General features: G+C 36.2%; 8 protein-coding genes and 1 long non-coding RNA gene across 12 annotated transcripts in view; all 9 read left to right on the top strand.

Moving 5' to 3' along the window:
* The window catches only part of LOC129254524 (protein arginine N-methyltransferase 7-like), a 23,065-nt gene extending 4,745 nt beyond the window's left edge, over positions 1–18,320 (top strand). For all 4 annotated transcript variants that reach the window (XM_064113956.1, XM_064113964.1, XM_064113948.1 and 1 more), the window contains exons 2-13: positions 5,429–5,689; positions 6,034–6,183; positions 8,196–8,304; positions 9,477–9,589; positions 10,241–10,556; positions 11,082–11,240; positions 12,570–12,766; positions 13,375–13,458; positions 14,079–14,216; positions 15,073–15,309; positions 15,665–15,822; positions 16,214–18,320. In XM_064113956.1, the coding sequence (XP_063970026.1) occupies positions 5,435–5,689; positions 6,034–6,183; positions 8,196–8,304; positions 9,477–9,589; positions 10,241–10,556; positions 11,082–11,240; positions 12,570–12,766; positions 13,375–13,458; positions 14,079–14,216; positions 15,073–15,309; positions 15,665–15,822; positions 16,214–16,481 (2,184 nt within the window). In that variant the 5' untranslated portion in view covers positions 5,429–5,434 and the 3' untranslated portion in view covers positions 16,482–18,320. The remainder of the gene's footprint in view (positions 1–5,428; positions 5,690–6,033; positions 6,184–8,195; positions 8,305–9,476; positions 9,590–10,240; positions 10,557–11,081; positions 11,241–12,569; positions 12,767–13,374; positions 13,459–14,078; positions 14,217–15,072; positions 15,310–15,664; positions 15,823–16,213) is intronic.
* Positions 18,321–35,256: 16,936 nt separating this feature from the next.
* On the top strand, positions 35,257–59,667 carry LOC129254525 (calcium-binding protein LPS1-beta). The gene is made up of 11 exons (XM_064113926.1): positions 35,257–35,476; positions 43,350–43,380; positions 45,012–45,143; positions 46,412–46,541; positions 46,829–46,944; positions 48,251–48,291; positions 50,155–50,185; positions 50,620–50,769; positions 53,331–53,442; positions 57,061–57,176; positions 58,705–59,667. Exons 1-11 carry the CDS (start codon positions 35,453–35,455, stop codon positions 58,746–58,748), a joined length of 927 nt encoding a protein of 308 aa, XP_063969996.1. The 5' UTR covers positions 35,257–35,452; the 3' UTR covers positions 58,749–59,667.
* Positions 59,668–62,772: 3,105 nt separating this feature from the next.
* Positions 62,773–89,047, top strand: LOC129282486 (fibrillin-1-like). The gene is made up of 22 exons (XM_064113918.1): positions 62,773–63,618; positions 66,326–66,605; positions 69,346–69,468; positions 70,813–70,938; positions 72,178–72,306; positions 72,789–72,923; positions 73,298–73,417; positions 73,989–74,108; positions 74,688–74,810; positions 75,635–75,760; positions 76,468–76,590; positions 77,284–77,409; positions 77,955–78,077; positions 80,425–80,550; positions 80,927–81,019; positions 81,609–81,704; positions 82,431–82,526; positions 83,542–83,637; positions 84,163–84,264; positions 85,372–85,477; positions 85,833–85,949; positions 86,838–89,047. Exons 1-22 carry the CDS (start codon positions 63,454–63,456, stop codon positions 86,896–86,898), a joined length of 2,712 nt encoding a protein of 903 aa, XP_063969988.1. The 5' UTR covers positions 62,773–63,453; the 3' UTR covers positions 86,899–89,047.
* A 3,017-nt stretch (positions 89,048–92,064) lies between these two features.
* Positions 92,065–95,394, top strand: LOC135157611 (protein arginine N-methyltransferase 7-like). Its single transcript, XM_064113923.1, has 4 exons — positions 92,065–92,138; positions 92,266–92,502; positions 93,181–93,338; positions 93,727–95,394. Exons 2-4 carry the CDS (start codon positions 92,278–92,280, stop codon positions 93,992–93,994), a joined length of 651 nt encoding a protein of 216 aa, XP_063969993.1. The 5' UTR covers positions 92,065–92,138; positions 92,266–92,277; the 3' UTR covers positions 93,995–95,394.
* Positions 95,395–97,387: 1,993 nt separating this feature from the next.
* LOC135153208 (uncharacterized) lies at positions 97,388–100,093 on the top strand. The gene is made up of 2 exons (XM_064095576.1): positions 97,388–97,944; positions 99,951–100,093. Exons 1-2 carry the CDS (start codon positions 97,695–97,697, stop codon positions 100,091–100,093), a joined length of 393 nt encoding a protein of 130 aa, XP_063951646.1. The 5' UTR covers positions 97,388–97,694.
* Positions 100,094–119,545: 19,452 nt separating this feature from the next.
* LOC135157606 (calcium-binding protein LPS1-alpha) lies at positions 119,546–139,907 on the top strand. Its single transcript, XM_064113905.1, has 9 exons — positions 119,546–119,791; positions 122,213–122,243; positions 124,884–125,015; positions 125,847–125,976; positions 126,262–126,377; positions 129,084–129,124; positions 135,821–135,851; positions 136,294–136,434; positions 136,861–139,907. Exons 1-9 carry the CDS (start codon positions 119,768–119,770, stop codon positions 136,989–136,991), a joined length of 777 nt encoding a protein of 258 aa, XP_063969975.1. The 5' UTR covers positions 119,546–119,767; the 3' UTR covers positions 136,992–139,907.
* Positions 139,908–147,802: 7,895 nt separating this feature from the next.
* LOC135157609 (uncharacterized) lies at positions 147,803–150,680 on the top strand. Its single transcript, XR_010296605.1, has 2 exons — positions 147,803–147,922; positions 149,647–150,680. It is a non-coding gene; the product is annotated as an uncharacterized LOC135157609 (long non-coding RNA).
* Positions 150,681–154,135: 3,455 nt separating this feature from the next.
* On the top strand, positions 154,136–192,662 carry LOC135157604 (fibrillin-1-like). The gene is made up of 22 exons (XM_064113894.1): positions 154,136–154,675; positions 157,263–157,542; positions 160,977–161,099; positions 162,166–162,291; positions 165,743–165,871; positions 166,359–166,493; positions 167,126–167,245; positions 174,771–174,890; positions 175,409–175,531; positions 178,814–178,939; positions 179,645–179,767; positions 181,422–181,547; positions 182,274–182,396; positions 183,180–183,305; positions 183,702–183,794; positions 184,384–184,479; positions 185,199–185,294; positions 186,310–186,405; positions 186,928–187,029; positions 188,314–188,419; positions 188,775–188,891; positions 189,777–192,662. Exons 1-22 carry the CDS (start codon positions 154,511–154,513, stop codon positions 189,835–189,837), a joined length of 2,712 nt encoding a protein of 903 aa, XP_063969964.1. The 5' UTR covers positions 154,136–154,510; the 3' UTR covers positions 189,838–192,662.
* An 11,169-nt stretch (positions 192,663–203,831) lies between these two features.
* Positions 203,832–207,972, top strand: LOC129273429 (forkhead box protein Q1-like). Its single transcript, XM_054910460.2, has one exon. The coding sequence runs from the start codon at positions 204,394–204,396 to the stop codon at positions 205,834–205,836; it is 1,443 nt and encodes a 480-aa protein (XP_054766435.1). The 5' UTR covers positions 203,832–204,393; the 3' UTR covers positions 205,837–207,972.
* The last annotated feature ends 2,028 nt before the right edge of the window (positions 207,973–210,000 follow it).

Below are 210,000 nucleotides of genomic sequence, written 5' to 3'. Positions count from 1 at the left end.
CGTCAGAATATTGGTATATCCAAAAATATATCGAGGTCTGACGTCACGCAACATCATAGTTGAAATATATTCGGTCACATGATGCTACTTGAACCAATCACTATACAGGATTTACTCTATGTAGGATATAACATAATATAATATAACATTATAATGAATAATAATTTCTTCTTTCCCACTACGTTTCTTTTCCTTTCTCCCTCTTTTTCTCCCTTTTCCTGTTTTTTTTTTTTTTTTTTGCCAGACGATTGGGGGGCATGTGCCCCCCCATGCCCCCCCCCCCGTAGTTACGCCACTGACTACTACCACTACTACCACTTCCACTACTACTACTACTACTATAACTTTACCTGAGGTTCTGGAAGAGTGCTGTGGATCCCAGCAGTCAGGCTTCCAGTTCTGTGCCATTTTCATCCATATCAATTGCTCAGTGTCTTTTTGGCTCAGATCTCTATCTTCTACAAGGGGTTAGTCATATGGTGAGCAGAACCGCTGGTCTACTACTACTACTACTACTACTACTACTACTACTACTACTACTACTACTACTACTACTACTACTACTACTACTACTACTACTATACTACTACTACTACTACTACTACTACTACTACTACTACTACTACTACTACTACTAATAATAATAATAATGATAATGATAATACTACAACTACTACTACTAATAATAATGTAATAATAATAATGACAATAATAAAATAATGAAGAATATAATAAGAAACGATAATAATGATTATAGTATTAATATTGATGATGATAATAAGAACACACATTTTTGAATGAGTTTCCTGTGAACCCCCACCCCTGTAATCTCCCACTTATGACCAGTAACTATAACAACTAAAGGTAATATAATAATGATAAAGATAATGATAGTGATAATAATAATGATTATAATAAAGAATAGCAATAGTAATAGTGACAATAATAATAGTAATAATAATGATAGAGAATAATAATATTGATGATGATAATGATAGTAAAAATAATAGTGATAATATTAACAATAATAATTATAATGATAATGATGCTAATAATAAAGAATAATAACAATATAAATGATAATGATCATGATGATAATATCTATAATTAATACCCAAACATTTTAAATGAGTCTACAGTGGTTTAATTTGAAGGGGCATACTTTTCCTGTAACCCCCCCATCTCGAAGTTTGTGGAAGACCTCTTCTTCCTCGATCATTCCTTGTCACTTGCCGAACGAGCATGATTTCATGCTGTGAAAGGGCAGTATCACGAATATAATATACTGTTGCAACTATCCCCACTGCAGGCAAAACGAACTGTTTATCCCATAGCGTGGGGCCTGTATCACAAGTATAGCTATATACTTTTTTTTGGAACAGTCCCCACTGCGGGCAAACCGTAATGTTTATCCTATAGCGTAGGCCCTGTATCACAAGTAAAGCTTTATACTTTTGGAACTGTCCCCACTGCAGGCAAAACGAACTGTTTATCCTATAGCGTGGGGGGCTGTATCACAAGTATAGCGATATACTGTTGGAACTGTCCCCAATGCGGGCAAAACGAACTGTTTATCCTATAGCGTGGGGCTTGTATCACAAGTATAGCTATATAGGCCTACTGTTGGAACAGTCTCCACTGCGGGCAAAACGTAATGTTTATCCTATAGCGTGGGGATTGTATCACGATTATAGCTATACTGTTAAAAGTGTCCCCTCTGCCATGAAAATCGAACTTGATTTCCTGTAGAGTGGGGACTATATCAGGACCGTATCTCTGGAGAGATCCCATGTGTATACAGTATGTGTTGCATTTATGTGTGTTATCAGTTCGCAAGCTAGGGTTGCGAGATAGTTGGGGACTGTGTTCTTGGGAAAGGTAGTGTTTTTCACAATTTCATGTGTTCTGGTTGGTATGATTCTAATATTGATAATCCCCATTCTTGGATTTGGGGACTATAGTATATCATGATTTTAAAAAATCAAAAAATAAAATGTAATTTTCTCAGAAAATTAGAGTCTAGAATTAGGTTTTTATTGTACCTGGCTTCAGTATATCATATATATCCATTGACAAATCTTTTCACACCCAGAAATAAAAAATGAGTCATCACAAACCATAAAACTTGAAATTCATGAATTCTATCATGTTCATGGTGTTTGATATGGGGTTCGTACATGACAATTGACGTCACAAATCAAAAGAATTAAATTCTAATAACTTTGTAACTTTTTGGTAGATTTTTCTTACACCTTCACCAATATTTGTTATTAATTTTTTCCTGTTTTTTTACAACATTTTTGTCAGGGTGAATTTCCTTAAAGCATATTTTCATACCTACCTATGGATACCTATGGATGCTTCTGAAGGCAGGTTTACGCCTCTGTATTCTGCTTCAAATTCTTTCTCCTCTTTAGGTTGGCCTGATCATGTCCTGGTGGGTCAGCATCAAACTTGAATTTCACTGCACATCTCCAATACTTATCCAGTCCATTCTCGAAGCTGTGGACACTGGGTGGATTAACTAATTAATTACTTAGACTATTCCAAGGTATCCTCATTCTTTAAAAAAAAAAAAATTACGCTTCTCAGTGACTGACATCGAGATGTACAATTTGTTTTATGACTTCTGGTAGGCCCATGCACCTGACCCAAATCTGGCACTACCCCCTGGTCGTACCTGTGAAATAACTGACGCACAGCGATATGCTAATGTAGGAATTTTTAGTGGAATCAATCTTTGTTCATATGGACGTATCTTTACCTCAGGTACCAATTTAGCGGCCCTTTGTTGTATATTTTCTAGCCTTGAATTTGTTTAAAGAAAGAAAATGGACTCCATATGGCATGCATGAGCATACTCCAAGTGAGGTCTAATCACTGCTTTTTATAGGAGTAAAAAGTTCTCCTTGTGAAGATAAATGTTCTTATTAGATTCATTAGCCTATTGGCCTTACTTAATTATCTTTGACTGAAAATGCTGGTCAAAACTAAGCTTTGTGTCAACTATCACTCCTAAATCTTGACTTGTATTGACTTGTGATAGATAATGTGTGGCATTATCATGTGTCATTAGGTATTGTCATTTGAGATTCATCATTCATTTTTTTTCAACATTTTTTTCCCCCAACATTTATCCGGGTGGAACTTTGATAGCCACTTGTCAGACCATGAAACAAGACAATCTAAGTCGGCTTGTAGTAAATTGTCATTTTTTACTTACTTGTCAGGGTTCCCACGGTCATGGAAAATCCTGGAAAAATTTGTGGTCCTGGAAAGTCAGGGAAGAGTCAGGGAATTTGGAAAATTTGTGAAAAGTCATGGAAAAGTCATGGAATTGCATTTATCTCATGGCTATGGCAGCTTTCCGTTTTGTCGTGTCTCGCAAATTTCTCTCATACTTAATTATCATACTCTGCTATTATAATTGGTGTTCATAATTTCCATTTTTCCCAGTTTTGTGACATCCCAAATTCTACAAAACTCCTGGGACATTTTGTAACCAGTTTTGCATTCTTAGTTGTTTTTAGAGAATTTAAATTTCAATTTTTGTACAATTTTACTCAACATTCATGGCAATTAGTTGACATATCAAGTCACAACTGATCAAGCACTACCAGCATGGCTATCAGAACACAATAAATTCAAAAGGTTCTGAATCTCTTTATTTACACAAGATGTTTCAATTGCTATTTTAGCATCAAATAATGTGTCCTCTCTGGAAAAGTTACTTGAAAATGAAGTTTAATGAAATACCAAAATAGGCATCAAGTGTCCAATTTTCAAGATATCCTCATTATTTTTGGAGCATATAGAGAAATACACTTGTTAATTTAGCTGGTGTCCTCGAGTTGTATCACAAATGGCCTCATTTGTTGTAATGTAGAGTGAAATGCAGCACTATGTTGAGAATTTTAGGATGAGGATGTCTTTGTTAGCCTTTTTTTCATGTCACCTTATTGTAAAACTTAAATGTCACTCTTTTGTAATAATTGGGTCATGTGAGACATATGTGAAGTGTTTCATCTTCATATAATTCAGGGTTCCCCCAGAAATTTGAAAACATAATTCCATGACTTTTATGTGGAAGTTTTGTAGTAAAGGTGAATTCAGGATCCTAATTTCAATATGCCTGGAAAATTTGACATTTACATCTATTGTATAGTTCACTTTTGTGACAAGATTTGCATGCTATGCTCTGAAAATTTGGAAATAGTTAATGGAAATCTGTCAGTTCAAGAAATTACATGAGTTTGTGTTCAAGACAATTTTGAATCTTGATGTTGGTGAAACGAAAATGGTACTGTACCCTGGTCAGAAACAGACCATATACCAATGATGATACATGTAGATGTACATGTCATGAGTAAGCTAGTAAGTGGGTGGAATGGAGGGCTGTGAGGGGAGGTTATGGAGGCCATCATAATGTGTCTGATTTTGGAACCGTGCCAGAAAGCAAATCATGGAAAGCAGCAATTTAGTCATGGAAAAGTCATGGAATTCTGTTTTCAAATTTCTGTGGGAACCCTGCTTGTATAATTATCTTGGTGTTTTCCACAAATAAATGAATATTACTTGACGAAATCTGGTCTGGTAGATCATTGATGTACATTACAAAAAGCGGGGGTCCGAGGACACTCCGTCGCGGTATTCCACATGGTTACATCTGCCCAGTCAGATAACACCATTTACATAAACATGCTGCAGTATATTTTGTTGATTGTGCATTTTTGTGAACATTCATGTATTAAAATCTAAATCTAAGAAAATTGTCATTTGCACCCCCTCTTTTTAAAAATACTGGATCCCCACAGTGCCAAATTACAAAAATTTGAGAAATTTGGACTCTTAAGATGAGACCTACCATTAGAATTTCTTGCAAAAACCCTGCCCTCCAGACTTGTCTGAGAATTGAATTGATATTTCAGACTGTTATTAGATTTGTGTGACTTAAAGTGACCTTTCATTGACAAATCATGGGGAAATCAAGGCTAATCTCAAAACAGAGAAGGGATTCAAGTCTTTCACTCGGCTGCATGCCTGGGGGTGTTATGTAATAGACGCCGGCATGTCTTGGAGGTCTATAGGAGAGCAATAGTTAGTAGACTAACCAACCAGCAGTAAACTGTACTTTTTCACTTAGAAACATGTAACTTAACAGCTCTAGGTTATTTATTTTGGTTTAGCAATCAAGAAACCCGCTATAAGTCTAGGAATTGGGATTGTTGGAAACTGGAACTGCGATGATCCGAAGTAAAAAACCATCATGAGTTCGGTCAAATTCGTGCTGTTCAAACTTTTATTGCATTAGTCCAACAGGTGCTCATGACGGATGGATTATGTTATGCAAGTCAATTGGCCCTTTGCAAATTTCGATTTGATTCAATTTTCCCATGATTTGTCAATGGCTGTTTCTTTTCTCTTGCAGGCACTGATGTGGATGGTTATAAGAAGATTCAGCATCCTGATACAGACCGGTCTATATGGTACCCGTCATACCCTGTTCACATTCCAAAGGCCACAGCTGAGTAGGAATTACACAACGTGTAGAATGTCTCAAGCCCCGTTATCATCACAGGTCAATCCCACAACTGGAGCACTGGAGTGGGTGGTGGAGGATGAGAGCTACGATTATCATCAAGAGATTGCTCGCTCAGCTTACACTGATATGCTCCATGATGATGAGAGGGTAAAACCCCCATTTTGACACTGTGAAGATCTTGAATTTGTTGTGATTCATTCATTTGCAATATTGCACTTTTGGAAAAAGCTGTCAATGTTTTGTCTTCAAATGATGTGTTTGATATTATATTCATGTTTGATATTGAGACATGGTCTTAAGTCTTCTCCATCAGGTGACACCAAAAAAGACAATACTTTGTTCATTCTTGAGTGATCAATAACCTTTTCTCCATGATGTCCAAAATGGCCTGAGCGTAATGTATAGAACTTCCAAACTTTTCTTTGGGAACCATTCTTGAAACATTTGGAATATTTGAGTTTCACTTATTTTTTTTCTTCTCTTTTATATAGAATAAAAAATACTATGAGGGTATCCGCCGTGCTATATCCATCATACGAGGGCGGGGCCAAAAGGTGAGGGTTCTGGATATTGGCACAGGGACAGGGCTTCTGGCAATGATGGCAGCAAATTGTGGTGCAGATTCGGTTTATGCATGTGAAGTAAGTATGAGGCAGCTCAAAGGATTCTTAGTTATTTCAGTACCGGTATGCAATGTGAAAGTAGTAATATAGTAGTAGTATTAGTAGTAGTAGTAGTAGTAATATAGTAGTTGTAGCGGTAGTAGTGTTTGGTAGTAGTAGTAGTAGTAGTAGTAGTAGTAGTAGTAGTAGTAGTAATATAGTAGTAGTACTAGTAGTAATATAGTAGTTGTAGTGGTAGTAGTGGTAGTAGTAGTAGTAGTAGTAGTAGTAGTAGTAGTAGTAGTAGTAGTAATATAGTAGTTGTAGCGGTAGTAGTGGTAGTAGTAGTAGTAGTAGTAGTAATATAGTAGTTGTAGCGGTAGTAGTGGTAGTAGTAGTAGAAGTAGTAGTAATATAGTAGTTGTAGCGGTAGTAGTGGTAGTAGTAGTAGTAGTAGTAGTAGTAGTAGTAGTATAGTAGTTGTAGTGGTAGTAGTGGTAGTAGTAGTAGTAGCAGTCGTAGTAGTAGTAGTATAAAAAAGTAGTTGTAGTGGTAGTGGTAGTAGTAGTAGTAGTAGTAGTAGTAATATCGTGGAGTAGTAATCGTGGAGCGTTGTGGCCCAGTGGATTAGTCTCCGGACTTTGAAACAGAGGGTCGTGGGTTCGAATCCCAGCCATGGCGTAATTTCCTCAGCAAGAAATTTATCCACATTGTGCTGCACTCAACCCAGGTGAGGTGAATGGGTACCTGGCAGGAATTTATTCCTTGAAATGCGTGTGCGCTGTGATCTTAGTAATTACGGCAGCCAAGCTACAGCTGGGGTAATAATATCCAAGTCCTTTGGAAGCGCATAGAGACATTATTCATAATTGTGATATGCGCTATACAAGAACTGTTTATTATTATTATTATTAATGTAGTAGTTGTAGCGGTAGTAGTGGTTGTAGTAGTAGTAGTAGTGGTGGAGGTGATGGAGGTGGTGGAGGTGGTAGTGTTGGTAGTAGTAGTAGTAATAGTAGTAGAAAGTAGGAGTAGCAGTAGTAGCTAGTGGTTATGGTGGTGGTGATGTTGGTAGTAGTAGTAGCAGTAGTTAAAAAAGTGGGGAGATTAAGAGGATGGTATTTGAGGAGCATTGTGCATTATATCCACTCCTATACCATAATTGCCCCCAAAATGTTCAAAAGATCCTCTGAAAATCCTCATTTACTGCAACATTAATGCTTATGTTGCAGATTTAAGCAGTAGGTTGGAAAAAGTATGCCCCAAAAATATTTTAAAAAACATCTTCAGGCTATTATGGTAGATCATATGGCCAGGTGGCTGGTACATCCCCCTCATAACCCTAGGATTGTCCCAAAGATCAGAACTCGCGTTGCCCATGTTATAATCTATGAAAATTGGAAAGTTGATTTTTTTTTAGCTCAAAAGAGAAAGAGTGATTTTATTGATTTTTTTTTAATTTATTCACAGTTTATGAATGAAATCAAAATCCATCCTAAATCTAGAAACACAGGTCTAAAGTTTGGTCTATAATGTACTTTGCCGTTCTAAGTAAATGTAAAACCACTTTATCAAAATTAATTTCCTTTGTATTCTATTGTTTTACGAATTGATTCTGTATTTCTTTGTTTTATTATTTTTTTTCTTCATGAACTTTTACAATTAACAATTGATGTTGATTAATAATAACAAAATAACCATGCATTCATGAATTTATCCTTTGTATTGAAATTTGACATGAAATCACAATTTTTAAACATCTAGCGTGCAGGTGTAGACTTTCACAAATGGGCGTAGCAAATTTTGTCTTGAAAGTTGTGCAATATACTCCAAAGAAAATCAGGAATCATCACAGTAAAATCCTTTTGAAATGTGGACTTATCCTGCCTAGTTGGTCTACTGTAAGATCACTAAGATCTTTATAACTTTAAAACCATTTTTTTCATCGCTATGAGCTGTACATTATCATTGGTCCTGTTGAGCAAGAAGATAATTCAAAACAATTTAATTTTCATTTTCCAATCTTCATGTGTTTCCCAATCTCATTACAGGCATTCCCACCCATTGCAGAGGCAGCCAAGAAAATCATTGATGTGAATGGGTTTGCAGATAAAATCACTGTCATCTCAAAACGTTCAACTGAAGTCACCGTCGGGCCAGGTATATTTGTATTTTTCACCTGATGTTAAAGGTCAAGTCGACTCAAATGAAAATTCTATTTGAATAGAGAAAATCATGAGCACAACTGTTAAAATTTCATAAAAATTGGATGTAAAATGATGTAGTAAATAAAAGGCAAGCATTTCACAAACTCTTTCTTTTATAATTTATTATATGAAATTATAGAATATTTCAATTTAATTTCCGGTATGATTTACAATAATATTCAATAAGAAGTAAAACCATGTATAGATTACATTATATTTTGGAAAAAATTAAAATATTAAATATTTTATAAAATGAAATACAAAAGAACTTATTAAAGAGGGATGTCAATAATTCCCTCATTTTCATACTGCCTCAATTATGTACATAACTTTTTATTTTACATCCAATCTTGAGAAGACATCAGTGCAATGCTTCTATGATTTTTTAATGTTTATTATCTGTCGTGGCTCAGTGGAAAAGTCTCCGGACTTTGAACCACAAGGTATCGGGTTTGAATCCCACTGCAGCACTTGTGTCCTCTAGCAAGGCATTTATCTGCATTTGCCACTTTCTACCCAGGTGTAGTAAATGGATACCCGGTAGGGGAAAATTCCTTGAATGCTCGAGCGCTCAATAAGAGTAGCCATGCTAAATCCGGCGTAATAGTTTGCAGCACTTAGAAACTTTGTATTAAGTGCTATATAAATATTTCATATCATTATCATTATTGTTTTTTTTTCCAATCAACTTGTTTTTGCTGTGGACTTCGCGTAATAAAATCAAGTAGATTTACAGTGATTTAATTTGCTTTGTAGTAGAGCTCTACATGTATTATTACTTGATTAATCATAAACTGGTAGACATTTGATTCAAGTTGCTAGATAAGTGAAATACATTTTTTGTGTTAAATTGAATATTCCTATTTAGGGGAAATTATCTTTTTAGTTACTCATATATGTCCTGCATTTTCTACTCTTGTCTTCTGTTTCAAAGGCAGTTTTATAACTGAGATTGATAATTCAGGTCACAAAGAATCACTCAGAAAGCTTTTTATTTAAAGTACTAAGCTGGCATAATAAAATTAACTTCATGGATTGATGTTTTGAACTAGATTGGAGCTCGTGACAAATTTTTACTGAGCATCATATAATTTTGTTGTTGATATTTTGGTGTTTTTTTTTCAGATGGTGACATGCCAGTGAGAGCCAATATCCTTGCTACAGAAGTATTTGATACAGAGCTGATTGGGGAAGGGGCTGTTCCGACATATCTACATGCTCACAAATGTCTCTTGACTGTAAGTATGAACTGAGCTATGAGTCGCATATCTACATGATCAAAAAATATCTCTTGACTGTATTTACTGAGCTGTGAATCAAATGTCTACCATACATGCTTACAAATATTTCTTACCTGTAAGTATTCACTGAGCTAATACTCAATCCATGATTACTCCTGCGGATGAAGCGACATGTAAAAATATTTTAACCATTGAAAGTTTACCATTCCTCTGGAAAATGGTTTTAAATGTTTGGACTTCTGTTCTGGTTGGAATAGATGAAGATTATGCCTTTTAAGTCCTATTTTTTAATTGCATCATCAAATGAATAGTATTTCTGAAAACCAGATAATTTCATTTCTAAATGTACAGCTATTTAAGCAAATAACTATTTGAGCTCCATGAAGAGATTAATCAGATTGGTGGTGTCCTAACAAACAGATTTTCCATCTTTTTACAATCAACTTGTATGCTTTGCTAACTTTTATCTAATGGTTTGTGCCGGCTTCTTCAGACTAGCTAGTGCCGACTTATAAATGGGGGTATCATCAGCTGTTTTAAATGTCCATCTTGATAATGTGTATTCTATTGCAAAGAACTTTGCAGGCACTTGAATAGCTTTGATGAAAGTAAAATTTAACCTTCTTCCTGGTTCTTTATGCACTCCAGGATGACTGCATATGCGTTCCTCACAAAGCAGTAGTCAAAGCTCTTCTTGTCCAGTCTGATTTCATCTGGAGATGGCACAAGCTCCAACCGATTCAAATCTCTGGCTGTGAAGGCATTGTACCTCATCCTGACATGACATCATGCTCTGGGGCAGCATCTGTCCATGATATTCAGCTCAGTCAGGTGTCACCTGACCAGTTCCAGCCAATCACAGAGCCTCTAAGTGTGATCGATTTCAATTTCACCCAGGGGGATTTTACTGGGAGTCGAACGAGGACTGTCAGCTGTGAAAGCTTGATATCGGGCAAGTGCCAAGGTGTGAGATTGATTTTTTCTGGGGGGGGGGGGGATGGGGCAGGTTGGGCTGTGTTTCATGAGTTTTGGAATGTTAGTTTGTTTTGTATTTTATTTATTTGTTTAGTTTCAATTTGGGGAGAGATAAGCGACAGATCCTTAAAAATGAGCATTAAGCTGAATAGATATTGGCAGTTTTTCACAGCAGTGGGAAGGATACAGGGACTAAATATTTTTTTTTTTCAAGATCACAAATCAATTCAACCACTGTCATGAGCTAATGTACATTGAAGTGGAAAAAAAAATAGTACACACAATGTCAAATGAATCATATATTGAATGTGCAATTAAGTTTAACTTTAACCTTTACACTCTGCAGACAATAATACATCTACCTCCCTCAGAATTGCACCCTGAGTGTAAAATCAGACTTATCATATGGGATTTCATAAAAATTGTGCCATTATTTGTGATTGTCATTACTCTTATTGTAAGTTTTTATCACACTAATGAAGACATGGCCATTGATGTATTCTTGTTTTATTAGGTGTATTTATGTGGTGGGATCTTACTATGGACACCGAAGGCGAGGTGTTACTAAGCACTGCTCCTACATGGTGCCATCAAGATGGATCTGAAGCACAATGGAGGGATCACTGGATGCAAGCTGTTTACTTCTTAGATCAACCTGTTCACGTCAACAAAGGTCAGTATGATGATGATGGTGGTGATGATGATGATGATAATGATGGTGATGATGATGATGATGGTGATGATGGTGATGGTGATGATGATGTTGATGATGATGATGATGATAATTGTGATGATGATGTTGATGATGATGATGATAATGGTGATGATGATGATGATGAAGATGGTGATGATGATGATGATGGTGATGGTGAAGATAATGATGATGATGGTGAAGATGATGATAATAATGATAATGATGGTGATGATAATGATAATGATGATGATAATGATGATGATGATCATCATGATATGATAATGTTTTGAAATTGTGAAGTGCAGTAACTATAGGTACAGTATGTACTTTCCTGAGCAGTAAAAGTTACGCTATAAATACCACCTTAATAAAAGAGGTAGTAAGTCTATCTAAAATCTTCTAATGCTGTGGATACTCTTATGTTTAGGGGAAGGCTACTCCATAGTCTTGGGGCTGCAGGAAGTAATGATCTATCTCCAAGGGTTTGTTTCATTTTATCTGGGGGGTTTTTAGTGTAAGTGGGTCTTGTGTGCTATGGAGGTGATGGCCGCGAGATTGGGATTTTAAATTCAGTAGTTCCAAAATAATAACTTAGAGCATGAGAGCTTTATTTACAGACATCGATATCTTAACTTTTGATTGTCTGGAAGAATGTTCATCATTGTACCTCCCTTTAATAATAATGGGTTGATTGGAAAAAATAGGACAAAGCTGCAGATCATTGTCCACCTGGTTTAATTGTATTAGGACTTTGGGGTTTGCACTTACATGTATCTTTTCATTACCGGTACAGTAGCTTTTCACAACCTGGCATTGATCACTGTGAGTGTTCTCCACTTTGTTGGCAATTGTACAATACTTCGGTAGATGTTGTGCTATTTTTGAGCCAAGAGAGGTAAAGCAATAGTTAGCAGCAACATGCCCTTCATGGCTCTTTGCTGGGAGAGGGCAGAGGGGGTAGCTGCCCAGTCACAAATTTGCTTTAACCTACATTTTTATTTAAGTTTCACAAACCTCCAAACAAAGTTTAAGTGTGTGCCTCATTATTCAATTTATTGTATTTTTTAAAAATCCCCAGGGAATCTACTGGCTTGCTTTACTCCCCTCATATCTTCTTGAACATTCACTTATTCTCGTCCCCCATGAAGAAATTCCATTGTATGTCCATGCCTTTCTTCATTTAACCGCACATCTAATTCTAGTGCATCCAGTATGTGAGGTCAAAGAATAAAATTCAAAGCACATGATATTTTAATGTAAAAGCCGTTTGATTCTTATCAATGACAGTGATGTATTCCTTCATTCTAGGTGATACTGTTTCCTTGACAATAACCCATGATGATTACAGTCAATGGTTTGATGTACGCAGCGGAGAGGAGAAACCCTCATCTCATCAGACTAGACCAATCTGTCGTTGTGGAGCTCATGTCGTCTGGAGTCGACCAAGATTCGGTATGCTCAACGATCAACACAGAACCAACAAGTTTGTCACAGCTATGAGAAAGGTTAGCCATTTTGATGTTTCAAAATCAAAAGATCAGCACTTCTGATTTTTACCAGGAACTACCAGATGTCATTCAATTAAAGATAAATGCCAGTCGTGGTAATGATTTGAAGTTGAGTAATTGCTGAGAAACTAGCAAAATGTGCATGGGTTTCGATCCAAATGTCTGGTATTTTTTCCAAGCAATAATAATACACTGTCCCACATATGCTTATCTGTGTCGGCAATTTTCAGCATGATTTTTTTTCAGTTTGGATGTCATGATTTCACAAAGTTCAGTAGGCCTATATGTAGCTGTACCAGATGTAGATTCAGGATGATAAAGTGGCATTCATCATTATCGTTATTATCTATTCATTGTGTACATGGAATATTGACCAGCAGCACAGGCTGAAAGGGGTCAATTAATGCATTTGTATTTTTTGAAGTTTTCCATATTTGCACAAAGTTTGTATATTGCGAAACAGTTAATCAAAATACAAGTTAAATAAGTAGATTATACTACTCTCTTGATTGAGAGGAAGGAGAACATGGATGTAAATTTGAGATAATTGGAGAGAGTTTGAAAAGGATTCAATACATCTGTCTTTTCCTCCCGTTAATTTTCAGATTATCACCAATGATAGTGTGTGCCTTAGCATTAGCGATGGTTCCATGTTGCCTCTGTTAGCTGCAAGATTAGGAGCAAAGCAAGTGAGTGAAGGTTGTATTTCATTTAAACGCCATGTTAGAAGAATAGAATTACTTAAGGTAGGAATTGTAGAGAGGAATAACGTGACCTGCAGGAAACCATCAGAATTCTTCAGACAATTCAGGCACAGCTTTTTGAAAGGTTATTTGCACAAACAGCCTTTTGTAATGCCTGTTCATTACACTAAAGTGTGTCATTATTGAACAACTTTTAAAATTCTTAACTTCAATTTTATTCGGGAATAGATTTTAAAGCAACTGCCATGAAACTGCAGCTGGCATAATATTTCTTTTTAGGGGACACAATTGGTGATTTAAGTTCGGTGTTGGCACCGGTGGGGTGTTGAAAGGAAGCATAGCTTGGGTTGCCTTCTCTGGCTCCAACATCTAATTTGGGTTTGCAAAAACTGGCCCCATCACATAATCGATAGCAAAACACCTTGTGAAATAAGTTCTAGGACCATCTTCTTTAAGAAAGAGAGAGAAGTATAAAGAAAAAAAGATGGATGTGTATTATGTTCTAATTCATATAACTAAAAGTAATATTTCTTGATTTTGAGTGGTGAGATATTTTCCCGTTGTCTTTTGAATAATCTGAATAATTGATATTGTTTTGTCTTGAGGTTTACAGTATTGAATCTTCATCGCTGTGTAGACGTGTCATGGACAAGGTCATTGAGGTCAACAGCCTGATGTCAAAGGTCAAACTATTAGACCAAAGAGCACAAGATCTTTCAACATCTGATCTTGATTGCAATAAGGTATGGCTTGGTGGTTATTCTCCTTCTTATGATCGCATACATATGCATCAAATTTGTATGACCGTTGGTAAAAAATGTGTATATGAAATAATTATGTCCTGTCAAATATAAAGTGTTACTTCAGGGTTTTAATTTGTCCTGGGGGCTGTTTCACAAAGATTTAAGTATGACTTATAGTCGCACTTAAATGCCAATGTGTACATGATATGCAACACGCAATTTTATGGATCAATATGCAGAGTGCGTGTCCTCCTCGCATGATCTGGGACCCCTTGCATAAAAATTTTGCCATGAAAAATATCTGGCAAAATAAAACTCTGGCAAAAAAATTGCCTGAGAGTTTTATGGCAAAAATTTTATGCAACGGGCCCCTGACCAGTGCAATCATGCCTTTCATGACGCACGCAACTAGACATTTAAGTGCGACTCTATGTCATACTTACATAAATCTTTGTGAAACAGTGGCATAACTTTCATTTGCCAGAAATCTTGTTTACCTGCCAGAGTTTATTTTCATGGCAAAAGTTTCATGCAACAGGCCCCATGACATCGGGAGTCATGCTGGCTTCAATTGCTCCTCTCTTTGTCCTTGGATATCCTTATGCCCTTTTTAATATATCCAATTTGTGGTGTAATATAGAAATGAAAGTATCATAATTATATTTACTTTTTTTAATATATGTATGTCTCAACTTGTAGGCCTAATGGACTGAGTAATAACACTTAGTAAGTAGGTGCCTTTCCGACTCATAAATGGAATAAGATGTGATACTCTTCGGGATACTGTAACCCTAACCACTATCGTCTGGAAATGTATGCTTCATTAATTTTACTGTTACTTCTCCTCATATTCTAGGTCAGTGTACTCTTGGCTGAGCCTTTCTTCCTTACAAGTCTTTTGCCCTGGCACAATCTCTACCTATGGTATGCTTGGTCTGCTCTGCGTCCTCTCCTCGCACCCGATGTCAAACTACTGCCCTCTAGAGGTAAACTCATGGGCATTGCCATTCAGTTTGATGACCTTTGGAAGTTTCATGCCCCTGTGAGGACTCTAGAAGGCTTTGATGTCAGAATTTTTGATAATATAGTACAGGTAAGTTATTGAGTTATATAGGCAGATTCGAGGGCGGAGGTCAACACTCAATTATTATATCATAGGTTCATATCTATATAGGCCTTACATTTTAGGTATATTATTTTTTAGATTGTTGGCACAAGCATGGGTGTAATGAATTTAAATCTTTTGGGTCCATTTTTCTATTATGTAACAAGCACAGTTGTTCAGGATATTATGGATATGTCATGATCTTGAAAATTCGAATTTTTGAGGGGCTGCAATAGTAACGTTCTGACTTATGACAGGTATTGAGAACTGATTTTCCAGTGTAGCACAAAGGAAAAGCTCACTGGATTAAGTAAACTTGCCATCTATATTTCTGTATCTTTAGAAGTCATCTGAGTGCACTGATGCGCCTACGGAACCTCATCATCTCTGGGAGTATCCTGGTCGATCTTTGACCCAACAGTTTGAACTCATGACCTTTGACTTCTCAAAACCAATTCCTGAAGGGAAGTCGGTAAGGAATGGAGTCGTTGATTTCTGCAGGTAAGTGAAATCGGTGGAAAAAAGTTTTGACATGGGCAAGAAGTGAGAAATATGCCAAAGTTGGTGATCGGATGTCATAATGCTTTTGCTATGTCCAACGACAAATACACATAATACAGTCCAAATAGGAAATAATTAGAAAACCAAACTATTTACCTACTTTGTTATAATATATTTGGATCACGAACTAAACATCAGACATCTGCATTTTGAAAGGATTTCCATTGTATGGAATATGCCTTTTCGTTGCCCCGAAAGATACGTCTTATTTGAAGATATAAAGGAAATTGGTGAGATAGATATCTGAGAACGATTGATTCTCTCTTGCTGTATTTAGATCATTTTGTAGCTTGAAATTATAACTTGTATTTTTTCTGATTTTCCTTCATAGGGACGGTACCTGTCATGGTATTGCATTGTGGATGGAGTACGGCTTGGATGACACAACAACCATCTCGACTGGACTACAAGAGACGGTCGAAGGGTCTGGTGAGACTAGTAGTAGACTAGTCTGGGACATGCACAGCAAGCAAGGTGTCCATTTCCTCAAGGCTAACCCGGAAGTGAAAGAAGACGAGAGTTTGAACTTTGAGGTCACATTCAATACTTTGAGTGGAAATCTTCATTTTAACTTTGAAGTGAATCAAAGAGAGAGATGATGGTCGAGTTTTTTCCCTGCCGTTGATTTGATATTCAAAGGAAGGATATGATTCCCACATGCTTGCCTGTCAAAGACACATACTAACGTGATCTTCATCGAAGGAGTCCCGTAAAAATGACATTTTTGAAGCCAAGAAAATACAAGAAAAGCCAAGAAAATTCTAAGGTAACCTTCGCAGATCTGGGGCCGTAACACAAAGCTTTAAAAACAGTCATCAGAGAAATTGTTTCCCAATTGATTGCATTGACTACAAAGTACAATTAATCCTGAAATTCAAGAATACTATTAATTGCTAACCTTTACTGTGCACTGACGATATCAAATTTTTAAATCTATGAAACCTTGGCCTTTTTTTTTTTCAGTTTAGTAGTTTAGTGGCTCAACATTATTTATACTCTACTGAGTGAGTCAGAAAATTATATTTCATAGTTATAGAAAAAAATGTGTCATTAACACATAATTATCACATGTGTCCTGAGTATCTTCCACTTAACAATTTGATACCATGTTTATGTGGTATATGTTTATGCCTAGATAATCAAGAGGTTTTACTTTGCTCTGATGCACAATTTCATTTGTGTCAAAGTATGGCATGACTGAAATGAATGAATGGCCAAGGTTCCAGAGTCTCTTTAAATTATAATGGTTGGAAAAACTTGAATTGGCAAATAGTTAAATCAAGCAAATGATTGCACGTACAAGCATATGTAATTACAACTCGCCTGATACAGCATGACATCATAGAATTCAGGCCAGTGAGAAGCACTCTTAAGCCCATTTCTAAACCTGCTTATAAGATTGGAGTTTTTCTCAAGCAAAATACTTGGCTGGCAAGCAGTGGAAATGCACAAGTTGCATGTTGTGCTTAGAAGCTTAGATTGGTCTACGATTTGCCCATCTTACTTTTTGCTTCGTATGGGGTCTTTAAAAGAAATATCGAGTTCATTAGGACCTATTGTATTGAAATTACGCATTTACATGTTCATATTATGATGAATAGATGCTTGAGGTGAGGCTATGTTAAAAATATTGCAAAAAGCAATACAATTGGAGAAATGGCCTAAAGAAGACCAAATAGATCATACTAGACTAATTAAATACATTCCTACTTTATTATATTTGATTCGTCCAGATCATGATAGTTTATAAACAGCTTGGGTATTTTGTGCATACGGCACCTTGATGTAGCTTGATTTTCACAACTTTTGCTCAATCTCCCGAAGACGAGAAGAACACACTTATCAAAACGTCGAGTTTGGGTGGTCCTATTCAGGTCCAACACATGCCCATGGAAGAATACATGGTGTACCGTGAAACCACTACACTGTTTTCTGTACATTTCGAATAAACCTGCAAGATAAGTTTTATATTACATAGCAAATTATTCATTCATTGTGTGTTTTCAGACAATAGCACATCTATCAACTCTTCATACAACCTATTTGTGTTGGCTTAGGGTGGCTTTGAAAAAGTGATTCTAAAAAGAGTCATATGTACTGACATTTGAGCATTACAGGTGCTGAAGATTTTGTATGTTTAGTAGATTGTTATTTTAGTCAGTCTTGCCCACATGCAATCTATGCACATTCTCCTCTCCCTGGGGAGTATTCCAGCCATGCATGGGTGTGAGGTGCTCTTATTGCAGGCCAAATCCAATATATTCACATTCTACTCAGTTGTACAACATTGACTGAATTTGTTGGAATGCAGAGACTCCCAACATGTATAGGACTGGAAGACTTGTGTTTTTCTGGAATGGGAGAGATGTTGGCGTAAAATTCCAAGCCGTCGTGGACTGTATTAAAAACCTTCTGCTTGTAGCATTTTTCTAAAGAAAGTCTTTGTGCAGCATTTTTCCTCCTGACGAGTGTATTGTTTGGGGATGTGGCTCCTACACCTGCTGATAATGACAGTATTAGAGATGATGTCGGTAATGAACAGGATATTGATGACTGATGGTGATAATGGTGATGATGATAATGATTATGATAAATGATGCAGATGATGTTTAAGATAATTATAATGATGGCAATGATGATAATTATCTTCATCATGGTCTTGATTATGGTAGTGATAATGATAGTGTTGATTAAGACTATGTTTCTGCCTGGGCAGAAATCCCAGGGGGGGGGGGCAGGGGAATGCATCTCCCTTACCATTCGGAAAGGGGGAGGACACAATATTAAATGTCCCCCCTACTATTTGTGGTCTTTTATGATGGAAACAATTTGCAATTGAAAAAACCTGTCTTTTCCCAAGTGTGCCCCCCCTTTTGAAAGTGATAACTTTTTTGTCAAATTTTCCGGGGGAAAATGTACCCCCCCCCCTTGAAAGTCCTGGATCCGCCCCTGTGTCCCCCTACCTTTGGGGAGAGATTTTCGCCCATTTGTTTCTGATGGTATAGAATTTGATGATGACGATTCTGATGATTATTACATAGATGATGGTGGTGTTGATGACCGATGGTAATAATTCTCATCACTTATACTGATCTTGACTTTTCATGAGAGATCAAAACCAGATTTATAAATTGAAGTGCATAAAGAAGATCTTTGTAATGTCTGCATAGCAGCAAATAAACATATGTGCCATCTTTTTTTTATATTTGAAAGTGTTTAATAAAATAATTTTGAAAGAACAAGATATAATTATGAGACATACAAATCTATAATTAAAGTCTAAACGCCCTTTCAATATTCATCAATGTACACCATCATTTGTAAAGGATGATAAACGATACAATCTTAACAAAAGTTTCCTCATATCATTTCCATTGTTTTCTCTAAATATGGTTTCATTTACTTGAGCTTCTTCCGCGGCGCTATGCGTGAGAAGAGATCTAAACATGAATCCGGTATCGGCTCAAAGTCAATAACGATCAAAGATAGCTTCCACGCAAGAGAAGGGAGATCTCTCCTTTATGGTAATACAAAAGTTGACCAACATGATTCTCTCATATCATATCGTGTATCATCTTAACGATGTATTTATAGTTTAAAGTCCATGCAGATCACGTGATCTTTCTCAATGTTGGGCATTCATATCAGGTCCAGTCAATTGAGATATAGCATGCACATAATGGTTTCCAGATTGAACTTAGAACACTGAACTGTATGACCTTAAATTGTGATACTAGAGTATATACCTCCTTTTTTCAAGCTCCATAGAAGACTACTATCAACATTTAAAGCTTTGATTATAATGTGAACATACTGAAACAGATGGTACACCACGAAAAGTAGGCCTACGTTTCTAATTAATCATCAAAAGTGCGTTGGCTGTTTGACTTATACATTTGTGAAACTGGAATCGGAATCTTCCACGATGTTTCATGGTCAACAATGGACAGTGGTGAGGTTTGCCTCCACTGGTATTGCCTTCATGGCTGCCGTCTTACCTTTTCCTGAGAGATTCTCTTCCGATCTCGGATGGCGAACGTCTGACCTATGCTTTCCGTTGCCTGGCATTTTCTATCCTGCCCCTCTTCAAGGGCATCAGGGCCGTGGCAAATAAACGATTCGAAAACATGGACACCCTTGGAGCGGATCCCACTGCACCAGTCGACCCCATCAAACATCGAGACTTCTTGACCCGCCAAAGGAATCTCCAGAATACCTTGGAGCAGACAGTCTTACACATTGGAACAGTCCTAGCCCTGGCATCAAGTCTCCCACTTGATCAGCTCTCCGTGATACCCGTCTTGGTCTTCTTCTTCGTCATCGGTCGGATCACCTACTACATTGGATATCTCTACTTTGATAACCAACTTTACAGAGCATTTGGTTTTGCTGTTACGGATCTGCCATCTGTTCTTGGCCTCGGTTATGCCCTTTTGACCATAATTGTTCAAAATATATTTTAGTTTTATACAATCAGATGATCAAAGTGTAATCGTTAGTAGCTGTTGGGTTGATTGCACTTTTATTTTCAACCTATGTAAATGAAGACGAACAAAGGAAAGGCGTGCAGTTCATATTACATGCATTTATTGAAGATGATAATAATTTGATGCAGAATAATAAATAACACAGGATAAAGTCTAATGGGGACTATACTCTGAAGGTGAAGATAAAATATAACTGCAAACATGTGTACAAAATAAAAAATCTTAAGAGCCAATCTTCAAACTAAAAAAATAAATTTGACTGGAGTTAAGAAGTGAACCCTTATTCAGTCCAGTCAACACTCTACAGCTGTTGGTGAACCTTGACCAAAACAATCTGTAGTCATAACTTGACATTTTATTTACTAGCAGTAGGAAGAATGTAGTGAATGAACCCATAAAATGAGAGAGTGTCGGAGGTTTAGTTGGAGGAAGAAGAATGAGTAGAACTTTCTGTTAAAGAAGTCTGATGCTTTTAAAACATAAAGTTACCACTTCTTAATCCTGTAGAAGTATAGATTAATCATTGAGTACATATTGATATATAATTAAAATATATAGGTCTTATCGCATACAAGAAATTGTAGCCCGAACCCCGATATGCAATTTCATATACATTTTACATACCTTTTTGTTCAATTACACTTCGATCCAAACATCATTTTTTTTTATAGTACCTATATCTTTGTAGTAATTCGTTACAATTTATTATGTATCATTTTGTTATATTTATTATTCAGTTTGCTTCCTAAATACATGAAACACATTTTTTTTTGTATTCTCATACTTTTATGTAAATTATACCACTTTAAAAAAAAAAAAAAATCTCATATCAGTGTTCAACTTATGAATATGTTTTATTATCCTGATTTTTAACGATTTTTAAATACATGTAGTTCTGTAACTATTAATTCATACACTCCGTCTCTGAATTGTGCACTTTAATTCGTTGTTAAATACTTGAATTTAATTACGTTTACTTTATTTCTTTGTATAGTAGAGCGGATAAGCTCCAAAAATCACAACAATTTTTGACTAAAGCATGAAACTTTCACAAGTATTAGTATATGCCGTAAGATTTATTTTAAAGATGGGAGGTAAATTTCAAAATGCCATTTTCGGCCGTTGCCATGGCAACGGATGAATTTCTAAAAAATGACATACATTCCCATGTAAATGCTAAATAAACATGATATAGATGACCAAAATGATACTTTTTAGGCTCCCAATTGAATACATATGAAATTTAGAAATATTCAAAATCACCAAGATAGTTCCAATTGGTCGTTGCCATGGCAACGGCTTGTTTTTCCCCAGAAAAATAAAAAGGTTTAGTTGGAGGAAGAAGAATGAGTAGAACTTTCTGTTAAAGAAGTCTGATGCTTTTAAAACATAAAGTTACCACTTCTTAATCCTGTAGAAGTATAGATTAATCATTGAGTACATATTGATATATAATTAAAATATATAGGTCTTATCGCATAAAAGAAATTGTAGCCCAAACCCCGATATGCAATTTCATATACATTTTACATACCTTTTTGTTCAATTACACTTCGATCCAAACATCATTTTTTTTATAGTACCTATATCTTTGTAGTAATTCGTTACAATTTATTATGTATCATTTTGTTATATTTATTATTCAGTTTGCTTCCTAAATACATGAAACACATTTTTTTTGTATTCTCATACTTTTATGTAAATTATACCACTTTAAAAAAAAATTTTAATCTCATATCAGTGTTCAACTTATGAATATGTTTTATTATCCTGATTTTTAACGATTTTTAAATACATGTAGTTCTTCAACTATTAATTCATACACTTCGTCTCTGAATTGTGCACTTTAATTCGTTGTTAAAAACATGTTGTAAATTTTCTTGTCTTGAATTGTATCACTTTAAGCACAATTTTTTAGATATTACTTTGATTTTATTTCATCTTGAATATATCATTGATTTACATGCATTTATGTTTTTAATGTCAGGACCATGATGTTAAACAGTTTTTTAACTGATCTTGTCATCCTGAATAAATATATTTGAATAAAAAAAAAAAAAAAATACTATGATATCAGAAAGGACTTCAACTTCAGAAAAGGATTTGTGTCAGAACAAGATTTTCAAGTCAACCAAAGTGGTATACCATTACTTTCATTTTGCTTTTCTGGATTCTTTATTCTTCAAAGATAAATGGCCACCAGCATGACATTAATATCTAAAGATTATTTTTGCTTGAAATGCGTCCTTCGCATTAATCTGGAGACAGACATTATAAATACTGAAGTGTTTATGACCAACTCATTATTCAGTGGCAGTGAACTAGAGGAACCACACCCTCTCCCACAGTAGAAATTCATCACGCTGTTATTTCTGTGGTGATTTTGTTAATCTTTAATCTCTTCTCAAATAGAGAGTAGCAATACTTATCAATGCGTGTTTGTATCATGTTGTATTCAGCATTCGAATCCCTTAACATGGCCCTCGGAAGTGGGGTGCTGACCTTTCTTTTCTTCTTAAAAAAAATCGTTCACAGGTCCCTGCCCCTTAATGCATGATTGAATCACGGCTCTTAGGCTATGCTCATCGAAGTGCATCCTAGCTCGGTTCTTGAGCGAATAATTAAGAGGGCTTAAGGGAGACCAGAGGACGTATTACACGGGGGATACATGGACCACTATGATGCGAATATGAGAAGAGACCGATTATAGTATCTGGGGGGGGGGGGGGGTTGGCAATTAAAGGGCCGGTTCAGACTGGAAATATTTATATCTCAATTAATAGAGTAAAATTCACAGAGCAAAATGCTGAAAATTAGACCAAAATCGGATAACAAAGTAGTATTGAATATTAAAGATTTGCATTATTCCGGTGCGGAAACAGTTCTAGGCATGTCTTTATGAATATTCATTAGGTGGGCTGATGATGTCATATCCCAACTTGTTCTTCTGTATTTTATTATATGAAATTAGGTTTATTCTAAATTTTCTGCCAAGTTCTCAAACAATTGAATTGAAAACTGATTAAATGCATTATTTATTGCCGCAACTTATTTCATCATAATGGAGGCACATCATTTACACATGTATGAAAAAATGAAACATTTATGATTTCATGTACTAGTAATAACATAAGAAAAAGGAAAGTGGGGGATGTGACATCATCAGCCCACCTAATGAATATTCATGACGATTTGCATATATTACTATTTTTCACAAAATATTGATAAATTTTGAAAATCAATAACTTCGTTGCTTGTTATCCGATCTTGATAAAATTTTCAGCATTTTGCTCTGGGAATTCTACTCTTTTTATTTAGATATAAATATTTTCAGCCCGGACCATCTCTTTAATGCCAATTGAGAATTTATTACATGTAGCACATGAAGCGTGTTCCCCAAAATGTCCATCTGACATAAGGCCGAATAGATGTACAGGAATAGAAAGCCCATTTCATGTTCTTACTTCTAAGAAAATTTCGTTGGTCTCGCTTCAGCGGTTTTGAATGCACATTATGTTTTGTTTTGTTTGTTTGTTTGACTATATTTATTCACCGTAAAAAACGAAATATATTACTTGCTCGCCATCCGCATAAAAGTTCCTTTTTTTTCAGCGAGGCTCTGATTAAAAGAAAATACAAGAATTCAAAAGTTATGAAAAGCAAATCATTCAAATAAAACCAAACAGAATATAATATATGACAAAGACATAATCAAAATGATTTAAAATCATTAACATATGAAAGAAAAGAAAGAACATTGGCAAGCAAAAGTAACATTTGAGGAAATATATCGTTTCAACATAGAAGAAAAAAATAAAACATAGTGATCGATAATAAGAGAAAGAAAGAAGTGAAGTAATGTTACCGATTTTTTGCAGGAGTTTCTGCATTTTGATTCATAAATCAATAACAAATTAATAAATCTATACAATAACAGTAACACAAATGAATACATTTTTGTGTGACAATCAAAAAGATAAATGATCTGTAAGACTGAAAACTTTATTATAAATAGAGCATGTGAAAAATTAAGTTGGGTAAAAATGCGGGAAAAACTCGCTATAATAAGCAGGAAAATGCATGCTTGAAACAATAGCTGTCAGGAGGGATGGCAACGTGAGAACCGTTATGGAATGTATATATATATATATACATATATATATATAACAAAATAATGCTGAAGATAATGCTTTCATTGCCAATAAAGTTTTTTATTGTTTCCTCGAATTTTCGACGGTCCTCCGTCTTCTTCAGGAGTTTAACAATCATATATATATGATTATATATATATACATACATATATATATATATATATATATATATATATATATAACAAAATATGCTGAAGATAATGCTTTCATTGCCAATAAAGTTTTTTATTGTTTCCTCGAATTTTCGACAGTCCTCCGTCTTCTTCAGGAGTTTAACAATCATATATATATGATTATATATATATGATTATATATATATATATATATATATACATATATATATATATATATATATATATATATATATATATATATATATATATATATATATATATATATATATATGTATATATATATATATATATATATATATAGTTGCCTGAAGATCGCACCTCACGTAGGTTGCGTGAAACTCAGAGTCGCAATTAAATTTGATGAACCTCCAGTCAACCTTGTGAACTTGTGTTTACATATATATATATATATATATATATATATAAAGTCTTTGAAAATATTGATATAGATTTAATTGCCCAATTTTAGTGTAAATTAAGGTTTAAAGATAATTGCAAATTGAAATGAATTGGAATTCATATCAAACCAGCAATTGGGTAAGAAATACTTTCCCCCATTTCATGACATCATTTGAACCTTAAATGACATAACATGGGGGAAAAGGCAGAGTTATATCTCGAAAGGGGGATGGAGGCTCAGGAGAATAACTTGAGAAGCAGAGTAGGTGTATAAGCATAGATGTGCAATAAATGAATAAATACTGATGGAACTGATACCTGTACACAAAACCATAATATACATACACGTGATTTAATCTATTCATGTAAAACGAATACGGGGGAAGAAAATTATTCAGAGTCCGATCCTGGTCATTCGTAAACTGGCGTCAAAAACATTTTAGAATGAGATTTCTTCTTGCCTCTCAGTTAGAGAGAAAATAGAAAGATGTCATAGACAAAGAATGAGATTGAACTGAAGGCTTTGGGTGATAAATAATGTAAAAGAACAATATACAACAGCATTTGCATTGTACAAAATGGAAGTAGGTGACTGATATACATAACAAAGTCTCTATTATTAAACAAAGTACTGTTGATAGTCGTAAACATGTAAAATGGGCAACGATTGAAGATCCTCATTTGCATGGGAGTCCGATACATGGATCCACGTGATGTAATTGTAACCTATTCATCCAAAGACGGAATTAATGATAATGTATTGTAATTATGCAATAAAATACCGATAAGACATTTGCAATATACCTGAACGATCATCGGAGAATGGTTTGGTTTGGAATGGGAAGAGATAAAAAGAATAATACATGGTAAGCAAAGTAGATAACGCGTGTTACAGTGGCGTAATTACGGGGGGGGGGGGCACAGGGGGCACGTGCCCCCATCGGCTGGCAAAAAAAAGAAAGAGGGAAAAGAAGAAAAAGAGGGAGAAAGGAAGAGAAACGTAATGGGAAAATTATTAGTACATTATGATATGTTGTATTATGTATATTATTTCATATGACATAAGAAAATTTTTCATAACTTTATGAAACATAATTTGCTAAGGGCCTATGTGTTCATCGTTCCTGGTGCTCGCATTGTCTGTGTAACGAGATATATAATCCTGTTGTACTAAAACGTCCCTTTTTCTAGTCATTATATACCAAATATATTTCCTCGCACTTAGAGTTGATATTGTTTTATGTAGTGACATATGCTTTTTTTTCATGACTACTTAAAGTGATTGCCCCATTTTAAGGTCTAAATATAAAACATTTCCAGTCCGTGCTTTCACATTAGTGGATTGGTGAGATATGTCTGCTCTTCATGAATTCCATATACATCAGTCCTTAAAATCTCACTCTTTTATCTAAATATCAAGAATTTTCAGCTCGCGCTTCGCGCTCGCATAATAGGTATGGCCTTGGTGAGTTTCGTCAAACAAGCTTTTGAATACCTCTCTTCAGGCCTGAGTTCCCTAAATTTTCAGCTCGCGCTTCGCGCTCGCAATATTTGATAAGTGAGATGCGTATGATAATCATGATTGCAATGACTTCTAAAAATGCTTCATGTGTTTAGATGTAAATCTAACAAAATCAGCAAGCGCTTTGCACTCGCATTAGATGACTATGGTGAGATATATGTATATTCTTAATAGATTCCTAAAACAGTCCTTAAAATATCCCTGTTTGGGGGTCAATATATATATATATACAAAAATTTCAGCTCGCGCTTTGCGCTTGCATCATTTGGTTAATGAAATATGCATGGTCTTCATGAATGCCTACAAACCAGCTTTAAAATGCCCCTTTTCAGGTCTGAATTTCCGAAATTTTCACCTCTCGCTTCGCGCTCACAATATTTGATTAGTGAGATGCGTATGTTAATTATGATTACAATGACTACAAAAAGTGCTTCATGTGTTTAGATGTAATTCTGTGCTAGCATTGTTTTCTTTGTGGGACGATGTGTTCTTTTCATTAGTCAATCAAAAACAGTTTCCTTTTCTTCCTTTCAGGTCAGTATTATTACGAATTGTAGCTCGCGCTTCTCGCTCGCATCAAACATATTCATTGGCCCAAGAAAGTGCTCAGAATGCCAAGTTTTTAGGTCTTTCTTATTTAAGCAGCCGATCGGGTAAAATCAGGGGGGGGCAGTCAAATATAATTGCTGTACACCTGCATGACCAGATAAAAAGCGTTTTAAGGTATGTTTTTCAGTTTTGGACGCGATCCGTGCGTACACCGATTTTGTTTTTTAAACAAGGTGGTTTGGAAAACTGTTCAATGGTCAGTCGCGGGGTCAAACGTATTTAAGGTATTTGTTTTCCAAATCTTTTTTTAGACTAGCCAAACGTGTTTAGGGTATATTTTTTTCTCTAAGCTTTTTCCTCGGGGCTTTTTAAATTATTACCTGATGAATTTATTTTAACCCTAACTGCACGGGGAGGGGGGGGGGGGGCATGCAATACCCATGAATATTGTTTTTGTTTTAAACTTATTGTTAGCAAGTAGAAAAAAATTGTTTAGGGGTCATATTTTAGCGACAACTTGTTTAGGGGCCAAAACGTGTAAATGAAGCCCGCGAAAATTGGGTTTAGGGGATTATTTTGCACACAGAGAAAAACTCGTTTAGGGGTTGTTAGGAAATAATTTGGTCACGCATGTGTACAGCAATACATTTGACTGCCCCCAACCCACAGTACCATGGGTGTCGATCGGTATTCTTGGTTGGGGGGGATGATTGACACAAATGTTCTTGTGGATGGGAATCTTTCAACATTACCCCCACTAAAATCACAAGTTAGGACATTTGGTAGTGGTTGATATGCATGATGTTCTTGGAAATTCCTTCATTGTTGCAGTGTATTTTTAAAAAATTCAATTTGTGTTACAAGTAAGCCTATTCTAAACTCATACGAAAGAAAAAATGACAAAAATTGTCTGGACCATGTACAAAGTGACCTGATTATTGAGCATGATGTGTACAACTGCTCTCTTAAATCGGCAGTTTATAATCACTCGCGTCGCGTTCTGGTTAAGGTTCGTAATCACTCGCGTTTTGAATTTTTGGCGATTTTTTTTATTTCGGTGCGATTTTTTTTAAACGGTGTCTTCAATGGGACAGACATGCAGGGAAATTTGAGTTTCGTTTTAAGCCGGCAATTAAGTGCCTTAAAATAAAATGTACTCGACTACTGTTCTAAGTACCAAGAATAGATAACAAGCTTGATCCGCCCCAGACAGCTGGCAGCAGTCTGTTTCGAGGAGTTTTTTTCAAACATTTTTATTTTTTTTTTTATTTCTCTGTATTTGGTGAGTGGAGCCAACGGAGTTCAGCGGAACAACCAACATAATAATTAATAGACACAAAGACCGAAGCTTTTGGTCAATATCAACGAACGTAGAGGGCAGCAACACACAAGCGTGTTGCTCTAAGGAAGGTCAACTCAGATCCGCTCGAATTTTGTGACCACTCTAAAAAATAAAAAAAAACTTATATCACACACACACACAATTATTTGTATAAAGGAACAATTTTGTTGGTCCCTCGGACTTCTTTGTAACCAGAGTGCACTTTACTCCCCCTCCTACTTCTCTTTCTTCTCAGTCTTCTTTTTATTCCCATTATTATGTCATCTTATTCTTCTCCCTGTTCTTCTACTTCTCAATTTCTTCCCTTTCTCCTTTTTGTTCATCTCCCTTCTCACTTCTTCCTTTTCTCTTCTCAGTCTTCCCCTTATTTTATTTTCTCTTTCTCTTCTTCTACATCCTCCCCTCAATTTTCTCTTTTTAGTTTCATTTTTACCCCCTTATGTCCTCCATCTTCGTTTTTCTTCTTCTACTTCTCCTCCTCCTTCCTTCTTGCTTTTCTTCTTCAGCACTTTTTTTCTCCCTGATTTTTACGTTAGTGTAGAATAATTCACAAAGAAAGGGAGAAGCAAATAAATAGTGATATTATGAAATTGTAGCACCTCACTATGCTTTATAAAGAATACCACAGACTTCAGGAAAATCCTCCAAAGGCAAAGCTAAATCGAGAGTAGCCTTTCCTCCTTTTTCTTCTTTATTCCTTTTCTCCTTTCTTTCTCCTTTTTTCCTTGCTTCTTTCTTTCTGTCTGTCTTTTTTTTTCTTTCTCTTTTCTCCCTCTTTCCCTTCCTTTCTCCCCCCCCCCTCTCTCTTTTTTTAGGGGGAGCCCCCCCCCGCTTCCGCCGCCTATGGCTCTAAGATTTAAGATGTGGAATGTGATTATGTTAAAACAGTAGTCAAAATTTGCTTGTTATCTTAAAACAGTGGTCGAGAACGTTTTATTTAAGGCACTTACCAGCTTAAAATAAAACGAAACTCGAATTTCAATATTATTTTATTTTTCCAGTACGTTTGTCCCATTGAAGACACCGTTAGAAAAAAAATCGCACCGAAAAAAAAAAAATCGCCAAAAATAAAAAACGCGTGTGATTACCAACCCGACGCGAGTGATTACGAACGCGAGTGAATATAATAAGCCCTTAAATCTAACCCGACTGGCGATATCTTTTTTCATGATAAAAAGCAGATTCGGACAAATTAAGACGACCACAAATTACAAAGTGTGTGGCTTCTCGTGCGCCATCGGGCTTACCGTCATTCCTTAGACGATTTTAACCCTGGATTTTAACATGTTTTAAATGCTTTATAAGTGCATGAAACAAATAAAAAAAACAATCAAAACTCAACTTTCATGTTATGATATTTCTCCAACATTTTCTTGAACCATCAGTGTGTAATATCAGCTAAAGTATGTGTTAAACTAAAATTTACGTACCGCATCAGTGTGCTCATGTAGAATGCAAAACTGTCATTCCTTTCCAAACTCAAAACAGATTTCTTTTTGCCAAAATAAGAAAAAATCAATTAAGTTTAGTTATTCAAGTCCATAACAATAACAAGAATAGCATGGAAAAAACATCCGATGTTCATATCCGAAGATACACTTTAGAGAGAAATGAATGATTATTCTTTCTGAAACCATTAATTGATTTCACTTATCAAAAAATTGTAAAAATGTGATCATATCATATTGAGCTTACTGAACCTCAATATTTTCATGAGAGGTATCTGATGGGGTCGCATGATAAAATGTTTAATATCAATTACATCCAACCGCATGCAAGAAAAGCACCATACATATATGAGCTTAAGATCACCAAACGACCATTATGACTTTTTAAAAGTGAAATTTTTGCATTTGATATGGGCTGACTCTTTCAAAATATAATTGACCGAAACCTATCGTTCAAGTCAAGGTATTTGGATATACATGTACAAGTAGGGGTGACTTTCGTTTTGTGCACATCTTCCTTTTGGTATATTTTCTTGTTCAAAGGTTTACTGAATGCCAAACTTAATATATAACAAAACTACCATGACATACGTCGGTAAAGTGTGTATAACCAGTCAAATAAATGAAGTGATTAGCCTATACTCTATAGAAACGCAAAGGTATTTTTCGTTTTCTTTGAATTATCTGGGGAATGAATAAGGAAAAGGGTGAAAAAGAACAACATCTATTTCAGGTAGTCTCAATAATGTCCGAAAATCTTTTGACTCATGTCAGACCTCATTGCAAATTCCTCGCAGAGTTATTCACCACTGGTTGAATGGAACACCCTATCAACAAAAGTTGTTTTTCGTCGGAGTCCTTTTATGTCAAGTGTTAAAAAATGTCATATACATAAACATTTCATTCTTTTTCATCTTGAACCTCCACCCATCTGTTTAAAAGTCCTGGAAAAGAATGTTTTTATTTAATAATAATATACACAAATTGCGAGGTAATCAAACTGATTCATGGCATACTATAATCATCATGATCAAACTTTTCATTTTTTCATCACCATTATTATAATTTTTCTTCCCTAAATTATTGGGGGGATGATAATACAGGCCACCCCCCCACTTGAAATATTGGGGGGGATATATATCCCCCCCATCCCCCCGTGATCGACACCCATGCGCAGTACAATAAGGATGATTTTTTTCCTGGCCCATCTATTGGTGAAAGCTGGATCCGCCCGTCGAGTAACGAAACTGATAATAAATCAGAAAGATTCACTCTTCATAATTCGAAACCCCCTCATATAAAATCCCGGTTGAATTATATAAGCATTGCTACTCTTTATTTGAGAAGAGATTAAAGAAAATACATTGTCATAAAATCACCGTAGAAAAACATTCTTAAAAGACTTTAAATTCTATATATGAATAGGGCATGGAACTATTAAATAGCTCCATGAATAGGGTGTGGTCCCTTCGAGTTCACTGCCACTGAATAGTAGGATGATCGTTAAACCCTCCAGAATTCATAATCCCTGTCTCCTGATCAGGATCAATAGATCCTAACAGACAGACGGTTGAGTATAATGAAAAAGGAAAATAAGAGAATATGTGAGAAAGTTATATATAGGTGAAAAATATTTCAGAAGAATTAGTTTTTAAGGCAAGGTACTTATTTCTTTAAGATCATTAATCATATCAGTTCTAACATGCAGAAAGCAGAAAGTGTCACAACTTACCCCGCCTTCCCCGACTACCCCTATTTCGTTCTCTTTTCTCTCCCGCATTTTTTCCTTCGCTTACTCTTTCTGTGTGTCTCCACCTCTCCATTGTGCTTCCTCTTACCAGTCTCCTCTATACTATCACTCAAGATTTCATCGAAGTTTGATGAGCCTGGACTGAATAGATCAGAGAAGTGTCCCAGCTCAGATCCTGGATGTTAAAATGGGTGTTAACAAGTTGCATGTATTAATCAGATAGGATTGTTTACGTTTGGGACTGACGTTTAACGTCACCACGATAAAACAAAATATAAAATCCGCGTAGATTCTTACCGCCCTTTCACACGGTTAAAAAAAAATCGTAATTTTAATGATGATTCCTGTGAAAAGTAAGGTAAGTAAGGATAATGACGAATTTTTCGCACGTGTGAAACCAAACTAGAATCACGAACGCTAATTTTGGCGCCCCTGTGAACTTTTCGGAAAATGGCGTCCCCGCCCCGCCAGGCAAACTTAGCTGCCTTAAATTAATGTTGAATTATCTTATTTCGTAATCACGTGAAAAAAGGCGATCGAAGATCACTTTCTTTTTAATGTGTTCATGAAAAAACATCCATTTATATGTTGCAATCCCTCTTGTTGAAAAGAATAATACGTTTTAAGCCGTTTTAACATGTTTGTACAAGCTACGTTTAGGTGGTTTTAGTAAAACTGAATAAAACGGCTGTTTTCGACACGCCGTATGGCCGCCGTAGAACAAATGTGACCAAGGTATAAAAATGCGACCAGAAAGCAAAGAGTTTTAAGCACTTTAGGTGTCAGGGGTATTTAACTGCGAGCACCACCTTTCACTTGAAGTACTATCACAATGATGGTTATATTGTAATGGATTTGTTGTGACGTAAACTACTGGATTACAGTTAGTATCAAATGCGAGCGAGCGAAGAGGGCGAGCTAATTTTCGATAGTTGGAAGAAACAGAAACAGAGTGATTATCAAATCGTCTTTCAAGGGGGTGTAATTATGGGAGAAATTGCAGCGGTGAGTGTAGTTAGCGAGCCTTAAAAAGGTTGCTTCAGTCGTTCAAAATAATATATATTAAATACAGAGGATGATAAGGGTATATTATCAATAACGTAAACTTTAGAAGGATATGAACAAGAAATATATAAAAAGAACAAAAAGGGATTTGAATAGTCGAGTTTGTTCAATGAAAACTCATTTGCTCACTGGTCAAAATTGAGATGAGAATGAAAACAAAAATAGGATCATGATTATCAGGAATACGGATGCCATATGAAACGATCATAGGCCATCACAGGCCACAATATAAACTTTAAAAAAAACGTGGAAATATCACAATGATGATTACGAAAATTAAAGATTTCGAATAATCTATAAGATTATATTGGGATATGATGCAACATTTCAAATTTTGAGCAAAATTAATTTATTGAAATATGACATTGCTGTATTAATTACTGTAATTTAGAGTCCCTTATAAATGGATAAGGGAAAAGATAAATGGTAAAGATGAATGTTTCATTAACAGCATTGATTTGATCAATGTCTTCAGTAACTCATCGTGTACTTTTAAAGAATACGGTAGGCCAAATATTTTTCGTACAAAATCCCCGTTTCCACAAAGATACCAGATGAACCCCTCCTATATATGATAAAAGTTATAATCATATTTGAATGTTATTGGAATCTTCATAAATGGACTTATTATAACTAAACTCCCATGATGCAGTGGATAAAACATTTTCAATAATCTAAACGTAGGGACTTGTCACCGCCACATTCTTGTAAGAATATGTTGAGCGCGGGAGCGGAGCGTCCGCGCGAGAAATTTTGCATTTTTAGATTGTATAATTATGCCAATTTAAGCAACTTGATTGAATTTGAAGATAAATCCATTAATTCACATATTCACAGTAGTTTTAAACGTTAATATTGATTTGACGAATATATATTTTTTTCTATAACCACATTGTTTGCTGTTATCTGTACATACATTTCACATTGTAGGACACAAAACGACATCCTTTTGGAAAGGATGAACGGATGAAAAGAAAACAAAAATAAACCCTTCATTTTGGAAGATTTGAATGCTATTCATTTCACGTGATTGAGCATTGATAAAGGCTTCGAACAGACTTTAACGCTTGATAAATCATCTTAAAAGTTTTCATGGAATGTGTTTTTCCCTAGCTAGATGCATGATCAGACAGACGCTTTACTGTTACTATTGATTACCTTGGGCCTCTATCAATCTTCTATGCTTCACCAAACTTTCTTAAGGCTACTTACAGTCGGCGGCGTAATATCTAACAGTGATAGGCCTCGAATTTGCATGTAGGTTCGAGGGAATAATAATAATAATAAAAATCATTATTTAACAAGTTTTTTTTTAACAAGACAACAAAGTTCCTTTTGAAGATAAATCCATTTGAAGATAAATCCATTAATTCACATATTCATAGTAGTAATAAACATTAATATTAATTTGACGATTATATATTTTTTTCTGTCTTGAAAAGTGTGTGGGGGATGATTGTACATGTCACCACCCTCTCCGAAAAGTGTGTGTGTGTGTGTTTGTGTGTGGGGTGTATCCCCCCATCCCCAACGGATTTACGCCCGTGATCTAGACAATTGATGCGAGCGCGGAGCGCGAGCTGAAAATGTTTGATATTCTGACCGAAAACTTTGGAAAGTCTATAAGCAGATAAACACTTTTGGTAACCATGAACATGATTGGTATCTACCAAAATAACTCATGTGAACATGGGTTTGGCGCCCCCCCCCAATGTGAAGCATGAATTTGGCGCCCGCCAGGTCAAACATGAAAATTGCGCCCGTATGGTCGAATATGAATTTGGCGCACCACTCCCGAGTTTGAACATGAATTTGGCACCGCAAAGGTCTCATATATTATAACGTCTTTGAGTTGAACATCAATTCGGCGCCCCTATGTCAAACATCATTTCGGAGCCCCATGATTTGATAGTGTACCTTAAACATGTTAAAAGCGCGTCTTCTCAGCAATTTTGTCTATGCTGTTTAATATAACCACGTTGTTTGCTGTTATCTGTACATACATTTTACATCGTAGGACACAAAACGACATCTTGGAAAGGATGAACGGATGAAAAGAAAACAAAAATAAACCCTTCATTTCTTGAAGATTTGAATGCTATTCATTTCACGTGATTGAGCATTGATAAAGGCTACGAACAGACATTTAACGCTTGATAAATCATCTTAAACGTTTTCATGGAATGTGTTTTTCCCTAGCTAGATGCATGATCAGACAGACGCTTTACCTGTTACTATTGATTACCTTGGGCCTCTATCAATCTTCTATGCTTCACCAAACTTTCTTAAGGCTACTTACAGTCGGCGGCGTAATATCTAACAGTGATGCGCCTCGAATTTGCATGTAAGTTCGAGGGAATAATAATAATAATAATAAAAAAAAATCATTATTTAACAAGTCTTTTGTTTTTTTGTTTCAATCAACTATAAAAAATGCTTGCAGCAGTAGCGTGATGATGATGATAACTATAAAGGCCTATTTTATGTACGACCTCACTGAATTGAACGCGTCGTTACTAAGATGATTATCTTCGCAGGGGGTGTGGGCGTAGTCTGAGTTGGGGGACTAACCATTTAACACTCATTTAAAACCCTTGTGAGCACCACACCCTTCTCACTTGTCTTCGAAAGTCAACTAGGAAAGGGAGCATCCTAAGTCCTAACCAATCCAGACCTACAAACATCTTTTCTTTTTGTAAAAAAAGTTTACAAAGTCGATCACAATGTCTGATGCGCTGGCCAAATTTGTAAGTTGAAATCATTTCAAACTGCTTTCTGTCTATCTAATATTGTCAGCTGGGAATGAATTGCGAGCCTATACGATTTTCATAATTTTTTTAATATCGTGTTGTTTTGTTAGGTACTAATCTGTCTTTTTTAATTATATATTGTTCATTAAGATTATCCTAATCATTTATGATGTTTACAATTATGGATCACCATGAAAACATTTATTATATCGGATTTATTTATTTATTATTATTATTATTATTATTTTATTTTTTATTTATTTATTTATTTATTTTTTTTTTTTGGGGGGGGGGGGGGGGGTTAAATGGCACTGTGTGAGGAAGCAAATCGATGAACCAAGGGAGTGTGTGCAAGGGGGGGGGGGAGATACCACTCCGTATAGGGAGTACAAAAGTCGCGTTTACAAATGAATTTATAAAATCATTCTTGGGAATAAAAAATTGAAATCACCACAAAGGACAACAATCTTTATTTTTAAAAACTATTCATTTTACAAGTGGCCTACATGCTGAGTGTTTTTGTTTCGTATTAGTTTGTCTACATCATCATTCTTCTAACTTATTCTTTTACATTTTTAGACCAACCCCTGCCCCCCCCCTTCTCTCCCTCTCTCTCGTTCTCTCTCTCTTGGCTGTGATTTGTTAAGTGTTGCGATCATCATCTTGTCTGTGAATCTCTTGTGTGCCCGTCATTCACCACCGTTGTTTCTGTTTTCGCTGCATATTTCTTTCCTCTTTCGTCTTTACCTTGCACTAAACTCCTCTATCAACGAGAGTACGAACAATGTCTCATTTGATTTCAATACTGGCAATTATTCTTTTCTACAGGTTTTAATTCATAGCATTCAATGGCCAATATGGATAACAATTTCGCTTTTAACACTCTTACAGATGACGAACTATTTGAATTGTTTAGATCTCCTCCCACTAATGTAACCCCCACATATTCTTCAGGTACATATGATAATTTCATTGCTGATGCCATCAGTTCATCGGCTGAAGAGCTGCAATTTGACTTTGATAACAATGACCCGGCACATACTTCCCTTTGTAAATACGTAACTGTTTCCCAATTTAAAGATATTGTTAAGAATTTTTATCCCAATACATTATCCCTACTTCATTTGAATATAAGGAGCTTGAGCAAGCACTTCGATGACTTATAATTGATAATAAGGAGCTTTCTATTTGCACGTCGACTAGTGGACTGCGACGAAAGTACGTCATAATAGTCTGCTTTGTGTTGATGGTATACAAAGTCAGTCGAGCACATGATTGGAAGACACTGAGCATGTGCAAGCCATTCCTGACACGTCAACTTCATGATGACGAACGTGGATTTCGCTCAGATCACGCTCGTTCGAAACGTAGTAAACGAGCAATCAAATCCTGCCCATTGATTGAAGCCACATGGTGATTTACTCCAGTGGTTCTGTATACCATCAACACAAAGCAGACTATTATGACGTACTTTCGTCGCAGTCCACTAGTCGACGTGCAAATAGAAAGCTCCTTATTGAATAACCCATCACCACAACCTATGTCTATTATAGGTCTTACAGAGACGTGGCTATATCCCAGGACACTAACCTTCCATTTTCTTTAAACAAATATAACTTCATTAACAAAAACAGACATGGTAGGACAGGTGGAGGCGTTGCTCTGTACATTCATCATAGTTTTCGCTACTCTGTCCACGAAAATATTTCAATTGTCAATGACATTATTGAATCTCTTTTTATAGAAATTGAAATCGCCGGCGCCAGGAATGTAATTGCAGGTGTCGTTTATCGACCTCCAAATTCCAATGCAAATGACTTTACCTCGTACTTATCTGACCTGTTAAATTGTTCCACTTTTACCAACAAGGATTGTTTTATTATGGGGGACTTCAATATAAATATACTGAAATAAACAAACAATAACATTGCACACGAGCTTGTTGAAACTTTTTTAGCGGCCTCTTTCCTACCACTTGTCTCCAAACCAACTCGTGTTGCAAACTTATCTGCTACGCTAATTGACAACATTTTCTCTAATGTTATACCTCATCCTGATTCATGCATAATTTTGTCCGATATCACCGATCATTATCCTATTATGACTTCTTACAAATTAGCACAACCGTCTTTTCGACAAGGTGCTTGTTCCTCAAGACGTAGCGTCAATTCAAGTAATTTAAACAGATTAAGTGCTAGTCTTGAAAATATGGATTGGTCTTGTATTTATTACATAGAAGAGTCTTGTTACGATAAATTTTGCGATTTGCTTTTAGGCCAATTTGACATTCACCTTCCTAAACGGAGAAATGACAAGATGAATTATAAAAAGTCCCCGAGACTACCTTGGATTTCCAAATCCATACTTCGTTCAATTAATCGGAAAAATAATCTTTATTATAAATATAAAGCAAAAGGAACGGAAAATACCAAATTGAAATACACATCTTATAAAAACACTTTGACTAAAATCATTCGTATCGAAAAGAAAAGATACTTCGAAAATAAATTACAACTACATAAACATGATATGCGAAACACTTGGAAAATTCTCAAGCAAGCTATGAATGTCTCAGAAAATAAAGATGTTATTTCAGAAGTTAAATCAAACAACGAGATTATTCAACAGCCACTCAACATCGCTAACATATTTAATGACCATTTTTCATCGATCGGAAATAACCTTGCTATGGATATAGCGCCCTCATATAAACAATTTACCGAATTTCTTGGCACACCCAATCCAAATTCAATATTTTTGACCCCGACATCCCCTTATGAAATTATGGATATTGTCTCTAATCTTGGTAATAAAAGAAGCTCTGGTTATGATGATATCAATAACGTTATACTTAAAACTATAATTCCATATATTGTTGATCCTCTTGCCTACATTTTCAATTTGTCTTTACTTCATGGACAAATTCCTGACTCCATGAAAATTGCAAAAGTCATTCCTATTTACAAGAAAGGAGATAGACTGAATATTAAAGGGGAAGTTCACCCTGACAAAAAGTTTGTTGTGGAGCGTTGTGGCCCAGTGGATTAGTCTTCGGACTTTGAAACAGAGGGTCGTGGGTTCGAATCCCAGCTATGGCGTAATTTCCTTCAGCAAGAAACTGATCCACAGTGTGCTGCACTCAACCCAGGTGAGGTAAATGGGTACCGGTAGGAAGTAATTCCTTAAAAAGCTGTGTGCGCTATGAACGCCTAGCTTAGCCGGGTAATATAGGAGCGCCTTGAGCACCTAACAAGGTGGATATGTGCGCAATATAAATACCCTATATTATTATTATTAAAATAGCAGAAAAAATAATAAAAAATATTGCCGAAGGTTTGAGAAAAATTCATCAAAGAATTAAAAAGTTATTAGAATTTTAATTATTTGATTTGTGACGTCATATGCGAGCAGCATCCCTACATAGCGAATGGTAAAAAAATTAATGAAATCTCATTTTCTCAGAAAATTGAAAATGGTTTTTACTGTAGTTTTCGTATATTAATATACAATTCATTTCACACTCGTTCATGAATAGAAACAAAATTAAGTCATCAGGAACCATACAAAATTTGAAATTCATGCATTTTATATTACATAACATATGGGCAGCTGCTCGTTTATGACGTCACAAATCCAAAACTTTGAATTCTAATAACTTTCTTAATCTTTAACGGATTTTCCTCAAAACCTTCGGCAATATATTTTATTATTTTTTCTGCTATTTTTACAAAAAAATTTTCTTCAGGGTGAACTTCCCCTTTAACAATTATCGACCTATCTCTCTACTACCATGTCTTTCTAAAACTCTAGAGAAACTCATATACACCCGAACGATTAAATTTTTGAATGATAATAACATTTTTTCAAATTTCCAGTTTGGTTTTAGAGAAAAGCACAGTACAATTCACGCCTTATTATCCTTTGTTGAAAAAGTTGCTCATGCTGTCGATAAATCTTCACACACGGTCGGTATTTTCCTGGACTTCTCCAAGGCCTTTGACACTATTAATCATGACATCCTACTTCATAAATTATTGCATTATGGCATACGTGGGAAGGCCTTGGAGTGGTTCAGGAATTACCTCTCTAACAGAAAACAATTTGTTTTTCTTAATGACAATTCCTCCAATTTGTGTAATATTAGTTGTGGTGTGCCACAAGGAAGTATTCTGGGACCCCTCTTGTTTATTTTATATATAAATGATTTTTGCAGAGCATCTGACATTTTATCTTTCATTATTTTTGCTGATGACACGAATCTATTCTTCTCTCACAATGATCCGCTTACACTTGTTAACATAATAAACTCTGAATTAACTAATATTTTGAATTGGATCAGAGCTAACAAATTATCAATTAACCTTCAAAAAACTAAATACATTTTATTCAGTAATACCATCGATTCCTTACCTTTTGACATTTTTATTGAAGATTTTCATCTGGAAAGTGTCTCCTCAATTAAATTTTTGGGAGTTCATGTAGATACCAAACTCTCCTGGAAATGCCATATTGATAATATTTGTAAAACAATATCCCGAAATATAGGCATCATAAATAGGTTGAAAACGTTTATTCCTGTAACTTCTCTACTTACATTATATTCTTCTCTTATATTACCATATATCAACTATGGGATCCTTGTTTGGGGCAATACCCACCAAAACCTACTTAACAAAATATTATTATTACAAAAAAGCCCTTCGTATTATTTCATTCTCACACCCCCGTTCTCACACTGATCCGCTTTTCCCTGATTACAAAATTTTAAAGGTCCAAGACTTATACAAATTTCAGCTTGGGCAGTTTATGTTCATGTATAAAAACAGTATGGTTCCTTTGGCATTTAATCATTTTTTTTCTCAAAATAACAATTTTCATAGGTATCCTACCAGACAAGCCGATAACTTTCATCTGCCTATCTTAAGAACTCGTTTTGCGCAAAATACGTTTATTTTCACCGCCCCCAAATTTTGGAATTCACTCCATACAGATGTTCAACAGGCCCCCTCTATCCACTCCTTTAAGAGAAAACTAAAAAAAATTATGTTACTGTCTTACCAAAGTAATTAATTAGTTCGTATATTTTTTTAGTATTGTCTAAGCACGCTATTAAGTCACACTCTCTTTGATCCACGTTTGCACTCTCGTTCTTGCCCCCCCTTATCTCTCTCTTTTCGACCCTTTCTCTCCACATAATCTGTGTCTGTGTGTGTTTGTATGCCTCCCTCTCCCCCCTCCCTCTCTCTCCCCACTTATATTTGCCCTCTCTCTCTCTCGCTCCCCTTTCAGTACTTTATTCCTTCTCCCTGCCCTCTATTCTTCATCATGTTTTTTTTTTCTTTTTAGTTTTTAGTATCGTCCTATATCTCTGTCATCTTTTTATCATTTCTCGCTATTACTCACCATCTTTTTATTATTTCCAATATTCTATTTCAACCTATTGTATTTACACCTGCAAATGAGTCCGATTTCTCAAATGTTTAATATACTTACTTAGGGGATCCACGCTCTACAAGCAATGCTTTTTAGTGGATCCCCTCATTTCCATATCAGATTGTTTTGATTGATTGATTGATTTGTAATCATTGTTATCATATTTATTTTGTATTTGCTTATATTTATAATGTATGCTTGATTTGTATTTGCTTATGTTGATAATGGAAATGGAAAATAAACTTGAACTTGAACATGAATTGAACGATTGAGCGCTTCAAAATGTGTACAGGTTTTCGATCAATTGATGTTTACATTTTCCTTTATTGACTTACTTTATCAGAAGTCACATTTTGTCGTGCAATATTTTTTCAGAAACATTTATACGCGTGAACGACGAGAGCGAGAGCTCAATCATCGTAAATTTTCAATTCTCATGACCCTTTAGGGTCAATAATCATCATGTCATCTCAAATTAAGGGAAATCTGTCCAGGAGGAGTTGGTAAGATAATTGGTTACACTTCGTAATTCCGAAGGTTCTTTATTCCGAAGGTTCGTAATTCCGAAACACGTAAATTGCCTATACCTCGATGTTCGTTAATCCGAAAACGTAAAAGGGTTCGTTAATCCGAACATTTGTGGCGTTATTCCGAAGGTTCGATAATCTGAAAACGAAATAAGGTTCGTTGTTCCGAAGGTTCGTTAATCCGAAAACGAAATAAGGTAAATCATTTAGTTTTCGGACTAACGAACCTTCGGAATTACGAACCTCATTTCGTTTTCGGACTAACGAACCTTCGGAATTACGAACCTCATTTCGTTTTCGGACTAACGAATCCTCGGAATTACGAACCTTCGGAAATACGAACCTTCGGAATAACGAAGCTTCGGAATTACGAATGTATGCGAGATAATTATATTACCCAAAATGATTAATAGCAAAGTCGTAATCCTAAACTGGGTCCTAAAGGGCCAGCCGAACCCGTGCCGAAACAAAACGCTTCTGCTCCTCCCCTCACTCGTGTGCATCATTTTATCTTTTTCAGTGATGTCTGTTTCGACAACTTCTGGAATTATTGCATTATGATTGACCCAGAGGTAGTTTTTATGGTGATTCTCAAGAACGGTCGATCACACACATGACACACGACTTCATTTGTGATATTCGCGATTTTCGTTGCAAAGGCTCGCAATTTTAGTCGCGAACTTCACGACTGAATCTGCGAAGTTTGCAACAAAAATCGCGAACTTCACGACTGAAGTCGTGTGTAATCGACGTCGTACTTCGGAGCCACAAAACCGCCTGGTGATGATCGACACACCCTCGTGATTTCATACATGAAATCAGCTCACGATTTCTGCGCAGTAATTCCCTCGTAAGCAGCTGAATGGGCATGCTATCTTTTGTACTTCTGCTTCAAAAGAAATTTCAAATCAAACTAACTTTATAATGAGTTTAGGCCTATATCCTCTATCCAACGAATTGATCTTGAACATGAATCGAGTTTGGCGTGTTATGACAATGGTGTAGAGCTCTCTAATTATGATATGGGTAATGACCGGTGAGTAACAAAAATACCTCACAACAGTAGCGGACCGTAACCCGGAGGAGACAAAGCATTGGGGGGGGGGGGGGGGGGCACTGCATTGTCTGTGAACAATGCTGTGCCCCCCAATGCTTTGTCTCCTCCGAGTCACGGTCCGCCACTGCCTCACAAGATGTCATTTTAATGTACATCATAACCATGATGAACACAGCAAAGAGTGTTTGATATCCAATCTATTGATCTATAGACCAATTCAGTTTAGGTACTGGTTTTATGGGAATTGCGGAGGGGGGGGGGGGGGGGGCTTCAAATATGCCTAACAAAAGATAATTTATTCAATGACATAGCAACGCATTTGGCTCATTGCATAATATTCATTGAAGGTGTTTTCTTTGGAAGCCTTCCAGTTATGGCGGTCAGAAGCTACAGAGCACCGAAGTCGAATTTATCTATATCTCATGGAAGGATATGATTTCAAATGATTTGGAAGAGGATACTCGTTCTGGACATATAATACTTTTCGTGTTCATGATGAGTTTTTTTCCATTAAATTCGAATTATGGTTACGAATTAATCTGAAAGCATTTTAAAGCAAGAGAGGGAGATAGAGAAAGAAAGAGAGAGAGGGAGGGGGAGAGAGCAAAAGAGAGAGAGGTCAGAGGGAGAGAAGGGGGGGGGGGGGGGGAAGGGGGAAGAACGGGAAATGTTGTGTTAATATAGATTAAGAGGAGGTAGGCGAGTATTAACAGGGGATGGATTGAAATTTTCTATTAAAATTTATTAATATATTATTGGTTCAGTGTCTTGTTTGAAAATGTAGCTACATTATATAGGCATTTTTTTTTAAATTTACATTATTTTGTTTTCATTATTTTTGTTCTCTTTATAGAAAGCTGGAATGCCCAAGGAAGTTATTGACGGTAAGATAGTCCCCTAAAACCACGGTGTAATTCTTTAAGTTGTGAAATACTTTTCCGTCTTAATATTTGCTGCCTTTTGTGGCTGACTGCATAACACTAAATATTCCGAATGAAATATTTTATAAAATGTTTGCTTGTGTGATTAAAATATCAGATTGTATGAAAAACATTGAGAAATAAAGAAATTTTCTCATTATTTAAATGAGTCAAGAGAATATTTCAATCAACAGCAAATGTAGAGACTCCAAAAAGATATTGAAAGAAAAAAAATTGATTATTTGAATTAAAAAAAAAAATCGAGATTTTTGTATCAGAAATACTATTAATGCACTCTGAGGTAATCAATATATGAATTATGTCTACGATCTACTGTCATTGTGTAAATTTCACATTTGTAATTTGATCCAATTATTTTGTATGTTGTATTATATATGTTTATATGAATAAAGTATTGTTACTTTGTATTTTGATTTATCCAAAATAATATTGCAGAAACACCAGCTAAAAGCGTATGGTGTTAACAATTCTCTACAGTGGCGTAATGAGCCAAAAATTTCGGAGGGGCCAGATATCAGTGGCGTATCAGGCAAAATCTATAAAAAAAAGTTACGAGCAAGCAAAAATTTCGACAATTTTAATACAAAACTATAATCATGGAGGGTAAGGACGTCGAACTAGGGTCCATGATCAAACTTTCTAAATAAAAAAGGGAACCTTTTTCACGTTTTAGTTGGATCCGACTTATTGTGGAACGGGGGGGGGGGGGGGGTGTTCGAGGGAGGGGTTGGGAGTCATTGGAAACGCTGGAACTTTCCATCCACCAAGCTAAAATGAACGACTTTCCTACTTTTTTTCTTTTCTAGGCCATATATCTTTTTTTTTTGCTGTTGGCGAGCAGTGGGTTCCATGGATCGCAGGGAACCCCCTGTCTACGGCCCTGGATTTTGACATAATTTTCAGAAAATGATATATTTTACCCGTCCTCTCTTTCCTCTTCTCTCCATTTCTCGGTCGTGAAAAATCTGCTCGCCACTGCTTCTCTCTAAAACGTCCTCCATTCTCCCCTCTCTTAAAGGGCAAGTTCACCCTGACAAAAAGTTTGTTGCAAAAATAGCAAAAAAAATAAAAATAAAAATAAATAATAATGAAAAATATTGCCGAAGGTTTGAGTAAAATCCATCAAAGAATTAACTTAGAATTTTAATTATTTGATTTGTGCGGTCATATCATATAAAAAAATCAATGAAAAATAATTTTATCACAAAATTGAAAATGGTTTTTTTTAAATGTATTTTTTGCATATTAATAGACAAATCATTTCACACCCGATCATGAATAAAAAGCAAAAAAAAAAAGTCATCAGGAACCATTGAACAAATGAAATTCATGCATTTTATATTACACAACATCTGAGGCAGCTGCTCGTTTATATGACGTCACAAATCCCAAACTTAAAATTCCAATAGCTTTCTTAATCTTAAACGGATTTTCCTCCAACCTTCACCAATATTTTTATTCTTCTTTCTATTTTGACAACAAACTTTTCTTCTGGGCAAACTCCCCCTTTATAAGGGTTTGTCACACATTTTATGTATCAACCTAATAACATTGATTCACTTGTATTTTTGTAGCGATGAAACAAGAGTTCAAAGACAACTATGACACAAACAAAGACGGCACCGTTTCTTGTGCAGAGTTGGCTAAATTAATGGACTGTCCTGAAGAAGAGGCTCAGAGAATAATCACGGGAGTCGATGTAAACTGTAAGTTCAAAACAAAGACTTGTATCGACTTATATAACATTGATTATAATTATGAAAATGGTTGATGTATACATTATAAAGAGAAAGTGGGTATGTACGTAGACACCCACGTTTTGGAGCACGCCAAAACGCTCTCACTGTGCGAACAGACCCACTTTTCTTATAGAAAAGTGGGTCTGTTCGCAAAGATACACTGTAAAAACTGTGGTGTTAAAACTGACACCAATTGGTGTTAATAGAGGACCACACCCTGAGGTGTTAAAATTACACCCTAGAGATTGAACATAACACCAAAGAGTGTAAATGTAACAACCAAAGGTGTTGTAATAACACCTATAGGTGTAAAACTAACACCACCAATTTAACACCGGTGTAAAATAACTGGTGTGGTCCTCTATGTACACCGGTTAACACTACAGTTTTTGCTGTGTAATTGTGTCCCCGTTGGTAAGTTATAAAACGCCTTCAGTTTGTCTTAGTTCAGTTTCAATTTCTATCAGAATACTTAACATTTTTACATTCTGATGCGTGACACTTTTTTTTATTTGAAAAGTGTCTCAGAATACTCAGCAATTAAATGGGATTCAACCCCTCGACCTCCTCCATTATTGGTGTTTGAGAGAGGAGATTAACACAAAGTTGAAAATTTGAGAAAAGAAAACGGGACGAAGAATATTCAAGTAAAATCGGCTCTAACATAAAACTTTGCAGGAGGTTGCAGCTAAATCTCGTGTCAACTTAAAGCTTAAACATCAGATAAAATGGTAGTGATAGAATTTAGACGGAAATCAAAACGTTTCTTACATAAATGTGAAAAATATGAATAATCACCTTATTTCGTGGAATAATCATCCTATAAACCACATGAAGGGTATATTTTATCCACCCTAACCCATTAAAACGAATATATCAGGATTGTGTGGTAGCCATTTTAGGTTCATACATGAAAAACCTTCATTGAAACGTCTTGTTTTTTTTTAACTTGGCAATCATATCCGCGAAAAATCGCGAAATGCCACATTTTTGCTATTTGAAGTAGGAAATTAACAACCTTAATGCACATTCCGGAATAGATTTTTTTTACAGAAGTATTCTTCAAAGTGTTGTCTTTCAACTGGGCATGACAAAAATTAAAATTCTCTAATTGCCCAAAATGAATTTTGGCGCACTTGGCTTTGTTTTCGCCACGGCCCACTGTGCGGCCGCCGTAGGAGAGATGTGACTGCTGCATTAGAAACTCGATTCTTCTTTTTCTCAACTTTAACCAGGTGACGGGCGCATGCAGTTTGACGAGTTTTTATTGTACATGGAAGGTTCAACCAAAGTGGATTTGTACAGTTCAGATGAGATTAAAAAAATGTTCGATGACCTCGACAAAGATGGCAATGGGAGGATTAGGTAAACATATATATTTGGACCTATTTTTGTTTTCATACACTCTTCCACCAATAGTGTTTTCCCAGAATAATAATAATAAGATGGTAATTTCATGATCTATGACGTTTATCTTCGAACATCGTAAATACATTTTTAGACATCTTCCGTCGTGCATATTATTTGCAACTTAACATTTTCGAAACGCGCTTTGGGGTTCATTTTCCCTTATATGATTATATTGTAAAGTTAAGTATAGTTCTAGCAAAGTTGAAAGACTTATATTTTATCTAATTATGAATTAACTACAGCCCTGATGAGTTATCCAAAGGAGTCGGAGAGATTTCTACTAAGCTGGTCGAATGTATGGCCAATAAATTAATTCAAGAAGCAGACAAGGATGGCGATGGTCACGTCAATATGGAAGGTGAGTTCATTGGAGTAAATGACATTACGCGAATACGAACAGTATCCAACATAGTTTTAAATTGGTCCGAATGCATAAAGAAGGGAGTTAAGTGTATTTTTTTCACCAACATCAAATTGAAAGGAATTAGGGCATCTCGAAGTTTTGCATACTTCCACTTTTCAAAGTGTCCTCTGGGTTTAATTACATTTGTTCCGGCGAAATTTGCTTCACTATATAAACTCCACACACTAATCGAAAGACTAACCCCAACACTTGGTATAAAACTATATACCCTAACTTAAGGGTCAAGTCTACCCCATAAAAATGTTGATTTGAATAAATAGAGAAATATCAAATTAGCATAATGCCGAAAATTTCATCAAAATCGGATGTAAAATAAGAAAGTTGGTTTTCGTTTTGGTAAATCTTTTGTGTTGGTAAATCTTTTGTGTTATAGGGATTGACCTTTGAAAGGTCTTGAGGCCTATTGTTAATCCCACCACTTTCTGTTAATATTTATTATATTTATAATGTACCTTTTGTATTCACGTTTGAATGTATTTTTTTAATGTGTTTTTTATGCTATTGTACCTGTATTTTTACCAGATTGTGGAAATAAATAAATCTAAATCTAAATCTAAAGTTATGACATTTTAAAGTTTTTCTATTTTTCACAAAATAGTGATATGCACAACTCGTTGATAAATTATGCAAATGAGACAGTCGAAGATGTCCCTCACTCATTTTTTTATTGGTTGAATTGTATAATATCTTATTTCTTTGCAGATTTGACATTAAGGACCAACTTAACTGAACCATATGATATTTAACAATGCTAAAAAAAAATCCCCATGTTAAAGGAGCAATTAATCGTTGCTTCACTTGACAATGAGGAGAAAATTTAGAATATTTAATATTTCATGTAATTAAATACAAAAATAGTGAGTGGATGACGTCATCAGTCTCCTCATTTGCATACCGACCAAGATGTGCATATACAGTAGCTGTTTTGTGAAATTAAGCGAACTTTATATTCAATGATTTTCACGGGCATGATTGGCTCTTTCATTGGAAAAACTTTTTGAACCATAGTTATGTTAAATTTTAATAATATTATGAAATATCAACCTATGCAGAGTTTTTAGTGTGCACGACAATACATTAATTTATATCATTATTCTGTTTAAATGAACTGTACAGTATACATGGTATAGTTATGGTAAGAATCGACTCAAACTTTATTCTATTTTATCTTAAGTGTCATATTGACATTTGTTGTAATAGTCACGAATATCGTCCACATTTTTTCTATTTTACACTGTAGAATTCTTCGACACACTTGTGGCGAAATTACCCTTGCGTAAGGTAAGTGGAGCCCATTTCCCTCCTAATTATTTTAATACAAAATATCATCCTGGTGTCCATATTTTGTTGTTCGAAATAGACATGGTCGCGCATGGTATCCACTCGTGAATGGAAGTGACCCCCCCGGGATTCACGATATAGAGAAGGTGATTTTTCATTTCGATCTTAATTTTTTAATGAAAGTGATATAGGGTGAATTTTCTTTCAGCTCGCTGTAAAGCTTCACGGGAAAAGGGGTTGCCAGAAATTTGCAATGAATGTTCGGTAATTCAGCCTGATTGATCTAAAAGCGTGGTGAGCGGATTGCCTAACATCCAAAACTGCATCTATTATAAAATCGTTTAAAGAAAAATGCAAAGAAGGAGAAGGAAGAGGAAGAAGGAAGAAGGGAGAAGAAGGAAGAAAAAGAAAGAAAAAGAAAGAAAAAGAAAGAAGGAAGAAGAAGGGATGTGGAATGAGGGGGAGAATTGCGGCGAGAGCCTTGAATAATTTTGCTTCAGTCGTTTAAAATAATGTGCGTAATAGAGGATAGTAAGGTGATTATCAATAACTTTTGAAGAAAAGTAAAAAAAAAGACGAAATATAAAGTTGTTATACAAAATAAGAATTAAATAGTTGAAATTTGGTCAATTGAAATCTCATTTATTCATTACTTAGAGTTGAGAATGATAATAAAAAAGGATCATGATTATCGGGAATATCGGTGCCTTGTGAAATGATATTAAGGACATCACATCCCATAAACTTTATGATGATGATGATTGTGAAGGAGTGAAGGGGTTTTTGCTCCTCGAAGGACGACGGATTAAAAAATGCAAAACATGCGGAAATGGCACAATGATGCAAATGAAAAGGAAAAGATTGCAGAAAGGAAAAAAATAGAATAATATTTAAGATTATAATGGGAGATGAGGCAACATTCAAAATTTCGATCAAAATTCAGATATGGCATTATTACATTGTTGCCTATATTCTATCGAAAATATCCTTTAAAATAATATGAATATGTGGTAAATATTGCTGTCGTAAGAAGTTCAAGTGTTTCATCAACGACAATGATTTAATCAATGCCATCAGTAACTCATCGTACAATATACTTGAAGTATAGGTTATAGGCCTATATTAAAGTCATTTGAATTATTCAGTTCATAAATGGATATATGATAGCAATATTCTCATGGTAGCGGACAAAACCTTTGCAATAAGCTAATGATTTGTCTTAACCAAATACGAAATTCTTGTAAAATAGATACTTTGGGTTTTAGAATGCCAAATTAGGCCAATTTAAGAATGCACTTTGTCTGCATTCAAAGATGAACCCACGCATTCACAGTAGTATTAATCATTTGATGATAAAAGAAAACATTGTTTCTGTTTTGAAAAGTGGGGAGGGGGGGGGGGGGGTGATTGTACATGCCATCCACCGTCTCCGAAAAGTGGGGGATATCCCCCATCCCCCCGGGATTTACGTCCGTGGAAGAAGAGGAAGAAGGAGGAGAGGGAGAGGAATGAGATGGAGAAGGAGAAGGTGAGTTAGAAGAAAAAATGAAGAGAAGAGGATAGAAAATGGATGAGCAGGGGGTCATTTCATAAAGCTAAGTTAAGAGCGACTTTAAAAACGATTGGTGATCCTTTCTTACGCGCTAAGAATATGAATATACCATATACCAAAAGAAAGGATCACCAGCCGTGCTTAAAGTCGCTCCTAACTTACGAACAGCTTTATGAAACACCCACCTGGTGTAAAATATTATGTACAGAGGGTAGGAATAATAAACATGAATAATGCGGATAACAATTATCGGGATCCATTCTTACATTTTCCCGCTTTAAAATTTCTTCAAACTTTTTTTTTCTTTACAGGATTTTGGCATGACTGAGAAACTATTAGAACGTAAGACATTCATTAGTTTTTATTGGATTGTAGAAAATGATTAATCTGATCAATATTTATTGCCGCCATATAAGGATAAGCCATGTCAAACGTGAGATAGAAATAAAGGAGAATCAACCATCATTGTTTTGGTTTAGAAATTAAAATTTAGATCGTGACGTAGAAATAAAGAAACATGATGTTTTAGTAAAAAAAAAACACTTTTCAAATTGAGACATTCCACTTCAGTCTCGCAAAATTTGCACTATTCGCACAATTTCTAGACAATGTTTTCTTATTTCAGCCTTGTAACAATGACAACCATACTCTGAAGACTCTACTGGTCTCTTTATCTATTCCCCCACCTGGCCTGACTTTCATATATATCATTTTCTCGTATGTTACTTCTAATATTGATCTATCATCTATATACACGTGATTTTCATATTTTTTAGGTTTCAAAAAATGCTTTCACGAAGATTTTGACAAAAATGGTGATGGCAGCCTTACAACTCTAGAGATGGGTCAACTTTTGAATAGAAATCTTCCGGGCCGATATTCCGAAGAGCAGATTAATAAAATGATTAGTCGGGTCGATCTTAACGGTAAGTTACAAATCAGACAAGAGATATAATTATCAGCAAAGTCAAGATACGGATGAGGGTGACACACATGTCAAGGAGTCACTTAAAATTATAGAAATGACAATGGGAGAATAATAGATGCGTAGCTCCAATCAAGATCCCTCGATCAGAGTTGTTATCCATTCTGATTAAAATTAGAATCTCTTAAGGACCTTGAGTGAAACTACGCATTTATTATTCTCTCGTTTACATTTCTTGAACTGTTAATTATTTACAAGAGCGTTGCCACGAGTGATAAATATCTTTTGGCATTCTAAAAACTTCAGCGTTTGTACTGTATACTATGCAGTCTCATTTACAAATTACTGCGTTTGGGATCATTGGAATATACTGATATTGGATGAATTGTTTAACTTAGAGAGAAAACAAACATCGCATAGGCTTGATGGGGTGCCGTTATCATGCCGATTCTATGGGGTAGCCTATCCCTTTAACTCGTGTGGATTTAAACAAGCGTATAATGCAACAGTTTAATGAAAACTGGATGCAAAATAAAATTGAGAGTTCTCATAATATATTTTATTATTAGCCCATTTTACTAAGGGGGTGTTGCAAGAAAATATTTGCAATCAGTTACAAATATTCTGTTGCAATTTTACAATTAATTGATCCCTTTTATCTGTAGCAAATGAGATTTCACTCCTTGTTTCAAGGAGAAGATTAGCAATCAATCTCGAATTTGCAATTAATTGCAAGACATATGATTAATTTAGAGACCAAAAATAGACTTGCGATTGATCGCAAGTTTCTTGCAACGCCCCATAGGTCATTTTTTCTTAAAAATCTTACATTGACGAGTGGATACCATGCGCGACCAAAAAAAAAAAACGTGAAAAGGATGTCTTTTTCAAGATAGGGCACGTTACGTACGTAACGTGATAAGGGTGTCAAAACACAATAATAATGAAAAAGGGTATCTATTTCGCTATAGGAAAGCTACGCGTTTTAAACGCAGCGTTTAGGGTCAAATTTGCGAGGATGATAAAGCAAAATTAAAATGTTTTATAAAGGATGTCCTTTTTGCCCCAACACTACGTGTTTAGAGTCCGATATGCGCGACGACCGACGGACCTGTGACATATAACAATAAAATATCGCTGTACTTGTTTAGGGGTTCATTTCAGGGAATAGTATCGTTTTGTTTCCAATACTTGTTAAAGAGAAATGCCAGTAGTTGCAGTAAACACTGATTTCATGAGAAAGTCTGTAAAACCAGGCTTAATTGTCAGTATATCAACCCCGGCGGGCCACTTACATTGACGAGTGTATACCATGCGCGACCAAAAAAACACGTAAAAAGAATGTCTTTTTCACGATAGGGCACGTTACGTACGTAACGTGATAAGGGTGTCCAAAACACAAAAATAATGAAAAAAGGGTATCTATTTCGCTAGGAAAATTACGTGTTTAGGGTCCAATTCACGGGGATGATAAAACAAAATTAAAATGTTTTTTATAAAGGATGTCCTTTTTGCCCCAACACTTCGTGTTTAGAGTCTGATTTGCGCGAGGTGGAGAAGGTGGGGTCGTACTAAACCAAATAAGGAAAGCCGACGACCGAAGGACCCGTAACAATCAAACATTCCTGTACTTGTTTAGGGGTTCATTTCAGAAAATAGTTGCCAAGAGTATCGTTTTGTTTCCAATACTTGTTAAGGGTAGGGTTTCACACGCCAATACTTGTTAAGGGGTGCATTTTCAGAATATGGAAATTACGTGTTTAGGGTGCTTTTCGAGACCCCATGGTCGCGCATGGTATCCACTCGTGAATGGAAGTGGCCCCCCGGGATATCAAAAAGGATCTAGATCTGGTACAGTTACATAAACTGAACTTTGTGAAATCTTGAAATCTACGCTGAAAAATGTTCACACTGAAGATCACCAACACAGATAGGCACACGTGGGACATTGTATTATTACTGCTGAAATAAAGACCCGACGGAAGTGACCGAATCCGCGCTTATTTTGCTTATTTCTCAACAATTACACAATTTCTTCCAGAATCCTATGGCACATATTTTTATTCATACAAACAGACACTTGGGTGGTCATGATATTAGATTCTGTAAAAAGTCATTTTGAGATCGTTACCGAAACTGGAATTTATCTTTAAGGGTAGGATTTCAGACGCCAATACTTGTTAAGAGGTGCATTTTCAGAATATGGAAAATACGTGTTTAGGGTGCTTTTAAGACCCCATGGTCGCGCATGGTATCCACTTGTCAATGGAAGTGCCCCCCCCCCCGGGGTTGAACTGGAAGCGTTTCCCTAATAGCAGTCACCACCTGTCATCAGTGTCTTAATATTAAGGGGTCAAACCTTATGGGCTCAGAGGGGTAAATTCAAAGCACTCGACCGATTTGTCGATTCTCGAAAAATCATGAAAATATAATAAATTTGAGTGAAAAATCTATATCAGATCGACAAAAAATGGTTGAAAAACCAGTTTTAATTAATCAACGACCAAGTACGATTTATAAAGTAAGAGGATTAAGAAACCTGTTTTTGTTCATTTTGATCAGATGACGGACGTGTGCAGTTTGGCGAGTTCTTGATGCATGCGCAGAATTTGAGCAAGGATGATATTAAAAACCAGTTCATGGCCATCGACAAAGACAAGAATGGGAAGATCAGGTATGATGATGATAGACAAATAAAACAAGATTTTGTTTCGTTTTTGTCTGTTGCTGTTTTCATTATTTTGATACTCCTTTTTTCTCTATAAGCCTTGGCGGTGTTAGTTTTTGTTTGACAAATTTTGTAGTTAAAAAAAGCCCCCAAAACATTTGAAAGCTTGAATTGTTTCGGATGATGGGGGGGGGGGGGGGTGAGGAGATAGGAATCTTAACGAATGGGGCTTAAAAAATAAGTGCACGCCTAGTTACCAGGAATGCGTAAAGTATTTCCATTTACGCGATTTATTTGAATACAGGATAAAAGAACATTGCTCACGGGCATAGGTGCCACGGCCGGGGATCGAACTCCGGACTTTCCACACCGTCTGCAAAAACTATGGTGTTGATTTAACACCAGCCCAGAATATATACCACACCAGAAAATTGTTAGCACCAGTTTCGCGTTGGTCTAACACCAGAATAGGTGTTTATACAACACCAATTAGTATTAAAACAACATCGGTTTGATTCCAAACTGGTGTTTCAATACTTCTCTAGTGTGGAGTGTGGACATAAATATGTAGATTACGGGCTGGTGTTAAATCAACACCGGAGTTTTTGCAGCGCATGGGTATTTTCACACGAGAATCTTGAATCATCATTGTAATGGTGATAGCAATTCGTCTTTAGAATCATCTTACCATTCACACGTTCACTCAAAAACTGTGATTTGAATTCAAATTCCTGAGCGAAGGCGGTATTACGTCCTTTTGGACTTGTCAATCAAAGCACTTCATCGCAAATACAAAATACAATGAGTGCATGACATCTACGGAAGTCCTTGAAAGGTCACGTAAGCTCCGCCCCCAAAGATATTTTGGAGGTCAACCCTTTCAGATGTCAAATTGAGTGGAGCTTAACTGGAATTCACATCCGGAGTAGAATTTGAATTCGTGATTGTCATTAGCTTTCGTGATTCTAGTTTGGTTTCACACGTGCTATAAATTCGTCATTAAAATTATTTTTCACTGGAATCATCATTCAAATTACGATTTTGGTACCATGTAAAAGGGCGGAAAGTATAGTCAGGCACCTTTAGTCCGGGTTATATAAGTTGAACAAGGTGCCACTCAAAGAAGGAAAATGTTCATATCGTGCTTCTATAACCCCTTTTTTACGCTGAATATGATACAGGTAAACAGGTTGTATCCTGAAAATTAACTTGAGAGGGCGCTTTATTCAAAATTCTCAATCCCCCTCTGATGAGCTTGAAGACCATTTTTTTTTGCTTGTCAATTTTTTTACTGGTACGAAAACCTAAATTTTTCAATTGAGGATTTTTGATATTTTTTTTGCTTTTCAAATTTTTTGGCGGCCGATTTTGCCCCCCCCCTGTGGAAAATCTTAGGTACGCCACTGTCTAGAACCACTGTAAAAATTTCTCCTCCGAGTGGCACCTTGCACAATAATAACAGGGGACCGTTCCATAAGCTGATTGACTTAAAGAAGGACTGGTGATCCTTTCTTATGGTTTTGCGCGTAAGAAAGGATCACCAGTCGTTATTTAAGTCGAAGGTTCGATAATCTGAAAACGAAATAAGGTTCGATGTTCCGAAGGTTCGTTAATCCGAAAACGAAATAAGGTTCAATGTTACGAAGGTTCGTTAATCCGAAAACGAAATAAGGTTCGTTAATCCGAAAACGAAATAAGGTTCGTTGTTCCAAAGGTTCATTAATCCGAAAAATGAAAACCGGAAAAGCAGAGGCAGAGGCAAGTGGGGGGGGGGGGGGGGGACACCGTTGCCGTTATTGATATGAGGGTGGGAATTCAAGGGCGGCCGAACGAATATTCGTTTTGGGGGGGGGAAGCCAAAAATGGATAAAAATGAAGTGATATTTTCACCTTGAGATTATCATCTGCGTGAAGTCATTGTGTGTTGAAGTGACTTCTGATTATGGAAAATGTATATTTAGGCTTTATTTTTCGCGAGAGAGTATAATGAGCGAGCGGCTTAGAAAACAATTCAAAGCTGAAGTTGTAAAACTCGTTTTGGGTGTCAATTATTCGTAAAATGGCATTATTGCGAGGTGTTGCGAGCGTAAATCACAAGCTAAAACTTAAGGGCATTTCAATAAAAAATCGAAATAAAAAAAAAAAAAATCCGACCAGATTTCTGCTGTCATTAAAAAGATGTGCATCTAACTAAAGGATAAACACGAGCGCAAAACGCAAGCTTAAATATATTGACCAGAAAAGGAACCTGCTAAAAAAAACATTTAGTGACCTCTTTGGGATACATATTTCGCCAATCGAATAATTGAGAGTGCGAAGCGCGAGCTGAAAATTTGTAATATTTCAGCCTGAAAACTAATGTAAAATGTATACTTTAAAAAGACTATTTTATTTCGAAACACGTCACATTTTTTTTTTGAAAAAAGGAATTTCCCATTTTGGAAAAATAGCATTTCCCTGTTTTTTTCTTTTTGGGGTACAAGTACCCCCTGCCCCCCCTCCCCCGGCGGATCCAACTTTCGCCAATAGGTGGGGGCGAAATTGTTTTCACCCATATTTTTGTTTGTTTCTTTGAAAGGGTAGTCCTAACATTCAATATTTAGCTTTATTCTTATAAAATAAAGTAAATGTGTAATACATCTTAAGCCCTTTTTAAACAATGCGAGCGCGAAGCGCGAGCTATATTTCTTTTTTTAATATGATGGGCAATATGTTTGTGATCTTTAAAACGAGATGCCTATGTAACTAGATAATAACTGCGAGCAAGGACCGCGAACAGATATTTGAAATATAAGCTCTGACCTGATCCGGGCACTTTTTTAATGCAATACATGCTTTGGCCACAACACATTACTATCACTGCATAATATCGTGTTATCTTGTAATGACAACACCGTTTATGTTACCAAAATGAATCAATTTAATTTTCGGAAATACGAACCTTATTTAATTTTCGGATTAACGAACCTTATATCGTTTTCGGATTAACGAATCTTCGGAATTACGAACCTTATTTCGTTTTCGGATTGACGACCCTTCGGAATTACGAACCTCATTTCGTTTTCGGACTGACGAACCTTCGGAATTATGAACCTCATTTCGTTTTCGGATTGACGACCCTTCGGAATTACGAACCTCATTTCGTTTTCGGACTGACGAACCTTCGGAATTACGAACCTTATTTCGTTTTCGAATTAACGAACCTTCGGAATTACGAACCTTATTTTGTTTTCGGACTAACGAACCTTCGGAATTACGAACCCTATTTCGTTTTCGGATTAACGAAGCTTCGGAATTACGAATTTATGCGGAAAAATACATTTACACAAGATGTGTAGTCTGATTCAAACCCTCCAAAACAATCGGGTGCACAAGTACTGATGGAAAACTTCCCAACCTCTACCTCTACTGCTATATTTAAGCGCATAAAGACTATCTGACTGTGAGTGATAATGTGCTATTTCGGCTACGTTAAACATTAATTGTTGTTGTTGTTATTATTATTATTATTATTACTATTGTAATGATTATCACTATTATTATTATCATCATTATTATTATAGTTATCTTTGTAATTTTTTAATCATTATATTATCATTTATTGTTTTATCACTTCCACTGTAGTCCTGAAGAGATGGTAACCGGAATCAAAGAAATTTATGCTTGCATGGTCGACTCTGAGGTCGCTAAGTTAATCAAAGAAGTGGACAGGGATGACAGTGGCTGCGTCGATATTCGGGGTGAGTTTATTAAAAAGTAAAAGGTCAAAGAAATTGCGCTACTAAAATTCTCATTTTGACCTGATATCAAGTTTATACACTGTAAAAACTGTGGTGTTAAAACTGACACCAATTGGTGCTAATAGAGGACCACACCCTGAGGTGTTAAAATAACACCCTAGAGATTGAACATAACACCAAAGAGTGTAAATGTAACAACCATAGGTGTTGTAATAACACCTATAGGTGTAAAACTAACACCACCAATTTAACACCGGTGTAAAATAACTGGTGTGGTCCTCTATGCACACCGGTTAACACCAGAGTTTTTGCTGTGTACAAATTAAAAAAATATGATAAATTGATAAAACGATAAATGAATCTATTAATCATTTACTTGCACAATGTGGTCTGGTATATAGGCGCTCATGAGTTGCGACACTGTAGATGTTTGACTTGTAAATATTGCAAGTGCTTGCCAAATTGAATTCTATGGTTTGATTATTAAGAGTGGCGTAATGAGCCACTTTTGATAGGGATCAGGGCCCCGTCTTACAAAGTTACGATTGATCCAATAAATCGAAAATCTATGGAAATCAATCAGTGTCATAATTTTTCTATAGGAAATGTGCCAAATGTCCTTTGTAAACTAAGGAGAACACACCGAACTGTCAAAAATTTAATGAATTTATAGATATACATTCATATCTAGATTTTTTTTGGAGCAAACATGCATTGTATACTTTGACTTTGCTGGCTTTCCATAGTTGCGATTGATCGGATCAGTCGCAACTCTTTGTAAGACGGGCCCCTGATGACGGCGTGTTGAGCAAAATTTCTGAAATGTAGCGAGCAAGCGTAGCGAGCTAGCAAAAACTTTGACCCTTTTGGATACAAAAATCTAATTTTGTGATAGATTTTGACTGATATTCAGAAAATAGTATCACATTTAATCTTTTTTCCTTTCTGTTTCCTTCTTTTTCTTCTCTTTTCAAATGTTCGTGAAAATATTTTGGGGTCCGTGGCAATAATGAAACGCTTTTATCTTTTAACTCGATCCGCATGTCACAACTTTTTGTTTTTCATCTTATTTTTTTGACCGAATTATATCCATGTGAGGTTATGTAAATCTACAGAGCCTTTAAAGCGCCATTGACTTGACGAGATACTTTATCTTGCCATGTCGACATAACCTTATTATGTCGACATGGCGAGATACGTTATCTCGCCAAGACGACTTGTAAAAAGTTATGTATCGGCATGGCGAGATACGTTATTTTGCCAAGTTGACTTATAAAACATGGCGAGAAATGAAGGGTCTGAGACCCGGCGAGAGTCCAAATATCTCGCCAAGTTGACATACAACTTTTATAAGTCTACTTGTCAAGATAAAATATCTCGCCATGTTGACATATAACTTTTTACAAGTCGACTTGGCGAGATAACGTATCTCGCCAAGTCGCCAAGTCGATGGCACTTTAAAGGCTCCGTATAAATCAATGCACATTACGTTTTTATTTATTTATTATTTTATCTATCTACTCTACAGAATTCCGTAGATTGCTTCTTGTCCTAATCCCCTTTATGAATTGAATGAAACCAACAGTCTTTACTGTCCCATTTGCCTTGGATGTGCCGTCTCCATAAAGGAACATCAAGACAAAAACATTTTGTCTGGACAAGGGTGACAAGAATACGAGATTCCTTGCAACAACATGACAAGAAAACATCCAGAAATATGTGGCTGTGAAATGTACAAATATCAGCTAAAGTTGAATATTGGGAACGATTGATTTATAAGAGATAAGTGTGGGTGGGGGGGGGTGTGAAATGTACACGTATCAGCTAAAGTTGAATATTGGGACCGATTGATTTATAAGAGATAAGTGCGGGGGGGGGGGGCTGTGAAATGTACACATATCAGCTAAAGTTGAATATTGGGACCGATTGATTTTAAGAGACAAGTGGGGGGGGGGGGGGGGGCTTTGAACTGTACCCATATCTGCTAAAGTTGAACATTGGGACCGATTTATATTTATGAGATAAGTGTGAACAAGAGCGTCTTCTGCAAGCAATTTTCGGATGATATTAGGTTCTATGGATTCGGGTATAGGCGTGGTGTTGCGGCTAGCACCCGCCTTCGTTACGTCAAATTTATTCGAGTATACATGCGACACAACATATGGATTGATTATACTAGTCATCAATTTTGTTTAATACACGAACTGAACCCATCATTTACACATCATGTAGATGACAAAACGAACAAAGATTGACTATTTTGAGCATTATATTATATACGCCATAGATTCTATTGATTATACGCAATTATATTAATTACAATATCATATGTACCAGAGTTTATATTATCATGATTATAGGAGTTTATGAGAGGGATGTACGATTCTTTTAGACAAATGTTATTTACTATCGGGTTGCTGAATGAATAAAGATTGTTACAAAATATAGATGATTTGGAAAATGCAAACCATTTCGTATTTAACAATGACAATGATGTTGGTGTTTTTTTTTAAACTTACTTCTTAATGACAGTACCAAGTTTAGTAATTTTCCCCAAAATGCTAGCTCTGAATCGGGGCATGGTATTGGGGCTGTTGGGGATGTGTATGTCATAAAAGTAATGGAGGGGTGGTTAAATTAAGTCATGGAGTATATTAACACCTTGTGTTGGAGCATTTTTTCTGTTGATAAAGAAAGTATGTGTGGCATATTCTTGGCTGACAATGCGGTTTGGTGTTGCTGCTACTGCAACTGCTGATGTTCTTGATGCAAATGGTGGTGATGATGACGACGACGATGGAGATCATGATTGTGATGATGGTGATGTTTATAATGTTGATGGTAATGTTTATGATGTAGGTACTGATTATGATTAAAGTGAACAAAGTGGTATTGGATAATGACGACGACGACAATGAAGATGATGATGATGATGATAATGATGATGTTGATGATGATGATGACGATGATGATGACGATGATGAAGATGATGATGATGAAGATGATGATGATGACGATGATGAAGATGATGATGATGATGAAGATGATAATAATGGTGATGATGAAGATGATGATGATGAAGACGATGATGATGATAATGATGGTGATGAGAAAGATGAAGATGATGATGATGAAGATGAAGATAATTATGTTTCTTATTATGGTTATGATAATGAAGACGTCGTGATTATGGTCATACCCTCTGTCGCGATAATGGTGGAGATGTCATTATGAATATAAATATTGCAAGATATTAATGATATCTTCTAACTAGATTTACACGCATCTGAAATGAAACTTTTTTGATTTTCTCTCAAATATTCACGATTTCTATTTAATCATTTTTCTCAAATGACCACAACAGCCCTCACAGGCCTGTTTAGCGAAATGATTTGACATAATTATTCCTACCGAATTCCTTAACATCATATCTTTATGACATTGATATTCTGATAATAACAGCAGGGTCCAATGGGAGAACAGTTTTCGGAACTTAATTGGCCACCCTGGGTAAATATACCATTATTATTATTCTACACACATTCTCTTTCTGGGGGCGCAATGAGCTAATAAATAAGAAGACGAGATATTTGAACATTGAAAAGACGGATGATATTTGCAAAAGTTGCGAGTGAGCCAAAATGTCAATTTCAATATTTTGACATGGATTTGACATGTTAATAATCATATCGACCTGAGGCCACATTAAAAAAACTTCAATTAAGTTAATAAGTACTGAAATAGACTGTGGATTCATGAGCTGGTAATGTAATCAGTTTCATTTAAAAGTATAAAATTACATTAATATGTTTTCAAATTATTCGCATGACCCTATTTATCCATATCCACTACCTATGAAAGAAGCTCCCCAAAATAAAAAAAAAAAATATATAAAATATACCGCTACAAAATGTTCATATATTTACTTAATCTAATCTAATCTAGAATTTTATGAATACAATATCAATATCATTACATATATAGAATAACACAGAAAATCATAATGCATATGCAATATTTGGTTGCAGTCAGTACCGGTCCGTGACCCGGAGGAGACAAAGCATGGGGGGGGGGGCACTGCATTGTCTGTGAACAATGCTGTGCCCCCCAATGCTTTGTCTCCTCCGGAGCACGGTCCGCCACTGGTTGCAGTCCCTTCCAGTACATCATTTGGCAGCAAGGAGAGAGGGTAGGACCTGTGAACCGAAGGTTCTCCGCCCAACTAACCGACGCGCTATGAACACTGGTAAATTCATAGCAGAGCTTGGGCCCGTTGCAGAAATCTTGGGCGACTAGATTTTCAGCCAATGAAACACCCGTATTCGGGACTTGCGCTTGATATTTTGACTTGCGTTTAAACGCAACTCTTTCTGCAACAAGCCCCTGGACAAATAAAATGACATTCCTTAAAAGGATAAAGATAAAGGACAAAATATATTTAACTTCATTTCATTAATTGGTTTTGCAACGTTTTTCTTAAAAGAAATCTGGACGAGAAAATACATATATATCTAAAATATGACATCGAGATGATGAAGAAATAATTTTGTATATAAATCATTAATGTATCATACATAAATAATTCACGTGGTCTTTTCTTTTCCACAATAACACCTTTATAAAAAATATAAATGATCAATATAGACAATTATAAATTGTTAAATGAATCTATAATCTAAGAAATCTATGTATTTTATTTATTTAATCTATACGAAATCATATAGGTACGCCGAAATGCGCCTTATATCCATCGGCTCACTCATCTGCATATCACAATAAAAATCAAGGAAAGTTGTTGATATAGGCCTATTCATTCGATTTTTTGTTGAATTTTAACTTTCACTGTTTTGCTCGTTTGAAGAATTTTGTCATGAAATCAACTTGCCGTAATGGTAGAGTATAAAACCTATAATACGGACATACCAACGAATCGGATCAAAACACACTGATGGTGTGCTATTGTAAATAATGTGAAAACTTCAAATAAATACATGTTCTTTGTTAATCTTATCTCAAGGAAGATGGCACGATCGTTCCATCAATCAACAAGGCCTTGTCAATACCCCCTTTTTAAAAGTTGGATTTATTGAAATACTCGACACTTTTCTATCATTATTTTTATGTTTTTTTGAAGTGATAGTTGGCCTGAGTAAAGAAGCAGTATTGTGGAAATAAACACGATAAACGGTGAAATAAAATAGGAGCAACTCGATGGATGAATGTTTTCCAAACCCAACGTGAAGTTCATGTCAAAGAAAGATCATGAGGTCAGTCAAATTCTGATACCTTGCAACTCCTACACTGTGCTCATTTCCCATTTTGTCTTATATCATCATTATTGACCTTCTGCTGGCAAAATATTGAAAATATTTTTTTTTTTAATTTCCAATAAAAACAAATACAAATATCATTATACGTGTATAATAACTTTTAAGAATATAAATAAAAAGAGCAGGGACCATCTTAATAGCAGATGCACAAGGCCTCTTGTGAATTCTGAAATAGCAAAATATATTTGGATGATATGCCTATAAACTGCTTCGTATAGATCTATAGTCATATTCACTTAACTGCTTCATAATATGATATTAAAGTTGGATATCAAAACTCAAACACAATTGTCGGTTTATATATTAACATTTGATAACAAAATATTTATACACCTACGTTTCACAGCGTTGGTTTCGAAGAATTAACCATGGTTTGGTAACATACAGACTGTTAATCATGTAAATAGTTAAAAAGGACCCCCACCCCCCAGAAAAAAATAAAAAAAGGAAGGGGTAAAGAAAAGGATAGATTGTGGCTTTTCGCTAATAGGTATTTTGACATAAGGTTTGTTTCTGTTTATGATTCTGTGTCATCCCCGATGTGCTAAAAAGAAAAGGATGAGCTAGGACAGTGATAGCGGATATCAACATATCCGGCAATTTGACAGGCTTTATGGGCCATCAGATTACTTGAACACTCAGCCAACCGGCGGGGGTTTATCCGAATTGGAACGGTGGATTAAAGCATTATGACCCGAGACATCAAATTCTATGGACACGATGGACGTAGCCAATTAATCAACTCACTTTTTTGAGCTTTGTCGAAGGTGTAATTGATTGCTATCGAGCTTGAATATCGTAGTAGCCTGTGTCGTCTGGTAGTAGAGTGTCGCAAACCTGGAAACTTTGCCAACAACCTCCGGTGCCATTTACGTGGGTGGGATTATACAGTCAGAATATGATTGATAACATCTAGATTCTGCAACGTGAAAAGTGAACTTACAACGATGGATAAATTATTCCGAATCATAATAATTTCATTTTCGATGAACCATATCTTATGTCAGTCCGAGATGGCTGGGAATGTAACAATGAGTAACCAGACAGTAGAAACATCAGCTACAACGCAGGATAGTCAACATGTTAACCCGACAGATCCGTCTACAACCGCGGTAAGTTGTGTTCTCATCGGCCATGCAGTTTGTGAACAATTGCTTTCAGTCACAAGTTTTCACTCGTATTTTTATCATATTTTTCTGCATTACATTAAAGTAATAAAATGGTATGTAAAAATGGCTGTTGTTGAGATTTATTCGAATACATGTTATCATGGTCATGATGGTATTATTACAGTCACACTTCTTATGATATCGGCTCTAAACCGACCGATGATAAATTATGTCATTGAAAGTAGCGTATAGCGTGTATGGTTGGTCGGACCAGGGACTTGAGAGGGACTGGACTCGCTCCGCTTTCCTTTGTATGTTTGCAGTGGCATACCTACAGGGGGCAAGGGGCACCGTTTTTCCTAGATACGTCACTGTATTACTTACTTACTTAATCCTCTTCACACTTGGCAGTGCAAAAGGCCTCTACAGCTGAACGCCATTTTCCTCCGTACTGGGCAACTATCCCATTCCATGAGGGGCCCGTAACACAAAACTTAGAAATGCTCGTATAATAACATTTTCTACGATCGACTCCATAGACTACAATGTACAATCCATCGCAAAGATCAAGCGTACGATCAATCACTAGCCTTTGTGTTAAGGGACCCTGGTTTGGTTAATTAGTTTCATTTTCTGTTCGATAGTTCTCCTACACCAAATATGTCAAAATTATGTTTACATTGTATGCCGCTCATTTTTACAGTGCTCTTCTCTAATTCTTTAATGGTGGAGACAACTATCTTATGCACCCTTCCCAGGCAATTAAGAGTTATTTGAGACTAAAATGAGCTGATATACATTTAACCACTACTGTTACTGAATTATGTCACAACTGGCTTCCCATAGTTAAACCACGACTTAAAACCAGAGTTTGAATTCAACCCGACTTCAGAATACGGGCCTTTAGTTCTGGACATAAATGTGTCTTCGATATTTTTAAATATTCTACACACTATAGGATGGATTAATGATGAATGACTTGGAATGGCATATGTAATTTTGTGTGGTTGTGCCCGTCACCAAAGTCGTTCCATTTCCAGATAATACCGTACACACTAATAAATAAAGGTTCAAAATTGAACCCCGAAAGGTTGATGCAAAATCAGCACCCTATGGGTTCAAAAATTTAACCCCTGATTTGGGGTTCAAAAATTGAACCCTGCAGTTGGGGTCAAAACTGCATCCCTAGGGGTTCAATTTAAACTTTAGGGGTGCAGTTTTGAACCCGCAGGGTGCAAAAATGAACCCCAACCGCAGGGTTCAATTTTTGAACCCATAGGGTGCTGATTTTGAATCAACCTTTCGGGGTTCAATTTTGAACCTTTATTTCTTAGTGTGTAGTGTCCAAGAATCAGTCTGTAAGATTTAGCGATAGGTTTAGATGTAACAATTTTGGCGCCACTGAAAGCAGAACGTGACAAATGTGACATTAAAGTTATGCGTTGTATTTTCATGACGTTGTTTATTATATAATGCACATTTATTCATTTGTTGCCAAGATGATATAATGCCACCCAATTACAACATCTTCCACAGATGCAGCTGGACTCCTTACACAACACGGCTCGCGCCTTTTTGTCGGAAATGGCTACTTATCAAATAACTTCGCAGTCGGCATTACATAAGGACCAATTATCAATCCATTATTTCGCAGTCAAAAATTACATAATATATTGTTTGTTAGGGGTACTCATCACTTATCACATGATGATGTCATTTTGCACTTGTTGGTCGCACGATTTCCAGACACTTGTCTATCTATTCGTCTTGCCATGGCGGTTATAAAAACAAGCGACCCAGAATTAAATCATAGAGCTATTAACTGTTAATAGCTCTATGATTAAATCATGATATACTCAGAACGTCAGACCTTCTGGCCATCTACATGTCTCAAGTAGTATTTTCAGTCGAACCAAGGAGTAACTCCTTGGTCGAATGAAAACAGTATAATGAAAATAGAGTAAGCATGTACAGGTTGAACTTGGAGCTCCAATCTCAAGGTCATGGGATGGGATTATGTTTTACAGCGACAAACTAAATTGACTCTGACATGATGGTCGTGATGGCAGAAGCATGTGCTTGTGATGGGAAGAGTGAGAGAGATAGAGGGGGAGAGAGCGAGCATTAGAGAAAGGAAGAGGGGGGAGGGAGAGATGGAGAGAGAGGGGTGAAGTAGAAATGGAGAGAGGGGGAAGGAGGACCAGAGATGGAGATAGAAGGGGGTGATAGATAGGAAAAGAAAGAAGGCTGTAAGTTCATATTATAAACCAGCTTGAATGGAATTATTCTATACTGTTGTTTTTTCGTTATGTATCAGAAGATTTGTTTTTTTTGTTTTTTTTCATTTAATCATTTTTTAGGATTCGACTGCTTAATGAAAATGAAAAAAAAATCACATTGCTCTAATTTGCTTAGATTCGATCAAGAAATCCATTAAATGAATTCAAACTTAAAAATTGAAATATTTCATATTTTATATAATACAAAATCATGAAATATTGAGTGTGTGATGTCGACGACCCATTTGCACATCTGTGGTGTGCAATTAACTGTTTTGTGGCATTAAGCAAATATCTTTAACATTTTAAGTGTCATAACTTTTTTACATCTGGTATTGATGAAATTTCAGTGTTATGTATGCTGGTGCGACTGCGTGTTCTCTCTTAATGCGGAATTGTCCATTAAAATTTGTTTGGTTACATTTTGACAGACGATTCCGAGTACGAGTACGAGCTTGATCAGTGGCATGAATACGACATCGAGTCCGAGCTCGTCAAGGGACGTGGTCACGACGACAGGAAAAAGCCAAACGAAAGCAACTGGTACGACTATGAGTACCAGTACAAAAAATACGATTACGACATCGAGTAAAAGTACGACCAAAACTACGAGCACTGCTAAGATTACGACCCCTTCAGAAAGTGCTAGCTACTTAGGTCCATTATCATCATCGCACCCATTCAGTTCTAATTATCAAGCTGGAAGTTCAGGTAGGTGAGGCATGACCCAACTCTAATGTGGTATGCGGTGTGTGTATGTGTGTGGGTGTGAGGGAGGGTGTGTGTGTGTGTGGTGTATGGGGGGGGGGGGGGGGTTGGCTGTATACAACGATGACTCGAGAAGGGGCCAGTAAATTATACATGCTATAAAGAGTTTGTTTAGGCGATCTCTCATGGGCAAGTAATGACACCGAAAAATATTGACAAGAACACCCCCAAAACCCCCAAAGCTTATTGTAGCTTCAAAATAAAATCACCCAGGAGTGGGGAATGGGTATGTCTAAAGGGAGGAAATTGTATGCTGGGAATACTCTAAGAATATAACCCAATACTTTCAACACTTCGATCGTGAGTAGGTTATGTATTGAATAGTGCTTGTGTTGGGTTTGTTTTTAAGATGTCTGTCAATCTCGAAACGATCATTAAAACCTTCATCTGGGACTGACCTTTATCGTCACCATCCGACAGACCTGAGAGAGATTAAAACGTTAAACGCTAAAATACATTTATTTAATCAGTAATATTTAAGCTCGTAAGTAGGCTGGCTGCTTGAATCCCGGATACTCTTGCATCCAGTTTAGTCAGGTGTCATTAAAAGTATATTCGAAAGTGATATTTATAATCTGCTTCTAAGCTATGGGATAAAATGAACAATAGGAAATTTAAACATAATTAGTTGAAATAAGAAAAATGAATCAAAGCAAATTAATTTCCTCGTTCTACCTCACAGTGCAACATGGTGCACGAAAGTGCTGTTTGACATCCCAGTTTGACATATCAGGTCCTTTCAACAGAAATTTGATAAGGAAAGGTCGACAGTTTACGAAGATTCAAGATGGCGGCTAATTCGACCAGTGATCTAGCCCTTGACCTTGTCTATATAGTTTGAAACACACAGTAACTGTAATGAGCATGGGTCGTTTTTAAAAAAGATGTTTGTTGCCTTACACATGACTTGATGAACAACTATGTACAGAGGGACACGATAAAAAACTTGAGTCATTATGAAGTGTTAAAATGTGAGTTGTGTTTCTTTTGATGTTTGAAGAAAAGACAATTCTTGTGATATCTTTTAATACACTAATATCTTAGACTTCAGTATAATAATAATAATAATAATATAGGGTATTTATATTGCGCACATATCCACCTTGTTAGGTGCTCAAGGCGCTCCTATATTACCCGGCTAAGCTAGGCGTTCATAGCGCACACAGCTTTTTAAGGAATTACTTCCTACCGGTACCCATTTACCTATATACGGTATAAGTATGGTAGCATCTGGGGAGTGTTTCAACATTATTTGTCGTTTGCCAAATACCGGGGAGGCGTTTCATCAACATTTTTTCGTCCGGCAAGTTGAAAGACGTAACAGCGATCCTTGATTTCGATTGACTGAGAAGGAATACTACCAAGATGGTCACTGATGGATCCAGGGGGGGGGGGGGGGGGCAAAGCCGGCCCGTGCCCCCCTTTGAGAGGCACGATTAGAATTTGTAATGTAAAAATGACGTTAATTTTTTTTTCGTGGACGAAATGTCCTTTTTTGTGTTGGCCCACCCTTTTGGAAAATCCTGGATCCGCCCCTGACCATGTTAATTCTTGGAAAACACAATGTCTGATAAAACGTCTGAGGAGTAATTTTACGAAACGTTCGCCCGAATGACAGAAATTAAAATAGAATAGGTAATTATAATCGCGAGGGGACTATTAAAAATGGTATATTGCCATATCAAGACACAATTGCATTAATTTACTGTTTGACTCAGAAATGCCATAGTCTCTATGTTTTGCATGTCATAGAATTAAGAGACAGAGAGCATATTTCATTTACTTGGAGATGACATATGATTGATTTATTAGAACCGATTATTGACATAATTGTGACCAATACATCTAGAAAGGAAGAATGTAACAAACCCACACGGATGTTATGGTGACCTGTTTCCTACGAGTTTGTCAAGTAACTATGATTTTGTTTTGTCTGTAAGTGCGGAAGCTTTGATATCACATCATTCTACTTCCTCATCCATTTCCATTTCCTTTAACATGCGTACCTGATATTCCTTATAATTCACAATTGTCTGTTGTTCTTACGATCGCATGTCTCCAGGGGCGGACCCTGCATATTTTCCATTTAATGGGGGGGGGGCGAAAAAATCATCTCCATTTGCACTTTCAACTTGATTTTACGACCTAGGTATGAAGATATGGAACTTTCGAAATCGGAACAAACCTTGAGCAGTTTTGCAATTTTATGAACTCGGCATTTTTGGGTGTCACCTTACTTTATTTAACACTTTATCATTCATACATTGATAAAAATGTATTGATCTACTATTGATATAAATTTCAATCAAGTGAAACTTCTTTTTTGGTACGGGCAGAGTCGATTCTATCAATAATTTACATTGTTTTTTTAACGTAATCACTGATGTGCAGATTAGGATGGTGCTTCGGGAGGCCATGCCCCCAATAAAAAATGGCAAGAGGGAAGGAAAATTAGTAAGATGCAGTATCATGTTTTAAGATATTATGTCAAACTCGCAAAATTACATTTCATTTTAAAAAGTTCGGGTCATTTAATTTTTTTCACAGATGCCATACAGTACCCTCTCTCTCAAAAATAGACTCATTACGGCAATGGAAGTGAGTCGAATTGATCTTGAATTATTACTTATAATGGTTATGTTTGATTGTATTATTCTCATTGTGTATCGTTTTCCTCTTTCAGTTGAACCGTGTGTTATTGACAATGGTGGTTGTATGGATATATGCCTTCCCATTGGCCTAGATAGTTACGAGTGTGCCTGTTTGGATGGATATATCTTAGATCCAGATGGTTATAATTGCACAGGTAATTTCATCATGTATATTTCTTAGAATGTGCCTCGCAGAAAAAAAATGAAGCTAGAATTACTTATATTTTATCATAACTCAATCACATTCAAAATTTACATATGATTTTGTAAAGCTAAGATACCCTTTTTCATCAGATGCATTATATAACCACACTCTAAAAAATATTGGGTAAAAGTGCTCCATAAGGGTAATTATGTGTCCAACCAACATTGAGCATTTCTTTTGGGCATTTTGATTTATCCATGCAATGTGATGAAAATTTTGCCCATTCTTAAGTAATTGCTCCTTATTTTTAAACCTTACTGGACAATATGCTTCCCGCATTGGTAAAATACTGCCCCAAATTAGTTGGACACATAATTACCTTCGTGGTGGTAAACATTTTACCCAATACTTTTTACAGTGCAATGCCCAGTGAAAATTGACATAAAGACAAAAGAGTACACTCAATACATTGTAAGATGTTATCCGTGGTATTTGGATTTCAAAGGAAAAAGAATCACATCGCCATTAACATGATCAATCTTATATTCTGACCTAAATTTATGGATATTGGGTAGAATTGAATTGAATTAAGTTGAATAGAAAAGCACTGTTTTAAAACAGCGTATGTAGATCCTCAATAAAAAAAAACACGAAACGGTCTAATTGTAGAACTGTATCTGTCATATCAGAGAATGCATAATTATGATAATCTTAGCAAGCTTATCTTAGGTAAAAAGGAGAAACACTTAATGTTCTAAATGAAAACTTATATTTCAAATTATCCATATATAAAAACCCTTATTTTGATGTGTCGAAAGTGTGAACTGGGGGACCATCAAGTAACAAACCCACACTCAAGTTTGAGGTAAGATTCTATTATACCAGACTAGACATAATTATACAGGAAATTGATAAAAATAGGCTTAATATTTATTTACTTATTTCAGCAGATGTATAGTAATTAGCTTAATCGGATGAGACTGCGCCTATGAATGTCTTTAACAGAAATATGGCACAGTGTAAATGATGCGGATCAGTATCACCATCATCTTAATAATTGCTCGACTGGCAACTATCTTACGACAATCACATTTGTGTTTTGTATTACCCCCGAATAAAAAAAAAATGATATACGATAGTTCCAGGTTGACCAAAAATTCCAGCTTCAATCTGCAAGCTATAAAAAGGCTTGTGTCACTTTGGCTTCGACAATTGAAATTTCGACGAAATGGCAAAACCTGTAAAACGTGATTAAAAGCCGTCAAGACTCAAAATAACTGAATTATTGTATGTCAGCCATTTATTTCTAAAGATCGTGTTTCCACCATCTTTCCGATATCATGTCATCTTACAGATATTGATGAGTGTGAACAGGAGGGGATATGTCGAGAAAATGAGATTTGTTTAAACAGACCGGGTTTCCACGTGTGTATGTGTAACAGCGGATACTCGCCAGTCGGCCATGAAGGATATTGTGAAGGTATGTATTATTGTGAAATGGCGTCTACGAAATATTTCTGAAGATTGGGATTAAGGCTGAGCTCTCCCCCTACCTCCAGACAAAAAAAAAATACATAAATGAGAAAAAATAAATATTCTAAAACAAAAATGAATTTTTAAATAAAAATCAATGTATATAAATGAAGAAAATTAAATAATTGCAATTAAATTGATAGATTTGTTTCAATGTACATGACAGTGGTTGAAATAAAGTGTTCTAAAACTATTTAAAGATAGGAAAATCGCACTGAGATTAATATCACTGTAATTAGGCATAGTTTTCAAAATAGCAAAAAAAATCCTTATTCAAGATTATTTCAGGAAGATATATATCCACCTTTTTCTAATTTTTTGTTTGGTTCTTCCCGAATCATAGAGGTATAGGTATATAGATATACCTGTTTGAATTAATCTTATATTCAATTCAAGTAGATAAATAATTATTTTGGACGACAAATAAAGTACCTAAATGAATGGTTTTCAAATGACAGTTGCTCTGGCGACAATTTCTCCAATTGAAAATCTTCTCGTTAAGCCAAACCTATTTTAAAATCTAAATTCCAAAACTAATAAACCCTAATCGTTATCTTTACATTATTCTGATGTTCTGAACCAAAAACTCTATTAAGGTCCAAACTCTAACACCATGCCCTCTGAGATAAGACAGGAGCGAATGTCACAGGAGCAATCACGCTGTCATGGCTGTACAGCGTAATTTGATAATGACAGTATGATACAAACTTGCTACCATTTAATTCTCACTCGCTGCTTGTTCTCGTTGATTAATTGCAGGGGCCCGTATTCTGAAGTCGGGTTTAACTTAAACTCAGGTTTAAAGTTGTGGTTTAAGTATGGATAGCCAATTGTTGCATAAATTACTAACAGTAGAGATATCATATTTCAGCCCATTTGACTCTCAAATCATTCATAGTTGTATATGAAGTATAAATAGATGACTGTCTTCACCATTGAAGAATCAGGAGAAAGCACAGTAAATATATCAAACATACAACTTAATAAATATTTTGACACTTTTGGCTTCCCATAATTTTATCATAGAGTTAGACCATGATCTAAGTTGAACCTGACTTCAGAATACGGGCCAGGATGTTTGAAACGATTTCAAGGGGGGGGGGGGGGGGGTTGCATATAAAGATAAATAATTTGTTTCACTTTATCTTCCCTTCCTCTTCATCTCTCTCTCTCTCTGATTCTTTAGCTATTGATGAGTGTTTTGAGAACCCTGATATCTGTGGTATTGGTGGTGACTGCGTCAATGTGATCGGTGATTACCAGTGTCACTGTCGAACGGGATTCCTCTCATTCTTAGGAGATGGAAACTGTGAAGGTATACTTCTTAAATACGATCTTTAAAATAACTTATAAATATCTGCACAATAATACATATAAGAAAGTATGTGTGAATGGATGACTGAATGTAATTATTATATCAATTTATTAGAAAACAATTGATTGTAAATAAATAAAACATTATAGCCAGCCTATCGAGCTAATTAAAATACTCGTATGACAACATAACACAGCAATACGGTTGTAGTATGATATTTGATTTTAGTGCTATATTTCACTTCTAATCTTATTCATAATTTCATTTTTTCTAGAAACCAGTAGCATTTCCTCGCATGTGGGATAAATTTTGAAAAGAAAAATTGAATGAAGTTAAAAATACTTATGTAGAAAAGGATGGTTTAAAAAATAGCGGTCTGTTATTATTTTTCATAGTGAAGATGTTGAAATAGTCCTAAATATGGCTGGAATACTTCCAATAACAAATGCATTTATTTTGATATTATATTTGTTTATTTTCAGACGTGGATGAATGTGAATTCACCGAACTTCTTCACATTCTGTGTGGACCTAATGCTATATGTCTGAACACACCCGGGTCCTATGATTGCAGGTGTTTAGAAGGCTATGAGCTGGATGAAAATGGTTTCTGTGTAGGTAAGTGGAAACGGATTCATAAAAAATTGAATCTCTTGTGAACCACTTGATGTTTTGATAAAAACACTAAAAGGACGAAGTGAAGCCCTGCCTGATTTAATTCCACTGACTTGGGCTGTGGTTTATTGTTGTCCTCATTACTGCTCCGTATCTGTTAGAATTGTTGTACTATATTATTATTCAACGTGTTTGTTAGTGTACTATTTCTGCAATCTTTAGAAAGGAAACTACAATTTGTTTCTGGAAATGAATTTAAAAATATGTTTTATAAATTGGTTACTTCTTCCCAACACCGCAGCAGGTATTGGCAAGTACGTATAGATTGTAATGATGTTCTCTTAAGATATACATGTATACAATTCTTGTTCTTTAAGATTTCAATGAATGTGAGGTGGAAAACTTCTGCGGAGAGGGCGCCACCTGCGAGAATAGTGAGGGATCGTATCTCTGCGTATGTCACGACGGGTATGAGGAGACAGTAGAAGGATGTGGAGGTAAGATGGATTGCCTGAGGTCATTCCTCACATATCACCTAAACATTCGAATTTCTTGGCCTAACATATACATATTGCAATCTCCTTGATTGTGAGTAATTTACCCAAAGTTTCCTTTCCCTCTGTTTGTTAAGAAGGCAACTATTATTGATCTATAATATACAAATTTGCCTCTGACAAAATGAGAAGTATAACGTTTCTCGTCCTAGTGTTTGATACACGTGGAATTACTAGAGATACCTGAACGTTTTAAACGATTGAGGAGACATTAACTATCTATTGGACTATTGGATGTTCAATACAAGCAATACATGGGAGCACCCTGCTGGTAGACCGCGTGGATGGCCCTCCGCGCCGGCTTGGGACCCCGGCAGCGGGAAGAATTCTTAACGGTATGGTATAGTGGTATCATATAGCAAATCTTGTGTGACTTGTTAAATGATTGTGACATATCTAGCTCCTATATCAGTGAATTTGTTTGCGAATCCTGGACAAGAATCACAAGATAACTATCCGCCTTTAAAACCAATTTCAATCTGTTATATAGTGATGTTTTAATGTTCATTTTCAGATATTGATGAGTGTGTTTTAGAGAACATATGCCCTGGGATCTCTCTATGTGTCAATCTACTAGGCAGTTTTATGTGTGTCTGCCCATCAGGGTACGAAGGCAACGTCACTAATTGCCAAGGTAATTTAACTCAATATTATAGATTTTATAGCAAAAGCAAATAACAAAGATAACTTAGAGTGTAAACGGCTTACTCAATCGATTGACACATTCTTTATAAAAACTCGTGATTTCTGAAGAGTCGTATAAATCATATATCTATAATTTCAGAGTAAATAACCCATTCAAGTTTTGCAAATGCCTATGTGTTCTGTAAATGCATTACAGTAATCGAAAATGGAATGGTATGAAATGATTAAAAATACTTTGAAGTAGAGAGAAAAAGGGGTTCTAATTTACTGTAAGACATAAAAAAATATTTCCATCATAATGAATGTTTTTGGTTATGACTCCATGTTTTAGATTTGAAGACATTTTGTCGTATGATACGTGTATTGCTATCTAACAACAAACCAAATCATGTTGACTTATTTATTAATTTCTATTTATACTCTCTTTCTCTCTCTCCGACTTTATTTAAAATATTTATATATTATCTCTTTTATAGAATATCGTCTTCACTTTAACATTATCCTCATTTTAAAAAAATTTATAATTCCCATCAAAATATTTTTTTAACGATTTCGTTTCCTCCCAAAGATATCGACGAGTGTGGCACTGCTCAACACGATTGCCATAAATTTGCTAGATGTGGAAACATCATTGGTTCATTCTTCTGTCAATGTTATGCTGGTTTCCATGGTAATGGAAAACAGTGCGATGGTAAGTTACATATGACGTATCTGTCTGAATTATTACAAAGAACAAAATCGACGAGTAGCCTCAAAAACTAATTCATGGGCGCTTCGTATTTGGTATGATGAAGATAATGATCAACTTCATCATCATCATCATCATCATCATCATCATCATCATCATCACCACCACCATCATCATCATCATCATCATCATCATCATCAGCACTCTCATAATGTCCAATTATCGAAAAGAACGTTCCTCCTTCTGATATTCCATTATATCAAACGAATAAATAGGAGAGACCTGAGTAGTGTTTCCACAGATCCAAAACAAATTTCCCAAAACTGAATCTTAAATTTCCTGAAATTCATAGACATTTCATGGAATTTCAAATCTTATTTTAAAAAACATCGGACCATGATTTCTCGGAATTTCCTGGATTTTTTTTTCATTTCCCGAAAATTACCTGAGAATGATTCGGATTTCCCGGAATTCGGGAAGTGGAAACACTGGACCAGCGGGTCATAGTGATTCAGATCGCTTTTCGCCTCCCAGACACAGATGACGCAAAAGAAATAATAATTAAGATAATGATAGTTAAGATAATGATAATAAAGATAATGATAATAAAGATAATAAAGATAATGATAAAGATAATGATAATGATCATAATAATAATAATAATAATAATAATAATAATAATAATAATAATAATAATAATAATGATGATAATGATGATGATGATAATAATAATATGAATAATAATGATTATAATAATAATGATGATGATGATGATAATAATAATAACAATAATAATAATAATAACTATCTGTATGTTTCAATTTTAGATGCTGATGAATGTGCCATTGACAATGGAGGTTGTGAGCATATCTGTACCAATGCACCTGGTACCTATAACTGCGAGTGTCGAAGAGGATATGACGTAGATAGATACGACCATTCACAATGTTTAGGTAAGATCACTTCTTTTCTTTCATTGATCAGTCCTTTCATTTCTATTCCCGAATGTCTATGTCTTTTACATGAAAGCTTCAAAATTTAACTCTTTTGTTTAATCATATAAATCTAATTGAACTGTATATGTTTGGTAATGTGACCAGTAATCAAACGTAAGAATACATATCTATTTAACCGAACCCCCCTGCTAACTCAACATCGGTGCGCAACTTTACATTCCTATTTCCAAACCTGTTTGTAGCCTTACAGAAGCACCTTAATGCTCTTGGTATCACAATATTGCACATCTTTCTATAACATTGATATTATTACTAATAAGTAATGTACCTGTTTATTAAGGTATTTATGATTTGTTCTTTCTTTCTCGTCGGGAGTTAGCATACATTTTACTATTTTGCAGAAATATGAATGAATGAATTAATAAAGTACAGTTCGTTGAAGCGATGTGTGCATACTATTTGCTACGACGGGCAGATCCTACCCCACGCAAGAGTAACATTTTGTCTTAAAAACCTGAATACGAACAGCATCGTCACAGCCACGGAAGCTTGTTTAATCAGATAATTCGGTTGACGAACGCTGAGGGCGCCGTAACACTCGCATAGTCCGAGAGTTGCATCAAAACGACAACAAGTTAACAAAAACATTGCATTGTTTATTCTGATAGACGTGAAAAATGTGATTTGATATTTTTTGTTTTTAGATAAGAATGAATGCGAGCTCAACAACAATCTCTGCCAGCAACATTGTGTCAATACCGATGGTTCGTACAGATGTTCCTGCGATGTCGGATACCAGCTTCATTCAGATCGATCGTCATGCATTGGTAAGGAATTATCTCCTTCTCATTCTTGGAGTGTGGATGGTGTGGTTAAGCGAATAGGGTTTCACAGCTGTATCTAACTTATTTTTTCTCTATGAAAAATATTTAAAGTAACTAAGCTCCCTTAAATGCATAAGTTCTGGTTTTCCCCTAAACAGATTTGTTCACTATCCTAGTTTTCCAACACCATCACGATCCTATAAGAGATGTGGATGGTGAAGAAAAATCACGGATTTTTTTCTGTATTTTGCGATCTCCTTTGACAAATAACTATAAAAAAATTGTAATAAAGTCAATTCGAGGTGGGTGGGGGGGGGGGGGATTTTAAGATGTCAGCGGAGATCCACTTTCGAGAGGTTCAATTTTTTTACTGGAATGTGTCATGCATGGGCGATTGGGGATCTGTTTTTTGCTTGTCAGATATTTCCTTGAACAAATGACATCAAATTTGTAGTAATTTTTTTTACTACGTATATATCTATATATACAGGTATAAAATATATAAATAGCATGAATAATTTTACGGTAATTTTAGAATAATAGATCAAATGTGTAAAATGTATTTCAAAATGCACATGAAAACATATTTGTGTATGTATTTTTTTCTATTTGATTGCAGAAATAAAAGCAACAAACAAACACTTTCAGTTTGAAACTAATCATTTTTTTTGCTTTACGTTTTACCTTTTTTTGCAGACATCAACGAATGTAACATTAACAATGGAGGATGTGAGGAAGTTTGCATCAACTCACCCGGAACTTACCGTTGCGACTGTGGTCCCACCAGTGTCATATCACCATCTAGTTCATCAAGCTGTGTTGGTAAGAAATTGGAGACCGGGAAAGGGATGGGGTAGCAGGGATGGTGGATGGGCGACTGGTGCTTATCTCCCCTCTCTCTCCAATGGTAGGAGTAACTTAATTCAAAGTTCCCCATAGTTATCCTCCCTTTTGAAAACATTATTTAAACCCCCAAATTAATCAAACCCGGGCCCCCAGCTTAGAATACCGGTGCCTTAACCATTAGACCAAATACTACATTTTTTCGGCCTCATCAAAGTTTTTGAAAGGGGGAATAGCCCTGGAGAACTTTGATTTAAGCAACACTCACCATCATTCGCTTCCCCCATTTCTTTCAAAACATTTAATTAAAATTTACCAAAGTTATTGTACATGTATAATTTCTAACACTTATATATATCTTGAGTGTGTCGTGGGTTCGTATTCCCAGTATACGTTGATTGGCGTATCATGTACTTACCAAATGAGAAATCCTTGCAATTCTTTATATTTCAAACATTTGTTTGCATTTGATTAACAACCGTAAAAATAAAACGTTGGTCACTTACCATTTTGTTTTAACCTAGCCATAACAACGTGTGAACAAAAGCAGGGTGGTTGCGATCAGGTCTGTCGCTTTGACCAACTAGGAATCCAGTGCTCATGCGGACCAGGTTACGTACTTAATGAAGACAGACGAACATGTGATGGTAAGATATTTGATGATGATGATGATGATAGTGATAATGAAGGTGATGATGAATGTTCTAAATTCTATTTGAATATTACATTTTGTTACTTTTTCATATCCGTGTTTATTGCGTATCTGTATTTGTCCGTGCTGAATAAAAAACCCCGAAGATGAAACAACGCAATTAAAACAAAGAGACGAACAGAATACAAGAAATATGTTAGATGATTCCACTAGATGTACAAAACGATTGAGACAGAACACAATGCTTCCACTAAGGATTTCTCATGAGATTGGTGGTGACGATGATTGAGGCGATGATGAGGACTGCAATGATGTTTGCGATCAGCGGCGTAACAGGGGTCGGTGGCCAGGGGGGGCAAGAGCCAAACATTTCCCGGTCATACCATGGCATGAACAGGCGTAATGATGTAACGAGGCGACTATTCTGAGAGGGCCAGATATTGCGTATCGGGCAGCATTTATTTTTGAAAAAAAAAAAGTTGCGAGCGAGCGAAGCGAGCGAGCAAAATTTTTGACCTTTCTAATACAAAAATCAAATTTTGTGATAGATTTTGACATGATATCCAGAAAATAATATATTTCACTCTCCTCTCTTTCCATTCCTATTTTGTGGTCTGTACCACAGTGAACAGGATTCTTTGCGGCAGTAGCATGAAGAGTTAAAAAAGAAGGGGCGCAGTATGAAACATGTGCTAAAAAGCTGCTTAATATAAGTCCCGAGCGAGCGAAGCGAGCGAGAAAAAATCACCTTTTCATGAGAATCGAACTGAGATATTTTTGAAATTATATTCAGTAAATAAAATGATATCCTACACTTTTCCTTTGATTTTCTTTCCTCCTTTTTTTGGTTTGTAGAACTTTTGGGGGCCAATGGCCCAACCCTTCCATACTCATATATATACGGCAGTGCTGTGTGGTTGGGGTCCGGGGCGAAGCCCCCGGAACTTCTTGATATCAAAGTCATTTAAACCTCGCAGATCGCCGCTATTTTAATCAAATCGCGGGTATATACAAAATATAGCTTTACACATTTATTCAACCCAGTTGCCCAGTTGCGTAATGAACCAACAATATTTGAGGGGGTAAAATATAGCAATGTGGGAAAATTTACAGTCGTACATGCACTGCATGTTAGTTCTACATTTGTCATTATATTGATTTATTTAAGTATTGTTTTTTATTGTTCATATAATATTGTATTTTGTATATTGAACCTTTTTAATGGATGTGAGTAAAGTGAATTGAATTGAATTCGTTAAAAGTCGCCAGCGTGAAAAGCCAGCTGAAAAAAAATTGCCTTTTGAAATTAAATTATAATCATGTGACAGATTTTTCCATTATATTCAGCAAATAACACATTTCATTATTCGTTGTCTCCTATAATTTCTTTTATTTCCTCTTGGGTGTGGAACTAAGACCCCCCCGCGCCTGTACTCCAGAGATATTGAACATGATTGAACGGGGCGCTGGTTATTATGGAGTGCCCCTATTGCTTGGGGTCCGGGGCAAAGCCCCCGTAGCTTATTAGCATAAAATTTAGCAAGCTTATAGCACAATGTTGTATGCAGTCTATCTTTCTTCCCGATCTTTATTTTTTATCCTTGGCAGCCCGGTCGTGTTGTTACTGTTGTTCTTGTCCCTTTTGTTCTCTAATTTAGTTTTTGACTAATTCCAATCTACCTTCGTTTCCCGCTATTGTTTGACATTTTGTCATCTTTTTATTTATTTCCCATCATGCTATTGCATTACATAAGCCTATTTCGGAATGACTTGTTCTTTGTCAAATTAATGTTCTTCTTTCGTACCTTTTCCCGCTTTTTTTCCTTTTCCATTAAAAAAAAATATTCGTTTTTTTTTCACTTTTCCCTTTCCCTTTCCTTTTCCCCTTTCCTCCCCCTTTCCCTTTCTTTCTCCCTCCCTTTTTTTCTTTTTCCCGTTTTTGTATTTTCCCGGTGAAATCCGCCAGGGGGGGGGGGCAGCTTGCCCCCCCTGCCCACCCGCCTGTTACGCCACTGTTTGCGATGATGGTGACGTTGATGGTGACGAAAATGACGATAAGCGATACCGATAATGATGACAATAATAGCGACAATGGTAGTGGCGATGGTTGTGATGACGATGATGGTGATGATGGTGACTGTGATGGTGACGTTGATGATAACGATGACCAGGCTGATAGTGATGGCGCCAACGAAAGCAGTAGTTTGAAAGAAAACAGTCGTTGTAGTATAAATACCTGTAAAAATTTGTGAAAATTGGTAAAAATTGGTGATACAATGCTTCATAGCACATAAGTAATGCTGCCATTAACATCACTTCAATAAATGTATGTATTCCTACAGATCTTAACGAGTGTGCCGATGCAAACGGAGGCTGCGAACACAATTGCGTGAATACAGAAGGAAGTTACCACTGTACATGTAGGAATGGATATATGGTCAGGCCAAGAAACCGATACAGGTGTGAGGGTAGGTACCTTAAAATATACACCATGAACCAAATTAATACTTACTTTACTATTACCTCCAAGAACAGCTTGACAGTTCCTTTGTAATTATCATGGTTATGAGGGGGCAGAAAACCCGAAATCCGTGGGCACAGCCACCTTCAACATGTTCAAAGGGATTTATTACTCGTGTATTGTCTGGCTCAAAAACGTGACACTGTTCCTGGTGCGAATATGTGAATATGACGTTCTTCAATGAATACATCTTAAGTATAAATCGAAATATAGATTAAGATATGGAGATAAGGAATTTATGGAAAGAAAAAAAAATGTATCCGATAACAATTTCGCATTCATGAATCTTATATCTTTGTAAACCCCATTCTATCTTTTCATAGCCATCTGTGACCCTCCCTGTTTGAACTATGGGAGATGTACGGGACCAAACAATTGTGTCTGCCCTGTAGGGTATGGAGGATCAACGTGTACTCGTAAGTTTTAGTATATCTATTTTCACGACTATTTAAATGGATCATTGACAACAATTTCGGATTTTGGACAGTTTAAAGATTACATGTTTAATTTCAAATTAGTTCTGAAAATTATCAAATTAAATGCAAACTCAAATTATGACATAAAAATAGTGACCTTTTTTATTTCCATGAGCTATTCGTATTATCAAACAATATATGATTTTAAGTACAATAATATTGACTTAGCTCTGATGTTTAATACATTATGGCATGTGAGTTGACCAGTAAGAAAACAAAATGAATTGATATAAATTGATGAGTAAGTTAAAACGTCAGTCACAGTTGTTTGAAAAGTGCAATCAAAATCACAGAAATATTAAATCACAATCAATATGTATATAGAATGCGTATTAAAATTACATGGAATCATTCATATTTACAGTATGTATCATTTGAATTGCATGCAAGGGGGAGGGTAGCTTGGATAGAAAGAGAACGATATGAATGAGTAGAGCAATATCAGAACGATAGGCCAGACGCGAGGGATAATTGTAAAATGATCTATTTGCTGTTGATTCATTTTATTCACAATATTTCTCCTTTACAGCTACATGTAACCCACCGTGTATGCATGGAGGGACCTGTCAGAGATATAACCAATGCTCATGTACAAGTCTCTATACTGGATCGTACTGCCATCTACGTAAGTTTCACAAAACCTTGTCTCAATGTGCATGATTTGTGGAATAATACTTGTTCAGGAATCAAAGTAGTTGTATTGACAACTGATCATTTTGTGTTATGTCACTGCCATGAATGATGCACGTATACAACTCTTTAGACACTTTCTGTGGATCAATGTGTCAAAGCGGTGGAGGAAATATGTTTTAAATTTGGGTTAAACAATCTTTACGTTGATTCAGCGGAGAAAGAAGATAAATCATAACTTTTGTCTACAAAAAGCAAACATCACATGATCCCGTTTCTTGAAACTTTATATGTTTATCTATTTACAAATGCTTTTATAAGTGTGTAAACGAGACGTTTTCAAATGCATGAGACTCTTAATATTCTCGTGTAAAAGAACCGACGTTCACATGCTCAAACGAACCCGTGTACAGTCAGCGTAAATCATAACTTTTGTCTACAAAAAATACCAAGGTCCTTCATTTGTTGTGCTGATAGCTGCCTTTTATGCAGCCACATTATCCATATTAATCAGAAGAATGACAGATGATAGTTTACATGTTTATGAATAGATAACAATAACAGCATCGTTATAAAAATTACATCCCAACTTTTCATAATAGATTTAGACAAATGAAATCCTCTCCTAAAAAATAGATATGTGTGTGTTTTGATTAAACATTATACATAGAATCGTTGTTTTGACTGAATGATAACTTAATCATCATTGTGTTGCCTCTAGCTACTTGTGAACTACCATGTATGAACGGCGGTAATTGCATCGGACCAAACGAATGTCAATGCTCAGCAGGATTCGAAGGAGATCAGTGTCAAACACGTAAGTTATCATTATCTAGAGCAAGAAGGGAGATACTTCATTAGTTAACGAAGTTATCGGAGTTTTGTGAAAGTGTACAAAGTAAGCAGGCCAGCGCTCCGTAACATCAAGATTAACGATCAATCGCTAACTGGATTTATCAAGATCAATGTTACACGCGCATTTGATTCCAAATACTGGCCAGTAACCAATCAGAAGAGGTCTTACATATTTTATATTCATTGCTAAGCTTTGTGTTACGGGTCCTGTGTTTATCAACACATGGTGAAATCGCAAACGGCAAGCTCAAACATTTGCTATAATACCATTGATGTCTTATTTTTCAAGGAGTCTTTCTGCAACAATACAGAAGTTATACTAAATACTTTTAACTAATCGTGCACCATGTCTGATATAGAGTCAGTGTAACAGTGGTCATGGTGGTTGTACAATTCAATAGCTGTATGTAAAGATGCGAATGTTTGAATAAGAGTAAAACGAAAACTGAACTAATGGATATTCTTTGCTGAGATAACAGACAGTTGCTCAGGAGAGTGACAATCCTTACTGCAATTAAATGTGTCTAATTTGATGATGTTCTTTCTAATTGACGCATTTGATTCTTTTTAGAGCTGGTATATGAATATGAATTATGAACCATGACAGATGAATGGTCATTTCAAGACTCAACTAATATGAAAATGATATATCTTTAGGCCCGTTCTTCAAATAGATTCAATAAATTCTAACTAAGCTATAGCTGAGATTCGCATATCTTAAATAATGAATTTAAGATCAGTCTTAGTTTATATTTGACTTGAATCTATATGGCAAGTCTTTAACAGACGGACCCAAGGGGCCTGTTCATAAACAGTTGCAACCAAATACAACTTCTATACTTATTTATTTTAAGGGTGACCTTTTCTGTAACAGACGCCAATATATAAAACAGGTGGGACATTCTGAGTTTTTAAAAGAGAGATATTTTATGATTACGAGTAATCCTCACTCGAGGCATTTCTCTCTTTATCATTAGCTAAATGTCAACCAGCTTGTGAAAATAGAGGCATATGTTATGCTTCCGATACCTGTATCTGTCGACCTGGATTCTACGGACCTAGATGCCAATTTGGTAAGCAAAAATGAAAAGAACCCATTTAATTCTATCAACATTATTTTAGTAACTGCTGTGCAACTGTGAATAAAATATATATTTCTTTAAAAACCTTTGTATGGATGGTATATTTTGTGAGTAGTACCTTACTTAATGGGGGTAAAGTTTTCGCTTAGATTCAGACAATAAATTGTACATTGAATCTTGAAGTAGTACTGTTCCAAAAAACGTACACGCTGTCCTGTAGAGGGTTGTGCTGTGTCAGGTGCTACCAGTGCTTCAGGTGATGTGGTGATTCTGAGGTGGTATTATTGGTGCCTTATATACAGCATGCTAGGTGCAGTGTGAGGTGGTGCGTGTGTGTCCCTCTTACATCATTTATTCTGGATAGATGATACTCAACATGGAGATATATTCTATTTCCCTTTTAAAACATGACCAGAGCAAAGAAATCATCATTGCTCAAAATTCTAGACGAAATACATTGAGCTTTTTTTAAAATGAATAGCCCTTTATTTAAAAATAATGTTTTTGTACATACAGAGCGTGCTCGATGTACTAGACCCTGTCGAAATGGAGGAACGTGTGTGGGGATCAACAAGTGTAGCTGTACACCAGGATATCATGGATCAGTATGTCAATTAGGTAAGATAAATGGAGAGGGAAAGAAGAAGAGGAGGAGGAGGAAAGAGCGAGCAAGAAAGAGGGAGAAGGGGGGGGGGCATGTACATGTATTCGATTTACTGGACCCTGTCGAAATGGAGGAACGTGTGTGGAGATCAACAAGTGTAGATGTACACCTGGATATCATGGATCAGTATGCCAATTAGGTATGATAGATGGAGATGGAGAGAAGAGAGGAGGAGGGGGCAAGAGCGAGCAAGAAAGAGGGAGAGGGGGGGGGGGGGGCATGTACATGTATTCGATTGATTGGACCCTGTCGAAATGGAGGAACGTGTGTGGAGATCAACAAGTGTAGCTGTACACCTGGATATCATGGATCAGTATGCCAATTAGGTATGATAGATGGAGAGGGAGAGAAGAGGAGGAGGAGGAAAGAGCGAGCAAGAAAGAGGGAGGGGGGCATGTACATGTATTCGATTTACTGGACCCTGTCGAAATGGAGGAACGTGTGTGGAGATCAACAAGTGTAGCTGTACACCTGGATATCACGGATCAGTATGTCGACTAGGTAAGACTGATGGAGAGCGAGATGGGGAGTGAACTAGAGAAAGAGAGTGGAGGAATGGAGAGGGGTTGGAAGAGAAGGAGGGAGGGGGAGCCGAATCGACGCACTAGACCCTGTCCAAATGGAGGTACATGTGTGGGGATCAACAAGTATGACTGTACTCCTTTGTATCATGGATCTATGTGTCAAATAGTTAAGATACTAAAGTAGGAGTAGGAGTAGGAGAGGGAGAGAGAGAAACAGAGAGAGGGGAGGAGGAGGAGAGAGGAGACAGATAGAGCGTTCTCGATGTTCTACACCTTGTCGAAATGGAGGAACGTGTATAGGGATCAACAAGTGTAGCTATACACCTTGGTATCATGCATCAGTGTGTCAAATAGGCAAGATAGGAGAAATGGGAGATAGGTAAAGAGAAAGAGAGGGAGAGAGAGAGAGAGAGAGGGGGGGGGGTGAGGAGGAGGAGGAGGACTCTCTTCACACTGATATCAAAAGAAAACATTAAAAATTAATATAACAGACTAATCAAAGACATGAATCTCTTATCTGATCTATCATTCTTTTAGTTGGTGATGTCCAATGCCGCCCTGCATGTCAACATGGAGGTACTTGCTTACCAAACAATAGATGTCGCTGTCCATCTGGAACCACGGGATTGAGATGTGAGAAACGGTAAGAACATGTACAACTCACAACAGCTATACCGATTCTCACCAACAAATCAGACTCCACGATGGATGATTATGCAAGGAAGCAAAATGCTGTGATCGGAATAGAGTCTGTTTCGTTGAGGTTGAGGCAGCATTCCATTGTATCCGCGGTTATAAACAAATTGTCTTTGAATTAATGCGAGCTTTTTGGTTCGACCCCAAATCGGAACTTATGTCATTGATTCACTTATGTCCATGGAAAATAAATTACATCAACATTTGCTAGTTCTTCACACAATTACACTTTGAAAAATAAAACTTATTTTCAAATTCATGTTGATTTTTACCTGTTCTTGTTTCTGAATCCTTTTTTTTAGCAACTGTCCACTCCAAACATTTTCTCAGACTTTACGACGTGGATCAAGACGATTCGTGAAGGAAAGCAAGCTTGAACCGTGTGGAACCTTTGGCTGGAGGACATGCACAGTATATAGGTTGGTCACTTCAGAACCGTAGCACTCTCGTACTGTGATTTAAAGAGGAATTGTACATTCAGAAAAAATAGATGAGAAACAGTTAGAGAAGGGGAGAAAAGTTCTCAAATAAGCAGAGAAAATGAAACATACTGTGATCTAGCCTACCATGTTCAATGGTAGTACATCCATTATCTCAGTGAGTGCTTCACAGCCTCTACCAGATGGTCCTGGGAAGCGGGGGGGGGGGGGGGGGGTGCTGCGTATGTTATTCACTCTAGCCAGCACCCCCCCTGGAAATCAGTTTGGTATGGTAAAATCTAGAAAATTCACCAAATTCACCTTGATATTGGAATGAGAACCTGTTTTGTATTTTTTTTTCAAACCAGCATCCCCTATTCAAAAATCAAAAAGATAAAAGATAACTCGTAAAAGAAATAGATGTATTTGGGGATTTTTATCGGAAACACAACGAAAGGCAAAGAGTGTGGAAGATGTACACAAAGGTCCTTAAGGCTACAAGGCATGCTCAGCAATACACATTTTTCTTTCAATGTTTATTCGGGTGGTGATGCTAAAGATGTTAAGATTAGTCTCAGACCCCAACATACATTCGTATACACGCACATTCAAATGTTCGTAGAACTGCCCTCTTTTCCTTTCCCAGTGTTGTCAAAAGCTCCTCAGCGAGATGGTTTAGATGTGTCATCAACCCTTCAAATTCAAAAGTTCAAAGCAGTGATAATGATTTAATCACAGAAAGTGATTAGCTTGTAAATATTCTTCTTCACTCTTCTTGTTCATTCTGAGACCTTTCCCCTTTAACCAAGTTCACTGCATAATGCATTCCTTCTTTATTTTATGATCGTTCTATAGTAATGTTACATTTATCATGTTGATTCGTTCCAGAACTGTGCAAAAGTACGTCTATGATACCATGACCAGGGTCGGATACAGAATATCATGTTAACAACTTCAACGAGGAGATAAAAGGTGAAGATTGATGACGCTCAACGCATTGTTTGAAGAGAACGGGTTTTAAGTGATGTAGCTGGAGATTTGTGTCGTCCAAAAAGAGATTATTTCAATGTTGTACGTCTCTTGTTTAAAAACTGACTTGTATTCTGCTTTTGTGCTGCCAATGGAGGACAATAATCATCAAAACCCTGCTGGAAGAATACAGTGTCAGACGGTGTAATCGCAGTGTGATTACAATATTAACCATGTGAATATGTATCTTACATTTTAACATGTTCACATTCAAACTGTGGATACCTCTAAAGTGTGAGTTTTCACAGTGTGTGTCAACAGAATTGATTTTTTTGAAATGCTAACGTGCTCAAATGTAACAATGTGAAGATGTTTTCACATTGCGTTCCGCACTGTGAACACTCTTGGATACGCTGAGACACTATATGTGTTTTCCAATAGGGATTAAAATCTAAACTTAAATTTGTCTTATCTTCGATCGATTTAAATTTATCATGAGACCAGACTCACCTTATTGTAAGCTTCTCAGAAGTTTGAAGATTGACTTCACTATGGTGAAGGTGTGATAACTTTAAAATGGATCGTTATACAGAATTAAATCATGCAAGACAGACAAATATATGAAACAGTATATTCAGTATGTTATTTTTTACGTCTTTCCTGAGTATACATCGTTTCACGAACATTTAGCGTCTCATTTCTCATCTCTCATGTGTCATGTTTTTTTACATCATGTGTAACCAAGCTATTTTATATGTGCCATTTTTATGTTTTTATATTGTATTCTTTTATTTGACAAATGAGAAATAAAAACGCTTGTACTGAATTAATTCATTGATCGCTAACTATAATTTTGAATATGGACAGTGGGGTATAGAAGTAGTGTCAGTATCCTGACTGCTTGCATATGGAGAGTAAATCATAGGCAATAAAGAATGAAAAGTTCTGTTAAACTTCAGTAAAGCTATATTTTTACAGTAGTTTTTATGTTTGTGTAATCAAATAAAAATAATGCTTCATATAATTTCGAAACCATCCTACACCTAATTGAGAAGATACAATTAGATAACTTAACGGACATTAGCAATGATAGTTGTTTTTAAGCTTCTCAGAAGTTTGAAGATTGACTTCACTATGGTGAAGGTGTGATAACTTTAAAATGGATCGTTATACAGAATTAAATCATGCAAGACAGACAAATATATGAAACAGTATATTCAGTATGTTATTTTTTACGTCTTTCCTGAGTATACATCGTTTCACGAACATTTAGCGTCTCATTTCTCATCTCTCATGTGTCATGTTTTTTTACATCATGTGTAACCAAGCTATTTTATATGTGCCATTTTTATGTTTTTATATTGTATTCTTTTATTTGACAAATGAGAAATAAAAACGCTTGTACTGAATTAATTCATTGATCGCTAACTATAATTTTGAATATGGACAGTGGGGTATAGAAGTAGTGTCAGTATCCTGACTGCTTGCATATGGAGAGTAAATCATAGGCAATAAAGAATGAAAAGTTCTGTTAAACTTCAGTAAAGCTATATTTTTACAGTAGTTTTTATGTTTGTGTAATCAAATAAAAATAATGCTTCATATAATTTCGAAACCATCCTACACCTAATTGAGAAGATACAATTAGATAACTTAACGGACATTAGCAATGATAGTTGTTTTTAAGCTTCTCAGAAGTTTGAAGATTGACTTCACTATGGTGAAGGTGTGATAACTTTAAAATGGATCGTTATACAGAATTAAATCATGCAAGACAGACAAATATATGAAACAGTATATTCAGTATGTTATTTTTTACGTCTTTCCTGAGTATACATCGTTTCACGAACATTTAGCGTCTCATTTCTCATCTCTCATGTGTCATGTTTTTTTACATCATGTGTAACCAAGCTATTTTATATGTGCCATTTTTATGTTTTTATATTGTATTCTTTTATTTGACAAATGAGAAATAAAAACGCTTGTACTGAATTAATTCATTGATCGCTAACTATAATTTTGAATATGGACAGTGGGGTATAGAAGTAGTGTCAGTATCCTGACTGCTTGCATATGGAGAGTAAATCATAGGCAATAAAGAATGAAAAGTTCTGTTAAACTTCAGTAAAGCTATATTTTTACAGTAGTTTTTATGTTTGTGTAATCAAATAAAAATAATGCTTCATATAATTTCGAAACCATCCTACACCTAATTGAGAAGATACAATTAGATAACTTAACGGACATTAGCAATGATAGTTGTTTTTGTGCATGCCCTTGAAATTCTTGTCCTGAAATGGATTTTATGCCTAAATTCTAACTGAGCATTATTTGGGTTTGAGCGATGTTCAACAATATTCAACTGTTTTAATTTTGTATGGTGATGTGGAAATTTTTAATGTCATCAATAATCGAATTCAACGTCATTTAGGATAATGAATTATTTGCAGCCTTCGTTTGTTAACTTTCATTCGTCCAATTTGCAAATATCTTTCTTTGATTGTTAAATTTTCCCATTCAAACTTTATCTATTAGATTTTTTCAGATCATCAAACTATCATTTTATGAAAATATTATATAATTTTCCCTTGGTGCCACATACCGGACTTATCACTTAGAATTGATAAGAAACTGTATGCTACATAATTATGCATATTATTTATCTACTTTTGTCCAAAATAATTCATCTTATTTGTGGATAATCAACTAGCGTAAATTTTGGGGAAGGGAGAAATATTCTCCCTTTTCTTGGGCGCGTGGCTCCTACCATTTTGTTTAATTAAATTAAATTCACCTTTTATTGTAGCTTAAATGCTTAATTTGGCATAATTAGGCATTAAAAAAAACCCCGTGAATTTCTGGCTCGTTCGGTCTGCTTCCTCGTTTGGTTTACCTAATTGATTATGATCAAGCTGTGTGAACTTTTTGTCAAGGTTGTGTCTATTGCATCACAATAGAGTGGTTATATTTCATCGTTTTATCAATTATGATTTTTATAATTCAAACGACTTTTAAATATGGTTACCTACACATTTTGTATATGCTTAAGTTGCACTTGCATAACCATGCATAGTTATTTTTTATCCTGGCACATTTGGAGAGAGGAGGGGTTGGTGCACAAATATACATATACTGAAAGAAAAAGGAATAATCATGATTAAAAAGTTATTTCAGACATGTATGAGATCGACTTGCCGTCGGAATTCCTAAAGTATTATAACTCCTTATTCCTTCCTCTCTAAGCGGTTTCAAGGCAATAAAAGTGGCAGAACTATATATCAGAGACGCCTTTTTGCTTCAATGGGCGCTCCACAATAGTGAATTTTCAACAAGTAGCCAAATACCGAAAATTAGTGAGGTAACTTTTATAGCCTGAAGGAGATAGGCTTCGATTTGCCAACACTTCTTTATATGGAGCTAATAGAGCAAAGCCTACTCTTTCCTCTCCAAGTCATTGCAAGTAAATAGAATTTGCTGTACTCTATAGTAGAAACGCCCTTTTGCTTTAATAGGTGATCCAAAATTGTGAATGTCCAATAGATAGTCAAATACCGAAAATTGGTAAGGTAAATTCTACAGCCCGCTGAACATTCTGAAGGGGGTGAGGCTTCGATTTGCCAACACTTCTTTATATGGAGCTAATAGAGCAAAGCCTACTCTTTCCTCTCCAAGTCATTGCAAGTAAATAGACTTTGCTGTACTATATAGTAGAAACGCCCTTTTGCTTTAATAGGTGATCCAAAATTGTGAATGTCCAATAGATAGTCAAATACCGAAAATTGGTAAGGTAAATTCTACAGCCCGCTGAACATTCTGGAGGGGAGAGGCTTCGACATGTCAACACTTCTTTATAGCTGATAGAGCAAAGTCTATACTCTTTCTTCTCCAAGTCATTGCAAGGAAATAAAATTGGCTGTACTATATGGTAGAAACGCGCTTTTGCCTCAATGGGTGATCCAAAATGGTGAAATATCCAATAAAATAAGCAATATACATGATAAAGAGGGCGGGGGGGGGGGGGGGGGGGGGAGGGGGTTGACTTAGACAGCCCCTGAGAGGGCTAGGGTTCGACGTGCCAGCGCTTATATATATGTAGCTGATAAACTCTACTCTATTCTACTCTTTCCTATCTAAGTGGTTTCAAATCAATAAAATGGGGTGTACAACAAAGCACAAACGCTTTTTGGCCTGAATGTTGGGTCCAAAATTGTATATTTTCAAATAAATTGGCAATATTAAGCAAAAGTTCCCCCCCCCCCGAGAGGGGTAGGCTTCGATGTGCTACTTCTTTAGATGTATAGCTGATAGAACAAGCCTATTCTTTACTCTCCAAGTGGTTTCAAAGCAATCAAAGTGGCTGTACTGTATAGCAGAAATGCCTGTTTTTGCCTCCATGGGTGCTCCAAAAATATGTTATTTTTCTAACAAATAGGCAATATATAACAACATGATATAGCAAAGGGCAGGGGGGGGGGGTGACTTCGACACCCCCACCCCCATGAGAGGGTCAGGCCTTGATGTGCTAACATTTTTTTTAATGTAGCTGATAAAGAAAAGCCTACTCTTAACTCTCCAAGTGGTTAAAAAGCGGAGATAATTGCATTTAATATTTAACTACCGGTAAACATTATACATACATGCATTATACATGTTATACGTATTAGTCAATGGAAATGCATACAAAAAGCAACATTTATGATATTGAAGAATTCAAGTTTGATACCTTATAAATTTGCTTAGAAAAATGATACAGAGTTGAAATTTCATCCACATGATAATAATATATTAATACAGTTTTCAGGAACATTTCAAGGTAATTGATTCATTTTTCTTTGAATTATGTAAAATCATGTATTTGCAAAATTTTCAATTTTGGGGAAAGAATACAAAAAATGCAGTTTTCTACTTGAAATCTCGGCTAAATAACCTACTTATCCTCTATAAATAGTACCAAATTGTAGGAAATTTAATTGGCTTTCATATGACACTGACTTCATGGCAATTGGATGCTTATGTCAAAATCTACGTACGAATATTCAAATTTTATGAACATTTGGCGGCCATTTTGAAAACAGCGCCCTCACGGGTTAATTTTCAAGATACAGCCTGTTTACCTCATATATTCATATTCAGCGTAAAAAAATTGTCTAGAAGCACTATATGAAAATTTATCCTTCTCCAAGTGGCACCTTGCTCAATTATAACCCGGACTAACACTTTGTAAGTAGGTGCCTTTCCGACTCATAAATGGAATAAGATGTGATACCCTTCAGGATACTGTAACCCTAACCACTATCATTTGGAAATGCATGCTTCATTTACTTTACTGTTTCTTCTCATCTTCCAGGTGGGGGTACTCATGGCTGAGCCTTTCTTCCTTACAAGTCTTTTACCCTGGCATAATCTCTACCTATGGTATGCTTGGTCTGCTCTGCGTCCTCTCCTTGCACCCGATGTCAAAATACTGCCCTCTAGAGGTAAACTCATTGGCATTGCCATTCAATTTGATGACCTTTGGAAATTTCATGCCCCAGTGAGGACTCTAGAGGACTTTGATGTTAGAATCTTTGATGATATAGTACAGGTAAGTTATTGAGTTGTATAGGCAGATTCGAGGGCGGAGGTCAACACTCAATTATTATATCATATGTTCATATCTATAGAGGCCTTATAGGTACATTATTCCTTAGATTATAGGCACAAGCATTGATATAATGACTGAATTTAAATCATTTGGTTCCATTCTTCTTTTTACTTTGATATAACAAGCACTGTTGGTCAGCCATGGATGTGTCATGATCTTGGAAATTCGAATTTTTGAGGGGCTGCAATAATAAAGATCTGACTTATCACATGTATCAGGGTTCCCAGCCCATCAGGGAAATCAGGGAAATTAATTTACTATTTTCCAGTCAGGGAAAATCAGGGACTTTGATAAAAAATAGTTGAAAACAACATCCATTGAATGACTGGTTATGGTGGTACTAATTAGGTTTATATTACTATTTTTGTACTAAAAATACATGTAATTCACTGCAACAACTTAGAAAACATGCGAATGGGTTTAAATGATTATCAGGGAATTTTTAAACTTCATCAGGGAAAAATCAGGGATTTTGTTTTCTTGAAGAGCTGGGAACCCTGAGATATTGAGCACTGATTTTCCAGTGCCGACCAATGGAAGAGCTGTCATACAGGTAGGTGAAATTAAATAAAATAAGGAAAATTGCTACCTATATTTCTTCTATTTCTGTATCTCTAGAAGTCATCTGAGTGTACTGATGCACCTACGGAACCTCATCATCTCTGGGAGTATCCTGGTCGACCTTTGACCCAACAGTTTGAACTCATGACCTTTGACTTCTCAAAACCAATTCCTGAAGGGAAGTCGGTAAGGAATGGAGTCGTTGATTTCTGCAGGTAAGTGAAATCTGTTGAGAGAAGTTTTGACATGGGAAAGAAGTGAGAAATATGCCCAAATTCGTGATCAGATGTCGTAATTCTATTGCTATATCCAACTAAAAAAACATAATACAGTTCAGAATAGGAAATAGTTGTAAAACCAAATGATTCACTGCATACACTATTTACCGACTTTGTTATATTATATTTGGATCACAAACTAAACATCAGACATCTGCATTTGGAATTTGCCCAGCCATTACCCCGAAAGATACATCTTTCATTTGAAGACATAAAGGAAATTAGTGAGAAAGATATCTGAAAGCAATTGATTCTCAGTTGCTGTATTTTGATCATTTTGCAGCTTGCAATCGTGACATGTATTTTTTCTGATTTCCCTTCATAGGGATGGTACTTGTCATGGTATTGCATTGTGGATGGAGTACGAATTGGATGACACAACAACCATCTCGACTGGACTACAAGATGAGGTCAAAGGGTCTAGTGAGACTAGTAGTAGACTTGTCTGGGACATGCACAGCAAGCAAGGTGTCCATTTCATCAAGGCTAACCCGGAAGTGAAAGAAGACGAGAGTTTGAACTTTGAGGTCACATTCAATACTTTGAGTGGAAATCTTCATTTTAACTTTGAAGTGAATCAAAGAGAGAGATGATGGTTGAGTTTTTACCTGCTGTCGATTTGATATTCAAAGGAAGGAGATGATTCCCACATGCTTGCCTGTCAAAGCCACATACTAACGTGATCTTCATCGAAGGAGTCCCGTAAAAATGATGTTTTTGAAGCCAAGACAATAGAAGAGATGAATTCTAAGGTAACCTTCACAGATGTGGGACCCGTAACACAAGGCTTTAATAGCAGTCATCGGATAATTTTTTTTTTCGATTGATTGCATTGACTACAAAGTACAATTAATAATGAAATTCAAGCATACTATTAATTGCTAACCTCTGTGTTACTGTGCACTGACGATATCAATTTTTTTTAGTCTATGAAACCTTGGCCATTTTTTTTTAGTTAAGTAGTTTAGTGGCTCAACATTATTTATACTCTACTGAGTGAGTCAGAAAACTAAATTTCAATGTTATAGTAAAAAACGTGTCATGAACACATAATTATGTGTCCTGAGTATCTTCTACTAAACAATTTGATACCATCTTTATGTGGTATGTGTTTATGCCTGGATAGTCAGGAGGTATTCTTTGCTCTGATGCACAATTTCATTTGTGTCAAAGTATGGCATGACTGAAATGAATGAATAGCCAAGGTTCCAGAGTCTCTTTAAATTAAGCTCTAAATATTATCATTGCCATTTTCCTCTACAAATGGTTGGAAAAACTTGAATTGGCAAATATTTAAATCAAGCAAATAATTGCACATACAAGCATATGTAATTACAACTCGCCTGATACAGAGTATGACATAGAATTCAGGCCAGTGGGACGCACTCTTAACTAAACCTGCTTATAAGATTGGAGTTTTTCTTGAGCAAATACTTGGCTAGCAAGCAGTGGAAATGCATAAGTTGCATTGTTGTGCTTAGAAGCTTAGATTGGTCTGAGATTTGTCCATGTCACTTTTCGCTTAGTATGGGGCTTAAAAAAAAGAAATATCAAGTTCATTAGGACCTATTGTATCGAAATTATGCATTTACATGTGTTAATTAGATGATGAATAGATGCTTGAGGTGAGGCTGTGTTCAAAATATTGCAAAAAGCAGTAAAATTGGAGAAATGGCCTAAACAAGACCAAGTAGATCATACTAGAATAATTAAATACATTCCTATTTTTATTATATTTGATTCTTCCAGATCATGATATTTTATAAACAGCTTGGGTATTTTGTGCATACGGCTCCTTGATAGAGTATAGCTTGATTTTTCATAAGTTTTGCTTATTCTCCCGAAGATGAGAAGAACACACTTATCAAAACGTCGAGTTTGGGTGGTCCTATTCAGGTCCAACACATGCCCATGGAAGAATACATGGTGTACCGTGAAACCACTACACTGTTTTCTGTACATTTCGAATAAACCTGCAAGATAATTTTTATATTACATAGCAAATTATTCATTCATTGTGTGCTTTCAGACAATAGCACATCTATCAACTCTTACAACTCTTCCTACAACCTATTTGTGTTGGCTTAGGGTTGCTTTGAAAAGTGATTCTAAAAAGAGGCATACATGTATACTGACAGTTGAGCATTATAGGTGCAGAAGATTTTGTATGTTTAGCAGATTGTGATTTCAATCAGTATTGCCCACGTGTATTTTATGCACATTCTCCTCTCCCTGGGGAGTATTCCAGCCATGCATGGGTGTCAGGTACTCTTATTGCTGGCCAATAACAATATTTTCACATTCTACTCAGTTGTACAACATTGACTGAATATCGTTGGAATGCAACAGAACTATGCAGAGACTTCAGAACATGCATAGGATTGCAAGACTGAAAGTGACAATTTTTTTTTTTTAATGGGAGAGATGTTGGTGACAAATTCCAAGCCGTCTTGGACTGTATTAAAACCTTCTGCTTGTAGCATTTTTCTAAAGAAAGTCTTTGTGCAGCATTTTTCCTCCTGACGAGTGTATTGTTTGGTGATGTGGCCACTGCACCTGCTGATAATGACAGTATTAGAGATGATGTCGGTAATGAAGAGGATGTTGATGACTAATGGTGATGACGATAATGATGCAGGTGATGTTTAAGATAATTATGATGGTGGTAATGATAATTATCTTCATCATCATGGTCTTGATTATGGTAGTGATAATGATAGTGGTGATTAAGGCTATGTTTCTGCATGGGCAGAAATCCGGGGGGGGGGGGGGGCAGGGGGGGATGCATCCCCTTACCATTTGGAAAGGGGAGGACACAATATCAAATTTCCCCCTACTATTTGTGGTCTTTGGAAAAAAAAATTGTTAAAAATCTGTCTTTTCCCAAGTGTGCCCCCCCCCTTTTGAAAGTGATAACTTTTGTTGTCAAATTCTCCGGGGGTAAAATGTGTCCCCCCCTTGGAAAATCCTGGATCCGCCCCTGGGTCCCCCTACCTTGGGGATAAATTTCCGCCCATGTGTTTCTGATGGACAGATTTTGATGATGACAATGATTCTGATGATTATCACATAGATGATGGTGGTGTTGATGACCGATGGTAATAATTCTCATCACTTATGCTGATCTCAACTTTTCATGAGAGATCAAAACCAGATTTATAAATTGAAGTGCATAAAGAAGATCTTTGTAATGTCTGCATAGCAGCAAATAAACATAGGCGCCATTTTTTTTTTAATTTTGAAAGAAATAAGATATAATTATGAGACATACAAATCTATAATTAACCAAGTCAAGTCCAAACGCCCTTATTTTCAATATTCATCGATGTACACCATCAGTTTGTAAAGGGTGATGAATGATACAATCTTTACAAAAGTTTCATCATATCATTTCCAATGTTTTCTCTCGAGGATATGGTTTATTTTACTTTAGCTTCCTCAGTGGCGCTATGCGTGAGAAGAGAACTGAACAGGAATCCGGTAACGGCTCAAAGTCTCCCAATTCGATAACGATCAAAGATAGCTTCCACGCAAGAGGAGGGAGATCTCCTTTATGATAATACAAAAGTTAACAAACATTGGCCCGTATTCTGAAGTCGGGTTTAACTTAAACTCAGGTTTAAAGTTGTAGTTTAAGTATGGGAAGCCAAAAGTATCAAGATTTGTATAAGTTGTATGTTTCTTATGTTTACTGTGCTCTTTCCCGATTCATCGATGGTGAAGACAATCATCTATTTATACTTCCTAGACAATTATGAATGATTTGATAGCCAAATGAGCTGAAGTATGATATCTCTACTGTAAGTGATTTATGTATTGGCTTCCCATGCTTAAACCACAACTTTAAACCTGAGTTTAAGTTAAACCCGACTTCAGAATACGGGCCATTGTGATTATCTCATATCATATCGTGTATAACCTTGATGGTGTATTTATAGTCCATGCAGGTGGCAAGTGATCTTTCTCAATGTTTTGTAGTCATATCAGGTTCAATCAATTGGGATGTAGCAAGCACATTATAGTATTGGTTTTTAGATCGAATCTATAAATATTGAACTGCATGACCTTGCATCGTGATACTGGAGTATATACTTCCCTTTTTAAAGCTCCGTAGAAGATTACTATCAACACTCAAAGCTTTGATTATGATGTGAACATACTGAAACAGATGGTACACCACGAAAAGTAGGCTTACGTTTCTAATTAATCCTCAAAAGTATGTTGGCTGTTTGACTTTTCATTTACATTTGTGAAACTGGAACCGGAATCTTCCACGATGTTTCATGGTCAACAATGGACAGTGGTGATCGAGGTTTGCATCCACTGGTATTGCCTTCATGGCTGCCGTCTGTTACCTTTACTGAGAGATTTTCTTCCATTTATATCAACCAAAAACGCTCCGACATCGGATGGCGAGCGTCTGACCTATGCTTTCCTTGCCTGGCATTTTCTATCCTGCCTCTCTTCAAGGGCATCAGAGCTGTGGCAAATAAACGATTCGAAAACATGGACACCCTTGGAGCGGATCCCACTGCACCAGTCGACCCCATCTAACATCGAGACTTCTTGACCCGCCAGAGGAATCTTCAGATTACCTTGGAGCAGACTAGGGTTGCAAAGGGCTGGAAACTTTCCGGAAATTTTGGAAAATTTCCATGGAAAGTTTCGGGAATTTTCAGCTGCCGGGAATTTTTGGAATTTTCGGGAATTTTCATTTTTTCACAAAAAGTGATCAATTCTGTTTTTAAATACAAAATTATAAATTGATATCTTCAAATTTCATACTTTCCATTTGTATTTAAACTATTCTCATTCTTTAAATTGCCCAGGGTATAAAATATTCATCAAACTGTACATAAATGACATTGTAGTACTTGTATCCAGTAACATGATGGAGCATTATGTACAAAATGAAGCTTTTTCAATTCAACATGAAAAAATAAAACTTTGCATTTATACACTATTTTTCATTTTTCTCTTTAAAATTTATGTCTTTTTTTATGTGAGAACCTGCCATTATATAATAACATGTTATTAAGAGAACATTGCCCCCTATATGTAGTCTGCACGCACAGACCCTTGTTGAAACTTTGATCCATAAGTGGTTCTTCACACAAGACTAGCACGAATACAACTTTCTGTTGAACAAAAGGAACTTCTGTACACAAGTCATTGGCAGAAACCTTAGGCTGCATATTTAGACCACTTTCCTTGAGTGAATTAGGGTTTGCACTTGCCTGCTGTGCAAAGCCTTCACTCGAGTTAAGGGTCTGAATGTGCAGCGTACTCATGCCTTGTGTACTGAAGGCTCTCTCACTCAGGAAACAGCAAGATTGTATGTGCTAGTCTTTGCGTGGAGACCCACTTGTTGATCAAAGTTTCAATCAGGGTCTGTGCCTGCAGACTAGGTTTGCACAGCAGACTAATCCCACCAGCAGCTATGGAACTGGCTTGAGTCTTTAAATGGGAAAAATCAGAACCAGGAACGAAAAAAGTTAAATTGTGAATTTATTTCTGAGATGCCCCCCTCCACCCCCGAAAAAATGGGGGGGGGGGAAGAAGTTTGTTGACCTCAAGTGACCCTTGACCTTGATTGAGATTGAGAAACTAATATTGATTTCATATCTTTTGTGATTAAATGACAATCTCTTATCAGTTTCATTTAATTTGATCTAGTATTTTGAAAATAATGAACAAAATGTTTATTTCTATTAAAGATGGTTAAATGAAATGAAATAAGCTTGAACCGGCAATCTGTATTTATACTCATCAAATTAACACTGCAAACAGCACCAAGTTCTCACTTCTGCTGTGCATAAATAAATGAGAAAGAAAGTAATGATAATAAAACAATGATTATAAAGCTAATAACAATGTTATAATTATGATTAATAATGATTCTCATCATCTGCGAAAAGATCAGTCCATGAACAATTCCTTGTGTAAAGCATTTGCAGTGTACATGTACTGCCATCGCATGTACCATTCAGCCACTAATACGGTAATCAACTTTTACATGAAATTCATTTAAAATTCTGCCTTGTCTGACTGTCTTAGCATAATATTTGGCTTGAAACTTGCTGACATAGCACGATCAACCATCACCTGCCAGGGTACTCCTTTCAATTCCTGTATTTGAATATCAGAAGATTGCTACTCAGTTTTGGAAAATTCCCAACATTTCTTGAAAATTCCCAACATTATTTGAAAATTCCCGAAAATTGCCGAAAATTCCTAATAAATTCCCGTTTATTCCCATGGAAAGTTTCCACCGCGAAAATTCCCGGGAATTTTGCAACCCTAGAGCAGACAGTCTTATACATAGGAACAGTTCTAGCATAGAGCTATTGGTTCTAGCCCTGGCATCAAGTCTCCCACTTGATCAGCTCTCGGTGATACCCGTCTTGGTTTTCAATTCAATTCAATTCAATTCAAAGTCTTCTTTATTCGCATAAAAATGCACATATACATAAAAACATGTTTTCCAATTTACAAAACAAACATATTCAATATATAAAAAATACACTTAAAAACATCCATTCTATTTCGTAATCGGTCGAATCACCTACTACATTGGATATCTGTACTTTGATAACCAACTTTACAGAGCATTTGGTTTTGCTGTTACGGATCTGCCATCTGTACTTGGCCTCGGTTATGCCCTTTTGACCATAATTGATCAAGATATTTAGTGTTATACAACCAGATGATCAATCGCTAGTAGCTGTCGGATCGATTGCACTTTTATTTTCAACCAGTGTAAATGAAGACGAAGCAAGAAAAGGCGTGCAATTCATATTACATGCATTTATTGAAGATGATAATAATTTGATGCAAAATAACAAATAATACAGGAGTAAGTCTAATGGTAACTATACTCTGAAGATGAAGATAAAATATAACTCTGCAAACTTGTGAACAAAATAAAAATCTTAAGAGCCAATCTTTAAACTTAAAAAAAACAAAAAAAAAAACAATTTGACTGGAGTTAAGAAGTGAACTCTTATTATAACAGTCCAGTCAGCGCTCTACAGCTATTGGTTAACCTTTGATATAGGTCTTATCATCGCATATTCCCGACCTTTCGTTGGAAGAACGCGAACGCTTATTTACGACGTTAGTCGATTTTAGAAGAGACTTTTGGGCCCGTCGTCATGGTCTTAAAACTCTGTCCTGCAATGCAAATTGTGTGACATGAGATTTTTTTTTCGTTTCGCATCTGGAACGGAAACATTCAATTTGCGTTTCGTGTGCAAAATTCTGGTTGCTACTATATATCCGATTTAGGACGACTTTCCAAATCCACATTTGGTTCCTCCCAGAGCTCGAGAGGCCGCCCGGGGGGGGGGGGGGGGCCCACTTTCATTGAAGAGTGGATACCAGGCGCAACAACGCGTAAAAAGGGAAAGAGTGGGTAAGTACGTTACGTATAGGCCTATGTAACGTTATAAGGGTGTCAAAAACGATGATTAAAATACTGAAAAAAGGGATATATTTCCAATACTTGTAGGGTTTCACAAGCCAAATAATTGTTAAAAGATGCATTTTCATAATCTGGAAAAGACTTGCTTCCCTTGTTTAGGGTACTTTTCGAAACCCCATGGTCGTGCCTGGTATCCACTCATCAATGGAAGTGGTTCACCCGGAATTTGAATCTAACCCCCATTTCTGGGGAAAGTAAAACATAATACCCTTTACATCGAGTGCTAGAGGCGTATCGTTTGTGTAGAAGGAGTGAACAAAAGAAACAAAAGAAACCCGCATGCAAACGTATTGCATACGCTGTGTACATATGCGAAATGGGTTCGGCTAGAGAGGTGATCTGACCCATGGAATCAATTGCCAGTCATCCACCAATAATCCACATTAAATGCAATATCGATTCGATGGACTGTAATGATCTATATCTAAGCCTTAATTTAGTAAGTTTTTCCTCACTCAATATGTACTCGATTTGTTTGAAAAACCACTTTCTTATCCATGTCATATTCTATTTTAGGTCCTGCATTTCGAATATCTCCAGCCATCAGTCGTAATACATGCATGTATGGCGCGCGGGTGTCGCGGGAAAGAATTTTGCACACGAAAAGCAGATCTGTAGGCCCTGTAACCCCCCTGTAACACAAATCTTAGCATTGATTGTAGAGCAGTTTTCTACGTTTGATTCTATTGACTATAATGTACAATCAATCTTAAAAATCAAGTGTATGATTAAGCGTCAACTTTTGTGTTATAGGGGACCCTAATATTAGCGTCCGTGATGATTGCGAAAGGTGGCAATTATGATATCAGAAAGGACCTCCACTTCAGAAAAAGATTTGTGTCGGAACAAGATTTTCAAGTCAACCACAGTGGTAGACTATTACTTTGATTTTACTTTTCTGGATTCTTTATTCTTCTTCAAAGATAAATGGCCACCAGCATGACATTAATAGTTAAAGATTATTTTCGCTTGAAATGCGTCCTTCGCATTAATCTGGAGACAGACATTATGAATACTGAAGTGTTGATGATCAATACTGAAGTGTTGATGACCAACTCACTATTCAGTGGCAGTGAACTAGAGGGACCACACCCTCTCCCATATACTAAGTAGTAGAAATTAATCACGCTGTTTTTTTTCTGTGGTGATTTTATGACAATGTGAATCTTAAATCCCTTCTCAAATAAAGAGTAGCAATACTTATCAATGCGTGTTTGTATCATGTTGTATTCAGCATTCTAATCCCTTAACATGGCCCTCGGAAGTGGGGTGCTGACCTCTTTTTTCTTAAAAAATCGTTCACAGATCCCTGTCCTGTTTGAATCACGGGTAATCTAAGCCAACCTTTCTCAATTACTTTTTTGGAAGCGCCACATTTCTTGTCGAGAATCTGTAATGCTCCAATATCCATTACGCAAACCAGCAATGTATCAGCGGAGGGGGTCCAGAGGCCCCTGTTGGGGGTCGAGGGGGCAGAGCCCCCAGAAGTTTTGGAACATGAGGCCTTTTAAATTGGCCAGAGGGGCTCTAATTAATATCAACAGAAGAAATACAAATGCCAACAAACTGTACAATATTAATATTAAAAGAAAAATGACCAGTGACTTTTTCACAACATACAATTATACCACTAGTTCAGACTGTTCTGCACCAGATCTATTGGCTGAAGCAAGTGGTGTAATGAGTAAAAAAAAAATGAGGGGGCTAGATATGGCAGCTGAAGCAAAAATATTGAACTTTTCAATTTAAAAATTTATATTTTGACATAATATTAAGATAATAATACAATATTCCACTCTTTCCCTTTCCTTTTCTTTCCTTTTCTCCTTTTTTTTTTTTTTATCTCGGCCGTGAAACATTTGGCCCCCCAATCCCCACCCCCATCTGTACGCCAGTGGCTGAAGTTACATACCCCGATTTGCAAGGGCTGAAAATTAGGCGTTGCACTGCACTAGCGCTCCAAACTGCCCCTTTCTTTCTACAACTCACGTGCAGTATCATCCATGTGCATGCAGGCAAGCTCGGCAGGCAATACATCTGAGCATAGTATTTTACTTTTACAACTTCAGATTTTAATCGGCTCCGGAAACAAAGTTTCTGCTTGTTATGTCTCAAATTCATAATTTTTTTATGATCAGGATGTTCTTTGAGTATCACATTATTTGATGTTTAACTCTTAACCAAAACGTATACTCTGGAAATGCAAAATTTCTCGCCGTTGAAATAGAAATCCTACAAACGGGGTTTTCAAATCACTTGTGTGGCACATAAACTTTGTACAGCATAGAATGAATAAAAAGGAGAACTCCATCGATCCTCTATAATGGGGGTTATCGAGTGCTAAATTGGGGAAAAAATGAGGAAATAAATTAGCAATTAAGTGTCAAGTAAAGAGTTTTTGTTTTTTCTTTGTATTAAAATGATCACCAAATCCTTATTTCCAGGTTACTGGTAGATACATTTTTTCTCCCCAATGTTTCCTTATTTTTACTTTTTTTTATACCAGCTCCCAAGCGCCACCCCGCAAGGCTCGGTGCGCCACAAGTGGCGCGCGCGCCACCATTTGAGAATCCCTGATCTAAGCTAATCTAGGCTCTTAGACTATACTCATCGAAGTGCATCCTAGCTCGGTTCTTGAGCGAATAATTAGGGCTTAAGGGAGACAAGAGGACGCATTACACGGGGGAGACATGGACCACTATGATGCGAATATGAGAAGAGACCGATTATAGTATATGAGGGTTGGAGGGGGTGTGGCAATTAAAGGGATGGTCCAGACTGGTAAAATTCACAAAATGCTGAAAATTTGATGAAAATCCGATAACAAAGTAGTATTGAATTCTAAAGATTTGCATTATTCCGGTGCGGAAATAGTTCTAGGCATGTCTTTCTTTATGAATATTCATTAGTTGGGCTGATGATGTCATATCCCCACTTGTTCTTTTGTATTTTGTTATATGAAATTAGGTTTATTCTAAATTTTCTACCAAGAACTCAAACAATTGGATTGACAACTGATTAAGTGCATTAGATATTTATTGCCGCAACTTATTTCATCATAATGGAGACACATTGTATAAAAAATTAAACATTTATGATTTCATGTAATAACATAAGAAAAAGGAAAGTGGGGATCTGACATCATCAGCCCACCTAATGAATATTCATGACGATTTGCATATAACTATTTTCACAAAATATTGATAAATTTTGAAATTCAATAACTTCATTGCTTGTTATCCGATCTTGATGAAATTTTCAGCATTTTGCTCTGTGAATTCTACTCTTTTTATTTAAATATAAATATTTTCAGCCCGGACCATCTCTTTAATGCCAAGTGAGAATTTATTAGCACATGAAGCGCGGCCCCCAAAATGTCCATCTGACATAAGGCCGAATTGATGAACAGGAATAGAGAGCCCATTTCATGTTCTTACTTCTAAGAAAATTTCGTAGGTCTCGCTTCAGCGGTTTTGAATACACATTATGTTTTGTTTTGTTTGTTTGTTTGACTATATTTATTCACCTTTAAAAACGAAATATATTACTTTCTCGCAATCCGCATAAAAGTTGCTTTTTTCAGCGAGGCTCTGATTAAAAGAAAATACAAGAATACAAAAGTTATGAAAAGCAAAACATTCAAATAAAACCAAACAGAATATAATATATGACAAAGACATAATCAAAATGATTTAAAATCATCAACATATAAAAGAAAAGAAAGAAACATTAAATGCAAAAGTAACATTTGAGGAAATATATCGTTTCAACATAGAAAAAAATACAACTTAGTGTTTAATAATAAGAGAAAGAAAGAAGTGACGTAATGTTACCGATTTTTTTGCAGGAGTTTCTGCATTTTATTCGTTCAGGAAAATGCATGCTTGAAACAATAGCAGTCAGGAGGGAGGGCAACGTGAGAACCGTTATGGAATATATATATATATATATATATATATAGGGTGGAGCAAGTTGCTTAGAATTTAGTTGTATATATATATATATATATATATATATATATATATATATATATATATATATATATATATATATATATATATAATATTATGTATGCAATAATACAATGATGCCACGAAATACAAAGTTCTAAAATTTAGGATCTTGGTGGGAATGATAAAATAAAGTAATTATGGCTAAAAGAATTGCAAATACGCGCAAGTTAGTGCAAGTGGATGAGTGCAGGTGATACACTTAATTATCCTTAGAAATTAGATACTGTTTCAATGAAGCCTTAAAATAGATAAGAGACGCAGCCTGTTTAATACCGTGTGGCAAGGCATTCCAAATATCTGGACCATGGTGGCGTATTGTCTCATGAGTTAGAAATAAATATTCTGGGGTTGGTAACGTGGATATCCGTTGAATGACGCGTTGTTAATTGCTATGGCGTTTGTCATTTGCAGTGTCATTCCCCATCCCCGATCATTGGGTACAACATTCATAATCAGAGGGATCGCGCCCCTTGCCCCCCCCCCATTTCCATTTTAAGGAGGAGGAGGCGAAGAAGTAAAACAAAATGAGAAGGTAAGATGAATGACAAACAAAAAATAGTCAAAACAAAATTATATGATCCAGTGTCTTTGTAACTTTTGGAATCCCCAAACTGCATAACTATTTCTGTCAACAGTGGCGGACCGTGACCCGGAGAAGACAAAGCATTGGAGGGGCACAGCATTGTTCACAAAGAATACAGTGCCCCTCCAATTTTGTCTCCTTCGGGTCACGGTCCGCCACTGTCTGTCAAATTCAAGTATCGTCCGTAATAGTGCATAACAAAAAAAGAAAATAATAATAACAATGATTAAAAGAGGCATAAATATATTACCAGATACGTATCCATACAATTACATTATAAATTCGTTCCTTTCTTCATAATAATGTTATTCTGATGCAACCCCCGCCATTCGACCATTATAAGCTACAAGGTCCCCAACTTGTTGTTCGCCCAATATTATATATAATTATATTGTTCACCCAATACTTGTTAATACAATTTGTTAATGTGCATGCGGTGATGCAATGATTGTGAGTATGATATACATGTAATTTTCAGTCTCATAGATAATTATAATCGATAGAGGCCTAATTATAAGAATTATATTTGATCAGAATAATTCATTCGATGAGCGACTACCTCGTCATCGATAGTCCTTCACAGAGAGGTTTTGCCCCACCACCAGCCCTACCCCGGCTCTACCCCTCCGGATCCTGGCGAAATGTAGGCCTATTAACTGATGTATGGTCTATTAAAGTATCCATGACCATAATATTTGTTAATTTTAGATGAAATAAATCGTAATGAATGATTTTATTGGACATTAGACCAAGTGTGAATTCGACCAAACGATCATTAGACGAAATGAAAATTAGACCAATTGACGATTAGCCCAACTGGTCAATAGACCATTTGGCTATTAGACCAAGTCGCCATTATACCAATTGGATAATAGACCAAGTGGAGATTAGATTAAATGGAAATAAGACCAAGAGTAAAATAGACCAAACGATCATAAGACCAAATGACAATTAGACGAAATGAAAATTAGACTAGTTAGAAATTAGTCGAAATGGAAATTAGACCAAGTGGCACTAGCGTACCTATGGGGGGGGGGGGGGCAGACTGCCCCCCTGACGAGTCACAACCCATGCAAGGGACGTATCCCTGTCCCCTGATTCCTGACGAGCCATCGAAATTGAAATTCCTAGGTACGCTACTGCCAAGTGTTAGACCGTGCCAACTGGAAATTAGGACAAACTTGGTTTTAGCCTAACTGCTCATTAGACGATTTGGACATTACACCAAGAGGGAATTAGACGAATTGGATATTAGACCAAGTGAGAATTAGCCCGACTAATCATTAGACCAAATGGGAATTAGACGAATTGGATATTAGACCAAGTGGGAATTAGACGAATTGGATATTAGACCACCTGGCTGTAAACGATGTGAAGTTGGACGAACTGATAAGTAGACCAAGTGGTAATAGACCATCCGATAATTCACCGATGTGACAGACTCGGGGCTGGTGTGTCAAAATCACTGACGTCACTGACGTCAAAATTAGTTGTTTCTTAAGTCTTTGAAAATATTGATATAGCTTTGATTGCTCAATCTTAGTGTAAATTAAGGTTTAAGGATAATTGCAAATTGAAATGAATTGGAATTCATATCAAACCAGCAATTGGGTAAGAAATACTTTCCCCATTTCATGGCATAATTTGAACCTTAAATGACATAACATGGGGGAAAAGGCAGAGTTATATCTCAAAAGGGAGATGGAGGCTCAGGAGAATAACTTGTGAAGCAGAGTGGGTGTATAAGCATAGATGTGCAATAAATAAATAAATAGGCCTACTGATGGAACTGATACCTGTACATAAAAACCTTAATATACATGCACATGATGTAATCTATTCATGTACAACGAATGGGGAATACAATTATTCAGAGTCCGATCCTGGTCATTCGTAAACTGGCGTCAAAAACATTTTAGAATGAGATTTTTTCTTGCCTCTCAGAAAGAGAGAAAATAGAAAGATGTCATATAGACAAAGAATGAGATTGAAATGAAGGCTATGGATGATAAAGAATGTAATAGAACAATATACAACAGCATTTGCATTGTACAAAATGGAAGTAGGTGACTGATATACATAACAAAGTCTCTATTATTAAACAAAGTAGTGTTGATAGTCGTAAACATGTAAAACGGGCAACGATTAAAGATCCTCATTTGCATGGGAATCCGATACATCCACGTGCTGTTATTGTAACCTATTCATCCAAAGACGGGGAGGTTTTTCTCATTTCTCCTCATGTGCATGTTGAGTAATATGGTTTAGGTAGCGTACGTGATGGGATAATAGTATAGTCAAGAAGTAGAAGGAATGTATTCCAAATTGTTCACTCTTCCATTACGAATCACTATCGACACCAGACTTCGAATCACACACTATGAAATTTTGAATAACTTAATAACTACAAATGAATGGCTCACAAAAATAGGAAAGAAAACCAATTCATTATGCTCTTTTTGCAATGCGAAAGACATTGGATCATTTGTTTTTTGCATGCCCTGAAATAGCATCCATTTGGAATGCGTTGCGTATGAGAGTGACTGATTTTAATCCTTATTATTTCCATTCATATGAAACTATTTTATTTGGATTATTAGAACCATTAAGGCAATCCACCTTAGCATCTAATTTTCTCATTTTACTTGGTAAACAATTAATTTTGCGATGTAAATACCAATAGGCTCTCCCTATAGTTTGAAATAATTCAATTATTATATTTATTATAAAGTTACTGAGAAAATTATTGCAAAAATGTAAAATGGCAAAACATAAATAAATATTTTTCCATTGCATAAACTGTAACCACTGTAGATTATTATTTTTTAAATCGTCTTTTTGTGAGTTTGTTTTATTTTCTGTTCATGTCGTAGTGGTGTTTTCTTTATGTCATACGTTCGGTCATGTAAATACATGAAAATGTCATATTTTGGGGGTTGCGCTATACCCCGGCGCGCCGCGGCGATGCGGTCAGGACGACCGTGGACCGACGGGTAATACCGTACCCCTTTTCTTTTCGGTTAATTGATCGTCCTGTCGGCAGGACTGGGGTACAAGTTAAATTATTCTGAGTACAGAACAATTTATTTAGGATATTTTTTATGTACTTACTCAGTTTGTATCAATGTTCTGTTTGATTGAAGTGCGACGATATGTTTTGTATATTTTGATTGTTTTTGTGACGAATAAAAACTGCAAAAATAAACAAATAATGTATTGTAATTGTGCAATAAAATACCGGTAAGACATTTGCAATATACCTGAACGATCGTCGAAGAATGGTTTGGTTTGGAATGGAAAGAGATAAAAAGAATAATGCATGGTAAGCAAAGTAGATAACACGTGTTACATTGGCGTAATTTCGGGGGGCACATGCCCCCCCCCCATCGGCTGGCAAAAAAAAAAGAACGAGGGAAAAGGAGAAAAAGAGGGGGAAAGGAAGATAAACATAGTGGGACAGATAAATATTAGTACATTATAATATGTTATAATATATATATATTATGTTATATTACATAATAATTTTTTTCATAACTTTATGAAACATAATTTGCTCAGGGCCTATGTGTTCATCATTCCTGGTGCTCGCATTGTCTGTGTAACGAGATATATAATCCTGTTGTACTAAAACATCCCGTTTTCAAGTCATTATACACCAAATATATTTCCTCGCACTCTGATCGAGTTAATATTGTTGTATGTAGTGACATATGCTTCTTTTTCATGACTACTTAAAGTGATTGCCCTATTTTAAGGTCTGAATATAAAACATTTCCAGTCCGTGCTTTCACATTAGTGGATTGGTGAGATATGTCTGCTCTTCATGAATTCCAAAAATCAGTCCTTAAAATGTCCCTTTTTAAATCTGAATATCAAAAAATTTCGCGCTCGCATCATTTGGTTAGTGAAATACGTATGGTCTTGATGAATTCCTACAAACAAGCCTTAGAATGCACCTCTTCAGGTCTGAGTTTCCTAAATCGTGCTCGCAATATTTGATTAGTGAGATGCGTATATGATAATCATGATTGCAATGACTACAAAAAGTGCTTCATGTGTTTAGATGTAATTCTAACAAAATCAGCAAGCGCTTTGCACTCGCATTAGATGACTATGGTGAGATACGTATAATCTTAATGGATTCCTAAAAACAGTTCTTAAAATGCCCCTCTACAGGTCTGAATTTCCGAAATTTTCAGCTCGCGCTTCGCGCTCACAATATTTGATTAGTGAGATGCGTATGTTCTTAGATGTAATTCTGGGCTAGCATTATTTTGGTTTGTGGGAAGATATGTTCTTTTCATGAGTCAATCAAAACAGGTTCCTTTTCTACCTTTCATGTCAGTATTATTACGAATTTTAGCTCTCGCTTCTCGCTCGCATCAAACATATTCATTGGCCCAAGAAAGTGCTCAGAATGCCAAGTTCTTAGGTCAGAATATCAACAAAAATCAGTTTGCGCATTGTGCTTGCATTATTTGGTTGGTGGATTACGTATGTTCCTCATGAGTCACTGCAAACAGTCCTAAACAGGCCACTTTTCATGTTTTCAGGTCAGCATATTACTAATTTCAGCTCGCGCTTCGAGCTCACATTACTTGTTGACTTAGGCCTAGATATGCAGGTTGATCATCATTATAAATTTGCTCTAAGCGTTCACTTTTCAGGCCTGAATACATAAATTATCAACAAATTTGAGCTTAACTTATTTAAGCGACCGATCGGGTAAAATCCTGGGGGGGGGGGGGCGTCAAATATAGTTGCTGTACACCTGCATGACCAAATAAAAAGCGTTTCAAGGTGTGTTTTTCAGTTTTGGACGCGAGCCGCGCGTGCAATTGTTAAGGTTTTAAAAGCACCGATTTTTTTTTTAACAAGGTGGTATTGAAAAACTGTTCAATGGTCAGTCGCGGGGTCAAACATATTTAAGGTAAATATTTTTTTTAAGACTAGCCAAACGTGTTTAGGGTATATTTTTTTCCCCAAGCTTTTTCCTCAGGGCTTTTTAAATTATTACCTGATGAATTTATTTTAACCCTAACTGCACTGGGGAGGGGGGGGGGGGGGGAGGGGCGTGCAATACTCATGAATATAGTTTCAAGCTTATTGTTAGCAAGTAGACAAAACTTGTTCAGGGGTCATATTCAAGCGACAACTTGTTTAGGGGCCAAAATGTGTAAATGAAGCCCACGAAAACTGTGTTTAGGGGATTATTTTGCTCCCAGAGAAAAACTCGTTTAGGGGGTGTTAGGAAATAATTTGGTCACGCATGTGTACAGCAATACATTTGACTGCCCCCCCCCCCCCGGGGTACAATAAGGATGATTTTTTTAAAATATATATTTGCATTGTTGTTAAATGGTTAGGACTTTTTCGTGTGTAAGTTGCCTTAAAATTGTAAAGAATATCCATAGGGCATTACAGTGCACAAAGTGCAAGAAGTTGGTTCATATATGTTGCACTGATATAAGTATTAAAACGTACAATGATCCTTCTCACCATTTCTTTAATTGGGAATGTTCGAAATGTCTTTTTAATCATTTACCCTTCTTTAGTATTGATGATGACTTTTTAAATGATATTCAAAATGTTCATGATATATCTGATTGTGATTCCACCCATGTAATGAATATACAAAATCCTTTAAATGTTGACTGTTTGAAAGTCAAAGGTCTTAAATTTGCTCATCTTAATGTCCGGAGCCTTCTCTGTAATATAGATGAAATCAAATTGTTTCTACATAGTAACGATATTCATCTTCTTGCATTAAATGAAACATTCCTTGATGATTCTATTTTTGACAGTGAACTAAATATTGCTAATTTCAACCTTGTTCGAAAAGACAGAAATAGGAATGGTGACGGAGTGGCCGTGTAAATACGTAATTCTTTGTCTTTTGAACTTATCAAATATGATGTTGTAAATTCCTTAAAAATCATCCCATTAATTATTCGACCAAAATTCTCTAATCCAATTATTTTTCTTACTTGGTATAGACCACCAAATAGCAATGTTCATTTATATCTTAAATATGAAAATTTGTTATCATTCTTGGATAGTTTTAATTATTAAATTATTGTCATGGGAGACACAAATTGTGATTTACTGAAAATATCTGGATCGTCCGACTTAAAACGTTTAAGTGATATACATAACTTATTTTCACTACAGCAAATTAATACAACAGATTATACCAGGATTACAGCAAAAACAATGACACTCATTGACCATATGTTAACTAACTCAATTGAGAAAATAAAATCACATGGTGTTTTGCATGATGGAATGAGTGATCACTCTTTAAGTTATTTAATATGGAAGTCAAAGACTGAAAATTCTTCTCGAGTTATTAATTATATAATTTTTTCTGGTTTTGATTTAGAATCTTATTTACATGATTTAGGTAATCAACCTTGGCATGAAATTCTTGATTGTACGTGTATCAGTGAAGCAGTCAGTAAATGGGAGGCTTTACTTATGAATGTTGTTAACCAGCATATGCCTATTAAGAGCAAGAAAATTAGAAATAAGAAGTCTCCATGGATGAATTCATATATTTTGGAATTGATAAGAAAAAGAGATAAATTAAAGCAAAAAGCTTGGAGAAATAAAGATGAAACAATAATGAAAGAATATAGAAAACTGAGAAATAATGTTACTTTTGAGATAAGGAAAAGAAAGAAAAAATATTATTCTGAAAAGATATTGAAAATAAAAGAAAACTCTGGTAACACCTGGAAAGTATTGACATCTTTATTACCACATACTAATAATAATAAAAATACATTTCAAACAGATAGTGAAAGTTTGTTCGAAAAAAGTGAAAAATTTAACGAGTATTTTGCAAACGTTGGTAATCATTTAGCATCCACAATTCCTATTACACATGAATCCATATCTGGTCAAGAGTACCAAGCCGTATCTTCGTTCAATTTTAGAGTATTATCAGAGAATGTTGTTTTAAAAGAAATTAATATCTTGAAAAATAAACCTTCATGCGGAATTGATGGAATCACTGCATATTTTTTAAAGTTATCTTCTGCTGTTATAGTTCCTTCTTTAACTTATCTTTTTTTAATAAGTCACTGCTAGATTGTGTTTTTCCTAATCAGTTTAAAACTGCTAAAGTAATACCATTATTTAAATCTGGTAACAAGGGTGACCCTTCTAATTTTATACCCATATCAATTTTACCAACTGTTTCGAAAATTCTTGAGAAACTTGTTAGTAATAAATTGAAATCTTACATGAAAGAAAACAATATACTTTGTACCGAACAGTCGGGCTTCTGAGAAAAGCATTCGACTGTAACATCTTTCATGAAAGTTACAGATGAATGGTTGAAAGCAATGGATAATGGCCTTTATACTGGTGCTATGTTCATCGACCTGAAAAAAGCTTTTGACACCGTAGATACTACAATACTTATTAGAAAACTCTCAAGAATGGGTGTTTCGGCGGATGCCTTACACTGGTTCGAAAGTTACTTGTATAACAGGAAGATGTGTACTTTAATATTCTGTAATATCAAATATATCATATATAAACTATGGAATTCCTCAGGGCTCCATACTTGGACCAATTTTATTTACAATTTACATAAATGATCTCATAAAACAAGTAAAAAACTGCAAATTGCATTTATATGCAGATGATACAGTGTTATATTTTTCTCATAGAAATATTGATATTATTGAAAAAATTTTTTTTTTGATCACCGTAAATTCATAACTGGTTATGTTGTAATAAACTAAGTCTTAATGTTAATAAAACAATTTTGCATGTTATTTGGGACTGGGACAATGCTATCTAAATGTGATACTTTAAATGTAACTTTATCTGGTAAACGTATTGATCAACGAAATACTGTTAAATATCTGGGAATGTACCTTGATCCAAAGTTAAAATGGAAATCCAAAGTTGACGAAATGTGCACTAAAATTAGTAAGGTAGTCAGCTTTCTGGCCCGTCTTAGACATTTTATATCAGAATCCAATCTTAAGATAGTTTACAATTCTATTATCCTTCCACTTTTTGATTATGCAGATATTGTTTATGATTCGGCAAGCAAAAAATACACTGACCGTTTGCAAAAATTACAAAATAGGGCCGGACGTCTCATTTTAAAAATAAATCCGTTTAATCACGTTTCAAACGATGATATTCATATAGAATTAGGATGGCAGTCTCTCAAATCAAGGCGTAAATCACATTTAAACATAATGGTATACAAATCCCTTCATAACTTAGCCCCACCTTATTTAGAAGAGTCTTTCCAATATTGTAATTATTCGTATTCTCTCCGATCGCAAGGAAATATTACAATTCCCAAACCCAAGAGTGAATGCTGTCGAAGAACGTTTTTTATATAGAGGATCACGAGAATATAATGATCTACCATCTACAATAAATTTATCAAATAGCCTATTTACTTTTTATAAAAATCTAAATCAGATAATTCAGTCTTGCCCTGACCTTTAAAATAAATACTAGCGACAAGTGGGTGGGGGGGGGGGGGGGTCGCGTTAGGGTATAGATGTATTATCTTGCATTCTTTTTGTTGTTTTTCATTATTGTTTAGCTCAATTATTTCTAATGTAAAATTCTATTTTACATCATGTACAGTAACTGTTGTCATGTCATGTTATGTACAGTAACTGTTGTTACATATTCTCTGGACCCCAGGGAAGAACAGTTTTGTTATATTAACAAAGCTGAGTGGGTTTATCCAGCCATCTCACTATACTTTTGATTTTATTATGTACATACATTTACCTTGTATTTTTTTTTAACATTGTGATATGGAAAATAAATCCAATACCAATACCAATACCAATGAAATCCCGGTTTCGTGCCTGAACCATGACACAAGTGCGTATCGTATTGAATTATATAAAGCATTGCTACTCTTTATTTGAGAAGAGATTAAAGAAAATACATTGTCATAAAATCACCGTAGAAAAACATTCTTAAAAACACTTTAAATTATATATATGAATAGGGCATTGAGCTATTCTGTAATAGCTCCATGAATAGGGTGTGGTCCCTTCGAGAACACTGCCACTGAATAGTAGGATGATCATAAAACCCTCCAGAATTCATAATCCCTGTCTCCTGATCAGGATCAATAGATTCTATCTACACCAACAGACAGACGGTTAAGTATAATAAAAAAGGAAAATAAGAGAACATATCACTCAAGATTTCATCGAAGTTTGATGAGCCTGGACTGGATAGATCAGAGAAATGTCCCAGCTCAGATCCTGGTGTTAACAAGTTGCGTGTATTATTCAGATAGGATTATTTACGTTTGGGACTGACGTTTAACGTCACCACGATAAAACAAATACTATATAAAATCCGCGTGGATTCTTACCGCCCTTTCACAAGGTTAAAAAAATATCGTAATTTGAATGATGATTCCTGTGAAAAGTAAGGCTAATGACGAATTTTTCGCACGTGTGAAACCAAACTAGAATCACGTAAGCTAATCACAATCACGAATTCAAATTCTACTCCCGAGGTGAATTCAAGTTAAGTTTCACTCAAATTACGGTAAGAATTTTCCGTGTGAAAGATCCGATGATTCTAAAGACGAATTGCAATCATCACTACAATGATGATTCAAGATTCAAGTGTGAAAGCCCTTATGTGACCGCCCTTTCACACGGTTAAAACAAATCGTAATTTGAATGATGATTCCTGTGAAAAATAAGGCTAATGACGAATGACGTGTGAAACCAATCAAGAACATAATTAGAATTACGAACGCTAATCACAATCACGATTACAATCGCAATCATTATTACAATGATGAATCAAGATTCACATGTGAAAAGGCACTGAGAGATGTGACAAGATCGTTCACATTAAACACGTAATAATGACGAGTATTGAATTTTCAAGGTTTCTTACGTTTCCGGGATTTTTTGCACGTGTGTGACGGATTAAGTAAGATAATAAGTGAGAAATTAACATGACTGACATTTTGACATGCCTCACAGGAGTCACTGCATTGATAAAAAGGATTTATTTTTATATTTTGCACTTTTTTAAATTCCAAAATGTACATGCATATATGCAAATAAGTATGATGCTGTAAGGGTCATAACATGTTCTCCTTTAATTTTTATTCATAAAAAATGAATTATTGAGAGATCATTCATGAACGTCAGTGAAACAAATGAGATATTTAATATTGAATTCTATAAATATAAATTTCGGTCTGATTGCGATGAAATTTGAAATATTTCACTCAGGCCAAGTGTATCTCAGGCTTGTCATGGATCTCTTAGCATTCTCCGATAAAATAAGTTTGTCTTATAATGAAGGGTTGATACGTCACATAATCATTGTGGCAAGCTCAGTGACACATGGGGATGTATTCTTAAGAGTAGGCGTATATATCTTCATGATTATCAGCGTAAAAATGGCAATTCTTTCTCGAGGGATGCTTAAAAGTCCACCTATTCAATGCACTATGAACCATGCATTTGATAATGTGTTTTATTTCATTTTCTGTGACCATTTCAATGGTTTCGGTGGCTAATCGCCCTTATATCCCCTGCATATTTTGTTCACTGTCTTCTATGTATGTATCTTCAGCACAGGGGCATAATTGGTGGGGGGGGGGCGCCAAAAAATATCGAATTTTGTATGTTAATAGTAACTTAAGTCCTGTTTAATATTTTTACACCGCTTGTACTTTTTAATGTTTTTTAAAAACATAAATTTATATATGCATTGCATAGTGATGTAGTTTTTTTTAGTTGTAAATATAATGGGGGCGGGCAAATCGATATGTTTGCCCTCCCCAAAATATTCAAGGGGGTTGCCATCGCCCCCCCCCCGGGATCGACGCCTCTTCTCGAGCATCGCGTGTTCCATAACTCCGACTTAGCTGCATTATTTAATTATTATTTTTTAATTATTATTTAATTGTGCACTTTCAAAAATAAAAAACAAATATAAACATTGCAAATAAAAGAAAACAATGAATATAATTTTTTTGTAAACCCTGCGCACCTAAACACATAGCTTTGTTAAGGAATATGTTAACGTAAGGCCATCATGGCCAACATACCTTCTAAGGATCTTTAACATTCAATAATAATTACAGAATGGACCACCATTACTGTATAATAAAAAGGCACATGAGTGATTTAAAAAAAAAAAAAAATGAACCAATGTTGTGATGATCAAATAAAACGATAGGAACGGAAAAAAAATTAACGGATTTGAGGTTTACAATGAGGAGTAGGCGGTAAGACACATTCATGAGACCAAAAGATAAAAATGAAACAAGTATAGTGCTTATACATGGTTAGTGAATTATACATCGTAAATAAATGGCAGATAAGTATAGTTAGGCCATGTATCATTGTGATGATAAATAAACATATTTTAAACATACATTCTTGCGTACCTCTACCAGGCGCGTATCCACGGTTTGCACCCGGGGGGCGACCTAATTTTGGCGCCCCTGTGAACTTTTCGGAAAATGGGGCCCCCGCCCCGCCAGGCAAACTTAGGTGCCTTAAATTCATGTTGAATTATCTTATTTCGTAATCACGTGAAAAAAGGGCAATCGAAGATCACTTTCTTTTTAATGTGTTCATGAAAAAACATCCATGAATATGTTGCAATACCACTTGTTGAAAAGAATAAATGCGACCAGAAAGCAAAGAGTTTTAAGCACTTTAGGTGTCAACTGTCAAGGGTATTTAACTGCGTGCATCATCTTTCACTTGAAGGACTATCACAATGATGGTTATATTGTAATGGATTTGTTGTGACGTAAACTACTGGATTACAGTTAGTATCAAATGCGAGCGAGCGAAGAGAGCGAGCTAATTTTCGATAGTTGGAAGAAACAGAAACAGAGTGATTATCAAATCGTCTTTCAAGGGGGTGTAATTATGGGAGAAATTGCAGCGGTGAGTGTAGTTAGCGAGCCTTAAAAACATTATACATTAAATACAGAGGATGATAAGGGTGTATTATCAATAACGTAAACTTTAGAAGGATATGAACAAGAAATATGTAAAATTAACAAAAAGGGGTTTAAATAGTCGAGTTTGTTCAATGAAAACTCATTTGCTCACTGGTCAAAATTGAGATGAGACTGATAACAAAAATAGGATCATGATTATCAGGAATACGGATGCCAGATGAAATGATCAATAGGCCATCACAGGCCACAATATAAACTTAAAAAAAACCGTGGAAATATCGCAATGATGAATACGAAAATTAAAGATTTCGAATAATCTGTAAGATTATATTGGGATATGATGCAACATTTCAAATTTTGAGCAAAATTCATTTATTGAATATTTATGACATTGTGTTAATTACTGTGATTCAGAGTCCCTTATAAATGGATAAGGGAAAATATAAATGGTAAAGATGAATGTTTCATTAACAGCATTGATTTGATTAATGTCTTCAGTAACTCATCGTGTACTTTTGAAGAATACGGTAGGCCAAATATTTTTCGTACAAAATCCCCGTTTCCACAAAGATACCAGATGACACCCTCCTATATATGATACAAGTTATAATCATATTTGAAAGTTATCATGGTTATTGGAATCACATATTCATAAATGGACTTATTATAACTAAACTCCCATGATGCAGTGGATATAACATTTGCAATAATCTAAACGTAGGAATTTGTCATGGCAATTTCTGGTAAGAATAGGTTGAGCACGGGAGCGGAGCGACTGCGCGAGAAATTTTGCATTTTTAGAATGCAAAATTAGGCCAATTTAAGCAATTTGATTGCATTTGAAGATAAATCCATAAATTCACACATTAACAGTAGTATTAAACATTAATTTGACGATTATGTATTTTTTCCTATCTTGAAAAATGTGTGGGGGATGATTGTACATGTCATTCCCCCTCTCCGAAAATTGTGTGTGTGTGTGTGTGTGTGTGTGGGGGGGGGATGTATCCCCCCACCCCCCCGGGATTTACGTAGTCTGCTGGGCAAACCCAGGGTCTGAATGTGCAGCCTACTCATGCCTTGTGTACTGAAGGATCAGCAAGTTTTGTATGTGCTAGTCTTTGCGTGGAGGCACACTTATTGATCAAAGTTCCAATAAGGGTCTGTGCCTGCAGACTAGGATTTACGCCCGTGATCTAGCGCGAAACGCGAGCTTATAAATGTTTGATATTCTGACCTAAACTTTGGAAAGTCTATAATTAGATAAACACTATTGGTAACCATGAACATGATTGGTATCTACCTAAATAACTCATGTGAATATGAATTTGGCGCACCACTCCCGAGGTTGAACATGAATTTAGCGCCGCACAGGTCGAATATGAATTCGGCGCTCCCCTCCGTAGGTTGAACATCAATTCAGCGCCTCTAGGTTGAACATTATTTCGGCGCCTCAATAGCTAGGTTGAACATCAATTCGGCGCCCCTATGTCGAACATTAATTCGGAGCCCCCCTATGTTTTGATAGTGTACTCTAAAAGCTCGTCTTCTCAGCATTTTGTCTATGCTGTTTAATATAACCACATTATCTGTACATACATTTCATATTGTAGGACACAAAACGACTTCTTGGAAAGGATGAACGGAAGAAAAGAAAACGAAAATAAATCCTTCGTTTTTGGAAGATTGGAATGCTATTCATTTCACGTGATTGAGCATTGATAAAGGCTTCGAACAGACTTTTAACGGTTGATAAATCATCTTAAAAGTTTTCATGGAATGTGTTTTTTCCCCAGTTCGATGCATGATCAGACAAACGCTTTATCTGTCACCTTGGGCCTCTATATCAATCTTCTATGCTTCACCAAACTTTTTCTTAAAGATCATGCGCCATCTGGCTACTTACAGTCGGCGGCGTAATATCTAACAGTGATGCGCCTCAAATTTGCATGTAAGTTCTAGGGAATAATAACAATAATAAATCATTTTCTAACAAGGTTTTTTTAACATGACAAAAAAGTTCCTTTTGTTTCAATCAACTATAAACAAAATGCTTGCAGCAGTAGCGTGATAATGATGATAACTATATAGGCCTATTTTATATATTACCTCACTGAATTGAACGCGTCGGTACACAAAATAAGATCATTATCTTCGCATGGGGGGCGTGGTCTGTGTTGGAAGACTAACCATTCCACAATCATTTAAAACCCTTATTAGCACCACACACTTCTCACTTGTCGTCGAAAGTCAACTAGGAAAGGGAGCATCCTAACCAATCCAGACCTACAAACATCTTTTCTTTTTGTAAAAAAAATTACAAAGTCGATCACAATGTCTGATAGGATGGCCAAGTTTGTAAGTTGAAATCATTATTTCAAACTGCTTTCTGTTTATCTAATATTGTCAGCTGGGAATGAATTGCGAGCCTATACGATTTTTCTGATTTTTCTGATATCATATTGTTTTGTTAGGTACTAATCTGTCTTTTTTAATCTTATATTGTTCATTTATTTATTTATTCTTTATTTTATATATTTTTATTTATTTCTATTTTATTTCTATCTATTTTTATTTATTTATTTATTTATTTATTTATTATTATTATTATTATTATTATTATTTTTTTTTTTTTGGGGGGGGGGGTTAAACGGCACTGTGTGAGGGAGCTAATCGATAAACCAGGGGAGTGTGTGCAAGGGGGGATACCACTCCCTATAGGGAGTACAAAGGTCGCGTTTACAAATTAATTTATAAAATCATTCTTGGGAATAAAAAATTGAATTCACCACAAAGGACAATCTTTATTTATAAAAACTATTCATTTTACAAGTAGCCTACATGCCGAGCGAGCGATTGAGCGCTTCAAAATGTATACAGGTTTTTGATCAATTAATTTTTACATTTTACCTTAATAGACTTACTAATCAGAAGTCACATTTTATCGTGCAATATTTTGTATTCAGAAACATTTATACACAATTCATTTATACACGTGAACGACGAGAGCTCAATCATCGTAAATATTCAATTCTCATGACCCTTTAGGGTCAATAATCATCATGTCATCTCAAATTAAGGGAAATCTGTCCAGGAGGAGGTGGTAAGATAAATATATTACACAAAATGATTAATAGCAAAGTCGTAATCCTAAACTGGGTCCTAACATGGACCTAAAGGGCCAGCCGAACCCGTGCCGAAACAAAACGCTTCTGCTCCTCCCCTCACTCGTGTGCATCATTTTATCTTTCTCAGTGATATCTGTTTCGACAACTTCTGGAATTATTGCATTATGATTTATGATTGACCCAGAGGTAATTTTTATGGTGATTCTCAAGAACGGTCGATCACACACATGACACACGACTTCAGTCGTGATATTCGCGATTTTCGTTGCAAAGGATTCGCAATTTTAGTCGCGAACTTCACGACTGAATTTGCGAAGTTTGCAACAAAAATCGCGAACTGAAGTCGTGTGTGATCCCGGGGGGCACTCGACCAAAAAAGTGGTAGGGGTGTGCCGGGGGGGGGGGGGGGTGTGCCGCGGGCGAGACAAAAAACGGAGGCCTTGGAGCGGGCTTATTGTAAAAAGGAGGGTCCTCGGAACGGGCTTTGGAACTACAAATGTTTGTGAAAACGGGGGTCCTTGGAACGGATCTGCGGCCGCTTTTCACCAAAATTGCAGCTCATTGTAGCAGATCAATGCGACCGGAACGGCGTAACGAAAAATATGCGAAGCTTTAGAGCGGATTTCTTTCTTTTTTCTCGATAAGAAGAAAATGCTATGCTTTGGAGCGGCTTTCTTTGTTCTTTTTCTCAATAAGACAAAAATGCTATGCCTTGGAACGGAAATTTGAGTGTAAAAATGGGGGTCCCCTCCGCGGCATATACCCACTGTGGAATAAATATATACTGAGTGCCCCCCGGGGTGTGACCGACGTCGTACTTCAGAGCTACAGAACCACCTGGTGATCGACACACCATTATAATTTCATGCATAAAATCAGCTGACGATTTCTGCGCAGTAATTCCCTCTTCAAATCAAATCATAATAAGTAGGCCTAAATCCTCTATCCACCGAATTAATCTTGAACTGCAATTGTATAACTTTGAACACATCACTTTACTATGTCAGCAAAGAGTGTCTTCCCTAATTTTTTGATATCCAAGGGTTGATCTATAGACCAATTCGGTTTAGGTGCTGTTTTTTATGAGAATTTCTATTCAATGACATAGCAACGCACATGGCTCATTGCATAATTCATTGAACTGTTGAAGGTGTTTTTTGTTCTTTGGAAGCCTTCCAGTTATGGCGGTCAGAAGCTACAGAGCTCCGAAGTCGAATTTATCGATATTACATGGATATGATTTCAAATGATTTGGAAGAGGATACTCGTTCTGGACATCATGATGATTTTTTTTTCATTAAATTTGATTTTTGGTTACAAATGAATCTGAAAGTATTTTAAAGCAAGAGAGGGAAATAGAGAAAGAGAGAGAGAGAAAGAGTGAGCAAAGGGGAGAGAGAGGCCCTGGGAGAGAATGGGGGGGGGGGGGGAGGGAGGGAAGGGGAGGGGGAAGAACAGGAAAATATTGCGTTAATATAGATTAAGAGGAGGTAGGCGAGTATTAACAGGGGATGGACATTTTCTTTTAAAATCTATTAATCTACTAATTCCTGGTTCAGTGTCTTGTTTGAAAATGTAGCTACATTTTACAGTATAGGCATTTTTAAAATTTAAATTATTGTGTTCTCTTATTTTTTTGTTTTCTTTATAGAAAGCTGGAATGCCCAAGGATGCTATTGAAGGTAAGATAACCCCCTAAAACATTGTCGGCGGAAGTCGGAGGACCAAAATTTAGGGGGGTCCACCTGAAATTTTAGGATGGACACAGGTAAAAAATTTGACAAGCAAAAAAAAAAAGGTTATCAACAACAAATTTAGGGGGGAGGGGCCGTCCCCCACCTCAAATTTAGGGGGAAAGGGGCAGAACCCCCGTCCCCTCCCCCAGCTCCCGCCGCCTATGCCCTAAAACCACAACCACGGTGTTTCTCGCTACCCCAAATAGAGATTTCGCCGAGATCCGGGAAAAATCCCTGTAACGCGCATTGCATTATGGGATAGCTTTTCGGTATTACAACTTCCTGTTCGGAAGTCCAATGCACTGTTTTGCCCGTTTTGCCATTCAGATCAACAGTGCCGTCATCCACAACACAACGTCGCTTTCGCTCGGAAAGTTCGCGATCACAACCCTCTCTTTCACGATAGTTTAACGACCTTTTCTGCTAAAGTCACTAATTCTGCCCGACGCTTTCGATTGCACGGTATTCCTCTGCCAGTGAAGATTTTTTAGGTTCCGAAACTGATTTTTTATCCATTTTGTGATCGACGAAAAATTGAACGGAACGAATGCTGTAGTGTATATATTTAGCGTCTAGTCAAATACGATCGTGATGTCAGGCCGGTCACTAAATGCAATATGTTAAGATATTCATTTTTTGGTTAATTTTTTTATAACCAAATAAAAACATGAATAACAATTATTTTCACGTGATATATATTTTTTATTTTAATTTTAAATGGAATAAAAACTGACCAAATTAAATAAAAAGTATCATAATCTGTACATATTACGCTGATTGGCATCGATTTCAGCGTGGTGGAAAACTCAGTATCGCGAACCTCGCGCGAGCATGACTCTGAACCAGAAGTGGTGATGACGACCCGACGGAGTGAAAATTATCTCGTCTCGCGCATTATGAGATTTTTGTTCCTATTTGGGGTAGCGATAAATATTTGCTGCCTTTTGTGGCTGACTGCATAAAGTAACATTAAATATTCCGAATGAAATAGTTTTATAGCATGTTTGCTTGTCTGAATAAAATATGAGATCATATGAAAAACATTGAGAAATCAAGAAATTTTCTCATTTTTGAGTCAAGAGAATATTTTGATCAACAAAAATGTAGCGAATTTAAAAAGATATTTAAAGAAAAAATTGATTTGATTTAAAAAAATTGAGATTTTTGCATAAGAAATACTATTAATGCATTCTGAAGTAATTTATATATGAATTATGTCTATAATCTGTTGTGTAAATTTGTAATAGATCCAATTATTTTGTAGTATTATATATGTATATATGAATAAATAATTGTAACTTTGTATTTTGATTTATCAAAAATTGCAAAACACCACCTATAATCGTATGGTCTTATCAATTCTCTACGGTGGCGTAATGAGCCAAACATTTCGGAGGGGGGGGGGGGCAGATATGGCGTATCAAGCAAAATATATGAAAAAAAAAAGTTGCGTAGGGTCCATGATCAAATTTTGTTTGATTTCAGGGCCGTAGCAAAGAATCAGAAAAATCTGAAAAAGTGAACCTTTTCCCGAGACACATTTTAGTTGGACTCGATTCATTGTGGACCGGGGGGGGGGGGGTGGGGGTGTCCGGGGGAGGGGTGGGAGTCATTGGAACGCTGGAACTTTCCATCCGCCAAGCAAAAAGTAACGACTTTCCTACTTTTTTCTTCTATAGGCCATATATATATATATATATATATATATATATATATATGTTATTTATATATCATATATATATATATATATATATATATGTATATTACATATATATATATATATTATATATAGATATGTATATATATATATATTTTTTTTTGGGGAGGGGGGGGGGGGGCTGTTGGCGAGCGGCGGGTTCCGCGGATCGCAGGGAACATACTGTCTACGGCCCTGGATTTTGACGTAATATTCAGAAAAATGATATATTTTACCCGTCCTCTCTTTCCTCCTCTTTTCTCGGTCGTGAAAATTCTGAACACCACTGCTTCTCTAAACTGTCCTCCATTCTCCCCTCTCTTAAAGGGGAAGTTCATCCCCAAAAGTAGGTTGCAAAAATAGCAAAAAATAAATAAATAATGGAAATTATTGCCGCCGAAGGTTTGAGAAAAATCCATCAAAGAATTAGATAGTAATTATAATTTTAATTATTTGATTTGTGAGGTCATATTATGCGAGCAGCATTCCTACATGGCGAATTAAAAAAAAATCAATGAAATATCATTTTCTCAGAAGTTGAAAACGTTTTTTTTGTACTTTTTGTATATTAATAGACAAATTTCACACCCGATCATAAATAGAAAACAAAGATTAAGTCATCAGGAACCATTGAAAAAATGAAATTCATGCATTTTATATTAAGCAACATCTGAGGCAGCTGCTCGTTTATGACGTCACAAATCCAAAACTTAAAATTCCAGTAACTTAATCTTTAACGGATTTTCCTCCAACATTCACCAATATTTGTATTGTTCTTCTTGCCATTTTTACAACAAACTTTTCTTCAGGGTGAACTTTCCCCTGTATAAGGGTTTGTCACACATTTCATGTATCAACCTAATTACATTGATTCACTTGTATTTTTGTAGCCTTGAAACAAGAGTTCAAAGACAACTATGACACAAACAAAGACGGCACCGTTTCTTGTGCAGAGTTGGTTAAATTAATGAACTGGACTGAAGAAATGGCTCAGAACATAATCGCGAGACTCGATGTCAACAGTAAGTTCAAAACAAAGACTTGTATCGACTCAAATAACATTGATTATAATTATGACAATGGTTGATGTACATTATAAAGATAAAGTGGGTCTTTACGTAGACACCCACGCTTTCGAGCACACCAAAACGCTCTCACTATCTTATAAGAAAAGTGTTTGAGAGAAGAGATTAATAAAAAAAAAAAAAAAATGGAGAAAATTTGAGAAAAGAAAATTGGTCGAAGAATATCAAGTAAAATCGGCTCTTACATAAAACTTTGCAGGAGGTTGCAGCTAAATCTCGTTTTAACTGTCAAGATTAAACATCAGTTAAAATGGTAGTGATGGAATTTAGACGGAAATCAAATATAAATACAAATTATATAAATGTGAAAAATATGAATAATCACCTATTTCGTGGAATAATCATCCTATAAACCATATGAAAGCTATATTTTATCCACCCTTAACCCATTAAAACGAAAAAGGAATATATCAGTATTGTGTGGTAGCCATTTCAGGTTCATACATGAAAAACCTTCATTGAAACGACTTGGTTCTTTTTAAACTTGGTCATCATATCCGCGAAAAATCACGAAATGCCACATTTTTGCTATTTGAAGTAGGAAATTAACAACCTTAATGCACATTCCGGAATAGATATTTTACAGAAGTATTCTTCAAAGTGTTGTCTTTCAACTGGGCATGACAAAAATTGAAATTCTCTAATTGCCCAAAATGACTTTTGGCGCACTTGGCTTTGGTTTCGCCACGGCCCACTGTACGGCCGCCGTAGGGGAAATGTGACTGCTGCATTAGAAACTCGATTCTTCTTTTGCCCAACTTTAATCAGGTGACGGCCATATGCAGTTTGACGAGTTTATATTGTACATGGAAGGTTCAACCAAAGAGCGTTTGTACAGTTCAGATGAGATTAAACAAATGTTCGATGACCTCGACAAAGATGGCAATGGGAGGATCAGGTAAACATATATATTTGGACCTATTTTTGTTTTCATACACTCTTCCACCAATAGTGTTTCCCCAGAATAATAATAATAAGATGGTGATTTCATGATCTTTGACGTTTATCTTCGAACATCGTAAATACATTTTTAGACATCTTCTGTCGTGCATATTATTTGCATCTTAACATTCTCGAAACGCTTTGTTGTTCATTTTCCCTTCTATAATTCCATTGTAAAGTTAAGTATAGTTCTAGCAAAGTTGAAAGACTGATATTTTATTTAATTATGAATTAACTACAGCCCTGATGAGTTAAACAAAGGAGTCAGAGAGATTTATACTAAGGTGGTTGATGGTATGGCCAATAAATTAATCCAAGAAGCAGACAAGGATGGCGATGGTCACGTCAATATGGAAGGTGAGTTCATTGGAATAAATGACATTACACTGCAAAAACTCCGGTGTTGATTTAACACCAGCCCGGAATCTATATATGTCCACACCAGAGAAGTATTGAAACAACACCAGCTTGGAATCAAACTGATGATGCTGTTTTAATACTAATTGATGTTGTATAAATACCTTTCTGGTGTTCGACCCAAACGAAACTGGTGTTGTTTAACACTTCTCTGGTGTGGATAAATGTAGATTCCGGGCTGGTGTTAAATCAACACCAGAGCTTTTGCGGTGTACGCGAATACGAACAGTATCCAATATAGTTTCAAATTGGTCCGAGTGCATAAAGTAACAGAAAAAAAGGAGTTATTTCTTTCATTAACATCAAATTGAAAGGAATTAAGGCATCTCGAAGTTTTGCATATTCACTGCAAAAACTCTGGTGTTGATTTAACACCAGCCCGGAATCTATATATGTGCACACCAAAGAAGTATTAAACAACACCAGCTTCGTTTTGGTCTAACACCAGATAGGTGTTTATACAACACCAATTAGTATCAAAATAGCATCGGTTTGATTCCAAACTGGTGTTGTTTCAATACTTCTCTGATGTGACCATTACATAGATTCCGGGTTGGTGTTAAATCAACACCCGAAGTTTTTGCAGTGTACTTCTACCTTTTCAAGTGTCTGCTTGGTTCAATGACATTTGTTCCGGCGAAATCTGCTTCACTATATAAATTCCACACACTAATCGAAAGACTAAATCCAACCCTTGGTTTAACACTATACCCTAACTTAAAGGTCACGTCTACCCTAAAAATGATTTGAATAAACAGAAAAAAAATCATATTAGCATAATGCTGAAAATTTCATTAAAATCGGATGTAAAATAAGAAAGTTATGACATTCTAAAGTTTATTTTTTTTAGAAAACAGATATGCACAACTCGGTGATATGCAATGAGACAGTTGATGATGTCTCCCACTCACTATTTATTTAGTTTTTTTATTGTTTAAATTATACAATTTCCTATTTCTTTACAGATTTGACAATAAGGACCAACTTGACTGAACCATTTAATATTTAACAATCCTAATACCCCATATTTAGGAATGATTTAATCGTTGCTTCACTTGACAATGAGGAGAAAATTAGAATATTTCATATTTCATATAATAAAATACAAAAGAAATAGAGTGGATGACGTCATCAGTATCCTTATTTGCATATCGACCAGGATGAAAAATTAAGCGAAATGTTAGAATGTCATAACTTTCTTTTTTTACATCCGATTTTGATGACATTTTCAGTATTATGTTTGTTGGATTTTTCTCTTTTTATTCAAATCAACTTTTTTATTTTTATTTATTTATTTATTTATTTATTTTTTTTTTTTTTTTGGGGGGGGGGGTGAATTTGTCCTTTAACCCTATGGCCCGTATTCTGAAGTCAGGTTTAACGTAAGACCATGGTCTAACTCTGTGCCAAAATTTTCAAAATTTTCTTTACTTTGTATGTTTCTTATGTTTACTGTGGTCTTTCTTAAATCTTGAAATTATGCTTAATCATGGTATTAGGTTTAAAGTTTAAAGGTATTGTTTAACTTTGTGAGCAGCCGATTTAAAAAATTCTCAAACCAAGATGAAACATGTGTACAAGTGCATGTATTAGAACTAATAAACCATGAAAACAACAATTATTGAGAATGTAAAGCTAAAACTACAAGGTAAACCCCGATTTTGTAAATAGGCGTCTTATAGACGCCTAAATAGTACTCATAAGTGTATGGGATGAAATTAAGATGGTTTTTCCGGTCACTTTATATTTCAATTTTTGAAGCACTAAATAATTATTTTCGAACGCAATTTTTTCTGGGCTTCATTTTTGTAACATATCACACACACAGGTGACAAGTGTGACCTTCTAGCTCAGATTTTTAAAAGTCAAACCAATGTTAACCAATCACTTTAAACTTCAATTTTATGGCATTAGTATTGTTATATTCGTAAAAAAAAGCTGCAAGGCAGTCTGCTATATTGCAGGAGATCATTGACTTATTATATATTCTCGCACTTTAAGAGAGCATTTTAATACATTAAAATGTATACATTAAAAAGTATTTTGCATTTAGATGATATTTTGCGAGGGAGCGTTTAACGACCGAGCGAGAGAATTTGAATAAGTAAAAACTTTTTATTTTAGAGCACTTGACGACATGAATGAAATACTATATATATATATATATATATACATATATACATATATATATATATATATATATATATATATATATATATATATATATATATATACACACATACATACACCCATGTATACATGTATACATGTATACATGTATATATGTATATATATATATATATACACGTATATATAATATATATATGTATATTTGTATCTTAACCTTGGCTTGGCTCGGTGTCAACTAAAATCCCTGTCATAAGGAAATTCAATAATTTTCACAGACTCTTCCATTTGGAAAAAAAATTTTGAACCATAATTATGCTAAGATCTAATAGTATTATGCAGAGTTTTTAGTGTAAACGACAATAAATATTAGTTTATATTATTCTGTTTAAATGAAGTGTGCAGTATAGTTATGGTAAGAATCGATTTAAACTTCATTATATCTTATCTTATTTTCATATTGAAATTTGTTATGATAGTCACGAATATCGTCCACATTCTTTTATGTTTACACTGTAGAATTCTTTGACACACTTGTGGTGAAATTACCCATAGGCATGGTAAGTAGAGTCCATTTCCCTCCTAATTATCTTATTACGAAATATTATCCTGGTTTGAAAATCCATATCTTATTATTCGAAATAGACATGAATTTCCCAATTGATCGTAGGCTCGGCAGCGCCAGATCGACGAGGCTCTATCCCTTTAATCATTGAACACCAAGTAGGGTAGCACATATTTTATTGTTCGAAATAGACAAAAAAATTAAATACTCCGAAAATTTGCTTTGCCCAAATTATCATGGGCCCGGCAGCGCCAGATTAATTATTCCCGACCTTTCGCTGGAGAACGCGAACGCTTATTTACGACGGTAGTTGACAGGGGCCGCGGAACGGTTTTCAAAGTGGGGGGGGGGGGGGGGCTGACCATACACAAAATCACAATTATATGGTCATTTTTACGTTTTTGTAAACGATTTGGGAAAAATTAGGGGGGGGGGGGGCTGAAGCCACCAGTCCCCCCCCCCGCTTCCGCGGCCCCTGCTTAATTTTGGAAGAGAGTTTTGGGCCCGTCGTAAAAGACTGTCCTGCAATTTAAATTATGTGACATGAGGATTTTTGTCTAGCTTTCGCATCTGTAACGGAACTATCAATCTGCGGTTCGTGTGCAAAATACTATGGTAACAGCGACATAACCGATTCAGGACGATTTTCCACTCCCATTTACGAGTGGATACCAGGCGCGACTACGCGTAATAGTCCAGGATAGGCCCCATAGAAAATTAACTAAACCTTGTTTTTTCATATAATTTTTGATGGTTTCTTGTCAATTCGAGGGTGCTGATTACGAATCTGAATGATGCCACTCGTGTAACCTTGAGCATTTTCCGCAAATTGGCAAAATCTAATATAGCCGCCAAAATATGTAAATTACCCATGAAAATCACAAAATTGCCCGCACATTGGCAATAAAAGGCATGAAATTTTGTGACAGGAGTGAAATACTCTCTGAAAAAATAATTTTTGACAAAATATTTATTTTCTGGATATTCAAAATGGCCGCCATAGGTCTCTGTATACTCTATTATGTACAACATGAATAGGGAAAACAAATTTTCACAAAAATGAGCACTAAACTGCAAGAAATCGTATTATATTAACGAAGTACAGTATGCAAATCACCACTACTAACGAGATATATATTTATTATGTCATTTATTATGGTCCTCAATACTGATAGGGTCTATGGCAGCCATTTTGAATATCAAAATACAACATTTATCACATAAATGGCGTATTAAATGATATATTTCGTTTTCACAATTATGTTTTTAGTCAGTATTCCACTCGTATATCTCAATAATATGCATTTCAGTGCTCACTCTTGTGATTTTTTTTGCCCCCATTGCCATTGTACTTAATACGTTTAGGCCAGTGGCGGCTATTTTAAATATCAAAATAAAACAATGTTCCCGTAAATGACATAATAAATGATATATCTCGTTAGTTTTGATGATTTGCATACAGAACTTTGTTCATTGATCAGAATTTCTTGCAGTTTAGTGCTCATTTTTGGGAAAATTAGTTTTCCCTATTCATATTGTACATAATGAGAATACAGGCGCTTATGGCGGCCATTTTGAATATCTAGAAAATAAATATTTTGTCAACTATTTTTTCAGCGAGTATTTCACTCCTGCCACACAATTTCATGCACTTTATTGCCAATGTGCGGGCAATCTTATGATTTTCATGGGGAATTTGCATATTTTGGCGGCCATATTGGATTTTGCCAATTTGCTGAAAAGGCTCAGGGTTACACGAGTGGCATCATTCAGATTCGTAATCAGCACCCTCGAATTGACAAGAAACCTTAAAAAAAATATTGTATATATGAAAAAACAAGGTTATGCCTCTTCTATCCTGGACTATACAAAGGGAAAGAGTGGGCAAGTACGTTACTTATAGGTCTATATGTAATCGTTAACTTTTCTGTTACTGGACCTTATGTCGCGTTCCAGAGGTTTGCGAAAACTCGCATTAATTAATCATTGAACGCCAAGCAGGGTAGCAGCAACTCCCATCTTTTAACGTCTTTTGGTCTGACGCGGCCGGAGTTTGAACTCCCGACCTCCCGGTTGTGAGACGGACGCTCTCCCAACTGAGCCAACACACCGGTTACCGGTATCAGGTCAGCTAATTGTGGTGAAAGATGTACCTACAAAAGTAGACTCCAGCGTGATAAAACCATCTTGTGTTTGCTGGGGCCCGTTTTATAAAACTTGTTACAGCAACAATTTGCAATAACTGTTTAAACCTGCTGAAATTATTCATTTTGGTTGGATGATAGTCAATTTTCCATAGAAATCGTTCATTTGGTATTATACAAATCTTTATGGATCGGGACCTCGGGTTAACGTCATTTCAACATTTTATATTCACGATAGAGAAGGTGATTTTTCAATGCTACATTTCGATCTTAAGTTTTTATGAAAGTGATATAGGGTGAATTCTCTTTCAGTTCGCTGTAAAGCTTCACGGGAAAAGGGGTTGCCAGAAGTTTGCAATGAATGTTCCCTAATAGTCAGGTCCAGATTTGAGAAAAGTAGACTGCCTTAGGCAAATCGTGTTAAAGTGATTTACATGTAACATAATTCGAGGGCGTCGAGTCCAAAATGTTGTTTGCCAACCTTGAATTTTATGATAAAATCCTCAAAATGGCAAAAACAATATGGCCGCCATTCTACACCATTTTTTGCTCTATTTTGACCCAAGAAACTGTGGTTTGAAGGGTCAAATGATACATTTTGAAAAGTTACGAGGAGAGTTAGTGGTTCCAGTGTGTCAAAAAATCCAAGATTGCTTCCAAAATTGGAGTTTACCAAATAATTGACATAGATTGTTTCATATCCACCTGGGGTGTGTGATTTTGGTGTTTTATGGGTCAAGTAATACATGAGGGCAAGTTGCAAGGACAGTCAGTGGTCCACCATGTCCAAGAATTCAAGATGGTTTCCAAGAAATGAGTCCAATATGGTTGTTGTTATACTGACGTAGTTTGTTTAATATCTGCCTGGGGTCTTAATTTTGTTGTCTAACGTTTTGTTTAAAGAGTCAAGCAATAAATCATGTACATTAGGATAAGTTACTAGGACAGTCAGTGGTCCTGTATGTCCAAAAATCCAAAATGGTTTCAGAAAAAGGAGTCAAAGATGGCTGCTGTTACTTAATAATGGACATAGTTCATTTAGAATCCACCTGGAAGATATGATTTTGGTGTCTACCCTATAATTTCAATGGTTAAATAATACTTTTGGATTAGTTACAATGGTATTAAACAGTCCATTTTGCCTAAAACCTCAAAGATGGATAAAAAAATGTGTCGAAAATGAGTCACATTAAGTTAAAAATATTCATAGCTATGTGAAAAAAAAGCATTTGGTGTCTACGCTATTGTGGTTTGAAGGCTCAAATAATACATCGGGACAAGTAACAAGGATGGTCAGTTTTCCTTAAAAAAAAAATCCAAAGTGACTTCTAAAATTGAGATAAAATGGCTGTTGTCCCCTACTCATGAAACCGTAGAATAGTTCTAAGCACTAAAATGGCATGTCTTGAAACTTTTTAACGGTACTTTTTGGTAAAATTGTACCCTATTTTCTAAGTTAATTTTTTTCGGGTACTTACATATTGTTGCACCACCGCCTAATTTTGTACCTTGTTACACTTATTTTTATGAGCCTTAAAAACATAGCAGAGACACCAAAATAATGGTTCTACATGGTATAATATAAATTATGAAGTATTTCCATTTTTGTATCAATGGTGGCCAATTTGAATGCAATTATGCGAGCCTTCAATTTTTGGACAACAGCATATCCCCGCAATTCGTCTGAACCTATATATTATTGACCCTTAAAGTCATGGAAAAGACTGTGACAAAAATGTCTTTAGGTAGACAGCATCTGCACTTTGCATCCATTTGTTTTAATAAACAGCAACCATTTTTGAAGTCATCATGCATTTTTTTACAATCTGCACCACTAGCAAAACTTTTCCAATGTATATTTTTTTCCCTTGGAACCATTATTTTTTTCTTTCTTTTTGGTAGACCCCAAAATTATGTTTATCAGGTGGATATTATATCATTTTGCACCATTTCAAAGTTACAATGTCTTTTATTGACGCCACTTTGAAAGGTCATCTTTGATTCTCTGACTATCTTGTAAACATGTCCTGATGCATTTTTGACTTGAAACCTTTTTAATATACATGTAAACTATAATTTGTTGACGCTGCAGCAAGCAATAGATTATTTACTTTAATTTTTTGGAGTTGAAAGTACGACTGCCGTTTTGGACGCCATCTTGGATTTCCAGGTACCCTGCACATTTTTTTAAACTCTAGCCTGTCTTAATAGATTTTGTTTAACACTACGTTTCATGAAATAGATACTTATACCCTAAAAGTTATGACATTTCAAAAACTTGGCCTCGGTTAAGATTTGATGTTGACTTCGCCGCCGCCAAAGTCATTGCCGCCGTCGGAAAGGCGGCGCCCATATTTCTTGCTTTTGCTATGCAGGCAAGGAAAAATCGGCGAACATTGAGTTAAAGTTATAATGTGATTTTGCCAGCATATCTCCCAAAAATTATCAAACATTTGACCAAACTATTTGATAATATCTGCAGCTGTGAATCATGGCAGCCATCTTGGAATTAAAGATGGCTGACGAATCAATCGGATGCTATATGTTTGCAACCCTGGGTATCAAAAATAAAGCGTAGACCCAAATTTCTGAAATATAATCACCTGTAGAAATTGTTTAATAGGGGAAACCGCACTCAAAATGCCGCCATTTTGTTTTTGCCAATTCGACGATGAAAACGTCGGAATCAAGTTTGGCAAACAGCATTTGTGGATTCAGCACCACTGAATTACCTTAAAACGAGTGATAAATCAGCATTAACACAAAATGCCTTAAGAAGTTTTTCTGAGCACATTTCTAAAAATCTGGACCTGACTATAATTCAATAGCCTGATTGATCTAAATGCGTGTTGAGCGGATTGCCCGACAGCCAAAACTGCATCTATTATAAAATCGTTTCAAGAAAAATGCAAAGAAGAAGGAGAAGGAAGAAGAAAGGAATAAGAAAGGAAGGAGAAGGAAGGAGGAAGGGATGTGGAAAAAAGGGAGAATTGCGGCGAGAGCCTTGAATAAGTTTCTTCAGTCGTTTTAAATAATGTGCGTAATAGAGGATAGTAATACCTTGGTCACATTTGCTCTACGGCGGCCGTACGGCGAGTCGAAAACAGCCGTTTTATTAATTTCAATTCAAACCACCTATATGTAGTTGGTCCAAAAAATGTTGAAACGGCTGTTTTCGACTCGCCGTACGGCCGCCGTAGAGCAAATATGACCATGTATATATAAGTTTAAAAAATAAATAAAGTTGTTATATAAAAATAAGGATTAAATGGTTGAAATTTGGTCAATGAAAACTAATGTTCTCTTTACTTAGAGTTGAGAATGATAAAAAAAAAAGTATCATGATTATCGGGAATAACGGTGCCTTGTGAAATGATATTAAGGACATCACATCCCATAAACTTCCAAACATGCGGAAATAGCACAAGGATGCAAATGAAAAGGAAAAGATTGCAGAAGGAAAAATTAGGAATAATATTTAAGATTATAATGGGAGATGAGGCAACATTCAAAATTTCGATCAAAATTCAGATATGAAATTATTATATTGTTGCCTATAAATTTGATCGAAAGTATCCTTTAAAATAATATGAATATGTGGGAAATATTGCTGTCGTAAGAAGTTCAAGTGTTTCATCAACGACAATGATTTGATCAATGCAATAAGTAACTCATCGTACAATATACTTGAAGTATAGGTTATAGGCCTATATTTAAGTCATTTAAATTATTCAGTTCATAAATGGATTTATAATAGCAATACTCTCATGGTAGCGGACAAAACCTTTGTAATAAGCTAAGGATTTGTCTTAACCAAATTCTTGTAAAAAAATATACTTACGCGGGAGCTGATCGAGCGACCGCGTGAGAAACTTTTTAGAATGCCAAATTAGGCCAATTCAAGCATGCACCTTTTCTGCATTCAAAGATGAACCCACGCATTCACAGTAGTATTAATCATTTGATGATAAAAGAAAACATCGTTTCTGTCTTGAAAAGTGGGGAGGGGGATGATTGTACATGCCATCCACACTGTAAAAACTGTGGTGTTAAAACTGACACCAATTGGTGTTAATAGAGGACCACACCCTGAGGTGTTAAAATAACACCCTAGAGATTGAACATAACACCAAAGAGTGTAAATGTAACAACCATATGTGTTGTAAAAACACCTATAGGTGTAAAACTAACACCACCAATTTAACACCGGTGTAAAATAACTGGTGTGGTTCTCTATGTACACCGGTTAACACCACAGTTTTTGCTGTGCACCGTCTCCGAAAAGTGGGGGATATCCCCCATCCCCCGGGATTTACGCCCGTGGAAGACGAGGAAGAAGGAGAAGGAGATGGAGAGGAAGGAGGAGGAGGAGGAGAAGGGGAGTTAGAAGAAAAAATAAAGAGGAGAGGATAGAAAATGGATGAGCTGGTGTAAAATCTTATGTATAGAGGGTAGGAAAAATAAACATAAATAATGCGGATAACAATTATCGGGATCCATTCTTATATTTTCCCGCTTTTAATTTCTTCAAACTTTTTTTCTTACAGGGTCCTTGCAAGGATGAGGAATATAGAGAATGTAAGACATCCATTATGTTTTGTTGGATTGTAGAAAATGATTAAGCTGATCAATATTTATTGCCGCCATATAAGGATAGGCCATGTCAAACGTGAAATAGAAATAAAGGAGAATCAACCATCATTGTTTTGTTTTAGAAATACAAATTTTAGATCGTGACGTGCAAAAATCAAAGAAAATAAAGAAACATGATGTTCTAGTAAAAAAAAAATTCCAATTGAGACATTCCACTTTAGTCTTGCACAATTTGCACTGTTCGTACAATTTCTAGACAATATTTTCTCATTTCAGCCTTGTAACCATGACAACCATCCTCTGAAGACTCTACTGGTCTCTTTATCTATTCCCCCACCTGGCCTGACTTTCATATGTATCATTTTCTCGTATGTTATATATATATTCTAATATTGATCTATATACACGTGATTTTCCTTTTTTGTAGATTATAAAAACGAGTTTGAAAAATTTGACAAAAATGGCGATGGCAGCTTAACAACAGCAGAGATGAGTGAGTTCATGAGTAAAAGCACCAAATATTCCGATAAGGAGATTGAATATTTGATTAGTCGGGTCGATCTTAACGGTAAGTTACAAACATAGACAAAATGTATATTTATCAGCAAAGTCATGATACGGATGAGGGTGACATACATGTCAATAAAGTCGCTTAAATGTTTATATTCTATAATTATAGAAATGACAATAGCTCCAATCGAGGTCCCTCAGAGCTGTTATCCATTCTGATAAAAATTTATACGGGGGCGTGTGGGTGCAACTGGGACACATGACATCATAAATAAGTGTATTCCCTGAAACTAATCTTAACTTTTTATAATGAGGAAGTGTGTGGAAATTTGTAAAATGTTGATTTAAAATATAATAAATTTGAGTGAAAAAAATTATATTATCAGATCGACAAAAAAATTGTTGAAAAACAAGTTTGGTTACTCAACGACCAAGCACGAGTAAGAAAGAGGATTAAGAAACCCTTTTTGTTCATTTTGATCAGATGACGGACGTGTGCAGTTTAACGAGTTCTTCATGCATCTGGATGGTGTGAGCAAGGATGATATTAAACTACAATTCATGGCCATCGACAAAGACAAGAATGGGAAGATCAGGTATGATAGACAAATATAACAAGTTTTTGTTCCGTTTTTTTTTTGTCTGTTGCTGTTTTCATTATTTTGATACTCTTTTTTTTTCTCTATAAGCCTTGACGTGTTAGTTTTTGTTTGATAAATTTGTTATTAAAAAAGGCCCCAAACATTTTACAGCTTGAATTGTTTCGGATAATGGGGGGGGGGGGGGTGAGAATCTTAACGAATGGGGCATTTTTTTTAATTAGTGCACGCCTAGTTACCAGGAATGCGTAAAAGCATTTCATTTATTTAATAGAGGATAAAAGAATATTGCTCACGGGCATAGGTGCCGCGGCCGGGATCGAACTCCAGACATTCCATGGGCCTTTTCACACGAGAATCTTGAATCATCATTGTAATGATGATAGCAATTCGTCTTTAGAATAATCGTACCGTTCACACGTTCACTAAAATCTGTGATTTGAATTCGAATTCCTGAGCGAAAGCGGTATTGGGCGATTCCACACTAGAACTTCAAAAATATCATAAATTTCAACATGCTTTCAATAAGTCATAAGTAATGTTATATTTTACTATGATACCTAAATTTTATGAAAATTATGAGTTTTAACCAAAAGTGAAATCAGATATAGTTTTTTTTGGGGGAACAACTGAATTTTCAATTTTCAATAATTTTGCTAATTAAATAGTCAAGTACAAACACTGCCTGAAACAATTATTGGCAAAGTACGAGAAGATTGAAAATACTGCAGGTCAATGGAATAATGTATCATTGATGGTTCCAAATAATATCTACCACATTTTCATGATCCATAATAGGGGCAGCCCTGATTTTTCCGAACCTGTATTTGGCAATGTCCCGTACGACACATAAAAATGCAAAAGTTTATCCTACAATTTTATTTTTGATGATGCAATTTCACAATATCAGTTTCTCTTTCTTTGACCTATAGGTGATCGATTTATCCCATAAGGATCTAATCACTGCCCCTCATTTTTCAATAATTGTCCAATTAAAAGTTGTCCCGTACGACACACAATATATATTGCATTTAATTACAGGATTTTGATTCAGAAACTATAAATAGTAGGCCTATTTTAATTCAAGTAATTGATTTGACATAAAGTGAACTGAAAAAATACTTTTTTATCTCCATAGAACATGAAATAGGTGATTCTAACCATTTTAATTGATTTCATGAAAGTGTATTCTTTTGTGAATCCCTTCAGCTAAACTGGTGATTTTCACTGGTCAGAGCAGGTTAATTTCTTTGTCACTGAGCATGAAAAGAAAACCTTTATAACTGATTCACCCTAGCCTGGAAGATGACTTCCTCTTGCATGCTAATATGGGATTATTATAAGATGTAAAAAAAAATACATATCAATCAACTTATTTGGACTTCCCTTGATGATCACAATTTTTTTAATATACAGTATTGAAACTCCTTACTTTTTTCAAGTTGTAAAAAAATCTGGAAAATAAGACAAAACATGTTGTTAAAAAAAAATCTGGAAAATAAGACAAAACATGTTGTTAAAAAAAAAATCTGGAAAATAAGACAAACCATATGGTTTCATGAAATGCAGAAAGGTTGAAAAAGTAAAACCGCATTTCTTTAGAAAAAAATATTTTGTGGAATTACAAGTGACAGTTGTGACATATATAATGTATATATACATTTTATATGAAAAATTATAACATTTTAGCCCCATAATTTACACAAACAGTTTCATTCATTCATTGATTAAATATTGTATTGGAAATCATCAATTAATTCACTAAAATATACATGTAACTTCACACAAAACCTCAGGTTTTTCAGCTCGTGAAAATGCTGCGAACCCTTGTACATTTCCCATCATGAAAAAAAAATGATAACATATTGCTCCCGATTGTATATATTGAGGTTACTTAATTATATTGTCCTGAATGACTACTTATTAAAAGACTTTTCATTAAAAGGGAAGAATTTAGGGGCAATGCTCCCCTTCTGATTGATAAAAGTTAATTGTTTTATTCAGACTGCCCATTACAAAACGCAAGTGCCTGTACAACACACAAGTGTCCCGTACGACACACAAATGTCCCGTACGACACAGAAGTGTCCTGTACGACACACAAGTGTCCCGTACGACACATTATTTTGTTTATGATATATTGACAGAAATATTCAGCAAATTGCTGTTTCTAACATAATGAATGTCTTTAGATTGATAGGACTATCATTATCATCAGCCAAATAAAGTGATTGAAGAAGTCAAAGAGACATAAAGTAAGAAAGTTTGGCTTCAATTTAGAGATGTCCCGTACGACACATTTTGAGTGTCCCGTACGCCACAATGTTCTCGAATATTGTAATTTGCTTTATTTATTCATGAATGTTTATTTTGCTTTCTTCCATAGATGTGTTTGTTCTTGGGTAATTGAATATCAATTTGAGTTCAGTTTCTATGAAAATTATCTGTCCAACTCACAGACTTTAGAGTACAAACTTGAGGTTTCGAAAAAAGGCAACTTTTCTGCGTCCGTACGACACATTACTATTTTAAATCTGTATTATACGGGATGTAAATTCAAGTCATGTTAAATCTTGGTTTTTCTAACACTCTTATAGTACTTGATGATCACCTTTAGTTACTGGAATATTTTTTGTTTTTCTTGTCAAAAAACTGTCAAATGTTCTCTAAATGTCCCGTACGACACGTATGGAATCACCCTATTGTGTCTTTGACGCCCTGTTCCTGGAACGCCGTGTGCGGCGCTCTTCACATCTTAAGCTTTTTCGGAACATTTCATTTACTTTCGTTAACAGAATCTTTGTCGTCACTAAATAACGCTCGTTTTTTATGTTGGCATTTTTCATTTTTTGGGGGAAATACATGGATACAACAATTAATGGTTTAACTTACATATCACTGACTTGAAATTAAAAAAGTTGAAACTGATTACAAAGAAAATACGGTTTTTTATTATATGTCACGTGATTGATGACGTTTTTTTGACCCCCTGTACCATAATACGTTCGGGGGAGCCACTTCCTTTCAAAGATGCACAACATGATTGTCCAAGAAAACTCGTAAAACTGGTTTCAGTTTCATCGTCGGGCGATATCTGTGCTACAAAAGAATGGGTATCAATCATGGGCGGAAATCCCAGGGGGGACAGGGGGGACGTGTCCCCCCTACCAAAAATAGTAGGGGGGGACACAATATCAAATGTCCCCCCTACTATTTTTGGTCTTTTATGATGGAAAAAAATGCATCATTCACATTCGAAATAATACATGTCTTTTGAACTAAATGACCTTACATTTTGGGTGAAAACTTTTTTTTTGCTTGTCAAATATTCCAGAGTGAATAAAATAAGATGAGGGGAAGACTTGGAAAATAAAAAGAATCTTTCATGTCACTATATAAAATTTTCGGTCGCGCTTCGCGCTCGCATTGCCTGTTAGGTGATTGTTCAATATGGATCTTAAATATCAAGTTTGGAAGTCAATATACATTACACATTTCACCTCGGAAATCGAACTTTCATTATTTTGTGTGATTTACAAACTGATTTTTAAAAGGTGCTCTGTTGAAATTATAGCTTTATGGTCTGAATATTGAAATTTTCTGCTCGTGCTGAGCGCTCGCAAATTTCGATTTATTAAGTACCTATTATTTTGCGCTCGCATTAATGGTTAAAAAATATTTTAACTGATGCATTCTATTCAGAATTACAAAAGTGCTTGAAATGTCCAGTTTTCAGGCCATAATATCATCAGATCCCCCCCTCATTAGGCATTAATAAATAAGATATTAATTTAATGATTAAATTGTCCCTTTTGTTTCATCTCGCGCTTAGCAAGAGGGATAGTAAGATAGTCATCATTTTCATATGACATGTCCTAAGGATGTCCCAGTCCTATGTCAAAACTCAAATAATAATGAAAAATATCAGCTCTTTATTAAGTGCGATCCATATCCACCTCACGATTTTCCTACAAAGTGCTTGAAATAAATAGCTGAAATTAACTTTTTTTTTTCAGATTGGAATATCATATAGTTTAAGCTCGCGCTTCGCGCTCGCTCTGATTTTTCATAATAAAAGATGTGTAGAATGCCTAGATTCTAGGTCTGAATATGAAACACGCCCGCGCATGTTTATTCAGATACTCAACTTGTTCTATATTTAAATCGTTATCCAGTTTCAGATCACAATATCAAAAACTCTGCTCGCGCTTTGTGCTCGCATTATTAATGTAGGAAGATCCCCTATTACTCATTCTTTTCATGATTTACAAAACATGAATAGAGTGTGCCGTTTTTAGGTCTAAATCTCGATTTTTTTTCCGCTCGCGCTTCGCGCTCGCATCAATTGTTTAATTATATACCTATCTGTTTGAATTACAAAAAGTGCTTAGAATTTTCATTCCTTAGGTAAAAATGTCAAAAAATTTCAACTCGCGCTTCGCACTCGCATTATTTAATTGTTGAAATATGTAACGTCTTCATGGCTAACTGCAAGCAGTCTTTAACAGGTACCTTTTCCATCAGATCATTTCTGCTCGCACTTCGCGTTCGTAGTACTTATTTATTTGCATACACATCTTTTTCGGGATAACAAACATTGCCCAGAATGTTAAAATTTTAGGAAAAAATACGTAAAATCCCCCCCCCCTAAAAAAAAAAAAAAAAATTGCTCGCGCTTCGCGCTCGCATTATATAAATATTGATTATGATATTATATATTTATGTTGATTTATAAGAATAAAGCTAAAAAGTGACCACGAAGACTAACCCTTTAATGAAACAAACAAAAATCATCATCGAGCGGCCAATCGGGGATTAAAATATGGCTGAACCCCCCCCCCCCTATTGGCGAAGGCTGGATCCGCCCCTGTGGTCCCCCCTACCTTTCGGGACAGATTTCCGCCCATGGTATCAATAGCAACTAATTTATTATTCTTTATTTTCAATGAATACTCAGGCGTTGTTGTTTTTAGTAGGTTTTCTCATAGTGTAAACAACGTCCCCCGGGTACAGAGGTTTTGTTGCTCTCGGGTACTTTCCGATTTGAGAATTATCTTGTTCGTTTTTATCATCGTACACGTTTTTTATTCGGAAATATTCGGAAAAGAAAACGCAGCTATATTTAGTGCATCACATATGTGCACACTGCATATCGCATATGTGGGTCATCATTGACATTGTTCGCCGTATTATTCAGGGTTATGGGTAAGTGAAAAGTATGGTCGTGTGACCTTAGTTCGCGCGTGACCATATTTCATGGACGGTCGTATATGAAAATCTGATATCACTACCAGAAAAAGCGGTCAAAAATTATCCTGTAGTGAAAGTTTCTAGTTGATAAGATTGGAATTTGTTTAAGCTAGTGCTAGGCGATTGAGCAGGCGCGCGCACCTGCCTCGGCCGATCCTCGCCCATGCGCCCACCACTAACTTAGCACATAGCAGGCAGGGTAGGACTTCGGACACATCCACACATAAACATCTCCAACTACAGTGAGTACACTAACTACCCCAACATTCACTTCCAATCTAAAAAAACACAAGGTGAGAGGATGTATTCCCTGTATGGGCAATGCATCATCTCACCACCCAAATTTTTTTTTATCAATAACTGTCCTTTTTCCAGCCAAACGTTCTCTGCTCTTTAATTAATTATTATCATGATGGGCAGTGAAACCTGATCTTATCCTCAGCATCCTAACATAGCTTCAAACCACTACCTCTCTCTAAAAAACGCCCATTATCAACCACAATACAATCCATGAAATAAGCACAATTTCAACACAAAACAAAACCAAAAAGCCTGTGTATCGATTGACATCTTTTATGATTGATAAGATATCCACGCATAAAGGATATGGACATGTTCAAAACCATCACCCCCACCCCATGTGCGCCACAAATTTTACACATACTATAATAGCCCCCTTTCAGCTCACCAAACGCAACATATGTTTTCATATCTGGTTCCAAAATACACTGGGTGACTTGTCAATCAAAGCACTGCATCTCAAATGACTACAATAAGCGCATGCCAATTGTATCATCTACGGAAGTGCTTGAAAGGTCACGTAAGCTCGCCAAAAAGATGTTTTGGAGGTCAACCCTATCAGACGTTAAATTCGTACCGTAATTTGAGAATTTGAATTCGTGATTGCATGTGATTAACGTTCGTGATTCTAGTTTGGTTTCACACGTGCTAAAAATTCGTCATTAGAATTATTTTCACTGGAATCATCGTTCAAATTACGATTTTGGTACCGTGTGAAAGGGCGGAAAGTATAGTCAGGTGCCTTTAGTCCGGGTTATATAAGTTGAGCAAGGTGCGACTCAGAGAAGGAGAAATTTTCGTATGCTTCTAAACCATTTTTTTTAACGCTGAATAGTGTGTGTGTGTGTGTGTGTATTTGAGTTTTGTCAGACGTGTATCAATCAGATATGATTATTTACGTCTGGGACCGACCTTTAACATCCGAAAGACGTGACCAGGGATCGAACCTCGAATCTCTGCATCAATTTGTAACTTCCCCACCTAGCTTGGATTACAGGCGCACGCCACAACGCCCAGTTTGAATAGGCTGTATCCTGAAAATTAACTTGAGAGCTGAGGGCGCTTTTTCAAAATGGCCGCCAAATAAAAAAAAAATTCCGTATATAGATTTTTACATAAACGTTTAATTACCACAAAATTAGTGTCATATGAAAGCCAAATCAATTTCCTAAAATGTAATACTATTTATAGGGGATAAATAAGTCATTTGGCTGAGATTTCAAGTAGATTGAAATACATGATTTTAGATAATTCCAAGAAATGAAAATTAAGCAATTACCTTGAAATGTTCCAGAAAACTTTATTGATATACTATTATCATGTAGATGAAATTTCAACTGTATCATTCTTTTTAGCAAATGTATAAGGTATCAAACTTGAATACTCAGAAATGTCGCTTTTTGTATGCATTTCTGTAGACTAATATGTATAATGTATAGTTAAAAATTTAATGCAATTATCTACCCTTGTTTAACTTCTTGGAGAGTTAAGAGCAGGCTTTTCTCTATCAGCTACATAAACAAAATAGTGCTAGCGCATCGAGGCCTACCCCTCTCAGTGGGGGATGTTGAAGTCACACCCCCCTTTGGCTATAGCTATATCATGTTGTATACTGCCTATTTATTGGAAAAATCACTATTTTGGAGCACCAATTAAGAAAAAAACAGTCTAGAAGCAGTACATGAAAATTCTCCTAGTGGCACCTTGCTCAATTATAACCCCGGACTACTTAGACCACTCGGCCACGGCACCTCCACTGTATTGCACGAAGCTTGCAATCGATCGCATATCGATCATAATCTTCTGATTAAAAACAAATTGCAATTAAACAAAGATGGTCTTCTGTTTCCAGGTAAAGTACCGACTTCCGAGTATAGAATATTTCTACCTCAGAACCTGTGCAGCGCCACCACTGATCTGAATAATTAGATTAGTGAGTGCCACCCCTCACACGTTGCATTGTCTACCTACACTAAATATCAATGAGGTTACATTTGTGTATCTACATGCAGATACCGTGTGAGTAAAAAAAAACAAAAAAAAAACATGACACCTCACAATTTGACTTCGCAATGTGAGAACAATTTGAGTATTTGGTCTTGAATCAAAGAAGAAATTCCATTCTTACGAATTTTGATAATTTATGATCGAAACATATCCAATTATTGAGCTATCATACTCTAAAGTGGGATTCTTTTTTGTGGGACGCGCTGCATATTAATATATACCGTATCTTAAGAAACACATCAAACTATTATTACAATCGAAATTTGCAAAACAAATAATTTACGAAACAAATAATTTACACAAAAACATAACAATTGAAAGTATGAGGGAACTATTAAAGGACAAGGGCCTATCACAGGCTAGTTCCCGAAATGATATCAGTAAAATTATTATTGTTGTTTAGAATAAGATTTAAAACAATGAGCAAAACAAAAACAAATTATTCAGTATTTGAGCTGGAAAAAGTCTTCTAAGTACAGTGTTTTTTTAAGTTAAAGATCGAGAGAAAATGTTCAATTTATACGTTTGAAAGACGATAGACTGGGCATATTTTTTATTATATCATTTGCTATATCATTCCAACATTTCGTTCAAACAAAAGATTTAGTTGGTGCCCATGGACCATTAGGGTAAAGAAAAGCTTTACTCCAGCAATTGATGCTACCTTGGATTAGATGTGAAAGCCTTTCTCAAGAGTAGGTTGTTTGGTACTTTATCCCAGTAATGGCCGTCACGGTGCCGGGTAAAAATGGCAGAGGTAATAATGGCAGAGGTAACTATGGCAGAGGTAAAAATGGCAGAGGTAAAAATGGCAGAGGTAACTATGGCAGAGGTAAAAATGGCAGAGGTAAAAATGGCAGAGGTAAAAATGACAGAGGTAAAAATGGCAGAGGTAACTATGGCAGAGGTAAAAACGGCAGAGGTTAAATTGACAGAGGTCATATACTAGCAACTGCCCCGTATTTTATGCACCAAAATATATACTTTTCAATTTTTTAATCAGTGGTTCATGATTGCCCAAAAATTCTTCCAGGAGCGGATGTGAAATGATTTGTATATTAATATACTTAGGGTACAATAAAAACCGTTTTCATTTTTTTTTTAGAAAATGACATTTCATTCATATTTTTTATCACACCATAATATGGGAAAACTGCTTGCAAATGACGGAACTGTTAAAATGTAAAATTCTAATAGCTTTTTAAATCTTTGATGGATTCCCTAAAACCCCCATCAATATCATTTTAATTATTTGCTGCTATTTCTACAATAAACGTTATGTCAGTGTGAATTTCCCCTGTAATGAATTAAGTTGGATCCAAAGTGCGCATCAAATTTGAATATGAGCGATTTAACATGAGAAGGCCGTGCATGTAAGCCCGGGAAAAAATAAGAAATACCAATTCAAGTGTTATCAATTTGGTGCAGAAGATCTACAGTATCATTCTAAAATGTTACCCTTTCCATTAGTCAAACATTATAATTCCAATTTTCTTAAAACCTTTCTGATATAATTTACTGTATGCAAGGGGGGCTTTTGGATATTTTGGTACGGGTGTTTAAGACTGACCATTTATACCTCTGCCATTTTTACCTCTGCCATTATTACCTCTGCCATTATTACCGCTGTCATTTATACCTCTGCCATTTTTACCTTTGCCATTTTTACCTTTTCCATTTTACCTTTGCCATTTTTACCTTTGCCATTTTTACCTTTGCCATTTTTACCTCTGCCAATTTTACACCGAGCCGGCGGTCACTGGCTCCAAATATTCGAACTCTATTTTGCAGCGCTTGCTCATTTAGAATGGCTTCTGCTGGGTTATTGAAAAGTACAAAAGGCTGGTTTAAGAGTGTCATTCACTATGTTTAAAACATTTATCAATAAATCATGAATCACTATGACTTGTAGTTTCAGTAACATCTTGTCATTTCTCCTCAATATATATGCTCTATAGTATTAGTAATTACCCATTGATAAATTAAATTATAGTTTTGTAACTGTAATTTATTTAAGCAATTGTTAATTTCAATATGTACTAGCATATGGACCGGGCGCGATTTTTTCCGTTAGTATTACTTGTGCACCAAACGCGAGAGGGAAGTATTTACCTAGCGGTAACCTTTTTTTATGCATGCGTCTATAATACACTCGAAAAAAAGGTTTACCCAATATTGGGTAAAATGGGAACATGCGTGTTGGTTGGGGAAAATATACCCAATATTTTGTAAATGTTACGCAATAGCCCAATATGGTGTAAAAAAATACCCAGCAACTTGCATGTTCCCTTTCTACCCAATATTGAGTAAAATTTTACTCCGTGTTTTTAGAGTGTAGGGTTTATTTTTGTCAGACTACGCCTCATGAATGATGGCCACGAAACGTTGGGATATCAGCGTAATTTCCGACTCAGCGAGCAGCTCGATTGATGTGGCTCAAACAGAAAGCCTATCCTGCAGTCGAGTTTATGGATGTAGGTTCGAGTCTCGCCCTGAATGATTTTTCAAATAAATAAAAAAGAATAAGACAATTGAGGCAAGACACTGAAAAAAATTCATGTACGCAAGATGTGTAGTCTGATTCAAAGCCTTTAAAACAATCGGGTGCACAAGTACTGTACAAGATGAAAAACTTCCCAACCTCTATCTCTACTGCTATCTTTAAGCACATAAAGACTCTCTGGCTGTGAGTTATATGTGCTATTTCAGCAACGTTAAAGGTATTGTTTAACTTTGTGAGCAGTCGATTTAAAAAATTATCAAACCAAGATGAAACATGTGTACAAGTGCATGTATAAGAACTAATAAACCCTGAAAACAACCATTATTGAGAATGAAAAGCTAAAACTACAAGGCAAACCCTGAGTTTGTAAATAGGCGTCTTATAGACGCCTAAATAGTACACATATGTGTATGGGATGAAATTTAGATGGTGTTTTCGGTCACTTTATATTTCAATTTTTGAAGCACTAAATAATTGCTTTCAAACGCAATTTTTTCTGGGCTTCATTTTTGTAACATATCACAGACACAGGTGACAAGTGTGACCTTCTAGCTCAGATTTTTTGAAAGTCAAACCAATGTTAACCAATCACTTTAAACGTTAATTATTATTATTATTATTATTATTATCATTTTTATTATTATTATTATCATTACTATTATTATATTACTATTATAATTATTATTATTATAATTATTATTATTATAGTTATTATCTTTGTAATTTTGTAATCATTATATTATCATTGTTTTATCACTTCCACTACAGTCCTGAAGAGATGGTATTCGGAATCACAAAAATCTATCGTCAGATGGTCGATTTTGAGGTCGCTAAGTTAATCAAAGAATCGAGCTTTGAAGACGATGATGGCTACATCAATTTTAACGGTGAGTTTATTAAAAAGTAAAAGGTCATAGAAATTACGCTATTAAAACCCTCATTTTTACCTGATATCAAGTTCATACAAATAAAAAATACAGGCGCGGATCCAGGAGGGGGCCGAGCCGGCCCCGCCCCCCTAATTTTTGGCAACCTGCAGAAAAAAGTGTATTCATTAACTTGATAGAAACGATGAAAAACAGAAAAGAAAAGTAAGAAAGAGGTTTTATACCCATGATGTGTAATTTACAGCCTCGTAACGGCCAGCCCGACCCGAAAGGAAACAAGAAAGAGGTGAGGGGAAGAATTGGAAAATAGAATTTATTAAAAAATCTTCGCTCGCGCTTCGCACTCGCATTGCCTGCATGTGTAATGAATCTCATTCAAGAGGATTAAATGGAACTTAATATATCTAGTTCTGAAATCAATTTGCACACAATATCTTAGCTGGCACATCAAGCTTTCATTATTTTGTTTGATTTACACAAATTGTTAATATATATAAAAAATTTCAGCTCGCGCTGCGCGCTCGCATTGTTTAATTTGTGAAATACATATCCTCTTTGTAAATTCTTACCAAAATTTCAAAAAATGCCCCTTTATCATGTCAGTAAAAATTTAAGCTCGTGCTTCGCGCTCGCATTTGATTGTTTGAGACACACAGCTTGTTTTTTATTTAAAAAAACCGCGCTTAGACTGTCCAGTTTTCAGGTCGGAGTATCAAAAATTTTGAGCTCGCGCTTCGCACTCTCATTATTTAATTGGTGATACTTGTATCCTCTTCATCAATCACTAAAACAGTCCTAATTGAGTCCATTTTCACGTTACTATATTAAAATTTCGGCTCGCGCTTCGCGCTCGCATTGTTTAGTTGGATACTTATCTTTGTTCATGACTATAAAAACTGCTCAGAATCTTTAGGTCTAAAGACATAAAATATCAAAGAATTTGAGCTCTCGCTTCGCGCTCGCATATTATATTAAGACCACATGAGATACCTTATCTTGTTTATAAAACTTCAGTCTTTGGTTAGGACTACCCCCTGAAAAACCAACAAAAAAATCAGATTATAGCGGCCAATCGAAAAAAATGTTGATGAAAATATTTTTCGGCCCCCCCTATTGGCGAAACCTGGATCCGCCCCTGAAATATGATAAAATGATTAAATGAATCTATTAATCATTCACTTGCACAATATGGTCTGGTATATAGGCGCTCATGAGCTGCGACACTGGTAGATTTTTGAGCTGTAAATATTGCCAGTGCTTGCCAAATCGAAAACTATGGTATGATTATGAAGAGTGGCGTAATGGGCCAATTTTTATGGGGACCAGATGACGGCGTATTGGGCAAAATTTCTAAAATGTAGCGAGAAAGCGTAGCGAGCTAGCAAAAACTTTGACCCTTTTTGATACAAAAATCAAATTTTGTGATAGATTTTGACATAATATTTAGAAAATAGTATCACATTTCATCTTTTTCCTTTCTGTTTCCTTCTTTTTCTCCTCTTTTCCAATGGTCGTGAAAACGGGGGTCCGTGGCAATAATGAAACGCTTTTATCTTTCAACTCGATCCGCATGTCACAACTTTGTTTTGTTTTGTATGATTAGTTAGAGTCAAGCTGTCATTTTCATCTTATCTTTTTTTACCGAATTATATTCATGTGAGGTTATGTAAATCAATCCACATTACGTATTTATTTATTTATTATTCAATCTATCTACTATACAGAATTCCGTAAATCGCTTCTTCTCAAATTGCCCCTATAAAATCAACAGTCTTTACTGGCCCATTTACCTTGGATGTGCCGTCTCCATATAGCAGCAAGACAAAATTAACTTCTTCTGGACAAGGGTGACAAGAATACGAGATTCCTTACTACAACATGACAAGAAAACATCCAGAAATTATGTCTCAATGTCATCCTGAGTTGAATGATCGTGTTGTTGCTTTGTTGGAGGGAAACGGGGGGGGGGGGGGGGGGGGCTGTGAAATGTACAAATATCAGCTAAAGTTGAATATTGTGACCGATTGATTTTTAAGAGGCAAGTGTGAACAGGAGCGTCTTTTGCAAGCAATATTTTCGGATGATATTAGGTCGTGTGGATACGGGTAGGCAAGGTGTTGCTAGCATCCGCCACCGTTACCATGGTTACGTTCAATTTATTCAAGTGGTACATGCGACACAACAAATGGTTTGATTATACTAGTCATGTAATCAATTTTGTTTATACACGCACTGAACACATCATTTGCACACACCATGTACAAGACAAAAAGAACAAAGAGTGACTATTTTTAGCATTATATTATATACGCTATATAGATTATTGATTATACGCAATTATATCAATTTGAATATCATATGTACCTGAGTTTATATTATAGGAGTATATGAGAGGGCTGTACGATTCTTTTAGACAAATGTTATTTACTATCGTGTTGCTGACTGAATGAAATAAAGAATGTTACAAAATATAGATGATTTTGGAAAATGCAAGCCATTTTGCATTTAGGTTGGTGCAAAAAAGGCATATATTATATATATCCAATGAACAGCACATACTAACCCAAACAGAACATTTTATACCTCACTTCTTTCTTTAAAACATCCCTTTTAATGACAGTACCAAGTTTAGTAATTTTCCCCCCAAATGTTAGCTCTGCTTTTAAGGAGTCGGGACATGTAATTGGGAATGTTGGGGATGTGTATGTCGTAAAGTAATGGAGGGGGTGGTTAAATAAAGTCATGGAGTATATTAAAACCTTGTGCTTGTAGCATTTTTTCTGTTGATAAAGAAAGTCTGTGTGGCATATTTTGGGCTGACATTGCTGTTTGGTGTTGCTGCTACTGCAACTTACTGCTGATGTTCTTGATGCAATGCTGGTGATGACGACGACGACGATGGAGATCATGATTGTGATGACGGTAATTTTTTATAATGTTGATGGTAATGTTAATGATGATGCAGGTACTGATTATGATTAAAGTGATGGTAGTGGTATGAGGATGAGGATGATGATGATTATGAGGAAGAAGATGATGAAGACGATGATGATGATGAGGATGATGATGAAGATGATGATGAAGATGATGATGATGATTATGAGGAAGATGATGATTATGAGGAAGATGATGATAATGATGAAGATGTGATGATGAAGATGATGAAGATGAAGATGATGATGATGAGAAAGATGAAGATGATGATGATGATGAAGATAATTATGATTGTGATCATGATGATGACTCTTATTATGGTGATAATAAAGACGTGATTATGGTCATACCCTTTGTCGGGATAATGGTGGAGATGATAATGTCAGTATGAATATAAATATTACAAGATATTAATGATATCTACTCACTGGATTTACACTCATCCGAAATAAAACTTTCTTATTTTCTCTCAAATATTCACGATTTCTATTTAATCATTTTTCTCAAATGACCACAACAGCCCTCACAGTAGGCCTTTTGGGCGAAATGATTTGACATAATTATTCCTACCGAATTCCTTTCCATCATATCTTTATGACATTGATATTCTGATAATAACAGCAGGGTCCACTGGGAGAACAATTTTTGGAACTGAATTGGCCACGCTGGGTAAATATACCATTATTATTATTATTATTATTCTACACACATTCTCTTTCTTGAGGCCCAATGAGCTAATAAATAAGAAGACGAGCTATTTGAACTTTGAAAAGACGGATAATATTCGCAAAAGTTGCGAGTGAGCCAAAATGTCAATTTCAATATTTTGTCATGGATTTGACATAATAATGATTGCTGGATTTATAAAGCGCTTTTTGCCAGAGGATACAAAGCGCGGCTATTATTACCCCGGCTTTAGCTCGAGCTACCATAACCGGCGCTCAGTGCATGCAAGGGAATTACTCCTGCCGGGTACCCATTCACCTCACCTGGGTCGAGTGCAGCACAGTGTGGATAAATTTCTTGCTGAAGAATAACACGCCATGGCTATGATTCAAACCCACGACCCTCTGTTTGAAAGGTGAGAGTCAGAACCACTAGACCACGACGCGCCCACATGTTAATAATCATATCGACCTGAGGCCACATTAATAAAACTTCAATTATGTTGGTAAGTATAAAAATAGACTGTGGATCCATGAGCTGGTAATGTAATCAGTTTCATTTAAAAATAAAATATTACATTAATATGTTTTCAAATTATTCGCATGAGCCTACTTATCCATATCCACTACCTATGAAAGAAGCCCCCCAAAATAAAATAAAAATATGAAAAAATATACCGCTACAAAATGTTCATATATTTACTAATCTAATCTAATCTCAAATTTTATGAATACAATATCAATATCATTACATATATAGAATAACACAGAAAATCATACTGTATACATATGCAATATTTGGTAGCACTATGAGTCCCTTCCAGTACATCAGTTGGCAGCCAGGGTAGAGGATAGGACCTGTGACCCGAAGGTCCTCCGCCCAACTAACCGACGCGCTATGAACACTGGTAAAAACATAGCAGAGTTGGGGCCCGTTGCCATGGTTGCAGAAAGAGTTGCGATCAAACGCAACTAAAAAAATCTTGGGCAACTTGATTTTCAGCCAATGAAGCACCCGTATTCGGGACTTGCGTTTAAACGCAATTCTTTCTGCAACAGACCCCTGGACAAATAAAATGTCATTCATTAAAAGGGAAAAGGATAAAGATAAAGGACAAAATATATTTCACTTCATTTCATTGATTGATTTTGCAACATTTTTCTTTAAAGAAATCTGGACGAGAAAATACATATATATCTAAAATTTGACATCAATATTATGAAGAAATAATTTTGTATATAAATCATTAATGTATCATACATGAATAAATAATTTACGTGGTATTTTCTGTTCCACAATAACACCTTTATAAAAAAATATAGATAATCAATATAGAAAATTTTAAATTATGAAATGAATCTAGAATCTAAGAAATATATGTATTTAATTCATTTAATCTATACGAAATCATATAGGTACGCCGAATAGCGACTTATATCCATGGGCTCACTCATCTGCATATCACAATAAAATCAAGAAAAGTTGTTGATATAGGCCTATTCATTCGATTTTTCGCTGAATTTAAACTTCCCTGTTTTGCTCGTTTGAATTTTGTCATGAAATCAACTTGCCGTAATGGTGGAGTATAAGACCTATACTATACGGACATACCAACGAATCGGATCCAAGCAGATTGATGGTATGCTATTGTCACGACTGTAAATAATGTCAAAACTTCAAATAAATACATATTCTTTGTTAATCTTATCTCAAGGAAGATGGCACGATTATTCCATCAATCAAAAAGGCCATGTCAATACCCCCTTTTTAAAAATTGGATTTATGGAAATACTTGACACTTTTCTATCATTATTTTTATGTTTTTTTGAAGTGATAGTTGGCCTGAGTAAACAAACAGAATTGTGGAAATAAACATGATAAACGGTGAAATAAAATAGGAGCAACTCGATGGATGAATGTTTTCCAAACCCAACGTGAAGTTCATGTCAAAGAAAGATTGTGAGGTCAGTCAAATTCTGATACCTTGCAGCTTATATACTGTGCTCATTTCAAATTTCGTGTTCTATGATTTATTGACCTTCTGCTGGCAAAATATTGACAATCTTTTTTTCAATTTCCAATAAAAACAAATACAAAAATCCTTATACATGTATAATAACTTTTGTGAATATGAATAAAAAGAGCAGGGACCATCTTAATAGCAGATGCACAAGGCCTCTTGTGAATTCTGTAATAGCAAAATATATTTGGATGATTTACCATTAAAACGCTTTGTATATATAGATCTATAGTCATATTCACCTAACTGCTTCAGAATATGATATTAATTAAAGTTGGTTATCAAAACACAAACAAAACTGTAAGTTTATATATTAACATTTGATTGAAAAAAAGCTATTTATACACTTACATTTCACAGCGTTGGTTTCGAAGAATTAACCATGGTTTCGTAACATACCGACTGGTAATAATTTAAGTAGTTCAACAAGACTCCCCCACCCTCCCCCCCAAAAATAATTAAAATAATAAAAGGAAGGGGTGAAGAAAAGGAGAGATTGTGGCTTTTCGCTAACAGGTATTTTGACATAAGCTTTGTTTCTGTTTATGATTCTGTGTCATCACCGACGTGCTAAAAAGAAAAGGATGAGCTAGGACAATGGTAGCGGATATCAACATATCCGGCAATTTGACAGGCTTTATGGGCCATCAGATTACTTGAACACTCAGCCAACCGGCGGGGGTTTATCCGAATTGGAACGGTGGATTAAAGCATTAGGACCCGAGACATCAAATACTATGGACATGATGGACGTAGCCAATTAATCAACTCGCTTTTTGAGCTTTATCGAAGGTGTAATTGATTGCTATCGAGCTTGGATATCGGTAGTAGCCTGTGTCGTCTGGTAGTAGTGTGTCGCAAACCTGGAAACTTTGCCAACCACCAGTGCCATTTACGCGGGTGGGATTACAGTCAGAATATGATTGATAACATCTAGATTCTGCAACGTGAAAAGTGAACTTACAACGATGGATAAATTATTCCGAATCTTAATATTTTCATTTTCGATGAACCATATCTTATGTCAGTCCGAGATGGCTGGGAATGGAACATTGAGTAACCAGAGAATAGAAACATCAGCTACAACACAGGGAATTCAACATGTTAACCCGACAGATCCGCCTGCAATCGCGGTAAGTTGTGTTATAAAGAAGTTATATTCGGCTATGCATTTTGGGAAGAATTGCTTTCAACTACAAGTTTTCACTCGTGTTCTTATTTTTTTGCGTTACACTAAAATAATGAAATGGTGAGTTAATATGGCTGTTGTTGATATTTATTCAAATACATGTTATCATGGTATTATTACAGTCACATTTCTTATGATATCGGCTCCAAACCGACCGATGATGTCATTGAAAGTAGCGTGTAGCGTGTATGATCGGACGGGCTGGACTCACTTTCCTTGGTATGTTTGCAGTGGCATATCTAAAGGGGGGGGGGGGAAGGAGGCACTTGCCCCTGGCCCCGTTTTTCCTATAGATACGCCACTGTATTACTTACTTAATTAATCCTCTTCACACTTGGCAGTACATAAGGCCTCTACAGCTGAACGCCAGTTTCCTCTGTTCTGGGCAAGTATCCCATTCCAGGTTTGGTTAATTGTTTTCATTTTCCGTTTAATTATCGATAGTTCTCCTCCGACAAATAATGATGTCAAAATTATGTTTACATTGTATGCTGCTCATATTTACAGTGCTCTTGCCTAATTCTTTTTGGTGGGGACAACTATCTTATGCACCCTTCCCAGGCAATTAAGAGTTATTTGAGACTAAAATTAGCTGATATATTCAACCACTACTGTTACAGAATCGTGTCACAAATGGCTTTCCATAGTTAAACCACGACTTTAAACCAGAGTTTAAATTAAACCTTCAGAATACTGGCCTTTATGTCTGGACATAAATGTGTGTCCGATATTTTGAAATATTCTATACATCATAGGATTGAATAATGATGAACGACTTGAAATATATGAATATTAGGTAGCCTATGAAATTTTGTGTGTTTGTGTCCGTCACCATAATTATAGTGGTTCCATTTCCATATAAGATCATAGTGTCCAAGAATCAGTCCTAAACATTTAGCGATAGGTTAAGATGTAACAATTTCGGCGCCACTGAAAGCAGAACGTGACCAATGTGACATTACAGTTCAGTGTTGTATTTTCATGGCGTTGTTTGTTATACTAGTATACATGCACATGTATTCATAGTTGTAAGGTGACATAATGCCACCCAATTACAACATCTTCCACAAATGCAGCTGGACTCCTTACACAACACGGCTCGCGCCTTTTTGTCGGAAATGGCTACTTATCAAATAACTTCTCAGTCGGCATTACATAAGGACCAATTATCAATCCATTATTTAGCAGTCAAAAATTACATAATATATTGTTTGTTAGGGGTCCTCATCACCTATCACATGATGATGTCATTTTGCACTTGTTGGTCGCATGATTTCCAGACACTTGTCTATCTATTCGTCTTTGACGGTTATAAAAAAAACAAGCGACCCAGAAGTAAATCCTCATCTACTCAGAACGTCAGACTTTCTGACCATCTACATGTCTCAAGTAGTATTTTCAGTCGAATCAAGGAGTAACTCCTTGGTCGAATGAAAACAATAGTGAAAATAAAGTTTTGGTCGGAAATGGCTACTTATCAAATAACTTCTCATTCGGCATTACATAAGGACCAATTATCAATCCATTATTTAGCAGTCAAAAATTACATAATATACTGTATGTTAGGGGTCCTCATCACCTATCACATGATGATGTCATTTTGCACTTGTTGGTCGCATGATTTCCAGACACTTGTCTATATCTATTCATCTTGGCGGTTATAAAAAAACAAGCGACCCAGAAGTAAATCATCATATACTCAGAACGTCAGACTTACTGACCATCTACATGTCTCAAGTAGTAATTTTAGTCGAATCTATGAGTAACTCCTTGGTCGAATGAAAACAGTATTGAAAATAAAGTAAGCATGTATACAGGTTGAACTTGGAGCTCCAATCTCAAGGTCATGGAGATGGGATTATGTTTTACAGCGACAAACTAAATTAACTCTGACATGATGGTCGTGATGGCAGGAGCATGTGCTTGTGATGGGAAGAGTGAGTGAGAGAGATAGAGAGACAGAGAGAGAGATCAAGAGAGAAAGGGAGGGGGAGAGAGAGGGGAAGTGAGAGAGGGAGAGAGGGGGGGGGGGCAGAGAAAGAGATAGATGGGGGGGGGGGGGTGATAGACAGGAAGAGAGAGAGTAAGGCTGTAAGTTCATATTAAAAACCAGCTTGAATGGAATTATTCTTTACTGTTCATTTTCGTTATGTATATTTTTTTAAATTAATTTAATCATTTTTTAGGGTTTGACTGCTTAATGAAAATGAAAATATCACATTGCTCTAACTTGCTTAGATTCGATCGAGAAATCCATTAAATGAATTAAAACTTAATAATTGAAATATTTCATATTTTATAATACAAAATCACGAAATATTAAGTGTGTGATGTCAACGACCCATTTGCACATCTGTGTTGTGCATAAAACTGTTTTGTGACTTAAAGCAAATATCTTTAACATGTTAAATGTCAGAACTTTCTTACATCTGGTATTGATGAATTTCCAGTTTTATGTATGCTGGTGCGACTGCATGTTCTCTTCTCATGCGGAATTGTCCATCGTATTTTGTTTGGTTACATTTTGACAGACGATTCCGAGTACGAGTACGAGCTTGATCAGTGGCATGAATACGACATCGAGTCCGAGCTCTTCAACGAACGTGGTCACGACGACAGGAAAAAGCCAAACGAAAGCAACTGGTACGACTATGAGTACCACTACAAAGAATACGATTACTACATCGAGTAAAAGTACGACCAAAACTACGAGCACTGCTAAGATTACGACCCCTTCAGAAAGTGCTAGCTACTTAGGTCCATTATCATCATCGCATCCATTCAGTTCTAATTATCAAGCTGGAAGTTCAGGTAGGTGTGGTATGACCAAACTCCAATGGTGTGCGGCGTGGGGGTGTGGAAGGGGGGGGGGTGGCTGTATACAACGAAGACTCGAGAAGGGGCCAGTAAATTATACATGCTATAAAGAGTTTGTTTAGGCGATTTCTCATGGGCAAGAAATGACACCGAAAAATATTGACAAGAGCCCCCCCCAAAAAAAAAAAACCCCAAAGCTCATTGTAGCTTCAAAATAAAATCACACAGGAGCGGGGAATGGGTATGTCTAAAGGGAGGAAATTGCATGCTGGGAATTATCTAAGAATATAACCCGAACACTTGAAATACTTCGATCATGAGTATAGGTTATGTATTGAATAGTGCTTGTGTTGGTTTTGTTTTTAAGATGTCTGTCAATCTCGAAATGATCATTAAAGCCTACATCTGGGACTGACCTTTGGCGTCACCATCCGACAGACCTGAGAGAGATCAACGTTAAAATGGCTCACTGGTGGATCTAGGGGGGGGGGGGGCAAAGCCGGCCCGTGCCCCCCCCCCCCGTTGAGAGACACAATTAAAACTTGTAATGTAAAAATGCTGTTAAAACAGGAAGTGTGCCTCCCCCTTTTGAAAATGAAGACCTTTATGTCATTATTTTGGTTGAAAACCTTTTTTTTTTTTTTTTTGCTTGTCAAATTTTTCCTCGGGAAAATGTGCCCCCCCTTTAGGAAAATCCTGGATCCGTCCCAGGGCTGGCCACATGGGTTTGAATCCCGGAAGTATATATTCGAAAGCGATATTCATATTTTCCTTCTAAGCTATGGGATAAAATGAACAATAGGAAATTTGAATATAATTAGTTGAAATAAGAAAAATAAATCAAAGCAAATTAATTTCCTCGTTCTGCCTCACAGTGCAGCATGGTGCATGAAAGTGCTATTTGACATCCCAGTTTGGCATATCAGGTCTTTTCAACAGAAATTTGAAAAGGAAAGGTCGTCAGTTTATGACGATTCAAGATGGTGGCTAATTCGACCAGTGATCTAGCCCTTGACCTTGTCTCTATAGTTTGATACACACACTATTTTATAAACACGGGCTGTTTTATAAAGACTTACGCATGGCTTGATGAACAACTATAGAGTGACACGATGAAAAACTCGAGAGCCCTTATGAAGTGTTAAAATGTGAGTTAAAAGTTTGTACGTCTTTTGATGTTTGAAGAAAGACAATTCTTCTGATATATTCTAATACACCAATATCTTAGACTTCAGTATGATTATAGCAGTCGGGGAGTGTTTCATCAGTATTTGTCGTTTGCCAAATACCGGGGAGGCATTTCATCAACATTTTCGTTCGGCAAGTTGAAAGATGTATCCTTGAGTTCGATTAGCTGAGATGGAATACTACCATGGTAATTATTGGATAAAACAGACTATTTCTGATAAAACATCTGAGGGGTCATTTCATGAAACGCTTGCCTGAACGACAGAAAAAAATAACCTGTTGCCTAATGCATATTGCCATATCAAGATACAATTGCGCTTGTTTACTGTTTGACTCAGAAATGCAATAGTCTCTATGTTTTGCATTTCATAGAATTAAGAGACAGGAAATATTTTTCATTTACTTGGAGATGAAATAAGATTTATTTATTAGAACCGATTATTGACTTTATTGTTACCAATACATCTAGAAAGGAAGAATGAAACAAACCCACAAGGATGTTATGGTGACTTGTTTCCTATACGAGTTTGTCAAGTAACTATGATTTTATTTTGTCTGTAAGTACGGAAGCTTTGCTATCACACCATTCTACTTCCTCACCCATTTCCATTTCCTTTACCATGTTTACCTGATATTCCTTATAATTCACAATTGTATGTTGTTCTTACGATCGCACGTCTCCGGGGGCGGATCCTGCATATTTTTAATTTAATGGGGGGGGGGGGAGGAATCATCTCCATTTTCCTTGATGGTCTCCTCGAGGAAAGACTGAAGTTGGAGCACTTTCAACTTGATTTTACAACCAAGGTATGAAGATATGGAACTTTCGGAATCGGAACAAAACTTGGGCAGTTTTGCAATTTTATTCACTCGGTATTTCTGGGTGTTACCTTTCTTATCTTAACACATTATCATTCATAGGCCTACATTGATAAAAATGTATTGATCTAATAGCAATTTCAATCAAGTGAAATTACTTTTTTATGAATACTGTAATTTTGTCGATTCTGTCAACAATTCACATTGTTTTTTAACGTTATCACTGATGTGCAGATAGGGATGGGGCTTCGGTCCGCCCAAAAAAAGAAAATAAGAAGGGCAAAAGGAAAGGAAAATTTGTAAGATGCAATGTCATTTTTGTCTCGCCTGCATAGCAGAGCGAGGCTATAGGCGCCGCTTTTCCGACGGCGACAGCGGCGTCGTCAACATTGAAATCTTAACCAAGGTTAAGTTTTTGAAATGTCATCATAACTTAGCCGGTATATGGACCTAGTTCATGAAACTTAGACATAAGAGTAATAAAGTATTACTGAATATCCTGCCTGAGTTTCAGGTCACATGATCAAGGTTAAAGGTCATTTATAGTCGATGAATTTAGACCATGTTGGGGGAATCAATATCGAAATCTTAACCAAGGCTAAGTTTTTGAAATGTTGTCACAACTTCAAAAGTATATGGATCTATTTCATAAAACTTAGACATAAGGGTAATAGTGTATTACTGAAGATCTTGCTTGATTTTCAGGTCACATGACCAAGGTCAAAGGTCATTTAGAGTGAACAACCTTTGGTAATATTGGGGGTATTTGTGGAATTGTCATAACTTTAAAAGTTTATGGCTCTAGTTCATGAAACTTGGACATAAGAGCAACAATGTATTCGTGAATACCCTGTGCGCGCTTCAGGAACATGGCCAAGGTCAAAGGTCACTTAATTGTCAATGAACTCTGGCCGTGGTGGGAGTATGTGTTGAATCGGCATCATAACATAAAAAGTTTATGGATCTAGCTCATGAAACATCGACATAAGGGTAATCAAGGTTGAATAATTGTTTTGCACATGTCTTAGGTCACATGATTATGGTCAAAGGTCATTGTGGGTCAATGGACATAATATTTTATTATCACATTAGTGTTTTCTTCTGTGAATAATTATTCATTAGCTGTTTTCAATGGCAGCACTGCTGCTATATCGAATTTGCGTAATGCAGGCGAGACTGCCAGAGGCGTTCCACTTGTTAAAGATATTATGTCAAATTCAAGTTCGGGTCATTTAATTTTTTTTCACAGATGCCATACAGTACCCTCTAAAAAAACTTCCTCATTACGCCACTGAACATATTAAGTGTGTATAATCTAATTATGAAATGCAGTCGAATTGATCTTGAAACATTACTCCAAATGATTATGTTTGATTGTCTTATTGTTATTATTCTCATTGTGTCACGTTTCCCTCCTTCAGTTGAACCGTGTGTTATTGAAAATGGCGGTTGTATGGATATATGCCTTCCCATCGGCCTAGATAGTTACGAGTGTGCCTGTTTGGATGGATATATCTTAGATCCTGATGGTTACAATTGCACAGGTAATTTTATCATAATTTATCTTAGCATGTGCGTCGCATAAAAATAAAGCTAGAATTACTTATAATTTATCATAACTCAATCACATACAAAGTTTACATATGATTTTGTAAAGCTAAGATACCCTTCTTCATTTTGATGCATTATATAAACAATGTCCCGTGAAAAAAATGGACATAATGAAAAGAGTACACACAATTTATTGTGCAGGAGGTTATCCGTGGTATCTGGATTTTAAAAGAAAAAAAAATAACATCGCCATTAACATGATTTCGAATATTATATTCTGACCTAAATTAGGGAAATGGGGAAGAAAAGCACTGTTTTAAAACAGTGTTTGTAGATTCTCAATTAAAAAAAAAACCGAAACGGCCTAATTGTAGAACTATATCTTTCATATCAGCGAATGTATAATTATGTTAATCTTAGCAAGCTTATCTTGGGTAAAAATAAGAAACACTTATTTTAGAATATATAGTGATACTTTTATGTCAAATTATCGTTATAACCCCCCCCCCCATATTTTGATGTGTCGAATGTGTGAAATAGGGGACCATCAAGTAACAAACCCACACTTAAGTTCGAGGTAAGATTCTATTAAACCAGACTAGACATAATTATACAGAAGGATAAAAAGAGGCTTAATATTTATTTACTTATTTCAGCAGATGTATAGCAATTAGCTTAATTGGATGAGACTGCGTCTATTAATGTTTTAACATAAATATGTTGTGGATCAGTATCATCATCATCTTAATAATTGCTTAACTGGCAACTACAATCAAATTTGTATTTTCAGGACATATGCTCCCCCAAATAAAAAAAAAATGTTTGTTATACCATGGACCTATATTATGGTTATACGATAGTTGCTAGTTGACCAAAGATGCCAGCTTCAATTTGCAAGCCAAAAAGGCTTGTGTCACTATGGCTTCGACAATTGAAATTTCGACCTGTAAAATGTGATTAAAAGTCGTCAAGACTCAAATAAGTGAATTATTGTATGTCAGCCATTTCTTTATAAAGATCGTGCTTCTACCATCTTTCCGTTATCATGTCGTCTTACAGATATTGATGAATGTGAACAGGAGGGGATATGCCGAGAAAATGAGATTTGTTTCAACAGACCGGGTTTCCATGTTTGTATGTGTAACAGCGGATACTCGCCAGTTGGCCATGAAGGATATTGCGAAGGTATGTATTATTGTGAAATGGCGTGTGCGAAATATATTTCTGAAGATTGGAAGTGAGGCTGAACGGCTTGTTATAATCACTCGGGTCGCGTTCGCGTTCGAAATCACTCGGGTCGCGTTCGAAATCACTCGGGTTTTGGATTTTGGGCGATTTTTTTTATTTCGATACGATTTTTTTTTCTAACGGTGTCTTCAATGGGACAAACACGCTGGGAAAATAAAATGAAATTCAAATTCTAGTTTCGTTTTAAGCCGGCAAGTGCCTTAAATAAAAGGCACTCGCCTACTGCTTAACATAACAAACAAGCAAATCAGCCATGTGGCTCAACTATCCTAGAATACATCCAGACTTCTACAGTTTTTATACGAGGACTCCGAGTCGGAACTTGCCGTATCTGCCACATCGATATTACATCGTCATTCCCATGTACGGACATGTATGCCTGCATGCAATGGCCCCAAGGCGGGACCCGGCCACGGTCGGACACGGCGTGCATCGGTAGCATGGAGCAAGGTAACGTGAGTCCAGCCGAGTTAGATCCCACGTTACAGTGCCAGTCAGTCTGCAGCTCGTCCGAAAGTATTTTATTCAGCGGTATGCATAGCCAGCCATCCGTGGTTTAATGCATATATACGTAATTAGACCAAAAGCTTCGGTCTCCAGTCTGTAATGTTCGTTGTTCCGCTGAACTCCATTAGCTCCACTCACCAATACAGAGACCGGAGTTCTATCTCGATCTGTACAGGGACTCAATGGCCATATGTTTATGCATTAAGTTCCAATAAAACGGGGAAGTGACGTTGCGCGACAGCCGAAGCAATTAGTTACTGTTTTTCCCCTTTTAAGTTTATTTTATCTTTTTTGGGTGCATTTTAGGACAAAACGGAATAATAATATTTATTTGATACAGTTCTTTCCATATATTTTTATGAAATAAAGACAAAAATCGATGAGCGCCGTCTGGGGGATTTTGCATTGTTAACCCCGTAATGATGGTTGCACCATAGCGAGCCGTCTGTGTACGAGGAGAAATAAAAATGTTAAAAAACTCGAAACAGACGGCTGCCAGCTGTCTAATACGTAATGAGCTTTGAGGACGATCTTTCCGATAGGCGTTTTAAAATTATGCTCTTAACTATTGTCTATTTCTCATAAAATTTGTCTTATTTTATAGATAAAATGGCCATATCATGTTTTAAGTAACTGGAGACCTAAAAAATTCCCTACCTAAATTCTCGAAACATTGCATTAGGTGATGTGCTTAATTAATCTTCTTTGTGCTCGCGTGCCAAACGTATACGTTGAGCTGAACGGGGTTCAGTCTCTCTCTGTGTCTCTCCTACCTTTCCGAAATTAAAACGGTCCTTCGATCGGACATAGTTATTTAGACCCAGGACAAATAATGCTCTGACAACCAAACTAACTTTTCGTCAGCATCAGTAAAAATGTGAATGGGCTTTTAAAAACTAATACTAAAACTAATCTAAAATTGATCTTAGATCGATTTTAAAATTGATTTTGGAAATCGATTTTAAATTAATTTTAAAATCGTAATTGTACCTGTTCTAATTAACCGATTTTAAAATCGGCTCCCGATTTTACCCGATTTTACCACAATCGGCGCGATCACCTGCCAATCTTCGATCATGCCCCTTGAAGGAAAAATCGGATATAAAATATCGGCGTAGATCTAGTTACAGTGCGTGATCGTTCAGAACATATTTCAAGATTTTTTTGAGGTGCTAGCTATTTAGAGGTCGCATTAATCAGGGAGAAAGACGCAGTATTATCTCTGACGATGTTTACGAGGATAGATATCTTCTCTTCAACCTCGTGGTGATAGCGGACGCCGCCGTGAACTTTTAAATGTCGTATTACCGACGGACATCACTGCACTACTCTCTTACCTCCTTTATGATGATAGACACTTCTCTTCAACCTCGTGGTGATAGCGGACCCCGCTTCTTTTATATTTGTTCTTGGTTATCAAAAGTTAATTTCTGAAGATAGTAATAAATTGATTTGAAAACGTTAGCTCCCCAAAGCATTTTAATAACATGTTCCGAATCATCGCGCGTGCTTGCGACTTCTATTACATTTTAATTGCACTTGCGCCTTTAAGATGATGCATTTTATTTAAGGCATTTGCTGGCTTAAAACGAAACTAGAATTTCAATTTCATTTTATTTGCCCAGCGTGTTTGTCCCATTGAAGACACCGTTAGAAAAAAAATTGCATCGAAATAAAAAAAAAAATCGCCAAAAATCCAAAACCCGAGTGATTTCGAACGCGACCCGAGTGATTTCGAACGCGAACGCGACCCGAGTGATTATAATAAGCCGGCTGAACCCCCTCCCTCCAGACAAAAAAATAATAAAAATGAGAAAAAAAATAAAGATACCAAAACAAAAATCAAAGAAGAATTGAACGAAGAAATAAAATGAAATATATACAAATAAATGAATAGATTTGATTCAATGTGGTTGAAATAAAGTGTGCTAAAAGTATTCAAAGATTTTTAAAATCGCACTGACATAAATATCACAATAATTAGGCATAGTTCTCAGAATAGCAAAATTATTCAAGATGATTTCAGGAAGATATCCACCTTATTCTAACAACATGATGTCAAATGTTATTATGCTCCTGGCTTAAAGCCGGGAAAACATTGCTATGTATAAAACATTGCTCTGTTATTATGGTTATTCCCGAAAATATTATGGTTATTCCCGAATCATATATGAAGATATGCCTGTTTGAATGAATCCTATATTCATTCCACGTAGAAAAATAATTATTTTGGATGACAAATAAAGTACATGTCCTTAATGATTGGTTCCATGACAGTTGCTCCGGCGACAATTGCTCCAATGGAAAATCTTCACGTTAAACCGAACCTTTAAAATCTACACTCTAAAAAATGAAGTGCTAATTTAGCATTTAATGTCCTTGTATAGTGACTGCACTTTGAGTACTGATTCAATCAAATTTGGGCTAGAAAATCAGCACTCAAAGTGCAGTCACTATACAAGAATATCAAGTGCTAAATTACCACTTCATTTTTAGAGTGTCAATTCCAAAACTAATAAACCATAATCTTTATCTTTACAATATTCTGATGTTCTGAACCAAAAACTTTACAGTCCTAACTCTAACGCTATACCCTCTGAGATAAGACCGGAGGAAACGTCGTGCATGTCACCAAACATGCCAAATGGGTAATGCAAGCACGCAGATGTCAGGGCTGTATTTTGATAATGACAGTATGATACAAAATTGCTCCCATTTCATTCTCGCTCGCTGCATATTCTCGTTGATTAAATGCAGGATGTTTGACACGATTTCAACGGGAGAGTTGCATAAGATGAATAATTATTTCACCTTATCTTCCTTTCTTATTCATCTTCTCCCCCTTCTTAACTATACTCCCCCTCTCTCTCTGATCCTGTAGATATTGATGAGTGTATAGAAAACCCTGATACCTGTGGTATTGGTGGTGACTGCGTCAATCTGATCGGCGATTACCAGTGCCACTGTCGAACAGGATTCCTCTCATTCTTAGGAGATGGAAACTGTGAAGGTATACTTCTTTAATACGATCTTTAAAATATCTTATATATATCTGCACAATAACACATATAAGAAAGTATGTGTGCATGGATGAATAAATTAATGAATGATTGAATGTAATTAGTAGATAAACAATTGATTATGAATAAAGAAAACATCATAGCATGCCTATCAAGCTAATTGAAATACTCGTGTGACAACAAACGGGAATGCGGGTTGAGTATAATATTTGATTTTAGTTCAATCCGTTACTTCTAATTTTACTCGTAAGTTCATTTTTCTCTAGAAACCAATGTTCTTCGCATGTGGGATAAATTTTGAAAAAATGAAAGTAAGTTAAATATACTAATATGATATGTAGAAAAGGTTGGTGGGGAAAAAAAATAGCGGTCTGTTATTATTTTTTCATTGTGAAGATGTTGAAATAGCCATAAATATAGCTGGAGTACTCCAATAACACATACATTCATTTAAATATTATATTTGTTTATTTTCAGACGTGGACGAATGTGAATTCACGGAACTTCTTCACATTCTGTGTGGACCTAATGCTGTATGTCTGAACACACCTGGGTCCTATGACTGCATGTGTTTAGACGGCTATGAGCTGGATGAAAATGGTTTCTGTGTAGGTAAGTGGAGACGGATTCATAAAAAAGTAAATCTCTTGTGAACCATTTGATGATTGGATGATAACAATAAAAGGACGAAGTGAAGCCCAGCGTGATTAAATCCACTGACGAGGCCTGTGGTTTGTTTTTGTCTTCATTATACTGTTTCGCGTCTGTCAACGTGTTTGTCAGTGTTCTATCCCTGTGATCTTTATAAAGGAAACTACTATTGGTTATTGAAAATGAATTTCTTCTTCCTAACACCACAGCAGGTATTGGCAAGTACATATAGATTGCAATGATGTTCTTAAGATATGCATGTGGAGCGTTGTGGCCCAGTGGATCGTGGATTAGTCTCCGGACTTTGAAACAGAGGGTCGTTGGTTCGAATCCCAGCCATGGCGTAATTTCCTTTGGCAAGAAATGTATCCTCATTGTGCTGCACTCGACCCAGGTGAGGTGAATGGGTACCCGGTAGGATTTATTCCTTGAACGCTTTAGCGCCTATTAATATGGCAGCTCAGCTATAGCCGCGGTAATTATGATACCAAATATCAAAACACAGTTGAGTATATGCACATAGTAACTGCGCTATATAAATGGATATATTATTATTATCATATTATATGTATACAATTCTTGTTCTTTTATAGATTTCAATGAATGTGAGGTGGAAAACTTCTGCGGAGAGGGCGCCACCTGCGAGAATAGTGAGGGATCGTATCTCTGTGTATGTCACGACGGATATGAGGAGACAGTAGAAGGATGTGGAGGTGAGATGGATTGCCTGAGATAATTCCTCACATATCACCTAAACATTTGGTATTCTTGGCCTAACATATAAATATTGCAATCTCTGTGATTCTGAGTTATTTACCCCAAAATTCCATTCCCTCTGCTTGTTAAGAAGAAAACTATTATTGATCTAGATTATACAAATTTGCTTCTGAAAAAAATGAGAAGTATAATGTATCTCTTCCTAGTGTTTGATACACGTGGAATTACTAGAGATACCTGAACTTTTGAGACGATAGAGAAGATATTAAATATCTATTGGATGTTCAATACAAACAATACCTGAGGGCACCCTGCTGGTAGACAGCGTGGATGGCCCTCCGCTGCGGCTTGGAACCCCGGCAGCGGGAAGAATTCCTGGCTGAAAATATTATATCTAAATAAATAGAGTAAAATCCACAAAGCAAAATGCTGAAAATTTCATCAAAATCGGATAACAAACAACGAAGTTATTGAATTTTAAATTTTATCAGTATTTTGTGAAAACAGTTATATGCACATCATCATGAATATTCATTAGGTGGGCTGATGATGTCACATTCCCACTTTCCTTTTTCTTATGTTATTGCATGAAATCATAATTCTTTCATTTTCATACATGTGTAAATGATGTGTCCTCATTATGATGAAATTAGTTGCGGCAATAAATAACTAATGCACTTAATCAGTTGTCAATTTTTTTTAGCTCTTGGTAGAATTTTTTTGAATAATCCTAATTTCATATAATAAAATACAAAAGAACAAGTGGGAATACGACATCATCAACCAACCTGAAGAATATTTATGAAGACATGTCTAGAACTGTTTCACCGGAATAATGCAAATCTTTAAAATTCTATAACTTTGTTATTTTTAGGCGATTTTGATAAATTTTTCAGCATTTCGTTTTGTGAATTTTACTCTATTTATTGATAAAAAAATATATCCAGCCTGGACCATCCCTTTAAGGGTATGATATAGTGGTATAATAATAATAATAATACTCAACATTTATAACGCGCTTTTCCCACATGGCCCAAAGCGCTCACAATTTCATTTAACTTATTTATACAAACAAAAATCAGAATGACATATTAAATGAAGGCAGTTGCCTAGAACAAAAGGGTTTTAAGGGATTTCTTGAAGGACTCAATTGTTGGGGATTGTCTTATTGTGAGAGGGAGTTTGTTCCATTCCATTGAGGATGCAACGGTGAATGTTCTATCTCCGGTCTGTTTTCTTTTTGTTGGATATGTTAATTTAAGTGGGTCTTCAGAGGATCTAGTTTTTCTACCTGGGACATAAATTTCTAAACAATCAGACAAGTATTTTGGGGCTAGGTTATAGAGAGATTTGTATACAAAGAGAAGTAACTTAAAATTAATACGTTGTCTAATAGGGAGCCAGTGTAAATTATTTAAAAGGGGTTCAGGAGGTGTGTCACGGCGGACTTCAAAAATAAGACGGGCCGCCCAATTTTGGAGGTGCTGGAGACGATTGATGTGAGTTACTGGTATTGAAGAAAGAAGGCCATTACAGAAATCAAGACGAGAAAGGATAAGGGAGCGTATGGCATGGTTAGCAGTTGATTGATAGATAAACCTACGAATTCTAGTTATGTTCCTCAAATGATATGTGACAGTACAACAAACAGTGGAAATATGATCATTCATAGTCATATGTTTATCAAAATATACTCCTAGGTTCTTAATTTTTTCTGAAGGAGTAGTTAATGGATAGACCTCATCCTATTTGACCTTTGACCTCATGACCTTTGACCATGACCTTTGACCGCATGACCTTTGACCCATGACCTTTGACCGCATGACCTTTGACACATGACCTTTGACCACATGCCCTTTGACCGCATGACCTGGTCAGCCATGACCTTTAGCCCGGTCAGCCTTTGACCTTTAGTCCGGTTAGCCTTTGACCTTTAGCCCGGTCAGCCTTTGACCTTTAGCCGGTCAGCCTTTGACCGCATGACCTTTACCCCGTTCAGCCTTTGACCACACGACCCAATGGGTTGACCCAGACTTCCGGTCAGCCATGTCACCGTGAAATGGTATTACGACGCAGTTACGCAACCACCATGATGTCATCCCAGGGAATTACCCTTATCGCACCGTCGGTATTGCACCACCGTTGTGTCATCGCCGCGTATGGGTGACCTTCGGTCGACCTTATCGCACGATGCAGCGACGTTGCACGGGCATATGATACGATGCACAAAAACAAGACATCTATACAGTTTCCTATTTAAAAAGCGATCTTTCTCCGCCTACCGGCGGATATGTCAACCGCCTCGCATGACGTCACCTGCTACATAAGAACCGTGATGTCATTCCAGGGAATTACCCTTTACCCGGTATTGCACCACCGTGGCGCAGTCGTCATCGCCACGTTTAGGATACGATGCACAAAACAGACGTATGATCTCTACACAGTTAAAAAGTGAAAAGTTATCTTTCTCCGCCTACCAGCAGATATGTCAAGCGCCTCGCGGTTCACGAATCGATCACCCCATGCACGGCCAACGCGCGTCATTGAACTTGGGATATCCTATTGGAAAGGTGAAAGCCGACTCTCTCTGCCTCTTATTACAACAATGATTGGTAATCCAACATGTGATTATAATCATGATAATAGTGACATCTCAGGCACTACTCATTCTAGACTTTTCCCCATCAAAACTCTCTGAATTTTTCATACTGTTTTGTCCATACTTTTCATTTTAACTCACATGATCTGCCCGGCTCTCTGACTCGCAAAAAGTATACAATATTGAAACCAGTAGATGACTTCTTTAAATCAACTTCATTCATACGCAGTACAGATGGTGATAACATGAAACACTATACAGTCAAGGATGATTCTTTATTATTATCATCATTTATTCTATTCCATTTCAATGTACATAGGTTCAGATATTGTATAAACAGCAGATTTTTAAACGAAGGTAAAAATAAGTTATGTTATCAAATTATGTTGTAATAACAAACTAATTGTTAACTGTCCATTGTTAATATTAAAGTGAAGTTCTCGTTTTTCTATTTCTTCGCTTAACTTAATGGTTTGTAACACATGTCTATGGATGGCATTCAGAAAATATGAACACAATGAAGTTCAAACTGTCATTTATGTTGACGGCGTTTTCTTGGATGATTATCATTTGACAAGCATGATGTTTGTGCCTTTAGTTGTAGACTCCATCTTCGACCTCCGTTTCTTCTCCACCATCATCATTATCGTCATCGTCACCTTGATACTGGAATAAACCATCGAATCGTGAACCATGCCTGGCTAACACTCTCTGTACGGCTTTCCGGAATTCCATGCCATTCTCTAATCTTTCCGTGAGATCGGACACGATTTCACGATTGATGTCAGCGTCTTCGAGGTACACGTTCTGCTGCAAGAACTGAGAGTAAAGATCGAAAAAGATGCGTTTGACTGCCCAGAGTAGTTTCACGTGAGCCTTTGCTTTAGCGTCTTCTTCTTCCATTCCTTCTGAGATGTATTTCTGATATTTTTCGTCTCTCAAGTCCTCGGTGGTTGTCATGGCTTGGTCTAACCATCCTCGATAAGCGAGGTTGTCTTCAGTTTCTTCCATGTTTGCTGTCATTGACGATTCGTGTCCATCGCTTTCTGATACGCTCGTTCCGGAATCATCGTTGGATTCTTCAACTCTTTGCATTTGAGAGGATGGGTCGGAGTCTTCATCTTCACTCGTTTCTTCTCCAGTATCATGCTCGTTTTGTTCATGCCTCTGCATATCATACTTCCTACTAAAGGTTTTATCGCATCGTGAACAAGCGTAGCGGTTGGACATATCCAACGTATTCATGTTGACTCGATGATTATTTGTTGGGAAATGAAGAAAATGAACGTTCAACCTTGTAATAATACGTAATCATGAAACGCGCGCGAAGGTACTTCGATTACTCACAATTCTTACGGATTTTTACGGATTTTTGCGGATTCTTACGGATTTTTACGGATTCTTACGGATTTTTACGGATTCTTACGGATTTTTGCAGATTCTTACGGATTTTTACGGATTCTTACGGATTCTTACGGATTTTTACGGATTCTTTCGGATTTTTACGGATTCTTACGGATTATAGCCTACGGATTCTTACGGATTTTTGCGGATTCTTACGGATTATAACTTACGGATTTTTACGGATTCGTATGGATTTTTACGGATTCTTACGGATTCGTACGGATTTTTACGGATTCTTACGGATTATAGCCTACGGATTCTTACGGATTCGTACGGATTTTTACGGATTCATCCACGTTGGAATGACCCATGCTGCATGGGTCATTCCAACGTGGATGAACATATTTTCCTTGAGATTATATGAAAGATTATATGAAAGCATTAATTAATCCGTAGAATCTGTAAAAATCCGTAAGAATCCGTAAAAATCCGTACGAATCCGCAAAAATCCGTAAGAATCCGTAGGCTATAATCCGTAAAAATCCGTACGAATCCGTAAGAATCCGTAAGCTATAATCCGTACGAATCCGTAAGAATCCGCAAAAATCCGTAAGAATCCGTAGGTTATAATCCGTAAGAATCCGTAAAAATCTCAAAGAATCCGTAAGAATCCCTAAGAATCCGTAAAAATCCGTAAGAATCCGTAAAAATCCGTAAGAATCCGTAAAAATCCGTAAGAATCCGTAAAAATCTGTAAGAATCCGCAAAAATCCGTAAAAATCCGTAAGAATTGTGAGTAATCGAAGTACCTTCGCGCGCGTTTCATGATTACGTATTATTACAAGGTTGAACGTTCATTTTCTTCATTTCCCAACAAATAATCATCGAGTCAACATGAATACGTTGGATATGTCCAACCGCTACGCTTGTTCACGATGCGATAAAACCTTTAGTAGGAAGTATGATATGCAGAGGCATGAACAAAACGAGCATGATACTGGAGAAGAAACGAGTGAAGATGAAGACTCCGACCCATCCTCTCAAATGCAAAGAGTTGAAGAATCCAACGATGATTCCGGAACGAGCGTATCAGAAAGCGATGGACACGAATCGTCAATGACAGCAAACATGGAAGAAACTGAAGACAACCTCGCACATCTCAGAAGGAATGGAAGAAGAAGACGCTAAAGCAAAGGCTCACGTGAAACTACTCTGGGCAGTCAAACGTATCTTTTTCGATCTTTACTCTCAGTTCTTGCAGCAGAACGTGTACCTCGAAGACGCTGACATCAATCGTGAAATCGTGTCCGATCTCACGGAAAGATTAGAGAATGGCATGGAATTCCGGAAAGCCGTACAGAGAGTGTTAGCCAGGCATGGTTCACGATTCGATGGTTTATTCCAGTATCAAGGTGACGATGACGATAATGATGATGGTGGAGAAGAAACGGAGGTCGAAGATGGAGTCTACAACTAAAGGCACAAACATCATGCTTGTCAAATGATAATCATCCAAGAAAACGCCGTCAACATAAATGACAGTTTGAACTTCATTGTGTTCATATTTTCTGAATGCCATCCATATACATGTGTTACAATCCATTAAGTTAAGCGAAGAAATAGAAAAACGAGAACTTCATTTTAATATTAACAATGAACAGTTAACAATTATTTTGTTATTACAACATAATTTGAGAACATAACTTACATTATTTACATTTGTATCAAAATCTGCTGTTTATACAATATCTTAACATATCTACATTGAAATGGAATAGAATAAATGATGATAATAATAAAGAATCATCCTTGACTGTATAGTGTTTCATGTTATCACCATCTGTACTGCGTATGAATGAAGTTGATTTAAAGAAGTCATCTACTGGTTTCAATATTGTATACTTTTTGCGAGTCAGAGAGCCGGGCAGATCATGTGAGTTAAAATGAAAAGTATGGACAAAACAGTATGAAAAATTCAGAGAGTTTTGATGGGGAAAAGTCTAGAATGAGTAGTGCCTGAGATGTCACTATTATCATGATTATAATCACATGTTGGATTACCAATCATTGTTGTAATAAGAGGCAGAGAGAGTCGGCTTTCACCTTTCCAATAGGATATCCCAAGTTCAATGACGCGCGTTGGCCGTGCATGGGGTGATCGATTCGTGAACCGCGAGGCGCTTGACATATCTGCTGGTAGGCGGAGAAAGATAACTTTTCACTTTTTAACTGTGTAGAGATCATACGTCTGTTTTGTGCATCGTATCCTAAACGTGGCGATGACGACTGCGCCACGGTGGTGCAATACCGGGTAAAGGGTAATTCCCTGGAATGACACGGTTCTTATGTAGCAGGTGACGTCATGCGAGGCGGTTGACATATCCGCCGGTAGGCGGAGAAAGATCGCTTTTTAAATAGGAAACTGTATAGATGTCTTGTTTTTGTGCATCGTATCATATGCCCGTGCAACGTCGCTGCATCGTGCGATAAGGTCGACCGAAGGTCACCCATACGCGGCGATGACACAACGGTGGTGCAATACCGACGGTGCGATAAGGGTAATTCCCTGGGATGACATCATGGTGGTTGCGTAACTGCGTCGTAATACCATTTCACGGTGACATGGCTGACCGGAAGTCTGGGTCAACCCTTTGGGTCGTGTGGTCAAAGGCTGAACGGGGTAAAGGTCATGCGGTCAAAGGCTGACCGGCTAAAGGTCAAAGGCTGACCGGGCTAAAGGTCATGGCTGACCAGGTCATGCGGTCAAAGGGCATGTGGTCAAAGGTCATGCGGTCAAAGGTCATGGGTCAAAGGTCATGCGGTCAAAGGTCATGGTCAAAGGTCATGAGGTCAAAGGTCAAATAGGATGAGGTCTATCCATTAACTACTTGAAGGATTAATACGAAGATCACCAATTTCAAGTTGAATATCAGGCAATTTCTTCAAATTGTGTGGGGAGGTAGCTATGAAAAATTCAGTTTTTGTGTCATTCAGCTTTAATTTGTTTACAGTCATCCACTGTTTGATGTCAACTATGCATCTCTTTAATTTATCAAGGGCATTTTCGAGGTCTCCTGCAGTTTTAGGGTCAAAAGATATGTATAACTGAGTATCATCTGCGTAGAGATGATAACTAATAGCATGATGTCTTGCTATGTCACCCACCGGAAGTGTATATACTGAATAACCTACAGGACCAATAACCGAGCCTTGTGGTAGTCCAAAGTTAGAAATTTGGGGTTTAGATAATTCACCCGATATTTCAACTTGAGAGGACCAACCACTTAGATATGACTTAAACCAGGTCAAAGCAACGGATCTAACTCCAATTCTACTGGACAAGCGTGATAAAAAAGTATCATGATCTATAGTATCAAAAGCAGCAGATAGGTCCAAAAGGACCATCAGTACAACTTTGTTAGAATTAAGTCTTGTCTGACTTGTTAAATGATTGTGACATATCTAGTTCCTATATCAGTGATTCCGTTTGCGAATCCAGTCACAAGATAAAAAAAGATTTAAACCGATTTTAATCTGTTTTATCATGTTTATATTGATGTTTTAATGTTCATTTTCAGATATTGATGAGTGTGTTTTAGAGAACATTTGCCCTGGGATCTCTTTATGTGTCAATCTACCAGGCAGTTTTATATGTGTCTGCCCATCAGGGTACGAAGGCAACGTGACCAATTGCCAAGGTAATTAAACTCATTATTATAAATTTTATAGCAAAAACAAATAACAAAGATAGCTTTGAGCGTAAACGGTTTACTCAATCGACTAACAAATTCTTTATAAAAACTCGTGTTTTCTGAAGAGTCTTACAAATCATATCTCTTTAATTTCAGAGTAAATAAACCATTAAAATTCTGCAAATGCCTATGTGTTCTGTGAATTCATTAATCGAAAATGGTATTAAATGAAAATGATTCAATATAATTTGAAGTAGAGAGAAAAAGTTCTAATTTACTGTATGATATTAACAAATTTTTCCATATTTTCTCGTATGATTCGGGAATTGCTATCAAACAACAAACCAAGTCATAATGACTTATTTATTCATTTCAATTGATACTTTCTTTCTCTCTCTCCGACTTCATTTATAATCTTAAATATACACATAATCTCTTTTATAGAATATCGTCTTCATTTTACGATTATCCTTATTTTTTATTCTCATCAAAATATTTTTTAACGATTTCGTTTCCTCCAAAAGATATCGACGAGTGTGGCACTGCTCAACACGATTGTCATATTTTTGCTAGATGTGGAAACATCATTGGTTCATTCTTCTGTCAATGTTATGCTGGTTTCCATGGTAATGGGAAACATTGCGATGGTAAGTTAAATATAACGTACCTGTCTGAATTATTACAATGAAAAAAATCGACAAGTAGCCTCAAAATTTAATTCATGGGCGCTCAGTATTTGGTATGATGATGATGATCAACTTCATCATCATCATCATCATCATTATCATCTCAACATCATCATTGTCATTACCATCATCATCATCATCACCATCGTCACCATCGTCATCATCATCATCATCATCATCACCATCATCATCATCTTCATCATCATCATCTTTGTCATCATCATCATCACCATCATCACCATCATCATCATCATCACCATCATCATCATCACCATCATCATCATCACCACCACCCACCATCCCCATCATCATCTTATCATCATCGTGACCATCGTCATCAGCACTCTAATAATGCCCAATTATCGAAAACCATGTCCCTCCTTCTGATATTCCATTCTATCAAACGAATAAATACCCCTTTTGATAAAGACATTGCAATTGAGGTTTTCCATCATTTTTTATCGTGTTAGGCATATATGAAAAAAAAAACCGTGATATTTAAAAACCCGGAAGGATAGGAGTCTAATTGGAGGTCCTGTGTATAAAAGGAGTGTCACCATTAAGAACCCACTGCACTGTTCGTATAAGAGTAGGGGGAAACACTGGTTTAGTGGTCCACCTCTACTCCCCCAATCATTGATATCAGAAGGAGAGACCTGAGCAGTTTTTCCACAGATTCAAAACAAATATTCCGAAACTGAATCTTAAGTTTCCTGAAATTCATAGACATTTCCTGTAATTTTCAAATTTTTCATCTTAACAAATATCGGACAATAACAAGGCGAGCCTAAACTTGATCCAAGTGACCAAAATCAAGGATTTTAACTTTTTTGTTGAATGCACTTTAAAAAAAAATAGCAACAAAATTACAAAATGTGAGCGCGGGGTGCGAGCAGAAAATTTTGAGCTGAATATGACTGAGGCAAACAATTCTTGAAATATAGCATTAATATGGAGAGTTGCTATGTTTAATTGTAGTTTTCTGATTTCCCGGAATTTCCTAGAATTTCCCGAAAATTACAGGAAAATTATCCGAATTTCCTGGAATTCGGAAATTTCCTTAAAAGTGGAATCACTGGACCTGCGGGTCATAGTGATTCAGTTCGCTTTTTGCCTCCCAGGCACAGGTGACATCAAACAAATATTAATTTTCAATTTTCAATTTCAATTTATTTAATTCATTTTCAACCGAACAAAGTAATGTGGTCAAAATAGTTACAGTGAACTTATATAGACAAAACAAATTCAGGCATGTGCAGTATATGATATTTATCTATAAGTAAAAGTAAAACAAAACAGAGTATTATATATAAGCAAAATATCATAACCATTATGAAATAAAATTCTGAGAAAATTGAGGGATCCACTAAAAAGCAGTGCTTGTATTGTGTGGACCCCTCTAAATAATCTTTAGAATTGCCTACGAAGACAGACACGAAGGTGAAAAAACAGAGAACAGCAGAACAAAAAAAAACAAAGAACAAGAAACAAGAAAAAATGGAAGCACACACAAGGGATATGAAAATAAAAAGGGAAAAGAGATAAAGAAAGATAATAGATAATAGAGCAGGACTTCAACGCGCGAATAATAATTAAAAACAAAATAAGTTAAGGAGGCATGAAATGGTGAATTTAATGATATAATTATTTAAAGTTGAGGAAATGATGACCTGTATGATTTCAGAAAATTAATTTTAAGTTTCATTTTAAAAGAACAGAGGGATGGGCTTTTAATGATATCTTCACTAATCCAGAATCTCGGGACATCGTATATAAATGTTTTTTTTTTAGCTAACATTGTTCTTAAAAGAGGTAAATGGAACTCATTTGACTGTCTCGTAGGGTAATGATGAAATGAACGATTTTGAGGGAACATTGAATCAAATACGTGAGGAAGTGAATTGTTATTATATTTATACATAAATTGGCCTTAGTGAAACAGATATAGATCATTTATTTTTAGCAGCTTGTTTTCAGCAAACAATGGGCCTGTGTGTGAAAGAAATGAAGAATGGTTGATTATACGGAGAGATTTCTTTTGTAATAAAAGAAGTCTGTTTAATAAAACTTGGTGGGTATTGCCCCAAACAACAATGCCGTAGTTCGGATATGGTAAGATTAAAGAAGAATAAAGCATTAATAAGGTTCGTGGAGGAAAATGAAATTTCAGTTTATTTATTATGCCGATGTTGCGTGAAATCGCTTTGCAAATATTTTCAATGTGATATTTCCACGAAAGTTTGTTATCGACAGTTATGCCTAGGAACTTTATAAACGAAACAACTTCTAAAGGGGTATCATCAAACGCAATGTTTGCGGGCAGTGTGTCTAAGGAGTTACTAAATAACATGTATTTGTTTTTTTTAGATTAAGGGATAGTTTGTTAGCTCTTATCCACTGAGTAACCTTTTCTAGCTCAGAATTTACTATATTTAGTAGTGTGTTTGGATTTTTATGAGAATAGAAAAGATTAGAATCGTCGGCAAAAATTATGAACGAAAGAATATCGGATGACTTACAAAAATCATTAATGTAAAGGACAAATAATAAAGGACCTAACAGACTACCCTGTGGGACTCGTCCAGGAATATACCAACCATGTGTAAAGAGTTGTCGAGAGCATGTGCCACTTTGTCAATGAAATTTAATAAGGCATGTTCAGTATTATGTTTTTTTCTAAAGCCAAACTGGTAATCGGAGAAAATATTGTGTGCTTTCAAAAAGTTAATATTTCTACTGTAAACAACCTTTTCTAAAAATTTGTTATATGGAGGACAATAAGGAAATAGGTCTGTAATTATTGACATTAAGCTTATCACCTTTTTTGAAAAGAGGTATTACTTTACCAATTTTCATGTTGTCGGGGACTTGACCATTTTGTAATGAAAGGTTTAAAAAATACACCAAAGGATTAACAATAGAGGAAATTACACCCTTCAAAATAAGATTGTTGATATCATCATAGCCAGGACTTTTTTTGTTATTCAAACTAGACACAATATCGATAATTTCTTGTTCAACAACAGGGGTAAAGAATAATGATAATAATAATGAAAAAATAATAACAATAATAATGAAAAAATTAATAAAAATAAAAATAATGATAATAGTAATAATGATACTACTACTACTACTACTACTACTACTACTACTACTACTACTACTACTACGACTACTACTATTAATAATAATAATGATAATAATAAAATAATGATAATAATTGTCTGTATGTTTCAATTTTAGATGCTGATGAATGTGCCATTGACAATGGAGGATGTGAACATATCTGTACCAATGCACCTGGTACCTATAGCTGCGAGTGTCGAAGAGGATATGAGGTAGATAGATACGATCATTCACAATGTTTAGGTAAGATCATTTCTTTTCTTTCATTGATCAATCTTTTCATTTTTATTCCCGAATGTCTATGTCTTTTGCATGAAAGCTTCAAAGTCAAACTATATTGTTTAATCATATAAACATAATTGAACTGTATATTTTTTGGTAATGTGACCAGTAATCAAACGTAAAAATACGTATCTATTAACCGAACCCCCCCCCTGCTAACTCAACATCAGTGCACAACTTTACATTCCTATTTCCTGACCTGTTTGTAGCCTTAGAGAAGCACCTTAATGCTCCTGGTATCACAATATTGCACATATCTTGCAATAACATTGATATTATTACTAATAAGTAATGTACCTGTTTATTAAGGTATTTATGTTTTGTTCTTTTTTTCACGTCGGGAGCTAGCATACGTTTTACTATTTTGCATAAATATGAATGAATGAATTAATAAAGTACAGTTCGTTGAAGCGATGTGTGTATACTACTTGTTGCTACGACTGGCAGATCCTACCCCTACGCAAAATTGAAATTTTGTCTTAAAATCTGAATACGAACAGCATAGTCACAGCTTGTTGGAATCAGAGAATTTGGTTGACGAACGTTGAGGGCGCCCTAACACTCATAGTCGGAGAGTTGCATCAAAACGACAACAAGTTAATAACAACATTGCATTGTTTATTCTGATAGACGTGACAGATGTGATTTGATATTTTTTATTTTTAGATAAGAATGAATGTGAGCTCAACGACAATCTCTGCCAGCAACATTGTGTCAATATCGATGGTTCGTACAGATGTTCCTGCGATGTGGGATACCAGCTTCATTCAGATCGCTCGTCATGCATTGGTAAGTAATTATCTTTGTTTGTTTATTTTTATTTCTGCGTTCACAATACATTATCAAAAATATTTACATTGTTGGTAATATACAAAATAATCCATAATGTATACAATATAAACATAATACACAATGAGAAAAAAATGATGTGGGCATATACTTCACATTTTAATAAAAAAGGAACATTAACAAATGAACGCAGGAGACCGCCATTGTGAGCGGTTAAGCTTGTAATTGATGGCGGCCTCATATCTCCTTCTCATTCTTGAAGTGTGGATGATGTGGGTAAGCAATTGGGTTTTCACATTGTATCTAACTTATTCTCTCTCTTTTTTAAAAATATTTAAAGTAACTAAGCCCTGAAGTAAAGGTCCCTTAACTGCATAAGTTCTGGTTTCCCCCAAAACAGATTTGTTCACTACTATAGTTTTCCAACATCATCATGATCCTATTAAATAAGTGGATGATGAAGAAAAAACACTGATTTCTTGGCTGTACTTTGCGATTTCCTTTGAAAAATATATATTAAAAAAAATTGTAATAAAGTCAATTCGAGTTGGGGGGGGGGGGGGTTTAAGATGTCAGTGGGATCCACTTTCGAGAGGCTCAAATTTTTTACTGGAATGTGTCATGCATAGGCGATGGGGGATCTTTTTTTTTGCTTGTGAGATTTTTCCTTGAACAAATTACATCGATTTTGTAGTAAAAAAATACTACATATATATCTTTATATGACACCTAGATAGATCCTTGTGATTTGATTAGTTGTTTGATATCGTTCATTCAGCCATGATTCAGCCCATTTTGCAATAATAATAATATAGGGTATTTATATTGCGCACATATCCACCTTGTTAGGTGCTCAAGGCGCTCCTATATTACCCGGCTAAGCTAGGCGTTCATAGCGCACACAGCTTTTTAAGGAATTACTTCCTACCGGTACCCATTTACCTCACCTGGGTTGAGTGCAGCACATTGTGGATCAGTTTCTTGCTGAAGGAAATTACGCCATGGCTGGGATTCGAACCCACGACCCACGACCCTCTGTTTCAAAGTCCGAAGACTAATCCACTGGGCCACAACGCTCCAATGACGTCATCAACCGTGCAATTTTGGATCCATTCATCGTGCAATTTTGGATCCATACGATTTTGTCCATTGCACTCGCGCACCGAGACTGCAGCTCATGCACCATCAGTGCGCATGTTGTAATGACGTAACAATCAACAGACCGAACTCGCACTGCATGACCATGTTTTGCATCGAAATTCCATGAATTTCATATGAAAAAACAACAACATTTTTTAGGTGTCATATAAACCAAATAATGAATGTATTTTCATTCGTGCAATGGACAGAATACTTCATTCGGTGAAAGGTGAAATAATGATCCATTCAACTCGGCTACACCTCGTTGAATGGATCATTTCATCTTTCACCTCATGAAGTATTCTGTCCATTGCATTCATAAACATTCATTATTGTATAATATATACAGGTATAAAATATACAAATAACATGAATAATTTTAGAATAATAGATCAAATGTATAAAAATATATTTCATAGTGCATATGATTGCAGAAATAAAAGCAACAAACACTTACAGTTTGAAAAGAGTAGAGAAACTATTTTTCTTGCTTTACGCTTTCCCTTTTTTGCAGACATCAACGAATGCAACATTAACAATGGAGGATGTGAGGAAGTTTGCACCAACTCACCCGGAACTTACCGTTGTGACTGTGGTCCCACCAGTGTCATATCACCATCTAGTTCATCAAGCTGTGTAGGTAAGGAAAGGGAGACAGGAAAAAGGGATGGGGTAGCAGGGATGGTGCATGGGCAACTGGTGCTTATCTCTTTCTCTCTCTCTTTAACTCTGTACACACACACACCCTCACACGCACACACTCTCACCCCCTCAAACACACACACACACACACACACACACATATATATATATATATATATATATATGTGTGTGCGTATGTGGGTGAGTGAGGGTGGGTGGGTGTTTGTTGTGAAAGAAATGGGGTAAGTCTAAAGAGAATAATGGTAGGCGTAACTTAAATCAAAGTTCCCAATAGCTATCCTCCCTTTTGAAAACATTATTGAAGCCAAAAAAATGAATCGAACCCGGGCCTTCAGGTTAAAATGCCGGTGCCTTAACCACTAGACCACATTTTTTCGGCCTCACCAAAGTTTTTGAAAGGGGGGGTTTTAGACCTGGAGAACTTTGATTTAAGCAACGCTCACCATTATTCGCTTCCCCCATTTCTTTCAAAACATTTGATTAAAATTTACCAAAGTTGTACATGTATAATTTCTATCACTTATATATATATATCTTGGTATATCTTGGGTGTGTCGTGGATTAGTATTCCCAGTATACTTTGATTGGCATGTCAGGTATCAAATGAGAAATTCTTACAATTCTTTATATTTCAAACAATTGTTTGCATTTGATTAACCACCGTAAAAAACGTTGGGTCCCTTACCATTTTGTTTTAACCTAGCAATAACAACGTGTGAACAAAAGCAGGGTGGTTGCGACCAGGTCTGTCGCTTTGACCAACTAGGAATCCAGTGCGCATGCGGACCAGGTTACGTACTTAATGAAGACAGACGAACATGTGATGGTAAGATATTTGATGATGATAATGATGACGATGGTGGTGGTGATGATAATGATGATGATGGTGATGATTAATGGTATGAATTACATTTGTATATTACATTTTGTTACTTTTTTCATATCCATGTTCATTGCATATCTTTATGTGACCGTACTGAAAAAAAGGAGATAAAACAATGCAATTAAAACAAAGAGACGAACAGAATAAAAAATATATTACGTGATTCCACTAGATTTACAAGACGATTGAGACAGAACACAATGCTTCCACTAAGGATACGCTGGTGACGATGATGATGACGGCAATGATGTTTGTGAGGATGGTGACGATGATGACGATAAGTGATACCGATAATGATGGCAATAGTTGTAACCATGGCGGTGGCGATGGGCGTGATGACGATGATGGTGACTGTGATGGTGACGTTCATGATAACACAGGGGCCGCGGAAGCGGAGAGGGGGGGGGGGGCTTCAGACCCCCCACTTTTTTCCAAAACCGTGTAAAAAACGTAAAAATGACCATATGATTGTGATTTTTTGCATGGTCAGCCCCCCACTTTTGGCTCAGCCCCATCCCACTTTGAAAACCGTTCCGCGGCCCCTGGATGAATGTGATTATGACGATGATGAGGGTGATAGTGATGGCGCCAATGCAAGCAGTAGTTTCAAAGGAAACGGTCGTTGTAATATGAATACCTGTAAAAAAAATTGGTGGTACAATGCTTCATATCACATACGGAATGCTGCCATTAACATCACTTCAATAAATGTATGTATTCCTACAGATCTTAACGAGTGTGCCGATGCAAACGGAGGATGTGAACACAATTGTGTGAATACAGTAGGAAGTTACCATTGTACATGTAGGAATGGATATATGGTCAGACCAAGAAACCGATATAGGTGTGACGGTAGGTACCTTAAAATATACATCATTAACCAAAATTAAAACGTATTTTTTTCATTTCATAATTACTTTACTATTACCTCCAAGAACTGCATGACAGTTCCTTTGTAATTATCATGGTTATGAGGTGCAGAAAACCCCCAATCCTCGGGCACAGCCACTTTCAACATGTTCAAAGGGATTTATTACTCATGTCTTTTCTGGCTCAAAAACGTGGCATTGTTCCTTGTGCGAATATGTGAATATGACGTTCTTCAATGAATACATCTTAAGTATAAATCGAAATATAGATTAAGATATGGAGATAAGGAATTTATGGAAAGAAAAAAAAATGTATCCGATAACAATTTCGTATTCATGAATCTTATATCTTTGTAAACCCCATTCTATCTTTTCATAGCCATCTGTGACCCTCCCTGTTTGAACTATGGGAGATGTACGGGACCAAACAATTGTGTCTGCCCTGTAGGGTATGGAGGATCAACGTGTACTCGTAAGTTTTAGTATATCTATTTTCACGACTATTTAAATGGATCATTGACAACAATTTCGGATTTTGGACAGTTTAAAGATTACATGTTTAATTTCAAATTAGTTCTGAAAATTATCAAATTAAATGCAAACTCAAATTATGACATAAAAATAGTGACCTTTTTTATTTCCATGAGCTATTCGTATTATCAAACAATATATGATTTTAAGTACAATAATATTGACTTAGCTCTGTTGTTTAATACATTATGGCATGTGAGTTGACCAGTAAGAAAACAAAATGAATTGATATAAATTGATGAGTAAGTTAAAACTTCAGTCACAGTTGTTTGAAAAGTGCAATCAAAATCACAGAAATATTAAATCACAATCAATATGTATATAGAATGCATATTAAAATTACATGGAATCATTCATATTTACAGTATGTATCATTTGAATTGCATGCAAGGGGGAGGGTAGCTTGGATAGAAAGAGAACGATATGAATGAGTAGAGCAATATCAGAACGATAGGCCAGACGCGAGGGATAATTGTAAAATGATCTATTTGCTGTTGATTCATTTTATTCACAATATTTCTCCTTTACAGCTACATGTAACCCACCGTGTATGCATGGAGGGACCTGTCAGAGATATAACCAATGCTCATGTACAAGTCTCTATACTGGATCGTACTGCCATCTACGTAAGTTTCACAAAACCTTGTCTCAATGTGCATGATTTGTGGAATAATAGTTGTTCAGGAATCAAAGTAGTTGTATTGACAACTGATCATTTCGTGTTATGTCACTGCCATGAATGATGCACGTATACAACCCTTTAGACACTTTCTGTGGATCAATGTGTCAAAGCGGTGGAGGATATATGTTTTAAATTTGGGTTAAACAATCTTTACGTTGATTCAGCGGAGAAAGAAGATAAATCATAACTTTTGTCTACAAAAAGCAAACATCACATGATCCCGTTTCTTGAAACTTTATATGTTTATCTATTTACAAATGCTTTTATAAGTGTGTAAACGAGACGTTTTCAAATGCATGAGACTCTTAATATTCTCGTGTAAAAGAACCGACGTTCACATGCTCAAACGAACCCGTGTACAGTCAGCGTAAATCATAACTTTTGTCTACAAAAAATACCAAGGTCCTTCATTTGTTGTGCTGATAGCTGCCTTTTATGCAGCCACATTATCCATAATAGAATGACAGATGATAGTTTACATGTTTATGAATAGATAACAATAACAGCATCGTTATAAAGATTACATCCCAACTTTTCATAATAGATTTAGACAAATGAAATCCTCTCCTAAAAAACAGATATGTGTGTGTTTTGATTAAACATTATACATAGAATCGTTGTTTTGACTGAATGATAACTTAATCATCATTGTGTTGCCTCTAGCTACTTGTGAACTACCATGTATGAACGGCGGTAATTGCATCGGACCAAACGAATGTCAATGCTCAGCAGGATTCGAAGGAGATCAGTGTCAAACACGTAAGTTATCATTATCTAGAGCAAGAAGGGAGATACTTCATTAGTTAACGAAGTTATCGGAGTTTTGTGAAAGTGTACAAAGTAAGCAGGCCAGCGCTCCGTAACATCAAGATTAACGATCAATCGCTAACTGGATTTATCAAGATCAATGTTACACGCGCATTTGATTCCAAATACTGGCCAGGAACCAATCAGAAGAGGTCTTACATATTTTATATTCATTGCTAAGCTTTGTGTTACGGGTCCTGTGTTTATCAACACATGGTGAAATCGCAAACGGCAAGCTCAAACATTTGCTATAATACCATTGATGTCTTATTTTTCAAGGAGTCTTTCTGCAACAATACAGAAGTTATACTAAATACTTTTAACTAATCGTGCACCATGTCTGATATAGAGTCAGTGTAACAGTGGTCATGGTGGTTGTACAATTCAATAGCTGTATGTAAATATGCGAATGTTTGAATAAGAGTAAAACGAAAACTGAACTAATGGATATTCTTTGCTGAGATAACAGACAGTTGCTCAGGAGAGTGACAATCCTTACTGCAATTAAATGTGTCTAATTTGATGATGTTCTTTCTAATTGACGCATTTGATTCTTTTTAGAGCTGGTATATGAATATGAATTATGAACCATGACAGATGAATGGTCATTTCAAGACTCAACTAATATGAAAATGATATATCTTTAGGCCCGTTCTTCAAATAGATTCAATAAATTCTAACTAAGCTATAGCTGAGATTCGCATATCTTAAATAATGAATTTAAGATCAGTCTTAGTTTATATTTGACTTGAATCTATATGGCAAGTCTTTAACAGACGGACCCAAGGGGCCTGTTCATAAACAGTTGCAACCAAATACAACTTCTATACTTATTTATTTTAAGGGTGACCTTTTCTGTAACAGACGCCAATATATAAAACAGGTGGGACATTCTGAGTTTTTAAAAGAGAGATATTTTATGATTACGAGTAATCCTCACTCGAGGCATTTCTCTCTTTATCATTAGCTAAATGTCAACCAGCTTGTGAAAATAGAGGCATATGTTATGCTTCCGATACCTGTATCTGTCGACCTGGATTCTACGGACCTAGATGCCAATTTGGTAAGCAAAAATGAAAAGAACCCATTTAATTCTATCAACATTATTTTAGTAACTGCTGTGCAACTGTGAATAAAATATTTCTTTAAAAACCTTTGTATGGATGGTATATTTTGTGAGTAGTACCTTACTTAATGGGGGTAAAGTTTTCGCTTAGATTCAGACAATAAATTGTACATTGAATCTTGAAGTAGTACTGTTCCAAAACACGTACACGCTGTCCTGTAGAGGGTTGTGCTGTGTCAGGTGCTACCAGTGCTTCAGGTGATGTGGTGATTCTGAGGTGGTATTCTTGGTGCCTTATATACAGCATGCTAGGTGCAGTGTGAGGTGGTGCGTGTGTGTCCCTCTTACAGCATTGATTCTGGATAGATGATACTCAACATGGAGATATATTCTATTTCCCTTTTAAAACATGACCAGAGCAAAGAAATCATCATCGCTCAAAATTCTAGACGAAATACATTGAGCTTTTTTTTTAAATGAATAGCCCTTTATTTAAAAATAATGTTTTTGTACATACAGAGCGAGCTCGATGTACTAGACCCTGTCGAAATGGAGGAACGTGTGTGGGGATCAACAAGTGTAGCTGTACACCAGGATATCATGGATCAGTATGTCAATTAGGTAAGATAAATGGAGAGGGAAAGAAGAAGAGGAGGAGGAGGAAAGAGCGAGCAAGAAAGAGGGAGAAGGGGGGGGGGGGCATGTACATGTATTCGATTTACTGGACCCTGTCGAAATGGAGGAACGTGTGTGGAGATCAACAAGTGTAGATGTACACCTGGATATCATGGATCAGTATGCCAATTAGGTATGATAGATGGAGAGGGAAAGAAGAAGAGGAGGAGGAGGAAAGAGCGAGCAAGAAAGAGGGAGAAGGGGGGGGGGCATGTACATGTATTCGATTTACTGGACCCTGTCGAAATGGAGGAACGTGTGTGGAGATCAACAAGTGTAGATGTACACCTGGATATCATGGATCAGTATGCCAATTAGGTATGATAGATGGAGATGGAGAGAAGAGAGGAGGAGGGGGCAAGAGCGAGCAAGAAAGAGGGAGAGAGGGGGGGGGGCATGTACATGTATTCGATTTATTGGACCCTGTCGAAATGGAGGAACGTGTGTGGAGATCAACAAGTGTAGCTGTACACCTGGATATCATGGATCAGTATGCCAATTAGGTATGATAGATGGAGAGGGAGAGAAGAGGAGGAGGAGGAAAGAGCGAGCAAGAAAGAGGGAGGGGGGCATGTACATGTATTCGATTTACTGGACCCTGTCGAAATGGAGGAACGTGTGTCGAGATCAACAAGTGTAGCTGTACACCTGGATATCATGGATCAGTATGTCGACTAGGTAAGACTGATGGAGAGCGAGATGGGGAGTGAACTAGAGAAAGAGAGTGGAGGAATGGAGAGGGGTTGGAAGAGAAGGAGGGAGGGGGAGCCGAATCGACGCACTAGACCCTGTCCAAATGGAGGTACATGTGTGGGGATCAACAAGTATGACTGTACTCCTTTGTATCATGGATCTATGTGTCAAATAGTTAAGATACTAAAGTAGGAGTAGGAGAGGGAGAGAGAGAAACAGAGAGAGGGGAGGAGGAGGAGAGAGGAGACAGATAGAGCGTTCTCGATGTTCTACACCTTGTCGAAATGGAGGAACGTGTATAGGGATCAACAAGTGTAGCTATACACCTTGGTATCATGCATTAGTGTGTCAAATAGGCAAGATAGGAGAAATGGGAGATAGGTAAAGAGAAAGAGAGGGAGAGAGAGAGAGAGGGGGGGGGGGGTGAGGAGGAGGAGGAGGACTCTCTTCACACTGATATCAAAAGAAAACATTAAAAATTAATATAACAGACTAATCAAAGACATGAATCTCTTATCTGATCTATCATTCTTTTAGTTGGTGATGTCCAATGCCGCCCTGCATGTCAACATGGAGGTACTTGCTTACCAAACAATAGATGTCGCTGTCCATCTGGAACCACGGGATTGAGATGTGAGAAACGGTAAGAACATGTACAACTCACAACAGCTATACCGATTCTCACCAACAAATCAGACTCCACGATGGATGATTATGCAAGGAAGCAAAATGCTGTGATCGGAATAGAGTCTGTTTCGTTGAGGTTGAGGCAGCATTCCATTGTATCCGCGGTTATAAACAAATTGTCTTTGAATTAATGCGAGCTTTTTGGTTCGACCCCAAATTGGAACTTATGTCATTGATTCACTTATGTCCATGGAAAATAAATTACATCAACATTTGCTAGTTCTTCACACAATTACACTTTGAAAAATAAAACTTATTTTCAAATTCATGTTGATTTTTACCTGTTCTTGTTTCTGAATCCTTTTTTTTAGCAACTGTCCACTCCAAACATTTTCTCAGACTTTACGACGTGGATCAAGACGATTCGTGAAGGAAAGCAAGCTTGAACCGTGTGGAACCTTTGGCTGGAGGACATGCACAGTATATAGGTTGGTCACTTCAGAACCGTAGCACTCTCGTACTGTGATTTAAAGAGGAATTGTACATTCAGAAAAAATAGATGAGAAACAGTTAGAGAAGGGGAGAAAAGTTCTCAAATAAGCAGAGAAAATGAAACATACTGTGATCTAGCCTACCATGTTCAATGGTAGTACATCCATTATCTCAGTGAGTGCTTCACAGCCTCTACCAGATGGTCCTGGGAAGCGGGGGGGGGGGGGGGTGCTGCGTATGTTATTCACTCTAGCCAGCACCCCCCCTGGAAATCAGTTTGGTATGGTAAAATCTAGAAAATTCACCAAATTCACCTTGATATTGGAATGAGAACCTGTTTTGTATTTTTTTTTCAAACCAGCATCCCCTATTCAAAAATCAAAAAGATAAAAGATAACTCGTAAAAGAAATAGATGTATTTGGGGATTTTTATCGGAAACACAACGAAAGGCAAAGAGTGTGGAGGATGTACACAAAGGTCCTTAAGGCTACAAGGCATGCTCAGCAATACACATTTTTCTTTCAATGTTTATTCGGGTGGTAATGCTTAAGATGTTAAGATTAGTCTCAGACCCCAACATACATTCGTATACACGCACATTCAAATGTTCGTAGAACTGCCCTCTTTTCCTTTCCCAGTGTTGTCAAAAGCTCCTCAGCGAGATGGTTTAGATGTGTCATCAACCCTTCAAATTCAAAAGTTCAAAGCAGTGATAATGATTTAATCACAGAAAGTGATTAGCTTGTAAATATTCTTCTTCACTCTTCTTGTTCATTCTGAGACCTTTCCCCTTTAACCAAGTTCACTGCATAATGCATTCCTTCTTTATTTTATGATCGTTCTATAGTAATGTTACATTTATCATGTTGATTCGTTCCAGAACTGTGCAAAAGTACGTCTATGATACCATGACCAGGGTCGGATACAGAATATCATGTTAACAACTTCAACGAGGAGGTAAAAGGTGAAGATTGATGACGCTCAACGCATTGTTTGAAGAGAACGGGTTTTAAGTGATGTAGCTGGAGATTTGTGACGTCTAAAAAGAGATTATTTCAATGTTGTACGTCTCTTGTTTAAAAACTGACTTGTATTCTGCTTTTGTGCTGCCAATGGAGGACAATAATCATCAAAACCCTGCTGGAAGAATACAGTGTCAGACGGTGTAATCGCAGTGTGATTACAATATTAACCATGTGAATATGTATCTTACATTTTAACATGTTCACATTCAAACTGTGGATACCTCTAAAGTGTGAGTTTTCACAGTGTGTGTCAACAGAATTGATTTTTTTGAAATGCTAACGTGCTCAAATGTAACAATGTGAAGATGTTTTCACATTGCGTTCCGCACTGTGAACACTCTTGGATACGCTGAGACACTATATGTGTTTTCCAATAGGGATTAAAATCTAAACTTAAATTTGTCTTATCTTCGATCGATTTAAATTTATCATGAGACCAGACTCACCTTATTGTAAGCTTCTCAGAAGTTTGAAGATTGACTTCACTATGGTGAAGGTGTGATAACTTTAAAATGGATCGTTATACAGAATTAAATCATGCAAGACAGACAAATATATGAAACAGTATATTCAGTATGTTATTTTTTACGTCTTTCCTGAGTATACATCGTTTCACGAACATTTAGCGTCTCATTTCTCATCTCTCATGTGTCATGTTTTTTTACATCATGTGTAACCAAGCTATTTTATATGTGCCATTTTTATGTTTTTATATTGTATTCTTTTATTTGACAAATGAGAAATAAAAACGCTTGTACTGAATTAATTCATTGATCGCTAACTATAATTTTGAATATGGACAGTGGGGTATAGAAGTAGTGTCAGTATCCTGACTGCTTGCATATGGAGAGTAAATCATAGGCAATAAAGAATGAAAAGTTCTGTTAAACTTCAGTAAAGCTATATTTTTACAGTAGTTTTTATGTTTGTGTAATCAAATAAAAATAATGCTTCATATAATTTCGAAACCATCCTACACCTAATTGAGAAGATACAATTAGATAACTTAACGGACATTAGCAATGATAGTTGTTTTTGTGCATGCCCTTGAATTTCTTGTCCTGAAATGGATTTTATGCCTAAATTCTAACTGAGCATTATTTGGGTTTGAGCGATGTTCAACAATATTCAACTGTTTTAATTTTGTATGGTGATGTGGAAATTTTTAATGTCATCAATAATCGAATTCAACGTCATTTAGGATAATGAATTATTTGCAGCCTTCGTTTGTTAACTTTCATTCGTCCAATTTGCAAATATCTTTCTTTGATTGTTAAATTTTCCCATTCAAACTTTATCTATTAGATTTTTTCAGATCATCAAACTATCATTTTATGAAAATATTATATAATTTTCCCTTGGTGCCACATACCGGACTTATCACTTAGAATTGATAAGAAACTGTATGCTACATAATTATGCATATTATTTATCTACTTTTGTCCAAAATAATTCATCTTATTTGTGGATAATCAACTAGCGTAAATTTTGGGGAAGGGAGAAATATTCTCCCTTTTCTTGGGCGCGTGGCTCCTACCATTTTGTTTAATTGAATTAAATTCACCTTTTATTGTAGCTTAAATGCTTAATTTGGCATAATTAGGCATTAAAAAAAAACCCGTGAATTTCTGGCTCGTTCGGTCTGCTTCCTCGTTTGGTTTACCTAATTGATTATGATCAAGCTGTGTGAACTTTTTGTCAAGGTTGTGTCTATTGCATCACAATAGAGTGGTTATATTTCATCGTTTTATCAATTATGATGTTTATAATTCAAACGACTTTTAAATATGGTTACCTACACATTTTGTATATGCTTAAGTTGCACTTGCATAACCATGCATAGTTATTTTTTATCCTGGCACATTTGGAGAGAGGAGGGGTTGGTGCACAAATATACATATACTGAAAGAAAAAGGAATAATCATGATTAAAAAGTTATTTCAGACATGTATGAGATCGACTTGCCGTCGGAATTCCTAGAGTATTATAACTCCTTTACTTTTACGAATTTGTTTACATTTTAGATTTAGATTTTATTCTTTTCCGTTCAACAAAATAAAATCAAAGTAACATGATTACACAGGCAGTTCAATGATATTACATAAACATTAAACGGGAACTAAAGTGAGCTGCAATTAATTTGGCTGTAAAACTAAAGTATATGGAACTAAACGGAGGGACTTGCCAAGAAATTACTTATTTATTCATTTTATATTAGAATCTTAACAATCTCTAATAACATAACGATGGAATAGCAAAATTTCAAAATGTGAATTACCCTTTTTCCAGAATTATGAAGGCCTCATCAACTTTTATCCTTTTTGATATTATGCATTTTGTCCTTTTCATTTCCATCCAAATGTGATGCTATTCACTATACATGTAGTTCTTATTTACAAAACATCATTCAAGAAATGTACTTAATGGTGCTTAAGAATCGCAAGAATGCGGCGAAAAAATAGCAACATTTACTGTTGTCGGTACCCCTTTGAAACGATTCCCTTTATTTTGGATGCTCCAGCAATGTTGGTATTTCAACTACTAGTAAATATAATGTACCACCACCCCCTTCTTCACTCCTCTACCTGGATCAGATTTTACACCATTGCTATAATCATCATTCCTCGATTTGACGAAGGAAAGTATCACATTTTAAAACACTTTGGTAAAGAGAACGTGAGCATGATAACAAATGTTTTGTTTAGTCGACCAAAATGTATAATAAAGTGCTTTATAGTTTATTCGTGTATATTGCTTGTCTGTGTCGACTGGCTTTCACAGTTGCAGTTTATTTTATTTCATTTATTATTTTTTACACATGTTCAGGAGTATATTGTGTTCTCGTAATCTTATAATTCGTCTTTACCGGTATATGGCAATATCGAATTATATTTGCAACCAAAAGTCGAAAAATGAAAGCGTATACAATTCGATTTCTGCTTCCCTCGACCCCAAACTGTATGCTTTATGAGGTTTTAGTACGATTCATGCTTGAAAATATCTCGCCTTGATCATTCAGCTATACAGAATGTCGCCACCATCAGTCGATGGTCTGCACTATACTCTCGCTGCTCGCCGGGCAGAAGGAAGGGAGGGAAAGCTGTTTCATCCAACTTTCGACCAATAAGACGACGGATTCGTTCGTTCCTTGGACATGTTCGATGATAACTTTTAAACTACTGGGATACTCGCAACAGTGAAAAACAAAATGGCACTTTAAGACGTGATAAGACCAATATAGTTTTTTTTTATCTGTCTCTTTGCCTTAGGATATTAAACAAACTTCCTTTCCTACCTTAATACGGGTCAACCAAGAATTTGTATTCTCGTTATCACCCATCTAGTGCAAAAATCAAATCTTCAAACAAAGAAACAATAAACAGATAGTAGAGAGAGAGAGAGAGGAAAAGATAGAAATATGGAGAGCGATCGAGGATGACAGGAGCGTTACAATTGGAATAGTCAACGTTTGATTTGGCTTTACTACACCATTAAAGATCAAAAAGAAAGAAAGATTTGGAGGAAAAAAACCTGTTGATTTAGGGTGTTACGACGATCGTGTCATCGACATACCACGAGGCCTGGAGACGGGGCCAAGCTACCGGTGGCCGTTGGCACGTAAGGTAAACTTGACTCTTTACTTGCTGGCGACAACTTTACTTCTCAGCTGTCACTGGTAAAACACTGATCAAATAATCATTGCTGAATTGGTCTTCTTTATTCGACCTTGATGGCCGTGTCTTCCACACCGGGCAATGGGCGTCTCCCATGCCCTGTTAACACACGAAAACTGATATCTTCAAACAAAAACAAAGTTAAATAACCTAATTTTTCGGTATTTGGCTGAAATTACATTGAATACAATAACGATAATCATTGCGGATTCTTGTATAGCGCGCATGTTAAATATGGCACTCTGCTCAAGAATTGGTATTCCCTAACTTTAACATATCTGCGAGCATGGACCTACTACTCTAAGTAAACCATACAGCGTTTCTGGAAACCAAATTGCTGCAAGGTATCCAATTACCTAATCTGATCGAGTGTTTGCAAATAAAATCGATATATTACCAAAGGAGATGAATGCTACATCAGCAGGATTCGATCCCCGGATCCTGTACTGTATAGCCATCATAGAGATAATCCACTCAACACTACAACATATCTGAGAAAGACTTTTTCCCTTTTCGTGAAAATTGTTCCCTCCAGAATAATGAGACAGATTATTGAGCAAAAAAGATTTCCACAGAATAGAGTAACCATTTGAAGAAAATTATTTGATTCTGGAAACAACCCCTCAAAATGATGCATGGGAAAACATGCCAAAACTCTGACCATGGAATATTTCCGTGCACACATTAGATGGCGCCATATTGGTCCCCTACATCTTGTCATTCGGTTGATCGTTCAGATGTGAATTGAGTCGAGAAAGTAGCTGGCATGATATGACGTGCTTAAGTAGCGATACTACAACCAGACTCAGTCAGAAGGGTGTGTAAACTTTGTAAAGTTCTTGTCTAAAACCAATCGTTGTTTAAACCCCTTCATGAAAGACAAACAATAATGCAGAAAGCAAACGATTAAGAACACCAAACATGTGGCCTTTTATTCTTTATTTTTTTCAATTGTGATTGTTCTCTATTGTTCCATTCGTGGTTGGATCGAAGCTAATTCTGAATGTATAAACATGAAATCGTATACCAGCGGTTGTTGAGTTTTGTCCTCTTTTTCTGAAAGACGAGGAAATGGAAGAAAACAAACGTGTAGTATGTTGATTTACATGTATTTCGTATATTGCGTGCTAGGCAAACTTCGATAAGTGGCTTCTGCTCAATTATGATCGACAATGAGTTTGCATTTAAGATCGAATCCTATATTCACCTGTAAAAGAACATATCAATCATGACGTTAATTTTTTCCAAATTTCAATGCAGATTTGTTTTTAGTATTAACTCGAATACGTTTTAAAAACCGAAAATTTTACTGAAGAAGGAATTAAGGCGTCACACAAATTAAAGCAAATTTGGAACAGCAATACAACGTCATAGTGAAGGTGAAACGATAGTGTAGGGAGATGCTCATTTAACCTCAATATTAAAATAAATATATAGATAAAGACAACTCAAGAAGTATAAATTTGTACCATATTACTTCTAATATGCTTTAAATGCCATTTTGTAAAAGTATTGAATAAATACAATTAAGAAAACACGTTAACTTATAAATCACAATAAGAGAAGAAAAAGAGAGAAAATTACAGATTGACATACCATTTTATTTACGCTTATAGCGTGAACTAAATGATATGATTTTGAAAGGTAAAAAGGTTTACGATGCGGTAAAGCAGAATAAGGTTGAAATGACTATGTCATAACGCTAATAATTACTAGTGTAAATCGTACGACGGTTGGTAGCATATGATATATCATATTGCATTGATCATTCATCTCACACGAAAACTTTGCCATTTTAGCTTTAATTTGACAAGTGCACTGAAAAAGAGTTATAAGAGGCTAAGTTGATGTGTACCCAAAATGAATGTGTGATTGGGAGTGGCCGAACGGTAAGGGAGAAGAATAGTTGAATCATCCCGTTCAAGTACCATCTCAAGTGGGTTGTGAAACGTAAACAAAAGACAAACACCATCTTAGCTAAGATGAGGAGAGGTAGGGATATAATAATAATAAAGAATGAAAGAGGACGAGAGAAAGAAACAGAGAGAGAGAGAGAGAGAGGGGGGGGGGGGCTTGAGAGAGGGTTGAAGAAGGGGTGAGAGAGTGGGAGAAGCGGTGAGAGGGAGTGAGTAGGGGCAAGAGGCTGGTTGGTTGGTTGGTTTTATTCACGATAAAAAATACATAAAATATAAACAAAATATACATTGCATGATAAAAGTGATTATATACAACAATATTTAAACACAATGAATGTAATACAAATATATAGAAATCGTATCGCAGGGACAAAGCAGTTACAGATTGGTTATGAATAGAGGGAGGTCGAGATAATAATTGAAAACATCCTCGACTGTTGGTGGAGAATCATATGATTTGTAAACAAATTTTCGGCATTACTCCTATATGTTAAAGATCGCATGCTCGATCTGTAATGAAAATCATAAGTCAGAAAAAATTGGAACCAGTGGGATTCGAACCTGCCATCTACTGCTTTCCGGGCAGCGACGTAACCACCAGGCTATTCTGGTTCACGGCTAAATCACGATGAACTGGAATTCAAATACCCTCGATCCTCTTCTTTCTGACTCATTAATATGCAAATACATTCCGCCGTGGAAACTAGATAGTAAACAGAAAGACTTTAATAGGAGGAAATTATAATTTGTAAACAAATTTTTGACATCACTCCTATGGCCCGTATTCTGAAGTCGGGTTTAACTTAAACTCAGGTTTAAAGTTGTGGTTTAAGTATGGATAGCCAATTGTTACATAAATCACTAATGGTAGAGATATCATATTTCAACTCATTTGGCTCTCAAATCATTCATAATTGTCTAGGAAGTATAAATAGATGATTGTCTTCACCATCGATGAATCAGGAAAGAGCACAGTAGGCATAAGAAACATACAATGTAATAAAAATGTTGACACTTTTGGCTTCCCCTAATTTTAGCACAGAGTTAGACCATGGTCTAAGTTAAACCTGACTTCAGGATACGGGCCTATGTGTTTAAGATAGAATGATCTGGTTCAATTTTTCATTTGACATGAAAAAAGAGTGTACTGATTGACATATTGAGGATGTAACTCTTAATGGATGAAAAACTGAAAGAAACTGAAACAAAATCTGATATTTCTTAAATAGTCATTCCAAAATGTTGTTAAAAGCAATGAATAATATGATCTTTTTTTAGACATTGGTTCAGTTAGTGGCAGAAACCGGTTTCCTGTAAGAAAGGCTAAATACCATCGTGATTATAATCATACTCCTGATCATACAGTAGATATAGTATGCGGGTTTGCCCGACGTATCGATCAGAGTAGTGTAGCTAGATGGAGTGAAAGGTTCCATAACCAGTGGATATGAGTGTGGGACTAAACCTGCAAAGGAGTTATAGATCGTCTCTTGTCGAAAAAAATTGAAACCGAAAGCACCTGTACTAGGATAACAGTTGAGATGACATGGTCATGATCACATATGGATGAAGTGTGTTAAATGTACTAAAAAAGAATTAAATCATCTTGATAGTTGTACAAAATTTTGGTAGTTGGCTTATAACCTCTGTATTCATCCGACCAGCAGATCTATACCCTCATCCATCAACCTCAAACAGTAACACCAAATAAGCCGGCTCCAGACCGATTAAAGCTATCATGGTATTTTGAATGGCACAATGATCGGTCGTTTGACTTCGGCTTCGTTGGTGTGACTGAAACGTGGGTAAGGGTTAATAAGAGGGGTCACTCAAAACCATGGACAAGCAGCAAGTGCATCCTTTCTCAAGCATCATCAGGAATGACTTGCGGTCAACGTTGCTGCGAGGACCAGAGGGAATCATTGCCAATACTGTCCCCTATTGTTAGCATGTCTGAATGGACGGATGCCAACGGTGGTGGGTCGGTCACCAGAGGAATAGGCTTGACAAGAGGATTGAGATGATTGTGAGAAGGTGAGAAAAGAGAAGAGCATAATAATAAATAATAATATCAGAATATAGGATTTGTATAGCGCACGTATCCACCTTGCTAGGTGCTCAAGGCGCTCCTATATTTATGAATGAAAGGTGGAATAAAAGAAGGAAAAAACTGATAAAGTGTAAAAAGAACAGGGTGCGGGAGAGGGAGAGAGAGGGAGGGAGAGGGAGAGGGGAAAGAAAAAATGTATATAGAGGATGGATGTGGTTTCTTGTTTTAATGGTATATCGGAAGAGGGGAAGGAGCATGGATCCTTGGGAGGGTGGGCGTGGTTTCATGTTTTAATGATTATGTAGAAAGAGGGGGAGGAGCATGGATCCTTGAGAAGATGGGTGTGGTTTCATGTTCTAATGATTATGTAGAAAGAAGGGGAGGAGCATGGATCCTTGGGAGGATGGGTGTGGTTTCATATTTTAATGATATGTAGAAAGAGGGGGAGGAGCATGGATCGTTTGGAGGGTGGGTGTGGTCTCATATTTTAATGATCTGTAGAAAGAGGGGGAGGAGCATGGATCCTTGGGAAGATGGGTGTGGTTTCATATTTGAATGATATGTAGAAAGAGGGGGAGGAGCATGGATCCTTGGGAGGATGGGTGTGGTTTCATATTTTAATGATATGTAGAAAGAGGGGGAGGGGCATGGATCCTTGGGATGATGGGTGTGGTTTCATATTTTAATGATGTGTAGAAAGAAGGGGAGGAACACGGATCCTTGGGAGGATGGGTGTGGCTTCATATTTTGATAATATATAGAAAGAGGGAGAAGCATGGATCCTTTATAGGATGATGGGTGTGGTTTCTTATTTCAATTATAACAAGAGGGGGAGGAGCATGCGTTCTGAGGAGGATGGGTGTTTTTTATATTAATGGTATGAACGATATTGTATTTTTATCATGGAAAGGACTTGTTCCAGTCATACTGTAAGTGCATCCAGCATTGGAGTCTCAGTATCAAGGGATATGATACATCAACTGCTGATGCGGGATAAAGAGCGATCAAACTTTACACCAATGGGATAATAACGTTTTTTCTTTCTCTAGAAAGAGCGAAATAATCGTAAACCTATAAAACCAAACCAATCATTAATTACATAAAAAATAATGTTAGAGCAAGTGCACTACACTCATGAAGGCGGTAAACGATTCAGGAGTACAAGACACCTGCAAAATTTACTCTAGGATTACCCCAAGTTCCCTTCAATAACTCCTTGTTAGTATTCGATAACAATTAAAAATCTTTAGAAGCAATTCATTTTAATAAAAACGTCTCTTAAAATCTCAAATTCATTCTTAATTTCTTTTCGTGTGAAGTCAAGCGATGCACCGGCGACGCGCGCTCGCTCACATCGCGGCCAACAATAATTGTACGTTCGCTCGGTGCCGAGAAAGCAACGCAACCCATGGATATTTCATAGTCTTTTCATCGGAGGAAAAATGAGAAAGAAATGAACTTGTAACATCGAAGCGCTATATTACATGGAGATTAAATCAAGCATCACTACATTATTATGAAGTCATGAATACCCTGGGAGGCACTGGGGACCATTCAATAGAAGCCTAGTGTGCTTATCTTGTTTGAACAACAAGTTGTAATTTTCATATTTAGCTCCTAATCACTGATAACAACTATCAATCATTTTCGTGCCATGCGCGCGTCCGTCATGGCGGGTTGATGCCGTAGTTCGCTAGCCTTCAACTGCAGGTGCATGGGGGTGTCGTTGGGGGGGTAGTGAGCCCCTACCATTGGTTTTATAGCTATCCCACTCTGACTTGTGTAGGGACATCGCGATTTATCCTCTAGATTTGATTTCTGACTTTTCGTTTTAGTATTCATGAGACACCCGTTCAGTGTGTTGGTCTTGGGTGTTACTCTGCTGGTTAGGGTAGATATGGCAAAGTGAGGGCGATCCATAGAGATCCCGCCAGTATATCTTTTCTATCTTATACCTTTGCACTCATCAGCTCATGAATCTTTAAATCCTCATCATAGGGGGAATCGATCTCAAGCATGCTTGTTTTTCAGCCCGCGGCTTATGGGACATCATCGCGCAGCTCCGGGCTAGCATGAAACTAAGCTTGGCATCCATTATATTCACTCATTTTCCCCTTTTTTTTTCTTGAAAATCGTCACAACTTCCCAGCAATTTCCTTGTGTATCTCGTCGTGGAGTTGGTCTGGTCGCCTGCCAGTTCACCTCATCGTCAATGGCGGGGTGCTGACGAGCGTTCGCCGACAAGTCCGCCACACGAGTATCGTCTGACCCCCCATATCAGCTATCCAACCTCACCGGTATTAGCCCTATTGTTGCTCATTTGCTGGTATTTTCATCGCCTAAAATGCTGCTGATTTTGCCTCCCGTTTATTGATTACGATTTAGTCTGCCTACTCTATAGGCAATGCTAAAGACCTTTGAATATGACGGTAATCGCCCGTTCATAAACCGAGGATTTTGACGGCAGTGAAAGGCGCGTGCGAAACGACGGTGCATCGCTAGCCCGGAGATCCCCCGTGGTGATGGATGAGTATAGTAGAGTGCATGAGGCTTTGATTCAGCTTCTTTTATGATCACTTATAAAGAGCTGCTAACAGCGGAGCGGCCGTTCAAACATCTCGACTCATTCACAGAATTTCCTTACATCGGCGATCATCGTAACGCCATGAAATTCTTGTTACAATTACGCTCATGTGATTCAAACTCCTCCCTGTTCAACATCATCAATCTACACGACGCGAGAAATATCAGCGGATGAAAATCTTTAGTGAGGACAAATAAAAAAGATTATGAATGATATGTAGACATCGCTATTTACTTCCATGATTATAGCCAGAATAGCCGCTAATGAGAATTGAAAGAGATCAACTCGGAATAAAAAAAGTAAACACCAATAATTTATCAATGCAGGAAAATGCAGGCATTTTAATTTATACTCGATCGCTTTTCCTCTCAATGTATACTTTTTTCCCCCACTTCACGTTCATTTTTCTTCTTCTTGCATTAGACGAGAATAGACTTCTTTCATTGATAAACCATCATCTTCATCCAAACACATTCGGTAACATACCTATTTGCAGTTAGTAGACAATAAAGATGCAAAACTGGTATCTTGTAATTACATTGGAAAGCATGATTTAAATACTATCCGAGTGACAAATTAATCCAGTTTTGATTTAAAAAGATGACTGAAATTTTCTACAGGCATATTAAACTTAATGAACGAATGAAATCACAAACATGACAGACATATCAGAGGAAAGAGAATATATGTAAAGACTGAAGAGAGAGAAATATAGAGAGGGGGAAGCAAACAGAATAAATGAAATCACAAAAGAAAAGGAGAAGATACCATGAACAAAGGATGAGAAAGGAGATGTGCTCGCGCGCCCGCGTGTGTGTATTATCTTATTTTAAAAAAGTGTGCATGAGAAAGAGAGAGAGAGAACTTAATAATTGAATAATTGAAATCACAAAGGAAAGGGAGAAGATAATCTTTTTTATGGAAAAAAAAGAAATGGAAGAGAGAGAGGGAGACATCTATATACATATGCTGAATATTTTGAAAGCACAAAGAGAGAAGATAGTGTCTGAAAAGAGAAAGAGAAAGGAAGAGAGAGAGAGAGAAACAAGTTTGTGTGTGATAAAAAGAAAGATTTTATATAGGCCCTCCTTATTACATTAATCACCAATGCATCGCAGAGGATAACTTCCTGACAGTCTAGGTACGTACATATGTATACCATTATCTTTACTTAAAATTTTTAGTAAACTATAAGTGCAAAAATTTATTAGCAAAAACAAAAGCGGAAATCCTCCATCATTCTGTGCAACATACTTTTGACGGTGTATTCAAGACTAGTACGCACTTAGGGCGCGACAGAAAGAGGAAAAAAAAAAGCCTCCCTGATATACTCTAATAAGCAAACCTGGTAAAACATATAGCACTTACACATTTTTTCTCCAAATACTTCTTTCAAATTAGATTATGACATCAAATCAATGTAATTTTCTGTTCTTGTGTTTGTATTGTTTTTTATTGTCCAATTTGGTGGAAATTCATCTTGTTTACATACATCCATACAAAAATTAGACAAAACCATGACCAAATGTATAAAAAGACCAAACTAGTACAAATCTTCATTTCGTTATAATAACGTAAAATAAAATCTACAAACTAATTAGCAAGAAAGTATATTGGAAGAAACCGCGAAGATTATCATGGTAATGATATGGTATTGACAATTCCATCATAGCCACCCTTACGATGTCTGATAATGTATGATACTCGATGTGACAGATCTTTGACAGAAACATATATTTCATTCAAATGGGTAAAGGGTAAAAGCAAATAATACAAAAGAAAGAAGAAAAAACACGAACATTCATGTTAAGTAGCATTTTAAAACTGGCGCTAAAGACAGAAATGCAGGGGGTTGGTCGGTTTTTTTTCTCTCTTTTTGATTTCGTAATTTTATCAATCTTGTTTTTCTCTTGATGAGGGCAAGTAAAAGTATTGAACCATTATATATGTATATAGTATACAACGTCATTTTTAGATTTATGTATTACCAAACAACTTTTCATGATTAATATGATGACGACTCTTTATTGGAAGGCTACCTCTTCCACGACTTTCACCAACCCTCCCCGTCCCTAACATACGCAGACACACCCTCCCTCGCATACTCACAAACACACACCCCTCTATTCACACACACACACACACACACACACACACCCACACACACACACACACACACACTCATCACACACCCTCCCACACACACACACCCGCATAAGCGCAATTCATATGGCAATTCAACACACACATTCACGCGCACGCACCCCACACACACATACACAACCATGCACACACTAAAAAACAAAAGTTTGGGAAGAGATATGCTGCAATCACTTTACAAGCGCCGTCTGTTTAAAGCCATTCACCTGCATTGATAAAAGCAATATCTAATGTTTCATGCCATACTGGTTTATTTTCTCTCGAATTGTTCGTATTTCATTTTAGATATTCAAAGTTGATAAACACTCCAGAAAGAATTGTACAAATATATCAAGTAGCATATGGAAAAGATTAAAATGCAAAATATAAATGAGGTCTTTTTATTCAAATCGTTAGACTCAAAGCATTGGAATTTATGATGAGATTGATAATCGCAGAAAGATCAAGGAAATATCAACGGTTATTTTAAGAGAGAATCTCTTTTCAGATAACAATTTATGAAACGCTATGACAGCGGAAGGACGCCAGTATAACCTTGAATTGAATGATATCTCGCTTAGCTTGACTAATTGTTGGAATTCAGTCCTACAATGAATATTAACCGACAATAAAGCGGGAAGGATATTGTGACATTCTCAGGGCGAACGGAGTAGAGAAGTGATATTGAAAATAGTAGAAAATGCAGAATGGAGCGTCTAAAAGAGAGAAACGAAGAGAGTCAGAGAGAGGGGGAGGGAGAGAGACAGAATGCATGAGTATGTGTGAGTGAGAGTAGATGTGTGTGAGGGTATATGCGTGTGTGTGTGTGAATGGCAGAGAGAGAGAGAGACAGAAAGAGAGAATAAGAGGGAAAGAGAAAACGGACTAAATGAAATGCCTGTCATTTTTATGAATGAACTAATATAAAAAAAAAAAAAATTATGAGATGACTGTGAGGAAAAGATGTGGGATAAGCAGATTGAATGATGCAATATTGGACCGTCGTATTATAGGAGGGGATACTGCTATGATAAAAAAACATTAAACAAAATACTTGTTACTTCTATTTCAAGAAGCAAATGAGACAGTCAACAAATTTGAAGGAATTAATAAAGCACAAACGTTCAACGAATTCCCTTTACATCCCTGCCAGCTTGTAGAGACAGGCAAGACAGCAAAATGGGGGGAAAGAAGAAGGAGAGGATATAACGATAGAGTGGGTAAGACAGAAGGAGAGAGAGTTTGCGAAAGAGATAGATATATAGATAGATAGATAGATAGATAGATAGATAAAGAGAGAGAGAGAGAGAGAGAGAGAGTGGGAGGGAGAGAGGGGGAGAGGCGGGGGGGGGGGAAGGGGGGGGGGAATGAATACATCTCGTCGATGGTGTCTTATTGGTTTCTTGAGTTGTCTTAGAACAAACATAGGTTGTGTGTGCGTCTGCGTGCTACTGAATGCGTGCATGCCTTGGATCATCGTATGTGTGAGCATCCAAGAAAAAAAAGTGCGTCTTCCTCTCATCTTGAGACTGGCATCAAGCATTGTTGGCCTATCCACCACGGCGTTAATCTAAAGACAAGAAGCTCTCCTTATATATTAAGTGCCTATTTAGGACTCACAAAGACAGTTCCCTCTTTTTCCAAACTTGTTCTTCTAGCTCGACTGAGAACTGTGTCGTAGGAGTGTGAGTGATTTATTCTTCGGCAGGAACAAGGAAAGTGTGATCGAAGAACACATTTCTTTTTCAGTTTTTTTTCCTGACGTGCCTGATAAGTTTAACGATCATCTGTAAAACTTTTACCGGCACCTCTTTAAGAAGTTGGTCTTACCGGCTGTCGATTTTTTTTTCTGTGACTGGTGACATGTCTCCGAAATCTCAAAACTCCTAATTTCGGAGAGAGCCTCTTCATTAATTCAACCTCATCAAAATATACCACGGGTTACAAACAGTGCTTATTTAAAGCATTCATCTGGACAGTTCTAATTGAAATGAAGAGACGATTTCCTATATCCAAGTATATAAACTGGAGACAAGAACAATCAAGGTGACTTTGGAGTTTTGACACATTTTAAAACTTTGAATCTCTTTTCCGTACACAACATCCGAGATGGCATGTATGGCCACTACCCATGAATCGTGTTCAATATTAAGTTCTCAAGTTGGAGAGCGGTGTTACATGAACAATATGGAAGATTCGAATATTCCCGAAGACTTGAGTATACGACCTCGTGAAACAGTGATTTGGTGTCCAGCTGACGACGTGATTGAGACGCGTGTAGATGACGAATCATTGACAAGTTCTTCGACATCCCCGTCGGCAAGGAAACTTACCGACATCAATGAACATGAGATAACTCTACGCGAGTCTACTGTATTGTTTTCGAACCATGAAGAACGATTTCGTGAAGCGATTTCGACGATGTCTGAACGAGATGAGAGGTATCGCCCTACAATATCATTTCCCGAAACTGGGGAGACGTACCGTGATTCGATTACGGCAATGTCGAGCAATGCCGGCAAGTCACCAAACGCAGACGTCAGTATTCCACTGACGACATCAACAGCCACTTTACCAAAGGCTAAGGGAAAACCGACATATCATCGCCATCCTAAACCACCATTTTCTTATATTGCTTTGATTGCCATGGCAATTCGGGATTCTCCATCTGGGAAACTCACCTTAGCTGAGATTAATGAATATTTGATGAAGAAGTTTCCTTTCTTCCGTGGTAGTTACACTGGTTGGCGAAACTCGGTACGTCATAATCTATCTTTAAATGAATGCTTCCGTAAGATACTCCGTGATCCATCTCGACCATGGGGTAAAGATAATTATTGGACAATCAATGAAAGTAGCGAATACACCTTCGCTGATGGAGTTTTTAGACGTCGAAGAAAGCGGATTTCGAAAAGAGCGGCACAGAATCAGAAAAATCAAGAGCGACGGGAGAAGGAGTTTGCAAGAAGGGAGAGACAAAAGATGTCAAAGTTTTCTGGACCTTTTAGCATTGATAGCATTCTCGGGGAAGACGATGATAGTCGAGATAATGATCACGAAGAAGATGTCGAAATGGCATTAAATGATCATGACTGTAAAGAAATAAATGAATCTGTTAGTATGACAAAGTCGTCATCATTGCGCGCTGTGGTTGATCAGCGTATCAGGGATGCAGCAAATGCGGCGGCGGCTGCGGCAGGAGCCCCTCCACTCATGAGTCGTATGATACCTGCAGGGTTCGCCAGGAGCATGATACCGATGTGGAATTCTATTTACCCGGGATCTCGCATCCCTTCTCGACCACCCTTCCCTGCCATCGGCTGCTGCCCGATACCACTAGCCCGTTACCCAGCGTTAGAAGCCCTCCAGCACCACGCTAGACATCAGTTTCAGCACGGTTCGGCACTTCCGTTCCCTGTGGCCATGCCTGCTGGAGTCGTGCGGCCGGTCCTCCCCCGTCCAGGCCATCTCATTTACCCGCTCTGCCAACCCGCGTTCCGCACGGACAATGCAAAAGGGTCAAAGTTTTGTATTGACCACGTTGCATCATGATGATAACAAAATCATCAAACGATCTTGATTTATGGTTCCTAAACTCCATTTATGATTCGCACAAGCTTTGTTATCTTACATCACATTCATGTCAACCGTTGTTGACTGTCGGAATTTGCAATCATTATGTTTGCGATGTTTTGACATTGATTTTCAGGCACCCATTCATCTTTATTCTATCATTCGTTATCGCATTGGATGCTAAAACATGTCCCCTTTTAAAGAGTCCACCCACATACATACACCCACGTCTGCATGGTATTCAGTTGAGATATAATGCATGTAATAATGACATGTTTTCAATTGATGCTATGTCAATTGAACATCATACTGCAGTGTACTAATACAAGTATAGTTTATTGAACAGAACGATTTGAACTCCGCAGTCAATTAGGTCGTATGAATATACAAAACTATTGAGGGATTTATGTTGTAAATCCTGTCATTTCCCAAGCTTTTACGTCTACATTGACATGATCTAAACATGATCTAAGAGCAGTCGAATAGTAATCTATAGAAGTGATCACTCTATCGTAATATAAAAATTATACCAGTGATAAGTATCGCAGTATCAGGAGTGAGGATGTGACATTCTTGTACTGAAAAGGATAAACAAATTGTTGAAATTTGTTAAAATCAATATTCTGTCATCTCATCGAAGTTGTATTATACTGACTGCTAAACTGGGACAATAATGAGGTTGGCATTTTTTTTAAAATAAACAAGTGCACACCAAGTTACCAATAATGCATATAGCATTTCCATTTATTTGAAAGAAGGATAAAAGAGCATTGTACATTTAATGCCTTGCTCACGGGCATAGGTGCCGCGGCCGGGGATCGAACCCCGGACTTTGTATGTATATCCAGGCGCCTTAGACCACTCGGCCACGGCCAGTGCTTTGAAACATTGATTAAACGATATACCGAATGTTTTCCTGATCTAATTAAATACTCTATATGTTTTCATTATCGAGCGGAAGATCTAGTTTTAGGAATCGAACGATATAGAATTACCAAACTTTATTCAAATTTACCCTTTTTTCATTAAGTTTATGTATCTGTAGATATTTCAATTGTTCAAAGATTTAAAATGTAAACTACAAATAACAAGGGTTTATTTGTATTTTCTGAATCATTAATGCTAATTTTGTTCACAATGAACGAAATAACGAAGTTTGATTAAAACTATATCAATGAGGCATCTTATTAATACATTATCATCAACAGATCAATGTAGAGGTAAACATCAAAGGAGAGAAGATAGTTTGTTCGTGAATACACATGTTAATTAAATACAGAATTTAGAATCTTCATAAGTATCAAAACCATGGATAAATTACTCAGTAATAATAAGAAAATGCTTTACATCTCATTTGTTTTCAGACAACAAACATGCAACTGTACAAAGATACATTTTATGCATAGACATCGTGATAATTATTTTGTGTATGTCTAGTTCCGGCTATGTAATAATGATTCCGCCCCCTTTTCTATTGGAATCAGTTCCTCATGAAATGAAATATGCTGTGTAAAATGTAACTTTACAAAGCCAATAAAAAACGAAAGTTATCAATGCATGGTATATTATTTGGAAGATATAACAGAGTTCGAACGAAGGTATTTTACACTAGGGGAAAGATTCCCCCTTTTGTCATTGATAACAAATTGTGATTTAATGAAGAGGAAAAACATTCATTTGTTCTATTCTAATCGATCGTTCCAGAAAAATAGAGAATTAGGCTAACAGATAAAAGCAGGCGTATTCATTCATTTATTTATTTACTTAGTTTTTTAATTATTTATGTAGTCATTTATAATTTGTTTTCATAAATTAATTATTTTTAAGGGGGCATTCTCATCATGAGCAGGTTTTAAGATCGATAATATAACATGTATATATAATTTGTATGCTGTTAATGAGATATATATTTGCCAAAAAAAGTTATTGTATATAAATTGTTGAATAGTCATATGCACAGAAAAATGAAATTTGATGTTGAGTTTCTTTTAAGAACAATTTATGCATGTGCGTTGTGTGAAGTATGATGTTTTATATTTGTATCCATCGTTTCAAAGACCAATTGATGTGTTACATTCCTTGTAAAATAAATCAATACCCTTTCCTCTATAACTGAAACCTAGTATTACCACTTTTTGTATATCATTATTTTAAGCATCGTGTGAGGTGTATGGTCTGATGCGAGTGATTCGAATACATATCCTTATTATCTTGAATTACATAGCTTAATGTACTGATGATATATTTATACACCATATTCTGTGAAGGAGAATAGAAATGAAATGCGCTTACTTGATTAGGGAAAGAGAAAGGGGGCGAGGAGCATGATAGAGCATGATAGACATAGAGAGAGAGAGAGAGATAAATAAAACAAGAAAATGCAATAGAGTGAGAGATAGATAGAAAGAGGGAAGGGGAGGGGTGGGAGAGGGAGAGATAGAGGAAGCGGTGTAGAGGATAAGGCTATCAGTGGTTAATTGATATTTAAGTAAAAACTCGATTCAACGTATGCGGTAATGCAATTATCAAATACACCGGAAGGCATTGCTAAAGCCACTGACTATATTTGTACCAAATCAGAAAATCATTTTTTTTAAGAAGAGAGAAATGGAAACTTGTAGGATATGCAGAATCAGAAAAAATAATCAAAGTGCCAATTATAAAAAAAAACTGCCATTACAAGTGAGAGGGGACAGGGAATATATCGATTGCCCCTATCTTGATCATTTTCTTTGTCCATGGCTTAGCGTATTGAGCACTGGTGTAATGATCAAAGCGCTCTTTCCTGGCAGATTTCTTTTTTTTCAAACCATTCTCATAATCATTTTTCTCCTCATTGATTTTTACCAACTTAATTCCGCTTTGCCAATGCATAAATGAAAATGAAATTCAAATGAAATAGAGGCATCGGTGATAAACCGTTGCCATGCCAACCAAGATTAAGAGCGGCCCAATGCAACTACACTTTAAACCCTTATCGACTGATGAACATGCCGGAAACATCATCTTTAATATTTGGGCTTTTAATGAGATATCAATCATATTAATAATAATCTTTTACGACAAGAAATAACGATTGAGCTTTTTGTAATTTCTGAGTGCTGTACGTTTTCCTCTTTTTCTTTCTTAAAATCTTTTTTTTTTCCGTTGAATCATGATCAAGGTTTGCCTAGGCTCAGACAGACGTATATCTATACATTTGGTATCAATAACATTTTATCGATCAAATAGACTACGCACACATTCAAATCTAAACATTGATTATCCTGGGGGGAACGCATTGTATACATAACTGTCTGTATCTCGCCCCCACCCCAATGTATAACATCTTTTTTTAGCCGAAGACAAAACAGATAAATGAATGTAAAAATAAAGAACAATCGCGAAAAGAAACCATCTTCAATCTTTGACTTTCGGCTTAGTTAAAATCTAACAGCCCCCATTCTTTCTCGAGACCTGACTCCATTGACGAATTTAAGGATTGGTTAATTCATTCTTTCTCATGACATGTCGGATTTGAGCCTAGACTAGGTCTGTCCAAACTAGAGCTATTGTTTGGGACGGGTCCTGAGCTAACATTGGACCTACCTCTAGGTTGGACCTAGCCAGAAAGTAAACCGTCCTTTGTATTCTTGTAATTCTGGCTTACTTAGTCTCTATGACTGTATATTTTGACTTATGACATCAACAGGGCATGCCCAGGGTATAGTAGTCAAGAGGGACACTTACCTTGTCACGGGACATGACATACTGTACATATACATGATGTAAATATTCAAACCCGATTTTTGCTCACATGAACATTTTCATAAACATGGAAATGGAAAAGGAAATTAAAGAATAGTTAAACTGATTCAATTTCATAATACGAATGGCAACAACCCTAATAGTCGTTTGCCTGGAATATCATGATACTTCGGATAATAAACGAGAGAAAGAAAACAAGAGGAGAGAAAAGGAAAGATATACACACTGAAACAAATCCAAAACTGAATAGGTGTGACTCGAGTTTTTTTTCGCCAACCACCCAATTTGACAAAGAAGTGGTTAAATGGGGGTGGAGTACCCCCTATCCACGCCCCCATCAACCTCACACCAGGTCACACGCTCCTCGTCTCATTCTCTTCCTCTCTTTCTCCACCT

The sequence above is a fragment of the Lytechinus pictus genome, chromosome 2 (genome assembly GCF_037042905.1).
Source record: "Lytechinus pictus isolate F3 Inbred chromosome 2, Lp3.0, whole genome shotgun sequence".
Lineage (NCBI taxonomy): Eukaryota > Metazoa > Echinodermata > Echinoidea > Temnopleuroida > Toxopneustidae > Lytechinus > Lytechinus pictus.
The sequence above is the reverse complement of the archived record's forward strand: the minus strand, read 5'-3'. Positions and strand labels throughout refer to the sequence as shown.

Coding starts and splice junctions, on each gene's coding strand:
- LOC129282486 (XM_064113918.1), top strand. CDS start 63,454: ATGGATAAATTATTCCGAATCATAATAATTTCATTTTCGATGAACCAT. Junction 80,551..80,926: donor AAACCGATACAGGTGTGAGG/GTAGGTACCTTA, acceptor ATCTTTTCATAG/CCATCTGTGACCCTCCCTGT. Junction 83,638..84,162: donor CGGACCTAGATGCCAATTTG/GTAAGCAAAAAT, acceptor TTGTACATACAG/AGCGTGCTCGATGTACTAGA.
- LOC135157606 (XM_064113905.1), top strand. CDS start 119,768: ATGTCTGATAGGATGGCCAAGTTT. Junction 122,244..124,883: donor GCCCAAGGATGCTATTGAAG/GTAAGATAACCC, acceptor GTATTTTTGTAG/CCTTGAAACAAGAGTTCAAA. Junction 125,016..125,846: donor CGCGAGACTCGATGTCAACA/GTAAGTTCAAAA, acceptor AACTTTAATCAG/GTGACGGCCATATGCAGTTT.
- LOC135157604 (XM_064113894.1), top strand. CDS start 154,511: ATGGATAAATTATTCCGAATCTTAATATTTTCATTTTCGATGAACCAT. Junction 167,246..174,770: donor GACAGTAGAAGGATGTGGAG/GTGAGATGGATT, acceptor GTTCATTTTCAG/ATATTGATGAGTGTGTTTTA. Junction 175,532..178,813: donor TAATGGGAAACATTGCGATG/GTAAGTTAAATA, acceptor TTTCAATTTTAG/ATGCTGATGAATGTGCCATT.
- LOC129254525 (XM_064113926.1), top strand. CDS start 35,453: ATGTCTGATGCGCTGGCCAAATTT. Junction 46,542..46,828: donor GATGGCAATGGGAGGATTAG/GTAAACATATAT, acceptor AATTAACTACAG/CCCTGATGAGTTATCCAAAG. Junction 53,443..57,060: donor GACAAGAATGGGAAGATCAG/GTATGATGATGA, acceptor CTTCCACTGTAG/TCCTGAAGAGATGGTAACCG.
- LOC135157611 (XM_064113923.1), top strand. CDS start 92,278: ATGGCTGAGCCTTTCTTCCTTACAAGTCTTTTACCCTGGCATAATCTC. Junction 92,503..93,180: donor TCTTTGATGATATAGTACAG/GTAAGTTATTGA, acceptor CTGTATCTCTAG/AAGTCATCTGAGTGTACTGA. Junction 93,339..93,726: donor GGAGTCGTTGATTTCTGCAG/GTAAGTGAAATC, acceptor TTCCCTTCATAG/GGATGGTACTTGTCATGGTA.
- LOC135153208 (XM_064095576.1), top strand. CDS start 97,695: ATGGACAGTGGTGATCGAGGTTTGCATCCACTGGTATTGCCTTCATGG. Junction 97,945..99,950: donor GGATCCCACTGCACCAGTCG/ACCCCATCTAAC, acceptor CATTCTATTTCG/TAATCGGTCGAATCACCTAC.
- LOC129273429 (XM_054910460.2), top strand. CDS start 204,394: ATGGCATGTATGGCCACTACCCATGAATCGTGTTCAATATTAAGTTCT.